Source organism: Leucoraja erinacea, chromosome 5 (assembly GCF_028641065.1).
Source record: "Leucoraja erinacea ecotype New England chromosome 5, Leri_hhj_1, whole genome shotgun sequence".
NCBI lineage: Eukaryota > Metazoa > Chordata > Chondrichthyes > Rajiformes > Rajidae > Leucoraja > Leucoraja erinaceus.
In genome coordinates, this window is record NC_073381.1 from 25,116,304 (window position 1) to 25,355,710 (window position 239,407).

The 239,407-nt window shown below is 42.5% G+C and overlaps 4 protein-coding genes and 1 long non-coding RNA gene across 6 annotated transcripts; 3 read left to right on the forward strand and 2 right to left on the reverse strand.

Moving 5' to 3' along the window:
* Positions 1-5,923: 5,923 nt before the first annotated feature.
* On the reverse strand, positions 5,924-66,511 carry eipr1 (EARP complex and GARP complex interacting protein 1). Of its 2 annotated transcripts, none has more exons than XM_055635256.1 (9): positions 66,338-66,511; positions 60,643-60,726; positions 48,864-48,996; positions 30,237-30,393; positions 21,453-21,552; positions 17,352-17,488; positions 11,339-11,506; positions 7,694-7,861; positions 5,924-6,131 (listed from the first exon to the last, which is right to left on the reverse strand). In XM_055635256.1, exons 1-9 carry the CDS (start codon positions 66,377-66,379, stop codon positions 5,960-5,962), a joined length of 1,161 nt encoding a protein of 386 aa, XP_055491231.1. In that variant the 5' UTR covers positions 66,380-66,511; the 3' UTR covers positions 5,924-5,959. The 2 variants fall into 2 exon arrangements, with proteins under 2 accessions (XP_055491231.1, XP_055491232.1); XM_055635257.1 differs by lacking the exon at positions 66,338-66,511 and adding an exon at positions 61,011-61,032.
* Positions 66,512-66,576: 65 nt separating this feature from the next.
* On the forward strand, positions 66,577-148,582 carry trappc12 (trafficking protein particle complex subunit 12). The gene is given in 13 exon segments (XM_055635255.1): positions 66,577-66,686; positions 74,245-75,498; positions 81,364-81,480; positions 84,533-84,646; positions 85,533-85,671; positions 94,856-94,968; positions 98,980-99,052; positions 112,922-112,995; positions 135,639-135,737; positions 142,629-142,732; positions 144,734-144,821; positions 146,609-146,737; positions 146,740-148,582. Coding segments are annotated over 12 exon segments (2,412 nt in total). The 5' UTR covers positions 66,577-66,686; positions 74,245-74,250; the 3' UTR covers positions 146,854-148,582.
* Positions 148,583-173,550: 24,968 nt separating this feature from the next.
* Positions 173,551-195,759, reverse strand: rnaseh1 (ribonuclease H1). Its single transcript, XM_055635258.1, has 8 exons — positions 195,596-195,759; positions 189,997-190,118; positions 183,505-183,666; positions 182,142-182,241; positions 177,001-177,055; positions 176,295-176,379; positions 175,800-175,924; positions 173,551-173,901 (listed from the first exon to the last, which is right to left on the reverse strand). The coding sequence occupies exons 1-8, from the start codon at positions 195,730-195,732 to the stop codon at positions 173,815-173,817; spliced, it is 873 nt and encodes a 290-aa protein (XP_055491233.1). The 5' UTR covers positions 195,733-195,759; the 3' UTR covers positions 173,551-173,814.
* A 2,551-nt stretch (positions 195,760-198,310) lies between these two features.
* Positions 198,311-201,568, forward strand: LOC129697052 (uncharacterized). Its single transcript, XR_008723441.1, has 3 exons — positions 198,311-198,674; positions 200,484-200,961; positions 201,195-201,568. It is a non-coding gene; the product is annotated as an uncharacterized LOC129697052 (long non-coding RNA).
* A 6,233-nt stretch (positions 201,569-207,801) lies between these two features.
* On the forward strand, positions 207,802-223,398 carry rps7 (ribosomal protein S7). Its single transcript, XM_055635266.1, is given in 8 exon segments — positions 207,802-207,826; positions 208,449-208,532; positions 211,860-211,931; positions 215,862-216,005; positions 216,096-216,160; positions 217,702-217,747; positions 217,749-217,853; positions 223,278-223,398. Coding segments are annotated over 7 exon segments (585 nt in total). The 5' UTR covers positions 207,802-207,826; positions 208,449-208,457; the 3' UTR covers positions 223,356-223,398.
* The last annotated feature ends 16,009 nt before the right edge of the window (positions 223,399-239,407 follow it).

The following is a 239,407-nucleotide window of genomic DNA, read 5'->3' on the forward strand; positions in this document are numbered from 1 at the left end:
TCGCTACTTTGACTGGGAGTTCGCGTTCCGCCACAGTCCCGCCACAGTCCCGCCAGTGGTTTACAGCTGTTTGATATCCGCTTCAGGAAGGAGCGGGTGGTCTACAAGTTGAGCGGCCAGGAGGTGAACTCCGTTTATGGCGGAGAGACGACAGGTCTGATGAGGGCCAAGTTCTTAGACAGTCATTATGGAATTGGGAAAAGTTTCAAAGAGCTGGTGAAAGACGTGGACTGCCCTTAGAGCGCCACTTTCCTCCACACTCTCCATCTCATGGAGACTGGAAACCAACGATCCTATAGCGGAGCAAGATAGTCCACTCGACGAAAAAGCCGTAGTAGGGTCATGGGTAATCTTCACCACCATTTCCGTAACCGGCTTCCGTCTCCGCACTAGTATTTCTGCTTTGGTCATGGCTTCTTCTTGCACAAAACATTTTTTTTTTTCTCAGCTGCAGGTCATCATTTTAATATTCTTGCCTAGTCCTCCTTTTTAGCTTTGAACGTACAAAGTATTGCCATTTGGAAGGAGCTACAGAAAATCCTGCACCCACTCAATCTCAATGGTAGAATGGAAAGTAATCAAAATGTGCGCTTAAAAAGTGACTGCGAGTTAATGGACCAAACAGATCTAAGCTACATATTAATATAAAATTGCATACATGTAAGCCTACAAGTAACAAACAAAATGTGTAGATCACCTCTTTAAAGTACATAGTTACAATACCATTTGTTTTAGTGAGTATGAAATGAAAAAACAAAACAATTAACTAGATCCTGGAAAACCAATAACTATTGGTGAAAAACCAGTCCAGGCATTAAATTTTGGGCTTCAGCCCCATCCTACTGTTTGGGCTTCTACCCCATCCTAATTTAGGTTTGTAAAAGTTGCCCCAACCCTCGGCCCAGCCCTCCCTGTATTGTTCACCGCATCTTCCCGGGGAGAGAGAGGGGTGGAGCCGGGGCTGTGTGCATGAAGCACGGCGACTAGAGGGGCGGGAGCACTGCCCCGGGACGGTGAATGAACGATCCACCTCCTTGAGACCCTTCTCCAGACTGACAGTCAAGGGAAGGGGAAACGGGAGATATAGGCATATGTTCCATTCATTTGTCCTTAGTACCGTCTATATCTTTTGTTCCTCTTTCCCCTGACTCGGTCTGAAGAAGGGTCTCGACCCAAAATGTTATCTATTCCGCTCTATGATCGTTGCGTTTCGTCTGCCTGTCCTCTCGCCCTTGGATTAAATAGCGCAGGATAGAGTGGTAAATTCACGCACAGGATGGAAACTGAAAGTAGGGGAACGCCGTCCCCTTGCGTACCCCCCCATTTCCATCACTGGTTTGAACATTGAATGCTCCAATTTCAAATATATCCTACTAGGCGCCCTCTTTCCTTGCCATATCCCCTTCCCCACACCCCTCAGCACGCATGCATTTACCACCCCAGTCATCTTCTTCCTTTCCTCCCCAATCCTCCACATTTCCCCTATAAATCCCTTCTTAACTCTCCACCGTCCCCATCCACCCATATCCCTCCCTCCAGCTTTACATTTCGCTCCTCCTCTTCTTTCCTTATGTTTCCTTTTCACCTCTCGGCATTGTCACTTATTTTACCCATCTTTCAGTCACTGCCCCCTCACTTCACCTCTATTCATCTATCTATTGCTGGCCAAGCATTGCTCTCTTCCTTTTTCAAGGTTTATTCCCCCTTCTCCATAAGTATGAAATGTCCTGACCTGAAACGTTGTTCGTCCATTCCCTCCGCAGATGCTGCCTGACGCGCTGAGTTCCTCCAGCACTTATTTATATATCTTGACTAACCTGTTTTCTCCCCTTCTCAGTTCTGAAGAAACAGAAAAATAGAAAATAGGTGCAGGAGTAGGCCATTCGGCCCTTCGAGCCTGCACCACCATTCAATATGATCGTGGCTGATCATCCAACTCAGTATCCTGTACATGCCTTCTCTCCATACCCCCTGATCCCTTTAGCCACCAGGGCCACATCTAACTCCCTCTTAAATCTAGCCAATGAACTGGCCTCAACTACCTTCTGTGGCAGAGAATTCCAGAGATTCACCACTCTCTGTGTGAAAAATTTTTCCCTCATCTCAGTCCTAAAAGATTTCCCCCTTATCCTTAAACTGTGACCCTTGTTCTGGACTTCCCCAACATCGGGAACAATCTGCCTGCATCTAGCCTGTCCAACCCCTTAAGAATTTTGTAAGTTTCTACAAGATCCCCCCTCAATCTTCTAAATTCTACCGAGTACAAGCCGAGTCTATCCAGTCTATCTTCATATGAAAATCCTGACATCCCAGGAATCACTCTGGTGAACCTTCTCTGTACTCCCTCTATGGCAAGAATGTCTTTCCTCAGATTAGGAGACCAAAACTGTACGCAATACTCCAGGTGTGGTCTCACCAAGACCCTGTACAACTGCAGTAGAAGCTCCCTGCTCCTATACTCAAATCCTTTTGCTATGAATCCTAACATACCATCCTTTTGCTAATAATCCTAACATACCATTCGCTTTCTTCACTGCCTGCTGCACTTGCATGCCTACTTTTAATGACTGGTGTACCATGACACCCACGTCTCATTGCATCTCCCCTTTTCCTAATTGGCCACCATGCAGATAGTAGTCTACTTTCCTGTTTTTCCCACCAAAGTGGATGACCTCACATTTATCCACATTGTATTGCATCTGCCATGCATTTGCCCACTCACCCAGCCTATCCAAACCACCTTGCAGCCTCCTAGCATCCTCCTCACAGCTAACACTGCCCCCCAGCTTCGTGTCATCCGCAAACTTGGAGATGTTGCATTCAATTCCCTCGTCCAAATCATTAATATATATTGTAAATAGCTGGGGTCCCAGCACTGAGCCTTGCGGTACCCCACTAGTCACTGCCTGCCATTGTGAAAATGACCCGATTACTCCTACTCTTTGCTTCCTGTCTGCCAGTCAGTTCTCTATTCACATAAATACTGAACCCCCAATACCATGTGCTTTAAGTTTGTATACTAATCTCTTTGTGGGATCTCATCGAAAGCCTTCTGAAAGTCCAGATATAACACATCCACTGGTTCTCCCTTATCCACTCTACTAGTTACATCCTCAAAAAATTCTATAAGATTCGTCAGACATGATTTGCCTTTCATAAATCCATGCTGACTTTGTCCAATGAATTCACCACTTTCCAAATGTGCTTGCTATCCCATCTTTAATAACTGATTCTAGCAGTTTCCCCACTACCGATGTTAGACTAACTGGTCTGTAATTCCCCGTTTTCTCTCTCCCTCCCTTTTTAAAAAGTGGGGTTACGTTTGCTACCCTCCAATCCTCAGGAACTACTCCAGAATCTAAAGAGTTTTGAAAAATTATCACTAATGCATCCACTATTTCTGGAGCTACTTCCTTAAGTACTCTGGGATGCAGCCTATCTGGCCCTGGGGATTCATCGGCCTTTAATCCATTCAATTTACCCAACACCACTTCCCGGCTAACCTGGATTTCACTCAGTTCCTCCATCTCATTTGACCCCCGGTCCCCTACTATTTCCGGCAGATTATTTATGTCTTCCTTAGTGAAGACAGAACCAAAGTAGTTATTCAATTGGTCTGCCATGTCCTTGTTCCCCATGATCAATTCACCTGTTTCTGACTGCAAGGAACCTACATTTGTTTTAACTAATCGTTTTCTCTTCACATATCTATAAACACTTTTGCAGTCAGTTTTTATGTTCCCTGCCAGTTTTCTTTCATAATATATTTTCCCTTTCCTAATTAAGCCCTTTGTCCTCCTCTGCTGGACTGAATTTCTCCCAGTCCTCTGGTAGGCTGTTTTTTCTGGCTAATTTGTACGCTTCATCTTTTGTTTTGATACTATCCCTGATTTCCCTTGTTATCCACGGATGCACAACCTTCCCTGATTTATTCTTTTGCCAAACTGGGATGAACAATTGTTGTAGTTCATCCATGCAGTCTTTAAATGCCTTCCATTGCATATCCACCGTCCACCCTTTAAGAATCAATTGCCAGTCTATTTTGACCAATTCACGTCTCATACCCTCAAAGAAGGGTCATCAGCCTGTTACATTTATCTTTCCTCACATGTTATCTGACCTGCTGAGTTTTTTTTCCAGCATTTTTTATTATGATGTCAGAGTATGGTGGGGGTATTTCCAACAAACTCAGTGTTTTGTACCTCACTGTTCCAGCATGGCGTTTCTTTCCTTCTTCTTTTCCTTAATTCACCTCTTACATTATCTCCAGACATTATCTCCAGACATTATCTCCAGATCAGCCACAATTAACAATCCTGGACACCCTTCTACCAGCATCACCGCCACTCGTGTTAGCTGTTTGCCGCCACCCCACGGCTTCTCCGCAACTTAAAACAACATATTTCTGCCTTCTCTCAGATCTGATGAAAGTTTAAATAGGCTACTTCAATGTGGTCAGTGAAAGATGTTGAATGTATACCTCAGCCATAATCACATTGAATGGCGGTGCTGGCTTGAAGGGCCGAATGGCCTACTCTTGCACCTGTTGTCTATTATCTATTGTCATAATTATTCAAACTCTTTCAACTTGTGTAAATAGACTGAATTTACAAAATGCATTTGTGTCGATCATTATTTATTACTAGACTAAGTGGGACCCGTTGGGTCCCAGCATCACACGGGAGGGCTGGTCCCCCAACGCAATATTTCACCTCTCCACCAATTCCAATATTGGTGGCCAGTGGAGGGGGGAGGGGGGAGGGGGGGGGTGCTTTCTGTCATGCTAGTATGGGTGTGGGCTGAAGGGACTGGTTTCCAGAGGGCTAGTATGGATACTTGGGCTGGCGGCTCAGTCACTCAAGCCTGTTGTGCTGGCAGCTCACTCACTCACGGCTGGTGGGCTGGTAGTTGACTCTCAGCTATTCCTTGAAATTCCATTTCAAGCAGGCTGTTAGGCCACCAAATTCAAGTGCAGTTTCTTACCACTTCAAGCAGGATGCAAGGCCATCAAATTCAAAAGTGCAGTTTCATACCATTTCAAGCAGGGTGCAAAGCCACAAAAGACAGCGAGTCGTGACCTCTCCATCCTCCATCTTGCAGAGACTGAGCCACGCCCACACTTCTGGGTTTTATAGTCCCTGCCCCCCTCCCACCAGAAGGGGAGTGGCCTTCATGGCGTGTTTGACAGGGGAGAGAATCTAAACATTTTTTTAACACTAATAACTCTTTTATTTTTCATTGATGGAAAAAATCCTCGGCACCTGATAAGCGTAGGGGGACTTTAAGTAAGATGGCCGAAAATCACAGCCACACATGGTAGCGTTTTTTTCTAAAATTAATATAAAGCGCAAACAGGAAGTGGTCAAGATTAGATTTTTAATTATATAGAAGGCAAGGCAACTTTAATTAGGCAACACAGCTTTAGCTTTAGCATTTCCAAACCAAAGGCAACACAGCTTTAGCATTTCCAAACTATATTTTCAAACCACAGGTCAGTAAAACCACTCACACTTCAGTGTTATTCACAGCTCCGATTGAGACGTGACCCTCTCGCTCCCCCATCTTGCAGAGACTGGCTGAGGCACTCAGCACTTCCGGGTTTTATAGTGCCTCCGGAAGGGGTGTGGCCTTTAGGAGAGAGAATCTCAACATTTTTTATACACTAATAACTTTTTTTTTCATCGATGGGAAAAATCCTCTCGTCCTGCGCAGCGGAGGGGGACTGAGTAAAATGTCCAAAAAACACAGCCTTAAGTGGCAGCGTTTTTTCTAAAATCGATATACAGAACAACAGGAAGTGGTCAAGATCAGACTTTTAGTAATATATAGATTTTCGGCAATGTAGCAGATATATTACATTTATTTATTTGTTAATTTATTTCCAGGGTAATATTGTATTTTAACAAACGACGTACTTCCATAGTTTAAGAATAAAAACTGAATTTATTGTGCTACAAATTTATAACAAAATACTATACTTTAATGCCCGTGGTACCCGGTTTATCACAAGTCTTCCATCGTAACTTAAAGATGCAAACAACCAGGGGTCAGCGGAGGACCATTCCACTGCGTAAACACTATCTTCATGCTCTTCATAAGTAGCTATTATGCTGTCCTGTAGTGGCTCTTTCCTATAAAGAAAATTCAATATATGATTAAATACTTCTGGCACCTGGTGAATAGCCCCTGCATTGCTTAAAATTTAAAAAAACGAAAAACTGGCGACTGGACCCCCCATGACAATGTCTACGACAATGTCTCCAACAACCTACCACCTAGTTGACGTCAAGCTGCGCCAAGCTACCGACAACCGGCGACCCATTAGGACGTCCACACCTATGACAACCTACGTCCACCCGCGACAAGCTACGACCCTGTCGGCAACCACTTAACACAATTCAGTCGCCGGTACCTGTCGCCAGTTGACGCAGATAGTCGCCAATGGAATTCACCAAAATCAGCACTGGCGACAACCTGCGTCATCCTGGCGACAACCTACGACAAACCCTACGTCAGGGGAAGTCAAGCTACACTCATTGGCGTCAAGCCAACTGTCGCCGAAAAGTTTTGAGCATTTCAAAATCCAGCGGCGACCAGAAAAACGCTACGATTCTTTGGGCGACTGAGGAGACTACTCACGCCCATACAGGCGGCACCCTGGCGACGGCCTAGTCGCCTGTGGGCACGTAAAAAATCGCCTAAGTGGGACAGGCCTATAACTCTTCACTCCCTCCGTGCAATATTTTTTAGCAGAGAGAAAATAAAGGAATAGCATAGTTGTGATTTTTTCTTCCATTTTAAGGCTGAAAGAAAATAAACACACAAAATACACAAAAATAATGGAAGTAAATGAATATATAAATGAAGAACAAGAGTTCAAATTCCATTCTATGAACTAAACACAAAACCTAACTTCTGTTCAGTTATGGAGAGAAATGTTGTACTTTTGGCAGGAAACATTAAGGTGTTCATTAATCCAAGGCTCAGCTATCTGGTCAAGTGCACATAAAGGATCTACTTCTTCTTCTTGCGTATGGCGTGCTCAGCCTAAAGTTGTAAGACAACTTGTTCTATTTGATCTTGTTTCCGAAAATTATAACTACTCTAAATTCAAACATGCACTAACTTCACAGCCCAACACCCGGACTTCCATCTGTATATATGTATATAGCGCCGCAGAATTGTGCACCTATCTCCCCCCCCCCCCCCCCCCTTCTCCCTTTTGTTTTTTGTTTTCTGTTTCTTGTTTTTTGTACTAAATTATATGTATGCACTGAGTACGAGCAGCTTTTAATTTCATTGTACATGTATAGTGACAATAAATGGCATATCTATCTATCTATCTATATCTATCTTGTGCACGCCAGGTTGATTGCATTTGTCGAAACGGGATGGACCATGTGAAGGTTGCAATCTTCCACCCCAACACACATAAAAGATCTTGTGGCATTACTTGGAGAACAGCAAGGTTGGTGCATTGTGCCGACTTTCATTTACACGTCCCTAATCTAAGATTACACCTTTATTTTTAGAGCTACATTTTCTATTCCCACAAACTAAGGTTGAAAGCTACATTTAACAAACAGAAATTATTCATGTACATTAGATGTTGATGCTGGTACAGAATGTCTCACATTTGTCTGTAAATTGCTACCGTCTTTCGGAGGTTATAATTAAGTGACAATTAACATACTTCTCTTCTTGCTGGTTCTCCTCTTGGTCACTTAAATCATCATCATCCACTAAGTGGCCAAACGGCTCTGATGAAATGGACACCATGTTGGAAAGAATGACTCTGCTGTCACTGCTGCCAGTCAGCACCAACTGATCATGTGAGTGATTGTATCGGACACTCCACACCCTGCATACAGGAAAATAAATTTTTGGAGGAATCATATAAATCTTTGTGTGCTGAATACTTAAATACAGAAAAATAAAGAAAGATCCCAAACACCCCTCCGCAGGTACTTTCCCCTGCAACCGCAGGAGATGCAACACCTGTCACTCCCCCCTCGATTCTGTCCAAGGACTCCAACAGTCTTTTCAGGCGAGGCAGAGGTTCACTTGCACCTACTCCAACCTCATCTACTGTATTCGCTGTTCCAGGTGTGGACTCTTATATATCACAGGCTAGGTGATTGTTTCACTGAACACCTCCACTCAGTCTGCCTCAACCTACCAGATCTCCCGGTTGCTCAACAATTTAACTCCCCCTTCCATTCCCACACACCTTTCTGTCCTGGGCCTCCCCCAGCAGTATGAACATCGACTTCTCTAACTTCAAGTAAACCTAGCTTTCCCTCTCTCTCCATCCCTCCCTCTTACCAGTTCTCCGACCGGTCTTACTGGCTCTGACTATATTTTCTCTCTGTTTGCTTTGTAGTTACTTTCTCCCAGCTTATAATGTTATGGTCTACATTTTCTTTGGTCTCCATTCCCTTTGCCCTGTTTTCACGCCTTCTCACTTCCTTATCTCCCCCCCGCCTGACGTCAGTCTGAAGAAGGGTCTTGACCCAAAACGTCACCCATTCTTTCTCTCCTGAGATATTGCCAGTCCCACTGAGTTACTCCAGCATTTTGTGCCTATCTTCAGTTTAAACCAGCATCTGCATTTCTTTCTTACACATTCCAATGAATCTAATGCTTGCCTGTACCGTTTATTTATTAACTATTTTCGCTTCCAACAGCGTTAAGTCTTGCTCCAAATTGGGCCTTGGGCCTCATTTCCAGCAGGCCACAGATGCTAAACGGGCATCTCACTTGTGGGGCCCTTTTGAAAATGAGCAGAGCCATGCTCCAAGCTAAATTGCAAGAAAGCACAGAGCCAACAGGAGACATTGGATGCGTTAATCTGGCTGCAATCCATGGCATGCTTAAAGGACCCTGGGAGCAATTAAAAAATGAATAATAAAGTCAGAAATTTGATCAGTGAAGAATTTTAAGCAGTGGGGAAAGGTTATGCTTTTTGGTACCTTCATTATCTTTGGTGGATTCAGGCAGCAATTTTTCTTAAAATTACCTGATACAGCTTGTATTTTTGAAAACAAATTTACTTATTTAACATATATCAAAAAAGAAATCAATTATTATACTTACAATCACACGGTATAAAATCTTTGCACAGCGGCATTCAACTTTCATTTGCAATCTGATAGCACTGGTGAACACAATGAGCACTTCCATGAACTGCAGCATGTCTCTCCATATACAGGCGCAGGTAGGTGCACAGATATTGCTGATCGTGCACCGTGACATGAATCATCATATCTGCCTGCATTCAATCCCCAGTCTTTTGCCAGGTCCACTCTGGTCTTGACAGTATTCAGTCACAAACTGTTGATCAATTCCCAACCCAAGAGAAATCCTCCTCCTGACCTGTCATATCTCATTATCCCTTGATTCTCTTTCCAGCCCCTTTGATCTGCAACATCTCTTTTTCTTCCTGTCCCTATACTTCAACCGTGAGAAATTATAGAAGCAAAGGTTGTGGTATGACTTGTGCACAAATGCATGTGGAGCTTTGTAGATTACCAATCCAACACACAAAGTTCATCGCTGGAGAGGGTCCAGAGGAGGTTTACGAGAATGATCCCAGGAATCAGTGGGTTAACATAAGCGTTTGATGGCGCTGGGCCTCTACTCGCAGGAGCTTAGAAGGATGAGGGGGTACCTCATTGAAATTTACCGAATAGTGAAAGGCTTGGATAGAGTGTATGTAGAGAGGATGTTTCCACGAGTGGGAGAGTCCAGGACCGGAGGTCATGCCCTCAGAATAAAAGGACGTTCCTTTAGTAAGTAGATGATGAAGAATTTCTCGAGTCAGAGGACAGTGAATCTGTGGAATCCATTGCCACGAAAGGCTGTTAAGGCCAAATCAATGGATATTTTTAAGGCAGAGATAGATAGATTCTTGCTTAGTACGGGTGTCAGGAGTTATGGGGAGAAGGGAGAAGAATGGGGTTGGGGGAGGGTTAGATCAGCTGTGATTGAATGGCAGAGTAGACTTGATGGGCCGAATAGCCTAATTCTGCTCTTATCACTTATGAACATGAATCCATTAGAAGTGAGCTCACTTTGGAGTCGGAGATAGCTAGGGAATGTACTACGATTTCTAATGAGATATGTAACTTCAGCCACAGCACCTACACAATACTATCCTGCTTTTGGGCAGAGAGTCAAAGAACTAAAAGTGAACCATTTTAAAATTTAAAATATCCATGTATCAATTAGGAGCAGAATTATGGCTTAAACTGGCACTAAAATCAGATGCGATCAAAAAACTAGTTTTTTTAAAACACAACAGAAAAGGTAAAATAATATGATATTAATGGCAGTCTCCCAACCTCATGGCTATGTGGCGCAATGGTAGAGTGGAACTGTAGCTTCACAGCTTCAAAGTCTCAAGTTCAGTCCTGACCTCCAGTGATATCTGTGCGAAGGCTGCACATTTTCCATGAACACATCAATCAATCAACCTTTATTGTCATCTTGCAAGCAACAAGTACAGTGCAAAATGAAAAGACGTTTCCCAGTGAATAGCGGAGCCTCGCACATGAAATTTAAAACACTTCTCACATAATAACACTAAAAAAAAATCAATCCAGTCCCTGATGGAACAGAATAAATAGTTAAAATCAGGTAAAAAAACACAATGTTAAAAACAGTAAACCAATCATAAAAAAATGTCCGGGGCCGCTGATTTGAGTGGCCAGTGCCAGTTATTAAAGTGTCCGTGCCAGCCGCAGAGTCAAGTCAAGTGACTGTGAGTGCAGAGTGACTGTTTAGCAGCCTCACAGCCTGTGGTAGGAAGCTGTTTAGCAGCCTCGTAGTCCGGGCTTTGATGCTTCGATATCTCTTGCCTGATGGCAAGAGATCCAGGTGTGTGTGGAGGGGGTGCAGTTTGTCCTTGGCAATTCTCTGTGCTTTCTTCAGACAGCGGCTCTGGAACAGTTCTTGTACCGAGGGTAGGGAGACGCCAATAATCCTCTCTGCTCCCCTCACTACCCTCTGCAGAACATGGGTTTACTCCAATTTCCTCTCGTATCACAAAGTTTCTTTTTAGGTTGGTGGGTAACTTAGCCATTGTATGTTACAGTATGGAGGTTACAGAGAAAATTAAAAGAGAGAGGTTAGATTGTTCCAAGACTCCATGAGGCAAGGAACAATAGTCTTCTCCATAACAGTCAACAATTCCGAGGAAGACAGAGCATTGGCTCTTATCATTCTAATCTATTTAAGCACAGCTTTCAGAAGGTCGACCCAAAATATTTTCAACGATATGCATACCGAAATGAATGAGGCAGCAATGCTGTTTGAGAAAATTAAGACAATTACTTACCAGTGCGAGTGCTCTTCTAAAGCTTTGACTGGTTCCTGAACATTTCTGGTATCCCAAAACTTCACTTTACAGTCATCACCACAGCTTGCTAAATAGTACTGCTTGTTAGGATTAAAGTCAAGGTCTCGTACCAACTGGCCATGTGCATTTTCCACACAGTAGACTTGACTGTGGAAAGAAAGTGTAAAGTAGTTCATTTCTGAAGTAGCCCAATGCACACGTGCATCCATTTTTTTCTGACAATGAAAAGGATAAATAATGTTCAATGAAAATGTTTTGCAGCATGGACTCAAGGGAATTTTCCCTGATCAAGATCATATCTCCGAAAGGGCAAGCTAAGTGAAGCTTGTCCTTAGGAAGTAGTATATGCTTATATTTATTTGACTTTGCAGTGGGAATCTGTTTATGGAAATGTGGTACTTTATCCAGGTATTGAGAATGATGGCATCGACACATTTTCCTTTGATCTTTCCACCTTTAATGCAGAGGCTCTGAGTCAACCAGCTTCATGCTTGGATGTGAGAGTATGTGCAAAGAATGTTGGCAGTTCCCGGGTTATGTAAGGATTCAATTTCTGAGAATTATCCTTGTCAGAATCATCTGTTTTCTATAGCCATCCATACTTAATCTTCTGGACCTATCCTCAAAGGCCTTGTCAAAGTCCTTTACAAAGTCCCTGTGCACAACATCTACTGCCCTATCTTCATCAATCATCTTCATTACTTCTTCAAAAACTCAATAGAAACTCAATGTGATAGGACCTCCCCTACACAAACCCATACTGATTTGTTCTAATGTGTATATATGTTTTTAATGGAAGTAAATCCTGTTTCTACGAACCTCCAACAATTACTCTGTCAATCTTGTAAAGCTCACTGACCTATATGCTGGCCTATAATTCGGAGTATTGCATTTTTTTGTTAAATACTGATAAATTATCTCCCCCTCTTCCTTTCTTTTTCCCGCCGCCCCCCACATCTGTCTGAAGAAGTGTCTTGACCCGAAACGTCGCCTATTCCTTCGCTCTACAGATGTTGCCTCACCCGCTGAGTTTCTCCAGCATTTTTGTCTACCTTCGACTTTTCCAGCATCTGCAGTACTTTCTTAATCATTTATATAAATGCAATGTTTTGCATGAGATCCCATTTTCTCATCAGGATGCAAAATAACCCATGACAAATTAGCAGCACGTTCTCCCAAATCCCTAAGCAATATTCATCCCTTAAACAGGATCACCTAAATGATTAATTAAGTAGTTAACACTTTTTTATTTATTCTCAGGGAGCAGTTGTCACTGACAAGACTGGATTTATTGCTGTGATGGTGATGATGGCCTTTCTCTTGAACCTCTACAACTCTACGATGATGGATGTCCAATAATAAAGTAAGGTCATGAATCCCGCCAGTGACTCAGCACCAATGGAGGAACAGTGAATTTATATAGGTTAACATGCTGCATAAATTGGAAGTATATTGCTGCTCCAGGGAGAATGTTGCAGCCATAGTAAGCTTCAGGATTTTCTCCATGAGCTGCAGCCACAATGCCACAGTGATGCTACACAGTCGGCATATTGGTGGGCAGTGGATCTAGGATCATGGTCATAAAATGAGCAGACCTTTCAGTTTTTAAATCATCAAGGCTTGAGTGTTGCAGGTATATTGTTTAAGGAACAATGTCTGTCAAAACTTGTTACAGGGTCTTGGTGAGACCACACCTGGAGTATTGCGTACAGTTTTGGTCTCCTAATCTGAGGAAATACATTCTTGTCATAGAGGGAGTACAGAGAAGGTTCACCAGACTGATTCCTGGGATGTCAGGACTTTCATATGAAGAAAGACTGGATAGACTCAGTTTGTACTCGCTAGAATTTAGAAGATTGAGGGGGGATCTTATAGAAACTCACAAAATTCTTTAGGGGTTGGACAGGCTAGATGCAGGAAGATTGTTCCCGATGTTGGGGAAGTCCAGAACAAGGGGTCATAGTTTAAGGATAAGGGGGAAATCTTTTAGGACCGAGATGAGGAAAACTTTTTTCACACAGAGAGTGGTGAATCTCTGGAATTCTCTGCCGCAGAAGGTAGTTGAGGCCAGTTCATTGGCTATATTTAAGAGGGAGTTAGATGTGGCCCTTGTGGGTAAAGGGATCAGGCGGTATGGAGAGAAGGCAGGAACAGGATACTGAGTTGGATGATCAGCCATGATCATATTGAATGGCGGTGCGGGCTCGAAGGGCCAAATGGCCTACTCCTGCACCTATTTTCTATGTTACGTAAAGTTAAGACAAAAACTCTATAAAAGGGAATAATTGACTATTCTGATCTGCTAGAAATCTCTCATGTAGGCTTGCAACCATTGGTAGGCAAAGAAGAAAGTCTTGGAGATGGATTTCCCATGCCGAGTTGGAGTAGGACAACTGCTACAGAATATATTTGGAAAGATCATTATCACACCAATAAAGTCTCTTGAAAAGAGTAGACAGTCCTAAAACACAAAAAACATGAACTTTGGCAAAACAAAATAAAGGGAGAGGTGTGATCTAAACATGCTTGTCCCTCATCAAACTGAAGGCTGACTGCAACTACCCCAGATCTGGCACTATTGTTTATGGATGGCAATAAAAGGGACAGATAGGAAAGTATGTAGAGGAATATCTAGCTCTTGTACTTACTAATACTTCTTTGTCTTTTTTTAATATCAGATAGGTGCGAGTGTGTGTGCGTGCGTGTTAAGGGCCATTAACTGTATACTTTCCCTTTACATTTAATCTTCCAAAGTGTGCTACACCTTACACTAGCCCGGATTAACTCCATCTGACATTTCTCTGTCTATATCTGTAACTTATCTATATCCTGCTGTATCCTTTGACAGGCTTCTTCATTGTCTGTAACTCCATCAATTTTAGTGCCATCTTGAAACTTAATAACCAACCCATCTACATTTGTGTCCGAGTTATTGATATATATCACACACAAGAGTTCTAGCACTGATCCCAGCAGAACACCATTGGTCACAGGGCTCAAGTGAAAATAACATCCTTCCACTGCTACCCTCTGCCTTCTGTGTGTAAGTCAGTTCTGAAAACAAACAACCAAGTCCCGTGGATCTCATGGCATGCATCGTAATCTTCTGGAGCACTGTACCATGAAGGACCTTACTGAAGTCCATGTGGACAACATCCACTGGCCCACTTTCATCAAACACTTTTGCCACCTCTTCAAAAAACCCAATGGTTTGTAAGACATGATCTGACCCACTCAAAGCCATGCTAACTGATCCCAATTAGCTCACTTTTTTAAGAAATGTGATCCTAGCTCAGAAATTTTAATTTCATTTGGATAATTTTGGTAATAATACTTTTATATTAAGATTGCCATTATATGATCATGGGCTTGCAGCCTCGAAAAAACAATATGTTCAGGTGATCATTCTTCAACAGCAATTGAAAACATTTACTTTGTATTTCTGTTTCTTCCTGTTTCTTTTAAATCTTATATATTTTTTTAAATTAACTATTTCCTTTTAAATAGAGCTCTGTAGTCTATGTTCTAATAACTAAAACGTAGAAAAGAACTAGCAATTTCACCTTCATTCTTTCAACAGTTATTCTGGAAGCAACTTTATTTTGATGAGAGAGTGAATTGAGATTTGTGGCCCGAGGTTCTATCTTGAATGGTCGCGCCAGGACAATGGGGATCACCTGCACAGACTGATGCCACACCTTCACCTTTGTCCTAGCAACCACTGTTGCCTATCCATTATAATCATGCTACTGCTGACAGCCCTCAAGCTTTAGGAAATTATATTGTTCAATATCAAAGATATTAAATACTGATGGAAAGAATGTATTTACATGTCTTGCATGTAGTTCTAGCCATATGCCCAATAGACATTGAACAAAACTAGTGGGTAAGTTACAGTAAATCAGGGAATATTCTTTCTAATCGGCAAAGTTCCATGGCTGGCACAAATCTTAGAGGGAGTGCAGCACAGAACTATCAGAATGATACCAGGATTCCAAGGGTTAAATTCCAAGAGGAAATTTAATAGATGACTGATTCTGACATGTCAACACATTCAACTCAGGACTTTCAGCAACAAAGTTAGAAAAACTGGTCTGCACACACATGTAGACATTTGGAAATCACCCCCACAAGGGCCAACTCGTAATTTTTAGAGTCTGAGATTAATATACCTTTTGTAAATCCAAAGTATGGAGAAAAAACGTTGCTATGGCTCTAGGCCACACATTAGTCATGATTTTGTTAAACGAGGATGTAGGCTTCAGGATAGTTTACACCTATTCCTCTGACTTTATTAATGTGGAATAGACATAATTTTGCATAATATTTAATATTTTCATTGAATTAATTTTTGGAAAGATTCCATGTAATTTTGAAGTTTAGAAATAAAAGTATGCATCATAAAAATAAGTGAATATTAAATAGGTTAATTTATATTTTCAAAGGCACCACACATGGTGTTTCATACAATTTTCATACAACTGATCATTGTGTACAAAATCGTCTACAAAACTGGTATTTTTGTAAAGTTTATATCTTTATAGCAAAAAAAGCATTTTTTCCTTCTCCACTAAACGTTATTCAGTATTGGTAAGCGTATTGTATAAAGTTGACACATCATGATTTAAGTGTACATGTCCTCAGTTTGTGTACTGTGTCGTAAGTCCGGTTCACCCAGCTATGGGAAGGATATCATTAAGTTGGAAAGGGTGCAGATGGGATTCACCATGGTGTAACATGGGCTTTTGGGCTTGAGTATAGGGAGGGGTTGGATATGCTAGGTATTTTTCCTTTGGAGCGTAGGAAGCTCAATAGACAATAGACAATAGGTGCAGGAGTAGGCCATTCGGCCCTTCGAGCCAGCACCGCCATTCAATGTGATCATGGCAGGGCTAACTAGGATCAGGGCTAACTTTTTAGAGGTGTTCAACTTCATGAAGGGTATGGATAATGTGACCATCTACATCCTTCTTCCCAGGCTAGAGGATTATAAAACTGGAGGGCAAAGGGTTCAAGATAAATGAAGAGAGACTTAATAGGGATGTCAGGAACAACCTTTCCTCTCAGAGGGTGGTCTGTATCTGAAATAATCTGTCAGATGAGCTTATTACGACTTTAAAAATACATTTGGATAAACATATGGATATGAAGGGGTTAGAGGGCTGTAGACCCAATGCAGGAAAATGGGACTAGGCCAGTAATACCAACTTGGTCAGCATGGGCAAGATGGAATGAGGGGTCTGAGCTCTATAGCTCTATCACTCTATTATTTAAATAAGGCAATAGGACCCAGACGAGATTTTTAGTTTGTGGCTGACTTCCCCCCACAAGGGATTCTTTGCGTAAATCTTTTTTATTTTTTTATGAAGTCCTGATTGGATCTAGTTCTTGAAAATTAGCTAAGTTTCCTTCAAAAAAATTAAAGAACAAACATTTGAATAAAAAGTTCAGAAGTTCAAATACTGTGGAAGTCCAATCATTGTGTAGGTACACAATGAGTAGAGCTCAGTAGGAACATTTGGTGCATTTTGCTATCCAATGAGGTGAAAGGGTGAAGTCAAAATTGCTTGGGTGATTTCTTGAAATAATATCAATAGCTTTATTCTGTGTTTCAGCAAGTCCAATGAAATCCCAATGGTTGCAGGGACAGAGACAAAGAATTCTGACATTACAGAGTTGGCACTGAGGTTGCACAAACAAGTCAAATAAATACCATTATGGATTTGTTCATTACTGACTTAATAAGATATAAGTATATACAACTAAACCATCTTAAAGCCACCTGTGTAGTAAATACAGTAATGCCAATTACAAAAGTTGCAGTAAATTGTAAGATGTTAATTTGCTGAAGCGATCAACTGAAAGCATGCCTAAAGGTGGTCATTTCACAGGCTGCATTTTAATAAGTTTAGAATGTCAAGTATTTTCAGATTATGTCTTCAATATACAACAACTACAATGAACTGCTGATTGAGAACCATCTTGTGCTTACCTCATGGTCCTGGTGTCCCAGCCTCGAATAACTGTGTCGTTAGCTGTTGCAATTTGTGTGCAGTTGTGGTGAGGACTCCATTGTCCAGAAGTGAACTTTAACTGGCCTTTTCCTTCGAGAGTTGCTGAACTTGAGAGCTAAAACACGTTACATAAACCAATGGCATCAAGAAAGGAAGATATAGAATTCGAGAAACAGCCAAATAAATTAACTATGCAGGAATTCATAAATATTAATGTTGTACTTTAGAGTCACAGAGAAATACCACACTCAAACAGACCCTTTGGCACACTGAGTCCACGCCAACCATAATGCACCCATTTATACTAATCCGTCATTAATCCCACATTCTCATCTATTCCTTGCTGGCAATACTTACAATACATCTTTGGACCTCACAAGAGTTAGAAAGTATCCTGACTGATTGGATTATGGCCTGGTATAGCAATTCCAAAGCCAATGAACGCAAGAGGCTGCAGAGAGTGGTAGACTTAGCCCTGTCAATCACAGGCACAGTCCTCCCCACAATCAAAAGCATCTACATGAAGCACTGCTTCAGGAAGGCCACATCTATCATCGATGATTCCTACCTTCTAGGCCATGCCCTGTCTTCACTGCTCGTGTCAGACAGGACGTACTGAAGCCTGATGCTGCACACCAGCAGACTCTGTAACAGCTGCTTCACTGCAACCATCAGGTTCTTGAATCAAGCCTTCTCCTACCTCAACAATAAGCCATCTCTTGCACTACCATGGATTTGTTTTCTTTGCACTCTTGTTTTTTTGCAGTTTTTACTCTTTTTACCGAATATATTTTTATGAAATTCAAATAATAAGATATATTTTTGTTTGCTGTCTGAGTCTATGTGCCTGTGATGCTGCTGGAAGCAAGCTTTCCACAGTATCTGTGCCTCAATGCACTGTGCCTAAGACAATCAACTTGACTTGATATGACTTGGAGAATGATATGTTCAGTGCTAAAAAAAAGACCAGTGAAAAAATATTTAGCCAGTGAGTCTATATTGCAAAAACATTTAATTTAAGTTCCCAATGATGCACGGCACTTGATTGCATCTGATCCAGTTGCTGCCACTTTCGCTCTCAATGTGCCATACACATAAAGTTTAATGGATGTGAAGCTGCTATTCATTTTGCAATTATCCTCCTGATCTTTTCTGATTCACTTAAGTTTTTTATGACCTACTTTCCCATTCATCACATACTGGTTACAATTCATTAAAATGATTGGACCCTGTTGTTTCCTTGCACTGGAAGTAAACCAGAGCCAAAGTCAGCAACTTTCTGTACAATCCTATGAATTTATGAAAAATTGGTAAATGTTTACTTATAAAATTGATTTTTTAAAACTTAATGGGATTAATAAATAAATTAATAATTACTTTTATTATCTTTTACATCTTAGAAAGTCAAATTCAGTTAAAAAAAGAGTATTGTAAAGCCAGACATTTCACCACTTTACAACTCCTTTAAAACATTACACAAACTTAAATGTCACAAACATTTTGTTCTCCATCCATTTTTCAACTTTTTATTTTCTCGCTCTGAACTCCCCACTGCACATTGTTGCTGTACACATTCTGGACTAATCCAACTACAGATTTATTGCTATATCGCTCCAGTGCAGAGCAGAGAGCCAGCGAGTTCATTTCCTTGTTGATTTGTAGTGAATTGGAGTGGATCCAGTTCCTTACCTCGTATTATAGTTAATTTATTGTATAATTGATTATTATAAATGTATCCATCTGTTATTGCGTTAATGAGCCCGATAAGCTGCAGCAGGTAAGAATGTCATTGTTCTATTGTCAGTTTTGTATGACAATTAAAAACTCTTGACACTTGCCCCTAGTCAATCAAACCAGTCAGTATGAAGCACGAAAATAAAAAAAGATCTAAAAAAAACTCTAATTAATTAAAGGTACAAAAACACAGGGCTTTTGAAGTCTGAAGAAGGGCCCTGACCCAAAATGCCACCTGTCCATGTTCTCCCAAGATGCTGCCTGATCCACTGTGTGTTTTTTTTACCCAATTACATTTTTTTTTGAGAATATTTTCCAATTTTATCATTTTGTTTAGTTAAACTGGTGCACTGAAAGTTTTCTAGAAAGGCATTAGGAATGAGGAATTTATATAGAAAGGTGCTGGGATTGATCTTCTTAAAAAATAGATTAGGGAGAAATTTAATAAAGACTAGATCAAGTGGGGGGGGGGGGGGGAGAGGCATCACAGGGGAGGGCTGGTCCCCAGAAGGGGAGTAGAGAGGTAGGGGTGGTAGAGAGGGAGGGGAGGAGGGTAGAGAGGGAGGAGGTAGAGATTGTACTGCAATAACAATAATATATCTAAATTGGCTGACCCAGGAACAATAGACAATAGGTGCAGGAGTAGGCCATTCGGCCCTTCGAGCCAGCACAGCCATTCAATGTGATCACGGCTGATCATCCCCAATCATTACCCCGTTCCTGCCTTCTCCCCATATCCCCTGACTCCGTTATTTTTAGGAGCCCTATCTAGCTCTCTCTTGAAAGCATCCAGAGAACCTGCCTCCAACGCCCCCTGAGGCAGAGAATTCCACAGACTCACCACTCTCTGAGAGAAAAAGCATTTCCTCATCTCTGTTCTAAATGGCTTACCCCTTATTCTTAAACTGTGGCCCCTGGTTCTCGACTCCCCCAACATCGAGAACATGTTTCCTGCCTCTAGCGTGTCCAAGCCCTTAACAATCTTATATGTTTCGATGAGATTCCCTCTCATCCTTCTAAACTCCAGAGTGTACAAGCCCAGCTGCTCCATTCTCTCAGCATATGACAGTCCCGCCATCCCGGGAATTAACCTTGTAAACCTACGCTGCACTCCTTCAATAGCAAGAATGTCCTTTCTCAAATTAGGGGATGAAAACTGCACACAATACTCCAGGTGTGGTCTCACTAGGTCTGCAGAAGGACCTCTTTGCTCCTATGTTCGATTCCTCTTGTTATAAAGGCCAACATGCCATTCGCTTTCTTCACTGCCTGCTAGGACGACAGATAGCACAATGGGCTAAGAGTTCGGCTGGCGACCGGAGGGTAGCCGGTTCAAATCCCGCTTGGAGTGCATACTGTCGTTGTGTCCTTGGGCAAGACACTTCACCCACCTTTGCCTGTAATGGAATGTTACGGCGGCAGGCGCGGGCACACCGCGACGCCCTGTGTCTCCCTTTCAAGGGAGATGCTAAAAATGCATTTCGTTGTCTCTGTACTGTACACTGACAATGACAATAAATTGAATCATTTCATTTCATTTTTTTTTTGCTGTACCTGCATGCTTACTTTCATAGACTGATGTACAAGGACCCCCAGATCCCATTGTACTTCCCCTTTTCCAAACTTGTGACTGATGTGTGTTGTGGAGGTCGATAGGAGGATTGAGCGGATTCGGAGGTAGGTTTGCTCTGGAAGCTCAAAGACCAGGGACCGGGCAATAGAAGATGGGATCGAGCGAATGGAAAGAGTTGAGGTTTGCCGATTGGATTCAGAGACATTGTACGGCGTATATGAAAACATTCTCAGGACTGTGCGCTTTCAGTTGTAAGTAATTACCTTATTTAAGGCATAGTGTTGGGGTTTGTTTTCTCCAAACCAATCAGCAGCAACCCAAAGCAGATCTTCTACTTGACTCAAAGCTTCATTCAGCCTCTTTCTCTAAATTTTCAAATGGTCTAATGCTTGCTTCATAGGCACAAGACGCCTTATCGTTTCGTAGCCATTCAGAACCAGGTGCAAACATCTTCCCTGCCTTTTGTCACCTTGGGTGGTTGTGTACTATCTATGTGTCCACTTTAACTTCCCATCAATCAATCTTTATTTTGGCACATCAACAATTATAATAGAAACTCTCAATGTAAATTAACACACTATAATGATATTTTGTAAGCAATTTTAACAATATACATTCACTATCGTAAAGATGCAATTACTCTCAATACGTTTACCAAAGGATGTTTTCAGTAACAATGCAAAATAAAATCGATTTTATACCGAAAACAACTGAGAATAGGAAAACAATGGTTTTATCAGAAAAGAAAAAGGTAAACTACAAAATTGCTTACCACGGCCTTGCTTGAGCTTTCTTGCAGGTCCCAAAGAAGAATGTGATTATCAGCCAATGATGCTATCTTTTTACCATCTCCCATTGGCTCCCATAGTACACTGTAGATCAAAAAAATGTTTGTAACAATCCCAATCATATTCACCAACACAATTTATTAGTAAAATGCATATATACCATGTCTTACAAGGTCTAGGTTTGCACAATTCAGAATATCAAAGATTCCCAAACTATGTGGAATTATAGTAGAGGAAATTATCCAAGTACTTTAAGAAGGAACTGCAGATGCTGGAAAATCGAAGGTACACAAAAATGCTGGAGAAACTCAGCGGGTACAGCAGCATCTATGGAGCTCCATAGATGCTGCTGCACCCGCTGAGTTTCTCCAACATTTTTGTGTACCTATCCAAGTTGCATATAAATTTATATTTACACAGCACTTTGTTCCTGTTGCATATAAAAGTCATAACTTACAAAGGGAGGATGTAATGGAATGATTATCCAATGAAGCCACTTGGGGACTCACTGCAACTTGCAAATATTGGAGGCTGAAAGCCTGGAAAGTTAAAAGTCCTGCAATTTATTCACACAAATATATTTTCATACACTTTTTGATAATGTTGCAAAATTTGGATACAGATTTTCTACCTTTGCAGCATAATGAAAAGTTGGGAAATGGATGAGGCCGAGGAGGTCAAAGCAACAGAGTCAAAGGGGGATAAATACTTTTCAGATGGCATGTTGGATCAGAACGTACTCATGGAAAAAATGATAATGGCCTATAATGCATTTATAAGTGTGCTCCAATAGATTCCAAAGTTTCACATCTTCACTGGAACTGACCCCTACTTAAGGTGAACACATATAATGTCCTTGATAATCCCATATTGAATGAATCAAAATCATAATTAAGATTTATATTTCCAAAGAAAAATTCAAACGGAATCCAAAAACTTTGTAAATCAAGTTACAATTAAAATTCAAAATTAATAGCTAGAAATATTACCAAATCTACATTTATGAGAATTTTGGCTATCATCAAATTGTTTTTTTTTTCCAAAATCATTTACTGATAGATTTTCTGGTGCATTAGAATTATTTGAGAGGAATAAATCCTGAGATTTGTGAAATGTAATACTGTGTACATGATCAGGATGTACATTTCATATTCAGCTCAATCATCCTTCAAATGCATGCTAAGGTTTTGAGAAGCGAGCCTGGCTTTCAAGAAAAAAGTTTCTATTCAGTAACCTGAGACAAGATACAAGATACAATTTATTTGTCATTTGGACCCCTTGAGGTCCAAACGAAATGACAAAGTATATTTTAGAGGATAATTGATAATTGCAAAGTATGAAATGCTTTTCTACTAACATTTAATCGTAGGCATTAGAAATTTCAGGTAACTGAGAAATAAAATTGTAAATTCTTTATTTTTAATGAAAACATTCAAAATAATTTGGGAAATTGCACAGCCAGTGTGCCATCGCAAGAAAGCACACTTCCACTCCAAAACATTTAGCTATTTTGGGAAATAAATTGCTTTAGATCTTTAAGAAGATTGTACTACACGATTAACTAATTCAATGCGTGCAGGCAGAACATTAAACTGCTGCTACCTACTGCTTCATATTATTGCTGCCTGCACCCAGCACCACCTGCACTGTTCGTTAGTCTCAGGAATCATCATGCGGCCAAATAGCAAGGGCTGTTGCATGAAGTAATGGGGACCATTTCAAAAATGAATCCCTCTGATACCTTGAGAAGTGGTCAAACATTCAAGTGAAGCTCTACCAAACATTTCTGACAGTACACTGATCTCAGTATAAGATGTCAGAACACTGGCCTTCAGATAAAAGAAGCAGTAGGTATAGGTAACAATGCCAAGAAGGATGTACACAAATACAATGTCAGATCAATCTATAGATCACCAGGTGTTTGGGCTCGATCTTCAAATGGCATAACTGAATAATTGTACTACTGGCCTCACCTTGTAAAAAATCAATCTTACAATCTCTTTTAATCAATATTCAGTCCTTCAATTCAAATGTTCTACATTTCACAGTGTAGATGCCTTAAGGGCATGTCCCACTTGGGCGTTGTTTGCGCGTCACGCAGATGGCGCGCGAAGATTTTGTACATACCAAAATCCTGGGGTGCCGCGCGCAACCGCGCGTCACTGCCTACGTCACCATGCACCATGCGCGCGTCACTGCCTACGTCACCATGCACCATGCGCGCGTCACTGCCTACGTCACCATGCACCATGCGCGCGTCACTGCCTACGTCACCATGCACCATGCGCGCGTCACTGCCTACGTCACCATGCACCATGCGCATGTAATGATTCGCGATGCGCAAATAATGTTGCGTAAATTACGCGCAAATAACGCCCAAGTGGGACAGGCCCTTTACACTCCAAATTCACACACAAGGCAATTATCAAACCAGGACAGTCAACTGACAATACAGTACATTGTAAAATGCTCACTGATTTGCTTCTGTTTACTTGCAGGAAAACATGTCAGCACACAACACGGAAAAAAGTCGAACTCATAGAACATAGAACAGTACAGTGCAAGAACAGGCTCTTTGCCCACATTGTCGGCGTTGAACATGGTGCCCCGATAAACTCGTATCTGCCTGCACATAATCCATCCCTCCACAACCTGCATATCCATACAGCTATCCAAAAGTCTCTTAACAACCCCTAGCTTATCTGCCTCCACCACCATCCCCGGAAGCATGCTCCAGGCACTCACCACAATCTGTGCAAAATAATATGCCCCGCACATATCTTTTAAACTTTGCCTCTCTCACCTTAAATCTATGACCTCCAGTTATGGATTTTTCCATCTTGGGAAAAAGGTTCTGACTGTCTCCCCGATATATGCCTCTCATAATTTTATATACTTCTATCAGGTCTCACCACAACCTCTCGAGTTCCAGAGAAAATAATCCAAGTCTTTCCAACTCTCCCTGTAGCTAATACCCCCAATCCAGACATCATACTGGTAAACCTTCTCTGCACCATTTCCAATGCCTTCACATCTTTCCTGTATTGGAGTGAACTGAAGTGCGCGTAATCCTCCATATGCTGCCTTACCAAAGATCTCTACAGCCGTATCCAGACTTCTTTACTCTCATAGTCAACGCCTCGACCTATGGAAACAAGCATACCATATGCCTCTTTACCACTCTAGCTACTGGTGTTGCCACTTTCAGTAAGTTATGGACTTGGCCCTCAAGATCCCTCTGTACAATGCTGTTAAAGGTCATGCATATGGAATTCCATAAAGGAATTGCATATTTCGTCCTCACATTTGACCTCCCATAGTTGCTTGGATTCAACTTAATCTGCCATTTCTCTGCCCATTTCTGTAGTTGATCTATATCAACTATGATATACTATGATAGATACTATGATCATCGTATGTTATGCCATCCTCACAGTATGCGACCCCAGCAATATTGGTGTCATCCGTTAATTCGGTAACCAAGTCGACTACGTTTTCATCCAAGTCATTTATTCCTATCCCGAAGATTCTTCTCCAATAGTTTCCCTACCATTGACGCAATGCTCACTGACCTATAATTTCCTGGATGCTCTGTACTTCCCTTCTTAAGTAAAGGAAAAACATTAGCAACTCTCCAGTCCTTTGGGAAGGTCTTCACCAAGGCTCGCACAATCTCCTGTCTTGCCTCTCTCAATAACCTGGGATAGATCCCATGAGATCCAGGTGAGAAATCCACTTTAATGCACATCAAGAGTCCCAACATCATTTCCTCCTTAATCTCGAAACGCCCTTGGATTTTAGCATTCTCCACACTGAGCTCACTATTCCCCATGTCCTTCGCCTTGATGAAAACAGATGCCAAGAACTTAGAGCTCATCATATGTCATATGGAAAAGCTAACACAATCGTGAAGTCGCCAAAGATGGACACAAAATGCTGGAGTAACTCAGCGGGACAGGCAGCATCTCTGGAGAAAAGGAATGGGTGACCTTTCAGGTCAAGACCCTTCTTGAGACTGAGAGTCAGGGGAAACGAGGACATAGAGATATGGAAGGGTAAGGTGAGAAAACACAGATCAAAGGGGACGATGATCATTGCAATGTTGTAAGCTGAGGGGATGGTGATAACGAGGCATACAATCAGTAATATTTAATCAAGAGGCCAATTAAACTAGACTGAGAACTAGGATTGGGAAGGATGGAGAGAAAACAAAAGCAAAGGTTTCTTGAAGTTAGGGAAATCAATATTTCTACAGCTGAGTTGTAGTGCCCAAGCGAAACGTGAGGCATTGTTCCTCTAATTTGTGTTGGGCCACACTCTGACAGCGGAGGAGGCCCAGGACAGAAAGGTCAGTGTGGGAATAGGACGGGGAGTTAAAGCGTTTAAAAACCAGGAGATCGGGAAGGCCTAGGCGGACTGAGCGGAGGTGTTCAGCGAAATGATCGCCAAGCCTGCACTCAATCTCATGGATGTATAGGAGTCCACACCTGAAACAGCATGAAGTAACCATGTTACAATATCAAATGGCCAATGCTAAGGTTTTAATCAAAGATTTTCATTCTGCTTCGGAACACGTGTTGTTGCCTTGCAAGTTCGCACTACCCCCAACACAATTCTGGACCCACTTTTCATAATTGAACACATTGTCATAATCGGGCAACAAATGAATCACCAAGACTATGGAGGTGAAGCAGCTCGAGAAACAAAGACGCCTAATTCATTGTCAGAATTATAACATCTCTGCTCCCAAATCCCTCACTCTTTAATCTCTATGCTGTGTCCATGTGCTGACCAGGACACTCATGCCTTTACAGATGAGGCCAAGATATACATTTTGTGGTCATTTTCATTTCATGCGTTATAATAAAAAAGATAATGTGATGTCAATTATTGGAGAACAGCAAAAGGTATTGACGAATTGCATAACCATTGCTGAGGATACTAATTAATAATTTAAATATCGAGCCTGGGCAGAAGAAGGCTGAGCATTTTGCAACTTCCCTCCCTCTTCTCTACTTACTATTGTACTTCCTATTGCTTTATTTCCATATCCAGCTCTCACCCTGTAGCTACTTAATGCTTAGGATGAGCAGTTTGCAAATAGACTAATGCAAGCTTTCAAAGGTGCTCTACTACAGAGCTCCACACTGTTTCAAACAATGGGTATCATTGCTTTAAAATGTCAATGTATTCTGCATAATTTTCCCTGTGGTACAATGTTGCCTTGCAGTGCACATGTGACCAAAGATCACCAGTCATATCATGAGGAGTTAATTTTCGATGCTCAGAAGGCAGTCCTTGATTGAAATGCTGGTTGAAACCTAAGTAAAAGTGAGGATGAGACAACATGAAGGAATAGCATCATAGGCGTATGTCAGCAGGATGCACTGCCAATGTTTAACAGAGTGAAACAATTTTTCCTTCTTAAAAAGAGCCAAGATCACACATGGCAGGTCAATCTTAACCTGCACCATTGGAAGGCTGGCATGTGCAACACTGTGTTCACTGTGCCTGAGCATCAATGAAAGCAGGATAAGTTTTGCTTGCCTCAAATGGTCTCATTCATGAAGGACTGCAAACTGTGCCTTGTGGTTTTCTGCAGTCTGAAAGGAGCTGGATACATAATCTATATTACTAAAACTCTGATCTTGACCGCTTTTGGCCCACTGTGCTGCGATATCCGACAGAACGCCGCCACCTTCGGCCGTCATTTTTTGCCACCTCGCTCAGAGCCCCCCTCCGCCTTACGGGTGCGGAGGAGTTTTCACATCGATGACAAATCAGAGAGATATTAATGTTTTTTAAAAAATCACCATTCTCTCTGCTGCCCCTGCTGGAGGGAGGGGGGGGGGACTATAAAACCAGGAAGTGGTGTGCCTCACTCAGTCTCTGCAAGATGGATGAAGCCAAGGGTAACATCTCTCTGAGCTCTGAGTAACACTGAATGAATGTCTACACAACTGTGAGCCCTTAATGTGTTTTGAAAATGAAAATATGGTTTGTTTGAAGTAAAAAGGCACTGCCTGCAAATGGGTGTTTCGGAAATTTGGCTTGAAGTTGAAAGGCACTACTAACTGCAAATGGTGGCTTGGGTGCTTTGGCTTGAAGATGAAAGGCACTACATACTGCAAATGGTGGCTTGGGTGCTTTGGCTTGAAGTTGAAAGTCACTAACTGCAAATGGTGGCGGGTGCTTTGGCTGGAAGTTGAAAGGCATTACTTACTGCAAATGGTGGCTTGGGTGCTTTGGCTTGAAGTTGGCACTACTTACTGCAAATGGTGGCGGGTGCTTTGGCTTGAAGTTGAAAGGCACTACTTACTGCAAATGGTGGCTTGGGTGCTTTGGCTTGAAGTTGAAAGGCACTACTTACTGCAAATGGTGGCGGGTGCTTTGGCTTGAAGTTGAAAGGCATTACTTACTGCAAATGGTGGCTTGCGTGCTTTGGCTTGAAGTTGAAAGGCACTACTTACTGCAAATGGTAGCATGAAGTTGAAAGGCACTACTTAATTCAAATGGTGGCATGAAGTTAAAAGGCACTACTTACTTCAAATGGTGGCTTGGGTACTTTGGCTTGAAGTTGAACGGCACTACTTTCTGCAAATGGTGGCTTGGGTGCTTTGGCTTGAAGCTAAAAGGCACTACTGCAAATGCACTTACTTCCTGTTTGCACTGTATATTGATTTTAGATAAAACGCTACCACTTACGGCTGTGCTTTTTGGCCAGCTTACTCAGTCTCCCCTCGGCTGAGCAGGTGCAGAGAATTCTTCCCATCAATGAAAAATAAAAGTGTTATTAGTGTTTTAAAAATGTTGAGAATCTCTCTCCTGTCAATCACACCATGAAAGCCACATCTTTTCCGGTGGGATGGGGAGGGATTATAAAACCCGGAAGTGTGGGTGTGGCTCAGTCTCTGCATGATGGGGGAGGGAGAGGTCACAACTCTGTCTGAGCTGTGAATCAACTGAACACATTAAATGTCTACTGAACTGTGAGTTTGGTGTTTTGTGTGGTTTTATGGTGGTTTCACCCTGCATGAAATGGTATGAAGCTGCATTTGAATTTGGTGGCCTTGCACCCTGCTTGAAGTGGAATGAAACTGCACTTGAGTTTGGCAGCCTTGCATCCTGCTTGAAATGGTATGAAACTGCACTGAATTTGATGGCCTTGCACCCTGCTGAAAGTGGTATGAAACTGCACTTGAATTTGGTGGCCTTGGATCCAGCTTGAAGTGGTATGAAACTGCACTTGAATTTGGTGGCCATGGATCCAGCTTGAAGTGGTATGAAACTGCACTTGAATTTGATGGCCTTTCACCCTGCTTGAAATGGTTGGAAACTGCACTTGAATTTGGCGGCCTTGCACCCTGCTTGAAATGGAATTTCAAGGAATAGTCATGAGTCAACTGCCAGCCCACCAGCCGTGAGTGAGGTGCCAGCAGATCAGGCTTGAGGGACTGAGCTGCCACCCCAAGAACCCATACCAGCACTCCAGAAAGCCCCCCCCCCCCACTGGCCACCAATATTGGAATTGGTGGAGAGGTGGAATATTGTGTCGGGGGACCAGCCCTCCTGTGTGAACATGGAACCCAACGGGTCCCACTTAGTCTAGTAAGTTAATAAAAACAATCACTGATGGCATAAGGCAATACTATTGTTTGTGAATCTTTGAATCTTAGATGCTTTCAAGAGAGAGCTAGATAGGGCTCTGAAAGATAGCAGAGTCAAGGGATATGGGGAGAAGGCAGGAACGGGGTTCTGATTGTGGATGATCAGCCATGATCACATTGAATGGTGGTGCTGGCTCGAGGGGCCAAATGGCCTGCTCCTGCACCTATTGTCTATATCTCACTACAATTAAGAGCAGGAGAAGTGCCCCTGCAAATAATCCAACCCAGCTGGAAGCAGCTTGTCTTGTTCTGTGGAGCAAATGCTGTGCTGTAAACTCAGTAATGCCTTCATTGTTCTCATTTACATGCTGGCAGCAGTTCCTAGCCGTCTTATGCAGAAGCTTCCAAACACTTTTTGAACCATATTTAAGTCTTGTAAATTGAATGACACTAAGAAAAAAACCCAAATACTTTGTGGCCAGGTTGATTCTCATGTGTGAGAAAGGCAAGGAACTTAAACATGGAAACAACCATTTCTGTGCCATTTCTGGGGAGTAATGGCTACCTCAAGTGTAGTTTCCAATGAAACATGCACCTTGAAAGTGTGAGTATATTTATTTTGAAAAGTACATTTCATTTATTATTGAAGTGTTATCAAAAACTTGAAAATCAGATTTTTAATGAAATCTCAGGTTCAAACATAATTCATTTAAACCATCTGCATCTAATGTTCAATGATTGTCATAATTAGCCAATTACAATTGCTGCATATTGATTAATGAAAGAAACAGATTTGGATTATAATGAAAATGATAACACAAATTATTGTGTTATTTATTTGGAAACGTTTCAGTCTCATTACTTCAAATCTCGATGTATATATTCCCCAGTAACATTTACCTTAATCAGCTGCATGTTAGAATGCATTAAAGCTAATAACTTGTTAAACTGAGCAGAAAACTGATGGATAATTACTTGAATAAAATAAAACTGTATACTGGTGTAAGACATACACAAACTAATTGTGGCTTTTTTTCCCCTGAATATCTCTCTTTTTTTCCCACAGGATTTTGCTATTTCGATGTTACAATTAAAAATTTCACACATTCCCATCCTGAAGGAAGCAGTTGAAATATTTTAAATCAATACTGACCGACCTACCATGAAACGTTGCCATGGGCTGTGTTGTCAAGGTGACAAAGCAGCTCTAAGGTCTGTGGGTTGCTTGATGAATCATCAGGAGATTCATGACTGCCTGATTCCAATTCCTTCGGCATCCGCCACACAGCAGCACACGTCAGGATTTTGCTGTCCGAAGCTAAGCACCAAAGAGAAAAAGATTGGCTGTCAACAAATCTTTTAATAAATGTGCTGAAAATTTAACTCATTGTATTCTCAGATACAGGCAGCTTTAACACAAGGATAACTGGTTTATTTAATAAAACCAGGAGTTTAGTTATAAACATAAAAATTAAATATATAAAACAACTGAAGGTAGACAAAATGCTGGAGAAACAAGGAAATAGGCGACGCTTCCTTCTCTCCATAGATGCTGCCTCACCCCCTGAGTTTCTCCAGCATTTTTTAACCTTCGATTTTCCCGCATCTGCAGTTCCTTTTTAATCTTTTAAAATATATAAAACATCTACAAACCTAAACTCATCTTTACGACAAATTCTATTTTACATCACTATTTTTGCCAGTGATAACCTGCTCATTTCTGAAATGGAGGACATTTTTTAGCCCAATGGTCATAATCGGTGAATATCAAGGTTAAATATAATGAAATATTTTAATGAAGTATTAACGGTCATATTTTAATTAAGCAGCAAAGAGAGAATAATACAGGTTTCATTTGGAGAACTGCAGATATTTGTGCTGAAATCCAGACAATGGCTTCTGAGGCGAGACAAATTTAATATTTTATGTGTTCCAGCTGCCCTTCAGTGTTTTGAAAAGATCCCTGTGAAAATCGTAGCATAGGTATCAAACCTGAAGTTTAGGCTCATGTAGTTCGCCATCAATAATGCTATTATTTTATACCTAGTTACATGTATAAACAATAAGTATTTCTTTACTGTGGGCTACTTAATTGGAATTTAATAGCATTGGTAGGTATCCTGAAACAAAAAGATTTTTGGGAATCCAGTTAAACAGATGTTTTCATTAAACCATTCCTTCAAGAAAGTGCAAACATCCACAAGGAAAAAAAAATGTCTCCCCCACTTTAAAGTCTTCCTAGATTGCTTCTTAAATTCCCTCCCAGTCCCTTTTAGTATAATTGAGTTTGCTACTGATTTTCGTTCAATTTAATTTTGAGATACAGGATGGAAATAGGCCCTTCTGCCCACCAAATCAATGCCGACCATCGATTGTTTGCCCACTCACATTAGTTATCCCACTTTCCCATCCCCTACACACTAGGGGTGATTTACAGAGGCCAATTAACCTGCAAACCCCAAAGCCATTGTGATGTGGGATGAGACCCATGCGGTCACAGGCAAACATGAAAACTCTGCACACATAGTATCCCAGGTCAGGATTGAACCTGGGTCTCTGGCACTGTGAGACATCATCTCTACCAGCTGCGCCACTGATCTGTCCCTCTTCAATTATTACTGAAAGTGCTCGCTAAAGGTGGAAGCACAATTCCTTGTAAGCTCTCCTTTACCAAATCCATTTGCATTTACCATGAATACTAGTTGAAGGTTAGTGTCAGCAAATTATTGAGATATGGGTGCCTTGACAGCAAAACCAGTCCTCTGCTTACCTGAAGTGTGTGTATATCAGTTTCCATGTAACGCAGTGTGGGGAACTATTAACAGTGGAAACTCTAGTTGAGAATTCCTCTCTCTAGCTGAATGCTAGAGGTAGAGCCTGATTGTTGTCTGACAGATTCATTCATTTCGCATTCAAAACCCAAGCAAGCTCTTAAAACAATTATCAGACAGAATGTGAATAGGGAACCGTGTTCTGGACTAAGGAACTAGCTAACCTAGTGGGCACAACTCCATGCGGAAAAAAGAAATACAACCTGATTTTTATCACTGCTTTTCACAATCCCAGTACATGTGATCTTAAAGAATATTTTGCCAAACAGTTAAGAAATTATCTGTCTGCCAGACGACAGTCCTAAATACAATCATGAAAAGCCAGCTCAAACCAACCCTGTAGAAAGTTATGAATTGAATAAATCCCTTGTTCCTGTGGATGAATATAGAAACATGCAGCACAGAAACCGGGCTTTATGGGATAGCTCAATCATACTGTGATGCCTAACTGTGTCTCATTTGTCTTCATCAGGCCCATATCTCTCTCCTGTTTTCCTATCCAAGAGCTTGGGCAAGTTGCCTTTAAAACGTTGTAATATTATCTAACTCCACACCTCCTCGGGATGCTCGTTCTAACCATATACTCAGTGAACAACGTCCAGAAGAGGTCGTGGAGGTACATACAATTACAATGTTTAAAAGGCATTTTGGCCACATGTCATCTTGCCCATATCATCTTTAAATTGCACCACTTTACCTTAGACCTGTGACCTCTTAAATTAGACACCCATGTTCTGGGAAAAAGATTTTAACTATTTATCCTGTCTATGTTCGTCAAAATGTTGTAAATCTCTATAATGTCACTGCTCATCCTCCTAAATTGCAATGAGAAAACAGCCAGCCTATCTAATCTCTCCTCATAACTACAACCCTCCATTCCAGGTGAATTTCCTATGTGATGAAGATTTAGCAAAGGCAACTACATTTTAGATTTCATTTAATGTTTTTTTAAATTGCAAAAATAGAACCAAAAGTCAGGTTTGCCGCAAATAAGAATAGAAACCTGTATTACAGTTTCAACTTTAAAAATGGTTCAAATGAAGATTAATATGACTAATTTTGAATACTTTTTAATCGTGCATATATGGCTTATATGTTTTAATGTAAAGTTCATTTAATTTCTTTAAATGAAAATTTCAATAAATAAAACAATTTCAATATCTGCAGTTATAGCTGCAAGATAAAGTTTAAAATAATTTATTTACATAATTCTTAACAAGATTTGGTGCATTTGTTTTGATAAGAAATTCCTTGCATTTATCGATCAGGAATCTGCCCCTGACTTTTGATTTGAATGAGTTTTATTTATTTTGATCAGATTTCAAGAAATAAGATTTGGTCACAATATTACGTGATGCAATCTATGTTTTTTGCACTGTGTGTCTGCTTTCCTGTTAAATTCAAATACAGCTACTGGGAAGATAATGTACTGCACACTTTCTAATTTAGCTATTAACCACACACCGGCAGTTCATTCCATTTAATTTGTTACTTCTTGGGCATGATGCTCTGCCTCATTTCATTCTAAATGTTTTCGTTTCGTTATACTGGTGGGGTTTTTTTTAAGTCTTTGCTTTATGTGATGACATACATTAAAAAAAGAAATGTATTAATCTGTCCAGTGCAGCTTGAACAGTTAATTTACCATCTACTTCCTTCATTCTTGCTCCATTTTATATTATCCCCCCCTGTGGTTTTCTTGCTCCGTTTCAAAATCCCCCGGAGCACGCAACTTATAGTGGATTTTCTAGTGGAAAGAAAGCCTGGGTTATCATTGCCAGCAGCACAGAAAATCAATAGAGCTGATCAGACACCCCTTGCTGCTGCAGGGATAATGAGCATTGAGTGCCAAAGGACAGAAAGGAATGGGAAAAAAGACAAAGGTGAACAAGAATAAACCTGGAAAGAAGCCCATAAATAAACCAGAGGGAGACAAGGGAGGGTTGGGAAGAATAGAAAAAAGCAACAACAACAAAAATAATCAGGATAAATGGCTAGCAAAAGAGATGTTTTAATAATTTCTATAATTTTGTATTTTGGAAACACAAAAAATAAAATTGTTGTTACTGCATTTAAAAAATATATATTTTCACTGTAAGCACTTATAAATAGAATTCTGACAACTGAAGTGTGATGTTTTCCCTTGTGCCATCTGCCAATATTCTTTATATTAGTTAAAGAACTCCAAACATAACGTTAAAAATATATATTCTGGTAGAAACATTTAAAACACTAAACCTGAAGGCATAAACAAGTTGTACAGGACATTGTTTTATGAATGTTTTATTAATTTATGATGGGTCCCTGAGTTTCTTTGTAGTTCAAGCGCAGCAGTTTTTAATAAAGAGCAATTGTACCAAAAAGTACTCAGATTAAGTTTCATTAGACAATTGGAAAATATTTCAAAGTGCATTTCTTATTAGAGTACATATCTTGCAATTCATTCTAAATTCTGGATTACTTATACTTGCTTTAAAAGAGAAAGTGGGATAAGTGCATGAGGGAAAAAGAATAGCATACATTGATACATTGAGGTAACTATGATGCATAATGGGGAGGGGCCTGTATGCAATGCAAATAGCACAGAACTATTGGACCAATAAGAATTTGATGATGAATTCTATGTCGTTCTATGTAAATACTTGCCATGAATAGCCCCAGAACCTGATTATCACGTTGATAGTCTAAACCATCATATGAAGTTCCTCGGGATATTCAGCAGATGGCAAATAAATTCCTCCCATGCAGTCCAATTTATTCAATTACTTCCAAACCAGCTGCTGCCTGAAGTTCGCAGGAATAATCTTCAAACTCCAGCACAAACCCATTCCTCTGCCCAAGTTTGCAGTTTTCATTAACCAAGGAACAAACACATATTTTTGCATTGCATACTCCATGGTGGTATACAGCAAAGAGCATAAAACATGCCTGGGAAGAAAGCCATCACATTACAGAAGAAAAAAAGCAACGGATATGGAAGATAATGCTCATGAATTTTACATTCACCTCTTCTCTCTGAAGACTTCTTCCAGAAATCATTAACAATATTAATTTCCCGTCATAATTAAAGAGATAAGATGCACAAGTTGCAAACAATACTAAGTTTTTCAGAGATAGAAAGATCACAGAATGCAATGCAATGAAAAATTACTTTTCTTCTTATGGCGCCCCTTGGTGTCAAAGGATGATTTTACTTCCAGTTTTGTAGGTTCTGAGATGGCTGATGAGGCCAATGTGAGAACCATAGACTCTCACAGATAGTGCAGGCAGCAGCTGGTGGGCTAGACAGATTTTGTGGTAGTAAATTCTTTCGGCCACTTAAGCAGAGCCTCTGTGCTCACACAAACCCAAGGTTTGCAACACACTGAATGCTCCACCTCCCCTCCATACACAAGACATTCCCAGATTTCACTGGGGAGGGTTTGGGCACAACCTTGATTTTTTTTCCTCTCCCTGCCTATGCCAAATGGCTGAATTAGGAATCTGGCATCGGGCATAAAAATCACATGGTTTAACCAAAGCTCGCGTGGCAAACTGGGTAGAACTAGTGTTTGAACACCAGAGGCATTAGTCCGGAAAAGAACACTAACAATGGATCTCTTAACCTTGCAGTAAATTTGGAGAATTTTGAGCAAACAGTACTGGTCATATCTCAAGACATTTGATGTAGATTGTCTAGGTTTCTGACGCACAAAGAGCAAGTAATCGTGCTGTGTGTTAGACCATGAGTTATGTTCCGGATCTGACGTCTTGATCTTCAAATACCCTTTTGCTCAATCAACTGAATAGTGTTGTGCTGCATTGAAGGTAGTGATGTATTTCGCCTGCCACGTCTGCCTTCACCAAGATGTTTCTTGAGGTATTTGTAGTATCAATTTATAACCATATAACAATTACAGCACGGAAACAGGCCATCTCGGCCCTACATGTCCATGCCGAATAATTATTTTCCCTTAGCCCCACCTGCCTGCACTCATACCATAACCCTCCATTCCCTTCTCATCCATATGCCTATCCAATTTATTTTTAAATGATACCAACGAACCTGCCTCCACCACTTCCACTGGAAGCTCATTCCACACCGCTACCACTCTCTGAGTAAAGAAGTTCCCCCTATGTTACCCCTAAACTTCTGTCCCTTAATTCTGAAGTCGTGTCCTCTTGTTTGAATCTTCCCTATTCTCAAAGGGAAAGGCTTGTCCACATCAACTCTGTCTATCCCTCTCATCATTTTAAAGACCTCTATCAAGTCCCCCCTTCACCTTCTGCGCTCCAGAGAATAAAGACCTAACTTATTCAACATTTCTCTGTAACTTAGTTGTTGAAACCCAGGCAACATTCTAGTAAATCTCCTCTGTACTCTCTCTATTTTGTTGACATCCTTCCTATAATTGGGTGACCAAAATTGTACACCATACCCCAGATTTGGTCTCACCAATGCCTTGTACAATTTTAACATTACATCCCAGCTTCTATACTCAATGCTCTGATTTATAAAGGCTAGCATACCAAAAGCTTTCTTTACCACCCTGTCTATATGAGATTCCACCTTCAAGGAACTATGCACGGTTATTCCCAGATCCCTCTGTTCAACTGCATTTTTCAATTCCCTACCATTTACCGTGTACTATTTTGATTTGTCCTGCCAAGGTGTAGCACCTCACATTTATCAAACTCCATCTGCCATCTTTCAGCCCATTCTTCCAAATGGCCTAAATCACTCTGTAGACTTTGGAAATCCTCTTCATTATACACAACACCCCCTATCTTGGTATCATTTGCATACTTACTAATCCAATTTACCACACCTTCATCCAGATCATTGATGTACATGACAAACAACAAAGGATCCAACACAGATTCCCTGAGGCACCCCACTAGTCACCTGCCTCCAACCCGACAAACAGCCATCCACCATTACCCTCTGGCGTCTCCCATTCAGCCACTGTTGAATCCATCTTGCTACTCCTGCATTTATACCCAACAGTTGAACCTTCTTAACCAACCTTCCATGAGGAACCTTGTCAAAGGCCTTACTAAAGTCCATATAAACAACATCCACTACTTTACCCTCGTCAATTTCCCTAGTAACCTCTTCAAAAAAATTCAAGAAGAATAGTCAAACATGACCTTCCAGGCACAAATCCATGTTGACTGTTCCTAATCAGACCCTGTTTATCCAGATGCTTATATATATTATCTCTAAGTATCTTTTCATTAATTTGCCCACCACTGAAGTCAAACTAACAGGTCTATAATTGCTAGGTTTATTCTTAGAACCCTTTTTAAACAATGGAATAACATGCGCAGTACGCCAATCCTCGGGGACTATTCCCGTTTCTATTCTGTAATCAAACCAAAATGTGTCTTTGCATATTGGGTGACTTTTGAACAGTGAGAATTAACCGGGAAAGTTTGTAAGTATTCCTATATCAACAATGAAATAAATGATCAATTGAATTGTTTGAAGTGTGCTTTAGGATGCAGATTACAACTCTATTAGGCATAAACTAGGGTGATTATATTAGGGCATGTCCATATCAGATACTTACAAGTCATTTAAAGGCTAGCTGATCAGCATTCAGAAACTTTGAATAACAATAGAGGTTATATATTTGATCAAAAAGAAAAAGATTTAAGAAGATGAAAATCAGACATGACCTTTTAGGAATATGAGCTGAGCAGGAGGCAAGTCAGGTAGTGAATTAGAAGGACCAAAAGGTGCCATGGGATGTCACTGGCAAGTCGCATTAAAGAAAATCTCAAGGCTTAATAAATGTATATTCAAAACAAGAGAGTAACTAGGGAGAGGATAGGACCATTCAAAAATAAAGGAGGGAATTTATGCTTGGAGGTTAGAGGCTGTAAACGGGATATTAAATTAGTATTTTGCAACTGTAGTTACCAAGGAGAAGGGCATGGAAGATAGATCAGTGTGAGGAAGAGCAGTTTGAGATTAAGAAAGTGGGGTTGGGGCTCTTGAAATGCGAAACGGTTAAATCCTCATGGTTTGATGGGATCTATCCCAGATTATTGAGAGTGGCAGGAGAAAAGATTACAGGGGCCTTAATAAAGATCTTTGGATCTGCTCTCAACCAAGGTTCCAGAGGAATGGAGAGTCACCAATGGTGTTTCTTTGTTTAAGAAGGGAAGGAGAGAAAATCAAGGCAAGTATAGACTACTGAGTCTTATGTCAGTAGTAGGGAAGCTATTGGGGAGGATTCATTGCATGTGAAAGTGAATTGGAATAACCAGGGATAGTCAGCATGGCCCTGTCTGTGGCAGGTCATATCTTACTAACATGATTTCGAGTTTTTTTGAGGAGGCGCCAAAGGTGGTTGATGGGGTTAGCGCAGTGGATGTGGTCTAGATATATTTAAAAAATACATTTGATAAGTCCCTCATGGTAGGCTGATCGAGTAGATTAAAATGTATAAGATCTACAGAGATTTAGTCGTTCGGATTCAGAACTGACAGGGGGTAGTGGTGGTTGGGTATTATTCTGGCTGATGATCTGCAAGTAGTAGTGTTCTACACAAACCTCTTGAACATAAATGTAAATGTGCCGATTAGTAAGTTTGCAGGTGACACGAAAATTGCGGACAGGAAGGAAAGTTATCAAATATTACAGAGGGATATAGATAAGTTACAGATGAGGGTTTAGAAATAGCAGATGGAGGTTAATCAGCATAACTATGATGTATACAGTAAATAGCATGGCCCTTAACAACATGGGTATACAGAGGGATCTTAGGGTCCAAGTTCATAGCTCACTGAAAGTGGCAACACAAGCAGATGAAATGGTAGATAAGGTGGATGGTATCTTTGCTTACATTAGTTGGGGCATCGTGCGGAAGAGCTTTGTCACAGCTTTATCAAATTTTGGTTAGGCTGCATTTAGAGCATTGTGTGCAGTCCCTGTCCCCTCAGTACAGACAGGATGTGGAGGCAATGGATAGGATGAAGGAAGAGGAAGGTTTACCAAAATGCTGCCTGGATTAGAGGGTAATAGTTACAGTATAATGAGAGGTTGAACAGGCTTTGATTTTTTCCCTCTGGATCGTTGGAGTTTGAAGGGAGATATGATAGAAGTATATAAAATTATGATAGGGTAGAGAGTTATAATTTTTTTTCCATGGTGGAATGTTAAAGACTAGAGGGGATAAGTTTAAGATCAGTAAATTTAAAGGTGATGCGCGAGGCAAGTATTTTTTTTTTTACAGATAGGAATGGGTGCCTGGCAAGGGTGGTGGTGGAAGAGAGATGATAGTGGTATTTAAAATGCTTTTAGATAGGCATATGGATATGCAGGGAATGGAGACAGAAAAGATGAGTTGAATTTGGCATAGTGTTCGGCTCAGATATTGTGGAAGAAAAGGCCATGCTGGTTTATATTTCCTGAACTCCGACAGACTTTCTCGTGAAGCTTCTTCCGCAAGGTAGGATGTTCTGAGACCAATTAAGACTCAGTCAGACTAACAACATGGGACAATTTCCATGGTAGGCAAAAGGAACTGCACGCTGGAATCCTGAGCAAGAAATACAAAGTACTGGAGTAACTCGAGGGGGTCAGACAGCATTTCTGGAGAACATGGATTGGCGAACATATTTTGGGTCAGGTTGCAAGTCCACATCTGACATGTGGGAGTCGTTTAAACTCCAGTTGATCAAAGTTCAGAACTGGCACGTTCCAGTAAGGAAGAGGGATAAGGATGGCAAAGTAAGATAACCTTGGACAAACAAAGAGGTTGTAAATTTGATCAAAAAGGAAAATTAATTCCATGCAAGGTTTAACTCCGACCCCCGACGCATGTGGCAAGGCATCCAGGCCATCACGGACTACAGACCCTCCAACATCACCCCCACATCCAGCGACGCCTCCTTCCTTGAGGAGCTTAATCACTTCTATGGCCGCTTCGACAGGGACAATCTAGAGACAGCCATCAAGGCTGTGCTACCTGCCGATCACCAACCCCTCACACTCACCCCCTACGACGTGTACGTGGCACTGAGTAGGACTAATGCACGTAAGGCTGCTGGCCCTGACGGCATCCCCGGGCGCGTGCTCAGTGCCTGTGCTGCGCAGCTGACAGACGTCTGGACTGACATCTTCAACCTGTCACTTGCCCAAGCAGTTGTCCCCACTTGCCTTAAAGCCACCTCCATCGTGCCAGTGCCAAAACACTCCACTGCGGCAAGCCTCAACGACTTCCGCCCAGTTGCACTTACCCCCATCATCACCAAGTGCTTCGAGAGGCTGGTCCTGGCACACCTCAAAAGCTGCCTACCCCCCACACTGGATCCCTATCAGTTTGCCTACCGCAAGAACAGGAGTACGGAGGATGCCATCTCAACGGCACTTCACTCCGCCCTCTCCCACCTTGACAACAGAGACACTTATGTAAGAATGCTGTTCATCGATTACAGCTCAGCATTCAACACCATTATTCCATCAAAACTGATCACCAAACTCGGTAACCTGGGCATCGACCCCTCCCTCTGCAACTGGATACTGGACTTTCTAACCAACAGACCCCAGTCTGTGAAGTTAGACAAGCACACCTCTTCAACCCTCACCCTGAACACCGGCGTTCCTCAGGGCTGTGTGCTGAGCCCTCTCCTCTACTCCCTCTTCACCTATGACTGCACACCTGTACATGGTACTAACACCATCATCAAGTATGCAGATGATACAACGGTGATTGGCCTCATCAGCAACAACGATGAGCTGGCCTACAGGGAGGAGGTCCAGCACTTAGCAGCATGGTGCGCTGACAACAACCTGGCCCTTAACTCCAAGAAGACCAAGGAGCTCATTGTAGACTTCAGGAAGTCCAGAGGCGGCACGCACACCCCCATCCACATTAACGGGACGGAGGTGGAACATGTTTCTAGCTTCAGGTTCCTGGGAGTCAACATCTCCGATGACCTCTCTTGGACCCACAATACCTCTACTCTGATCAAGAAGGCTCATCAGCGTCTCTTCTTCCTGAGGAGACTGAAGAAGGTCCATCTGTCTCCTCAGATCCTGGTGAACTTCTACCGCTGCACCATCGAGAGCATCCTTACCAACTGCATCACAGTATGGTATGGCAACTGCTCTGTCTCCAACCGGAAGGCATTGCAGAGGGTGGTGAAAATTGCCCAACGCGTCACCGGTTCCACGCTCCCCTCCATTGAGTCTGTCCAAAGCAAGCGCTGTCTGCAGAGGGCGCTCAGCATCGCCAAGGACTGCTCTCACCCCAACCATGGACTGTTTACCCTCCTACCATCCGGGAGGCGCTACAGGTCTCTCCGTTGCCGAACCAGCAGGTCGAGGAACAGCTTCTTTCCGGCGGCTGTCACTCTACTAAACAACGTACATCGGTGACTGCCAATCACCACCCCCCCCCCCCCCGACACTTTTTTTTTTTTTTAATTCAAATCGTTTGCTATGTCGCTCTTCAAGGGAGATGCTAAATGCATTTCGTTGTCTCTGTACTGTACACTGACAATGACAATTAAAATTGAATCTGAATCTGAATCTGAAGAGAATGGAATTAGAAAGGCCTTAGAGGGCACAGCATTAAGGTGATTAAAGGAGATGTGCATGGCAAGTGGGTTTTTTTTGCACAGAGGGTGGTGAGTGCCTGGAAAACGCTGCCGGGTGGTGGTGGTTGAGGCCGATAAGAAAGTGGTATTTAAGATATTTTCGATAAGCATGCGGATATGGAGGGATATAGATTATGTGCAGGCAGATGAAATGTTCTCTGCATCATGTTCGGCACAGGCATTGTGGGCCTAAAGCCTTGGCCTTGTGCTATATGTTCTATCTGGACAGCTGAGTGATGGGAGGCTTTGCGTGAGAAAGATCATGGGAAGGAAATATTTTCAGACTCACTCTGAGACCCAGTGGTAACTTTAGGAACTCATCAAAAAGAGAGGATTGGGAGGGAGAACATTTGCAAGATGCAATGTATATCAGAAAAACCAAATGCCGAGCACCTGTGTTTAAGTTATAAGGGCAACAAGAGCTTTCAGTTGCCTGTCACTATAATTCTCCAACCCACTCCCATTATAACCTATCTGCCCGTGGCTTTGTGCACTGTTTCAGGCCCAATGCAAGTTTGACGAGCAGCACTCCATCTTCCGACTGGACACATTGACAATAGTGGGACTGAAAATCAAATTCAACACTTCTCTGTTTGTATCGGAATTGGCCAGTTCTACTGCAGACATACCTATCTGTAAAATAAACGGCATTATTTTTCCCCTTGTTCCAATTGTCTGTAAAAACTCTGACTTGCATTTCTGAACTTTTGCATGTCCTTTAGTTTGATTTCTACTAAATGCTCTTACTATTTAATCAACTGCATAAGCAATGTACATAAAACACTTCTTTCTGCAGTTACTTTATGACCTGCTGGTCTGAGATACATGGAACTGACAATCCAATGGGAAGAAATGTTGTAGGTACCAATTTTTACCCCAGGCATCTCCATCCTCATAACAATAACTCCCTTAGGAACACTTACCCTCACAAGGTAGATAAATTATAGCAAAAAGAACGCCTTATTGCCTAATACACACACTGAACTTTTTCAATGTATATTTATTGGCCGAAAGGATGCTCTCTTTCTAACATCGCCACCGAATTGGCCTTACTTTTATTTTTACAGTTATGTGTATTGTAATGTTAATGTAACTGTTGAAGAAAATAAACTAAAGTACTAACATTTTCATTGTTCATTACATTTGTGAATGATTTTTGTTTTCTCTGCAGACCCCTTGTTTGTATACTTAAACTTGAATGAAGACATCTGGCAATAAATATGGATACTATAATAAGTAACATGCAAAACTATTTGGACAATGTCCCAACACAAGCAGTTTACACATTTTAAAGATATGAAATACCTATCTTGCCTAGAGTCCTAAAAGCAATTCTGAATATCAGGGAGTGGGTTACCAAATTACAACCCAAATTACAATCTAAAAAAGCTATCTTGCATGGTTCACAAGTAACATTCATGGGAATGTCAGTGACAATGATACCTGGAGGATTTATTTAGTCCTAAAGATATTGCATTTCACCATCACAAGTTGTACTTGCAGAAACTATTTAAAACAGTATTTCTATTTTATTATTTCAATATTTGTGACCATTTCAAGTTTCATGCAATGTCAATGTCATGCCAACCTCAGCTTTCAGAGAAAATCATCAATACCAGTTCTAAATTCAAAATCTTTGCGCTCAATGCATTGCTCTGCACAAGAAGGCCTGAAGAAAATAAGATGCAAAGTCTCTTACCCAGTAATTAAAAGGCCTAACCCTTGTTTTCAGCTCCCTGAAGTAAATTGGATAGTTGTGTTTGTGGCCCAAGGGAAACCTTCCAAATTAAATTCTAGAAAAGGAAATCAAAAATCATTGCTGACATATGGGCCAAGGGAATGATACCCAACCATAAAATACATTCCTCTCCCCACGTCCCCCAATATCCAGAATTGCATTTAGGTCTCTGACGGCAAGGATGGTATTTCATCTCTTGTGTAAACCGCTCGTGCATGGTCATTGTCCAAATAACCTTTTATGTTATTTCTTATAATATCCATAATCATTCTGTAATCGTGCAATATTTAATATAGCTTGTAATTTTGGGAACTAAGGTATGTAATGTATTCATGCATATTCTTGTATATGCTAATGAGTTGGGGTTGTATATAAGTTGGGGATGTTGGGTAATAAATCTCTCTTGTGATCCAGGCAGCCTGTGTGTAAATTGTTGTTCATTCTGCTGTCCGGAATATAACAAAATTGGCGACAAGGATGGGATAGAGTTTGTGAACTCATCCTTTAAATATAGTGCAAGTGTTTTACAACGCACAGTATTGTTTAACATTTTAAACAGTAAATACGGAGTTGTGTCACAGTTGTTTGTGAGCTGGACATGAGAGGCCTGCAGATCCTTCTATGCAGGGGACTGTAGTTTAAAACAGCAGCTGGATAAATCGGCGAGAGTTTGTCAGCCTAACTCTATGTTGTGTCTATGTGGCAAGATGTCGTCCTTGGGAGTCTATAACATTTTAGACTGAGTTTTTTTTGTCGAATTCCTCAAGCTGAATAGTCTTTGTACAGCTAAGTTTTAGATGAATTGTTACACCAGAATAGACAGGAATTCAGAGTTTTCGAACGGGCCTTTTATTTAATAAAAAAAGAGAACAACACGATGGCAGCGTCCACGGGCTACATTGGAAACCTTTGTAGTGGCCTGGTCAAGGTCAGGAAAAGAGGGACCGCCACACCTTGGCACTTTTGACAAGAGTAGAGAGCCATTCAGCTCCTAAATGGAGAGAGCAAACATGTTTTTAGGTATGTTACAAAACGTACCTGAATCGTGGCTGAGCATCTGCCCCTCCCCTTGTGTGTGATTTTGGAGCTGTTTAGAGGGGGCGGGTTTAAAACCCGATTTTTACTAGGCTGTTCCAATCGCAGATGTTCAGCCTAGTAAATCATTAACGGAGAATCGCTGCAAGACCCGGTCCCAAAAGCTATTATTAGTTTTATAGGCCTCGAAGAGTAGATATAATAAATTTAAAAGCTCTCGTTCATTCCGCAAGCTCTGGCAGCCCCAGGGTTTTATAAAGCAAACAATTAAAGGTATGTACCTTATTTTTACATTAAATGGGGCATGTATATAACCTTATAATTATAATTTTCTATAGCGAGTAGCTCATTTTGGGCTTTTTATATCCCCCAGTATTTTTCTCGGCATTTGAGGGCACTAATCCAGCGCGCTGTCAACATTCTAAACCTGCGCGTTCCACATGAACCCACTAGAAAACCGATTTATTTACAGCAATTGAACACTAAATTCCTTCCATTTGGCCTATAAATTAATGTAAATTAGATATAAAAATCATGTTATATTGTGAATTATTTGTGAATAATCTTTGGACACTTAGGCTATTTAAAAATGTTAATCTTTCCTTAAGAAATGTGCTTTTGACTATCTAAGATCACAGCTTTTTTGTAATGCCCATTGAACATCAATAGGGAACAAGATGCTAATTTCCGAGTATGAAAATGGTCATAACTTTTTTAATACTTGAGATATGAAAGTGAATTTGGTGTCAAATTAAACTTATTGTTATGCTTTATCTGATGGGATAAATTGCAGACTTGATTTTTTAAATCTCAAAATTTTGTAACATTGCTAATGTTTTTCACGGCAAACAATATATTGGAGATTAGTGGTGAAGGAGAGATAGTGACTGAAACAAATAAGGCCGCTTGCGAACGCATGAAAGCGATTCTGCTCACGGAGATCGGTATGAAGTGTACGGCACACACGTGAATCTCCTTATTCCCTTAACGGCAAAAGACGCGCCATTCAATGACATTATAAAGAAGTTGGAGGAGCACTTCAACCCAAAGCCTCTGGAAATTGCAGAAAGCTATAAATTTGGCACTAGAAACCAGACGCAGAATGAGACAATCAATGAGTACATTGTTGCCTTGAAAAACTTAAGTTTACACTGTAACTTTGGAACCTTTCTTGGACGAGCACTACGCGACAGATTTGTTTGTGGTCTAGTGGATGAACGAATTCAGTCCAAACTGATGAACACTCCAGATCTCACATTCGAGAAAGCATGCAAGATTGCTACCACAATAGAGATGGCATCAAAGAATGCTTGCGAGTTTCGCCCACCACGAACAACAGTGGCCGTTTAGTCACAAGGCAGTGCCCATGACCAAACTAAGAGACTCTAAACCAAAACTGAAGTATGGCGGGGAGCCAGGTTCAGCCAGTTGTTATCGTTGCAACGGTAATCACTCATCCCAATTTTGTCAGTTCAAAATGGCCAAGTGCTATAACAGCCAGAAGAAAGGCCATATCACCTCAGCATGCCGGGCTAAGCTTAGAACAGGAAACCAACAATCTGCGGGAATCAATCAACAATGGCCTTGGGTTGTACACCATTTATGCAACCAACATCAATAAGCCTACAACCAGTCAAGGCAAGGGCTTACGAACTAAACTATTGATTAATGAACAGTTAATCGATATGTGTATTGACACGGCAGCAGATTGTTCGGTCATGAGCAAAGACCTGTACGAAACAAAGTTCTCACAGATACCATTGTTTGAGAGTAAGGTCAAGCTGAGAACCTACTCGGGCGAAGTTTTGGAGACTTGTGGACAAATGAACTGTAAAGTTCAGCACAATGGTCAGCCAGTAACACTACCCATCATAGTAGTCAGCTACAGAACCAACCCTCATTGGAAAGGATTGGCTGAGTAGAATAGAGTTAGACTGGAAGAACATTTTCAGCATCAATTTGTCCAAATCACGCATTGAAAACGTCATAAGCAAACATGCAAACATTTTTGCTGACAGTTACACGAGAATAACAGGGTACTCCGCACACATTCGACTTAAGCAAGATGCGAGGCCTGTGTATTGTCGACCAAGACCTGTACCATATGCACTAAAGCAACTAGTGGAGGTAGAACTCGACAGATTAGAGCGTAATGGAGTACACGTGAAGACAGACCAGAGTAACTGGGCAACGCCAATTGTGGCCGTACCCAAAGCTGATCAAACTGTTTGACTATGTGGTGACTATAAAGTCACAATCAACCAAGCCGTTGATGACGAACAATATCCATTACCAACCTCGCAAGATCTGTACGCAGAACTTAGCGGAGCAAGAGTCTTCACTAAACTGGATTTGTCTCACGCTTACGCCCAACTCAATGTCGACAAGGAAAGTCAGCAGTGCTTGACTATCAACACACATAAGGGCTTGTATTCATATACAAAGCTGCCCTATGGCATAAAATCCTCCCCGAAAAATGTCCAGACTGTCATGGACCAAATATTACAAGGCATTCCGCACTGTGTGCGCAACCAGGATGACCTACTGATATTCACAAAAGGCATGGTAGAACATCTGGAAATCCTCGAGCAAGTTCTCACACGACTGAACTGCCACAATGTCAAACTGCAGCGGAAAGGTCTGTTAGAGTTGTCAAAGACGCTCTCAAGAAACAGGTTTTGCAGGGTAGTTCAAAGCTCAGCATGAAACATCGTTTGGCTAGTTTCTTGCTGAAGTACAGAACCACACCACACACAACAACAGGTTACTCACCTGCAGAACTGTTGATGAAGAGAAGGCTAAGAATACGATTAAGTCTAGTTCAACCCAATTTGGCTTTGAGAGTTGAACAAAAACAATTAAGTCAGAAACGCATTTTGACTCCCACAAAAAGGAGAGGTACTTCAAGCCAGATGAGCAGGTTCGTGTTCTCAGTCCTCCCAACAAGTTCAGCCAAGACAAATGGGATGTTGGGAAAATAGTGGAAGTGTGTGGAACAAAAAAATACTTAGTTGAAGTTGGAGATAGGATCAAAAGTGTTCATGCTGATCAAATGATTCCAGCCAAAGATGAACCAAAAACTGAGCATGGATTCCTAATCCCCGAGTCTTTATCTGAAAGTGAGTTGGAAGAGCCAACTGTGATTGAAACACAAAGTTCAGTCAGTACAGACAAAGAAACAGATGTCTCTGGTCAAAGTCAGAGTACTAAAGCAGAGCCAAACAAGCCGACAATTGAGTCAACACCTAAACCTATTACACTGTTAGACGATCAGGCAGGATCCGTAAACCAGGAGGCAGATTAGGTTTTTAAGTTAAGTAACTCACTGTCTAGGTAGAATGAAAATGTATAAATATGTAAAATAAATTTATTATGTTATCATTTAAGATTGAATGAATACTGGTTTAGATCAAGTATCACAAAAAAAATTGTAACTGTGTACTTAGATTTAATACTTAAAAAAAGGAGAGCAGTGTAATGTATTCATGCATATTCATGTATATGCTAATGAGTTGGTGTTGTATATAAGTAGGGGATGTTGGGTAATAAATCTCTCTTGTGATCCAGGCAGCCTGCGTGTAAGTTGTTATTCATTCTGCTGTCCGGAATATAACAGTGCAATATTTATTATAGCTTGTAATTTTGGGAACTAAGGAGAAACAAATCAAAATTTTCAGAATGATTAAAAGGAGGAGTGAAACTGAGGACAGCATGAGGAGCAAGATAAATTCTTGGGAACAGAAGGCAAGTCTAAAAATCAAATGTAGCTAATAAAACTTTTAAAAATGATGTCAATATAATGAAAGCCTTACAGAGAGGATGGATTGAGATATAGCAGTAAAGCAGCAAGCATTGCACTCATTTAAGTAATTGCTGCAGGCCCAGCATCATTTATGCATAGGTGCACCATGTGCACAGAAACACAATTCAAAAGTTCATTATGCATTATGAAGTGCTGATCTAGGTTTGTAATCCATTTTACACATCAGTCAGGTAGCACATAAAACATGTGTGCAATATGAGAGAAAATGAATTTCTGGTAACCAAGTGATGCTGGAATGAGATTACTTGGCCAACAGACATATTACACTTTATAATTTATGATGGCATTGGCCTTGGCTTCGCTTGCACAACTCATGTGGCTTAAACACTTATCAAATCCTAAATATAAGAACAAAAACATGCATTATGTCACATCTTTACCACTACTTTATCATAATTAAAAATAACTTTTACTTTTTGTTCTGCTGCAGATTGAATGCTTCAATTCAAATATGGTTTATTTTATGAGTAACATTTGTTTGAATATCCAGTCAGATAATGAGATATAAGAAATGAACTGCAATTACAAAGTTAACATACCTTTTAAAAGTTAATTAAGATACATTTACAAATGAGGACACATTGAGAGAAAAATACAACTGATAGGTATAAATATATTGTAAAATACGAAGGAAATGAAAAAAATTGCATAACGTTCCTTCACTTAATTGTTTAATACGTCTGTATTAAATATATAAATATGCAGAATTATTTTTACTGTTTTAAAATGGAGCCTATTTTATCCAATCTGTGAGTGGTCACTCCACTTACTTTTATTGTAGCAGGTTGCCAGAACACCTTTATCTGCAGGGCTCGTACTCATGTGCCATATTTCTCCTGCTTGATGCAGAAGGACGTTCTTATTAATAATGTTATTTTCATCATCGAAATCTATGATGTGAATCTGAAAACATAATAATCAACATCCACAAATTACTAATGGAATAGTGACAGTCAGGCTTTTTTTATAAAATACTCTAATTTAAGAAACAGAGCATGAGCTTTCACCAATGGTGTCCTTGGAGTGCAGGATCAGTTCACAAAAAGTCTGAGGAATAGAAGTATGGTTTCATGGAATTGTGCAATGAAAGGTAGAAGTTAGTCATCCATTCAAGGGTGATTTAATCAACATTCATTAAACAGCAGGGCTTTTCATGTGCTGATACTATGGTGTTGATCAAACAATTTAATCTCAAAAAATATATATTACTTTTTAGAAACTCTAACGAGAACTACAATTTTTTTAAAGGAATAATCTCTACTAGTCTGTGCTTCCTCTCCAGTAGTTTCAACTGTGTGGAATGAGCTTCCAGTGGAAGTGGTGGAGGCAGGTTCGATTTTATCATTTAAAATTAAATTGGATAGGTATATGGACGGGAAAGGAATGGAGGGTTATGGTCTGAGGGCAGGTAGATGGGACGATGAGAGTAAGTGTTCGGCACGGACTTAAGGGCCGAGCTAGCCTGTTTCCATGCTGTAATTGTTATATGGTTATATGGTTAACCGTTCTCCTAATGATGATTACTTACAGGTAAGGTACAATTCCAGATACAGGGACTGCCTTTGTAGATACATCACCAAGTTGCCAATTTTCAACCTCAATACATAATTCCTGATAGTAAGCTTGCAGGATACGTATTTCTGATCTCAGTTGTTGTAGCTGGGACTGATGACCAGCAAGGATCAAACCGAGTAGGCAATCCCCAATCATTTAGCTCCATGAACATTTGACATCTCCCAGGAGGGAGAATTGTTAACATTTTTGGTCGAAACCCTGCACCAGGACCGAGTGGAAAGGGAAGATTGCCAGAAAAGAGAAGTGTAGTGTAATGGTGCCCATTGGATTCCTTCCTCATCTGGTTCTATCTACACTTCACCTCTCTGCTAATGGTTTATATTATCATCTTCCTTACTTCCCAGATTCCAACACCAGTAGTCTTTATGTTCCCACTTATCATTCTTGAGCAGCTGTTGCTGCTTTCCCGCTCCCTTTCCTGCATCTGGCTCATCTGCTTTTGTTTTTGGTCTGCCTCCATCAATCATCTGCCTGTCTCCATACCTCCCCCTTCCCTACCTAGCTCCATCTGCCTGTCATTATTCACACTTTCTCAGTTCATCAATCACTTTCTTGCCCTTGTCTCACCACTTCCTCTCTCCCCTTTACTCTCAGTCCTTCTGCAGGATTTCCAAATTGTTAATACGTATTTCCCCCTCACATAGGCAGATTGTTTGTTGCTCCAGATTTCACCACCTGCCGTCCCTTGTGTCTTGATAAAATAGGTTAATTATATGCATCAGATGATGGGGATAATCAGGATTGATGTTATCCCGGTATCTCCTCCAACCTCATCTACTGCATCCGCTGCTCTAGATGTCAGCTGATCTACATCGGTGAGACTAAGCGGAGGTTGGACGATCGTTTCGCCGAACACCTCCGCTCGGTCCGCAAGAACCTACCTGACCTCCCGGTGGCTCAGCACTTCAACTCCCCCTCCCGTTCCCAATCCGACCTCTCTGTCCTGGGTCTCCTCCATTGCCAGAGTGAGCAACACCGGAAATTGGAGGAACAGCACCTCATATTCCGCTTGGAGAGCCTGCATCCGTGGGCATGAACATTGAATTCTCCCAATTTTGTTAGCCCTTGCTGTCTCCTCCCCTTCCTTAACCCTCGAGCTGTCTCCTCCCATCCCCCAGCCCTCGGGTTCCTCCTCCTCCTTTCTCCTTCCTTCTCCCTGCCACCCCCTATCAGTCTGAAGAAGGGATCCGGCCCGAAACGTTACCCATTTCCTTCGCTCCATAGATGCTGCTTCACCCGCTGTTTCTCCAGCATTTTTGTGTACCTTTGATGTTATCCCTGGCTGTATTGGCCAGAACCAGGACACAGAGTCTGAAAATTAAGGGCTATCCATTCAGGACCATAAAAGAAAAACAAAATTGGGTAGATGACAAGGGAAAAAAGACCTCCTGATGTGACTTGCCCAAGATCACATAAAGTCAATGAGCTGAAAGACTGTGATCCATACTAATTCTACAAATTCAATATGTGTAAAATTGTTTCCCAATTCTACATATGTAGGAGACATTCACAATAATTACAAACTCTTTGAGTGCCTTGACAGACAGTAAGCATGATGATATGGGCTAACATGTTTTCAAGGGAATTTGATGGTCAGTATTTGCCATTTCCATTGGGGCCAGTGCCTTTCATAATGCTTGGGACAAAGACACACCATAATTTATTTATTTGCCTCTGTACTCCACATTTTAGATAGATATATAGATAGATAGCCTTTTATTGTCATTCAGAAGTCTGAACAAAATTGCAGCAGTCATACATATAATACATATAATACCATATAATAAAACAACAATAAACACATATTAACATCCACCACAGTGAGTCCACCCAGCATCTCCTCACTGTGATGGAGGCAAAAGTCTTAGGTCGCAGTCTCTTCCCTCCTCTTCTCCCTCTTTTGAGATTTGTAATAGAAATAAATCCCACGTCGTTAAAGTGCACATTGTCAGGTTTAAAAAAAGGTTATTTTTATACATTTTGGATTCACCATGTAGAAATTACAGCAGTGTTTATACATATCCCCCCCCCCCCCCCCCTCCATGTCAGGGCACCATAATGTTTGGGACATAGCAATGTCATGTAAATGAAAGTAGTCTTATTTAGTATTTTGTTGCATATCCTTTGCATGCAATGACTGCTTGAAGTCTGCGATTCATGGACATCACCAGTTGCTGAGTGTCTTCTCTAGTGATGCTCTGCCAGACCTGTATTGCCTCATCGCCGCACCGGGCCCACCCGACATCGCCGTCGCACTGGGCCCCCCCAATAACGCCGCTGGACCGGACCTACCGGGCATCGCCGCTGTACCCGACCTACCGGGCATCGCAGCGGGACCGGGGCTCTCCCAGCAAGGCCGCTGCACCGCACCCGACCCATCTCGTCGCCTTCCCGGGCTGGCCGAGCCGCGCCGCCCCGCCGACCATCCGCCCACCGGGACCTCCAACACATCGCCCGCGGACCCCGACTCAACCGCCCATTGACTCCGAACATCGGGTCCGCTGACCCGCGCCACTGGACTCCCACCATCGGGTCCGTTGACCCTCGCCATTCCACCTCCCTCCAACAACCCACAGCCGTCGCCCTACCTGGAGCCTGGACTCTCCACTGGGCCTGAAGCCTTCACGCTGCTTACTCCCACTCTCCTGGGGTTGACTCCACTGGGTCCTAGTGCCAGTCGACCCAGCCTGGTCTACCTCAGTGGCAGTTCGACTGAGTCTTCCCCCACCCCCTCTAACTGTGTGACCCCTGCTCTTCCCCCCCCACACCACAGCCCTCCGGTTCTCCTCCCCCCCCCCCCCCACCCCCTGACCTCCCCCCCCCGGACTGGTCCCACCCACATATCTTCACGTCCCGTCCACCCACCTGCCTTCCAAATACAAGGTCTTACCTTTGAACCCCTCCGTCCCCACCTCAATGAATTCCGCGCCCACCACGACTTGGAGCGCTTCTACCGTCGCCTCCGCCTCACAGCGTACTTCCATGGGAAGGAGTCCTCCTGCCCCCCACATGATGACCCCTTTTCCCTTCTCCAACGCACCCCCTCCTCGTAGAACCCCCCTCGTGGTCAATTTCCGGCTTTAGAACTTTTCATCAATAACTGCCGTCGTGACATCGACCGCCTCAACTTCTCCACTCCCCCGTCTCACTCCAATCTCTCACCACATGAACGTTCTGCCATCGACTCACTCCGCAACAACACAGATTGGGTTATCAAACCCGCTGACAAGGAAGGTGCCGTGGTAGTCTGGCGCGCTGATCTCTACAAAGCTGAGGCCACGCGCCAACTCTCGGACACCTCCTCCTACTTACCCCTGGACCATGTTCCCCTCCTGACGAGCACCAGGCCACCATCTCTCCAGCACCATCACCGACTTCATCCACTCCACTGCCCTACCCGACCGAGCCTCCAACCTCATCGTTCCCCAGCCCCGCACAGCCCGATTTTACCTTCTCCCTAAAATCCACAAACCTGACTGTCCCGGAAGACCCATTGTCTCTGCCTGTTCGTGCCCCACCGAACTCATTTTCAAATACCTTGACTCCATCCTATCACCCTTGGTTAAATCCCTCCCTACCTATGTTCAAGACACCTCAGATACTCTCCGTCGTCTCCGCGCATTCCATTCTCTAGGCCCTCACCCCCTCATCTTCACCATGGACGTCCAGTCACTCCACACCTCCATCCCCCACCACGATGGTCTCCAAGCCCTCCGGTTCTTCCTCGACCAGAGAAGCAACCTATACCCAGCCACTGACAATCTCCTCCGCCTAGCGGAGCTGGTCCTTCAATAACTTCACGTTCGACTCCCGGTGGCTCAGCACTTCAACTCCCCCTCCCACTCCGTCTCCGACCTCTCTGTCCTGGGTCTCCTCCATGGCCACAGCGAGCAGCACCGGAAATTGGAGGAACAGCACCTCATATTCCGTTTGGGGAGTCTGCATCCTGGGGGCATGAACATCGAATTCTCCCAATTTTGTTAGTCCTTGCTGTCTCCTACCCTTCCTCAGTCCCCCTGCTGTCTCCTCCCATCCCCACGCCTTCCGGCTCCTCCTCCTTTTTCCTTTCTTGTCCCCGCCCACCCCCGCCCCCGATCAGTCTGAAGAAGGGTTTCGGCCCAAAACGTGCCTATTTCCTTCGCTCAATAGATGCTGCTGCACCCGCTGAGTTTCTCCAGCTTTTTTGTGTACCTTCGATTCTCCAGCATCTGCAGTTCCTTCTTAAACACTGTATTGCAACCATCTTTAGCTTCAGCAGCCAAACGTGCCTAGGCCATTACACCCGAACCACCATGTTTCACAGATGAGGTGGTATGCTTTGGATAATGGGCAGTTCCTTCTCTCTTCCACACTTTGCTTTTGCCATCACTCCGATATGTTAAAATTGGTCTCATCTGTCCACAAGACCTTTTTCCAGAACTGCGGTTGCTCTTTTGAGTATTTCTTGGCAAACTGCAACGGCAAATCCTATTTTTGCGGCTAACCAGTGGTTTGCATCTTGCAGTGTAGCAGACACGTGCCCTCCGGGTAGGCAAGGTAGGCACAGCCTACCCTAGCTAAAATTATAAAATGATAATTATTAAATATAAATAGTAAAGGCATGGGAGAATTATGCCTACCTAAGAGATCGATCTCTTAGGTAGGCATAATTCTCCATGCCTTTCATGCGCAGTACATGTAAAAAGCGAAAGTCTGTGCAGCCCACATGTCATCGACGCTGCTTCAATGACGTCAAGAGGGGTAGGGAGGGGAAAGGGGTTATCGAAGAAGGGTGGGAATGACTGAGGGTAGGGGAAAGAAGAGGCGGGGAGAGGTGAGGGAGTGGGGGAGGGGAGGAAGCAAGGGGAAAGAAGAGGGAGGGTGAAGTGGAAGGGGAGGGAGTGCTGGGGATAAGGGGAAATGAGCCGCGCCTGCGCAGTTGGGGGCTATGGGTGAGTGGTGGAATATTGCGTTGGGGGGACGGGTTGGAGCTCATTTTAAACTTTACAAAGCCCCACTTTGACAAAATTCACTTACAAGCACTGACAGTTAGCAGCAAAGATTATAGAGGAGCAAGATAGACCACTCCTCGAAAAACGCGTAGTATCACGTGTGTGATCGTCGACGCCATTTTTTGAGGCATTTTATTGGCTTCCCCCACACTGTCATGGCGTCCTTATCTAAATTTCATCTCACTGCTCTGCTATCAAGTATTCTAATCGTAAATCTAAACGACCCGACCTGTCACTCTTTAGGTTCCCCAATAAAAAAGAAAGGTGAGAAAATATTTTTATTATTTTCAGTCGATATTCTGTCGTGAAAATGTTATTTTCTGTTCTACCATCAACGGCCATTGGGAAACTGGGTTTGTCGGTACATTAGAAAATTATTAGACTTATTTTTAATAGACCTATACTTACCACAATAATAAAGACAATTTTAACACCTGTGTACGTTTTTGGTTTTGTTCTTGTAAGGGATTGGTCTCCACAATATGGCCCGCGGGACACATCAGGTCCAGTGACCAGGAGATTTTTCGAGCTCAGATTCAAGTCCGAGAATGGGCGGCTGTTACCCATTATATCCCTCGAATTGTCAAGGCATCACAAGCAAAGATCACAAGCCCGCCGTGAAGAAGGGTGCAATCAAATATTACACAACTGCTCTATCATCTTTGGGTGCAATGGTGGGCCGGGGGGTTCGGTGGCTGCGGCCGCAATCAGATACTAGAGGAGCTCTGCTCTATAATCTTTGGTCGGAATGGGACGGCTGCGCGTTATAATGTGCTATCGTTCCACTCTCCCTCTTCCCCCTTTCCCTGTCCCCCTTCTCCCTCTCCCCCCTTTTCCTTCTCCCTCCCCCTTCTCCCTCTCCCCCTTCTCCCTGTCCCCCCTTTTCCCCTTCTCCCTCCCCCTTCTCTTCTCTCGATCTCTCTCTCCACTCCTCTCGATCTCTCGCTCCCTCTCTTCTCTCGATCTCTCTCTCTCTCTCTCTCTCCCTCTCTTCTCTCGATCTCCCTCCCTTCCATCTCTCCCTCCCTTACCTCTTCGTGAGAGTTGGCAGCTCTGCTATGCCTTGGGTCCAAAAGAGGATAGAAAGAAAATACTTAATGGTCTTTGTAAGAAGATTTTAATAAGCTCTTCTACATTTAAGGTAAATTGACATATTAGAGGCAAAAAGCATCTTCAATATACAGGTCTCTCCACACAACTGAAAACAATTGCATTTAAGTGATATATCATCCATTGTTCAGGCATGTAGCACTAGGTTACAATAAACTTCCTACATATTCCAGGAATGCATCTCATACAAATGGGAGAGGCTTAAATGCATTGTAAAATCATAAATCCATGTTGACTTGGACTAATCCTTTTACTGCTATCCAAATGCCCCATTATTACATCTTTAATAATTGACTCCAGCATCTTTCACACCACCAAAGTCAGGCTAACTGGTCCGTAATTCCCCGTTTTCTCTCTCGCTCCTTTCTTGAAAAGTGGGATAGCATTAGCTATCCTCCAATCCACAGGAACTGATCGTAAATCTATTGATCGTTGGAAAATGATCATATGTATAAATATATATGCATGTATGTGTATATATGTATGTATGTGTATATATGCATGTATATGTATATGTGTGTATATATGTATGTATATATATGTTTATATGCGTGTATGTATGCATATAAATGTATCCATATGTATGCGTGTATTTGTACGTGTGCATATGTATGTGTATACGTATGTATGTGTATATATATATATGTATATGTATGTATATATATATATATATGTATATATATATATATATATATATATATATATATATGCATATATATATTATTACTATATAATTATATATATAATTGCCTTTATGGTTTATGTATATCATCTTACAAGACAAATAAATTAATAGTGATTATTTAAATCAAAGTTGCTTCTGATCCATGAGAATAAACTTAATTATCTCTAACTTGCCTCTCACACACAGACACACATTCATATAAATATATAAAATATATATACGTTAAATTTAATTTTGTGCAGTGTGTGTTAAAGCAATACAAGGGAAACTGCACAATACAATGCAAGGGAAACTACACAAAGAAGGGGGCTGTTCCCGCTACAAGATACTCGAGGATCTTTGCTTTGGATCAAAGATTATAGCGGAGCTCTATAATCTTTGCTTTGGATCACAGCGGGTGGCAAGTGTCGCAAGTGTCGCATTAAAAAATGGCTGCCGTGACGTTCCGTCACGTACTACACATCAGTCCATTGGATTTCAGAGGAGTGGTCTATCTTGCTCCTCTAGGATCTTTGGTTAGCAGGTTATGATGCCATAATGGGATCCCAAATATAATTTACATAAAAGATTGCTCCTTTCAAAAAAATTCAGTTACAATGTTAACAAAGACAGGACTCCCAGTGCAATGAGGGATTTGTTACATTGTTGTAAGGAGAGGGAGGGAATGGGGGAGAGGATGAGGGGAGGATTGTTGTTTAATGTTATTTAGATAGAGGGAGAGGATGGGATAGGGAGGAGAGTGGGGTTATGGAGGGAGGGAGGTAGGTAGTGACTGAGGGGAGGGGAAAGGAGAGGGAGAGGTGAGGGAGAGAGTAGGGAGGGGAGGAGAAGAGGGGAAAGAAGAGGAAGGGTGAAGAGGAGGGAGTGCTGGGGGATGAGGAGAAATGAGCCGCGCCTGCGCAGTTGGGGCTATGGGTGAGTGGTGGAATATTGAGTTGGTGGAACGGGTTGCGCTCGGGGAAAAGAGTGAGTGGTGGAGTACTGCCTTGGGGGTACGGTCCCCACTTGGTCTAGTTGATTATTAACATTTTAAATTTAATTTAAATCTTTTTATTTGAATTTTTGAATTTCACAGCAATTTGCTTACATACAATGATAACAGACAGTGATAGTCAGGACATCATTGTACAACAGTATGTAAACGACCCTCAAAACCCTTTTCCTTACCCACCCTCGATCCACCCGAATCAGGTCGGGACCAAACGGGGACAAACAACACTCACATACGTACATTTTTAAATGTATTGGTATAACAAGTTTATGGCTAAACATGTTGAAAAAAATATTGCACTAGATATGATACATTAAAACATTTCCTGATGGAAAGCTTGAATTACAGAAACTTTATATTTTCTCTCTCTATATCCTAAATATTCCAAGATGCAGCACGGGAGCAAAATTAAAATTGTTAAAAATCAATACCGTGCCACATAAAGAGGACACATGGCCAGGCAATAAAAAGCTTGGACCACTACCTAGGCTTTACAGAAATCAAACAAAGAAAAAGATGTTGAAACAGAGGGACAGAGATTTGGAGGTACATGAAGATTTAGGAGAGAATTCCAGGGTTTCGGACTTTGGCAACAGAAAGAGTAGTCAGCAAAGGTGAAGTAATTAAATTCAGGACGAGCAAGGCCAGAACTAAAGCAGCACGGATAAATTGGAGAGTTATAGGAATGGAGCTGCTTACAGATATTACAAGGAGCAAGACTATGGAATAAAAATTCAAATGTAAGGAGCATTAGACAGTGGCAAGGATGTTATGATCCCAGTGCTTTTAAAGGAACCTGCTCATTCAGTCACATTTTTAATTTCGCTTTCAGATTAAGAATTTACTCTCAAAGTAAAACGATCTTGAAACTAAGAATGAGTTTATAAATTATGTAAGCTTACTTATTTTTAATTTATGGGAATCCAAAGGCAATTTTGCATATTTCAGGATCTTGTTAATAAATGATAGACAACTCTGTATTCACATTTAAGTGCATCACATGGCACTCTCCTTGCAACGGTATTACATTTTTAGACGGAAAACAAAATTGTGGAGGAAACTGCTAAAAATATGTATTTCTCTTTTTTTCAATAGATTTACTGAAATCTTTTGACACCCCCCACCCACCTCATTAATCCTTATAGAAGAGATATTCGCCAACATCAAGCTAATAGCCATAACTAAAACCTCGAGGGTCTCTCTGTATTTTATTTCTCATCAATGTTTCACTCATTCCTTTTCCCCTGAAGAAATGAATCCAGTTCACAAAGCCGAATTATTTTTTATTACATATGAAAGTTTGTGAATGAGCCTGTTTGACAGAAGACATTTAATAATGAACTTGAACTTCCTTCGCATGAAATATTCACAAATGTCACTTTAAGCAGGGACTCCTGAACAGCAATCCAAACTGCACACCGTGACAACATTTATTTGCCCAGGAGCCAGCGAGATCCTATCTACTCTGCCCCTCTCCTCCCTATTTAAATTAAATCTTGGATCTTCCCGATCTGAATAAAGAAGTTGCCCACTTGTCAATCTTTAGGAATTTTACGAAAGCTTAGCAATGTAGGCTTATCCAGATGCTTCTTTGTTCTCTTTTCCCCAAATACAGCCGTCCATCTGCTTATGTTACTCCAAACCAGGTCATTAGGCTCCCCTTCCCCTTTTACTAATCCTGAAAGAAAACCATTTTCAAAATACAGATCCTAAAAGTTTCAGAAGGTGAGAAGGGCAGGATGTGCTGTGGAGTGGGGAAACCAATGATACTGAGTCTCTGAATTTAGTTTGTGCCAGGGAAAGCCTGGGTCCATATGAAATGTGACAGTCACTGATCTGATAGATCTCATCAGTCTTGCCTTCTTTCAGCTGTTAAGTTCTTTAAATCCCTGGAAAGTCGACACAATTAAATCTAAAATGCCAACATTTGAGTTATGCAGCCAAATCTACCCATTTCTCAATGACAGATTAGTTGTCCAACCCTTGCTCCATTACCTAGCACTACTGAAATCTGTTTGAATGGAGTTGAGATCAGGTTTATCATTTTCAAGTTTTTATTCCATCCATCTGTCATGCCTTATAATTCTGCCTATTATGTTCACACTATAATCAAAGTCATTTAGCTAAATGCCCCATCATTAGAACCCTGAATATACAAAATTATACTTGGCTGTTGATAAGAAGGGCCCTGCCCATCAAATCTTAAATACACAACTGGAATCTCAGTCCACTGCACACTATTGTCAACATGGTTTGGCATGGATGGGACTGTCATCCATCTACTTCTGGACAGTAGGTCTGCCAAGAAGATCTTAGGGACTGCATTAGTATTTTGTTGACGTCCATTCTGAGCTGCTCCACCAGCTGCACCCAAGGCTGGACAAACATTCACTACTGTTAGAAGATCACAGCTCAGGGAATGACTCAATGTGATCTGATGAATATCTGCTGGCCCTCGACTACAATGAGTTGTCAGAACCAAATGCTAGTCAGATTGCAGGACCAGTAGCTGAGTGATGCACCCAGTGCAGCTTTTGCAAAGGCTCTGTGGGGCGAGCACACAAGATAGTGTTCCCCTGCCACTGGACACTGAAGAGGCGGAGCCCTGTGTAATAACCTGGCAAACCTATCGCTCATGAAGTGTTTGGGAATAGACTTTGATGTCATTTTGACAAAGGTGGCCAGGCGAAGAGAGGGATGTCGGTTCGCGGGCCCAATCGGGCGACGGAGGAAGGCCCTGCCGGAGTCTGTGGGTTACCTGGATCGGGAATTATTCCAGTATACAGAGCGGGTGGGCGGACCAGAGTTTGGAAATGGCGCCAAAACATGGCGGTGCCTACATGTGTAAATATGCAAAACGAATTTAACTGTGCAGTTGCAAAAGTGCCAAAGAAACAATGAACATTAAGTAAATATTGCATAGGAGGAACTGCAGATGCTGGTTTATACCGAAGATCGGCACAAAATACTAAGTAACTCAGGCAGCGGTAATTGAACATAAAGGTGCACAATGAATGAAAACAATACAAAGTTGTATAATATAGCTGTATTTTATAAACAAACTATAATTTTATGGATATTTAGTGTTAAATGTTATGAATAAATCTTGCCATTATGTTCACATCATAACTGCTCATTATGTCATTATTCTTTAACATACATACTGCACTTATGTCATAGGTGTCAATGACATTTACCTGATTATCATACTTCAGCGATTGAGTGCCAACCAGAAATCTGATTGCATCTGTTTCTGCTGTCTGTGGTGCCAAAGCACGAGCCTATAAAATAAAAATGACACAGAACAGTATTTTTGGTTTTGTTAGTGCATCACTGCTTTATGCCAATATTTGATTTAATGTCACCAATCACAACTTCCACTAATTAGTTTTGTTTAGTTGAGAGATACATCATGGAAACAGGCCGTGCAGCCCACTGAGTTCACGCCAACCATCGAACTAACAAGTTCCATGTTATCCCACTTCCTCATCCACTCCCCATACACTAGGGGCCAATTAAACTACAAACTCGCACATTTTTGGGAGGAGGAAGAAAATTAGAGCACCTGGAGGAAACCCATGCAGTCACAGGGAGAGCATACAAGCTTCACAAAGACAGCACCCGAGGGCAGGCTGAAACCCAGGTCTCTGGGGCAATGAGGCAGTAGCTCTACCAGCTATACCATTGTGCCGGCCTGTTCAAATCCAGAAGAAAGAAAGTAAGTATTCGGAATTAAAAGTGACCACAAAACAACTGTTCATAACCGGACTACTGAAAAATGCAGGATTTATGGAAACAAGGAATACATTTGACTTAGAGATATAAACGACTACAGATGCTGGAATCTGTCATAAAAAGTAAACTGCTGGAAAATGTCAGTAGGTCAAGTAGGATCTGTGGAGACAAATGATTGACCATTTGATTTATGCGCTGTGGGCCCACACTGCTTCGAAAGAGCTGCAAAATATGCACAATACATTTAAAGAAAATGTATTATTGTAATTTCAACTGGGATATTCTGATGGAGCCATCTGTGTACAGCTTAATCTATTTTATAAGAATCGGTCTGTAATTCAAAGGTAGACATAAAAGCTGGAGATACTCAGCGGGTGAGGCAGCATCTATGGAGCAAAGGAATAGGCAACGTTTCGGGTCGAGAGCCTTCTTCAGACTGACTCAAATGTGCCTTTTAGAATCTGAAATTACTTGTAGATCATCAAAATTTCCCATCAGTTTTAAAGGATCCGTGGTTATGTGGGAGCCAAACAAAGCAGGAGAAAGTCTGTCAAAATGCAGTCAAAAGAATGGGCATTAGTACCTTGTGGTGGGGATTATTTAAGCAGAAACATTGGCTAGCATATATCAGGACTTATGGACTTATTTGGCACAATTGTTCAGCCTGTCATAGTGGCTTGATTCAGAACAAGTAGGGTTATAATTTTGTAGTCAGTTCACTTTGATTTCAAATGGTACACTGTATCTTCACATACCAGTTGTCAAACATTTCTACACCTATAAATACATTTAATCTCATTAAGGGACATTTGGCTGTATGTCTCTTATCAACTCGTCTCAACTGGGCGGCATGGTGGCACAGCGGTAGAGAGTTACTGTCTTACAGCGCTAGTTACCTGGGTCCAATCCTAACTACGGGTGCTTGTCTGTATGGATTTTGTACGTTCTCCCCATGACCTGCGTGGGTTTTCCCTGGGAGTTCAGGTTCCCTCCCACACTTCAAAGACATACAGATTTGTAGGTTAATTGGCTTGGTCAAATTGTAAATTGTCCGTAGTGTGCGTAGGATAGTGTAAGTGTGTGGGGATTGTTGGTCAGCGTGGACCCGGTGGGCCTGTTTCCGCGCTGTATCTTTAAACTAACTTAATCTCCTCTATTACTATCTGTTTTCTCTGCACCTCTGCAAGTGTAGTCAACTACAAGACATTTAAAATCCACAGAAAAGTAGCAACCTTGGCTTCACTAAGTCTGGAGTCATCCCCAAAAGAATTTGGAGAAGCTAATGCTCTGATTGTTGACATTCATTCACCAGCTCTTCAAAATGGCAATAAACCCAGTATGTTCTGATAAAAATCCAATTACATCAGAGAACCAATCTTTGAGCAACATGACATTTCTTTACTGATCATGGACTGGTGAATACACAAAGGCAGAACAAGCAAACACGGTTAAAATGGTAATCTTAATTAGAAAACAATAGTAAGAGAGCTCATGGTCCAAAGCATAAGTCAGCTCCTGGCTAAAGTACAGATTACTCCTTGGCATCAGTTTTTCCCCCAAAGAAGAAAATATTTTAGTCTCAGCAAATTAAGATGGCACACTTGGTTCACTGTTGTCTACTGTCCTGCGTTGCAGTTTTGTACATTTTCTATTTACTTTGTTGCACTTTAGGTTTTGTTGTCCAATTGTGTTCTATGCAGTACCGAGGTTCTAGGGAAACGCTATCTCATTGTACTGTACACTGTGTATACGGCTGTAATGACAATAAACCCTCGAATCTTGAATCTTGAATGTAGCTGAGATGCTGGACTTGCTAAAAACTGGTAAAGAGAAATTACTAAAAAAACCTGACAACGAGTCTTCAAATTGAAACCGATTCTCTTTCCCTACATGGTGTCTGACTTGCCGTGTGTTCCCAGCATTTTTGGTTTTTGTTTCAGATTTCCATCATGAGGAGTTTTTATGCTTTTCATTTACTTGAAAAGCTAATTGCACTTTAAGTAAATAAATCACTTGACCAAGATGAGCCTGTCCAACCTTTCCCTGTAACTCAGGTTCTCAGGTCTTGCAATATACTCGTAAATCTTCTCTACATATTTTATAGCTTAACAACATCTATGTAATTTCCAATAGCACCAGTGACAAAAACTGAACACAATACTCTTGTACAACTGTAACATAATATCCCAACTTCTATACAGGTGCACAACCTTTTATCCGGAGTTCTGGAAAACGAAAACTCCGAAAACTGGCCATTTTTTCCAGGATGTCGTCTGCACACCAAAGCTCGCATTTGGCGCCAAACTTGACCCGAAACGACCCACGGTCAACCCAGGTCTGTACTACTGTAACGGCTGCCTCCTCCCCGGAGACCGGGGAAACACTTAAACATCTGTAAATCATCGCTTAAATGTTAGTCAGTTAGTTTGGAGGGCTTTTATGTGAAGGGGGTGAGGTGAGGGGGTAAACTTTAATTCTTAGTCCCCTACCTGGTCGGAGAGGCGGGGAGCGGGCAATGCCTTACCGGGTCACCGTGCAGTAAGCTCCGCAGCGCTGTGGCCGCCAACTCCCAGCTGGGGCTTCGGGTGTCTGGCCGCGGGCGGCGCCGGTTGTAGCTCCGACCCCGGCAACTCTACCCCTGGCTGTGAGGTGCTCCAAATCCACCGCCACCCACGGCCGGACGCCCGCAGCCCCAGCTCCGCGAATGTTGGGAGTCGGCGGCGTCGCAGCACTGGGGATACCAGCGAGGGGGGAGCGGGCAATGCCTTACGGTGGGGTCGCCGTGCGGTAAACTCCGGAACGCTGTGGCCGCCGACTCCCAACATTCGCGGAGCTGGGACTGCGGGCGGCGCTGGATTTGGAGCGCCTCGCAGCCAGGGGTAGAGTTGCCGGGGTCGGAGCTCCAACCGGCGCCACCCGCGGCCGGACGGAGCCCCCAGCTCCGCGATGTTGGGACTAAGAATTAAAGTTTCCCCCTTCACCCCACCACCACCACATAAAATCCCTCCAAACTAACTGACTAACATTTATGCAATGATTTACAATGATTCCCCGGTCTCCGGGGAGGAGGCAGCCGCTCCAGACTTTTCAAGCCGCCTGCGCTACCTACCTAATCTACGCTAAAAATCTTCCATTCGGAAATCCGAAAATGTCCGAAATCCGATAAGTGTCTGGTCCCAAGGCTTTCGGATAAAAGGTTGTGCACCTGTACTCAATTCCTTGACTGATAATGCTAACGTGCCAAAAGCTTTCTTCACCATTCATCTATCTGTGCAAGCACAATGAACTTCTTGACAAATTCCTTCAAAATCGTTGATATTGATGACAAACAGCAAAGGGTTCAGCATGAATCCCTGAGGCATACCATAGTCAACGACCTTCCACTACCACCCTCTGCTTCCTATTATCAAGTCAATTCGGTATCCAGTCCATCTCCTCGGACATCCTGTAATCTAACCTTCCAGAGCAGTCTACCATCTGCAACCTTATGAAAGACCTTGCTGAATGCAGCAAGAAGAAACGGTTGATAAACACAAAGTGTTGGAATATCGCGGCGGCTCAGGCAGTATCTCCAGAGAAAAAGGATTTGACGTTTCAGGAATCCCTTCTCCAGCACTTATCTTCGGTAAAAAACAACATCTGCAGCTCCTTTCTACACAAGAAGAAATGGTTGACCGAGTTTGGGCTTAAGTTGTGCCTGAGCCCGAGCCCGAGCCATCTTTCCTTTTACATCTAACACTTATCTCGCTCTTTAATGTTTCTACTCTTGGATTAACTTGTTTGTGTTTTTGCTTTTTAAAATCTTTCTTGCGTCTTCATCACAGATGATCAATACCTTTTAGAGGTTAGATTCAATTCAACTTTCCTGCACCTTCTCCATTATCTCCACCCAGGGATCCCAGCTGTCCTTCCAGAAATATGCACTTCTTGAAGCCTCATTGACTGCATTCCGTGCTGCCGGTGCGGCCTTCTTGACATTAGCGAGACCAAGCATAGAAAAGCCAACTGGACGTCCCTGTGTTCCCATTTTAACGCAACTTTCCATTCCCATGCCACCCTTTCTGTCCTGGGCCTCCTCCATTGCTAGAGTGAGGCCATACACAAACTGGAGGACCAGCACCTCAAATTCCGCTTGTTACTTTAAATTACAACCCAATGGTATGAACATTGTATTCTCCAATTTCAAGTAACCACCACTCACCCCCTCTTCCCTGTGCACGCCCCTTCCCCCAATGTGGATTTATTTCTCCCGCTATTTCCCACACTCCCCAAAACAAGAGGGATACATCGTTGCAAACTGTACAATTGGTTTAGCGACTTCTCATAGATCACGCCATCCCGAGCCAACAATCGGCCTATGAACCATAGATGAACCACCCTGCCTGATGTCATCTGTTCCCGGCCCTGATTTGTCCTGGTCTTTTCTTGCTTCTAGTCCCTCCCCCTCCTCCTTACAATTTGTCTGACGAAGGTTGGCGGCCCGAAATGTCTGAAGAAGGGTTTCGGCCCGAAACGTCACCTATTTCCTTCGCTCCATAGATGCTGCTGCACCCGCTGAGTTTCCCCAGCATTTTTGTGTACCCTGTCACCTATCTATGTTCTCCAGATATGCTACCTGACACCCTGAGTTACTCCAGCGTTGTGTGTCTATCTTTGGTACAAACCAGCATACAAACGGGGCATAACACTCTTGCTCTGGGATCTGTATATCGGCTCAACGAAACAGTCAGAGTTTCGTGTCGTAAGGAACTGCAGATGCTGGTTTACACCGAAGATAAGACACAAAATGCTGGAGTAACTCAGCGGGTCAGGCAGCATTTCTGGAAAAAAAGGAATAGGTGACGTTTTGGGTCGAGACCCTTCTTCGGACTGAAGCTTCGGCTCGGTGTCCTATGGAGTGACAGCAACTTATATTGCAGTGCATTTGCATCACTTGGTTGTTATTAGACGAGTTGTTATTAAAGACTTTGCATCGCGTCCTTGTCTAAAGATGGGTTTTACAGCCAACGAAGCGCGGTGGTCACTATGTGGCAATGAGAGAGGCACAGCAGCTTATTACGGGGCACATTCACCCCAAACTGCTGGCTCCGGCCTCACCGACCAGGATCCACCTTCACTTGGGTGTCGTCCAACCCCCACCCCCAAACCTCTGCCTACCTGGAATTCAAGCCCATAAATAACAGGCGCGTCGTCTTCCATCTCCTCTGCTTGTATTTCAAATAAACGTTGGGGGGGGAGGGCGGGAGAGCGGCAACAGAGAGATAAAATGAATTAAAACACACAATAAACAGCAACAATAACAAGCCTTTCAGGCCGCCGACTCTGACGGTTCGCGAAACGGACGCCGCGGCTTGCCGTCCGTGCGCTCTTCCTGCTGGAGCTGCGCATGCGGGGAGCGGAGGACAGGCCGGCTGGTGGCGGCGACGTCAGGTGAGGAAGCGCGAGCGAGCGCGGGTGGGCAACGGTCAACGGGGAACGGGCAACGGTCGCTGGGTCGCGAGGCGAGGTGAGGCCGCGCGGACCTGCCCCTGGCGACCCCACACCCTCACCCACCTCACCCTCGCCCCTCACCCCAACCACCTCACCCTCACCCACCCACACCCACACCCACCTCACCCTCGCCCCGCCCCACCCCACAACCACCTCACCCTCACCCACCCACACCCACACCCACCTCACCCCCCCCCACTCTCACCCCCCAACCCCCACCTCACACCCCCACTCACCCTCACCCCACACCCCACCCACCTCACCCTCGCCCCCCACCCACACTCACCCCCCACCCACACACCCACTTCACCCTCACCCTCACCCCTCACCTCACACCCACCCCTCACCCCCACCCACCTCACCCACACCCTGCACTACAAGGAATAAAGTCCTAGCCTGCTCAACTTCCCTCTATAGCGTAGGCCCTTGAGTCCTGCAGCATCCTCATAAATCTTCCCTGTACCTTTCCAGCTTAACAACATATTTCCTATAAAGGTGACCAAAACTGAACGCAATACTCTAATTGTGACCTCACCAATGTCTTGCACAACATGTTATTTTATACACCTATGTAAGATCACGCCTCGGCCTCTCGAGCTCCAAGGAATAGTTCTAGCTTGCATCTCTCTCTATAGCTCAGGTCCTCAACTCCTGGTAACATCCTCGTAAATCATTCCTGCACTCTTTCCAGCTTATCCTATAGCAGGGTTGATCGAAACAGAACAAAATACTCCTAATGCAGCTCACCAATGTCTTGAACAATGGTAACATAACATTCCAACTTCTAAACTTAATACCCTGGCCAATGCAGGCCAATGTGCCAAAAGTCACCTTTACTATTCTATCTACCTGTGACACTACTTTCTGGGAACTGTATACATTTAGATGTCTCTATTTTACAACACTCCCAGGACCCTACCATTCACTGTAAAGGTCCTGCACTGGTTTGACTTCTCAAAAAGATAACACCTCGCTCTTAAATGCATCGAACCTCATTGGGCATTCTTCAGCCCACTTGCCCTACTGAGCAGGATCCTTCTGTAATGAAATGTTAGCACAAGGAACTGCAGATGCAGGAATCTTCAATTGAACACAAGTGCTGGAAGAACTCAGCAGGTCAGGCAAATTATCTGGAGAACATGGAAAGGAGATGAGACTTGAAGAAGGGTCCTGACCTAAAACTTGGCGGCCTATGCATTTGTTCCAGAGATGCTGCCTGACCCACTGAGTTACTCTGGTACTTTGTGTTCTGCATTTGAAATATACTTCACCACCAAGCACTATAAGATACTCAGAGATAATATATATAAGCATCTGGATAAACAGGGTCTGATTAGGAACAGTCAACATGGATTTGTGCCTGGAAGGTCATGTTTGACTAATCTTCTTGAATTTTTTGAAGAGGTTACTAGGGAAATTGACGAGGGTAAAGCAGTGGATGTTGTCTATATGGACTTTAGCAAGGCCTTTGACAAGGTTCCTCATGGAAGGTTGGTTAAGAAGGTTCAACTGTTGGGTATAAATGCAGGAATAGCAAGATGGATTCAACAGTGGCTGAATGAGAGAAGCCAGAGGGTAATGGTGGATGGCTGTTTGTTCGGGTTGGAGGCAGGTGACTAGTGGGGTGCCTCAGGGATCTGTGTTGGGTCCTTTGTTGTTTGTCATGTACATCAATGATCTGGATGAAGGTGTGGTAAATTGGATTAGTAAGTATGCAGATGATACCAAGATAGGGGGTGTTGTGGATAATGAAGAGGATTTCCAAAGTCTACAGTGTGATTTAGGCCATTTGGAAAAATGGGCTGAAAGATGGCAGATGGAGTTTAATGCTGATAAATGTGAGGAGCTACACCTTGGCAGGACAAATCAAAATAGGACGTACATGGTAAATGGTAGGGAATTGAAGAATGCAGTTGAACAGAGGGATCTGGGAATAACCGTGCATAGTTCCTTGAAGGTGGAATCTCATATAGATAGGGTGGTAAAGAAAGCTTTTGGTATGCTAGCCTTTATAAATCAGAGCATTGAGTATAGAAGCTGGGATGTAATGTTAAAATTGTACAAGGCATTGGTGAGACCAAATCTGGAGTATGGTGTACAATGTTGGTTGCCCAATTATAGGAAGGATGTCAACAAAATGAGAGAGTACAGAGGAGATTTACTAGAATGTTGCCTGGGGTTCAACAACTAAGTTACAGAGATAGGTTGAATAAGTTAGATCTTTATTCTCTGGAGCGCAGAAGGTTAAGGGGGGACTTGATAGAGGTCTTTAAAATGATGAGAGGGATAGACAGAGTTGATGTGGACAAGCTTTTCCCTTTGAGAATAGGGAAGATTCAAACAAGAGGACATGACTTCAGAATTAAGGGACAGACGTTTAGGGGTAACATGAGGGGGAACTTCTTTACTCAGAGAGTGGTAGCGGTGTGGAATGAGCTTCCAGTGGAAGTGGTGGAGGCAGCTTCGTTGGTATCATTTAAAAGTAAATTGGATAGGCATATGGATGAGAAGGGAATGGAGGGTTATGGTATGAGTGCAGGCAGGTGGGACTAAGGGAAAAAAAGTTGTTCGGCACGGACTTGTGGGGCCGAGATGGCCTGTTTCCGTGCTGTAATTGTTATATGGTTATCATATGCTCATATGACATATCAAAGATATATCAAATGTAGGGCAAAAACAAAGAACTGCAAGTGCTGGTTTATATCAAAGATAGACACAAAGTGTTGGAGTAATTCAGTGGGTCATGCAGCATGTTTGGATAAAAAAGATGGGTGATGTTTCGGATTGGGACCCTTCAGACTCAAATTTAAGGCAGCCGCGTTGATTTAAAGTAATTGGGAGTATCAGTTAGGAATTGAAAAATGAATTGCCAATAATTAACATTTGTTGAAATCATAATCTAGGATTAAGTTATGTATTGTTTATGGTAACCCAGAGGTTTAGGGTTCGGATACCACAATGGCAACTTGTGAAATGTAACTCAGTAAGTTTGTGAACAGACTGGTGCCTGACGAAGTTACTGTCATCGTTGCTGTATTGTTGTAAAAATTCACTCATTCACACAAAACATCAGCAGGTCAGTCAGCATCTGTGGATTGAGAAGCAGAGGTAACGTACAAGGTTGAAAACCCATCATCTTTAAGTAAACCTTTTTCTGATTAAGCCAGTGTGGTTGCTATAAACTGCCAAGTGGTTCTGTCCCACTGAGTTACTCCAGCTTTTTGTGTCTTGTCTTCGGCTTTTCTTAAAGATGCCTCTTCTTCATAGATGTGAACAAGGTGGAAAACCATGGAATGAAAACGGTGTAAGAATTGCAATAAATGTTTGCAACATTTATTCAGTAATTATTGTGAACAATTCTGGTCACCCCATTACAGGAAGGATGTGGAGGCTTTGGTGAGGGTGCAGAAGAGGTTTACAGCCTGTATTTGAGATTATTAGATATTAGAGATTGGATAAAGTTAGATTGTTTTCTCTGAAATGTCTGAGGTTGAGGGAAGACCACTATAGAAGAATTATGGGAGGGATAGATGGGGAAGACAGTCTAAACTTATTTTCTCCAGGAGGGAAATGTCAACGACTAAAGGGCATAGCTTTAAGGTCGGAGAAAAGTTTAAAGGAGATGTGAGGGGCACGTTTTTTGCACAGAATGTGGTGGGTGCCTGGGACGCACTACCAAGGGTAGTGGTGGATGCAGATACGATTGACATTTAAGAAGCTTTTGGGCAGGCATCGGGATATGGAGGGATAAGGATCACATGCAAGTGGAGGAGATTTGTTTAACTTGGCACCATGTCCAGAGACATTGTGGGCTGAAGGGGCCAGGAGTTGATGTGGGAAGAAGAGGGTGAGGTGAAACAAGCTGTGCTGTTTTCAGGGTCCCAAAGTGCTGACTGACCACCATCTCTACTGTCACCATTCTGTTATTCTATAAATACAATCTTGCCGGTGTTCATTATGTCTGGAAACAAGAAATAATTATCCAATGTTTAAACAAAGAAACATGGAACTGAAGATGCTGATTTATAAATGAAGACACTGAGTGCAGGAGTAGCCTAGCAGCTCAGGCTGCACCTGAGGAGAACATGTTAAATGTTTGTATTGGGTTAATGATAATGCCGTAATTTATAAAAGGAAGCCCTGTCCTATGGTACGAGTTCATTCCAAGAGCTCTCCTGAGTTGCCCTGATTTGAACTCGGAGATTTACGGTAATGGTCACTCGTCGGTACTCGGGGCTCTCGTGGACATTTTTCAACATGTTGAAAAATCTTCACGGGTCTTCCCGTGCTTACCTGCCGTTAGCGAGTCTTCCCGAGTACCTACCGTTAGCGTTACGAGCCGCTAAGGGATGTCCCCGAGCTCCGATGTACCCGCTACGTTTATTCTCCGTGCTTACCACGAGTTTGATTTTTTTCTTTAACTCGGGAGAGCTCTTGGAATGAACTCGTACCGTGGGACAGGGCTTTAACAAAAGCTAAATTTACCTTTCTCAGATGTTAATACAATCATTTAAAAAAAAACAAAAAAACAATTGATAGTAGCCTGTAAATATGAATACCTGTCTGATATATACATTAACCACCAAGCTGTGATCAATGTTTATTGCCTGTATGATAATTTGTGTTTTCTAGATCAGGACCTAGAAGGATGTGCAGTATAACAGCTTGTGCTATCAGTTAACGTTTGAGGAATTAGTGGTATATTTGTTCTTTTGGATTTTTCCATCATTGTCAAATAGATAGTTGGCAGGTAGCAAAACTGACAAATCAAAAAAAAAAGTTTTGCAAATGGGCTAGCTTCTTTTGCATTTACTTCATTTAGAGTGTTTTAAACAATTAATTAAATCTATACCAAGGCTTTTGCCATTTCCCTGTGATTCTGAAAGCATATATCTCCTGCAGATACATCTACCACGTTAGTCAGATCGGGTGTTCAGGTGGTGCAATATGATTATGGTAAAATTCAATCATGCTTTGTGTAAAATATGCTGCTGGTTCTTAATATTTGTAAGTATGTAAAAAGAGAAGTTCTTAGAACACTAGACACAATGAACTGCAGCTGCTGATTTACAAATAAAAAGACACAGTGCTGGAGTAACTGGGTCAGGCAGCATCTCTGAATCCTAGCCATATTTTCCGGGGTTGGTGACTGACCTGCTTAGTTACTCCAGCACTTTGTCTTTTTTGTCCCGAGACGGGTGATCCCTTCCAAGGAAGAAAAATTGGAAGGTATTTCAACATTGCATTTCAAACAACCTACCATTGTAGTCTGGTTTTTAATCAAAGAACATTACAGTGGCTTGCAAAAGTATTCATACCCCTTGAACTTTTCCACATTTTGTCACGTTACAACCACAAACGTAAATGTATTTTATTGGGATTTTATGTGATAGACCAACACAAAGTGGCGCATAATTGTGAAGTGGAAGGAAAATGATACATGGTTTTCAAATTTTTTTACAAATAAAAAAACTGAAAAGTGTGGCGTGCAAAAGTATTTAGCCCCCTTTACTCTGATACCCCTAAATAAAATCCAGTGCAACCAATTGCCTTCAGAAGTCACCTAATTAGTAAATAGAGTCCACTTGTGTGTAATCTAATCTCAGTATAAATACAGCTGTTCTGTAAAGGCCTCAGAGGTTTGTTAGAGAACATTAGTGAACAAACAGCATCATGAAGCCCAAGGAGCACACCAGACAGGTCAGGGATAAAGTTGTGGAGAAGTTTAAAGGAGGGTTAGGTTATAAAAAAAATCCCAAGCTTTGAACATTTCATGGAGCACTGTTCAATCCATCATCCGAAAATGGAAAGAGTATAGCACAACTGCAAACCTACCAAGACATGGCCATCCACCTAAACTGACAGGCCGGGCAAGGAGAGCATTGATCAGAGAAGCAGCCATGGTAACTCTGGAGGAGCTGCAGAGATCCACAGCTCAGGTGGGAGAATCTGTCCACAGGACAACTATTAGTCTTGCACTCCACAAATCGGGCCTTGATGGAAGAGTGGCAAGAAGAAAGCCATTGTTGGGGGAAAAAAAGCCATAAGAAATCCCGTTTGCAGTTTGCCACAAGCCATGTGGGGGACACAGCAAACATGTGGAGGAAGGTGCCCTGGTCAGATGAGACCAAAATTGAAGTTTTTGGCCTAAATGCAAAACGCTATGTGTGGCGGAAAACTAACACTGCATATCACCCTAAACACACCATCCCCACTGTGAAACATGGTGGTGGCAGCATCATGCTGTGGGGATGCTTTTCTTCAGCAGGGACAGGGAAGCTGGTCAGAATTGATGGGAAGATGGATGGAGCCAAATACAGGGCAATCTTGGAAGAAAACCTGTTAGAGTCTGCAAAAGACTTGAGACTAGGGCGGAGGTTCACCTTCCAGCAGGACAACGACCCTAAACATACAGCCAGAGCTACAATGGAATGGATTAGATCAAAGCATATACATGTGTTAGAATGGCCCAGTCAAAGTCCAGACCTAAATCCAATTGAGAATCTCTGGCAAGACTTGAAAATTGCTGTTCACAGACACTCTCCATCCAATCTGACTGAGCTGAGCTATTTTGCAAAGAAGAATGGGCAAAAATTTCAGTTTCTAGATGTGCAAAGCTGGTAGAGACATACCCCAAAAGACTTGCAGCTGTAATTGCAGCGAAAGGTGGTTCTACGAAGTATTGTCTCGGGGGCTGAATACTTTTGCACGCCACACTTTTCAGTTTTTTATTTGTAAAAAAAATTTGAAAACCATGTATCATTTTCCTTCCACTTCACAATTATGCACCACTTTGTGTTGGCCTATCACATAAAATCCCAATAAAATACATTTACGTTTGTGGTTGTAACGTGACAAAATGTGGAAAAGTTCAAGGGGTATGAAAACCTTTGCAAGCCACTGTATGCGTCACGATGGAGATAATTTTTCTTTCTTAATCCACAAACATTTAAAACAAAATGGTTTGTAGGTACAAATGTGACATTTGTGTGTCAAGATGGTTTGTAGGTACAAATGTGACATTTGTGTGTCAAGAGTGTTTTATTGTCGTATGTCCCAGATAGAACAATGAAATTTTTACTTGCTGCAGCACAACAGAATATGTAATCTTAATAAATAATATAACAAAATCTCAGGAAAAAAAGAACAACCAATAACAGTGCAATAATAATAATAGTCTATCGTAGTTCATAGCTTTTGAGGTTGTTGCGTTTACTAGCCTGATGGCTGTAAGGAAGAAGCTGTTCCTGAACCTGGATGTTACAGTTCTCAGGCTCATGTACCTTCTTCCCGATGGCCATGGTGAGATGAGTGTGTGGCCAGGATGGTGTGGGTCTTTGATGATGTTGGCTGTCTTTTTGAGGCATTTGGACATTTGTGTGTCCAAAGTAAATCCCTTTTAAGAAATCACTAGAAGGAAAAATTAGTTAATTTAAGTTAGCCATTCCAAAAAATATTGCATTTGGGTTAAACACATACTAATGTTAATGTGTACATAATGTTTTGGCTATACTGTCCATAATGTAGCAACATTTAAATATGGAAAGTACTAAAATTGTGAATTTTGGTTGCAGGAAAAGATGGAAAATCTTCATTTCAGCTCTGAGGTTACAGATACCGTAACATTCCATATTGGTGAGGAGATGAATAAAGAGGGTGTGACAACGGTGCTCCAAGAATCCCAACCTCAACAACAGCAAATGCTGTTTGGAACAGAAAATATCGACCTCAGTGGTGATGCATTTGTATCTAAGCCCACAGATAAAATACCCGAGACCTGTCAGATGAATCTGATGGACAAGCTTAACGAACAGATGATGGAGAGTGTAATAATATCTGACTCACCGAGTAATAGTGAGGGTGATGTAGGAGACCTGGCAATCCTGCGTGACTGTGAAGAGGCTTTAGATATGGAATGTGGTGATGTTCGGTCAGTAGGTTCGCAGAAGGAGGATTATAAAGAGGCTTCTGCTGAAGAGAACCAACCTCTTACACCTATTATCAATACTAATGATGACAGGACTCCAACACAGGAAGAAATGTCTGCCCCACAGAATCTGGAGCTTGCAGTCGAATCAGAAGAAGAGCTTCAAGTAACAACAGAAAGTCTTGAAAATGGACAAGATGGCCAAGTTGAATTCAAATTGCAGGAGAAACAAGGTCCAATGTCATTAGAAACTCTTTTGGCAAAGGATGAAAATCTACCAGTATGCAATATTTTTAATCAGGACAAGCAAGCGAAAGACCAGATTATTACTCCTTTGAAAGCAGATGGCTATGAACCTCAGATGGTAAAATCTCCTAGTTTTGGAACAATTATTGATACTCCAAGTAAGCCACCACTATTTGGAGTTCATCCTAGCCCTAGCCTAAGCAAATTTTTCACAGATGATGCCAGTTCAAGTTCATCGGCAGCTGAATTTTTTGACTCCTTTACATCAACATCTTTTATTTCTGTTAGTAATCCAAATGCTAGTGCTTCAGTACCTGATCGATTGTCCTCACTTTCTAGTCCAGTGTTGGTCAGTCCTTCCAACTCCACAAGCCAAACTTTCATTGTAAGAAATAGTGTAGCACCTTCAGCGTCATCTTCTGAAATACCTCTGTCGCCCAAGCCCTTCACTCAGCTCCAAGCAGCATTTGCAGGAAATGATGATCCCTTTGCAACAGCACTGAACATGAGTGAGGTAGACAGACGGTATGATGCTTGGCTTCCATCTGAAGAGACTAGGAAAATCCTAATTTCTGTAGCTACGCAACAGTTCAACACAGTTTTTATTGACAAGGAAAGATTAACCATGCCTGGCCTGAAGTTTGACAACATACAAGTAAGTGAGTTTCGTTGTTCTAAAAAAAAAACTGGGCAGTTGTTTATTTTACAATATTTCTGATATTGAGACATGCAAAGATGTGGCATGCATTTAACGAGGAATAAATAGTGATTTTTTTTTTGTAAGAATATAAATACTAGATGTGTTCCTGAAAAAGATCTTGGCTGTATCGATTTACAACTGGCTTGCTGATAGGAGACAGAACCTGATAGTGGTAGGACCATATTCATGCAGGAGATCGGTGACCAGCGGAGTTCCACCGGGATCTCTGCTGAGACTGCTGCTGTTTGTCATGGCTATCAATTACTCGGACCTAAATATTGAAAGGTTGGTTAATAAGTTTGCAGATGACACCAAGATTGCTGGGGTCGCAAATGTGAGAAAGGCTGTCAAAGTATACCGTGGAATATCGATCAATTGCATAAATGGGCAGGGAAGTAGCAGATGGAGTTTAATCTGAGCAAGTGTGAGGCGTTGCACTTTGGGAGGTCACGTGTAAGGGGAAAATATACATTTAAGGGCATAACCCTTAACAGCATTGATGTAAAGAGTGATTTTGCGGTCCAAATCTATCTCCTTGAAAGTGACAACACAAGTAGAGTGATAATGAAAGCATGCTTGCTTCCATAGGTCAAGGCATTAAGTATTAGAGTCAATAAGTCTGATGCTGATTTATGTAACTTTGGTCCGGCCATATTTGGAGTATTGTGTGCAGTTCTGGTCACCCCATTACAGGAAGGATGTGGAGGCCGTGGAAAGGGTGCAGATGAGGTTTACCAGAATAATGCCTGGATTAGGGGTATTAGCTACAGATTTGGATTTGTTTTCTTTGGAACGCTGAAGGTTGCAGAAAGAATAGAAAAATAGAAAAAATAAAAAAGAATATAAAAATCAAATATCGAGGGCATAACCTTTAGGTGAGAAGGGCAAAGTTAATTTGGGGGGCAAGAGTTTTACATAGATAAAGGTAAGTGCTGAAACATGTTGACGGGTGTGATGGATGAAGCAGATATGTTGGTAGCATTTAAAAGACCTTTAGTTGGGTCCATGCATATACAGGGAATGGAGGGATACGGGTCATATGCAGGTAGACAATTGATGGTCTTTGCACCATGTTCGGTACAGACATTGATACCCACGTGGCCCGTTCTTGTGCTGTACTGTTGTATGTTCATTACTGGTGCATTTAGTGAAGTGTATGAGAGAATAGGACTTGCACTAAACATTTGCAAAATGTGATCCTCGGTGGCACTACAGTGCCTCCCACCAATAAAGGTCCACGCGATACCCTGGAAAATGTGGGTCACTTCCCATATCTCTAGCCACCTGAACGAAAGCAGACATGTGATGAACGTTGCTACCATCCATCATGTGTCAGCATAATCCTTGGCCAACTGAGGAAAATAATGCTTGAAGATCTGGACCTCAAACCTTGCAGAGGGCTCTGGTCTATAGGATATTAATGATTGTGCCACCCTGTACTAGCTGTGGACTGCATCCAGTAAAGCGCAAGAGAAATGCCATCAGTGCAATCCCACAAAATCCTCCTAACTCATCAATCGGATAAGCAAACTCTCCTAGGTCAATATTTGTGGATTGTGACCCCACTTACACTTAGTCAGCCTCAAATGAGAAGCCATGATAGTCACATTCCTGACAGCACAATAGGCCTCAGGTCTCTGTCATGGCAAAGAATGACAATGTCATGGCATGAGGATAGAATAAATAATTCATTGACATTCTTAATTTGTGCTTTGAAAAAATGTAACTTCCCCACTGAATTCATGGCAAATGTCAAACTGAAAATGGAGCAAAAATGACTGGGTGATTTTTATTTTGGTGGAATTTGAGGGACTGTTGGGAGCAAGCAAAAACCCAATCAAATGTCTAGGTACCTACCTGATCTCCCAGTTGCTCATCACTTCAACTCCCCCTCCCATTCCTAGTCTGACCTTTCTGTCCTGGGTCTTCTCCAATGTCAGAGTGAGGCCCAGGGCAAATCGGAGGATCAGCACCTCATATTTTGTTTGGGTAGCTTTCACTCCAGCGGTATGAACATTGACTTCTCTAACTTCAAATAGCCCTTGCCAGGGCTGCCAACATTGGGTGAGAATTGGGAGTGAAAAATTGTGAGAGATCAAGCCTGAGGGAGCATAGCGACCAGGGGGGGAGGGGGGGGGACACAGGGGGGGATCCCCCCCCCCCCCCCCCCTCCAATGGTACGGAGCTTTTGCATTTATCAGCTTGAAATTGTGCGATCTGGTCCATACTGTAGCAAATCTTTTAACTTGCACTTGAATGCACCATTTATGCTTTAAATTGGTTTAGCTACGAATAAGGTTAGGCTACATTACATTCCTAATTACATTCCGCAGTAGAGCCAGGCTTTGATCAACAGGTGCAGCACATGAATGATCTTAGTATATTCATGTATGGAAATCAGATTATAATCAAGCACTTGGCCCATGTTGACCAACCTGGGTCTCACTGCACACCTGGTACTACTCCTGACCTTGACTCCAGTTGCATACCTTCTCTCATTCCTGACCCTGAGTCCAGCCTTGCACCTAGCCCCCTATTCTACCCTTCTACCCTGATCATAGCTGCTTACCTGCTTGGGTTCCCATTGCTGAACACTCCTATTGTCCCAGCTTTTCCAGATCTTGACACTGTACTATTCCAGACCTTGACTCTGGATGTACACTTGGCCTTGCTCCTAGCCCCTCTGCTCTGACAATATATCTGGCCCACACATAAAGCCCCATATGTGATCATATTGGACTGAACCTATTACGTTCAAGTCTGAAGAAGGGTCTCAACCTGAAATCTATCGGGGCCGACTCTCGCTCTCCCTCCCTCTCAGGTCCACTCTCTCACTCTCCCCCCCTCTCGGGGCCGACTCTCTCACTCGCCCTCCCTCTCGGGGCCCACACTCTCACTCTCCCTCCCTCTCGGAGCCGACTCTCCCTCCCTCTCGGAGCCAAAGATCATAGAGCTCCTTTGCTCGGGGCTGACTCTCTCTTTCTCTCGGGGCCCATGGCTCGGCGGCTAAACACAGCATTTTGTTCACTGCCCCATATCTCGACCAAAGATGATAGAAAGGAGCTGTGAACTGCGCTGTGATGTGCTGTTGAGGAGTGGGAGGGTTTTGGGGGGCCAGTCGGTTCTATGATCTACGCTCTATGATCTTTGGTTTTGCCACGCTCACTCAATGCGCTTGTTCTGAGATTCTGGATGTCTGAGATCTTTAGAAGAAGAGAAAAATATGCTTGCTGGCCGGATAATTTTGGGTTATGAAGCATGTCTTGCCAAAAAAGTGGAGGGGCTGCAGCCCATGGGTATTCGTTTTGAAATTCTCGTTGATCACAGAATTTCTCACGACGAGAGTGAGAAATTCTGTAATCAGTGTGAGAGCGTGAGAATTGGGCAAAATGCATGAGTCTCACGCTCAATGCGTGAGAGTTGGCAGCCCTGCCTTGCTTTCCCTCTCTCTCCATCCCCTCCCCTTCCCAGTTCTCCCACTAGTCTTACTGTATCCGACTACATTCTATCTCTGTCCCGCCCACTGCCCTGACATCAGTCTGAAGAAGGTCTCGATCTGAAACGGCACCATTCCTTCTCCAGAGATGCTGAGTTACTCCAGCATTTTGTGTCTGCCCAGGCACACCATCTCCCATATCATCAATCCTACTGCCCCCATCCCCAACCTGCCCCCTCCTTTCACCCTTCTTGGCAGCATATGCAGGCCCCACGCTGATCTCGAATCATCTCAGAAACCATGGTACCCCAGTGAAAGCATGTTATCCTGTATCCTGAGAGGCTGTAAGTTATCTGATGGGCCTAATCAATAGTGAGGCAATTGATCCTGATTTTCAGCATTCTGACAGATAATTTAAATGCATTAAAGTGTTTTTAGGAATGGGATTAATTAAAATAACTAAAAACATAAATGGTCTTTGTTTTTAAACATTACAAATACATCCGTGACCCAGTCAGTATTCAAATAAAATACAATTATAGGAAAGGGACACGGAGTAAAGCATTTAATTATTTTAATATTTTTAAATTATGTATTATGGGGTTTTTTTTTAATTTGGATTTTATACAAATAATAAAGCATATTATAATTCTGTATGCAGTTCTTTCCTGTATAACAACTTAAGATAACCATAACAATAACAATTACAGCACGGAAACAGGCCATCTCGACCCTTCTAGTCCATGCCGAACACATAATCTCCCCTAGTCCCATATACCTGCACTCAGACCATAACCCTCCATTCCCTTCCCATCCATATAACTATCCAATTTATTTTTAAATGATAAAAACGAACCTGCCTCCACCACCTTCACTGGAAGCTCATTCCACACAGCTACCACTCTCTGAGTAAAGAAGTTCCCCCTCGTGTTACCCCTAAACTTCAGTCCCTTAATTCTCAAGTCATGTCCCCTTGTTTGAATCTTCCCTACTCAGTGGGAAAAGCTTTTCCTCGTCAACTCTGTCTATCCCTCTCATCATTTTAAAAACCTCTATCAACTCCCCCCTTAACCTACTGCGCTCCAAAGAATAAAGCCCTAACTTGTTCAACCTTTCTCTGTAACTTAGTTGCTGAAACCCTGGTAACATTCTAGTAAATCTCCTCTGTACTCTTACTATTTTGATGACATCCTTCCTAAAAATAGGCGACCAAAATAGTACACGATACTCCAGAATTGGCCTAACCAATGCCTTGTACAATTTTAACATTACATCCCAACTTCTATACTCAAAGCTCTGATTTATAAAGGCCAGCACACCAATAGCTTTCTTTACCACCCTATCTACATGAGATTCCACTTTCAGGGAACTGTGCACAGTTATTCCCAGATCCCTCTGTTCACGTACATTCTTCAATTCCCTACCATTTACCATGTACGTCCTATTTTGATTTGTCCTGCCAAGATGTAGCACCTCACACTTATCAGCATTAAACTCCATCTGCCATCTTTCAGCCCACTCTTCCAACTGGCATAAATCTCTCTGTAGACTTTGAAACTCTACTTCATTACCCGCAACCCCACCTATCTTAGTATCATCTGCATACTTACTAATCCAATTTACCACACCATCATCCAGATCATTGATGTACATGACAAACAACAGTGGACCCAACACAGATCCCTGTGGCACCCCACTCGTCACTGGCCTCCAACCTGACAAACAACCATCCACCATTACTCTCTGGCATCTCCCATTCAGCCACTGTTGAATCCATCTTGCTATTCCTGCATTTATACCCAACCATTGAACCTTCTTAACCAACCTTCCATGAGGAACCTTGTCAAAGGCCTTACTGAAGTCCATATACACAACATCCACTGCTTTACCCTCATCAATTTCCCGAGTAACATCTTCAAAAAATTGAAGAAGATTAGTTAAACATGACCTTCCAGGCACAAATCCATGTTGACTGTTCCTAATCAGACCCTGTTTATCCAGATGCTTATATATATTATCTCTAAGATGAAAAACTAAATACAATTGCGCCACAAGTCAGGAGAATTTATTGTAGCATTACACGTTTACATTGGTTATTTTCCTTCCAAATGTGCACCCTTGAATTTTTCAGTTGAGAAGAAATTAATGAAGGTGAAAGATCAACATTACTATAGATATGTAAGGATCATTGATGTGCATTTGATTGTGTTCAGCTGGGTTGATCTTTAATGGCTTATAAATTATTGGAAATAATTCCAAACAGATTTGCTGTTTTGTTTGTGTGTCATAAAACATTGGCTAGTTTAGGTGGACGTTTAAAAAAAATCTGCTTAGTCTGCCACAGTGGCTCATAAATCAAACTGGATTTGCTTTGATCCTTTCAGGGTGATGCTGTCAAGGAAGTAATGTTGCGGTTTATGGGAGAACAGGCTGCAATGAAGAGACAAGCTTTGACTGCAAATGCTGTAGAGCAATCCTTTGTGGGGCTCAAGCAATTAATAGTAAGTAAAGTTTTTTCCATGGTCATAGTAGACAAATAAAATATTCTCATGGTTGGCTTGTTTGCTTGAAAATGTACAGAAGGGAAGGAATCCCAATGGGCCAGCCATTTAATAAAAATCCATAGGCTGATCTATGGGTGGATATACCTGTCACTAGGAAATTCCCACGTGAAAAATGTAGTGCGACCTTCTGCTCAGAAGAGCACTTCAATGATGCCTGGTTGGACTGGGTAGAACTGACTTTCCAGCTCTCATTGGACCTATTCACATGAATAGGAGAAATTGGCTGCAGAAAGGTATGTATATTTAATTTGATATAATTGTTGCCTTAATTAAGTAATTTTTACGTGTAGTATCTTAATAATTTGGGGGATGTGGATGGCACCAGCAATGTTGGCATTTATTGTCTCCACCTGATTTTACTTAATCAGGGAAGACAGGCTCAAATGCGAAGGCTGATTGGTTATTCTTAAACTTTTAAATAATTTTAGCTTTTAGATTTCTGACTGGTACTGAGTGATTATGAATGCAGAGATATTAGCAAATATTAAAATGGTGGGTCTGAAGATGGGTGAGCAAGACCAGGATTTCGCTGGTGTAAACTGTTCTTGAATAAAAGTAGTTAGGAATGTTATGCTTTCATTCCTGTTCTCCTTAAAGCCAGCTCTCCATTATTACCACTCTATCCTAATCACATGTACTCACTTTCATAACATCTTTCAGTGTATTACACAAATGCATTTCAAATCTTCTTGGCCCTCCTCCTCTATGACTCTCTCAAATCATTCCTTTTTCTGAATTACTCTTTGTGCTAATGCTGTTTGCCTTCACCCATCCTCTGTGCAACCTGATTCTCCCCAGTGCACTATCCTGGTTTTCTTTATCCAGAATGGGATTGGATTGGATAGACTGGCTTGAGAGGGTAACCTGATTGCAGATAAATTTAATAGGATAGACATGGAGAAATTCAAAGGTTCAATTATTGTCACATACACCAATTGGTGTAGTGAAATTCGAGTTGCCATTGCAGCACATTAATAAGAATACAACATAACATTATAAAGGAGTTTAACATTAAACATAAAAAAACATCCCCCCACAATGGTTCCCACTGTGAGGGAAAGCACAAAGTCCAGTCCCCATCTCCTTGTCCACCCATAGTCGGGCCTACTGAGGTCGCAGCTACGGCGGCCCGATGTTTCAGGCCCGTCTCGCCGGGTAATGGTGGGGAGAACCCTCTCAAAGGCTTAGGATACCTGGAGACTGCGGCTTCTAAGCCAACAGGCCGCGCTGAACGGAGCTCCACCACTGGCGATCTCGCCGAAAGATCCCAGGCTCCGCAATGTCAAAGTCAGCGCCGCCGGCCGCGGCTGGCCGCTCCACAGACCCGCAGCTCCGCGATGTTCAATCGGCGGACCCAGCACACCGGAGATCCAGCGCGGCGGCCCGGGCAGGTTCATTCCAATTGTGATATGAGACGATCAATGTAAGCCTGTCATCCAGAGATTGCCTCCACATTCAAACCACATGTTTATTGAAACAAGTATTATAGATGAGGTGAAGGTAGACACAAATGCTGGAGAAAATGCTGACTTTCTCCAGCATTTTTGTCTACCTTCGATTTTCCAGCATCTGCAGTTCCTTCTTAAACATTATGGATGAGGTGAAATGGGATTAATGCAAGAGGGTGAAAGAAATGTTGATACTTCTGCACAGAGAAGAAAGGGGGAGGCTTGTGAAGTTACCTTTTTTTATTTTAAATGTAAATCTTGGCAAATTGCTGAAGTCACACTTAGTGATAGACAAATATTCTGGAGAAACTCAGCGGGTGAGGCAGCACCTATGGAGCGAAGGGAATAAAGCAACGTTTCGGGTCGAGACCCTTCTTCACACTTAGTGATGCTCAGTTCCATTTGCATAGAATCAGGCATCTCCATATTTCTCACCAAATCACACCCTTTACTAACATTTCCATTTCCCCTTCCAGCTGGAGCTTCCTCTCGAACAGAATAGCAGAAAATGTATCACCTTATGGACACTTTCAAGAATGAGAAAAGCTTGAAGGCAATAAAGCCTTTTTAACTGTCCTTTTCTTGAATTTTTTTTTCAAAGGCATTAAAGATGAGATTTTCCTAAACTGTTATAACTGATCATTGTAAGTGATGCTCCCAAGATTTGTACATGGACTAAATACTTGAACAAATATACCACCGGGACTACCATTCTCTAGTAAAGTTCAGTCATTGCCTTTGAGTGAAAGGGGAAAATATGGATGGAACAATAATATGAGTCCCGATGAAAACAAAATTAAAAAAATTGCAAATGGTGGAAATATAAAATTAAAAAAAACAATAAAATGCTGGAAATGCTCAAGGTCGGGCTGCATCTATGAGAAAATAAACAAAGTTAACCTTTCGGGTCAAGGAATCTTTGTTCTGCTGTGATATGGGATCAGCTTCTTATTTCTTTCCCCTTTTTTGTTCCACTGAGAGTGGAGCACTTGCCAGTCTGACCTATTGGGTGTGTCATCCAGCTCTGCTTTTGCGACTCCTACATTCTTTTGTCTGTTCTTTGTCTGTCACCCTTGGTTTTACCCTGTCATCTAAACAACGTTATTATGGTCCTTCCCTGTTTTGACAGAGGGTCTTTGGCCTGAAACTAAATCTGTTTCATTTCCCACAGATGCAACTTGACCTGAGTACTTCCAGCACGTTCTGTTTTTGAGCCCAATAGATGCTCTTGAGAACCTTTATAATAAATCGTGACATAAGTATACTTTGATTGCCAATACAATGATGTCTAAATTGTTCTCGTAGAGATCTTCTTATTTTTGATTTAATTGGAACTGGCTTCTCCAGTACTGCAACATCCCACTATGCTGCCTTTACCAGGAATCTGGAATGTTTAATTGACAACGTTGAATTCGGTTCACCTTTTAACATTCCTGTTTGAAGACTTTGCATATTTATCCTGAATTAAATTTGGTGATAGAATTACATTCAAACTATTAAAAGCAATTGGTGAATTGATAATTTAATTTTCTTTGCAACAGAATACTAAAAATTGGCGCGCTGCTGTTGATCTCTGTGGTAGATTACTGACAGCACACGGTCAAGGCTACGGAAAAAGTGGTCAACCAACAAACCACACGACAGATTCTGTGCAAGTAGGTGATTGTGCAATTTTTTAATTTGCTCTCTAATCCTCTGGAATTATTGCTTAGCTGCGGATCAGTAAACATTAGTTTTAAATAATGTACTGTATTTCCTGGCAATGAAGAGGCTATTTTTTACCCAAAAATAAGGCACGAAAATTATACGCATACGTCTTGGAGACCGAAGGTTGGTTTGTTATCCAAGAAAGATACTTGGCTATCCCTCAGTACAGCAACATCAAGAACGATGTTCTGGATGCGGAGCGACCGCATTGTGGCCGGGGAGTGTAGCTTTGGTGGCTGTGAGTGGCCGCCGGGACCAGACAGCCGAACCGGCCGCCACCTCAGTGCCTTCTGGCGGCCTGCCCGCCAGTCAGCCACTGTGCCCTTTGGCACAGGCACAACCGGTGGAGTTGGTGGTTGGCGGGTGATTGGCGGATAGCTCCTGCACAGAAGGCTGGCTGCTTCGTCCCGGTCTCCTCTCCCTCTCCTTCCCTCTCTCCCTCTCCTCCCCTCTCCTCCCCTCTCCTCCCCTCTCCTCCCCTCTCCTCCCCTCTCCTCCCCTCTCCTCCCCTCTCCTCCCCTCTCCTCTCCTCCCCTCTCCTCCCCCTCCCCCTTTTTATTTAGATTTTGATGCTAAACATTAAAAATTTTAGAAATTTGGGATGAGCAGACTTGGTTTTACGCTGCACTCATTTACCTGTTCCTGATTTTGGAGTTGAATAGCAATCTGGATTAAAAATATGCTCCGCTAGATTCCAGTTGTGGAGCTTCTGAATTAACTCTATGTACAACAGAGGAAGTCTGATTTCAAAATGTCAATTTTTAAACAATTTTGGGTGATAGGTATAATTTAATATGGTGCAAACAAATTACATTAATATGTTCATTCTTACAGCTGTGGTTTGTGCGACTAGCCTTGTTGATGAAGCTGAGTTTATTCCAAAATGCTGAGATGGAATTTGAGTCATTCGGGAACCTCGATCAGCCAGACTTGTACTACGAATACTATCCTCATGTGTATCCTGGACGCAGAGGTCAGTTTTTTTAACATTTTTTTCAAATTTAATGCTTGTTGGACTAAATAATGTAATTTAATACAGAAAGCAGAGAAGTACATCTATCTTAAATGTTTGTATTTTCCTTGAAATGTAACAAAAAAGGTCAACTCTTATTTACATTCAAAGTATATTTTCCCAAGGAAGTAAAATTTCTGACATAGCTTTTGCGTAGATGGGGCCTGTCTATCCCCCGCTCCCTGTCTATCCCCCGCTCCCTGTCTATCCCCCGCTCCCTGTCTATCCCCCGCTCCCTGTCTATCCCCGGCTCCCTGTCTAGCCCCGGCTCCCTGTCTAGCCCCGGCTCCCTGTCTAGCCCCGGCTCCCTGTCTAGCCCCGGCTCCCTGTCTAGCCCCCCGCTCCCTGTCTATCCCCCCGCTCCCTGTCTAGCCCCCGCTCCCTGTCTAGCCCCCGCTCCCTGTCTAGCCCCGGCTCCCTGTTTAGCCCGGCTCTCCCTCTATCCCCCCTTCCCTCCCTCTCCACCCAGCCCTTTCTATATCCAATGCATCTTTTCTCAATCAAATAATTAATAATTAAACTTCGTACAGGATAAGTTTAGGTGCCATTTACGTTGTAAGAATGTAAGAAATGGAAGCCGAAGTGGAGGATCATCCCCTCAAGCTTGCTCAATCATTCAGCAAGCTAATGGATGATCTGCCATTATTTTCCCATCCTGTCCCTATATTCCTTTGATTCCTTTATAATAGAGACATTTTAGATTTTCATTTTGAATTCACTGAATGAGTTGGTGTCTTCAACCTTCTGGTTAGAGTATACCATAGATTCATGATTCTGCTGTTGAAATTCTAATCCTAAAAACCACTTATTTTGAAACTGATGTTCTAATCTCCTAAACTAAACAAGTTACTGTCTGCTCATTCTCTACTATTTTTTTTAATCTTTTATGGTGACCTTTTAAATCCACCTCTCATTCTTTTAAATTCTAGAGAATTTAGTTTGGCTTGCATAAAAGCTTGTCATAGGGCAACTCGGATCAATCATTAAAACATTTTAACAGGATAAAATAGATTGGGCTGATAGGAGTTAAAAAATATGCACTGACAGTAACCTTAAGCAAACCTGATTTGAGTTAGAACAGATATTTTTAATTTAAAAATGAACCTGAGAATTGCTGCTGGGATTTTTTTACTTGTTTCAGCAGCAATCTCTTCCCCTTGTCATATTTAGCAAGCCTCAGGATGCTTGTATTCATCAAGCACTCGAGAAAATCAATGACTGCTGAATGCACATGACTTCCTTTACTGCATCTTTTAGGGACTATTACTTGGCCACCTTGAATTATTTTATTTAGCCATCAGTGTTTGCCACATGGTGCTGCTTCACTGTGAAAAGCAATAACGTTGGGAAATATTACTCTGTACCAAGAATACTAAGTGAACAGTGATGCTTAATCAGCACTCTTTAGATTTGCTAAGAATAATGAGCTGTGACTATTTAATAGCACTTTATGAATTCCTGTCTGATCAATTTATCCCATCACAGTGCCTCAGAAGCAGAGAAACAGTTCAATTCCAAAGCTACAGGCCTTTGAAACTGCACATTAAATAATGTTCAGTTTATAAATGAATAAAGAACCAGCATTTATTTGATGTTTATGACCCAAAAATATCTTGAAGTGCTGTGCTGTTGATAAGAATTTTAAGGTTTAATTATAGTCAGAATATTTAAATTTAATTCAAATTGTTCTCCCATTTTTTTTTAATTAAGTTGCACATCTTCCTGTCCAGAATATCTGTTGTAGTCCTATTTGTGCTATTGGATCCAAATGCTTGAGCTCTCTATGGGCAGCATTTTCACCCAATGGACTGAGAATTCATGAAAATGGCCTATTGACATCTCTTAGAGGCAATAAGGGATGCAACCATGCAACTATCAAAGAAATAAAACTAAAGGCATATTTCAATGTCCACATGAATTATCCCGTATTTATCACTCTCCAATACTTTGCAATGTTTTTGAAGCATGGTTCAATTAACAAACTGTACAATGATGAACCATTCGTGTGCGTGTTGTGTGCCATTGTGCTCAATGTGCAGTGTTCATGGTGAGGGGATTATGAATTTTCAACTTAATGAATTGATAGTATCATAGTCAATGTTTTGGATTGAAGAGATAAAGTTATTTTCTGCTGTTACTTGCATAAAATGCCATTAGGTAGGTTTACTTGTCCACCTGGTGGCGCCGCGATGGTAGCCTCGCCAACAGTCTGTCTGTCTTTTCATCTTTTTTTATTATTTTCTGTGTGTTTTAAAAGTATGTGTTAATGTTTTCTGGTTTGTTATTATGTGGTGGGTCGGGGGAAACTTTTTCAATCGCTTACATTGCTGGAGATGCGATTGTTTTCCGGATCGTATCTCTGGTCGTTCTGTGGCCTAACATCATGGAGCTGGAGGCCCTGTTCGAGACTGACTTTGGGCCCACCGTGGGTCGGTGGACTTGACATCGGAGCCGATCCCTTGCCTGGGATCGACGCTCCAACCGCGGCCTGCGGATTTCATCATCGAGCTCGCAGTCTCGGGCAGAGACCGATGTCGGGAGCTCCAAACGATGCAGGTTTCAACCAGCCCCGGCGCGGGGGAAGCTGAGATTTCCCCGCGATGCGGGAGCTTGATCGCCCCGACTCGGAGGGCTCGACCGCCGGCTACGGGAGCCAAGATCGCCCTGTCAATGGAAGGCTCGAGGCCACCGACCGTGGAAGAACAAAGAAGGGAAGAGATTGAACTTTTTTTCGCCTTCCATCACAGTAAGGAATGTGGAGGAGTCACTGTGGTGGCCGGTTAGGAAAAGGGGAGATGCAACAAGACCTGGGTGTCATGGTACACCAGTCATTGAAAGTAGGCATGCAGGTGCAGCAGGCAGTGAAGAAAGCGAATGGTATGTTAGCATTCATAGCAAAAGGATTTGAGTATTGGAGCAGGGAAGTTCCACTGCAGTTGTACAGGGTCCTGGTGAGACCACACCTGGAGTATTGTGTACAGTTTTGGTCTCCTAATCTGAGGAAATACATTCTTGCCATAGAGGGAGTACAGAGAAGGTTCAACAGACTGATTCCTGGGATGTCAGGACTTTCATATGAAGAAAGACTGGATAGACTCAGCTTGTACTCGCTAGAATTTAGAAGATTGAGGGGGGATCTTATAGAAACTTACAAAATTCTTAAGGGGTTGGACAGGCTAGATACAGGAAGATTGTTCCCGATGTTGGGGAAGTCCAGAACAAGGGGTCACAGTTTAAGGATAAGGGGGAAGTCTTTTAGGACCGAGATGAGAAAAACATTTTTCACACACAGAGTGGTGAATCTGTGGAATTCTCTGCCGCAGAAGGAAGTTGAGGCCACAGTTCATTGGCTATATTTAAGAGGGAGTTAGATTTGGCCCTTGTGGCAAAAGGGATCAGGGGGTATGGAGAGAAGGCAGGTACAGGATACTGAGTTGGATAATCAGTCATGATCATATTGAATGGCAGTGCAGGCTCGAAGGGCCGAATGGCCTACTCCTGCACATATTTTCTATGTTTATGTTAAAAGTATTTTGTGCGTTCTGTTGCTTTTTATTGGTATGACTGTATGGCAAATGAAATTCCTCGTATGTTGCAAAACATACTTGGTTAAAAAAGTATGATTATGAATATTATTACAAGAGCTTCCTTGATCCAAGCAGGCTGCTTTTTACTTTTTAATTGCCCAACAAACAAAAGTGATATACTTTAAAATAATTATATGTAATCCATGTTGGAATTCCCTTTCTTTGTCTCAAGAGGGGTCCCAACCCGAAACATCACTTATCTATGTTCCCCAGAGATGCTGCCTGACCAGCTGAGTTACTTCTTGTTTCTTTCTTCTTTCTTTGGTATAACCTGCATCTGCAGTTCCTTGTAATTACATTTCCTTTCTTTGTAATCTGTCTCCAGAGGAATTTTGCTCTCTCGAAACGTTGGTGCTGGACGAGTTGATTTTCTGGTTTGTTGAATGCTACTCCTAATAATACCCCAACATCATTTTTTAAAATGTTACCGTTATTTTCACACGTCACTCTGTAGGATAATAATTTTTCCTGCAAGCCAGGTGAATTTAAAGGGGCCAGGAAGCATACAAGTAACCTGGACCTCAGCTGCAGCTGCAAAATTACCCAGTCTACTGATTTCTGGTGATCTGGACATTGGCTTAACTGGAAGTCTTTAATAAGGAGTGTCCGCAGAGTGATGGTGCTGAGATTTGTACTACATATAAATGTTTGTAATACATATAAATGACTTGGATGAGAATGTAGCCACTCTGATTGGTAAGATGACAAAAATTGATGGAGTTGCTGATAGCGAAGAAGGTCCTCTGAGATTACAGGGTCAACTGGAAAGTTTGGCAGAGTGGTGGCATCTGGTATCTAATCATTTAAGAAAGAACTACAGATGCTGGAAAAATCGAAGAAGTCTGAAGAAGAGCCTCGACGCGAAACGTCACCTATTCCTTCGTTCCATAGATGCTGCTCTCACCTGCTGAGTTTCTCCAGCATTGTGTCCTGGTTGGTTTTAGATAATGCCCTTTGGGAAGTCAAAATTTGGTAAAACAATTAGAGTAGGGACCTTAGGAACATTGATATACAGAAAGTTCCTTGGGCGCAACTCCATGACTCTGCACGTTGCAACACAGGTGGGTACAGCAGTAACAAAGTATGTAGTATGCTTGCCTGCCAAGCCATAGAGTATTGCAGTTGGAACATTATGTTTCTTTACATGAATTAAGTTCCCAGGTGGCAGATGTCTGCAACCCCACAGCAGCCAGGTAATCTGTGCTGCCGGTCTCCCAAACACTTGATTGTATGTACAGGCTGTGCATATATCTGGCATTTGTAAACTGGGGAGGATCTGTACTGCTTTCTGATAAAAGGCTTCAGGTTTGAGAGGTGCTATTAGAATAGCCGAGACAAGCAAGTGGAATGCATTTTGTAGAATAGTACAAATAGCCACTGCACACTGGTGATCTGGCACCAGTCATGCAAGTTGCTATGTTCTAAATTGTGTCAAGCTCGAGTTGCTGCAGACATCCAGCAAGACAAAACTTTTATCACACTCCTGCGTTGTGTTCTGCAACTGATAGAAAGGCTTTGGGGTATCAGGATTCAAGGGTATTGGTTTTAAACTAAATAGTGGGGGTGGGGGAGGGATTGACACATTTTGAGTATAAAGATTAAGTTAAAGGGAAAGTGAGTACAGGAAAAGTTACAAAAGACTCCCGATTTAATGGGAAGGAAAGTTTGAGAAGGGATAAGAGAGTAAGGCCAGTGCCAATAGAGATAGGGGAGGTGAATACCAAAGTTTCAGTGTCGTATATGAATGCGTGAAGTATAAGAAATAAAGTGGACGAGCTTGAGGCTCAGATAGAAATTGGCAAGTATGATGTTGTGGGAATTACAGAGACATGGCTGCAAGAGGACCAGGTATGGGAACTGAATATTCAAGGGTATACATCCTATCAATAAGACATGCAGGTGGGCATACTGGGTGGGGGTAGCTCCGTTGGTGAGGAATGAAATTCAGTCCCTTGTGAGGGGTGACATAGAATCAGATGTAGAGTCAGTATGGATATAACTGAGGAATTGTAAGGGTAAAAATACCCTAATGGGACTTATCTACAGGCCCCCAAAAAGGAGCCTGGATATAGGGTGCAAATTGAATCAAGAGTTAAAGTTGGCATGTCGTACAGGTTATACTACAGTTGTTATGGGGGATTTCAGCATGCAAGTAGACTGGGTAAATCTGGTTGGTACTGGACCCCAAGAAAGAGAGTTTGCGGAGTGCCTCCGTGATGGATTCTTAGAGCAGCTTGTACTGGAGCCTACCAGGGAGAAAGCAATTGTGGATCTAGTGTTGTGTAATGAGCCGGATTTGATAAGGGAACTTGAGGTTTAGGAGCCATTAGGAGGTAGTGACCATAATATGACAAGTTTTAACCTACAATTTGAGAGGGAGAAGGATAAATCGGAGGTGTCAGTATTTCAGTTGAACAAAGGGGACTATGGAGCCATGAGGGAGGAGCTGGCCAAAGTTGACTGAAAGATACCCTAGCAGGGATGACAGTGGAACAATAATGGCAGGTATTTCTGGGAATAATACAGAAGGTGCAGGATCAGTTCATTCCAAAGAGGAAGAAAGATTCCAAGGGGAGAAAGGGGCTACCATGGCTGACAACGGAAGTCAGGGACAGCATAAAAATATAAGAGAAGTACAACATAGCAAAGATGAGCGGGAAGCCAGAAGATTGGGTAACGTTTAAAGAGCAACAGAAGATAACTAAAAAGGCAAAACTGGGAGAAAAGATGAGGTATGAAGGAAAACTAGCCAAAAATATAAAGGATAGTAAAAGCTTCTTTAGGTATGTGAAGAGGAAAAAAATAGTTCAGACCAAAGTTGGACCCCTGAAGACTGAAAAGGGTAAATTTATTATGGGGAACAATGAAATGGCAGATGAGTTGAACGGTACTTTGGATCCGTCTTCACTAAGGAAGACACCAACAATCTTCCTGATGTACTGGCGGCCAGAGGACATGGGGTGATGGAGGAACTGAAGGAAATCCACATTAGGCAGGAAATGGTGTTGGATAGACTGATGGGACTGAAGGCTGATAAATCCCCAGGGCCTGATGGTCTGCATCCTAGGGTATTTAGGAAGTGGCTCTAGAAATCGTGGATGTATTGGTGATCATTATCCAATGTCCTTTAGATTCAGGATCCGTTCCTGTGCATTGGAGGGTAGGTAATGTTATCCCACTTTTTAAGGAAGGCGGGAGAGAGAAAACAGGGAATTATAGACCAGTTAGCCTGACATCGGTGGTGGGGAAAATGCTGGAGTCCATATTCCTGGTTACATCCTCAAAAAATTCTAAAAGATTAGTCAAGCATGATTTCCCCTTCGTAAATCCATGCTGATTCGGACCGATCCTGTTGATTTACAAAGGGTGAATCATGCTTGACTAATCTTTTGGAATTTTTAGCGGATGTAACTACGAAAATGGACAAGGGACAGCCAGTGGATGTAGTGTACTTGGACTCTGAGAAAGCATTCGATAAGGCCCCACATAGGAGATTAGTGGACAAAATTATGTCACATGGTATTGGGGGTAGAGTGCTGACATGGATAGATAATTGGTTGGCAGAGAGGAATCAAAGAGTAGGGATTAACGGATCCCTTTCAGAATGGCAGGCAGTGACTGATGGGTTACCGCAAGGCTCGGTGCTGGGACCGCAGCTATTTATAATATTAATGATTTAGATGAAGGGATTACAAGTAACATTAGCAAATTTGCAGATGACACAAAGCTGGGTGGCAGCGTGAACTGAGGAGGATCCTATGAGAATGCAGGGTGACTAGGACAGTTTGAGTGAGTGGGCAGATGCAGTTTAATGTGGATAAATGTGAGGTTATCCACTTTGGTAGCAAAAAGAGGAAGGCAGATTATTATCTAAATGGTGTCAAGTAGGGAAAAGGGGAAGAGCAACGGGATCTGGGGGTCTTTAGTCATCAGTCAATGAAAGTAAGCATATAGGTACAGCGGGCAATGAAGAAAGTGAAACCAGGGGCCACAGTTTAATAATAAGGGGTAAGTCATTAAGTGTGCTTAAGCAAAGCAAGAATTTCATTGTCCTATACAGGGACACATGACAATAATCTCACTTGAACTTGAACGGCATGTTGGCCTTCATAACAGGAAGAGTTGAGTATAGGAGCAAAGAGGTACTTCTGCATTTGTGCAGGACCCTAGTGAGCACACCTGGAGTATTGTGTGCAGTTTTGGTCTCCAAATTTGAGGAAGGACATTCATGCTATTGAGAGAGTGCAGCGTAGGTTTGCAATGTTAATTGCCGGGATGGTGGGACTGTCATATGCTGAGAGAATTAAGCGGCTGGGCTTGTATACTCTGGAATTTAGGATGAGTGGGGATGTTAGTGAAACATATAAGATTATTAATGGTTAGAGGCATTAATAATCTTATATGACACGCTAGAGGCAGGAAACATGTTCCCAATGTTGGGGGAGTCCAGAAGCAGGGGCCACAGTTTAATAATAAGGGGTAAGTCATTTAGAAGGAGATGAGGAAACACTTTTTTACACAGAGTTGTGAGTCTGGCATTCTCTGCCTCAGAGGGCGGTGGAGGCCGGTTCTCTGGATACTTTCAAGAGAGAGCTAGATAGGGCTCTTTAATATAGCGGAGTCAGGGGATATGGGGAGAAAGCAGGAACGGGGTACTGATTGTGGATGATCAGCCATGATCACATTGAATGGCGGTGCTGGCACGAAGGGCCGAATGGCCTACTCCCGCACCTAGTATTTTTTGTATATTGATATGAATCATTTACTGCAGGATATCCAGCTTCTGACCTTGGGCTAGCCACAAAATATTCGTGGCTGCAGTTGGGTCTCTACTCAATGCTGCTCACTCTGTCCCCATCCCAGGATGTTGATGGTGGAAAATGTATCTGTTCACACCAGTAAATATTGATCCACAATTTTGAACCAGCATTGATGAAGAAAAGTGATGGCGGTGCTAACGGACTTGGATGAGAACCTGCACTTTGTTGTCTGCTACAATATATAAATGCAAGTAAAGGTGACAGGTAACCAACAGCCACCACAAAGGCAATATGGTTATAAATTAGTTTAACTGATTTCTAAGTGCATGATATTGGCAGTAGCTGTATTGCTACTGGTGCTACCAGTGATTATGTTTCATCTGGCTTGCCGTACCCTGTTTAAAAAATATATACAATATCATCTGGCTTCACGTGCCCTGTTTAAAAAATATATACAATTTCCAAGACTGCACAAAAATCTTAAATTAATGAACAATTCCTTGTCACCTGTTTGTTTAGAACTTGAGTAACATTCCTAAACATATGATTGGGCTACATTTCGAGAGTTGGGAATGGGTGTTGACATCACCCAACTTTGGACAAAACTAATATTCATTGTTAAATACAGGCAGCTTAACTGATATTAATATTAATTAATATTTTAAAATGTTATAAATGTAGTTTCTCAAAAATATTAATAATCAGCTCAAAATGTGCAAATGACCATACCAAAGAAGCAAAAACTGAAATGGTTGATTCTTTTGTGTAGTCATAATTCTCATTTTTTTTTTGTTGCAGGGTCCATGATACCATTTTCTATGAGAATCCTTCATGCAGAACTGCCACAATATGTGGGGAAGCCACACGAATCATTGGACAGGCTGCATTGCCTGAAAGTAATATGCCAAAAGGTAGGAATTGTTTAGCTAGGTTGGTCTGGTTGATCATGTGACTGGGAAATGTAGTTTGCTTAATAAAGTTGCCAGTGATGGTATGAATGGCTGTTGTCAGAGGATCATAAAAATAAACTGCCTACATGTTATAACATCATTGCTGGCTGATTCTATCTCCACACATCTTTAGTACCTATTTTTTTTTTCTTTTCTGATTGTGCTTTCATTTGGCATGGCTATTCTTTACAACAGCGAAAATAGGCTCTTGTGACAACTTTTATGCTATTATTAGTTCCAAACATATCCCAGCATGACAGGCAGGAGGTTAGAGGCGCAATGTATCAGGTGTGTGACAATTCTGTCAGAACTTGTAAAGAGATATGCCAGCGAGTTTTCAATAGGATAGAAAGCGGGGGAGGGATGTACAGACCAAAAGAGATGTTTGTGACAGGAGGAGTCATGATGATTTAATGGCAGTGGTTATCAGTACAGGGAGCTGCTCAGTCTGTGTAATGAGCTGTTAACGGCAGGTTGCGAGTTTTCCCATATTTTCCTTTATCAGTTTTTATATCCTGTTTGCTAATTTATTTTTCCTACTTGTATAAATTTAGCATGCGAAGCAAACTCACTACCTTACCTACCATTCACAACTCATTACACAGGCCAAAAATCTAACCATTGCCTTTGTAACCACTACCCCACCTGTACTGAAACTAATTATCAGCTCTGATGAAGAGGCAGTTTCATTTTCTATGGATGGTGCCTTACCTAAATCTGCATTAATGTTCTGTTTCTCTTTAAGCCCTAGGTTATATGGTATAAAACATGTAAACCATTTATTTCCAGACTTGTGGATCAATAGCTGTTTGTTAAATGAATGTACTTTTGTTCTCATGAAATATACAGTAAACCCTTGCAATTATGGAATAGGTGTCCGTTCATGTTGGCAGGATGTGAGGAGAGAACAAGCAGTAAAACACTCTTGAAGAGCATTGCATTGGGCATGGTTTTACAGTGGCTGCAATAAAGGAAGATCCCAGGGTGTTGGATGCAGACACTGTACATACTACTGCACCTGCTTCGCCCTGGCAATGTGCTCCTCAGTTGCTTGGTAATGGTGAAAGGCTTCCATTGAACTGTCAGTCTCCTTCTCCCACCCCACCCCCCGCCCAGCTGGCACCATGCGGTGCGCTTCCGGTTGGGGGAATAGAAAGAGTGAACAGCATGAAGGCAGCATGAGTACCGGGTCTGTCCCTGGTGCACTGCATGTGGGTCTGGAGGCTCTGTGCTGCCCCACCCTGTGAATTCCCATTTGTTGAACACCTGGTCGCTGCATTTCTTCCCAACCTTGGGTTCAACTAATTAATGTCTATCCTCCTTATTCGGTTTATAGCAGACAATCGACAATAACGGATCTCCCCCCCCCCCCCCCCCCCCCCATTGGAATGTGTTTAATAAAATGGCTTGAAATCGGAAGCAGGTACAACACCTGGCTTGTGTTGATCAACACAATAGACAATAGGTGCAGGAGTAGGCCATTCGGCCCTTCGTGCCAGCACCACCGTTCAATGTGATCATGGCTTATCATCCACAATCAGTACCCCGTTCCTGCCTTCTCCCCATATATTAAAGAGCCCTATCTAGCTCTCTTGAAAGTATCCAAAGAACCGGCCTCCACCGCTCTCTGAGGCAGAGAATGCCACAGACTCACAACTGTGTAAAAAAGTGTTTCCCCATCTCCGTTCTAAATGGCTTGCCCCTTATTATTAAACTGTGCCCCCTAGTTTTGGACTACCCCAACATCGGGAACATATTTCCTGGCTCTAGCATATCTAAACCCTTAACAATCTTATATGTTTCAATTGGATTCCCTCTCATCCTTCTAAACTCAGTACAAGCCCAGCTGCTCCATTCTCTCAGCATATGACAGTCCTGCCATCCTGGGAATTAACCTTGTAAATCTACGCTACACTCCCTCAATAGCAAGAATGTCCTTCTTCAAATTAGGGGACCTAAACTGCACACAATATTCCTGGTGTGGTCTCACTAGAGCTCTGTACAACTGCAGAAGGACCTCTTTGCTCCTATATTCGATTCCTCTGATTATGAAGGCCAACATACCATTCGCTTTCTTTAGTACAATGGGTTGTTTATTTTGTTCCTTGGTAGTACCATTTAATAAAGTTCTTTGAATATGGATTCTCAATTTAAAATATGTACTGATCTTTATCTTGCAAGTGCACACAAGAATATAGCCAATTAATATTTTTAGAGGTTTATGGTTCATGTTAGCAACTGAGTGATAAATGTGAGATAGTGGTAGCAGATACACTTTGGCCTTTTACAGGTGAGATTGAGAATCCTATGCACTCTCTATCCCCACCCTCTCCACTTTGATTTTCATTAGAATAGTAAATTCCCAAACAAACTATTCTTGATATCAAAATAGTTTTCTTTTAATTGTAATTAGTTTATTAGCCAAGTATGTAAAGGAATTTAATTTGCCATACAGTTCATACCAAAAAAGCAACAAGACACACAACTACATAAAAATCTACATAAACATCCACCGCAGCCCACATGTGATGGAAGGCAATAACGTATTATCTTCTTCCCTCCTTTTCTCCTGCGGTCGGGGCAAATGATCTATTTCTTCATTTTTAAACCCTGTTACTATGGTTGCTTAACTTATTAGATGATTCATATTTTTATAATCAAAATTACTGAATGATCACGTAGATTGTGCACTTTTGTATCAAAATGCTGACCAGAATTTGCCGAAAAACCCGTTATTACATCTAATTTGGTAATTTATGCATACATGGACTGCAGTATGAGGACTCTTCATTCACACTTCCTTAAAATTAATCAGTTCATAAGCATAATACAAAATTGTATTGATTCAGTTCTCTGGTTCAAAATTTTAAATAGTCTCCCCTTGGGACACATGCATTACATCAAGCATGCATTTAATGTCCTTAAATGTTGCTTATGGATATTAATATTCAATCTTGTTTGCTGCTTTGGTTACAAGATGCAACTCTTAATTTTGATGGCACAGAAAAAACAATAACAAAACTTAAAAGATTATAATATTCGGGTTAAGTTTTTGTTACAAAATGAATAACATTGTTCCCCAATTTAATTTTACAAATTCTGGGTTTTTGAAAATCCTTGGAACACGGGCAACCTCGTTGGGGTGGAGATTGCCTTCCTAGAAAACTGTCTGTTTCACAATTTTCCATAACACAAAGTGCATTTGTACAACTGTCCAGAAATGCATTTTGAACAAAAAAAGATTGTGATTTGTTTTCTTTTCTTTCAGAGTAAATTTTGTGAGACTGAATTTTATTCTTTCGCTCAAATTTTTGTTTTGTGATTTGTGAATTTTACAGAATTTCTGTAACACAATTGGCCAGAATGCATGGGTTGTCTGTAGTCCTTATCCCATGTTATGGCAGTTCAGGTACTGGAAAATTTTTCCTTATGAAATTTGCAATTTACGACAAAAAATTCTATGATAAGCAATATAAATTTGCTCTTACAGAATTTATGTGAGTGGTGGCAGGGCAGTATATAATCTTTTTTCTCATCTTGACACATGCGCTGATGGCACAGCTTCTTGTTACAGAAAATACTGATTGGGACAATTTTCTAGGAACACACCCCCCACCCTCGCATGAAATGGCGGGATCAACTGTATTCACTGCATTATGTTCATTGACTTCAGCTCAATTGCCTTAAATTCATTTGGTTGCTTGTGTTAGAAACAGTGAAGACTTATTTTTTGATCCACGTAGGTAATTTAGTAAAACATGGAAGCTCAATGTTCTTTGACTTAAAAAAAAAACAGATTTAAACTCTTCTATGTGGCTCATGTTTTTTTAATAAGTTTTTAATAAGTAACTTCATATGCTGGGTAATTGTTGCTGTCAATATTTAGGAAACGGCATTACTTTGCGTATTTTAATAAATGTATAAATCTGCCGTTTCAATTAAAAAAAAAAAACTGATTTATGTTTTATGTAGGTTCATGATAATTTGGAAAATGGGCTAGCTGAAGATGGAAGCATGATCAGCATATCCTCAGAGAACAGACAAGGTATGAATTTTCGTAATACTTTTTTCACATGAAGTATATTGTATTTTTATTGGTCTGCAATTTCACCTTAATTTTAGTTTAATGTTGTAGAAGATTGTGCTTATAAGACCTATCTTGATATGTATGTAGAAATTTGAGAATCATATTTTGTGAAATCTTAACACAAGGAATTCTACATTGCTGAAAACTGAAACCCTAAAAATGCAGCTAACCTCTTGCAATTTGAAGGTTTTTCTGTCACCTGTCAATAAGGAGTGTATTTGTATATCAATATTTAGCTTAAAAGCATCCTGTAGGTGTATGGGACAGATCATTCAGACTGGCCAAAAATTTAGTCTTTTGCACATCTGTGAATTACTGGATGCATGGACCTTGGCCAATTATGCAGCTGGGAAAACTGGCAGAACAGAGAAACATAATTAGAGGTCTAAACACAGTTGATCTGACTGCATGACATTCCTAATAATTGTTTAACCCTGTCTTTTGCATTTGATTTTTGTTGCTTGACTTAAAATATTTCACATTCATTAACATGTTAATATTGAGTATGTTTTCACAATTTTGGCACATTAAAGAAACAGCATTTCCCTGGTGAAACATGTTAACATTGAACTCCTTGCTGATTTTGGAATTAAACTCTATTCAAATGATGTAGACAATCTTGAGTGGGATTATGCACGGTTCTAATCTAAGTCAAGTCAACTGGGGAGATGCTGAGGCAGAGACACAGCAGAGACCCCAGCAGTGATTGATGGACAGTACAGACCCTAAGGGTTGAAGAGCCCGTTTCCGTGCTGCATCTCTATATGACTCTAAGAATCATAATGCAGAAGAAGGATGTCTCCTTGCTAAACTCCTTTCACTTTTAATTTCTATTTATTGTTTCCTTTATCTCCTTTTAATTGGTGTTTGGGTAAATGAAGAGAGTAGTGCATTAGAAATTTTGCTGGGGAGGGAATTTTCAAGGCGAGCATTTGAAGAGTCAGATGAATATGGACCAGGTCTGATGTGCAGAGGCAATACTGAAGAAGATGAGGAAAACTCAAGAGCTTAATTTCAGAAAACAAACATCTTATGGAATGCAGCGGGTCAGGAAGCATATGTAGTGGGAAATGCACAGGAAAGTCCACATTTCGGGTTGGATTAACCAGATGATTGGTCCTGATCCAAAATATCAAGCAATCCAGATGGAGGATTCCAGACCTAAAGCACCATTGTGCATATCCCTTCACAGACAGTGCTCAACCCACTGAGTTTATTCAGTAGCTTGTTTATTCCTCTAGTCTAGATGACAGCATCTGGAGACTCTTGTGTCTCTGTCCTACTGTGAAAAGGTTAATTAACATAAACTCCACATTTCTGAGGGTGAGATAATCAATTTCCCTTGCAAACCTGTCCTCCAATTCTGTTACTTCAGTGTGAAAATGTATTTCACAATTTCACATTCTTTTTTTTTTTTTTTTTTTTATATTTTATTTTATTAGAAGTAAGCACAGTCATATGGCACCAAAGTGCCTAATATATATTTTCATAATACATTTTATGTACATCTTCTTTTTTTTTTGTTACATTGAAAAAAGATGAGAATAAGAAAAAGAGGTTAGATAGTAAAGGATAGAAAAATGTGAAATATATAGTGTGTGAAGAAAGAAAACGAGTAAATGAAGAAAGTTGAGAGAGAAAATAGTGAAAAGAAAAGGAGATCATTATTTATAGTCTTGACCAACCCTCGTCCAGTCCTGAAACAGTTATTTTTTACAATTGTGTTGCACCATATGATTCCAAAAAAACGACGAATGGAGACCAACTCGTTATGAATTGGTCTGATTTATCCATTAGGAGGAATCGCATTTCCTCAAGATGAGCGGTGTCCAACATACTTGCAATCCACATTTTAAGCGTTGGTATTGATGTACCCTTCCAAAATTTAAGTATTAATTTTTTTGCTATTATTAAACCATAATTAAGGAATAGATTTTGAGATGTGTTCAATTTATTCCCATCTTCCATTACACCAAATATAATCATTTCAGTATTAGGTTCCATTCTTGTCTTGAATAATTTTGTAAATATTTCAAAAATATCATTCCAAAATCTATAAAGTTTTATGCAGGAAACTAAGGAGTGTGTTATAGTTGCCTTTTGGGCTAGACATTTATCACAAGTGGCGGATATATTTGGATACAATTTGTTCAATCTTGTTTTTGAATAATATAAACTATGTACAATTTTAAATTGTATTAGATTATGTCTTACATTAATTGAACATTAGTGAATATATATCAGGTATTTTTCCCATTTAACCTTCGTAATTTTTATCATTAATTCCCGTTCCCACTCTTCTCTAAGTACCTCTGTCGATGGTAGGTCTATATTTAGAATACTATTATATAAATAGGATATTAATTTTTGTGAGTCAGCTTCAATATTCATTGCTTCTTCCAATAAGTCAGGAGTTACTTTTTGATATCCTTGTATATATTTTTTCACAAAGTCGCAAATCTGAAGATATTTAAAATATTGGTTGTTTTTCAATTTAAATTTTAATTGTAGTTGTTGGAATGATAGTAGGTTTCCTGTTTCGTACATATCCCTGATCCTTCTAATTCCGAGACTTTCCCATTGGTTATATGTCTTATCAATAAGAGATGGTTTAAATAAAGGGTTATTCGCAATTGGCATTAACAGTGATAGATTTCTTAATTTTAAAGATAATTTTATTTGTTTCCAAATTCTTATTGTACCATATATAATTGGGTTCTTCTTATATATTGTGTTATTCAGTTTTTTGGGGGAAAAGAGGATCGTTCCTATATTACAAGGATGACAATCCTCCTTCTCCATTTTTATCCATTCTGTCTGTTGTGTAGAACTATCCAACCAATAAATCATATTCTTAATATGCACTGCCCAGTAATAATACATAAAATTCGGAAGTGAAAGTCCCCCGACCTCTTTTGGTTTACATAAGTGTTTTTTTGTGATTCTATGTGATTTATAGTCCCAAATATAATTTGTAATGTTAGAGTCTAATTTTTTTAAAAAATATTTTGGTATATATACCGGTATAGACTGAAATAGGTATAGTAATTGTGGTAAGAAGATCATTTTTATTGCATTTATTCTACCTAATAATGATAAGGGAAGTGTTTTCCAAAATTTAATCCGTGTATTAAGTTTATTTAATAAAGGTATGAAATTAGCATTGAATAATGCTTTATATTTTCTAGTAATCTGAATACCCAAATATTTAAATTTTTCTGTTGCGATTTTAAAGGGGAACTTCAGTAAGTGTGTAGGTTCTTGAGGTTTTAATGTCATGATTTCGCTTTTGTTCCAGTTTATTCTATATCCAGAAAAAGACCCAAATTCCTCTATTAAGTTTAATAAATTTGGTATGCTCGTTTGTGACTTTGTAATATATAAAAGTATATCGTCTGCATATAATGAGATTTTATTCTTTGAGTCCCTGGTATTATAGCCCTGAATATTCGGATGAATTCTTATACTTTCAGCCAGGGGTTCTATCATAAGGGCAAATAGCAGGGGTGATAGTGCACATCCCTGCCTATTACCCCTTGATAGTTGGAATTTTTGAGATAACATGTTATTATTTAAAATTCTTGCCATCGGTTTATCATATAATAATTTTACCCATGTTATAAAATTCTCTCCCATGTTAAATTTTTGTAGTACTTTATATAAGTATTGCCACTCTACCTGATCAAATGCTTTCTCTGCATCCAAAGAAATAATTGATATATCTTCTTCCTCTACTTTATGCGAGTACATTATATTAAACAGGCGTCTCAGATTATTAAATGAGTATCTTTTAGGTATAAACCCCGTTTGATCAGGGTTTATCAGTTTACTAATATATTTGCTTAATCTACTTGCTAAAATCTTTGCTAAAATTTTCTGATCTGTATTTAAAAGTGATATAGCTCTGTACGAGCCCGGATCTTCTAAATCTTTATCTTTTTTTGGAATAAGCGTAATAGTTGATTCTGTTAGTGTTTCAGGTAGTTTGTTTTCTTTAAAAGCATGGGAGTATAAATTAAATAAATAAGGGGCCGTTATCTCCTGAAATTTTTTATAAAATTCATTATTAAAACCATCTGGTCCCGGTGTCTTACCATTTTTCAACGATTTTATTGTTTCACTTATTTCTTTGATTGTAATTAGAGCTCCTAGTTCCTCTTGTTCCAAAGGGTCCAGTATTGGAAGATTACAGTTATCTAGAAATGTTTTTATTTTACTATCTTCTATTTTAATTTTAGATGTATATAAGTTTTGGTAAAATTGGGCAAATCTATTATTAATATCTTTAGGTAATATTAGTAATTCGCCTTTCTCTGATTTAATTTTGGTTATAGTATTTTCCCTTTCTTGTTTTTTCAATTGGCGAGCTAAAAGTTTATGTGGCTTGTCACCAAACTCAAAATGTTCCTGTTTTGTAATTTGGAATAGTCTTATTACTCTTGCCGATAAAATTCGATTAAGTTTAAATTTCAGTAATACTATCTTATTGTGTTTATCTATCGTGGAATCTTTGGCATTATCCAACTCTAACTGTCTGATTTCACATTCTGATCAGAGGTATAATGTTAATTGTATGGTACTAATCATTATCAGTGAAAGTAATAACAAAAACATACAAACTTGGGAATGGAATACCAGGTAAATAATTGTAAAGTAATAGAATCAGACCAGAATTAAAAGGTTGCAAAAAAGTTGAGACTTTTAGGGCTGGAGTAGGTTATTCTTTTGGGATATATTGCAATATAATGCAGAACGGTTGACCAGAATGCTCTTGGTGTCACCACTGCAGAGGACACTGTTTTGTCCTAATCTGCGGAAAGACATTCTTGCCATAGAGGGAGTACAGAGAAGGTTCACCAGACTGATTCCTGGGATGTCAGGACTTTCATATGAAGAAAGACTGGATAGACTTGGCTTGTACTCACTAGAATTTAGAAGATTGAGGGGGGACCTTAAAGAAACTTACATAATTCTTAAGGGGTTGGACAGGCTAGATGCAGGAAGATTGTTCCCGATGTTGGGAAGTCCAGAACAAGGGGTCACAGTTTAAGGATAAGGGGGAAATCTTTTAGAACCGAGATGAGGAAAACATTTTTCACACAGAGAGTGGTGAATCTCGGGAATTCCCTGCCACAGAAGGTAGTTGAGGCCAGTTCATTGGCTATATTTAAGAGGGTGTTAGACGTGGCCCGTGTGGCTAAAGGGATCAGGGGGTATGGAGAGAAGGCAGGTACAGGATACCGAGTTGGCTGATCAGCCATGATCATATTGAATGGCGGTGCAGGCTCGAAGGGCCGAATGGCCTGCTCCTGCACCTATTTTCTATGTAAATAGCAAATACAATAGAGTAAATTTGAAAGTATAAGTGCTGTTTAATCTGAAAATATATTTTCGGGATTGCATATTAGAAATGGTTGAGTTGACATGATCGGTGTTACATGTGAATGTGTCATAAAAAGTGGAGGTTGTGTTGATAGTGAAAAAGGCATACATATTTTGCCAGATTGTCCAATTGAAAATGGAGGTGGATGAAGGAACGAAGCTTCTAGTTTCCTGTTGCATTAATTATCCTCGTAAGTGCACTGTTATTGTCTTCAACATCTTTCTGTTCCATTGAGACTGAACTTAAAATCAAGGAACAATGCCTCGGCTTTAGTCAGGACGGGTTATAGTCTTCTACATTCAATGTAATGTTCACCAGTTTCATAGAATGATTCTGCTTTTCCCCTTTTTGTCTCTAGAATGATCATTGGTTCCTTTATGGGTAACCATTGTTGATTTTTGTCAGTTATACTCTTTTCATCTCACACAATCTCAACCCTTTCCATTGATTTTCAGTGCCACTTTATCTGCATCTTGTCCAATCTTTTCCAGTTTGATGGAAAATCGTCAACAAAACCATAAACTGTACTTTCTGAACGAACAGGTGGTACCTGACCTTTTAAGCATTTCAAACACTTCTGATTGTCATCTCAGATTTTGAGCATTCAGTGTTTAGTTTCTTATAAATCAGTCTTAACGTTTTCACTGAAATAGCTTCCTCATTTCTTTGCGATGCAACAGTGCTGTATAATCGCTCAATATTTTGAAAAATGATAGTTCTTATATACCGCGTTCAGGGCTCTCGCTTAACTTTTTTTCCCTGGTGCCAGCCGGGCAACCTTGGCAGCTCTTTACATTACCAAATGACAGTTTAGGTGGTCATTTAAGACGGCTTGCATGACGCGTGCGATAATGTGCTCTGATAAAGCGCGTAGTTACCAGTCGGAATTATACTCAATGAAGCATTCACATATTATTTCTGCTTCAAATAAAGTCACAAACTAAACATTCACCACTCAAGACATGATATATCCCACAATGACATGCAGCAAAATTATAAGACAGTTTCTCAACTCTTTTTACACATTGCAGTTAATGCAATTTCTATTAGTTCTTTCCACTTCCAAACAAAAATGTGTTTGGATTATTCAGCGTATGCTCAACCTGTGTCAATAAATCCTGGACCATGGTAACATATATGCGTACGTATAGTTGTGAATGTTGCTCATTAAATAACTACAGTACTGATACTCCATAGTAAGAGCATTGATTTGCCGTTAAAATGAATTCTGTAATAACGTGTCAACGGTAGCAATGACAATCGAACACTGCGGTTTTAATGTTTCACATGTTCACAATTTAATTAATCCATCTATATGGAGTAAAACAAATAATAACATTGGGAATAAAAACACATTTGATTGCATTCCGTTATCAAACATAGTCAATATTCGCTCTGAAGACATTTCCAGGACAATAGGGTCAGGGAAGGGGGTGTGTGTGAATCAGTGTGGGGTGGATAGATGGCCTGGGGGGGGGGGAAGAGATCTGCACAGGATGAATGGGAATATCACAGGTGGGGGTGTCAGTACAGGGTGGATCGGAGGGTCTGTACAGGATGAATGGGAATATCACTGCAGGATGAATGGAACTGAACTGAACTTTATTTATAGAGCACTTTAAAAACAACCACTGTTGCAACAAAGTGCTGTACATGACTAATCATAAACATAAAACAAAACAATAAAAACATTAAAAGATAGTAAAAACAATAAAAAAACAATAATCGAAACACTAAAACAAGAGCAAAGTCTCATGCAGGGGTGAAAGCCAAGGAATAGAAAAGGGTTTTAAGTTTTGAAAATGGACAGTGAAGGGGCCTGTCTAATGTGCAAAGGTAGAGTGTTCCATAATGTCGGAGCAGCAACAGAGAAGGCTCTATCCCCTCTGAGCTTCCGCTTAGACCTCGGTACCTCCAGGAGCAGCTGATCAGCTGACCTGAGGCACCGAGCAGGAGCGTAGGGATGAAGCAGCTCAGAGAGGTAAGGCGGGGCGAGACCATTTAAAGATTTAAAAACTAATAAAATAATCTTAAAATGAACTCTGTAAGTACACAGGCAGCCAGTGTAGGCGTTACGTGCTCCCTCTTACGTGTTCCAGTTAAAAGGTGAGCAGAATGGGGGAAGGTTCAGGGTAAATGGAGGTTGGGTCAGTATGGGATGAATGCATGGATTAGTACAGGATGGATGGGGGATCAGTATAGGATGGATGGAGGAGAAGTGCAGGATGGATGGGAAAGGGGTAAGTACAGGGTGAATTGGAGAACCAGTGCAGGATGGGATGGGGGGGGGGGGGGGGGGCAGGAGAATCAATGAGAGGTGGATAGGGTGATCAGTGCGGGATGAATAGATTGGGGGGGGGGTGAAGCGCAGGGGCTGTCAGTGAGGACTGAATAGAGGCGGGAATGGGGATCAGTGCCGGATGTAGAGGAGGGGTCCCGGGATAAAGGGTGGGTGGAGGGGGCATACGAGAGAGAGAGAGAGAGAGAAAGAGAGAGAGAGAGAGAGGGGGGGGGAGGTGGGGAGGAAGGAGGGTCAGCGCTCCTCGGAAAACATCGGCCCGCTGCCTTGGCCGTTGGGATTTCCTCACCACCGCCTCCCTCCTCCGCCAGCCAAGGGAGCCAAGCGGTGCAGCTCAAAGATCCTACAGCTATATGATCTATGGTGCAGCTGCTTCAGAAATGTGGGAGCGAATGACGGGCCCCGCACAGCAGCAGCAGCGGCAGCGACAGCAATCCCGCTAACGGCGAAAACCGCTTTCAAAACAAACCCTCCCGCACGCCGAGGCCTCCCCCTCCCTCCCTCCTCTCGGCCTTGGCGTGCGGGAGGGTTTTTTTTTAAAGCGCCGTTAGCGGCAAAGATCCTATAGCGGAGCTCTGCTATAAGATCTTTGGTTAGCGAGTTTGCAAGCAGTGGCCCTTATCAGGGCGGGCGGGGTGTGGGAGGAGATGGAGCCGCTGTTCGGGGCCGTCATTCGCTGCGACCCTTCGTCACCCCGCACCTAGTATCTTGCCCACGCAATACAGCCGTCACCGCCGACACAAAACGTTGCGTTCCTTTTCTCCAGCTGCCTGACCCGCATACTCACTCCAGTTTTTTGTGTCTATCTTCGGTACAAACCAGTATCTGGTTGCCAATCCGGGCAAAATGACTCGGTGTTTAGGTTGCCCGGCGGCGCTTTGAATGGTCAATGGCACCCGGGCAACCGTTAATTTCGAGCCCAGGCGTTAAAAAATGCAGCACTGCAAAGGAGTTTCCATTATAAATTTCAAATATGGAAAGCTGTAACCTTTCAGTTTGAAAATAATACATTCCCAAGTTTGTCCATTTGACATTTTAATTATCAAATGATATGTGACTGTCAGAAATAAACTGCTTAAACAAGAATAACTATGTAGGAAGGAAACATTGGATATCATGTGTTTGCATTTCATGTACAAGTCATTGTGCAATTGTAGTAACAGGCAACATAGGGATAATTTCTGTATTTGGATTTGGCATTTTTCCCATTCATTGGCCAGATATGAGAGTTATTCCATTTGCTGGTCTGTCACTGTAAGGGGCAGTTACCACCTTAATGTTGCAGTCTGTGTGAATATAGATAATCCTACGCCGATGTACGATAAGACGTTACTCCCTGGAGGTTTCTAAGACAGGATGATAAAGGAATTCAATGTTTAAGGAGATTGCTGCTTCCCATTTCATTAGACTGCTTTGTTGCGGATTGATGTCCGAGTTCTTGATTGGTTAAGCCTACTGGAGAGTATTCTGTTACTTACCTGGCACCCATTATGCATGGTGGGAAACCATTTGGGAGCGAGTTTCTGAGCTGCACTTATACTCAGTATTTAATGCAGAACATTATGTAATTATTGATAAATATGCATCTTTTACTTTAAAATATATGGGGAAAACATTGATGGAACTGTCGATAGGACCCTGAAAATTATCCTGAGGAGTTTTAATAGACTTGTCCTGGACAGATGATTGTCACGACTATCTTTCTCTATGTTTGATACAGGTTTGATACTGTTTCATATGCACACTCCTCACCCAGATTCAATTTGACTTCAGTTTTACTGTGACTCCTTGATGTCACATTTGGTCATATGCTGCTATGGATATTTTTGGTCTGGACCAGAATGATCCTGGTGGAAGTCAAGTTGGGCTTTAGTGAGTAGGTTGTTAATTAATGTGTCACTTGTGCTATCCACAACAGTTTCCAACACTGCTGATGATTGAAAGTTGATTAATGGGGCTACATTTGGGTTGATTGTTTTATGTTGGTGTACAAAGCAAATCTGAGCAATAAGGTTCTTCAAAACATTTTCCATTATTTGTTGGAAGTGTACTATATTCAGTGCAATCTATTTATAACAGAGTGAATCAGATTGGCTTCCATAATATTGGAAAGGTTAGAACTGTGCCATGATGCATCATCTATGAAGCATGGTTATTAAGTTTGCAGATGACACTAAAAGTACAAGGCATGATTAGTAAGTGCACAAGAGACAAAATAGGCGGTATCATAGACAATGAAGATGGTTATCAAGATCTACAGCAGATGTTGAACAGCTGGGCAAGTAGGTAAAGGAATAACTAAAAGAGTTTAATGCAGATAAGTGTGAGGTGTTTCATTTTGGGAATTCAAACCAGGGCAGAACCTGTACAATGAACTGCAGTGTTGTAGAGTGTGTTATAGAATGGAACGGGTCCAAGCACACTGTTCCTTGAAAGTGGCATCACAGGTAGCGGAGAAGGCTTTTTGCACATTGGCTCATTGGTCAGGGAACGAAGGATATAAATTAGAACATTACGTTACAGATGTACAAGATTAATGAGACTACACTTGGAGTATCGTTTTCATATTTGTCATTCTGTTATATGAAAGATGCCATTAAGCTGGAAAAGGTGCAGAGAAAATTTATAAGGATGTTGCCAAAGCTTGAAGTCCTGTGTTATTGAAAGGTTAGGCAGGCTAGGACTTCATTCTCTGCACCGTGGAGACTGAGAGGTCATAGAGTGATACAGCGTGGACTCAACTTGCCCACACTGGCCAACATGTCCCATCTACACTAGTCTCATCTGTCTGTGTTTGGCCCGTATCCCTTCAAACCTGTCCTATCCATGTACCTGTCTGTTTCTTAAATGTTGGGATTGTCCCTACCTCAATTACCTCCTCTGGCAGCTTGTTCCATACCCCCACCACCTTTTGTGTGAAAAAGTAACCCTTCAGATTCCCATTAAATCATTTCCCCTTCACCTTAAACCTATGTCTGGTCCTCAAATCACCTACTCTGGACAAGAGACTCTGTGCATCTACCCAATCTATTCCCCTCATGATTTATGCACCTATAAGATTGCCCCTCATCCTCCTGTGCTCCCAGCCTATTCAACCTTTCCCTATAGCTCAGAACCTCTAGTCCTGGCAACATCCTTGTAATCTTCTCTGTGTCCTTTCCAGCTTAACAACGTTTTCCCTATAACATGGTGCCCAGAAATGAATACAATACTCTAAATGGGGGCTCACCAAAGTCTTACACAACTGCAACATGACCTTCCAACTTCTATACTCAATACTCTGATTGATGAAAGCCAATGTAGGAATGTTACAACATTTTGAGATTTTAAAAATCAAGCCTGTAATTTATCCCATCAGATAAAGCATAAAAATAATTTTAACTTGATACCAAATTCACTTTCATATCTTCAGTATTTTAAAAGTTATGATCATTTTCATACTCGGTAATTAGCATCTTGTTTCCTATTGCTTTTTCATTGACTTAACACAAAAGCTGTGATCGAGGACAGTCAAAGTCCCATAACTTTCTTAAAAATTAAGAGAACTGAATGAAATTTTCAGTTATTATAGATTGAAGCATTCTGAAAAAAGTATGAAACATTTTACTTGGATGACCTGAAATTAAAAGTATATAATTAGTTGCCTAATTGTCGCTAATTACAAAATTGACCGTTGTGACGGAAATAGTAATAAACACCAAGACTGCCTTGAAAATTCAAAAATGTGGATCGCTCTTGGAATGAACTCGTACGTGGGACAGGGCTAGTAATGCTAGTAATGAGAGAGCTCTCAGCACCTAGTCTTTCCTCCAGTCTACCTTTGCAAATTTTTATTGCTGTTTATCAACATGAGGACCAAAGTTGTGCCAATGAAAGTCAAAGAAGCCATTATGAGACTGAGAAACAAGAATAAAACTGTTATAGAGACATCAGCTAAACCTTAGGCTTACCAAAATGAACTGTTTGGAACGTCATTAAGAAGAAAGAGAGCACTGGTGAGTTTACTAATCGCAAAGGGACTGGCAGGCCAAGGAAGGCCTCCACAGCTGATGACAGAATAATTCTCTCTATAATAAAGAAAAATCCTCAAAGACATGTCCGACGGATCAGAAACACTCTTCAGGAGTTGGGTGTGGATTTGTCAATGACCACTGTCCGCAGAAGACTTCATGAACAAAAATACAGAGACTGCACTGCAAGATGCAAACTACTAGTTCGCCGCAGAAATAGAATGACCCGGTTACAGTTTGCCAAGAAGTACTTAAAAGAACAACCACAGTTCTGGAAAAGGGTATTGTGGACAGATGAGACCAAGATGAACATATCAGAGTGATGGCAAGAGCAAAGTATGGAGGAGAGAAGGAACTGCCTAAGATCCAAAGCATTCCACCTGATTTGTGAAACACGGTAGTGGGGGTGTTATGGCCTAGGCATGTATGGTTGCTGAAGCTAAAGATGGCTGCAATACAGGCCTGACAGAGCATCACCATAGAAGACTCCCCCCAGCAACTGGTGATGTCCATGAATCGCAGACTTCAAGCAGCCATTGCATGCAAAGGATACGCAACAAAATACTAAACATGACTACTTTCATTTACATGACATTGCTGTGTCCCAAACATTATGGAAGGCATTGTATGTAGTTGAAGGTAGATATTACTTCATAACAAAGCATTTCACTGCACCTACCGTATTTCCTGGCGTCAAAGATGCACCTGCATCGAAGACGCACCCCCGTTTTGAGTTGCTAAATTTTGAAAAAAGACTGGCGGGACAGGATCAAGGGTTGGGTGTGGTCAGTAGAAAGAAAGATGTGAAACTCCTTCAAAGAGGCAATGAGGACCGGGGAGCCTCCATCTTCGCCTGTCCGACAATACGCTGTGCGGTTCAGGTCTGAGGGATGGGGACTTCCGGTTGCGCCTGTGCCGAAGGACACCATGGTTGGCTGGCAGGTGGGCCGGCAGAAGGCGCTGAGCTGGTGGCTGGTTCCGCTGTCAGGTCCCTGCTGCCGCTCGCAGCCACCCGAGCTACTCCCCTCCCCGGCAGCGGTGAGTGAGTTGCTGCCATGATCTCCGACCCCCTCCTTCTCAACGCTCCTGCCTTCCCCGCAACTTTACCCCTGGCGGCCCAACCAAGTTTGGTACTTTGTGCAGCCCAGGCCGTGCTGGCCCGGGCCAGACTCCCCACACGCTATGGAAAGGAACTCTTCCCAGGATTGAGGAAAGGAAATCATCCTGTGTTCCAGGTGGTGATTAATGAAATACTATGAAGCATAGTTAATGCTTGCATAGATGTTGGGTTTGGCTGTGATACATGCATTCAAATATTCTACTGATTATTCCAAACTGGACTGGTATAATTGTCATTTTGGTGACGTACTTAGCTAGTCATCAGTTTCAGATATTCTCCGGGGAGGGAGGGAGGAAATAACCACAGCTCAGTAGCTTCTTGGTCAGTGTCAACCACAAAATGTTCAGCTGGCTTTTGGCCATACTGTGGGCTGGTATTGCTCCACGATGGACCACTGCCTTAAAATCCATTGGAAAACATCACAGAAAAATAGGATGAAATTGTGGGTGAGGAAATTCATTATTTTATGTCTTTGGATATATATATATAGGCCCCACTAAATGCATAAATAATGTCATACAGCAACTGCCAGTTCAGTTCTTGTTATATTAGTATTGCACAGCTAAATTGCCACCTGAATTAGAGTATATCCAAAACATGCATTGTGGTTCTTCAGTGATTTTTCTATGGCTTTTCACAATTTCTCCTTGGCTTTGTTTTGTTTTAAATATTTTTTACTTATGCATCACTTAATTAAAATAGAATGTAAAAATATTAAATATGAATGATTTTAATAAATTATATTGTCTTTTCCAAGCAGATATTCAAACTGAATTATTTTCTTTTTTTTTTTAAGCTTTTAAACATTAAGCTTTTAACCATAAATCTGTTTGCAGTCCTCGTTGCATTGCAGGAGAATACATTGGCTATACTTTTTTTCGGGATAGTAGTAATAGAAATCATAAAATTATGTAATCCATTGCCAATGCTCACTGACAGTTGAATCGGTGAAACTAGTAACAGAAAGCAACTATTTGTCCGCCATATTTTTATGAGATGCCCCTGTGTCTTGCAGCTTCTATGCAGTTGTGGAGGTCACGTCTGGGGCGTGTGATGTACTCCATGGCAAACTGCCTGCTGATGATGAAGGTACGTGGGTGGCTGTGAGCTGCAGGATTACCGTATATATGCGATGATCTGAGCACTTCCGTATGCAATGCACCAGTTTAGTTCAAAATGTGTATTGTAGCAGAAGAAACTGAGATGTGCAGATAATTTAAACCAGACATGTTAGATAAAGTGAAGATCTCTTCACATAAAGGTGTTTTAATTGCATTTTATGAAATCCAAAACAATGCCATGTCTATATATTTAATGTCCTGTTCCAGATTTATTATTTCTAACAACACATGCACCATGGGACCAGTATTTGCAGCTTACTGCAATTTTTAAGGTTTTTTGAAATTCTTCTTTCATGCATACCCAAATTTCTTGTTAAATGCTTTAAATTTGATCCGAGGCGCCAGCTGTAGTATTCTGCATGAAAAATTAGTACAGCTTTATAGAGGTAAATTTATTATTTTGTAGAACATCGCCCTCTGCTGTTAGAATCTTTGTCATCAAAACTGAATTGGATTGAAAATTCCATTCATTCCCTCTTTATTTCACATATTTTGCAGCATAATAAGAAAGGAGAGCCATTTACCCCATAAAGTCTGTTAGCATTCCCATCAATCTCAATCCCCACTTATTTTCATGTAACTTCTCTGGTTCACCACCGATGCCTTGATTCTCTTGCACTGACCAGTCAACTTACCATATAAGATAGTAAATTTTCTTGATAAATTTCACTGCTATCAAACAAAATTTGACACAAATGATAATTTGGGTGTAGATGACCAAAAACTTGATCAAAGAGTTTAAAGACTGTGTCTGAAAGCCATTTAACCTACCAGTAAATCTTTCAGATACAGGAGAAAACTGTAACCTGTGGGGAAAGCTATTCGGTCACAGAGAGAATGTACAGACACCACACAAACAGTGCTGAATGTCAGAATCAAACTCTGTTCGCTGGAGGTGTGCAGTAGCAGCATCAACAGCTGTGCCACTGTGCCACCCACCTGATCCTAAATAAATATTGGGGTGCTAATTCTATTCAAGACATCCCATCATCTTACTTCCACCATCTAAGTCCCGGGGCTCCATACCAAACAACATTGTGGATGTACTTAAAACATGAAGATGAGTGATCCAGAAGGGTAGTTAGGACTGTAAATTGCTGGCTTTGTTACTTTGCTGAACCCCACCTCCCGAAAAGTGAATAATTTAAAAAGTTCCTCCAGAAATGTATCAAAACCTTTTTTTTCCCAACCAGATAAACATGATAATGTTGTTACTTTGTTAAATCATTTGTATGTGAATTGCCCTGAACATTGAGTAAATTAATTACACTGTATTACCAGATAGTTTATGACAATTGATGACCATTCTATTAATTGGTTCCAAAGAAGAAATAGTATTCTGGTCTCTTCTGATCTATTATAGATTTTTGTTTTGCGCCTTCCTCTCTTCTGAAGTTGAGTGGCAGATATGCAGGAAGTAACTGCTTCTAGATTCTTTCTAGAAATTGCCATTCCCATTATATAAATCAAAACAGCCTTTTCAACAGTGGAAGCATCACATCCGACCCCTTTTTAAATAGATTTTATTGCATGTCTTCTGCAGGGGAGGTGACAGATTGGACAGTATTCCACAAGAATTATAAATGAAATGTTCCTGCTTTTTCGCAGTCCAACATTTACCCTTTGAGGTCAGTTTATGTCAGTATGGGTGTGGATCAGTCTCAAGTGTTACAGCACTTGGCTGAATTCCATACTGTAAAATCCACATATATACAGGCTGATGATGGGTATGGGTTTATTCATTATGTTTTTGTATGCTTCTTCAATTGTCCAATCTGTGTCCTTTTCGGTAGAGTGACTTTGGAAAAATGCAGAATAATATGCTTGCAAAAGGGAAGACCTTGGGTGCCTTTTATGCTCATAAGTATGGCAGTGGCAACTGGGTTGGTTTGAATGTTATCCGAGCGAGTTAGAGATTGTAGTTTTATTTAAACAATGTTATTGACTGATTGAAGGATAGCAGATTTACATGCTGTGATTTACAGATGTTGGCCAAATCATATTTGCCACCTGTTGATAAAGTAGAATGTGGTGTTTTGTACATTTTAATAAGGTGATAATGTAAGTAATTGGACATTACTCGCAAAGAAGATTAAAGCAAGGAAATGCAGATGCCAGTTTACAAAAAAAAGGCAAAATGCTGGAGTAATTTAGAAGATTGACCACTGAGTTACTCCAATACTTTGTCACAAGGTAGGTTATAGGTTTGATCCCAATTTGTGGCAATAACTAAATTGTTTAAAGATCAGTAGTGCCAGTTATCTTTATTTCTCAATAAAAAAATAATTTTTATGCCTTGCATTTGAATAGCTTCCAGCAGCCCCCTCTATAGCTTTATGCAACAAGAATAGTTACTAGGTTGATATATTGATCTGTTACATGATCAAAGTAGGTAAAGGGCCTGTCCCACTTACGTGTCCTTGGCACGCAAATTACGCGATTTCATGCGTACGCACACCTGTCTGGAGCACGTGATGACATTTGAAGATGGACGCAAAGCTGGAGTAACTTAGCGGGACCGTCAGCATCTCTGGAGAGAAGCAATGGGTGACGTTTCATGTCGAGACTCTTCTTCAGTCTGAAAAGAAGGTGTCTTGACCCAAAACGTCATCCATTCCTTCCCTCCAGAGATGCTGCCGGTCTCGCTGAGTTACTCCTGCATTTTGTGTGCATCTTCAATTTTCTTGGCCCCGCTCTGGGAGTAGAAGTGGGGGTGGATCCGGACCGCAACGGCTGTGAGCCCCAGGCCGAGTTCGGCGATCGTTTGCCTGCTTCTGCTGCTGTTGGAGGTGAGACGTTGCGTCACGCCAGGGTCTTGGGCCTGTCCTGCTTAGGCCGTCAGTTACGTGACAGGCCATTGGCGCGCAAAGATTTTGTTTGCTACAAAAATTTCGGAGCCCCGTGCGATGTCGCGCACAACTACACACCCCTCCGAGATTCTCAGTGGGACTGGCCCTGCGCGGCCATACGATGCCCGTGCGCCTCAATGCGACCACGGGGTCGCATAATTTGTGTGCAAGGGACACGTAAGTGGGACAGGCCCTTAAGGAAACGGTGATTTAAAGACTGGCAGGAAATTAAGGATACCTTTCAGTGGAATTGCCTTCCCCCATTATTTGCAAAGCAGCACATCCAAAAACTAGATAGCAATTCTATTGTGAGTTAAGATCAATATTCAATTCAATTCAACTTTAATGTCATCGCACAAATACAAGTATCAGTACAAGATAACGAAATGCATATCCCCTGCAACTCTCAAACGCACTTAACTGAGCGACTTTTAGGCAAGCATCCATTGAAAGAAACAGACTTACTAACATCCAGCTATCTCGGGCCATGTTGACTTTTTGTAAAAAATTATAATGTGCAACAGAATTTTACTTTATTCTATTTCCTGTGGTCTTTCCCCATTGTTTTGCAATTGTTTTCCCATTCAGGTATTTAACAAATTCCCAAATGACTCTTTCAACACCCTTTCAGACTATGATCATATAATACAATAATAATTTAATAGCCAAGTGTGTTTTGCAACATACGAGGAATTTCATTTGCCATACACTCATACCAATAAAAAGCAGCAGAACACACAAAATACATTTTAACATAAACATCCACCACAGTGACTCCTCCGCATTCCTCACTGTGATGTAAGGCGAAAAAAAGTTCAATCCCTTCCCTTCTTTGTCCTCCTGCGGTCGGCGGTCGAGCCTCCGCGTCTGTACGAATAAGCTGCATCGGGGGAATGTCAACTCCCCCGCTTTTGAGCGACCTGACCCCGGGTCGGAACTAGTTGATCCTTTTGCGTCGTTGGAGCTCTCGAAATCTACGGTTTCTACGCAAGACTGCGAGCCCTTGATGTTAAATGAAAAAAAAAAAAAAAAAAAATGAAATGATTCAATTTATTGTCATTGTCAGTGTACAGTACAGAGACAACGAAATGCATTTTTAGCATCTCCCTTGAAAGGGAGACACAGGGCGTCGCGGTGTGCCCGCGCCTGCCGCCATTCCATTACAGGCAAAGGTGGGTGAAGTGTCTTGCCCAAGGACACAACGACAGTATGCACTCCAAGCGGGATTTGAACCGGCTACCTTCCATGTCCGCAGGCCGCGGTTGGAACGTCAATCCCAGGCAAGAGACCGCAGGCTCCGATGGTATGTCCACGCCCCACGGTGGGGCTCAGTCAATCCCGAGCAAGGCCTCCAGCATCATGATATTAGGCAGCAGAGCGACCGGAGATCGGACCCGGAAAACAATTGCATCTCTGGCAAGCTTCGGCAGACTTCTCTGCTTTAGTTGTCTCTGAAGTTGTCTCTGATTCTTTTATCACTTAGTTTAAATCTGGTCCCTCTTGTTATCTGCCCTCCTATTACTGGAAATTTGCTATTTATTTCATGCATCATTCGTGATTTTCAGCACATTGGATCTTTATGGACCATTAAGAGTCGTCTCATTATAAATAATCCATAATCCTCTGATAATCTAAAATTTAACCATGCAAACATTTCCAGAGGATTAGAACAAGTGAAGACAAGTACCAGGATTAATTGGCCACTTTATATTCCATCCAGTGTGTAGATGACTGGTAGCATCTAGGATGTTTTTGAGGAATGTGGCAAGGATAAAATAGGAGTCAGTAATAGGTAATAAATGAATGAATGTTTATTGGCCAAGTATGTTCACAAACAAGGAATTTGCCTTGGTGCTCTGCTAGCAAGTGACAACATGACATACAGTGACAATTAAGAATGACACATGGAACATTAAATATTAATAATAAAACATTATCAATTAAACATGTGAATTAAATAAAATACCAGAGCAAAAGTAGGCTACAGATTTTTGGTTATTGAAGAGAGCTACTACTCGTGGAAAAAAGCTGTTTTATGTCTGGCTGTGGCAGCTTTGACAGTCTGGAGTCGCCTTCCAAAGGGAAGTGATTCAAAGAGTTTGTGGCCAGGGTGAGAGGGGTCAGAGATGATCTTGCCCGCTCGCTTCCTGGCTCTTGCAGTGTACAGTTTGTCAATGGAGGGAAGGATGCAGCCAACAACCTTCTCAGCTGATCGGACGATTCGCTGCAGCCTCCGTGTGTCATGCTTGGTGGCTGAGCCAAACCAGACCATGATGGAGAAGCTGAGGACAGACTCTACGATGGCTGTATAGAATTGGACCATCATTGCCTGTGGCAGATTGTGTTTCCTCAGCTGCCACAGGAAGTACATCCTCTGTTGTGCCTTTTTGACTGTGGAGTCGATGGTGGCCCCCCATTTAAGGTCCTTGGAGATGATGGTTCCCAGGAACTTAAAATATTCCACAGATGTGACTGTTGATGGTGAGTGGGGTGAGTGTAGGGGGAGCTTTCTTAAAGTCCACAATCAATTCCACTGTCTTAAGAGCATTGAGCTCCAGGTTATTGCGATGGCACCAGGATGCCAGCTGTGTCACTTCCTGTCTGTAGGCAGATTCTTCCCCATCCTGGATCAGTCCAAACGGTTATGTCGTCCGCAAACTTGAGAAGCTTGACAGGAGTCTGTGGAGGTGCAGTCGTTGGAATAGAGAGGGGAGAATACTTAGCCTTGCGGTGCTCCTATACTGCGGGTCCAAGATTTGCTTTCCCAGCCTCGCATAATAATAATAAATTTTATTTGTGGGCGCCTTTCAAAAGTCTCAAGGACACCTTGCATGCTGTTTCCTGTCTGTCAGGAAGCTGGTGATCCACCCGCAGAGGGGTTCAGGCACAGTCAGCTTGGAAAGTTTGTAGCTCTGGCACAATGGTATTGAATGCAAAGCTAAAATCAACAAACAAAATCCTTGCATAGGTCCCCAGGCGGTCTAGGTGCTGGAGGATGAAGTGCAGGCCCAGGTTGACTGCATCATCCACAGATCTATTGGCCTGGTATGCAAACTGCAGAGGGTCCAGCAGGGGGTTAGTGATATTTTCCAGCTTGGCCAGCACGTCTTTCAAGGGTCTTCATGACTACAGACGTCAGTGTGACAGGCCAGTAGTCATTAAGACCAGTAATCAATAGACAATAGGTGCAGGAGTAGGACATTCGACCCTTCCAGCCAGCACTGCCATTCAATGTGATAATGGCTGATCATCCACATTCAGTACCACGTTCTTGCCTTTTCTCCATATCCCTTGAATCTGCTATCTTTTAAGAGCTCTATCTGTAGGGCCTGTCCCACTTTCACAACCTAATTCACGACCTTTGCCGAGTTTGCCCTTAGCTCATACTCGCAGCATGGCCATCACAAGGTCATAGGTAGGTCGGAGCAGGTCGTGATGCTAGTCGTAGGTACTCGTGGCATCAAGTAGGTCGGGCCGTTTTTCTAGCATGATGAAAAATGTCCATGAGTAAAAAGGGTGGTGAATTAGGTCGTGAAAGTTGGACAGGCCCTTAACTCTTTCTCTTGAAAGCATCCAGAGAACCGGCCTCCACCACCCTCTGAGGCAGAGAATTCCACAGACTCGCAACTCCCTGTGTGAAAAAACATTTCCTTATCTCCGTTCTAAATGGCTTACCCCTTATTATTAAACTGTGGCCCCTGGCTCTGGACTGCCCCAACATCGGTAACATGTTTCCTGCCTCTAGCGTGTCCAAACCCTTAATAATCTTATGTTTCAATAAGATACCCTCTCATCCTTCTAAATTCCACAGTATACAAGCCCAGCCGCTCCATTCTATGAACTTATGACAGTCCCACCATCCCGGGAATTAACCTTGTGAACCTTTGCTGCACTCTCTCAATAGCAAGAATGTCTTTCCCCAAATTTGGAGACCAAAGCTGCACACAATACTCCAGGTGTGGTCTCACTAGAGCCCTGTACAACTGCAGAAGGACCTCTTTGCTCCTATACTCAACTCCTCTTGTTATGAAGGTCAACATGCCATTCGCTTTCTTCACTGCCTTTTTGGGTACAGGGACAATAGTGGAGACTTTGAAGCAGGCAGGGACAGTACAGGTTTGCAGGGACTGGTTGAAAATGTCTGTGTAGACCGGTGCCAGTTGTTCGACACAGAGCTTGAGAATAGAGGAGGAAACATTGTCCGTTCCTGGAGATTTCTGGTTTCCCTGTCTTCTGAACAGCCTCTCCACCTCCTCAATTTCTATTGTTGGTGATGGAGAAGTGGCCAGATTGATGTGGCATAGGGAGGGGGTGGGTAGTGGACGAGGCCCCAGTCTTTTGCAGTCGTGCTGTGAGTAGGTGTGAAGTGTTGGTGGGGGTGAGGGGGTACCAGGGTTAAGTTTCTGTTTATCGAACCGGCAGTAGAACTCGTTCAGGTCATTGGTCGGCTGACGATTGTCCAAAGAGCGGGGGGGCTTTCCTCTAGTAGCTGGTGATTTCTTGCAAGCCCTTCGAAACTGAAGAAGAGTCACTAGCTGAGAACTTGCTTCTCAACCTCTCACAGTACCTTTCCTTGGCAGCTCTGATTCCTCTTCTTAGCTTCTACTTTGCCTGCCTGTAGAGGTCTGCATCCCCACTCCTGTAGGCCTCCTCTTTAGAAAGGAGGAGCTGTCTGAGTTCTGCTGTAAACCAGGGTTTGTTGTTGTTGTTGAACCAGGTCCGAGTCCTGGTTGGAATGCAACTGTCCACACAAAAGCTGACATATGATGTTACAGTGTCCGTATACTCATCGAGGCTTGTGGTTGGTTCCATGAACACATTCCACTCAGTGCAGTCAAAGCAGGACTGTAGGTTTTCGAAGGGCCGATTGGCCTCCTCCTGAACCCATTTTCTATTGTCTACCTTTTCGTTGTTCTGACCACAGGCTTAGCAGATTTTAGTTTCTGCCTGTAGGTCGGAATAAGGTGAACTAAACAATGATCAGTGAGACCCAGACCCGCCTGGGGAACAGAGCGATATGCATTCTTGTTTGAAGTGTACAGTGGTCAAGCCTCTCCCCTCTGGTGGAGCAGTAACATGAAGTCTGTACTTTGGCTGAGGTTAGCTTTGTTAAAGTCCCCCAAAACAATGACCATGGAGTCCGGGAAGTCACTCTCTACCCCAGTGGTTCCCAACCTTTTTTTGGCCATGCCCCACCTAATCGCCTCTAAAATCCTGATTCCCCCCCCCACATGTGGTGATATATAATTTTTATCATTTAAAAAGTGAACCGTTTCAGCTGAAGAAGCTTAACACGCCAATACCTTGGTTTAAACAAGCATCAAAAGAACATGGCATCCATGAAAAAGAAAAATGAAATAAACAAAAGACAGTTAAAGTTCTGAGCAAGAAATTACTAAAAAACTGTAAATAAAAATGAAAAAAACATTAGGTGGTATTAAAATAATAATAATGATAAATATGATAATAAAAGAGTATTCACAGGTAATAAATAGAGAAAATTTCTATATTAGAATACAGGTGCACAACCTTTTATCTGAAAGCCTTGGGACCGGACACTTTTCGTAATTCAGAATTTTTCGGCTTTCGGAATGGAAGATTTTTAGCGTAGATTTTAACGGCTGATGCAGTGGCAGAGTGCTCGGCTCGTATCCGCAAGGTCGCGAGTTTGCGCCTCGATCCCGGCAGTTACTCGATCGCGAGTTTGAGTCTTCAATGTAGTTTTTTCTTGCAGAATAGGAGAGAATAGGGAGGGTTAGGCTGGGATCATTCTCTGCGAGATGATCTTAGTGCGGGAGACAAGTGTGGGAGAGGTGTACTGACTGTGTGGGCAGAACTTTGGAAGTGATTGCCCACCATTCTCAAAAGCCGCTGTGTCTCCCTGTCCCTCCAACTGCAGAGGAAGCCGCTCTCCGATGGGCCGCAACGGCGACAAGTGGCAGTTCGCCCACAGCCCGAACTGCGCCCCCTCATCCGCAACCCGAGTTGGAGCGGGGCTGGGCTAGAGTTGCTGCTGGCTGTGAGTCTCTGGGATCTCCGTGCTTGCAGTGGGCCTGGGGGTCGGTGTCCCGATGAGGGGGCGCAGCTCGGGCTGTGGGCGAACTGCCACTTGTCGCTGTAGCGGGATCGGGGAGGGCTGGGCTGACGTCTCTCAGCTCTGACCAGGGGGGTGGCCGGAGACGTCAGGACCAACAAGAACCCGCTCCCCGATGCGCCGTTACAGCGACAAGTGGCAGTTTCGCCCACAGCCCGAGCTGCGCTCATGTTCCTCTGGAGTTGGAGCTGTTGCTGTGAGTCTCTGGGATCTCCGTGCTTGCAGTCGGTGTCCCGTTGGTCCTGACGTCTCCGGCCACCCCCCTGGACTGGAGCTGAGACTGGGAACTTTACCGCCCTTGCCCCCTCCCTCTGCAACTGCAAACAACTCCACAGTTCCCAGTCTCAGCTCCTGTACAGGGGGGTGGCCGGAGACGTCACAGCCCGAGCTGCGCCCCCTCATCCACAACCTCAAGACCAAGACGCACCTTGCACACCATCAGCTTCGGTCCCTACGGGGAGCGTGTTCCTCTGGAATTGGAACGGGGCTGGGCTGCTGCTGGCTGTGGGTCTCTGGGATCTCCGTGCTTGCAGTGGGCCTGGGGGCCGGTGTCCCGTTGGTCCTGACGTCTCTGGTGACTGGCACTGGCTCCGACGTGAAGGCAGTGCAAAGCCCCCGCGCCGGTGCAATGGGCGGGGAGCTGGAGAGGGGAGGGAAGGGGTCACACACATGGCCGGGAAGCAGAGGGGTGTAGGTGGGGTGAAACTGAAGGGAGCGACAATTTGCTGCTGCCTGCCCGCTGAGTTAAAAAGTTCCCACGCAAGACTCACGATACACTGTGTATCGTGATTCTACCGTGGGAACTTTTTTAACTCAGCGGGCAGGCAGCAGCAGATTGTAAATTATTAACCCTCCCGCGCAATATACCCTCACCTTCTCTTTTATGAATGGGGATTTAGTTCCCCTTTCTTCGAGGACCGACCGGAGGTTCCGCTGTCACCTCTGCGGGCCGCCCTCGGTGAACGTCTTCAAGGACCTTTCTTCAAGGACCGAAAAAATGTCGCTATTCGGAGCTTTTCGTTATTTGGATCGTCGGATAAAAGGTTGTGCACCTGTATTGAAATATTTGTGGATTGTCTCATACGAAAACAACAAATAAAGCCTCAGTCGCGCTCAATTGCCCCCCTTAAAAATCAAATTGCCCCCCTGTGGGGCATACGCCCCACGTTGGGAACCACTGCTCTACCCTCATTACCTGGTCAGCGAGTTGTGTTTGGGCCTCACTTGCACAGGCATGGGGGTGGATGTGGACTCCAGAGAAAATAAAAAGGTTAAATTCCCTCGGAGAGTAGAAGGGTTTGCAGTTTATAAAGAAGGATTCTAGGTTGGGAGAGCAGAAGTTTGACATTACCGTGATGTTGCTGCACCAGTCCTGGTTGGTATAAAAGCATATTCCACCGCCTCTTGATTTCCCCGCTGCCTCCACTTCGCGATCAGCTCTGTGAAGTAGGAAGCCAGCCAGTTGCAGCGCGCTGTCCGGGGTTGACTCACACAGCCAGGTCTCGGTGAAACACAGGGCGGCAGCTCAAGAGAAGTCCTTGTTTGTCCGGCGCAAGAGTTGCAGTTCGTCCGCTTTGTTATTGAGAGAACTTACATTTGCCAGGAATATGCTCGGGAGCGGTGTGCGTGATCCTTGTCTCTGGAGTCGGGTGAGTGCTCCAGAGCGGGACCTCCTCTGTATCAAGACCTTGAACGTAGCCACAGTCCCGCTGACGAGTGTGTCCAAGTAATCCAGTGATTGAAAGAAATTCGGAACGATGTTTGGAGGCACGGTATGTCCGATGTTAATGAGTACCTCTCTCGTGAAAGTGATCTTTGTAGGGTTTTCACAGATGACACAAACGATCAAACACATAAAAAAACAGCAAGGAGCAGTGCACTGTGGCAGCCATCATCAGCGCCAGCCATAAATAGTCATTTTTGATGGTCGTCATGGATTCAGTGGGCTGAAAGGCTTGTCTACATGCTGTATGACTGGACAATGCGAGATATGTATAGATATATGAAAGAAACTTTATTGGAATAATCCCAGATGAGGGTAGTATTGTTCTCATGGGTTTGGCATAATAAAGAAGACTAGTTTATGGACCTGCAGATATGCTGGCAATTCAAATTCAGTTAATCCAAAAAAAAAATGTTGTAATGTACGGTGGTGCAGCAGTAGAGTTGCTGCCTTACAGCGGCAGGTTTGTAGGTTAATTGGCTTTGATAAAATTGTAAAAAAAATGTCCCTAGTGTGCATAGGATAGTGTTCGTGTGTGGGGGAAATCGCTGGTCGGCATGGACTCGGTGGGCCGAAGGGCCTTTTTCCGGGCTGTATCTCTTAATAAAACTGTTGGATCGCAGCCTTGAAAAAAAATGTCTAAAGTCTTTTTAGATTCTCTCTCCCAAAATGTAACCTCGCGATAGGGCAGAGCATAAATGGGACAATATCTCGGGCAAGGGTGAAGGGAACTGTAAGTTTCATTGGATATCTTATGGTTAAAGATGCCCTAAGAGATAGTGTCCACAGCACGATAGAATTTCAGATACAGTTTGTAGGTGAACACCGCAAGGGCAAAACCACTATCTTCAATTTAACAAAGGGCAATTATAGTGGTTTAAAGGTGGAGCTGTCTAAGGTGGATTGGGAAAATTAAGCTAAGAGACAGGTCAGTAGATGAATAGTGGCAGATATTTGAACAGCTGGCCTGTAATGTTCAGTGAAAATTTATACCAATTAGAAAGAGGTATTCAATGAAAAAAAAAACACCATCTGTGATTAGCAAAGGAGGTCAAAGATAACATTAAAGTGAAAAGAAGGACATGCAAAGCAGCATGTGCTGGTGCTAAGCCAGCTCAGAAGAAAGGGGGGTAAAAAAAAAAAAGGCATAACACATTTAATAACAAAACATATAGTAAGAACTAGACCAAATGAGACCCGTTGGGTCCTGTCCCCCAACGCAGGGGGGTTTGGGGGGGGCGTGGCGTCACAGGGGAGGGGGGGGGGAGGTGGAGGGGGATGGAGAGGGATGTTAGAGGGGGAAGGGGATAGAGGGGGAGGGGGGGGGGAGGGACAGAGGGGGAGGGGGGAGAGGGACAGAGAGGGAGGGAGGTAGAGACCCTACCCCATCCCCCTCCTCATTTCCCTCATCCTCCTCCCCTCACTTCCATTCCCTGCCCCAGGACTTACCCAGGTCGTAGAGCAGCGCCAGGGCCTGGACAGCTTGAGAGCCCATTGTGATTGGTGCACTGTGAGAGGCATTGTGACATCATCAATGGACGCTCTGAGAAAGCGGTTCTGGCATTTTTTGAAACTTTAAATCATGAATAACTTTGGAAATATAGGTCGGAATGCGACGGAAAGATGTTTATCGCTTCGACGGGCAAAATGTGAGTAGAATATGTGAAAATGGGAAGGCTGTGGCCTTGTATTTGGAAGAAGATAGGAAAAAGCAGAGCAGAGTGACACATTGCCAGCAGAAACAACGAGTTTTAGTAATATAGATAGTTGTGGATAAATAAATCGGAAGAAAGCTAAAGTAAATGGAACTAGAGAATGAGGCTGATGAATTAATAAGAAGAAACAAAGATATGGCAGGTATGTTAAGTTATGCATCAGTCTTTGCTGTGCAGGACACTGCAAATTGTTGCTCAGATAACAATTTCAAATAACATTGAGGAACTTTAAATCACAATCACAAGGTTTAGTTTATTATTGTCACGTACCGAGGTACTGTGAAAAGCTTTGGTTGGCACAATATTCACTCAGATCAGAGTCAAGTGCAAAAAGTAGAACAAAGGGGTTTTAGAGAGTGCAGAATATAGTTCTCAACATTTTAATGCATTAGAAACATAGAAAATAGGTGCAGGAGTGGGCCATTCGGCCCTTCGAGCCTGCACCGCCTATTCAATATGATCATGGCTGATCAATCCAACTCAGTATCCCGTACCTGCCTTCTCTCCATACTCCCTGATCCCCTTAGCCACAAGGGCCACATCTAACTCCCTCTTAAATATAGCCAATGAACTGGCCTCAACTACCCTCTGTGGCAGAGAGTTCCAGAGATTCACCACTCTCTGTGTGAAAAAAGTTCTCATCTCGGTTTTAAAGGATTTCCCCCTTATCCTTAAGCTGTGACCCCTTGTCCTGGACTTCCCCAACATCGGGAACAATCTTCCTGCATCTAGCCTGTCCAACCCCTTAAGAATTTTGTAAGTTTCTATAAGATCCCCTCTCAATCTCCTAAATTCTAGAGAGTATAAACCAAGTCTATCCAGTATAAGACTTCATAAGACAGTCCTGACATCCCAATAAGACAGTCCTGACATCCCAATAAGACAGTCCTGACATCCCAGGGATTAGTGATAAAGTTGGGATATAGAATTGGAGAAACATGTGGGGTTAAAGACTAATAGGGACCTAATGAACTGTACCCAAGGGTTTCAAAGAAAGTGGCTCAGGAGATTAATGGCGATTTCTACTGTTCTCTCAGCTGGTCAGGGTGGCGCAGCAGTAGAGTTGCTGCCTTACATAGAATGCAGCGCCGGAGACCCGGGTTCGATCCTGACTACGGGTGCTGCCTGTACGGTGTTTCTACGTTCTCCCGGTGATCTGCGTGGGTTTTCTCCAAGATCTTTGGTTTCCTCCCATACTCCAAAGACGTACAGGTTTGTAGGTTAATTGGCTTGCTAAATGTAAACGTTACCTCTAGTGGGTGTAGGATAGTGTTAATGTGCGGGGATCGCTGGTCGGCGCAGACCTGGTAGGCCAAAGGACCTGTTTCCGCGCCGTATCTCTAAATTAAATTAAACTAAAGATGGTGGATCCATTTGCTGGGAAAAAAAATTAAAAGGGAGGCTTGGCAGAGTAGATGTTAAAATGTTCTCACTCGTGGGAGAACCACTAACATCAGAACATAACAACAAAACAAGAGGCTGGTCAAATTACAATTGAGTTGCCAAAAACATCTGCTCTCCAAGGGTGGTGAATTGTGCAATTCTTTGCCCCAGAGAGTGGTGGAGGGGAGATCATTCATTATGTTTAAGGTGGAAATATACAAATATTTGAAAGATGGAGGCATTGAGTATAGAGGACAGGCACAGAAAAGCAGTTGAGGCCAGCGTAGATCATCCATGATCACATTGAGTGATGGGGCTTGTCGGAGCTGGTGGTTTGCTCCTGCTCTTTTCTTGTCGGTCATACGCCTCGGAAACAAGCCCTTTGTCCCAACATGTTTGTGTCAAACAAGTTGTGCCCCATCTGCACTGGGCTTCAGTATAGCTTTCGACAAGGTTCCACTTGGTGGGCTGCTCTGGATTGCATGCGACCAGAGAGAGATAACTGAATGGATAGAAAATTGCCTTTGTGGAAGGAAGTGAGGATGATGGTGGAAGATTACTTCTGTGACTGGTGGTGTGCTTCAGGGTTCGGAGCTGAGCCCATTACTGTTTGTCATCCATATTATATATCTGGGGAGTGTTGTGGAGCAGAAGGATCTAGGACGCAGGTGCATGGTTCCTTGAAGGTGAAGTCGCAGGCCGATAGGGTGGTCAAAAAAGCTTTTGCACATTGGCCTTCATCAGTCAGAGTATTGTGTATTGAAGTTGGAAGATCATGTTGCAGTTGTATAAGACATCCGTGAGGCTGCATTTAGTTCAGTTCTGGGCACCATATTATAGGAAAGATGTCAAGTTGGAAAGGGTACAGATATGGTTTACATGGATGTTGCCAGGATTAGAGGGTCTGAGCTATAGGGAGAGGTTAAGTGGACTAGGACTCTAGGATGAGGAGTGATCTTATAGAGGTGTATAACATCATGAGAGTAATAGATCAGGTAGATGCACCTGAGTAGGTGAATTGAGGACCAGAGGACATAGGTTTAAGGTGAAGGAGAAAAAATTAATAGGAAACTGAGGGGCACCTTTTTCTCACAAAGGGTGGTGGGTGTATGGAACAAGCTGCCAGAAGACGTAGTTGAGGCAGGGAATATCCCAACGTTTAAGAAACAGTTATACAAGTATGTGGATAGAATAGGTTTGAAAGGATATGAACCAAACACGGGCAGGTGGGATTAGTGCAGCTGGGACATGGGCAAGTGTGTGGGCAAGTTGGGTCGAAGGGCCTGTTTCCATGCTGTATCACTCTGACTCTATGACACGGGTCCACATTTGATGCATATCCCTCTAAACCTTTCCCATCTATGTACCTGTTCAAATGCCGTTGAATGTCAAATGTTGCCATACCATCTGCCTTAACTATCTTTTCTGCATTACCTATACCCACCACCCTTTCTGTTAAAAAAGATGCTCCTCCCATTCCTGTTAAATCTTTCCACTCTCACCTTAAACCCACGTCCTATAATTGTTGATTTACCCTACTCTGGGCATTCACCCTTTCTGTCCCTCTCATAATCGTATACAGCTCCATAAGATCACCCCTTCGCCTCTTGTGCTCCAAAGAATAAATTCCTAGCCTGCCCCAACCTCTCTCTATAGGAGGCCCTCTAGTCCTGGCAACATCCATGTAAATCTTCTTTTGCACTCTTTCTAGCTTAACATCTTTCCTGTAGCAGGGTGATTAGATCTGAACACAACACTACAAATGCAACTTCAACTACTTGTACAACTGTAATATAATATTCTGACATAAATAATACCCTGACCTATGAAGGCCAATGTCTTGACCACACTATGTATCTGTGATGCCACTTTCAAGGAACTGTGTAACTGCACTCCGAGATCCCTCTGCTCTACAACACTCCCCAGGGCCTTGCCATTCACTGTGAAGGTCCTGCCATGATTTGACTTCCCAAAATGCAACGCCTCTCACCTATCTGCATGAAACTCCATTAACCATTCCTCAGCCCATTTACCCAACTGATCAAGGTCTTGTTGTAATGTTTGATAGCCCTCTTCGCAATCTACAATACCACCCACTTTAGTATCATCCCTGAGGCATAGGCCTCCAGTCCATCCTTGTAAATCCTTCTTTTGCATCTCTTTCTAGTCCTTAACATCTTTCCTGTAGCAGGGTGATTAGATCTGAACACAACACTACAAATGCAACTTCAACTACTTGTACAACTGTAATACTAACCCAAATATTCTGACATAAATAATCCCTCTGAATCCTTCCCAAAACTCCTCCGGAAATGCATTTGATCCCAGCTGCCTATACATGTTCCACACCCCCTTTTTCCTGACTAGAGACTCAATTTCTCTTGTCATCCATGTGAGAAATCTCTTTGTGGGATACATAGAACAATCTGTGTTACCATCCATTTTAAGTCCCTCTAATTAACCCTCTTTCCAAAGCATTAGCAATAAGATTGGTGCTGTTTTCTTACTCAGAATGACTAATCATTTCATTACTTCTGCTAATCTTCACCTTTCACGTGACGCCACATTCACCATCCCACTTTCTCGCTGGCCTATCTATCTATGTTGCTGAACATAAGTTTGAGGAACAGCATCTCATCTTCTGTTAAGGCACTGTGCTCTTTAGGCCTCTATCAAATTCAAATTCAACAATTTCAGGTAAAGTGTTTTTTCTGTCAGAATTGGCCAGTCGTGCTGTAAGAAGGTTATTCATCTGTAATATAATCTCAGGTATTCTCTTCCTACAGGCGTTGTCTGAACTGCTCAGCATTTCCACTTTCTCTTGTTTTGTTCAGCTTTCTGCAACAACTATGACCTGCATTTCTCAGCTTTGATATTTACCTTTGTTTTCTTTGTCTAAAGCTTTGATCAGTACCTGTTTAACTCTCTTATTAATCTCAATTAATCATCCAGACGGTGGTTGTGCTCAGCAAAGATGTCGGCCAAAGAGCCTGTTGTATGTTCTATCATGCATGTTTGGTCCCTTTTTTTAATCTAAGTACAGGTGCACAACCTTTTATCCGAAGATCCAAATAACGAAAAGCTCCGAATAGCGGACATTTTTTCGGTCCTTGAAGAAAGGTCCTTGAAGACGTTCACCGAGGGCGGCCCGCAGAGGTGACGGCGGAACCTCCGGTCGGTCCTCGAAGAAAGGGGAACTAAATCCCCATTCATAAAAGAGAAGGTGATGGTATGTTGTGCGGGAGGGTTAATAATTGACAATCTGCTGCTGTCTGCCCGCTGAGTTAAAAAGTTCCCACGGTAGCCCCACGATACACAGTGCATCGTGAGTCTTGCGTGGGAACTTTTTAACTCAGCGGGCAGGCAGCAGCAAATTGTCGCTCCCTTCAGTTTCACCCCACCTACACCCCTCTGCTTCCCGGCCATGTGTGTGACCCCTTCCCTCCCCTCTCCAGCTCCCTGCCCATTGCACCGGCGCGGGGGCTTTGCACTGTCTTCACGTCGGAGCCAGTGCCAGTCACCGGAGACGTCAGGACCAACGGGACACCTGCCCCCAGGCCCACTGCAAGCACGGAGATCCCAGAGACCCACAGCCAGCAGCAGCCCAGCCCCGTTCCAATTCCAGAGGAACACGCTCCCCGTAGGGACAGAAGCTGATGGTGTGCAAGGTACGTCTTGGTCTTGTTGCGGATGAGGGGGCGCAGCTCGGCTCGTGGCTGTGACGTCTCCCGGACACCCCCCAGGTGCAGCCGGAGATCCCAGAGACCCATCCAGCAGCAAGCCCCGTTCCAATTCCAGAGGAACACGCTCCCCGTAGGGACAGAAGCTGATGGTGTGCAAAGTACGTCTTGGTCTTGAGGTTGCGGATGAGGGGGCGCAGCTCGGGCTGTGGCGTCTCCGGCCACCCCCCTATGCAGGAGCTGAGGCTGGGAACTGTACCGCCCTTGCAGGTGAGCAGTGGGGTTTGTTTGCAGTTGCAGAGGGAGGGGGCAAGGGCGGTACAGTTCCCAGTCTCAGCTCCATTCCAGGGGGGTGACCGGAGACGTCAAGACCAACGGGACACCGACTGCAAGCACGGAGATCCCCGAGACTCACAGCCAGCAGCAACTCTAGCCCAGCCCCGCTCCAACTCCAGAGGAACCCGGGTTGCGGATGAGGGGGCGCAGCTCCGGCTGTGGGCGAACTGCCACTTGTCGCTGTAGCGGCGCATCGGGGAGCGGGTTCTTGTTGGTCCTGACGTCTCCGGCCACCCCCCTGGACCAGGAGCTGAGAGACGTCAGGACCACCAGATGCCCCTCCCAGATGGGCCGCTAGAGCTCAAAGTGGCAGTTCTCCCACAGCCCGAGCTGCGCCCCCTCATCGGGACACCGACCCCCAGGCCCACTGCAAGCACGGAGATCCCAGAGACTCACAGCCAGCAACAACTCTAGCCCAGCCCCGCTCCAACTCCAGAGGAACCCGCGTTGCGAATGAGGTGGCGCAGCTCGGGCTGTGGGCGAACTGCCACTTGTCGCTGTAGCGGCCCATCGGGGAACGGGTTCCTCTGGAGTTGGAGGGACAGGGAGACTCAGCAGCTGTTGAGAATGGTGGGCAATCACTTCCAAAGTTCTGCCCACACAGTCAGTACACCTCTCCTACACTTGTCTCCCCGCACTAAGATCATCTCGCAGAGAATGATCCCAGACTAACCCTCCCTATTCTCTCCTATTCTGCAAGAAAAACTACATTGAAGACTCAAACTCGCGATCGAGTAACTGCCGGGATCGAGGCGCAAACTCGCGACCTTGCGGATATGAGCCGAGCACTCTACCACTGAGCCAGCCGTTAAAATCTACGCTAAAAATCTTCCATTCCGAAAGCCGAAAAATTCTGAATTACGAAAAGTGTCTGGTCCCAAGGCTTTCGGATAAAAGGTTGTGCACCTGTACTGAATATCTGCATTTACTTGGGGCATTATGTGCCATAAGTCATGTTCAGTATGCCGGCAGGATGGAGATGTAAGAGACTGCGGATGCTGGAATTTGGAGAATGAAGTAAACTGCAGGAAACTCAGTGGGTCAAGCACATCTATGGAGGCAAAGGGATGGTCAATATTTTGAGGTTGCCCTGCATGAGGACTGGGCACATAAAGAGAAGATATCCAGTATATTGCAGTGGGACGGAGGGGCAAAACAAATGCTGGAAGTGGTGGATAGCAACACAAGAAAAAATAAAGAACATTTTAAGCAGATGGGGGTGGGGTAAGAATGGAGACCGAGACTGGTAATTGTTAGAACCAGATGAGAGGGATGACAGACAGATCAAACCAGATGGCGAGTGAGTTGGGGAAAGTGAACCATGTGGAGAGATGTCCTCTTTCTTTAGTAAATGTGATTCCCCTCTGCTGTCATAGATGCATCACTCTCTGTTCTGCTCTCGATCCCCCTCAACCCCAGATGGAACAAAAATAAGAGTTCCCTTGTAGCGATGTTACAAAACTTACCTTTAGCGGCGCTGCAGTTCTGCCACTGGCTGTGCGCGCGACTTTGGTGCCTTTTGAGGGAGGGGGGCGGGATTAAAATCCAGTTTTCTACCGCCTGTCCGAGGCAGATTTCCTCGGGCTGCTAGCTGCTGCAGAAAAATCGTTCCGACTTGTATTCTCGATTTTTAAATATATATTTATTTATTTAATCACGAGACAATTTCATAATTATATTAAAATAAAAGCGACTTCTAACGCTGTCAACGCCTACAACGTGACGAATCTCACGTACGGGACAAAACACGGTGTAAGTCGTCTATTTTACATATAAACTTGTTTCTTGGGATGACTTTAATCAATCCTCTATAAGCGAAAATGTGATTTGGGCCCCATACGAACCAGCAGTGTTTTTCCTGCCGATATGGGGTTCAAATTCACTGCAAATGCAACGTTCCAATCGATCGTGTTCCAGAAGCAAGATGAAAATGCCCTTTTTTTTTTTGGAAATAAGCCGTCTAAATTGTCTATATTTTGTGTTATTCTCTCTCTCCATGATTATTATTTTAAAACTAAATAGTCACAACAGTTTGAGTCACATGTATTGTGCAAAAAACAATAATTTTATTATATTTTGGGTGGATGTTTCTAGATTAATTTATGGGAATTAAACATTAAATTCCTTCCATCTGGGATATAAATTCATGACAGTGAGATTTAAAAATCATGTTATATTGTGAATTCTTGTGTGAATGGGATTAGTTTGTTATTTGGATACTTGGGCTATTTAAAGAAATTATCCTTTTCTTAAGAAATTGAATCTACAGGACATTGTTATTAGGGAAGTAGTGGGCAGAAAGGCATGTCATGTGTGGTTTGAAGAGCAAAAATGTGTAGTTTACAATGCCAAAATTGCTACTGATTATGATATGCCAATGTACCAGCCAGCAACTGATCTTCTCCATAGAAATTGTAATTTATTTACCTATCTGTTACGGATTTACAGCATATAATACAATAATATTAAAGTTCTGATCTTGAGAATATCACATTTTTGAATTTAAGGCAGTCTGGCTGTTTATTACTATTTCCGTCACAACGGTCAATTTTGTGATTAACTACAATTAGATAATTAACTAATTATATGCTTTAATTTCAGGTCATCCAAGTAAGATGTTATATATTTGTTTCAGAATGCTTCAATCTAAAATAAATGAACATTTCATTCAGTTCTCTTAATTTTTAAGGAAGCTATGGGCTTTTGACTCCTCGGTCACAGCTTTTGTGTTAAGTCAATGGAAAAGCAATAGGGAACAAGATGCTAATTTCCGAGTATGGAAATGGCCATCTTTTATATACTGAAGATGTGAAAGTGAATTAGGTGTCAAATTAAACTTATTTGTATGCTTTATCTGATGGGATAAATTGCAGACTTGATTTTTAAAATCTCAAAATTTTGTAACATTGCTATCCCCTGTCCACCAGCCCACTAGCCTCCACATTCAACATATCATCCTCCAACATGATCCCAACGCTAGTTCAACTTCTCATCCCCATCCCTTTCCACGTTCCATAGAGACCACTGCCTCCGCAACTCCTTGGTTCACTCATCCCTTCCCATCTAAACCAACACCTCTCCAGGAACTTTCCCCTGCGACTGCAGGAGATGTAACACCTGTCCCTACTCCCTTACCTCCTCCCACGGACCCAAGCAGTCCTTCTGCAGACCCAAGTAGTCCTTCCAGATGAGACGGATTCACATGGACCTCCTGTAACTTCATCTACTGCATCTGGCGTTTCCTATTTGGGTTCCTGTACATCTGTGAGACCAAGCGTAGACTCGGCGACCATTTCGACGAACACTTGCGCTCAGTCTGCCAAGTCTACCTGATTTCCTGGTTGCCAACCATTTAAACTCCCACCCACATACCTGTACGGACCTTTCTGTCCGGGGCTGCCTCTATTGCCAGTGAGGCCATAAGCAAACTGGATGAACAGCAGCCCATATTCTGCTTGGTTTCAGGAACCCAATGGTATGAACATTGACTTCTTCAATTTTAGGTACCCTCGAGGTCCACTTTCTCCACCACCCACCCCTCTTTCTCTAGGTTTGGAACAAGGACTGTTGCATGAAGCCAAAAAGAAAAAAAAAACAGGAATAGCTGCGGCCCTTGTGAGTGCCGATGGCTTACCTTTGATATGTAGAAAATGAGAGATATAGGAGGAGAAGTAGATAAGGGTAAGAAGGGGATATTAAGAGGTATCTTGCCTCTGCATGGTCTAGGTCACTGCACGTTCTTATCTGGACGTTCGATGAAGAGGTTGGATTGGTGCAGTGCTGTGCAATCAGAGGGGGAATGATCCCAGCAAAGGTCTTCAAATACATGGGCACTGCTGGAGATGGGAGAAAGCACATTACTGGGGAATTAGGATTCCTTGCCAAATAAAGAGGCTCGAAAGATAAGGCAGGGGAAGAAGAGATCAACGTTATGTTGGGCGCAAAATTAATTTAGGTGCAGGAAGAAGTATGCAAAGGTCTAGCCACTACTGAGTACTAACTGTTCAGTGTCAGCGAGGGGAAGCTCACATGGATGGTGAAGTTGGTTAAGTGATAGGAGTTGGAGCAGAGATGCAGTGTGGGATCAGGGAAAGGTAATGGGAGAGAGAGCTCCCATTGGGGGGGAGTGTGTGGTGAAGAATGATCAGGCTGGAAAGTAGGGTCAAGGTTAGTGTTGGGACTGGGATATGTGATCAAGGAGGATGAGAGAGAGTAAGGATGCCCTAATAAAATATTGGGGGGCAGGAGAGTGGAGGTGGGGTGGCATGGAGCATCATGTGGTTAGGCCTGGAATCCTCTTGCATGAGGAAGGGACTGGATGTCCCTTTGAAATGCTCTTCTTCTTTCGTGTGGCGTGCACAGCCTAAAGTTGTTGGATAACTTGTTCTATTTGATCTTCCGTTTGTGCACGTCGAGTTGATTGCATTAGTTGAAACTGGGCGGACCACGTGAAGGTTGCAATCTTCCACCCCCTTTGAAATGTTAATCTTGTTGAACCTGGTATCATCTACTGAACAACTTCATACCATTTAGTTTTATTTTTTAGTTTTAGAGATACAGCATGGAAACATGCCCTTCAACCCACTGAGTCCTCGCCAACCTACGATCCCTGTACATTGGCTTTTTTTGTTTGAGATTTACTCAGAGTAAATGGGTTCTGTAAATTGTGCTTTGGTTTCATGTTGTTCAGTTTTTCTATTTTTTTTTAGCAAATAAAATGGATCCCATTTATCTTTCCAAAATGGCATTGTAGCCATCAAAGATTAAAGATGATTTATTGAATATAGATTCTGAATTGAACAAACTACCTACTTTTCTTCACTCTTCCTAGGACTACGTACTTGCTGTTGACATGTATCTCTCAGTCATTCAATACCAACCAGAACAAGAGCCTCAGCTTTTAAGTGGAATAGGAAGACTACTTTTGCAGGTATGAGCCGTGGGATAAGTGAGGGCTTTTTCAATGTCTTATCCTTTGAATGTGATAATTTAGTCCTGCGTTCAATTATTTTTACAATAGGTTGGTCAGACTTATGGGAAGTCAAGAATCATACGTACTCACAATGATGTGTGTCTTAATGTAATTAGACTGAATCCTAAAAAGCTTTTGAAAAAGTAAAATAATATTGACTAAAGTGTAAATTGAGTAAAGTAGGAAGTAAAATTGTAATTGTTTTGTGTAAATCTGCATTGTTGCTTGGTTTGGTATGCAGTATCATTGGCAAAGCCAACATTTCTTGCTCATTTCTATTTGCCCTGACAAAGAGAAAATACACCACTTTCTTGGGTGTAGAGCATTTTTTCTATAAGGTGGCACGTCTATGCGAGTAATATGTTTCATTTTGTAAATAGCACACATTGCAGCCAAGATGTTATAATTCTTGAGGAAATGAATATCTAGGATGGCAGTTGGGTTACTAGTTATTCTTGAGTGTTGAAGCTGCACTCTTCAAGGAAAGTGGAGAATATTCCATTGTGTTTCTTTAGTTTATTATGCCCCTGTCCCACTTGGGAAACCTGAACGGAAACCTCTGGAGACTTTGTGCCCCACCCAAGGTTTCTGTGCGGTTCCTGGAGGTTTTTGTCAGTCTCCCTACCTGCTTTCACTACCTGCAACCTCCAGCAACCACCTGCAACCTCCGGGAACCGCACGGAAACCTGGGTGGGGTGCAAAGTTTCCAGAGGTTTCCGTTCAGGTTTCCTAAGTGGGACAGGGACATTAATGTCATGTGTAATGAGGTGCAGTGAAAAGTATTTTTGTGTTGCGGAACTATCCAGTTGGTGAAAAGACTATGCATGAATACAATCAAGCCATTCAAAGCGTACAATTCAAGGATAAAGGGCATAACTTTTCTTCATTATATTTTGTCCACACTTCTCCATTATATTTTCTCCTTCTCATCCTATAGCTATTCTCCCAAGTGTTGGATATTTCCATCTCGGATGAAAAAAGTTCTGACTATCTATCATATCTTTACTTCTCATAATTTTATATATAAATATCCTTGGTATACATGCAGGAAACAATTTATTAAGATTAGAGATATGAGAGAATGTAGATGCTGGAATGGTGAGCAAAAGAAAGAACCTAGGGAACTCAGCCGGTCAGTCAGCATCTATGGAGGGTATGACAGATGACTTTTTGGGACAGGGCCCTTCGTCAGACTGATGAGGAGGAGGGGGGGGGGAAAGCTGGAAAAGAGAAGTGAGGATTGGGCAGAGCCAGGCAAATGATGGGTGGATACAGGTGAGCAGGGATGATTGGTAGATGGGTGGAGATAGTGACAAAGGCTAGCAATGAAAAGGAGACAAAAGAACATCAGATATGGTAAGAAGCGGTGAAACATAAAACCAGAGGGAGGGATATGAATGGAAGGAAATTTGAGGGGGGGGGGAGGAAAAAGTCAAGTCGTCACATTTATTTATATAGCACATTTAAAAAACAACTCTCGTTGGCCAAAGTGCTTAACATTTGTTATAAGAATAGTATAAACAAACAAACTACATACATATATACATATAGCCCTCGCTCAGTGGACGTCAGGAAAGGCTTGGGAATATAGATAAGATTTTAGTCTTGACTTAAAGGAGTCGATGGAGGGGGTAGTTCTGATGGGAAGGGGGGTGCTGTTCCACAGTCTAGGAGCTGCAACCGCAAAGGCGCGGTCGCCCCTAAGCTTATGCCTAGACCGCGGGATATTCAGCAGCCCCAAGTCGGCCGATCTGAGGGACCTGGAGGTGGAGTGGTGGGTGAGAAGACTTTTAATGTAGGAGGGGGCAAGCCCATTGAGGGCATTGTGGACATAGAGGAGGGTCTCGAAATGTATACGGAACCACACAGGGAGCCAGTGGAGAGAGGCCAGGATCAGGGTGATGTGGTCCCTTTTTCGGGTGCCCGTCAGGAGTCTCGCTGCGGCGTTTTGGACTAGTTGCAGGCGAGACAGGGAAGATTGGCTGATGCCAGTGTAAAGAGAGTTACAGTAATCTAGGCGGGACAAGATAAATGTGTGGATGATCTTTTCGAGGTCATCACAGTGGAGGAATTGTTTTATTTTAGCTATCGTCCAAAGCTGAAAGAAGCTAGCTAGCTTTTACCATGGCATTGACTTGTTTGTCAAATTTCAGTGCTGAGTCAAATATCACGCCGAGGTTTTTGACGTGAGGTTTGAGTAGTGGGGTAAGGCTTCCAAGACTGCCAGCTATCATTTTGATTGAGCCCGAGGGGCCGAGAAGGATGACCTCAGACTTACTCTCATTTAGTTGGAGGAAGTTCTGGGCCATCCAGCACTTCATATCCTCGAGGCAGTGGATAAGGTTAAGCAGATCTGATTGGTTTTTGGGCTTCAGGGGGAGATAGAGTTGTGTATCGTCTGCGTAGCAATGGAAGGAAATGCCGTGCCTTTCAATGACTTGGCCTAAGGGGAGCATATACAGGGAGAAGAGAATGGGGCCAAGGATGGAACCTTGTGGAACCCCACAGCAGAGATTAGCTGGGGAGGAGAAAGAGTTGCCTATGTTAGTCGAGAAACTCCTACCTTTGAGGTAAGAGATGAACCATCTCAGGGCAGTGCCATCAATACCAACCCCGTACCAGAGATGGTCAATTAGGATGGTGTGGTCAACAGTGTCAAATGCTGCGCTGAGGTCAAGAAGGAGCAGGATTGCACAGTCTCCGGAGTCAACGGTGAGCAATAGGTCATTATGTACCTTCAACAAGGCAGACTCTGGTGAGCCCTGAAACCTGATAGTGTTTCCAGGATAGTGTTTTGGTGAAGGTAAGGCATAAGTTGACTTAAAATTACCTTTTCAAGGGCTTTTGAGAGGAAAGGCAGTTTAGACATGGGTCTGTAGTTGCTTGGCAAGGTGGGGTCGAGGTTAGGTTTTTTTCAGGAGTGGCTGGACCACCGCATGCTTGAAGCAGGTAGGTACAGTGCCAGTGGTCAGAGAGCTGTTGAAGATGGCGAGGATGATGGGACCGGCTGTTGTAATGACATCCTTTAGGAGGGCAGAGGGGACAGTGTCGAGGGGGCAGGTAGTAGGTTTCATGGCGGTGATCAGTTTTACAAGGGAGGGTGGAGTAACGAGTTGGAAACAATCTAATTTTGAAGAGCAGACCAATGAGACAGCCAAGCCACAGGTGGGTGGGGAGATATTTGTTCTTATGTTTTTTACCTTGCTGGTGAAAAATGTAGTAAATTCCTCGCACTTAGCAGGGGACCCAGTTGGTGCTGGGGGCAGGACAAATGATGGAGGTAATGGTGCTAAAAAGGACCTTGGAATTATGAGCGGTTTTGGAGATGAGGGTGGAGAAGTATTTAATTTTAGCAGATTTTACCACTTCCTAGTAATTGTGAAGATTGTTTTTCAGGAGTTCAAAGGAAATTTGAAGCTTTTCAGATTTGTACTTCCGTTCTGATTTTCTGCATTCTCTTCTTAGGGCTCTGGTGGTGTCATTGAGCCACGGCTCGCCTTTAGGCTTAGGGGAATAAAATGGAAATGGGAGACTCGGAGAAAGAAGGGTTGGGAGATGAGTATAAGGAGGAGGTAAAAGAACAGTGTGACGGGCTGGTGGGAAAATTTATGTACACAAGCTTTACTTGAAATTGGAGAATCTTACTGTTGGGTTGTAGGCTATCAAGCAGAATATGAGATGCTGTTCTTCCAATTTGCATGTCACCCCAATCTTCTGGCAGTGCATGATACCAAGATCAGAAAGGTTGGTATGGGAACTGAAGGCCTATTGGAGTCCATCTCCTGTGGTTGCAGGGAAAATTCTAGACTAAATGATCGTTGTGCCGAACACTAAGTATGGAACTGAATCAATCTATCAAAGACTTTATTGTCATTCAGAAATACACCAATAAAATGCAAGTCTGAACGGAATTTTGTTGCATCTGGCTCCCCTTGCAACATAAAATAACAAAAGGATAAAATAGATAAAAAGATAAAATAGATAATAGTGGCGGCACATTACATGGAATTCAAGAGTCTGGTGGCTTGGGGGAAGAAGATGTTGCAAAACCTGGCCGTTCTGCTCCTTATACTACGATATCTTTTGCCCGAGGGCAGCAGAGTGAACAGTGCATGATGGAGATGTGTGGGGTCCTTTATAAAACTGCTGGCCTTAGACAAGCAACGTTTGCACGCAATGTCCCCGGTTGAAGGAAAAGAAGTCCCGATGATTTTTTCAGCTGTCCTCACCACTCTCTGCACGGACTTCCAATCGGAGGCTTTACAGTCCCCAAACCAGACAGAGATGCAGCTGGTCAAAATGCTCTCTATTGCTCCCCTGTAGAAAGTGGTGAGGACGGGATGGGGGAGGTGAGCCCTTCTCATCCGGCGCAGAAAGTGCAACCGCTGCTGCGCTCTCTTAACTAATGATGTGATATTTTGTGACCTGGTCAGATTGTTCGTGATCTGCACCTCCAGGAACTTAGTGCTACTGACCAACTCCACATCAATGTCATTAATGTGAAGTGATGTGTGATTTCCGGTTTTTCCTGGTCAACGATGACCTCCTTTGTTTTGTCAACATTCAGGATCAGATTGTTCGTGTTGCACCAGTCCACCAGTTGTTTCACCTTCTCTACTCCCCACGTCTCAAGCATTTCATTGTTCATTTTCTGCTTTTTATTAATACTTTTATATGCAGAGAAAAATACTAGTATATATTTTACTCTGGCATTATAATGACATTCAATTATTTTAACCTATAATGTGTTAATTAACCTAGTTTCTGTGCAGTGTAGATGTTTAAAAATAAGACTGGGGCTGGTATAATCAGAAATCACGTTTAATGACTTCCATAGGAAAAGAAACCTTACTAAAAAGGCCATTTTACCAATTATATCTGTTCATATTGTGAACTGATATGTTAATTCAGTTCTTGCCATTGGGTGCTTTTGGAAGGATCAATAAATAGGCCAATTTCACATCATAAATACATCATTGCCTATCAGATTTGCAATGTGTGCAATCTTTGATTGTTCGCAGCTAGTTTGTAATATTCTGTAATTATATTAATCTAATCTCTTTTAAAGCAATATTAAATGGTCTTCGGAAGTCTTTTGGGATTGAGGATAAATTGTTTCCATTCTTGTTCTTGGGTGACTGATGAGACCAGCGTGAGAATTACAAATGCATTCACAAATATGGCAGGAGATGAGTGGGTGGGTGGATAGCTTGAGGTGATGCACGCCTCCTGTTTATATTTTGTTTCTTTGCACTCTTAATATGTGAGCAGTAAGTTCTTTGTGCCATGTAATTGGGTTTTTCTCCCCTTCAAGTGCGTGGGGAATTTTGTATTTTTGTTCCCAATTATGAAGTGGACAGAATCATTTCCTTGATCTGCCTGTTAATCTCTTACCATGGTAGAGCTTGGGGTAGAGCATATGTTTTGAGATTCGGGTGGCAGGCATGCAAATGAATCAATTTGACTGTAATTTATGCCACCCAGGGTCAGTGATCCTGATTCAATTTTAACTAGGTATGTGTTTTGAAACAGTCTGACACTTCACCTGTGGCCTAAATGTTTTCTCATGTGCTCTGGTTTCCTCCCACATCCCATAAACATGCTGTTGGATCAAAGGATAATGTGAATCACCTCACGTGGTAGGGAGTCCATGAACATGAGAGAATATATTGCAGGGAATTTTAGATGGCAGAATGGAACTGGTGGAATTTCTCTGAGAACTGATATCAACTCGGTGAGCAGAATTGCCTCCAAGAGCATTTGGGGAAAAATATGACGGTCTCAAATGTGGGAGTGTTGGCTGAGGAGTGAAGGTGACAATGACTGGTTGGCCAGCTATTGTATTTGGAGAAATTGTAGAAATGTACAACACAATAATGGGCCCTTTCACTTTATCCATGGGCCCAGCACCTTATCCATGCTGACCATTATGCCTATTTATCCGCATTAAGACCTGTTTCGTTCCTATCCATGTCCCTATCCAAATGCCTTTTAAACATTGTAATTATATATGCCTCCACTACCTTCTTTGGCAGCTAGTTCCAGATATTCACCAGCCAGAGTGTGGAAAAACCGACTTATCAGATCCCCATTAAATTTCTCCCTTCTCACCTTAAACCTGTGCCCTGTAGTTTTCGCCTCATCTAAAATAGGAAAAACATTCCAACTTTCTATCTTATCTGCGCCAACTCATAATTTTGTAAATATCTATAAGATCACCACTTGACCTCCTACATTTCCAGATGATGTGCCGAGGATTACAATAGCACGTCACATAATTACAGTGGCTGAAAATCCTGCGAGGTTCATTTCCAGGATTTCAAACCATTTTTGAAGCACGTTTTTGGTTCTAAATTACCACCAGTTACTAAAATTGCAAAAAATCTTAAATTGGATTGGATTGGATTCAATTTATTGTCATTGTCTCATAAGAGACAACAAAATTGATTTTCCTTACAGTCATAAAAAAAAGCACAAACACAGAAGTCCACGACACAACATCCCCACAGCGGCACCAAAGATAGGGAATGAACCAAAGTCCAGTCAGCCTCCTCGTTGATCTTCCCAGATGTTCACGCGTAGTCGGGGCCTCCCGAGCATTCCATAGTCGCCACCATGGGTGGCCCGATGTTCAGGCCCTCAGACTCGAATAATGGTCACATCCTCTCCAGGAAGCGACTGAAGGATGGTATCCCCATTACCGTACCCTCTTCCCCCCCCTAAAAACATAACAAAAAAAAGATACCGTACTGAAGGCTGAGGTAGCCATGAAAGAGCCACCGGATGTCCAAGAAATTATGGCTTATTTGAAATTTTAAGATTTTAATATTGTACTTCTTTGATACCTAGATTGGTGACATCAAAACAGCTGAGAAATATTTTCAAAAAGTTGAAAAAATGGTTCCAAAGTTAGGAAGTGAACTTCAACAGAGTATAATTATTCAGATGAACAGGTAAGATGCAGAAAAAAAACATTTTCAAAGTATAATTTTTAATTCCTTGTCTAACTGCTGTCATCTCACTTTGTTCAAAACCTATGCCTCAAACATGGAAGATAAGTGAAGTATGGCAAATTGTTTTCCTTTTTCACAGAGGCTATTGATGGCATGACAGTCATGCAGCAAAATCTACCATGGGTGAAGAACATATTAGATTAATCCACAGATGGGCAGTTATAAATCTAAGGAACGTTCTTTTGCCTGACAAGTTAAGGTAGTAGAGAGACTGATGATACAGATCTGGGACATGTTGAAACAAGGAAAGCAACAACATGCTTTCTCAATTAATCCAATCAAATAATGATCACTGAACTATGAAGCATTTAAACCAAGATTTGAAAGCTAATTTATAATGCTTGATGAGTCCTACAGGAGAGAGAGATTGAAAATCTGAATTTTATGGTGAGAGGGTAAAGATTTACTGGTAATTTGAAAGGCGACTTTTTTTTCACACAGTGGATGGTGGGTATATGGAATGAGCTGCCAGAGGAAGGAATTGAGTCGGATACTATAAAAACATTAAAAAAACCATGTGGACAAGTAAATGGACAGGAAAGGGTTAGAGGAATATGGACCAATACTGGCATGTGGGACGAGCGTAGATGGGATATCTTGGTCCGCATGGGCATGTTTCTGCACAGTATGAATAGTGCCAGAACAACAATCTTGCTCTCATCTTGCTCTCAATGTCAGCAAGACCTAGGAGCTGATTGTTGACTTTAGAAGGGGAAAGCTGAGGATCCACGAGCCTGTCTTCATTGACGGGATGGCGGTGGAGAGAGTCTACAGCTTCCAGGTGTGCATATCTTTGAAGATTTGTCCTCGGTCCAACACATTGCTTGCAGCCACCTGACCTACTTCCCTCCCCGGCCAGACTCCCCACACATTGTGAAAGAAATTCTTCTCCCCCCCCCCCCCCTGCGCCGCCACTTCCCAACAGCTTCCAGCAGTGAGGGATAGATGTTCTTGATGTTGCTGTACTGAGGGATAGCCAAGTCTATCTTTCTTGGTTAACAACATAACCTTCGGTGTCCAAGACTCAGGTAAATTTTCATCTTATTTTTGGGTTAAAAAATTGCGCCTTCATTGCCGGGAAATACAGTAATCACATCAGAGGAAATAAATATGTAGAACCAGTCAGTTTTGGCAGCTTTTTTATATGAACAGCATTCGTGAAGATCTAGCCACATCATTGTGTGGGGGATGCCCGAGTGGAAATTAATGCTAGTCTGTTCATGTCTAATTAAAGCATTGTGATCCCACTACATGAAATCCTGTGTGGGTGCTTAGAATTCATCGACAACATGGCTATGTGTGAATGTGTAGGTCCAAATTCAAGAAATCTTTCTGCTGAGGGAGGGGGAGAAAGTATTTGAGATGTTAGATGGTTTGACGGACAAATTGATAAATTAAGCATTCTACCAATATGAATCTTCCAGTCACACGGGAATCTGTTTCTCCTATATCACATGTTTTGTTCTCTGTTTGAAATCGTTTTAACTTGCTCTTGTGCAGCTAAAGAAACACAGTAGGGCACGGCTAGAGGTAATTACATGACATTACAGCCTTTATGATGCTGAATATCATTTATTTTAAGTCTCATAAAGTACTTTATTTTTAAAGGTACATTCTGCAGGTTTGTGTACACACACACACACACACACACACACACACACACACACACACACACACACACACACACACACACACACACACACACACTCTCTCTCTCTGACCAAAAGTTTACTTAAAATTTCCAACAAAATATTTTTTCTGTGACAAAAAGAAAATCCCTGAAGTGAAGACATATATTTGTTCCACTCCTGAGAGAAATATCTTCAAATTATGACTATTGCCCATTGAGTGTTTCATTCAGTTTGACATAATTTGTTGTTTTAATTTTGTTGCATTTAAAAAACATTAAGTAGAGTGAAAATGTATTATTTCTATCATTAGGGCATTCCTGCACCTTGGTCAAAATAACTTTGCTGAAGCCTATAATTTTTTCAACGAAGTTACCAAATTAGATCCAAGCAATCCAGTGGTGAGTAACCCTGTGGTGTGTTCTTAACATTATACAATGTAGTTCTACTTTAATAAAATGCAATTGTAATTTTCATCAAACTGCAGATTTTCCGCATGTTGCTTTATATAGTATGTTACGTTCAGCTGTAACTCTACTTTGTTTATGCAACCAGCCATCCCATCCATCCTGACCTAATTGTTTTATTTACTTAAGAAATAGTAGGCTATTTTATCTAATGTGCATTCTCTGTCATTACAGACACATTTCTTGTCCTATTAAATCAATCCATCTGTGAACCTTCATTCCACTCCTATTGCAAGTATCCCCATTCTTGGATAGGGATATCAGACTAGGTTAAGCAGGGCTCTATATACTTGCAGGAATCTTTATTCGTGCACTTAAATCCTCTTGGCTGAACACTGTTGCCCAATATGTTTGCACAATACATGTGCACAATGAAGTTGACAGTGAAACTCTGTTTACATTACTGCAGATAACAGCTGCCAAGTAGTATGGATTTTCCGTATTTTGTACGGAAATGCGATCAGAATACGGATGTACTGATTTGCTTTGTAAAATATAGTTTTTTTTTAAAATCCGCCCGACTTCCTGTTTCATCGTGCTGTTTAAAAAATGCATGGATACAAAAAGTCATACTGTACCTCTAAAAATTATAGCAGATTAAATCTATTAGTATTTTAAATTTCAAGATCTGGATAATTATTTTTGTAAGCTTTGATCTGCCTGTCCCGCTCCAGGTTTAAACAGCGCTGTCAGTTTAGCACGTTGGAATTTAAACGAACAGCGCTATGGGTTCTAAAAATAATGCTCCCAGCTGGAGCGCTATTGCCTTTACACATAGTGCTATGGGCTTTGCACATAGCGCCAGACCACGGCGCTATGGGTCACAGACTGTTGGGGTAGGGAGAGGAGTGAGGGGGAAGGAAGGAGAGAGGGAATGGGAGGGAACAAGAGAGGGAAGGAGAAAAAAAGGGAGGAAGAGAGAGGGAGGGAGGGGAGGGAAAGCGGGAATAGGATGGAAATAGGAAGGAGAGAGAGGGAGGGAGGGAGAGGGAGGCTTCCAAAATGGCTTCTACATCATCATCTGGTGCCAAAAGCAGGAAGCAGTCGTTTAAAAAGCAGCATACAAAGAGATGGTAATGAATGCACTGTCAAGTAAGGTGCATAGAAGACATGTCAATTGGTAACAAAGTTATGCATTCTTGTACTCTTACATGGGTATGACCACACATAAAAAAATAACACTTTCTTCATCAAAATGGCACCGCGTAAAATACTGATTCCTCAAAATACTGATTTTCAGGTACTATAATACTGAAATGCTCTGACAAAACTTGAAAGCTCTGAGATAAGTGAACTGGTTTCTCAAGCAAGGGATGATCGTGATTGAGTGAAAACCTTCATTCTACTCTGAAGAAGTTATTTTATTCAAATGGATTTTTAAGTCAAAAGTAGTCAAGCAACCACTGCCAAATCTTACTGGCCTGGAATCGTTGTCCATGGTCTTCTCATGCTCATCCTTACCTGGTCTGGGTGCAGAGATCTCTGGCCTGTAATGACTTGGATTCAAAGGGCATGGCTTGATCAGAGGCACGGCTTCCAGCAGTCTGACTTTGAGGCATTTAAAACCCATTTAAAAGTGAGTTATTCTACGTAATTAGGTAAATGCTACTTTTCTGTTCAAAAACGCCAGCATTACTAGCAAGCTGCTCTCCCCCTCAATGTTAAGAAATGCTGCTCCAGCAGTTAAAATTAATCAACTAAATTTATTTTCTCCAATTTAGGCAAATAACAATGCTGCGGTATGCTTACTATACTTGGGCCAATTGAAGGACTCCCTCAGGCAGCTGGAAGGACTTGTACAGCAAGATCCCAAGCACTACCTGCATGAAAGTGTGCTTTTTAACCTGACCACACAATGTATGAGCTGGAATCATCTCGCAGCATGCAAAAGAAACAGAGCTTGCTGGAGTCGGTGGCCTGTCGTGAAGGAGACAGCTTTAATGTTCAGTGTCTAAAACTAATGTGAAACCATCCATGTTCTCCAGTTTGTAATTAATTATTGTAACTTAATCTGTAAATATGTAAATATTTTAAAGATCTTTACCTACAGCTGATTGTTGATATTGCAGGTAAATAATCTTTTCTCTTTCACAACCAGCATCTGTTAGGGATAAGGGAACAATTTGAATTTCAATTACCCCCGCCTGTGTTTGTATTTTTATTTGCTCCGACTGCCCATGCAGACTGACCAGATCTGTTCTAAGTGGATGGTTAGATGTACAAGAATAATGTTTTTTTTTGGTTTTAAATAAATGCCATATAATCACATGGAATTTATTATTACATTAGACCCAAACAGCAGATATGCACCTAAAAGGAAGTAACTTCACCCCATCAAGCTCATGCCTACCATCAAGTATCCATCTCTACAAATTCTATTTTATTCTCTCCACGTTACTGTCAACATTCCCCAGATTCTACCACACATACACATTAGGGGTCATTTACAGTGGCCATTTTATTTACCTGTCAGCATATCTGTGTTATGATGAAATAAACCATCCATGGATCTGCAGGAAACCCCTGCTATCGCAGGCAGCACAAAAGTCAGGATTAAACCAGAACTTAGAGCTGTGAGTTAGCTGTTTTATGGGATAGCTGAAGGATGGAAGGAGCTTCGGTGGAACATAAACAACTGTGTGGAAAAGTGGGGCCCACTGGCCAACTTGTTTATCTAACATTCTCTAGAGCTAATTACCAGTTATGCAAAGCCCCATATTTCCTCAAAGGAAATGTTGCAACTTTATATAACATAAATGTATTGGACTGTTTACCATCACACACATATATCAAATGTTACTTCACAGTCCAGGGAAAAAACCCTGCTAATACTGAAAATTATAAAATGTTGTAGATATGTTGCATGTCGGGCAGCAGCAACAGTAGGAGAAACAGGGAATCATCAATCGGGCACTGTTTGTGGGTTACAATTTCACTTTAGATCTCTTTTTTGTATGCTGCTATTAGTTCAATGGACAATATGAAATAAAATAGTCAACTCCCCTGTGATATGTTGTTGTGCATATCAAAGCATCTTTCAAAAGAAGACAAAGTAAAGAAAAAATACTTTTACTGTTTTATGTTTGATTTTTCCTCATCCTGATGAAAATGGCATTGTAATTGGCCCACTATTTTCAGCATTTTCTGCTTATTTCTAGATTTCCAGCATCTACAGTAGCATGTTGGTATTATTCAGACAAGTTTTTGTTAAAATCCTGGAATTTAACATCGATACCATCAGCACATGGACCATGATCACGGAGATGGTAATGGAAGCAATGGAACCCAGGGAAGAGAGCAGTAATGTTTTGAAACATTGGTATTACAAAAGATGAAGTACTGGCAGTCTTAAAGTTCATAAAGCTGGATAAATTCCAAAGAGCCTGACCAAATGTATCCTCAGACATTGTCGGAAGCTAGGAAAGTAATTGCAGGGACCCTGGCAGAAATATTTGCATAATCATTAATCTCGGGTGGCTACTGTTATGCATTAATTTAAGAAAGTTTGCAAAGACAGGCCAGATAATTACAGGCTAGTGGTGAGAAAGTTACAGAATGAATCTGAGAGATGGCATTCTAGCCTAGCCTCTAACTTTTCACCCTCTGGCTTATCAAGAATCTCCCTACATCTATTTAAAAATATTCAAAGTTTCTGCTTCCATTGCGCTGAGAGAAATGTGCTCAGTTGTCTGAGAGAGAAGAAAAAAAAGTCTCTGTCTTAATTAGGCAACTCCTTATTCATAAACAACTTCTAAAAGCGCTACTCAGACAAAATAATTCTGGATGTGTCCAGGTGTTCCACTCTTGGTCAGCCACCATAAAGCTATGGGAAGGACAAATCAGCAATGTCAACCTCTATTCTGTACCGACCAGAACAATCTACACAAAAGTTAAGAGAACTAGGAACAGTTTGGTCACCTAAAAGTGCATATTTTTAAGCAACAGTAATCTTGCCATTTTCTCCCAATGTTAGTTTTATGATAGGACATTGTAAATTAAAATTATTGTATGTTAATTTATGTAATATTAATTTCTGTGTATATTGGGTCATCTTAGGGAGGGAACTATTACGGACATGTCTTCAAAATGGTTTAAAACTATAACCAAGTCAGTTAATTACTTTCTGACCAAATAAGCATTTATCAATTATTATTTTAAAAATCAATTAGACTGGCATGAAATTGTGAAAATTGATCAGAAAGAATAAAAGTAATAAATGCTTTATATTTCTGACTCTTTATTCAATTGATAGGAGTTCCTGATGCTGAGTGTACTATCTAACAATGTATTGCTTTGTCGAAACAGAAATGCAGATGCTGGTAAATACACAAAAATAAAGTTTTGATAAGCAGCTGGTCGAACAAAGGCCAAAGATGAAGAATGGTGTGAGCTAGGTTTGAAGAGTTGCCAGAGGGAGGAAATTGGTGGGGGCAGGAAAGGGTGATGTTAGTGGCAGGGGGAAATGGGTGGCAGTCCCGGTGGGGCACATGACCTCGCTTCCATCCAGAGACTCCAGCAATCATTCCAGATGAGATATGTTCACGTGCTCCTTCTCTAACCTCATCTACTGCATCCGGTGTTCCCGATGCGGCCTGGCTTCTGTTAGTAAGTAAGTGAGTTTATTGGCCAAGTATTCACATACAAGGAATTTGCCTTGGGGCTCCGCCCACAAGTAACAACATGACATGCAATGACAGTTACGAATGACTCGGAAAACACTAAACATTAATAATAATAAAACATTAATGATAAAACACCATTGATCAAGCATGTGAACCAACAAAATACCAGATCAAAGGGAGGCTACAGATTTTTGGCTGTTGAGTAGAGCAAGTACTCGTGGATAAAAAACTTTTAATGTCTGGCTGTGGCAGCTTTGACAATCCGGAGTCGTCTTCCAGAGGGAAGTGATTCAAAGAGTTTGTGGCCAGGGTGAGAGGGGTCAGAGATGATCTTGCCCGCTCGCTTCCTGGCCCTTGCAGTGTACAGTTTATCAATGAAGAGAAGGTTGCAGCCAATAACCTCTGCTGATCGGACGATTCGCTGCAGCCTCCAGGTGTCGTGCTTGGTGGATGAGCCAAACCAGACCATGATGGAGAAGGTGAGTACAGACTCTACGATGGCCGTGTAGAATTGGGCCATCATTGCCTGTGGCAGATTGTGCTTCCTCAGCTGCCGTAGGAAGTACATCCTCTGTTGTGCCTTTTTGACTGTGGAGTCGATGGTAGCCCCCCATTTAAGGTCCTTGGAGATGATGGTTCTCAGGAACTTAAAAGACTCCACAGATGTGACTGTGGTGTTGTTGATGGTGAGTGGGGTGAGGAAAGGGGGAGCTCTCCTAAAATCTGAAATCAATTCCACTGTCTTAAGAACATTGAGCTCTAGGTTGTTGCGACGGCACCAGGATGCCAGCTGTGACACTTCTTGTCTGTAGGCAGATTCCTCCCCATCCTGGATCAGTCCAAACAGGATTGTGTAGTCCGCAAACTTGAGAAGCTTGACAGAAGTGTCTGTGGAGGTTCAGTCGTTGGTGTAGGGGAGAGGAGAGAGTACTCAGCCTTGCGGTGCTCCTATGCTGAGCGTTTGCGGGTCCGAGATGTGCTTTCCCAGCCTCGCATGCCTGCTTCCTGTCTGTCAGGAAGCTGGTGATCCACCGACAGAGGGGTTCAGGCACAGTCAACTCGGAAAGTTTGGAGTGTAGTAGCTCTGGCACAATGGTGTTGAATGCAGAGCTAAAATCAACAAACAGGATCCTCGCACAGGTCCCCTGACGGTCTAGATGCTGTAGCATGAAGTGGAGGCCCAGGTCATCCTCGGATCTATTGGCCCGATATGCAAACGGCAGAGGGTCCAGCAGGGAGTTTGTGATATTTTTCAGTTTGGCCAGCACAAGCCTTTCAAGTGTCTTCATGACTACAGAGGTCAGTGTGACAGTCATTAAGACAAGTAATCCTTGCCTTTTTGGGTACAGGGACAATAGTGGAGATTTTGAAGTAGGCAGGGACAGTACATGTTTGCAGGGACTGGTTAAAAATGTCTGTATAGATCGGTGCCACCTCCACCTCTATATTTATTATTGATATTGGATAAGTTATGTTGTGCAGCACAGAGGGTGTGGGTGATTGGGTGAAGTGGTGATTGGAAGGGGGTGGGTGTAGAAAGGCCCAATCTTTGCGAGAACCTGTAAATCGGCGAGACCCAACATAGATAGTGACTAACTGAACACTTGCACCTGGTCCGCCAAGGCCTACTAGATCTCCCAGTCGCTTCCCATTTCAATACTCCTTCCCATTCGCATGCTAACCTTTCTATCCTGGGCCTCCTCCATTGCCATAGTGAGGCCACACACCCAACCCCGCCAATTTCCTCCATCTGGCTTTATAATCCATAACTCTTCAAACCTGTCTCGCACCTTCCTCACTTTGTTAGTTGTTCCAACCAGCTCTCTTATCAGAACTCCCTCCCTCGCTTGAATCGACCTATTACCTGCCATGCAGATCCTGCCTCTCCCCTTTTCCAGCTTTCTTCCCCACCGACAATCAGTTTGAAGAAGGGTCTCGACCCAAAACATAACCCATTCATGTTCTCCAGGGATGCTGCCTGACCCGAGTTATTCTAGCACTATTATTATCTTCCTGGTCAAGGAGTCTCAATAGCCCATATTTGGAATACCTTCTTTCAACAATCTTTTTCCTGCTTTTCAGAACTTTATGTAATTTATATATAGAAACATAGAAAATAGGTGCAGGAGTAGGCCATTCAGCCCTTCGAGTCTGCACCGCCATTCAATATGATCATGGCTGATCATCCAACTCGGTATCCTGTACCTGCCTTCTCTCCATACCCCCTGATCCCTTTAGCCACAAGGGCCACATCTAACTCCCACTTAAATATAGCCAATGAACTGGCCTCAACTACCTTCTGTAGCAGATAATTCCAGAGATTCACCACTCTGTGTGAAAAATGTTTTCCTCATCTCGGTCCTAAAAGATTTCCCCCTTATCATTAAACTGTGAACCCTTGTTCTGGACTTCCCCAACATCGGGAACAATCTTCCTGCATCTAGCCTGTCCAACCCCTTAAGAATTTTTTAAGTTTCTATAAGATCTTCTAAATTCTAGCGAGTACAAGCGAGTATAACTTGCGTTTTGAATATACGAGTCTGTCTGCGCTGCTACTGCCAGCAAGATTTAATTGTACTTGTATCTGACCGTATTTGTGCATATGACAATAACTTCGATTTGATTCAACAGTTTAACTGTTTCTGATGCTTAAATTTAGTTTAGAGATCCGGAGGGAAACAGGCCCTTTGGCCCACCAAGTCCATGCCCACCACCCATTCACATTAGTTCTATGTTAGCCCACTTTCTCATCCATTCCCTACACAATGTGACAAACTACTGAAGCCAATTAACCTGCAAATCTGCACGTCTTTTGTATGTAGGAGGAAACAAGAGGTGTCAGGTAGAACAGGTAAACTCCACACCGATAGCATCCGAGGTCAGGATCATGTGTCAGGGATTTTGGGGAGAAGGCAGGAGAATGTGATTGGGAGGGAAAGATAGATCGGCCATGATAGAATGGCGTAATAGACTTGATGGGCCGAATGGCCTACCTCTACTATCACAGGAGGATCAAACCCATGTCTCGGGCAATGTCAGAGCGGCTCTACCAATATGATACTGTGCCATTCATTGTGCAAATTATGTCATGGACAGGAAGGCTTCATTTTATAATAATAGGTAGAATGGATTATGTGTCCTTTTTAAAATTCATACTATTCTGTTCTTGTATGCCATAAAATTGTGCTACTGTTTGGCAGCTCTTCCCTCAATATTATTTCACCTGAAGATATTGGTCTTTTTGTTTTAATACAACAGAATCAGAAGCCGAGATGGAGACGGGCGCCACGAGAAAAGCAGTTTAACAAAGACGTTTGTTTCTTTGTGTTACATTTTGTGAGAAAATTGTCACGTACCAATGTCACATGTGGCATCTGAAAATATCATCAGCTGCATTAACATTACATGTTTGACCTCTACACTGATCAATAAATCCAATGATGCTGTTAGGACTTACATTTCATTTAATCGATGATAGGATGCAGGAAGGTTATCATGTCTCCCTTTACCATGGCAATCCGAATCCATCTGGCACCTTTATCTCCCACATCTAAGTACCCACTGCCACCAAGAACCTAGCAAACCTCATCGTCCAAGTGAATGTGTTCCTGGAAAAAGGATCGAATTAAAATTAATATTTAATGCCACTTCCTTTAAAAAAAAACAGATTTTATTTATTAATTACTGTCTTCCTAATGCACGCAGTTTAAAATAAATATATAATTTCCCAGGATTGTTGTCCTCTCAGTCTCCAGGAGGAGTGCCAAGGTGTGCATCAATCATTTCTGATGTTCTGCTGACAAGGGAAGGCTGCTGCGGTGCGGGGGAGAGGTCTGGGAGAGTGCCCGGCTTCATGCTTCCCCAGAAGGTGGTTTGCAGCTCAGCAGTGCGGAAGTCCGTCTAATGAACCATTCAGGATTCACTGAGGAGAGGCCAACTTAAATGTCAGTGAATCTGTGATTCAGACCCAACTGGGAATGTATATAATTATATTTCATTGTGGAAAAACGTCAAACATGCAGGCAGCAATTGTTAGGACGAAGCTCCTGTATTCTCCAGCGTTTAAAAAAGAAAGCGTCCTTTGTTATAAGCGCCTTCCTTTCAAAACACCCACCTCAATTTTTTTCCCCAATTCAGAACAGCCGTTACTCGTTTGGAGGGAGGAAACCTTTTCACACAAAGCACAGACGAATGCACTGAAATGTTTGGCAAGTTGCCATCAGTGGCAATATTCATCCTGTTACAGCAAAGTGCTGGCATCTAGTGACCACAAAGTGAAATAACAGTCTCCTTCACTTCCAATCCACTTGCTCTCAATGCCAAATGTATATTCCCTTATAAACCACAATATAAATCTCACATTTTATTTTGTATAAGAAGGAACTGCAGATGCTGGTTTAAACCGAAGATAGACACAGAAAGCTGGAGTAACTCAGCAGGACAGGCAGCATCTCTGGAGAGAAGGAATGGGTGACGTTTCGGGTCGCAACCCTTCTTCAGATTTTATTCTCATTTTGTTTTGTTGAGGCTTGGTGTTACATTTTATTGAACAACTTATCTGCAAAGCAACTTTGGTCATTGTCATCCTTTAGGCAGGAAGGAGGATGACTGAATCCCACTCAAGAGAGACACAAAATGCTGGAGTAACTCAGCGGGACAGGCAGCATCTCTGGATAGAAGGAATTAGTGACGTGTCGGATCAAGACCATTCTTCAGATCTGGACCCAAAACAGCACCCATTTCCTCTCTCCAGAGAGACTGCCCATCCCGCTGAGTTACTCCAGCATTTTGAGTCTATCTTCGCCTTAAACCAGCATCTGCAATTCCTTCTTACAACAGTTTCTAGTTTGGTCAGTTTTGAGGAGGCTAATGAGGCCAGCACATAAACCAGAGACTCTTACATAGAAAATACTGATTGGGCGCGTGGGTGGATAGGTTATAAAGTGGTCCGCTGCTTCAGTGAGTTACATGGGACTCCTTTGTGACTTGACCAATATAGCCAAATGAGAGTAATCGGGCCTCGATTAAGGGGATATTGGCCTGGGTGAGGACGCTCTTATTTTGCCCTTTTTGCCAGTAAACCTGGAAGATTGTCTTGAGGCAGCATAGATGGTATTTTCTTCAGCTGCGACTAGGTGTTTTACTGCATTAAAGGCAGATATTAATTGTTTTTGCCATTTTATTCGTATTATTATTAGTATTAAAGACATCCAACCAATTATTTTGGTGGTATCTGGGTCATATAGGCAAATAATGCTTTTGCTGCGCTCCCAGAGACAGAAATGAGATTTATAGCCCTTCTTAGGCCCCCTTCGGTCATGGCTGACCAGAGTGTCCCCAGGGTGTTATTCCCTGTGTGGAGAACGCCTGTGTGTGACTTTGTTTAACGTGGGGAGACAGGTGCACAGACAGCGACCCCACGGTCCTTGACAGATCTGGGTTGGGATCCAGTGGCATGGAGTCCAAGACGACCGGAGACCCTTTTCTGCTGCAGCCATCATCTGCCTTCCCAGCCGTTGTGGTGCTTCATTAAGGTTAGCCATCATCCTCTGCCTGTTCCACCTTTGAGGTCTTGGTTGGATTGCTCTTTGTCAGAGACCTGCCCCTCGACCTTACCTCTATGGGTGGCCCTACCAGGAGCATAGCTCCAGATGGCATCACTCTCAGGTCCACACAAGCTTCTCTACGACAAGGTGACAATCCACAGAGAAAATTAATTGTCCATAGTTGTTTTAAGTTAGTGTTTTTTGAAGGGTGATTATTGGTTGAGTCTCCATTTTCCTCTGCCATACGTTCCTTGATTCCTTTAATACCCAGAACTCTGATCCCTGCTTTGAATTAACACGATGATTGTGTCTTTTGAATGAATACAACGATTGAGGAGATTTGGTTTATTAACAAATACTCATTTGACTGTGTACAGGAGAGAGCATTTTGACTGGTTGCATCACAGCCTGGGTCGGCAACTCTAACATCCAGGAACTGAGATGATTGCTGAGTGGTGAACACTGCCCAGTCCACCACAGGTGCTGACCTCCCCACCATCGAAGGAATCTACAAGAGTCACTGCCACAAAAAGGCAGCGAGCATCGTCAGAGACCCACACCACCCTGACGATGCTCTCATTTCACTCCTGCCATCGGGAAGAGATATATGAGACTAAAAACTGTAGCATCCAGGTTCAGGAGCAGCTTCTTCCCTACAACCATCAGGCTATTAAACACTACAACCTCCAAATAAGCTCACAACTATATAGATTGGGAACATTATTTTTGACTTTGCACTATTGTTTATTTATTTGACTGATAGATAGATAGATAGATAGATAGATAGATAGATAGATAGATAGATAATAGAATAGATAGAACTAGATAGATAGTCTGATCTAAAAGTCTGATCTTGACCACTTCCTGTTGTTCTGTATATTGATTTTAGAAAAAACGCTGCCACTTATGGCTGAGATTTTCTGGCCATCTTACTCAGAGTCCCCCTCCGCTGCGCAGGACAAGAGGATTTTCCCCATCGATTAAAAAATAAAAGAGTTATTAGTGTTTAAAAAATGTTGAGATTCTCCATCCTGAAGGCCACGCCCCTTCTGGAGGGACTATAAAACCCAATCTCAATCTGAGCTGTGAATAACTCTGAAACACATGTCTACTAATCTGTGAGTGGTTTTACTGACCTGTCACGGCCCTTAATGTGGTTTGAAAATATAGTTTGGAAATGCTGAAGCTGTGTTGCCTTTGGTTTGGAAATGTTAAAGTTGTGGTGCCTTTGGTTTGGAAATGCTAAAGCTGTGTTGCCTTAGGTTTGAAAATGCTAAAGCTGTGTGGCTTAATTAAAGTTGCCTTGCCTACTTAAAGTTGCCTTGCCTAATTAAAGTTGCCTTGCCTAATTAAAGTTGCCTTGCCTTCTGTACAATTAAAAGTTTAATCTTGACCACTTCCTGTTTGCATTTTATATTGATTTTAGAAAAAACGCTACCACGTATGGCTGTGATTTTTGCCATCTTACTCAGTCCCCCTCTGCTCGTCAGGTGCCGAGGATTTTTCCCATCGATGAAAAATAAAAGTTATTAGTATTTTAAAAATGTTGAGATTCTCTCTCCTGTCAATCACGCCATGAAGGCCACACCCCTTCTGGTGGGAGGGTCTATAAAACACAGAAGTGTTTTATATATATATATATAACTTGTTTTTGTTGTTTATTATAGGTATTTCAGAGTACTATGCACATATCTGTTGTGCTGCTACAAGTAAGAATGTCATTGTTCCTTTTCAGGACACATGACGATAAAACACTCTTGATTCGTCACAGTCCTCAAGATACAGAATTCCAAAAATTCATCTGCTGCTGAGTGAAGAAATTGCTCATATCCTAAACCGTCGACCCGTTATTCTGAGACGGTGGTTATTGGCTTGAGACTCCTCAGTCAGGGCAAACATCCTTCCTGCATCTACCAGGCTGAGTCATGTAATACCATGGGGCCTTTCACCATGGGATACATCTGAGCAATTGCACAAGACTTTGATATGGCACAGTCATCCGAAAGGTACATGGTACATTCCCTCATCCTGCTTGGAAATGTCAGACTAGATTATGTGTAAGAAGGAACTGCAGATGCTGGTTTAAACCGAAGATAGACACAAAAAGCTGGAGTAACTCAGTGGAATAATAAATGAAAGATATGCAAAAAGATAACGAGGATAAAGGAAACAGGCCATTGTAAGCTGTTTGTAGGGTGCAAATGAGAAGCTAGTGCGACATGAGTGGGGGAGGAATAGAGAGACAGGTAATGCCGGGGCTACCTGAAGTGAGAGAAATCTATATTCATCCCACTGGGCTGTAAGCTACCCAAGCAAAATATGAGATGCTGTTTCTCCAATTTGCGTTCAGCCTCACTCTGACAATGGAGGAGACCAAGGACAGAAAGGTCTGTGTCGGAATGGGAAGGAGAATTAAAGTGTCCAGCAACCGGGAGGTCAGGTTGGTTCAGGCAGGCTGAGCCAAGGTGTTCCGTGAGGCGATCATTTCATTCATTGTTCTTTATCTCTCCACATCACCGTCTATATCTCTCATTTCCCATATCCCTAACCAGTCGGAAGAAGGGTCTCGACCCGAAACATCATCCATTCCTTCTCTCCAGAGATGCTGCCTGTCCCGCTGAGTTATTCCAGCTTTTTGTGTCTATCTTCAGCCTAGGTTATGTTCTCAAACTGGGTTCAATGCCCAGAATATTTCATTGAAATGGTATGAAACTGCACTTGATATATTGAGCGCTGTCAACTGAGAATAAAGTACAATAATACGTTATTAGCCAAGTATGTTTTGCAACATACGAGGAATTTCATTTGCCAAGTCAGTCATACAAATAAAAAGCAACAGAACACAACAAAATACTTTTTAACATAAACATCCATCACAGTGAATCCTCCACATTCCTCATTGTGATGGAAGACGAAAAAAAGTTCAATTTGTTCGGCAAAAAAAGTTCAATATCTTCCCTTCTTTGTTCTCCCACGGTCGGGGGCCTCGAGCCTTCCGTTGACGGGACGATCTTACTCCTGTAGCCGGTGGTCGGATCCTCTGCGTCGGGGCGATCAAGCTCCTGTATCGGGGGGAATCTCAGCTCCCTGTGCCGTGCGATCTGACTCCGGGTCGGGGCTTGTCGAACCTTCTGCACCGTTGGAGCTCCCGACATCTACGGTCTCTACCCGAGACTGCGAGCTCTCGATGGTAAAGTCCGCAGGCCACAGTTGGAGGGATCCCAGGCAAGGGATCAGCTCCGACGGTACGTCCACGCCCCGCGGTGGGGCTCAAAGCCAGTCCCAAGTGAGGCCTCCAGCTCCATGATGTTAGGCCGCAGAGTGACCGGAGATACGACCCGCAAAACAATCGCATCTCCGGCAGGGTAAGAGATTGAAAAAAAAGTTTCCCCTCCCCCCCACATAAAACAAACCAGAGAACATAAACACAAACTTTTAAAACACACTAAAAATGACCACAAAAAAAAGAAAAAACAGACTGTTGGCGAGGCTGCCAATCGTGCGGTGCCCCTGGTGTGGTTCTATTTATATAAAGTAATGAAATTATATAATCTCGGGTCATTCAAAAATGTTGATGAGCATTTACATGAGCAGGGCAGCATTCTGGTAAAGTTATTATTTCAGCAAAGTGTGGTTTAATGGCTCAGCAACACCAATTATGTGGCCAAATTAACTAGGTATAAAGGCTGCTGCCCACATGAAACTATTGCATTGTTGTGAAAACCCTCTCATTAACCTATTTGTGGAATGAAATATGCCATCCACATAGTCTATGTCTGATCTACCTGTGACTGCAATACAAATGGGCTTGATTCTTAATTATCCCTGAAACAGGGATAATTAACTGCCAGTAGACAGGCAGTGAATGCGGGCCTTATGAGAGAAAGTGCTTTTGATGATGCAGCAAACAAGATGGTTAATTTGAACAGAAAAGATCTCCACAGACAGCAGTAAAAACCCAGTAATAAAAGGTTTGCATTGGGGTGGAAAAGTGAATAATGGAAAAATAGGCAGGTGGTTCTCCAGTTTAATATTCCATCCACAAGAAGAAATAAAGTCCGCACTGGACTTTGAGGGGCTGAGCTCAGTGGGGCCACTCCACAAGCACGGGCAAGGACATCACCCCAGGGGGCCACATGAGTGGCAATGGTGTGGTTTGTAAAGAAACAGTGAGCTGCTAACAAAACCAGGAACACCAGCAATATTGAATGTACACATGCACTAGGAATACATTAGGAGTTTTACACGATATTTGTTTTCGATATATTTTGATCACAAGTGAAGCTTATTTTTGAAATTTAAAAAAACTGCTACTTGCTCCCTCATATCAACACACAGATAATGACAGGAACTGCAAAGGTAAATGGGATATTATCCTTTTTTGCTCGAGTAGGGATGTCTTGTAATTCTACAGGGCCTTGGTAACACCACACCTGGAGTATTCATATTAACACTAGGGAGGATCTATTTGACTTGAAGACAACATTGCCTCACAAGGTTGGTTCATTGGGCGAGGGGTTGTCCTATGGGCAGTGATTGAATAGGATGGGTACGTACACTTTATACGTCTATAAGAACGACATATGATCCTATTGAGTTGTACAAGGTTCAGAGCAGAGAGATATTGAAAGGCTGTTTTCCAGCGGAAGAGTTCAGATCTCCTGGTCCGAGAACACTGATGCAATTATTAAGAAAGCACATCAGCGCCTCTACTTCCTGAGAAGATTACGGAGAATCGGTTTGTCAAGGAGGACTCCCTCTAACTTCTACAGGTGCACAGTAGAGAGCATACTGACCGGTTGCATCGTGGCTTGGTTCGGCAATTTGAGCGTCCTGTAGAGGAAAAGACTATAAAAAGGAGTAAACACTGCCTAGTCCATCATCTTCCATCGAGGGGATCTATCGCAGTCGCTGCCTCAAAAGGGCTGGCAGTATCATCAAGGACCCACACCATCCTGGCCACACACTCATCTCCCTGCTACCTACAGGTAGAAGGTACAAGAGCCTGAAGACTGCAACAACCAGGTTCAGGAATAGCTACTTCCCCACAGCCATCAGGCTATTAAACTTGGCTCGGACAAAACTCTGATCATTAATAGCCCATTATCTGTTATTTGCACTTTATCAGTTTATTTATTCATGTGTGTATATATTTATATAATGGTATATGGACACACTGATCTGTTCTGTAGTCGATGCCTACTATGTTCTGTTGTGCTGAAGCAAAGCAAGAATTTCATTGTCCTATCAGGGACAATAAACTCGAACTCGACAATCAACTTGAACTTGAACAGGAGGGTTACACAAAAAAGCTGGAGAAACTCAGCGGGTGCAGCAGCATCTATGGAGCGAAGGAAATAGGCAAAATTTCGGGCCAAAACCCTTCTTAGAACTTGAACAGATTTAGCGAACAAAGACTCAGATGGGATCCATCAATTAAGTTTTTTTGTTTTTACAAATGGTTGGCGGTTCTTTGGAATACTGCATCCCAGAGGGCTGTGATTCTTTTTTCAACTTAATTTTTTTTTAAGGATTTCCTACTCGCCCTTGTGGAGTTGGTGGGGAGTCATTCCCTCTTCAGCAAGTTAGTCAATCCAAGGCTGAAACTAGCGCATTAGGATCTTAGGGAATCTGATAGGAAAATGTACTGGAGGGGAAGAATCAATGTCCAGACTCAGAGGGTTGTGTGGTCTACACCTGCTCCTATTTTAAGTTACATAAAATGGAATGGACAGTGCAAACCATAAACAATGACCTTTCCTCATCATCAGGATGGCATGGTAGTGCAATGGTAGAGTTGCTACCTTACAGCGCCAGAGACCTGGGTTCGATTCTGACTACAGGTGCTGTCTGTACAGAGTTTGTACATTCTCCCCGTGACCTGAGTGGGTTTTTTCCAAGATCTTCGGTTTCCTCCCACACTCCAAAGATATACAGGTTTGTAGGTTAATTGGCTTGGCATAAGTGTAAATTGTCCCTAGTGTGCAGGGATTGTTGGTCGCTGTGGACTTGGTGGGCCGAAGGGCCTGTTTCTATGCTGCATCTCTAAAGTAAACTAAACTAATCATCTGGCAATGTATCTTTCTGTGTCGTTATAATGTCCATCCAGGAACAACTTCTTTCTTTGCCATTCTTAAAACAGTTCTGGATCGTTCTCGTCTAACTGCAGAGCAAGGCCATTGAAGATGAGGTAAGTAAGTTAACTGGCATCAAGACTTCACAAGGAATTTTACAAATACATGAAAACCCTGTCAGGTGTAACTAATTCTGGCTGCAAAATAAATCACAGCCAAATTTAGGGAACCTTGCAAAGTGGACGAGATTTTAGGTTTTCTTTGATTTACAAATGGGTCCCAAAAAACTGATAATTACAGATCATTTGTGCAGATTACACTTTTCTTCTTATTGAGTCCACACACAAGATTAGAAGCCAGAGCTGAACACACTTCTCGGCATCTGCATACAATGGTGTCTGTCAATAGACAATAGGTGCAGGAGTGGGCCATTTGGCCCTTCGAGCCAGCACCACCATTCAATGTGATCATGGCTGATCATCCCCAACCCCTTTTTTATTTTTAGTCCTGTTAAAACAGGATTCATGTATTTGTAAAATTCCTTGTTGGAGGTCAGAAGAGGCTTCCCTCCGAGCTTCTTCTTCGCCCCTTCCTCGCGGCATACCATCGGACTGGAATGGCAATTCCTGCCGGAACCCGAGCTTCGGTGGCGGCACAGCGCTAGGACACCATCACGAAGCGGGCGATGCCCTACCCAGGTCGCTGTGCGGTAAGCTCCGGAGTGCTGTGACTGCCAACTCCAACATCCGAGGAGCTGTGGCTGCGGAGCGTCCAGCCGCGGGCGGCGCTGGATTTATAACACCGCGGAGCCTGGGATCCGAGATCGCCAGAGTCGGAGCTCTAACCAGCGCGGCCTGAGGACTTCGGGTGCCGCGGTCTCCGGGGAGGAAGCGGCCGCTCCAGACATTTCCAAGCCGCTGAGGAGTGTTCACCCGACGCCGGATTTCCATCTTCCCAGCAAGAGGGCCTGAAAACATCAGACTGGCTGCGGAGGCAACAAATAGGCCCCGACCTCGGGTGATCACAGAGGAAGAGGACTGAACTTTCTGATGCCTTTCCCCACAGTGGAAAATTTTTATTCTGCTGTGGGGGGACGTTCATGTTGAATTTTATAATGTGTTGTGTCATTTTTCTTTTTTTTAATTTTTCTATGGATGTGCGGAAACTTAATTATTTCTTCTATGTAAAGCACTTTGGATTCAACGCAAGTTGATTTAAACGTGCTATATAAATAAAATTGACTGACTGACTGACAGTACCCCGTTCATGCCTTCTCCCCATATCCCCTGCCTCTGCTATCTTTAAGAGCCCTATCTAGCTCTCTTGAAAGTACCCAGAGAACCGGCCTCCAACGCCCTCTGAGGCAGAGAATTCCACAGACTCACAACTCTCTGTGAGAAAAAGTGTTTCCTCGTCTCTGTTCTAAATGCCTTACCCTGTGGCCCCTGGTTCCGGACTCCCCCAACATCGGGAACATCTTTCCTGCCTCTAGCAGGTCCAAACCCTTAATAATCTTATATGTTTCAATAAGATTCCCTCTCATCCTTCTAAACTCCAGAGTATACATCCTTCTAAACTGTCTTGCGCTTCTTATGTGTGGTGGCGGAAAGATTGGTGGAAACAGGGCACGACGTGAACGCTCTTTCCTTCATCCCGCAGATGCCACTAAATGACAACAATAAGACCATTTTCAGGTTAATAATACACCAGGAATACAATATGCAAAAATATGATCATAGATTTCTGCCACCATGTTATTATTTCAATTTGTTCCTTTTTAACTGGCTCTGTCCTGGGGGCAGAGTTGGATGCATGGGAGATGGATTAATTGGGTGGGAGGATGCTTCTCAAACTGTGGAGCATCCTCAACAATATAGCTCATCTTCTCCATGACACACTGGTCAACCTGAGGAATACCTTCAGCACCAGACTGGTTCCACCAAGATACATGACAGAACGCCACAGAAGATCCTTCTTCCCTGTGGCTATCAAACCATACAAACCCTCCTCCTTCTGTCGTGGGGAAGACTGAGACTGAGACTGACCCCCCTGTCCCCGCCCCCAATCTTTGGTCACATGCCCAATCCTTTCCGCTCATCACTTTTTCATGTTTTATGTATTTTGTGTTTTTATAATTGTTTGCAGATTAATTAATTTCCCTTCTGGGATAAATAATAATAATAATATCTAGCTTTAGTTTAAATAGCACTTTTTCAACCAAACCAGCCTTTCCAACGCCAAAGTGCTTTACAGAGATTTGATGTTAAATTAATTGCCAACCCACAGAAATGAGTGACAAATGTCAATAAATACCATAGGACACTGCAGGAATGAACAAAAAGGGAGAGAGAGAAAAAGAAATTACAGACCAGTTAGTCAAATAAATAAATTTGTTTGAATAAATTTGGAAAGTTCTATTCGTATCTAGCTTCAGTCTTCTCCAAATCGAGATGCCTTATGGAAATGTCGTCGACCCAAGCCAGCCTTTCCAACACCTCAGCCCTCCCCAGTCTATCCCCATGGCCAGTAAGAGATTCAGGGGTGAGTCATGTCAAATTCCACATGGTAACCAGGGAAGTGCCAACCCACAGGAAGTGAGTGACACAACTGTTTGAACAAAAACACAGAAATACAAAGGTAGGACACTGCAGGATTGAAAGAGTGAACCAAATACAATTAACAAGGGTCTGCAGAATTGTCCAGGACAGGGGTCACAGCTTAAGAATAAGGCAGGGAAATGGAACTTTAAAACATGAGATGAGAAGACTTTTTTCACACAGAGAGTGAACCTCTGGGAACTTCTCCGCGGAGAGGGTAATTGGCTGCACCTATTTCTTGTGTCTATCTAGATGCAAGGACACTCTTATAAACTACATTATTTATGATTAGATAGTAAATGAGACATGCCGCAAAATGGTGAATTAGGCCACCTTATAAAATCCTTTGCCACACTATCCCTTTTTTAGCGTAATTCCAAACTTCGTGAGGTTGTTCTGCAGCCGAGCCCCGACCATAACTATTTCCCTGGTTTCTCTCCCCACTTCCCTCATGCCCTTCTTTCTCATCTGGTTCACAGCTCACAGCTGCTGCTCTCTGGACCCAACTGGAATGAAGTGGCTCCCCACCAGACTTCCCTTTCCCTGTGTAGGAATAAACTGCAGATGTTGGTTTACACCAAAGATAGGCACAAAATGCTGGAGGAACTCAGCAGGCCAGGCAATATCTCTGGATATTGGATAGGCATATGGATGAGAAGGGAATGGAGGGTTATGGTATGAGTGCAGGCAGGTGGGACTAAGGGGAAAAAAAATGTGTTCGGCACGGACTTGTAGGGCCGAGATGGCCTGTTTCCGTGCTGTAATTGTTATATGGTTATAAAAGGGATAGGTGACATTTCAGGTCAAGACCTTTCTTAAGACTGTTCTTTTATCAACTTTACTTATTGACCTTACTTGCTGCTGCTGTACAGGCACATGAAATCAACAACAAATTAATATGCAATAAACAATAGTATAATTAATTATCAGTTAGATCAAAATGAGGAAGCACTGTTCTTTTCAAAATCACAAACAACCACGTTTTAATTTTGGTAAATGTAAACTGGCCCTCCTCCCAACCTCCGTAAACTTTACGCATCCTCTAAACAGAGGTGATTGGAGCCTCCTGCTCCATCTACTTAGCTGGGTGGGACCACACTGACCTGTTTCCATTCTGATTCAGCTGCAGCAAGGGAATCAAGGCTATCCTAATATTATCTCTGGCAGCCAATTCTTCTTATTTCCCTCCTGCACACTGCTTGCCAGTTACTGTATATCATCTTATAACGTTTAAGGTACAACATAAATAGAAGCTGTTGGTAGTTGCTGGCTCAAACTCTACTTGTCCAATACATGAAGATGGCTGCAGGCTCTAGAAGCTGATAACGAATAGGAAATAACGTCTACAAGGAATTCCAAGAAGGCAGGAAAACCTGGTCGAGTGGGAGGAGTAGAATTAATGATTGAGGGAAAAAATAATTGTGTCACAAGAGATAATAATAATAAAGTAGATACTGAAGATTTTATGGGTGGTATAAAGAGGTATGATTTAAGCCAACAGTGGCAGCTGTACAATCTACCTCACCCCCTCCCCACACCACAGATTTAGTTGTGAAATGACAGAGAGCATAAATTCAGTCATCAGACACGCTTGCAGCAAATATGTGGTGGGTTTTATTCAAAGTTTTTTATTTTCTTTTGGATTGAGCTAAAACAATCTCACATCAGAAATAAACTTCACTTGGATGTATTTGTATACTTTCCCACAGCAAAACCTCATAGAACTGCAATCACCACGCCAGAGTGGCAAAGTAATGAACAATAAATTAGTTATAGTTCACACTTTATTGATACGTGGATATTTATCTAAGAGTGATCATAATACAACTGATATTGGCTTTAAAGGAAAGGTATGTAAAACAATTACTAGCATTTTTAATTTAGGTATTTTTAACAAAGACTGGCCCCATAAACTGGGCAGATGTGTTGATCAATAACATTATAGAAAGAAACATGATAGAGGACTCAACTATATGTTTCTAGAGACTGGATCCCTGTTTTCCACAAAGGGCAACTAAGTGTGGGGAACAACATAAAAATAAAAAATCAGAAATGTATGTAACAAAAAAAAATTGTTCCTGCAAATGAGAAAGAAATAAAGGATGTTGAAACAAGAAGCACATTCTGTAGAATCAGCAAATTTATTGCCAGTCGCCAAGAGACAAGCTGGGAGGGATGAAAGAGGGGGGGATGGGAAGAAGGATGTTGGTGGGGATGCAGGGAAAATGCCATCCATCAAACAGGAGACAGGAACAGATTAAAAAATACGAGCAGGAAACATTAGCAATGTGATATCATACAAAAATAATAAGTGGGAGATAATCAAATTGAGCAGTTATGTTGGTCGAAACACATTAACATTTACTTGGGGAAAAAAGTTAAAATAAAAGATACTAATCTTCATGTACTGCAATACAGACTAAAAAACTGGAAAAAAAACCCTCTTTGGTATGCCACAGAAAAATGTACATGCAATTGCACTGAAAATGCAAAGAATAGAAAGACAAGGTTAAGTTATAATATTTTAAGAAAGGACAGAGTGGGTTCCTGGTGGAGTGGAGGTGGGAATTCATGCTATCCGATGCTATTAGGCACAAACAGAATCAATATAAACTTAAGAAAGGCTTGCTACATCACTGGGACAGTACTGCACATCCTGTGATAAAGACACATATCCAGAGAAGCGTTTTGGAGATAAACTGTAAGGTAATAACATCATGAGTGACCAGGTTTAACCCTGATCTCGGGTGCTGTCTGTGGAGCTTGCACATTCTCCCTGTGACTGCAGGGTTTTCCACCGAGTGCTCTGGATTTCTCCCACATATCAACATTTTGTAGGCTAGTATCATATTTTGCTATACTTCAGGTGTATCTATAGCTGGAATTCTCACCCTTGCTCTCATTATTGATAGAATTGGCATTGATTCAACAATCTTTCCAATGTCTCTTTCTCTTATAATTCCCCTAATACCCGTACATATTTAAGAAACACTCTATCACTTGCCCTTAACATTTTCCCATGTGGTTCAGAGTCAGATTCAGTTTGATGTGAATAGTACAGCACAAGAAAAGGCCCTTTGGCTCACAATGTCCGTGCGGAACATGACTCCAAGTTAATCTCCTCTCCTGCACAGGATCTGTATCCCTCCGCTCCCAGCATATAAAAACCTCTTAAACGCCACTATCATATCTGCGTCCATCGCCACCCACACCAGCGCTTTTCAGACACCCATCACCTTCTGTCAAAAACTTGCCCTGTGCCTCTCCTTTAAGCTTTCCCCCTCTCTCCTTAAAGATATGGCCTCTAGTTCTTGATATTTCCACCTTGGGAAAAAAGGTTGTTGAACATACACATTAAAAACCTGAGATATTTCTTGATGCATTTTATCTTAACTTTAGAAAAATACCAAACAAAATGGTAGCTATACACGAGCTACATCTTCCATGAAATGTTACATTGCAATGGAAGGCTTATATATGATAAAACAGTGTGAAGCCCATCAGACAGCACATGCTGCCTTCAGGTGCTATAGAAGAAGGGTCTGAAGAAGGGTTTCGGCCCGAAACGTTGCCTATTTCCTTCGCTCCATAGATGCTGCTGCACCCGCTGAGTTTCTCCAGCTTTTTTGTGTAACCTTCGATTCTCCAGCATCTGCAGTTCCCTCTTAAACACATGCTGCCTGGTGGCTGGCTTTTGTTAAAATAATCCTTTTCAGGAAATGGGATATATCACCTCATTGTAGTTTCATGATTGTAAAGTACTTTGCGATTTGTTAAAAGTGTGAAAGGTGCTTAATAAATTCTTATTTTCACACACTGGCATAAAATGATTATTCAATCAGAAGCTTTCAAGCTGTAACAAAGTTGCGATTCACTCGCTCCTCTGCCAGGCAGTCTTGTGCTGGAGAATGGGGAAGATCCGTGATTGGGAAGGAGAGGGAGACAGCGGGGGGAGAACAGGTTGAGAGGTAATGTCATGAAGTGAGGTTTGGGCGGACAGATGGGAGGCAAAAGGAAGTGTGGGAGTAAGAGTGGGAGCAGGAAGAATGGGGGGGAATCAGGAGATGAAGAAGGGGGAAGAATTGAGGGAGAGACAAGGAAATAGCTGAGGAATGGAGAAAGGCGAGAGGGAGATAGAAGGAATAAACAGGGAAGAAGGGAGGGGGAAGCAAACAGGAGGCTTTGTGAATTGAAGGGAAATCAGGAGAGGAGAGAGCAAACCGATGGAAGAAGGTTGTAGAAAGGATCTGCAGGTGTTGGTTTACACTGAAGATATAGACACAAATGCTGGAGTAACTCAACAGGTCAACGGGCAGATAATGTCTCGGATCGGACTCAAGTCTGAAGAAGGGGTTCGGACCTGAAACCTCACCTACTCCTTTTCTCCAGAAATGTTGCCTGACCTGCTGAGTTACAGAAGAAGAGGAGTGGAATGATCACAGGGTGGCTGTTTTCGGAAGGCAACTGAGATAAAATGAGGTTCTGAGGAAACTTCTCATCAACAACCTAAACTGTCTTCCAGGAATCTTTGCATGGTTGCAATAACCTCCCCAGCACCCATGCCTCCATTCATTTTCTCTTTATTCTTTTCTCCTCCCATTCCCATTAAAATTGAAGAACTCTGTGTTCACACTGTTTTGTTCAAGAAGGAACTGCAGATGCTGGAAGATCGAAGGTACACAAAAATGCTGGAGAAACTCAGCGGGTGCAGCAGCATCTATGGAGCGAAGGAAATAGGCGACGTTTCGGGCCAAAACCCTTCTTCAGACTGATGGGGGGGGGGGGGGGGGGGAGAAGGAAGGAAAAAGGGAGGAGGAGGAGCCCGAGGGCAGGGGGATGGGAGGAGACAGCTCGAGGGTTAAGGAAGGGGAGGAGACAGCAAGGGCTAGCAAAATTGGGAGAATTCAACGTTCATGCCATCCAGACGCAAGCAACCCAGGCGGAATATGAGGTGCTGTTCCTCCAATTTCCGGTGTTGCTCACTCTGGCAATGGAGGAGACCCAGGACAGAGAGGTCGGATTGGATAATGGGAGGGGGAGTTGAAGTGTTGAGCCACCGGGAGTTTAGGTAGGTTATTGCGGACTGAGCGGAGGTGTTCGGCGAACCTCCAACCATCACCGACTTCATCAATTCCCACGCCCTGCCCGACCAAGCTTCCAACCTCATCGTTCCCCAGCCCCGCACAGTCCGTTTTTACCTTCTCCCCAAAATCCACAAACCCGGCTCTCCCGGCAGACCCATTGTCTCTGCTTGTTCGTGCCCCACCGAACTCATCTCCACATACCTTGACTCCATACTATCCCCCTTGGTCAAATCCCTTCCCACCTATGTTCTAGACACCTCAGACACACTCCACCGCCTACGCGCATTCCACTCTCTAGGCCCTCACCCCCTCATCTGCACCATGGATGTCCAGTCAATCTACACCTCCATCCCCCACCAGGGTGGCCTCAAAGCCCTCCGGTTCTTCCTCGACCAGAGGAGCAACCTATACCCAGCCACTGACACTCTCCTCCGCCTAGCGGAGTTGGTCCTCACCCTCAACAACTTTACGTTTGACTCCTCCCATTTCCTCCAAACACAAGGCGTAGTTATGGGCACGCGCATGGGCCCCAGCTACGCCTGCCTCGTTGTCGGGTACGTTGAACAATCCTTGTTCAATACGTACCAGGGCCCCATCCCCGACCTCTACCTCCGTTACATTGACGACTGCTTTGGGGCCACCTCCTGCACCCACACACAACTAACTGACTTCTTCCACTTCACCAACTTCCATCCGGCACTCCAATACACCTGGACCATTTCCGACACTTCCCTACCATTCCTTGACCTCACCATTTCCATCGCAGGGGACAGGCTTCTGACCGACATACACGACAAACCAACCGACTCACATGGCTATCTGGACTACACGTCTTCCCACCCTGCCCCCTGCAAAGACTCCATCCCCTACTCCCAATTCCTCCGCCTACGGCGCATCTGTTCCCAGGATGAGACGTTCCACACCAGGGCATCGGAAATGTCCTCGTTCTTCAGGGAACGGGGATTCCCCTCCGCCACCATAGATGAGGCTCGCACCAGGGTCTCATCCATACCCCGCAACACTGCTCTCTCTCCCCATCCCCGCACTCGCAACAAGAGCAGAGTCCCCCTAGTCCTCACCTTTCACCCCACCAGCCGGCAAACACAACACATAATCCTCCGCCACTTCCGCCACCTCCAATGTGACCCCCACCACTCGCCACATCTTCCCATCTCCCCCTATGTCTGCCTTCTGCAAAGACCGCTCCCTCCGCAACTCCCTTGTCAATTCTTCCCTTCCCTCCCGTACCACCCCCTCCCCGGGTACTTTCCGTTGCAACCGCAAGAAATGCAACACCTGCCCCTTCACCTCCCCCCTCGACTCCATTCAAGGACCCAAGCAGTCGTTCCAGGTGCGACAAAGTTTCACCTGTATCTCCTCCAACCTCATCTACTGCATCCGCTGCTCTAGATGTCAGCTGATTTACATCGGGGAGACTAAGCGGAGGTTGGGCGATCGTTTCGCCGAACACCTCCGCTCAGTCCGCAATAACCTACCTGAACTACCGGTGGCTCAGCACTTCAACTCCCCCTCCCATTCCCATTCCCACCTCCCTGTCCTGGGTCTCCTCCATTGCCAGAGTGAACAACACCGGAAATTGGAGGAACAGCACCTCATATTCTGCCTGGGTTGCTTGCGTCCGGTGGTATGAACGTTGAATTCTCCCAATTTTGCTAGCCCTTGCTGTCTCCTCCCCTTCCTTAACCATCGAGCTGTCTCCTCCCATCCCCCCACCCTCGGGCTCCTCCTCCTCCCTTTTTCCTTCCTTTTCCCCCCCACCCCCCATCAGTCTGAAGAAGGGTTTCGGCCCAAAACTTCGCCTATTTCCTTCGCTCCATAGATGCTGCTGCACCCGCTGAGTTTCTCCAGCATTTTTGTGTACCTTCTGTGTTCACACTGTTGTGTTGCTAACTGCCCATCGCCCATGCAGAATATGAGGCACTGATCCTCCAGTTTGCGTGTTTAAGTTTAGTTTATTGTCATGTGGACCGAGGTACAGTGAAAAGCTTTTGTTGCATGCTAACCAGTCAGCAGAAAGACAATGCATGATTACAATCGAGCCATCCACTCTGGCAATGGGGGAGGCCCAGGAAAGAAAAGTCAGTATTGGAATGGGAAGGCCAGTTAGCAGCCAGGAGACCCAGCAGGCCTTGGCGGATAGAGCAAATGATCTGGGTAGGCGGGGTTATTGATGAGGTGCAATTGGTGAAGATTATTTTTTCATTGCTGAAGTGCCACTTAAAAGGCTTCAAACTCTAACTCTCCTCCAAGATGAACAATTGAATGCAACAAGTTTGTACGGGGCACACTGAGTATGGGCGAGTGAGAGGTGAGTAAAGGAGACTGAGTGTGGAGATGGGCAGTGAACAGCAGCAGTCGCCAGCCCTCACTTTCAAGCCGGCTGGGTCAAGGCAGTTTCCGCGGAGTCACTGTTACCCTGGGCTGCCGACTCCCCTAAATGCACGGCTTCATAAAACCTCCGCTTCCACCTCGCACTGAGCTGTAGTGTTGAGTGGTGGTGTTGCAGAGCAAAGGTTTGGAGGGTCACGTGCCGCTGCACAGTGACAGTGGCCAAGAGCAGCCTTCAAACTTGCACCTTTCCATTCACCCGGCACACCGCAGTGCTGGGAAAGTTCAGGCGCAGCTCTGTGGGAAAGATAAGAGCCTGGAAAATGCAGGCAGCGGTTTGTTCTGATATTGCGCTCCTGTTGCAATCTATCGAGGGAACAGAGGTTGTGGCAGTTCCCCGTCACTTGGAGAGACCTATAATCATCTGATAGACACAAAAAGCTGGAATAACTCAGCGGGTCAGACAGCATCTCAGGAGAAAAGGAAACGTTTCGGGTCGAGACCGTTCTTCAGACTGAGAGTCAGGGGGCTGAATCTCAGTCTGAAGAAGGGTCTCGACCCAAAACGTCACCCACTTTCTCCAGAGATGCTGTCTGACTTGCTGAGTTACTCCAGCATTTTGTGTCTATCTTCGGTTGAAACCAATTAGTTTCTTTCACATTTATGTTAATTTATTGCCACAGTATTTATCTGACACCATAACCCAAATGGCCACAAGTCACCTGCAATCAGCTTCTGAACTTATGCCTACTATAACTTTCAGTGCCAATGAACATCCTAGAGCCCATAGTTCCTTATCTCAAACTATTTCCCTCATTATCTGCATGCCTGGCAATCTCCAGCAACAATAAAGCACCTCTATTTAAACCGCAGGCAAGTCATTTTTGCCCTCGATGGGATTTATACTGCAAAATTTCAAGGACTCTTCATTAAGGGACAATGGACATCCTGATCTTATCACCATCTTATCACCATTTGAGCATGTGCTCAAAGTGATGTTTATTCCACTCTTGGATTCAACATTTTTCTCTCAGAAGGAAAAGCTGGCTGCAGACAGTGGTGCCATGAAACTGTGATAATTGATGGTGACAAAAAAATGTATTTGAAGCTTATGGTTAAAAATCAGCCAAGCTAGCATTCAAGAGTTAGATTTAGCTGTTGGGGCTAAAGGAATTAAGGGATATGGAGAAAAAGCAGGAACGGGGTACTGATGCGAATGGCTTACCCCTGCACCTATTTTTCTATGTTTCAAGAAACTTCCATTGAAACACTTTCTATATTTCCATATGCAAGGGTGAAAGTAACCTTGCAGTCAAGTTGCTAACATTGCCGATTTAACCCATGTGTCTTGGCCCTCTCTTATTCTTTCTTTCGGCCTATTTTCATTTCAGTCTGCAACCTGATTGGATCCCTCTTCCTTACTTGGACAAGCACCAGCAAGCGACAGCTAAATGATAATATATAGCCAGTGAATTAGAAGTGATTTTGATGGGCACTACCCCAGATGAGAACTTGGGGTGGAAGAGGGCCACACCTTTCAAGAGAATGATGAAATAACAGGCCTTGTCAGTGGAATCATCTACAAGAACCATGTCAAGTCTGTACCAGGTTTTCCTTATTTGCCATTAAATGTCTCAGTACCTGTAGTTTAATTTATTATTGTCACATGTACTGAGGTACAGTGAAAAGCTTTTTTGTTGCATGCTATCCAGTCAGCAAAAAGACCGTACATGATTACAATTAAGACGTCCACTGCATACAGATACAGGATAAAGAGACTAACGTTTAGTGCAAGATATAGTTCAGTAAAGTCCGATTAAAGATAGCCTGAAGGTCTCCAATGAAGCAGATGGTAGATCAGGACCGCTCTCTAGTTGTTGGTAGAATGTTCATTTGGCTGATAACAGCTGGGAAGAAACTGTTACTAAATCTGAAGGGATGAGCTTTCACACCTCTGTACCTCTTGCCTGATGGGAGAGGGGAGAAGATTGAGTGTTTGGGATGAGGCTCATCCATTACAGATTTTTATGCCAAGCCATGCATCTGGTGAACTGAAAGACAACTGGGAGAAATCTATTACCTGCATCCAGAGCATATGACTGCAAAATTTCCAGACCCAGAGCAGAACCATCCCAGAAAATATCACTAAACAAACTTTATCTTTTAGGGTCATCTAGAGTCAAAACATATTTTAGAATCAGTAGTGGAGTCTAGTGTGGAAGTAAGACCAGCTGCATTTAAATTCAGTCTCGATGCAATAAATGCACATAACTAGTTGCCACCTATTTGAACACTTGCCTATAATCCACAGGTTGTTGGTTCAAATGTCATTGATATTATAGAAGAAAACGGTATATTTAAGTTGTATTGTTGAGATATCCAACTGAGGACTCCAGATTAATATTGTTTATTGTGTCAACATGATCCAATAAAAAAGATATTCCATCACCAATTTGAACAAATAGCTAGAAAAGTATGGACGACACACACAAACATGAAATGCAAAGTTGGTCAAACTCTCCAGCAATGTCAGCAAAGAACAGCTTAGTGATAAGAAGTTTTGCCACATATATAAGTTTGCTTTGTAATAGCTAATGCACACAGTTTACACTTGCATCCTTGCAGAATTGGTTAGTGCAATCTTGTCAGGGCTCATCAGCATAGTGGCTTGGACGCTCCGTCCTTTGCAAGACTGTCTGCCGCTTCATTTCCTGGGAAACCAGCATGACCTGGTACATGTATCTGGAAAGTAGATTGGAAGATGCATTTCAAGACCACATATTTTAAACATATTAAAAACTATATAATTTACCCAATATGGTGTTTCACTATTATTTTAATCGTGTGACAAAAGTTGCCTCAAAAGGCTCCATGTATGGTAACTAGTTGCCTCAAAAGGCAAACCTGACTTTAGCATCCCTGTCACCTCCTGTGCAAAACATATGAAGCAGGAGGCTGGGGATATGAAGGTGGGAAAGTGCTCTTTCATCTATCTTCTAATACAGGAAGTTAAAGCTCATGTACTAACTAATCTTAACAACAGTAATCATCCAAAATGTTAATATTTAGTTTGTATTGATACCACAAACTCTCTGGCAGCCAACCCTCCTTTCCCTTCACTGTCTTTTTGTCTATTCTTTCCTGCTTGGTTATTCGGGGACTGGAATGAGTCCAGAAAGATTAAGAGGTAGAAGTGGATGTTTAAAACAATGTTGGTTTGCCTGAACTGGAGCAATGGTTTGGACATTGATCCAAATTGAGAGAAAACATCAGACGCTATTGACTTACAGAAAGGAGGAGGAGGAGTGAACAATAGAGTAAGACTCGGTCAGACTCGGTGGGGGGGGGGGGGGGGGGGGGGGGGGGGGGGTGATGGGGAGGGAGAAAGGGGTGAAGGGGTGGGAAGAAGTGGGGTGGGTTGGTAGTTACCTAAAGTTGTAGAATTCAATTTTCATACTGTTGCTATCCAAACGGAATATGAGATGCTGGTCCTCCAGTTTGCATGTGGTCTCACTCTTGCAATGGAGGAGGTCCAGTCAAGTAAGGACAGTATGGGAATGGGAGATAAAATGGTTAGCTGTGGCAATCCAATAGGCCTTGATGGACCAAGCACAAATGTTCAGCGAATATGTCATGAACCTCAATTTCACTTGGAAGGACTGCTGGGGTCCCTGGATGGAGGTGAGGGAAGAGGTATTACATCTCCTGCTGTAGCACTTGTGGAGGGGATGGTTTGAGTAGGAAGGGATGAGGGAACCCACGAGTTGCAGCGGGAGTGTGACTGGTGGTGGGATCACATCTGAAAATTATATATTGGATGTGGAGGCCGGCAGGGTGAAAGGTGAGGATCAGGGGAACTATCCTTGTTCTGCTGGGGGGGGGGGGGGGGGGGGTTATAGCAGAACAGTTTAAGAATAAGGGGTAGGCCATTTTGGATTGAGATGAGGAAAAAATGTTCACCCAGAGAGTTGTGAATCTGTGAAATTCTCTGCCACAGAAGGAAGTGGAGGCCAATGCACTGGATGTTTTCAAGATTCAGTTCTTAGGGCTAAATGGATCAAGGGATGTGGGGGAAAAGCAGGAACGGGGTACTGATTTTAGATATCAGCCATGATCACATCGAAGGGCCGAATGGCCTACTTCTGCACCTATTTTTATATGGTTTCTAACTACGGGACACAGAGAAGACACAGGTGAGCTATCCATCTACGACAGCGGGGGGGGGGGGGGGGGGGGGGGGGGGGGGGGGGGGGGGTGGGGACCACATTTACAAACGAAAGCGAACATCTTGGATGTCCCAAAATGGCAAGCCTCATCCTCACAGCAGATGCAGCCTAGAAAGAGTGACAGTAGGGAATAGCGTCTTTGCAAGAGGCAGGATGAGAGGAAGTGTAGTGCAAATAACTATCAATAGTCTGACCCCTGTGATGGAGACAGAAATCGTGAAAGGGGAGGATGGGGTCAGACATAGTCCTGGGGAATTTAAGGGCAGTGTGGAGGAATGTCCAGTTTGGTCAACCTTTAACAATAGTCCCTCCTCCCCTTACATTGAGCCGATCAGATAATATAATACAAACAAGGCATTGATTCCAAGTTATTCTTCTGAGAAATAGTCCATGGAAATTAAAAAAGTTGTGTACCCATTCAACATTGAAACTAGAAGTCAATTTGTCTAGTCTTTCAAAGTCCTCTTTGTTGATTACAGGTCCTCCCGTACTAAGCCTCCAACCTTTAATCTTCCACGATTTAATCCACTTGGTAATACCTAAGGATAATGAACAAAACTTCAATTGTAACCACCTTTCATGGTTTTAAGGCACTAGAACTTTTACAGCCAGAAAATTACTTTTATAAAGTAAATAACATATGTAAACAAGAACTACAGCAGCCAATTTGGAATGTGAATCAACTAATATCAAATCAATCCAAGTGCATAATTTTGCATTACTCTTGACTCATCACTTGATGGTCAAAAATGAGACAAATGCAATAAGCACCAGCAGGCCATTCAACAACAAATCAAGATAAGCATATTCAAAACTTCCCACAAGAAATTAGCAAATAATAGGTATAAGAAGAAAGCTTTTTAAAAGTATGCCAATTAATATATTTTGGTCTTTGGATCTTCTACTCACCATTAATTGTAAACATGCTATCAGTGAAAATAACCAGTTTTTCCATATCGAGTTCCTTTGCCTGTTCAATAGCTCGACACGCTGCCTAACAAGACAATAAAAGAATACAACATTACAATAAATTGTGGTATCTTTCAGTTCAAATAATTTTGAAGAAATATTGAACAGCACTGCAGATTTAAAAAAATGAATTCTAGTTGACATTTGTTGGTGAAGAGAAGTATTGCTTCATCAAAATGTTACCAAATTAAGGAAATAATTACAATCAAAATATATATTAAAAAAATTATACACAATGTTGAAGTAACTCAGCAGGTCAGGCAGCATCTCTGGATAACAGGTGACGTTTCACAATGACCAGGGCCAAAGTATCATTATTTTTGGATCCTCTGATGAAATGGCTAAAGTTAACAATAGAAAATGCATTGATCCTGTCCAGGGCATCATCAGACACACTTTTAATGTTGGGTGGGGTAACTGCACGTGCAGCTTTTAAACCTTTAACTTTAATAAATGTTGGGACTCCAACATGCAAAATATGCTCAGGATGTACATAGAAAAATATTCTAAAAGATTGTAAACTCATTTTCTGGGATGAATGAGCGTGATGCACACAAAGTAGTCACGGAAGCATTCGAGTAAACAAAACAATATCTAAGGCACAAATATAACGTACTACATATATTTAATCATGCAAAATACTCACAACTATTTCCGCTCTTTGGTTAGTCTGTCTTCCTGAAAGTCGTTCACTCAGGTTTCTGATGAAAAGAACAATAATTTGCAGGTAACAGCAATGTAAAGCATTCTCCAGCATATCTAATGCTCCAGAATACTAACCGTCTTATTGTTATTTCACCTGCATGACAAAATTGAGTATTTTTGTGGTGGCATCCATGGTATTGGTGCAGAAGAAGACTTAAGGGTTATTGAATTTTGATTGAGTGAAATGAACCTGAAATACTTGGCTTTGCTTGAGAAATACTTATCAACTTTTGGGCACAGCACATCTTTACGAGGAAGAGTTTTGATGATGTAACTATGAATCGCTTTTCTTGCGAGATGTTACTTTTTGCAAAACTCCTACAATACATCCAAAACCTAAAAGAACTCCTTAGTTTTTATTTGGTGTTGCACTACGGAAAAAAGTTGCCAAGGATAGAAATTGTCAATACTAGTTGAGACTCATAAATCCAAAAAATGGTGCTTTAAATATTTTTTAAGGACACAATGAAATCATACATACTCCAAAAATGCTTCCTTTATACAAAGCAAACACAACTCAGTCAGCAAATTAGAAACAAAGTTCAATTACACTTTTATTATATAGCACTTCAAAATATTTAGTCCCTATCTACTCACTCACCACACTTTATTCTTGGTATCAACATGCCCTAGAATGTCTGCATAACTCTCCATGAATTCACTATTATCCATGTCCCTCTCTATGGTGAAAACCAATGCAAGGTATTTATTTATTTTGTAACTTTCCCACTTCCTCTGGCTCCAAACATTGATTCCCTCCTTTGTCCTACTCTTTCCCTAACCACTTTCTTAGACTTCAGGAAACAGGCCCTTTGGCCCACCGAGTCTGCGCCGACCAGCACTACCCCACACAATAGGGACAGTTCACAATTTTACAGAAGCCAATCAACCTACAAACGTAGATGTCTTTGGAGTGTGGGAGGAAACCGGAGCAAACCCACGCTGTCACAGGGAGAATGTAAAAACTCAGTGCAGACAGCACCCGTAGTCAGAATCAAACCAAAGTCTCTTACAATGTAAGGCAGCAACTTTACCAATGCACCACAGTTCCGTTCCTGAATACTATTGCCTGTGATTTTCCTTCAACCTTCTTACCAAGAACATTCTATGACCCCTTTTTAACCCTCCTTATTCCTTGTTTAAATTCTTTCTTGCTTCCTTTATATTCCCCAAGGGCCTTGCTCGATTTCTACTTCCTAAACCGTATCCTAAACTGTTCCATTAATTATTTGGCGCTCCAAACAGTCCTTTCTACGAGTCCGTTGGACTGTGGAAATTCAGGGCTGTTGGTGACATCGCGTAAATCCCATCGTTGAGTGAAGTTTTTGAAGCACTGGCTGGTGCACTGACTGCTGTTGTCAGATAGGAGATGTGCAGGGGCACCGTGCACAGCGAAGTGGCGTGACAACTTTTGGATGACTGTTTCAGATGTGACGGTTTGGAGTAGGTCAAGTTCGAACCAGCCCGAATACGAGTTGACAAGGACCAGATTATCTTTTCCATGCAATTTGAATATGTCGGTAGTGACCGTGGACCACGGCAGAGGAGCAACCGGGTGCAAGACAAAGGTTACATAGAAACCTAGAAAATAGGTGTAGGAGGAGGCCATTTGGCCCTGCGAGCCAGCACCACCATTCATTGTTATCATGGTTGTTTCTGTTGGTGTGGTGCTAGGCTGTTGTAGATAGCGCAAACTTCGACTTTTTCGCAAATGTACTTGGTTATACCAGGCAAGTAAAACATGCTCTGCGCTTGTTGTAAGGTTGCTTCCACACCGGGGTGACCCCTGTGGATGGCACTGAATTACTTGCTCCAAAGGACAGCTGGGATAACTGCTTTGTGACCCTTGATTATAATCCCGTTTTGTAGTACCAGTTCGTTGTGAACTATGTAGTATGGACGAATAGACAATAGATGCAGGAGTAGGCCATTCGGCCCTTCGAGCCAGCAAGGCCATTTAATATGATCATGGTTGATCACCCACAATCAGTACCCCGTTCCTGCCTACTCGCCATATCCCCTGACTCCGCTCTTTAAGAGCTGTATCTAACTCTCTCTTGAAAGCATCCAGAAAATTGGCCTCCAATGCCTTATGAGGCAGAGAATTCCACAAGTTTTCTCTTCAGCATATAAAAGGCATGCTCAATTGGGTTCAAATCGGGTGATTGACGGCCACTCAAGAATTGATCATTTTTTAGCTTTGCAAAACTCCTTTGGTGCTTTAGCAGTATGTTTGGGATCATTGTCTTGCTGTAGAATGAACCGCCGGCTAATGAGTTTTGAGGCAGTTGTTTGAATTTGAGCAGACATGATGTGTCTATACACTTCAGAATTCATTATGCTACTGCCATCAACAGTTGTATCATCAATGAAGATACGTGAGCAGTACCTTCAGCAGCCATACATGCCCAGGCTATAACACCCCCACCACCGTGTCTCACAGATTATTTTGGATCTTACACTCTCCTCCACACTTTGCTCTTGCATCACTCTGATATGTTAATCTTCTTCTCATCTGTCCACAAGACCTTTTTCCAGAACTGTGGTTGCTCTTTTAAGTACTTCTTGGCAAACTGTAACCTGACCACCCTATTTTTGCGGCTAACCAGTGGTTTGCATCATGCAATGTAGCCTCTGTATTTCTGTTCGTGAAGTCGTCTGCGGACAGTGGTCATTGACAAATCAACTCCTGACTCCTGAAGAGTGTTTCTGATCTGTCGGACAGCTGTTTGTGGATATTTCTTTACTATAGAGAGAATTCTTCTATCATCAGCTGTGGAAGTAATCCTTGGCCTGCCAATCCCTTTGCGATTAGTAAGCTCACCAGTGCTCTCTTTCTTCTTAATGATGTTCCAAACAGTTGATTTTGATAGGTTTGGCTGATGTCTCTAACAGTTTTATTCTTGTTTCTCACTCATAATTCGACTTTCATTGGCACAACTTTGGTCTTCATGTTGAAAAACAGCAATAAAAGTTTCCAAAGGTGATGGAAAGACTGGAGGAAAGACTAGGTGCTGAGAGCTCTGTTATACCTGCATTAAGGAGGCATTTAAACACACCTGAACAATTACAAACATCTGTGAAACCATGCGTCCTAAACATTACTATGCCGTGAAATGGGGGGACTATGTATAAACACAGCTGTAATTTCTACATGGTGAAACAAAAATGTATAAAAATACCCTTTAATAAAATCTGACAATGTGCACTTTAACCACATGTGACTTTTTCCATTACAAATCTCAAATTGTGGAGTACAGTGGCAAATAAATAAATGATGGGTCTTTGTCCCAAACATTATGGAGGGCACTGTACTAAACCAGCTTTCAGTTAATCTGTTTTACCAGAAAGTTCCTTGCACTGAAATTATTCAGAATGACAGTCCCAATATAATCATTAATCTGGCTCCGGCTATTCTTCCTGTTAGATTTAATTGATCTAAACATTCAGCTTCCTTTCAATCCCTCCACTTGCAAATCTACTCCTCCGGTTCCCACTACTTGTCACGCTAGCTTATGCCCTGCATTAACAATTCTGATGCCATGTGGGCAAGCCAAGATTAGCCCCAACCACTAAAGTCCTCTTGACATCCCTGGCTCTGCCATCCGTTAAAGCCAAGGATTTTTTCATTATTCAGAATACCCCTAGCAAACAGTAGAAAAATCACTTTAAAAAGCATTTATAATGAAATAAATAATTAAAAGGTCACAGTCACAAAAAGACAAACAATTAAAAATTAATGCAAACACAATTCAAAATGTAATAACCTTATTCTTCTTCTTCCATGGATTCAAGTGAATGAACTCACAGATCCTGTAACAGATTTACCCAGCAAAGGATTTGAGGGCAGCTTTTCCAATAGAAAAATAAGGGGAATCTTTGCAATGAACGGTTGGACAGAGGTGCAGTAAGTAGTGCTGCTGCCTCGCAGCTTCAACAACCTCAGGTTCAATCATGGCTGCCTGCCTGGAGTTTGCACCTTCTCCACATGATACTACATGGTTTCCTCCAGCATCCATAAGACATGCTGGGTTAATCAACATCTATTGATACCCCCAGTTGTGCACGTAGATTTTTTAGAATGGGGGTAGGGGGAATTAGAAGCAGGAACTAGTAATGAGGCTAGGGAACTTGGGAAGAACAAAACAAAACATTAGTGCAAGTCCATGCTTGATGGTCAGTGCAGTCTTTTTAGCCAAAGAGTCAATTTCCATGCTATACAACTCCTAAAGTTGGATACTGGAAGATACTAGAAAATCGAAGGTAGACAAAAATGCTGGAGAAACTCAGTGGGTGAGGCAGCATCTATGGAGCGAGGGAAATAGGCAACGTTTCAGGTCGAGACCCTTCTACTGACCCTTCTTATAACGGACTGGAATGTTAAATTTGTGTCTTTCACCTTGGACCTTTTAGATTTATTATACATTTTTGGGTGATTTTTCAGTAAGTGTATACTTTGAAGTTTCTAGAAGCCCGATTATAAAACTTAAATTTTTGCAACTTTGAATGTTGTTTCACATAGATGAACATCTCTCCTATGGGGAAAATATTTTTGGCGCAATCTTTTAGGGAATTTAATTCATTTTTTTCCTCTACTTTTTCCAGGTAGCCCATTGCATTCATTCATACCCGTCGCATTTTTATGATGAACAACACTGTAAAATATAACTGATTTAAGAATATAAAATCAAATTTTTGTCGTAATCTTTCAAATAATTATTAACACCTACTGTTTAAAAGTATTTTCATTTCAGATAGATCCCCTATTAAATAAATATGCCGACTTGAAATGTCACAAGTAGCTATCGGGACGTGCGGTTTTTCAGGGGGGGGGGGGGGGGGCATTGAACATCGGGGGGAAAAAACACGTTATTCGTTTAGGGTTTAATCTTTACTTATGAGGATTATGTTTTTATTAACAATATAGAAAAAGAAGAAATGGGATAGAATTACGGATTTTCCTTATATACAGCATCAAAGTAGCAGGACACCAAAGTAGACACTGAAGAATCACCCTTCTAGCATTTTATTGATTAATGAATTTGCTACTTGTTAAAGATGTAAACCAATTTCATTACTTACAGAGAGTGACCAGGTCCCCAGTACACACCAATTCCAGCTTGCGCGCCTTTGCGCCCATTGCCCGCACAACAACCATCAGTATAGACTGCAACTGCATCACCTGGACATAAAAATAAAAGCTCATTTATTCTGTCCACAGAATGGTTGATGCCCGAGCAACAGAGCAGCATTATTTGATTGCACCCTGGTATTACTGTTCAAATTCTTGAGCTAAGGTCCAGCAAATTGATCTTATCCAATTAAATTGCTGATGTTGAAAACATCTCAAAAATACTGAATGTGATATCTAACATATTTGCGAGCTGAAAAAAAATGTAAATGCATAATCAAACTTTCTTAAACAAAGTCTGCATGTAGGTAAAACAAAGAAATGCTAGGAAAGGAAAAGGGACCAAGCTCTGCTAACAAGTGATACAAATGTAAGGATACAATGAATGTCTATCAACACAATGATGACATATTAAGTTGAAGCTTTGTGTCGCAAGAAGCTCTCGTGATTAACAAATAAAAAGCTTGATACATGAAGAAGATTATGCTGGCTAGTGTATTTAATGCAGGTACTATTTCAGGGTTTCACTTTCTTGATTGACAAATGGTAAAGGCTGAATTAAACTTAAAAACATTGTTCTATCAACTACAATTGATGTGATAGAAAATGGTACTGCAGAAGTTGTTTCAATTACAAGCTGGAGCAGTTATCGATGCTTCAATCCTCAAGTGCCAGCATATGGGTACAAGTTTTGCATCAATCTAAAAAGCATTCAAGCTCAAGAGTAAAACTTAGCACATAACTGAACATTTTTGTATTTCTAGATCACATACACAATGCAACTGTCACTGAAGATCCCAATCAAACTAGATAGATGGTTGTATATATTGTGTATCCAAATCTTACCATGATTAAAATATTTCTATGTTGCCGTTTGCTTCTATTTTCCAATTGCTTTTATATTATGCATCTAAAAGCAGTCATTGAACTTATTCACCTGCCTACAACCCAAAATAGATATCAATGCCACCTTTAATCTGCTTCACAACAAGAAGAAAAACATGAATATCTGAAATTATTTGTTTAATTATTTATTTAAGACTGCGCAATGCTCTATGCTTTGCGAAGTAGATCTGGCCACTCAAGCAGAAAATACCGAAACAAGCTTCAAATAGTGGAAACCAAAAAGAAAATCATGCATATGGCAATATACAATTCATGACATACAATTTCATTGTTTATGTTTGTAAATTGTTATTAAATGTTATTATCTTGGATTTTTAATCTTATAAATCATAAAAACAAATAAATACTGCTTTCATATACGTTTGCACACAACACTGATATAATGAACCACACAATACATATGCCTACCCATGTAAGTGAACTTCTCTCCCAAGTCAACAAATGATTTTGTGCTTCTGAAACTTTTATTGCATGGCTCCATGTCATCATCAGACAAATTGTGGGGACGTTTTTTCCCACCACATTTCTTTTGTTCACACTCATCAGCAGGTTTACTTTGGCCATCACATTCTACAGAAATAAACATAGTTATCTTTTTTAGAAGCTAGAATTAATGATACAATTCTCCAGAAATATAATTGTTTTAAAATAGAAATAAAATTCAGAATAGTGACAAGAAATGGCATAAAAACAAACAACAAATTGTGCGAGAATCATGATGATTATGGAACGTGATAAAATTATTCAAGTGGTGTTCTCTAGGAAGACATCAATCGGATCCTGGCTAAAGTTTCTGACCGTATCTCATCTACTATTTTAATATCAGGAAACAGGGACATAGAAGTCAAACAATAAAAATGTTTTGGATCGAGGCAGAACTGGACCACACACAGCAACTGCCCTGCCTTAAACGGCAGGATGAGATTTTAAGAACAAAACCCTGGGCTCAATTTTCTGGTATTGATTCAGCAACCATTGATTCCTTCACAAATTCTGACTAAATAATGCAGAACGTTGCCTTTAATGTTACGGCATTGGAGGCAATCAATGGAAACATATCCCAGCCAGTAAATCAACGTTAAGGGAGGAGAAAAATATTTATAAAGATTTTTATTTTTAATTATTAGATTTTGCTTAAAATTGGTTAAAACTGGAGCAACTTAGGCAATCATTTTCGTGAAAGACAAGAAACTGCAGATGCTGGAAACTTGAGCAATAAACAACCAGAGGAACTTCTGGAAGAACTGAGCGAGTCAGGCAGCAACTGTGAAGCAAATGGGCAGGCAAAATTTCACGCCAGAACCCTTCTTTAGTCTGTGTTCGTTCAGTGTTCCTTCAATTTTATGAAATTAGTTCTCTGCATTCCTTATCAGGTTTCATTCAGTAACTAACTAACTAACTAACTAACTAACTAACTAACTAGCTAGATAGAAATATACTTTATTAATCCCCTTTTCAGGGAAATTCAGATGTACCTGTATTACTATTCCTTTCAAAAACACATAATTCCATTGGAAATGCTTAATTTTTCTATTATTAACACTTTTTGGTGGGGTGGGAAACATTCTACAACCTGTCCCTGTGAATTAATGTTCTCATCATTATTAATTATTGTCTACTGAAACTACTGACCATGTTATAATATAATAGAGATAATATTGTACTGGGTCCTTCAACTCAATTGACTATTTTGTCAATATTAAGCAATTTCAAACTTTGGAGAACTGAAGTCAAAGGGTTTTACCAAAGTTACTTGTTTTCTACAGTATAATACACTACAATTTTTCCCTTTATATTTACCAAAAATATCTCAGAATTACTTAGTGTCAGATGAGTGAATTAAACTGTACGCTATGCAGATTCAGTTTCCAGTTTTTCTATTTAGTAAGCTTCTTTAAATTGGAAATTACATATGCAATGAATATGTAAAAATGATATCAGAAGAAACCTGATTAATATGGATCAAATAAATATCAGTTCGCATGAAATTATTGGATTTTTTATAATTGTGTAGTCAACATAGTTTGGCAAAGAGGTAGTTTAATCAGGCATAACCCTTGAATATTTTTGAAGTAAAGGTTATTTATTTAGGCTTCAAAATCCATCATATGGGATAACCTAAAATTCTCCCGAGTTTTCCCTTCGATTCAAACTCGGAGAATGTCCGTAACGAGTCCGTAGGAGTCTGTAGATATATCGTTGCGGCTCGTTATGCCAGCCGTAGGTACTTGGGGCATCAGGTAAGTCAGGATGTTTTTTCGGCCTGATGAAAAATGTCCACGAGTAAAAAAATAGCCCCGAGTACCTACGGCTGGCATAATGAGCCGCTACGCTATATCTACAGACTCCTACGGCCTCCTATGGACTCGTTACGGACATTCTCCAAGTTTGAATCGAGGGGAAAACTCGGTAGAATTCGTGAGTAACTCAGGAAAGTGGGACAGGCCCTTAACTGTATTTTGCTTTTAGACAGTGTAGGTTTTTATCTCCCAATTATCTCCTGTTACAAGTGTCCTATTTCAGAAACTTTTGCTGTGTATGGTATATTTTTGTTGGACAATTAACTGATTATGACCAAGGGAACTGGATTCACATGGGATAGGTTTTGATGGAGCTGCCTTTCTACAACCGTTGCAATACAAACTTCCTGCGGATTTAACTTCACCTGCATGTAAATGATACAGTACAACTTATTTTAAAAAAACCGAATCAGTCTGAAGAAGGGTTTCGGCCCGAAACGCTGCCTAGTTCCTTCGCTCCATAGATGCTCCATATAGTTCTTTCTTAAACATACGGTAGAGAGAAATTGTTTCCATTTCTTGGAGTCAAGGGATAATGAGCTCAACCTGGACATTAGAGTCAGGCCTTTCATAGAGCCCTGCAGCTGGCAGAAGTTAAAAACTACAATAATGCTCATTTAATTGTTCATTTTGAAGTGGGCTGATTTTTGCTTAACCAAAAAGATTTGATGTTACATGCAGTGGAAAAAACAGTTCCATGAAGGCTTTACTTGAAATTGTGTTTCATATTAACTCCTTAGAGCGCCTGCAGCTGGATCATTATTCTGTCAACATGAGATACACTTTCCAAAATCTTAGCAAAGTCATCAAATTTTCCAGTCAATAATAGTATGTAATGTGAAATATAGTCCTTATTCCTTTTACTCTTTTGATGTCAGCGGGATTCTAGCATGCTACTACATGGTAGGAAGCTTTGGAATACTCTTCAGAACTTGCCACATTTTCAGGTTGCCAAAAAATAAAATAAACATGTCAACAATGAGAGGTTAGAGAATCTAAATTTTCAAGAAGTTGTCAGTTGTAATTCTTATAAACTCAGTAGGCAAAATTATTTTGACAGCCCTTTTCAGTTATAGTGGAATCACGCCCGCATCAGAAATTAAAATATTATCACGCTTGACACAGAGATTTCAAACGGAAAATATTTCATTACCCACTCCAATCCCTCACCATTTCCACATTAATAATAATAATATTTATAATACACCTTACAAAAATTTAGCAGGTTTAGTTTATGGGCGCCTTTCAAGAGTCTGCTCACGAGGACACCAATAACAACTACAAAATTTAGCAGTGGTTGGGTGACAATGAGAATCGGGTAAAAACATGTAAGGGGAAAAATGAGAATCAGGAGGGCGGGGGAAACAACACCATAATAGTAGAAAGCATGAATAGGACTAGACCTACGTCCACACCAAGTAAATACAGAACTCACCCTCTCAATACAAAACGGACACTGTATGAGGCAATTAATGCACAGATGAAAAAGGGATGGCACGTGGGGCTAAGGATAGGCAGAGGTGAAGAGTGGGTCTTGAGGCGGGACTGGAAGATGGTGAGGGACACGGAATTGCGGATCAGTTGGGGGAGGGAGTTCCAGAGCTGGGAGCTGCCCTGGAGAAGGCTCTGTCCCCAAAACTGCGAGACTGTTGTGCCGTGCCGGTGGACGTGGATAGAGTGAGATGGAGATGCCACTGAATGATGTGGATCTGAGGAAACCGTGAGGGTTGGTACAGTATGAGGGGGGAAAGGAAGTCAGTGAGATAGGCGGGACTGGAGATGGGGGCAGATGGTGGCCTGGGGGCCCTTTGTACTGCGGAGGTGAGGATCAGGATTTTGTAGAACCGTGAGGGTTGGTAGGGGGAGAGGAAGTCAGTGAGATATGGGGGGGGGGCAGATGGTGGAGGGCTTTGTAGGTGAGGATCAGGATTTTGTAGGTGATCCGGTGGGAGATGGGAAGCCAGTGAAGTTGTTTGAGGACTGAAGTGATGTGATGCCAGGATTTGGTGTGGGTGATGAGTCGGACGGCTGCGTTCTGGACCAGTTGGAGTCGGTTGATGTAGGTGGAGCTGATGCCAAGGAGAAGTAAGTTACAATAGTCCAGTCGGGAGGAGATGAATGCATGGATGAGTCTTTCAGCAGCGGGCGGTGTGAGAGAGGGTCTGAGTTTGGCGATGTTGCGGAGATGAAAGAAGGAGGTTTTAATGACATGGCACATTTCTCCACTGACAAAGTCAACAAACTTCAAGAATTCTAACTGCACATCCCTGTGCATAACCCAAGAGTGATGACAGTATCTTGCGTCAGTATCAGTGTTTTAAGCCAAAGAATCACCTGGCATGAAACAGGAAAAAACTGTAAAAGGAGGAAGAGAGATGCGGGTCCAGTGGGCATTGTCCCCTGGTAGAGTTTCAAAGGGCAATGCCCCTGGCGGGGGTAAAAGGGGGCAGCACCCCCTATATTCAGAATTATTTTGATAATTGTGCCTGGAAAGTCGCAATTTTATTTCGTTTACCCTTAATTTATACTGTAATTTTTTTAATTGAACCTTAAAATAACAGTCGCTTGTCACTTTTATTTACACAGAAAATTTGTGATTATCTATTTATCGATCTAAACTTAACCAAAACTCTGATCTTGTGCTCTTCTTGTTTGCGTAGTTTTTCTATTTGCACAAAAACGGTACGCGATAGGGCTACGATTTTTCGCCAGCTTACTCACCGTTCTCCTGTGCTGCGAGTGCAACAAGTTTTGTTCCAATCGATGGTATACTGTAAAAGTTATTAAGGTTTAATAATCGTAAAAATCACGCTTGCGCCAATTGCTGTCAGTCGCCGCCACGCAAAGTGGTCTCCTCTCCGGTCAGTCAGGAAGGGGCGTTGCCGGGACTGGCCTTGATTGACCGCATCTGCTGTCACTCTGCTGGAGGTCGCTATGGTGAAGGAGTGGCGTCACTGCCCGAGGAGCTGCGGCCAAGCTGTACCTGGTGGGCAGGGTGGTGCCGCGGGCTGAGCCCAGGGACTGGGCCCAGATTGGAGCCAATAATGAGCCCGGGGACTGGGCCTGGGCTGGAACCAAGGAGGAGCCTGGGTCCGGGGTCAGGGACGATCCCGGAGTTGAAGTCGGGGCCTGGACTGGATCCCAGGCAACGGCCAAGCTGAGGGCTGGAGTTGTGCCCAAGCCTGGGGCCTGGATCAAGGTGTACCAGCGCCTCGGGGACCGCCCGTCCGCCGCCATCCTGCAGCACAACCTCCGCCTCCGCTTCTGGCTCGGCCACCTGCCACCCTCCTCGCCCCCGGCACAGCGAGCCCGGCTCCGTCGAGGCCCAGGTCCGCGAGTGCTTTGGCCGCCTTCAGCCAGGGCCGGGCCGAGTACGAGAACCAGGCCGAGTTCCAGGCCCTGGCGCTGTTCTACGATCTGGGTGGGTGCTGGGGCAGGCAATGTGAGTGAGAGGAGGAGGATAAGGGAGATGGGGAGGAGGGAGATGGTGGGGGGGGAGGCAGCAGTGCCGAGCCCCGTTGTCTACCCGCTGGCGAGGGACACCGTGGGTTGCGGGATGGTCAGCACTCCAGCGGCTCCTGCCCACGGGTGCGGACACCGGGAGCAGCCCTAACGCACCATTACACAGAGAGAGGGAGTGCCGCAGCCCGGGGGGGGAGGAGAAGACGGAGGGAGGGGGAAAGAGAAGGTTGAGGGAGGGAGGGGAGAGAGAGGGATGAGGGGGGGGGGGGGGGGAGGGAGGGGGGGGGGGGGAAAGAGAGGGAGGGAGTGGGGTGGAGGGGTGGTGGAGTGCAGGGGGGGGGGGGAGGGGAGTAGAAGGGTGATGTGGGTAGAGGGGGATAGAGGGGGGGGTAGTAGAGGGAGAGGGACAAGGAGACGTGGATTTGATGGGAGAGGGATAGGCGTGAATGGTGGAATATTGTGTTGGGGGAACGGGTTGCATCGGGGGAACGGGTGAGTGGTGGAATATTGCAATTGGGAGCGGGTTGATTTGGGGACCAGGCCTCCCGTGTGACAGGAGTCCCACTTAGTCTAGTCATACCTTAAAATGACCAACTCCTTGCTTGTTTACACTGAAGTCATATTGAAAATATTTTATATTAAAACACCTACACCTACTTGTAGCATGATACCTGTTCCTTGCTTGTTTACTCTAATTAGAGAGAAATATCTTTTACTGGAAAACTTTGATAATTTTTTGACAATTATACCTTGAAATGACACAATTTCGTTGCTTGTTTACCCTTAATTTATACTGTAATTTTTTATTAAATTATACCGTACAATAACACATTTTATCTGATTGAATCATGACATACAGATTCTTGAATGCAGTGTGAGCATTGTGTACGTGTATGTAACTGTGCTACCCGCCCCAACCTCAGTATGGTAGGCCGAGTGGACAGTGAAAACCGCTACTCTACATGTGCGGAGCTGCGCGCTAGCCGTAGAGATGCACATGCAAAGATGGTCGGCCCGCACCCACGTACTTGCTTTCCGCTAAAATCGACTTCCGCAGATTTCCACGCACTCAATCTGCGGAGAAATCTCATGCCTGAATCATGTATTTTGTTATGTGATTCAAAGATTTATATCTTACCCCTAGGTGTAGATTGTGAACTTGAACCTGCAGCACCTACAAAAGCCCATGCATCTTCTTCTGTTGCAAATTTCTTGAAAATGGCATTAGGAAATTTGTCGACTTGCTTTTTACAATCATCCCTAAAAGGAAAATAGATATTATACATGTACTCAATTTCAGTAAAACATTGTGACTAATTCTTTAATTTTTTACAACATTAATTGTTGCACACGAAAATGGGATAAAACAAAATGTAACAAAATAATCAGACATATAGTAGAAAGCAATCCACTCAACGATTTCTCTCTCATTTAGTTCCCCAATTTACATCCCCATATGCATCCACTGTGTACCAAAAATATTTGTATCCACATTCACGTTAACTTTCGGTTCTTACGTTCATCTCTAAAATGGAAATTGACAATGTAAACATCACATTTTTCCCCTAATTAATTACTATAGAACTGTCAGAAGTATAAAAGTATCACTAGAGTTTGCACATTTCTCTTCAGCTGTGACTATACAAAACAAAGATTTAATTACAACTGGTTATAATAATGCAATCATCACCCACTCAGTAAATTAAATCAATTAGGAACAGATTCATTCAGAAAATAAGGAATAGTTTGCATGCTAAATCAGATTCAGATTCAATTTTAGTTTGCATGCTAAATTGAATACCTCCGCCATCACGTTAATAATGAAAAGAAAAATTCATCAGTTCACAAATGCAGGAATATCCATTGACAAGTCAACTTTTCATTCAAGTAAAAATATTAGTAACTAACTGGATTGTTTGCTATATATTAATCAATCATCCTTGGCTAGTCCTCATTTGCTGTCATGTTTGTTTCACAATGGCATGTAAAGCCATGATCCTAACCAAGGGGTCCAATCTCAGTGGAGCCAATTTTCGGGAGAAAGCCAAAGATGAAGAGATTGCTGCACAGTCCATCATAAATAATAGGGTAACTGGCTTTATTAATTTTGAAAAAGACCACATACAGTGAACATATAAACGAGAAAGAGGCCACTGAGCAACTAAAACTGCTGAGGAAGAGTCCCGACCGAAAACGGCACCTATCCATGTTTTCCACAGATGCTGCCTAACCCTGCAGTTAATCCAGCACTCTGTCTTTTTTTGGCTACACACCATTTACTAACATGGCTGATTCAATTGTAAATTGAACATCTTCTAGAGGTGTCAAAAAAATCATGAGGGGCATGGATAAGGTGAATAATCTTTTTTCCCATTAGAACTGCCCAAAAGCATGGTTGAGGCAGGTAAAATAACATTTAAAGGACATTTTGACGGGTAGCAGGAAATGTTTAGAGGGATGGTGGTCAAACGCAGACAAATTGGATTAGTTTATACGAAAGGACACAAAGTGCAGAAGTATCTCAGTGGGTCAGGTAGCATCTCTGGAGAACATCGAGACCCTTCTTCAAACTGAATTAGCTTAAGCAGGTATCTTGATTGGCATGGACACGATTGACATAGGTCCTGGCCAGAGAGCCAGTTTTCGAACTGTACAACACCGTGATCACATTCTGGTGGATAACCCCTTGTTTATCAAGCATACATCTATCACCCAAGTGATACACAAAAAGCTGGAGTAACTCAGCGAGACAGGCAGGATCTCTGGAGAGAAGGAATGGGTGACGTTTCAGGTCGAGACCCTTCTGGTTAGGGATAAGGGAAACAAGAGATATAGACGGTGATGTGGAGAGATAAAGAACAATGAATGAAAGATATGCAAAAAAGTAATGATGATACAGGAAACAAGCCATTGTAAGCTGTTTCTTGGATGAGAATGAGAAGCTAGTGCGACTTGAGTGCGGGAGGGATAGAGAGAGAGGTAATGCCAGAGCTACCTGAAGTGAGAGAAATCAATATTCATCCCACTGGGCTGTAAGCTGCCCAAGCAAAATATGAGATGCTGTCCCTCCAATTTGCATTTAGCCTCACTCTGACAATGGAGGAGACCGAGAACACAAAGGTCTTTGTAGGAATGGGAAGGAGTAATGTTCAGCAACTGTGAGATCAGGTTGGTTCACGCGGGCTGAGCGAAGGTGTTCTGCGAAACGATAGCCCAGTCTGCGTTTGGTCTCGCCGATGTGTAAGAGTCCACATCTTGAACAACGGATACAGTATATGAGGCTGGAGGAGGTGCAAGTGAACCTCTGCCTAACCTGAAAGGATTGTCGGGGCCCTGGACAGAGTAGATGGAGGAGATAAAGCGACAGGTGTTGCATCATCTGTTGCAGGGGAAGGTACCTGGGGAAGAGGTGGTTTGGGTGGGAAGGAACAAGTTAACCAGGGAGCTGCGGAGGGAATGGTCTCTGCGGAGGGCGGAAAGGGGCAGAGATGGGAAAATAAATGTGGCTAGTGGTGGGATCCCGTTGGAAGTGGCGGAAGTCTTAGAGGATTATGTGTTGTATGCAACGGCTGATGGGGTGGAAGGTAAGGACTATGGGATCTCTCTTGCAACTAGGGGAGGGGGAGCAAGGGCGAAGCTGTGGGGTACCGAGGAGACATGAGTGAGGGCCTCATCTATGATGGGAGAGGGGAATCCCCATCTCAAAAGGACGAGGACATCTCAGATGTTCTAGTACGGAACACCTCATCTTGGAGGAATTGGGAGTTGGGGATAGAGTCTTTGCAAGAAGCAGGGTGGGAAGAAGTGTGGTCACGATGGTTGTGGAAGTCAGTGGGTTTGCAATAGGCGTCAGTCAATAGTCTATTTCTTCTGATGGAGACTGTGAGATCAAGAAAGAGGGGGGGGAGGTGTAGGAGATGGTCCAAGTAAATTTGAGTGCAGGATGAAAATTGGTGGTGAAGTTGAAGAAGTCCATGAGTTCTGCATGGATGCAGGAGGTAGAACCGATGCAGTCATCAATGTAATGAAGATATAGTTTGGGAATAGGGCCAGTGTACACCTGGAACAGAGATTGTTCAACATACCCTAGAAAGAGGCAAACACAGCTGGGGCCATAGCTATCCCTTGGACTTGGAGGAAGTGGGAGGAGTCAAAGGAGAAGTTGTTGAGGGTGAGGACCAGCAGAGTGTTAGTTGAGGGAAATTGGATGGTCTGCGGTCGAGGAAGAAAGGGAGGGCTTTACGGCCTTCCTGGTAAGGGATGGAGGTGTAGAGTGATTGACATACATCTATCACCATTTTATGAATATTCAGAGACTTGCCTGCCTTTAGATATAGTTACAAAGGCACAACCTTTTCTCTCTCTCGTTTATCATATCATAATATGTTTACATATTCTGTTGTGCTGCAGCAAGTAAGAATTTCATTGTTCTATCTGGGACATACGACAATAAAACACTCTTGACTCTCTTCACTAATCGTGGATTCTCACGCAAGATGTAAGCAGCCCGTACACAGCCTCCCTGACACCTCGTACCCTCTCACACTTTTCAACTGAAAACAAACCCAGCCTGTCCTTATAAGACAAATTGCAGGTATTGCGGTTAATCCCAGCATTTCTCAGAGTTGTCACAGTATGGAGACCGTGCCCATTTGCCTTCAGACAAATGGGAATGCATTTGCACGGCAGCACTTCGGTCACTCTCAGCTTGAATAGCATCATTGTGATGATGCTCCATGTGGCAGACAGCAAACGATCCTCTCTACTTGCAATGATTGGATCTAATTTATTTGTTGCATGTGGGCAGGTGTAGAGTGCTTCGAGGTCCTCTGGAATATTCTCATTTCCCATATCTATGAAAAGGAAGTTGTGAGTTCTGACTGCAGCCCCACTGATAAGCTTTAGAATTTCAGTAGAAATACATCTGAAGGGGTGGTTCTATGGTGGCTTTTAACTGGCATGCAGCGTTTTCAACATGATTCATGAAGGGTAGCAGCAAGGCTGCAGGCTACAGACAAGAGTGGTCACATGAAGGAGGGAGTTGTGGCTGAGAAATTCTTCCACTTGATAAAACCATACAACTGCCTCAGTCCTCGATGGTCACTATTTTTACTTCAATTTTCCCCTCAGTACTCTGCTGCAACTCACCAACAAGTGGAACTAATCTAGTTTACACATAACACTTGTGCATGTGTGTGGTTGGACGCCAAGCTCCGATTCACTGTTGATTCATTCAATGAATTGTACAAAAGGCTCGGGACTCAGGTTCAACATGTACAGAACAACAGTTCCCTTCCAACAAGAGGTGATCTTATAGAAACAACAAATTCTTAAGGATTTGGACAGGCTAAATGCAGGAAAAATGTTCTCTATGTTGGGGGAGCCCAGAACCAGGACTTCTGACCGACATCCACTATAAACCCACTGACTCCCATGGCTATCTGGACTACACTTCTTCCCACCCTGCTTCCTGTAAGGACTCCATCCCCTACTCCCAATTCCTCAGTCTACGCCGCATCTGCTCCCAGGGGTGTTCCACACTAAGACATCGGAGATGTCCTCATTCTTCAGGGAACGGGGGTTCCCCTCTTCTACCATAGATGAGGCTCTCACCAGAGTTTCTTCAATACCCCGTGACACTGCTCTCTTCCCATCCCCCCCCCACTCGGAACAAGGGCAAAGTCCCCCTAGTCCTCACCATCCACCCTACCAACCATCACGCACAACAAATAATCCTCCATCATTTTCGTCACATCCAACGTGACCCCACCACTTGCCACATCTTCCCATCTCCTCCCCTGTCCGCTTTCCGCAGAGACCACTCCCTTTGTAACTCCCTGGACCATTCGTCCCTTCCCACCCGAACCACCCCCTCTCCGGGCACTTTCCCTTGCAACCGCAAGAAATGCTACACTTGTCGCTTTACCTCCCCCCTTTGACTCCATTCAAGGACCCAAGCCTCCTCCAACCTCATTTATTGCTTCCGCTGCTCTAGATGTCAGCTAATCTACATCGGTGAGACCAAGCGTAGGCTTGGCGATCGCTTCGCCAAACACCTCTGCTTTTGTTTGCAATAACCAACCTGATCTCCCAGTGGCTCAGCACTTCAACACCCCCTCCCATTCCGAATCCAACCTTTCTGTCCTGGGCCTTCCCCCATGGTCATGTTAAAAAGTCACAAACAAGTTTCCTATCAATGAAGAACTAACAGCTGCATCTAATGCCAGGTTAGGAGATATTTAACTTTGAACAGAGAGCAGCCTATGTTTTTGGCACACCATCATTAACGTGACAGAAATTTTAACGCAAGTTTTCATGTTTCGAAAATAATAACATTTTTCCAATGAGGCTGGTATTCACATTCAAGAATTTTATATTTAGTTCCCTGACACTGATTTGAACCAGTTTTACACAGATAGGATTATATATTTATCCTCTGACATAGATACTAAGGGTAGACATTCAGACTTTTCTTCTTCCAGGGTGGAAATGTCAAAGACTAGTGCATAGTTTAAGGTGAAAGGGGCAAAGTTTAATGGAGATGTGCGGGGTAAGTTTGTTTTACACAAAGGGAGGTGGGTACCTGGAAAGTACTGTCAGGTGTGGTGATGGGAGCAAAGACCAGCAGAGTGGGGATCCAAGCACTCACTGACCTGACCCGACCCGACCACTCTGTGACCCAGCGCTGAGGCCGCACAGCGGGGGGGGAAGTGCAGACTCGCCCCCTTCCCACTCACCAGGTGGGGTACACCCCGGGGCTCCTCCCCGCCCGCACAGCGTAGTAAAAGCGACCTTTCATCCAACACGCCAGCCCCACGGCTTGGGCCTGCACCTGGACCAGCGCCGCCGCAGCCACGCCGCCCAACCGCCACATCGGCCGCGCGCACGCAGCCTCCCCTCCCCCAACCGCCACATCGGCCGCGCGCGCGCGCACGCAGCCTCCCCACCCTAACGCTACATCGGTCGCGCGCACGCACGCACGTCCCCACACCCTCAACGCCACATCACAGGGCCGTGCAAGCCCCGCCCCTGTCAAGGGCCTCTTCCTGATTGGCTGTCGGGAGGACGGAGGCGGGGACACCACCCCCCCGTTCCCTCGTCCAATGAAACCCTACGATGGGAGAGGGAGCCATTGTTGGCTACTGATCGGCAAACCTTAGGCTCGAAGATCTTTGCTGATCAACGTCCACGTCCGTATATGACGTCACGCCGTTGGTCCCGCCCACGCCTCCGTCACCATCCCGCGTGACAGGGAATCCCGGGCGGCGGCGGGTTGACGGAGTTCGACAGATTCAAGTCATTATATCCTGCCCAATCCCCCATCCTGCAGCTGCTGCTGCTGCGCACACAACATGTGCAAGGAGGAGCTGCAGATGCCGGTTCACACTGAAGATAGACACAGAATGCTGGAGTAACTCAGCGGGACAGGCAGCAGCTCTGGAGAGAAGGAATGGGTGACGTTTCGGGTCGAGACCCTTCAGACTGAGAGGGGGACGAGAGATATAGACAGTGATGTAGAGAGATATAGAACAAATAAATGAAAGATATGCAAAAAGTAACGATGATCAAGGAAAGGTGGAGTCCACCATGGTGCATTGTTGGCTATGGGATAGGTGATAACGAGTATGTGGACAGAGGAACTCAACATAGAAACAGAAAATAGGCGCAGGAGTAGGCCATTGGGCCCTTCGAGCCAGGACTGGCATTCAATATAATTTTGGCTGATCATCCAAATTCAGTACCCTGTGCTGGCCTTTTCCCTGTATCCCTTGATTCCATTAGCCCTAAGAGCTAAATCTAACTCTGTGACACTAGTACGACTACTAGGGTGGGGGAGGGAATGCAAGGGTTATTTGGAAAACTCCATACCGTTCTTGAGTGGCCAAGAATGCTCACAGATTGGTAAGGATGTGGTAATTTCTTAGGGAGCCTTTGAGTATATCCGTGAACAGTTCTCAAAATCTCATGCTGTGACAGAGTAAAGGGCTTGTTTCCTGAGTTAGGTGTCAGGCTTGCAGACGATATGGCCCATCCTCATAGTCCGAGCACTCAACATTGGCACTGCAACAGAGGGGATCTACCTGCGTACTAGATCAGATGGCAGGCTCTTCAACCTCACCCGCCTCGGAGCAAAGACAAAAGTACATGCAGCTCTCATCAGAGACATGTTGTTTGCCGACGACGCTGCAGTTGTGTCCCACACCCAGCAGGAACTACAGTCACTGATAGACCGCTTTTATCGGGCATGCAAGGACTTTGGGCTGACCATCTGCCTGAAGACAAATGTCTTGGGGCAGGATACAGAGGCGAGGCCTGTCATCACCATCGACGACTACGAACTTGACTTGACGCCGTCCATCAGTCCATGTACCTCGGCTCCACCATCACCGACAACCTCTCCTTGGGCACAGAGATTGATAAGAGGATCGGGAAGGTACAACTCTCGCTCGTCTCACAACTCGAGTGTGGACCAACCCAAAGCTGACAGTGTAGACAAAGTTAGCAGTCTACAACGCCTGTGTCAACATCACGCTGCTGTACGGCAGTGAGACATGGACTACATATGCCAGGCAGGAGAGAAGACTCAACACCTTGAAGTTAGAGAAATCAATATACCAAAGATGGACACAAAATGCTGGAGTATCGCGGAGATGAACAATGCTCGCTTCCTTTTGGAAAGCTCCTTCCCCATCTTGAGTGGCTAAGAATGCACACAGATTGGTAAGGATGTGGTAATTTCTTAAGGAGCCTTTGAGTATATCCTTGGAACTGTTCTAAAAATCTCACGCTGCGACAGAGTAAAGGACTTGTTTCCAGAGTTAGGTGTCAGGCTTGCAGACGATATGGCCCATCCTCATAGTCAAAGCCCTCAACGTTGGCCAAGGAAAGGTTGTAGGCGTTGCTTCACATGTCCTGCCAATAGATGTGGAGGATTTTGCAGAGATGGTTTTGGTGATTTGAAGTGGCCACTATAGATAGCCCACGCCTCCAAAACATGTGAATGGGTGGAGATTGCTGCAGAAGATAAAGCACAGCTCTGCCAGATTTCAAATCTTGTTCTTCAAGAGGCTCTTTTTCTCAGTCAGTCAAAGATTGTGCTGGCAGTGATTATCTCTTTCACAAATAGACGCAGGGCTCGAAATTAACGGTTGCTCATGGCCACCTAAAGTCCCGCCGGGCAACCTAAAAGCTGTGTAATTTTGCCCGGCTTGGCAAGAAAAAAAAATCAAATGCCGATCGTGAATTCACGAGTACAGAGCACAACTCGTAAGTAAATTACCGTGTGTGTACCAAAATAAAATTCTGAGGCGCTCTCGCTTGGATCGCCAGCTCACGTACACACACGCTTTGTGCTACAATATTTTACAGATTTTGCGCACTGCACATTCTGTATTGTTATGTCGCAATACCATCTTCGCCTTGCGAGCATAAAAGACCCACCTTCCTGCTCGCATGTTATGTGAATGCTTACCGGGCCATGTGCTACTGTGGTGCAGTGCGGGCTGGGTAGATTCTGTGAATCACTGTTTTGATTCCCAGCGAGTCATTGTCTTGATTCTCAAGTGTGTTGATTCTGATGTGAGCACTGAACGTGTCATACAGTGCATCAAAAACAGAAAGAATGATCGAGAAAATGAACGATACAACGATTCATCGGCTTGGACATCTGTTCAGGAATGCCCGTGCCATGGCTAAACAAGGCCGTTCACCGACTGTGTCTGGCTGTGTCAGCTGGACAGCGTGAAGGGGCTCGATATCGGCACAGCCTACCAGAATGACCATGCAGCGCAGGTCTTCATCCATTTCATAGCGGAGGTACGTAAGTGTTCCTTGGATAGAAACAATATTCATCTCATTACATATATTACGGTAGCCTGGTATTATGAAAATGCAGAGAACAGGACTAGTTTTACATGTCTTTCAGACAATTTCAAGACCCGAAAATACACATTTCAAAGTCGGTGTGATCACAGTGTTGTCGCTAGAAACTAGACGCTTACGTAGTTGGTTGAGTATAAAATCAAGTGTGCTCTTTTTCATGAATATTCATGTTTAGTGAAAAGGAAGGGGAAAAATCCATCGTAAATTTCAGCGTGAAAATCAGTTAGTGACATAATTTATCTCTATATTCATCATCACGTGTCAATGTGAATGTTTACTATCACAATATATTCTGTTAGAAATTCAGAGTATGTGAATTCCACAGGAAAATAGCCAGGTCTACTCTTACTGTACCTGAGTGATTTAAAAAAGTAATGACTAGCCTGGTCATATTTTGTGCAATCAAAGATTCTTGGCAAAGGCAGGTGGGCAAAGTACTAATTATTGCCTTAGTGCTGGGTCACTATTTTATAGCATGAAGGCAATAAGAAAAAAAGAAATATATTTAAGAGCAGACGGACAATTGGGATAGCAGAATTTAAAAAGAGAACAAATGATAAAGAATTAACTGCATAGGCCTCATAGCATACCATAATTAAAGTCCACAATTCTTGGCAAAGACAAACTATTCTTACTGAAGTTATTTCTAATCCTTTATTACTGGGTTATATAAACTTGAATTACTATTATAATTTAAAAAAATACAATTGATTTTAATATATTAATAATCAATGAGTGCTTAGTTGCTCTTCAACTTTCTATTTTTATTTTAAATCAGGTCTGTTAATTTAATCACTAGAGCCAGGATTTTGCCATAAATGCCATGTACCTTTTCATGCCTTTTTAATGATTTCACCAGGATAATGCCTTTTTCACGATCGAGTGCCTAAATCAGCCTTTTTTTGCCGTTTTGCTAAAAGGTCGTGCTATGTTCTCTAGTTGTACCGTGATTACAATGACGTTTTCTATATTAACACGTTAATATTAATGTTATTATTAACGTGTTAACATAGTATAAATTAATAGAAAATTTCCACCACCGGGACGAAACCAGGGTAGCCATCGTCGGTCGTTCATTCATTCGTTAGTCTTCTCCAAAATCTATTTATTGCTTCCAATTTTGCAAATTTCCCACAAGCTACCACTTCCCTTGAGAAACGTGGCGAAACATTAGTGACTAACTTGCAGGTTTTCCACAAAGTAACTGACGATATTCGTGAAGTTCCTGGCGATGTAGGTAAAGACATACAAGGAAAATGTGAGAGAGTGATTTTAGCTGCCAAAGGTCTTGAAGAAATAGAAAACATAGCTAAAGTTCTCAAAAGTAATTGTAATGCACAAGATACTGACATGAATATAGAGTCCATAGCTTGTTTCGGGTATTCACCAGTGATCTCAGCTGTGGTAGAAAGAAGTGTTTTCACAACTGAAGCATATTCTGTCTGACAGACGACATAGTTTAACACCAGATAATTTGAAAAAAATGCCAGTAATTGTGTGCGACCAGGCAACTTTAGTCATTTAATGTAGTATACCTTTATATGATCATTTTTAACCATATTTTGGTGGTGGAAGTACATCCCTTTTTGATGCCTTTTTTTTGTCAATAGATGCCTTTTTCGTGCATTTTTCTAATTTTTATTATGCCTTTTTGCCTGCCTATTTCAGAGTTTTTTAGTGTCTAAACACTCTGGCTCTATTAATCACTGAATTAGGTCATTTTGTATTCAATTTCATGAACAGGTGGAAAGACGCAGCATGGTCCAGCGTGTGAAGAAGTTCATCAAAGCTGCCACTCTGTATGCCCTGAAGGATAGACTGGAGATGGATGACGAGGAAATGTCCCAGAAACTGGTGGGGTTTGGCGCTGATGGAGCAAGTGTGATGCAGGGGAGGAAAGGTGGTGTCGCAACTTTGATGAAGGGTCTGAATCCTAAAGTATAGGCAGTGCATTGTTCTGCCCATCGGCTAGAGTTGGCCTTCAAGGACACCATGAAGGGAGTCAACCTGTGTAACACAGTCAACTCTGTTTCTGAACATACTTGTTCTACCGGAACAGTTCAAAAACCGTAAGTGCCCTCAAAGAGTCTGCGAAAGCAGTTGGAATCGCTCCTGCAGAAATCCAACAAGGGTGGGAGGAACAAGATTGATTCCTCACTTTGAACGGGCCATACTGAATTTCTTCAGAGGCTACCAAGTGATTGTGACTCATCTCTATCAGGTATTAATTTGTTTTTTCTGAAACTTGAATCAATTACAATTATGAAATGAAATAACTACGCCATGATTTTCGAACTTTCATGGAAGATTCCAGATTAAAATGAATGAGGATGAGGCATATCATTCCTCCAAAATAAATAGTTATAACCAAATAGTTGAGCACATCAAATACATGTGCGTTACTGTTTTCTTGGCTCATTAATACCACCTTTCAATCTCTCATTATTGTTGCAGCTTCAAGTACAGGTGGGCACTTCCAGTGAAACCAGGGCCAAGGCGAAGGGATACATCAAGTTCTTGGAGTGCAGGGATGTGCTGATGTATATCCTTTTCCTGTACGATGTTGTCATCATACTTTCCAAGGTGGGCAATATCAAGCATTACGGAATGACAATCAGAGTGTTTTTTATTTTGAAAATATGGATATCAAGAATAGTGCTAGTGCTGTTGGGGAGGATTTAAACTAATGTGGCAGGGGGATGGGAGCATGAGCAGAGAGACAGAGGGGTGTAAAATGAGGATAGAAGCAATAGGTAGCAAGGTGAAAAGTAAAAGTGGCAGGCAGACAAATCCAGGGCAAAAATCAAAAAGGGCCACTTTTCAACATAATTGTTGTGTCTCAATGCAAGGAGCATTCGTAATAAGGTGGATGAGTTGAATGCAGATAGTTATTAATGAATATGATATAGTTGGGATCACGGAGACATGGCTCCAGGGTGACCAAGGCTGGGAGCTGAACATCCAGGGATATTCAATATTTAGGAGGGACCGACAGAAAGGAAAAGAAGGTGGGGTAGCATTGTTGGTCAGAGAGGAGATTAACGCAATAGAAAGGAAGGACGTTAGCTTGGAGGATGTGGAATCGATATGCGTAGAGCTGCGAAACACTAAGGGGCAGAAAACACTAGTGGGAGTTGTGTACAGGCCACCTAACACTAGTAGTGAAGTTGGGGATGGCATCAAACAGGAAATTAGAAATGTGTGCAACAAAGGTAAAACAGTTATAATGGGTGACTTCAATCTACATATAGATTGGGTGAATCAAATTGGCTGGGGTATTGAGGAAGAGGATTTCTTGGAATGTATGCGGGATAGTTTTCTAAACCAACATGTAGAGGAACCAACGAGAGAGCAGGCTATTCTAGACTGGGTATTGAGTAATGCAGAAGGGTTAGCTGGCAGTCTTGTTGTGCGTGGCCCCTTGGGCAAGAGTGACCATAATATGGTTGAGTTCTTCATTAGGATGGAGAGTGACATAGTTAATTCAGAAACAAGAGTTCTGAACTTAAAGAAAGGTAACTTTGAGGGTATGAGACGCGAATTGGCCAAGATAGATTGGCAATTGATTCTTAAAGGGTTGACGGTGGATATGCAATGGAAGGCATTTAAAGACCGCATGGATGAACTACAACAATTGTTCATCCCAGTTTGGCAAAAGAATAAATCAGGGAAGGTAGTGTATCCGTGGATAACAAAGGAAATCAAGGATAGTATCAAAACAAAAGATGAATCGTACAAATTAGCCAGAAAAAGCAGCCTACCAGAGGATTGGGAGAAATTCAGAGTCCAGCAGAGGAGGACAAAGGGCTTAATTAGGAAAGGGAAAATAGATTATGAAAAAAAACTGGCAGGGAACATAAAAACTGACTGCAAAAGCTTTTATAGATATGTGAAGAGAAAAAGATTAATTAAAACAAATGTAGGTCCCTTGCAGTCAGAAACAGGTGAATTGATCATGGGGAACAAGGACATGGCAGACCAATTGAATAACTACTTTGGTTCTGTCTTCACGAACGAAGACATAAATAATCTGCCGGAAATTGCAGGGGACCGGGGGTCAAATGAGATGGAGGAACTGAGTGAAATCCAGGTTAGTCAGGAAGTGGTGTTAGGCAAATTGAATGGAATAAAGGCCGATAAATCCCCAGGGCCAGATAGGCTGCACCCAGAGTGCTTAAGGAAGTAGCCCCAGAAATAGTGAATGCATTAATGATAATTTTTCAAAACTCTTTAGATTCGGGAGTAGTTCCTGAGGATTGGAGGGTAGCTAGTGTAGCCCCACTTTTTAAAAAGGGAGGGGGAGAGAAAACAGGGAATTACAGACCAGTCTAACATTGGTAGTGGGGAAAATGCTAGAGTCAGTTATTAAAGATGGAATAGCAGCACATTTGGAAAGTGGTGAAATCATTGGACAAAGTCAGCATGGATTTATGAGAGGTAAATCATGTCTGACGAATCTTATAGAATTTTTCGAAGATGTAACTGGTAGAGTGGATAAGGGAGAACCAGTGGATGGGTTATATCTGGACTTTCTGAAGGCTTTCGACAAGGTCCCACATAAGGGATTAGTATGCAAACCTAAAGCACATGGTGTTGGGGGTTCAGTATTGATGTGGATAGAGAACTGGCTGGCAGACAGGAAGCAAAGAGTAGGAGTAAACGGGTCATTTTCAGAATGGCAGGCAGTGACTAGTGGGGTACTGCAAGGCTCATTGGTGGGACCCCAGCTATTTACAATATTACAATATATATTAATGATTTGGACGAGGGAATTGAATGCAACATCTCCAAGTTTGCGAATGACACGAAGCTGGGGGGCAGTGTTAGCTGTGAGGAGGATGCTAGGAGGCTGCAAGGTGACTTGGATAGGTTGGGTGAGTGGGCAAATGCAGAAGTTTAGGGGTAACACGAGAGCAGCCGAGAGCTGCCGAGGAGCACCCGAGTGATAACGTCATAATGAGTGGGCTATCATTTCAAGAACATTCTTCAAATCCATCACCAACGGCCATTCTCGTTTTGTTTGAGAACAACGAAGTGCTGAATTCCACATCGCTAAAGATAAGAGTCCGATTGTAATTCATTGTTTTTGTTTAATTTAGAAAGCATTGAATTTTTTATTCTTTAAAGATTTCATTGTAATAATTCTCAAAGTTTACATTAAATTTGAAAGACATTTTATTTCAACTTTTTAGACAGCTTTTTTGAAAATCCTTTGTGTATTTAAAGGGTTTATTTTAAAATATTTAAATTTTGAACCAATAATTCCTTTAGTTTTAAAAGTTTGCGGTTTATTTGCCCCACAGATTTTGACAGCTGTTTTTTTCTCCTCTCCCTCCCCCCCCCCCCCCCCCCCCTCTGTTTTGTGTGTGTGTGGGGGGGGTTTGTGGGGGGCGGGGGTGTGTGTGTGTGTGTGTGTGATGCCCCCCCCCCCCCCCCCCGCATTGAGGGGACGGGACCCAATGGGTCCCCCTTGGTCTAGTATACATTAAAGTTTATGAGGAGGGAGAAAGCTGCCTTTGGGGAAGAGTATCTCTGTCAACCTGACAAACTAAAATGCATTGAGGAACAACAAATTAACTACCAATACTAAAAGTTCTATACTTTATTAAAATTTCATTTATTGTATAATTCAAGAAGAATCCCCATCAAATATACTTATGGGATATTTTGATTCCGTGTTTTCCCTCCCCATTTGCAGTCTGAGCCTATTGGCACTAAATAGGAAAATGCGATTCTGTTTACTTTTGGAATATTTTTCAGACCGCACTTCCCGCACTAGATCTTCCAAGACATTCTCGGTTGAGAACCATGCATGATAGACATCTCAACCATGTCATTCTCAGAATTCGAATGGATCCACTTAGAAATTCGATTGGACCCACAAAGTTCTGACCTTTCATTTGGGATTAGTGTTGGTTTATTCTTGTCATGTGCACCGAGATATAGTGAAGAACTTTCACCTGACATTTCAACAAGTAATATTCCTACATTGCCACCGTGAACCCAAGTTCATATTCCAAGATCAACGTATAACGGTGCAATCTCTCTGAGACATACTGATTGACTTTTCCTGCAAATTTGATCCCTTGTTCTTCACAAGTTCACAGGTTATAAGAGTAGAATTAGATTATTTGGCCCATCGAGTCTACTCTGCCATTCAATCATGGCTGATATCTGCCTCCTAATCACATTTCCTGCCTTCTCCCCAAAACACCCTTGTCACCCGTTCTAATCAAAGTATTTGTCTCTCTCTGCCTTAAAAATATACACTGCCCTCTGTGGCAATGAGTTCCACAGATTAACTATCCTCTGACTAAAGAAGTTCCTCCTCACCTCCTTTCTAAAAGGGCGCCCCTGAAGTTATAACCAGTGAAAGCATCCTTCTGCATCCACTCTATCTCTGCCTTTCATTATTCTGTAAGTTTCAATGAGGTCCCCCCTCAACCTAAACTCCAGCGAGTAGAGAGTAGCGATGTTACGAAACTTACCATCAGTGGCGCTGCAGTTCTGCCACTGGCCATGTGCGCGACTTTGGCACTTTTGAGGGGGGGGGGGGGGGGGTGGCAGGATTAAAATCCAGTTTTCTACTGCCTGTCGGAGGCGGATTTCCTCAGGCTGCTAGCTGCTGAAGAAAGATCGATTAGACTTTCGTTCCCTTTTTTTTTAAATCGCGAGACAATTTAATAATTAGATTAAAATAAAATGCGATTTCTAACGCCCTCAACACCTACAATGTGAAGGATCGCAAGAACGGGACAAAACAAAGAGTATGTCGTTTATTTTACATATAATTTTGCTTCTTGGGATGACTTTAATCTAATTTTACGTTGCGAAAATGTGATTTGGGCCCCATACGAACCAGCAGTGTTTTTCCTGCCGATATGGAGTTCAAATTCACCGCAAATGCAACGTTCCAATCAATCGCGTTCCAGATGATTTGAATACTCTTTTTTTTTTTTTTGTAGACAATCATGTCATAAAAGCATTTAAATCGTCTATATTTTGTGTTATTGCCTATTCATAGTCAATATTTTTATACTAAATATCAGTTTTAGTCCCATGTATTGTGCAAAAAAAATAATTTTGATTATATTGAGTGGATGTTTCTAGATTAATTTATGGGAATTAAACATTAAATTCCTTCCATCTGGCATATAAATTCACGACAGTGAGATTTTAAAATCATGTTATTTTGTGAATTCTTGTGTGAATGGGATTAATTTGTTATTTGAATACTTAGGCTATTAAAAAAAAAACATTGTTTTCTTAAGAAATTGAATCTACAGGACATTCTTAATGGGAAGGTAGTGGGCAGAAAGGCAAGTCATGCGTGGTTTAAAGAGCAAAAACGTAGTTTACAATGCCAAAATTGAAAAGTTGAGGAAAAACAAGTTGTACAGAGTTGCTTATTGGTTACAATCTGAGGAGTATGATGATGCTACTGATTATGATATGCCAATGTACCAGCTAGCAACTGATCTTCATAAGGACTTGGTCTATTGCTAGAAATTGTAATTTATTTACCTATCTGTTACGGACTTACAGCGTATAATACAATAATATTAAAGTTCTGATCTTGAGAATATCACGTTTTTGAATTTTCAAGGCAGTCTGGGTGTTTATTATTATTTCCGTCACAACGGTCAATTTAATAATTAGCTACAATTAGGTAACTAACTAATTATTTGCTTTAATTTCAGGTCATCCAAGTAAAATGTTTCATATTTGTTTCAGAATGCTTCAATCTATAATAACTGAAAATTTCATTCAGTTCTCTTAATTTTATAAAAGTTATGGGCTTTTGACTGTCCTCAATCACAGTTTTTGTGTTAAGTCAATGGAAAAGCAATAAAGTGCTTGGCGAACATTGGCCGTGCAGATATCGAAATTTAAAATATTGGGAATTATCGTGTTTGCTCACTGCATTTCATCAACAGTAAGGCATTATTTGTGTTTTTTCTTCTCCTTTGGTATCTAAAAAGTCTCAGAAGTGATAAATCTGGCTGTAAATTTTGCTTCAGAGGCGTTTTATTTTTGTATGTAAAACCCCACTTGAGAACCATGGGCGATTTAAAAATTTTACAGCCAGATTTATCACTTCTGAAACTTTTTAGATGCCAAAGGAATCAAGAAAAAACACAAATAATGCTTTACTGTTATGCAGTGAGCAAACGGCCAATGTTCGCCAAGCACTGTGTTGTCCCTTCAGCTCTCGCTTCTTTCTACCGTCATTTCTCCTCACTTTTGGAATTCTGAAGTAGGCTAAATGTCTCTCATGCTTATCCCGATTTCCATAATTATTTACAGCGCAAAAATTGACCATTTCGGCGGATTTTAACGGGCCCGCTACGCTGGAAGCAATGGTCAGCGCTTACCTGCAGTTCATCACATGTACTCCAATTGGTGTAGCGTAGCAACAGTACGGGTCATGGGTCGTGACCCGACTGCCGTGCAACCAAGATGCTAATTTCCGAGTATGAAAATTGCCATAATTTTTTTTTTGAAGTTATATGAAAGTGAATTAGGTGTCAAATTAAACTTCTTTTTATGCCTTATCTGGTGGGATAAATTGCAGACTTGATTTTTTAAATCTCAAAATTATGTAACATTGCTACTGTAAGTTCCAATGAGGTGTCCCCTCAACGAGTAGAGAGGCTTGACATTATCAATCTGTACGCTTGCAATTCGTTCCACTATCTGCAGATTCAAATTGGACTGGCTGCCACTGGAGCCACATCCGACAAGATTAACCTAAATGATGAACGCTGCGATGAACGCGTTACCTTTTTGCAACATTGAATACTGTGTACTGATGCCCGGCGGATTGCATCTGGCCACCTGGAGGGAGTGAGTGAGTGAGTGAGGGAGGGACGGCGGCGGCGGCAGCAGCTGTACGTCGTTGCCACGGCAACCCCGGCCGAGCTACGCGAGAGCAGGGGCGTGCTATTAAAGGCAAATCTCGCGATAGCTGGCCCTCTTCCTCGGCCGCTCTTCACCCAGGTCGGTGCCGCTTCGGCGGTGGCTTCGTGTTCCCGCAAATTACCGCGCAAATCCGCTCAATACCCGCGGTGCGGCAGCGGCGCTCGGTCGGTGAGGGCGAGATGGTTCAGATTGGCGTGGCCGGGCGGCCGGATGGCGGATGTGACCGCGGGGGAGAAGGGTTATTTGATGTCTTGCCGTTTGACGCCAGGAGGGAGCTGTGTGCGGTTGCGCGTCCGGCTGGGCCCGGGAATCCGGGCCGCGTTCCACCGCGCGCGCTCGGCGGCTCCTGCCCTGTTTGCAGCCGCCAGGCTTGCACCCCCTCGCCAGGCTTGCACCCCCTCGCCAGGCTTGCACCCCCTCGCCAGGCTTGCACCCCCTTGCAGCACAACCCGTCCCGGGGTGCACTCATTCCTCATCCGGCTAGGCCGCCAACGTGGTGTGGGGTAACCCCAAGCTCAACAGCGCCAACGTACAACCACGAACTGGTGCCCTTCTTCTCTTAGACTCCACCACTCGCAGATTCGAGTGAAACATTTATGTATTTTAATGTTTGGCCGTTGCGACCGTGTACAAATTATCCACCACGCCCGGCGCATGTGGAGTTGGGATCTCTGCCTGACTGTCTCAGCGGGTCGGGCAGCATCTGTGAATGGAATAGCCAGGCGACGTTTCGGGTTGGAACATATTTTCAGACTGATCTGAATAGTCGTTTCCCTTCCTTTCCAGTGATAGGCCATGTTTAGCAGCAGCGCCAAAATTGTGAAGCCTAATGGCGAAAAGCCGGATGAATTCGAATCTGGCATTTCTCAGGTACGTCGGTATCATGTGCGACGTTTCGGCATGGATGACCTTTGATACTGCAAAATCGGATGTGTAATTGCCTTGGTGTTGAGTGTTCAGTAAATTGGATCAGGACTTGTGAGGTCCAGGATGTTAGAACTGTCTAGGATTTGCAATGGTCATGATGGATTGCCTTATTGCTCATTAATGGGGTCCTCAATGGGCGATGCCAACACCATTTATCTTCTATAAGACATCTTAACCCTACAAGAACAAGGAAGTCATACTTGTCCCTAGAATTGAGACCACATGGTCTTTCTCTTCCCCTGTAACCCACTAAATGTAACGTCCAATAGCAGTACCTCATGATCCCTGAATACCAAAGTTGTATGCAGTCTAGTCCAACTCGTCTCACCTATTACAAATTCATTTTTGAATTTGTTGAAATTCAAATGATGCATGCTTTCTGCTCCCCTGACCTACTTATCTCCAAATTGCAGTCAGTGAAGAAAGCAAATGGCATGTTGACCTTCCTAGCGAGAAGTTTTGAGTATAGGAGCAAGGAGGTCCTTCTGCAGTTGTACTGGGCAAATCCTGGTGAGACCACAACTGGAATATTGTGTGCAGTTTTGGTCTCCTAATTTGAGGAAGGACATTTTTGGCAATGAGGGAGTGCAGCGTGCGTTCACCAGGTTAATTCCCGGGAAGGTGGGACTAACATGATGGTAAGGATGGATTAACTGGGCTTATTAACTGGAATTTAAAAGGATGAGAGGGCAGCTTGTAGAAAAATGTAAAATTCTAAAGGGATGCCGGGAAAATGTTCCCGATGTTGGGGGGAGTCCAGAACCAGGGGTCATAGTTTAAGAATAAGGGGTAGGCTATTTATGACTGAGATGAGGAACAGCTTTTTCACCCAGAGAGTTGTGAATCTGGAATTATCTGCCACAGAAGGCAGTGGAGGTTAATTCACTGGATGTATTCAAGAGATAGTTAGACATAGCTCTTAGGGCTAAAAGAATCAAGAGATATGGGGAGATAGCAGGTATGGGGTACTGATTTTGGATGATCAGCTATTATATTGAATGGTGGTGCTGGCTTGAATGGCCTACTCCTACACCTATTTTCTATGATTCTAATTCATTTCCTAGATGCTTTGTCAGTCAATAAGATTGCTTTTGGTTACCATCATTAGTTGTCTGCTGTCTTTGATTTAGCACTCCCCTCCTTTCTCATGCATTTCGTTGTCTCTGTACTGTACACTGACAATGACAATTAAAATTGAATTGAATCTGAATCATGACACTCTTGAGGATTTAAACCCACCGCATTGACATTTTTGCCCACCTTACTAGATGCCCTCCATTAGGCCTTTGCCTCCCTGCTACTGTAATGAAACTCCGATGGTTACTGCTGATACTTACTGTGATTGTAACAAAGACGTGAATGAATAAGTTTATTGGCCAAGTATTCACATACAAGGAATTTGCCTTGGTGCTCCGCCCACGTGACAAATGATATATAGTGACAGTTAAGAATGATACATAAAACATTAAACATTAATAATAAAATATTATTGATTAAATATGTGAATTAAATAAAATCCAAGAGCAAAAGAAGGCTACAGATTTTTGGTTTTTGAGTAGAGCTACTACTTGTGGAAAAAAGCTGTTTTTTTTGTCTGGCTGTGGCAGCTTTGATAGTCCAGAGTCACCTTCCATACGGAAGTGATTCAAAGAGTTTGTGGCCAGGGTGAGAGGGGTCAGAGATGATCTTACCCACTAGCTTCCTGGCCCTTGCAGTGTACAGTCTGTCAATAGAAGGTTGCAGCCAATAACCTCAGCTGATCGAACGATTCGCTGCAGCCTCCAGGTGTCGTGCTTGGTGGCTGAGCCAAACCAGGCCATGATGGAGAAGGTGAGGACAGACTCTACGGTGGCCGTATAGAATTGGACCATCATTGCCTGTGGCAGATTGTGCTTCCTCAGCTGCTGCAGGAAGTACATCCTTTGTTGTGCCTTTTTGACTGTGGAGTCGATGGTAGCCCCCCACTTAAGGTCCTTGGAGATGATGGTTCCCAGGAACTTAAAAGACTCCACAGATGTGACTGGTGTTGTTGATGGTGAGTGGAGTGAGGGTAGGGGGAGCTCTCCTAAAGTCTACAATCAATTCCACTGTCTTAAGAGCTCCAGGTTGCTGTGGCACCAGGTCGCCAGCTGTGACACTTCCTGTCTGTAGGGAGATTCCTCACCACCCTGGATCAGTCCAATCAGGGTTGTGTCGTTCGCAAACTTGAGAAGCTTGACAGAGGAGTCGGTGGAGGTGCATTCATTGGTGTAGAGAGAGTAGAGCACCTATTCTGAGGGTTTGCGGGTCCGGGATTTGCTTTTCCAGCCTCACGTGCTGCTTCTTGTCTCAGGAAGCTGGTGATCCACTGACAGAGGGATTCACGCACAGTCAACTCGGAAAGTTTAGAGTGCAGTAGCTCTGGCACAGTGGTGTTGAATGCAGAGCTAAAATCAAACAAAATCCTCGGATAGGGCCCCTGGCGGTCGAGATGCTGGAGGATGAGGTGCAGGCCCAGGTTGGCTGCGTCATCCACAGATCTATTGGCCCGATATGCAAACTGCAGAGGGTCCAGCAGGGGGTTTGTGTTATTTTTCAGTTTGGCCAGCACAAGCCTTTCAAGGGTCTTCATGACTACAGAGGTCAGTGCGACAGGCCTGTAGTCATCAAGACCAGTTTGCCCTTTTGGGTACAGGAACAATAGTGGAGACTTTGAAGCAGGCAGGGACAGTACAGGTTTGCAGGGACTGGTTGAAAATGTCTGTGTTTGGCACAGAGAGCTTGAGAGTAGTGGGAAACATTTGAGATTTTTGGCTTTTCTGTCTTCTGAAAAGCCTCTCAACCTCAATTTTTATTGTTGATGGACAAGTGATGTTTTGCAGCACAGAGGGTGTGGGTAATTGGGTGTGAAGTGGTGATTGGGGAGGGGTGAGTGGGAAAGGGTCCAGTCTTTTCAGACTAGAGTCTTGTTTTAAGTATGTGTGAAGTGGTGAGTGGGTGTAGAAGGGCCTAGTCTTTGCAGACCGTGGTCAGGCTGTGAGTAGCTGTAAGCAACTGACAAATTAATCTAGGCTTTCAAAATCTCACTTTCCTCTTGATTCTCAAAGCCTACCTCCTTGACCAAGCTTTTGGAGGTGAGAACATTGTGCCTTTCATTATTTTTTGTTTATATTCTGGATTATTAATTAATGAAAGTTGTATAATTCATGGCATGGTTTTATCTCGGGTAGATTGTAGCTTTTACCACAACATTAAACATTGTGTAATACTGCTTCACCTTCTATTTTACAGGCTCTTTTGGAGCTCGAAATGAACTCTGACCTGAAGGCACAGTTAAGGGAATTGAACATTACTGCTGCTAAGGTGGGGTTTTGATAATTTTACAATCAATGTCATTTTACTCTTGGGGGAACATAGCATGCTTCAGTATCGTGCAAGTTCTGGCGATTCCTAGTATGAGAATTGAGGAGACTCATCTTTCATCATTTGTCATCTTTCAGTGCAGTATCCTTGCCAGCTAGGGCTCTCCAACCAAACTCTTGTGCATCTGTTTAAAATGTGTCTAGTTATGTCGATGATTCGCTGTGACTTGACTTGGTCTCTCAAAGGCTTTTATAAAACAGTTGAGCATTTGCATAAAATGTTTGTGCATCTTTTCTTTTTCTTTCTGATAAATGTGCATTCTGACTTTACCATATCACATGGTGGGTCAATACTTTGTTCTAGCGTTCTATGGTTGGATTTGAATTGACGCTTATTAGATTTCTGTGTAAAATAAAACCAAGGTTTTCTGGTAGTTTATTCAAATAGTTCCATGTTTAGATTGGAATTCAACTGCTGGTTTCTCAAAGTCATCTGAGTTCCAATTGCTGTATTATGTCAAAGACCACCTTCCCTTAAGTGTGTTGGTGACCCTCAAATGCTTGACTGGCATTTCCGTTACATTGTTTTCTCTTTGCATTCTGCTTAATAGGTCTCTATAATTATAATGTACTTCCCAGTAGATAGGGTGATAATAAACGTGTTTGGTATTCCTACTGCGCATGCCCAAGTCACAGGTCACTCGCTATAAACATTGCCAGGTGTGCGGATCTGCTGTAGGTTATCTTTTGTTATCAGACCTTCTTTTCAGTGAGTATTTTATGCTTCGTGCTGCTCCGTGGGGACGCCGCTGGGCCCCCCTCCTTGTGTTACCCATCCCGATCCGGAAGTACCAGGCTCGCGGTGAGGGGGCTCCGGCCGGCTTCCGGGAGGGCGGGGACAGCCAGCCACGCCTCTCTCCCTGTCCAGTGGCCGCCGGTTTGCCCCCTTGGTGGAGGGCATGTCATTACAAACAGTGAGTTAGTCGGATCTGGAATAGGCAATCAGTTCCACTGGAGCTGATTGCCTATTCAGGAACCGGCATCAAAGGCGCTGCTGGTGGAGGGTGTTGTGACTCAGACGGGTAGGTTTGGTGGTGGCGGAGTCTGAGCGACGGGCCAGGCAACATCTCCGGAGAAGGGTATCAACCCGAAACGTCACCCATTCCTTTTCTCCGGGGCTGCTGCCCATCCAGCCGAGCGGCCCCGGGATGGGAGTCCAGTGGCGCCAGGGACACAGGCTTGGCCCCGGCTGTGCATGAGGTGCGGGTCTGTGCGCGCACTCCCGTCTCCGACTCACATCTGCCCCCTCTCCCTCACTGTTCCACCCGCTCTCCTGCTACCTGGCAATTGCGTTCCTCAGATTAAATATATTTTCACACCTAGATCATGAATAAAGATACAAATTTACAGAGCTGTTCACAGGATTTTCCGTATTTTATATGAAAATGTGATTAGAATTAGGATGTGCGATTTTGTGTTGTATACGGATTTTAAGTATGGAGTTCAGTACAGTCTGAAGAAGGGTCTCGACCAGAAACGTCACCCATTCCTTCTCTCCAGTGTTGCTGCCTGTCCCGCTCCAGGTTTAAACAGAGCGCTGTCAGTTTAATGCGTGGGAATTTAAACAAAGAGATGTTGGCTACGGCGCTATGGGTTCTAAAAATAGTGCTATCAGCTGGAGTGCTATGGGCTTTACACATAGCACTTTGGCCACAGCGCTATGGGTCACAGACTGTTCAGGAAAATTCTCCTATAGCAATGTGTCTTTGGAATTCTCTTTATCAGTGGTAGTTGAGCCTTTAATTATGTTTCAGGTAGTGGTAGAATTCTGGATAAGCCTGGTGATGAAGGGTTACCAGTGGGATTGCAATTACATTGGGATTGGCCTTGATTTTCCAGAACAGTGGGTGGGCTCCAAGGGGAGAGAGGGAGGGGTGGAGAGGATGGAGAGGGGAGGGAGAAAGAGAGAGAGAGAGAGGGAGGAAGAGAATAAGAGGGAAGGAGAAAAAAAGGATGGAGGAAGAGAGGGAGGGTGGGAGGGATATATAGAGAGAGAGGGAGGGAGAGGGAGGCTTCCATAATGGCTTCTACATCATCATCTGGTGCTAAAAGCACGAAGCAGCCGTTCAAACAGCAGTATATAAAGAGATGGCAATGAATGCACTGTCAAGAGTCAAGAGTCAATTTAATTGTCATTTGGACCCCTAGAGGTCCAAACGAAATGCCGTTTCTGCTGCCATACATTACCACAAATAGACCCAGTAACACAACATAATTACATTTTACATAAACATCCATCACATAGCTGTATGGAAGGCCAAAAAAAAAACGTATCTCTCCACTGCACTCTCCCCCCCCCCCCCCCCCCCCGATGTCAGAGTCAAAGTCAAAGCCCCCGGCTGGCGATGGCGATTGTAACGCGGCCATTGAAGCCACGCCGGGTGGTGCGAGGTCGCACACCGGGTCTTGGGTGTTGGAGCCCCCGGTTTGCGCTCGCAAAGTCCCGCGGCCATTCCAGCCGCGCGGGGCGGTGTAGTGAGGCCCCGCTCCAGGAGCTCTTCAACCCCGCAACACGGGCTGCACATAAAAAAAAATTCGCCGTTTCTAAGGAGCCCCGAAAAGCTGTCTCTCTCCAGGGATCCGCGGGCTCCCGGCTCTGTCCGCAACCCGCAGCAGCAGCCTCCGACTCAGCAGCAGCAGCAGCTTCGCAGCGCTCCTCCACCTTCCAACCGAGTGGACTCGAAAAAGCCCGCGCGAAGGCGACGGTGAGTAGCACCAGAGTCCCCCGGCTTCTTTCCTGTTGGAGGCCGCTCCTCGTTGCGGCCCCAACGACAACGGAAACCCGACGAGAAAAAGGTCGGGTCTCCAGTGCAGGGAGAGATTTAAAAAGTTTTCCCACCCCACCCCCACCCCCCCCCCCCCACACACACACATTGGAAAAATAACAAAAACTACATTAAAACACAGACAGAAAATAATAAAAACGCGGACAGACTGCAGAGGCCGCTGCTGGCCAGAGCCGCGCCGCCTACCAAGTACTGTCAAGTAAGGTGTGTGGAAGACGTGTCAATTGGTAGCAAAGTTATGCATTCTTGTACTTTAAAGGGCCTGTCCCACTGTACGAGGTAATTCAAGAGCTCTCCCGAGAAATCAAACTCCTCTAAGTATGTAGAATGTACGTAGCGGGTACGTTGGAGCTCGGGACGTCTCTTAGCGGCTCGTAACGCTAACGGCAGGTACACGGGAAACGCAGTAAGCTCTTGAAGATTTTTCAACATGTTGACAAACGTCCACGAGAGCCCCGAGTACCCACGAGTGGCTATTACCGTAATTTTCCGAGTTCGATTCAGGGGAAACTGGAGAACTCTTGAATTACCTCCTACAGTGGGACAGGCCCTTTACATGGGTATGGCTGCACATAAAAAAAAAATGGCAGCGCGAAAAATTCTAATTTCCTCAGTAAAATACTGATTTTCAGGTATTAGAATACTGAAATGCTCTGCCAAAACTTGGAGGCTCTGAGTTAATGCAGCCAGCGCTTTGTTCGCTTCTTCTTTATAGCGAGTGATCTTTGAAAAATCCCATGATTCTTTGTGTTTTTCGGAATACCGAACTCGCTTATTGCTAGGTGTGATGGATTAAATTCTTATTTGCCTATCATGCACTCCTGATATCAATGGAACAGGCTGAGATACATCTACCGGGTCTTTTAAAATTGCAGAATAGATATGTTGTTGCCGATATGAAGTGGCTCTGGATATATTTACTTGAAAGACATTGGATATTCTGGCAATGTAAATTTTACTGTGTTTGGACGAAGTGTTTGCAACCAATTATCTTCTGTGCGATGCATTTTGATTTAAAATCTCGAATACTTTTTTTTTACGAAACTAGAATCAAACATTTAAGTATTGATTGGCTTTCAATTTAGGAAATTGAAGTTGGCAGCGGCAGAAAAGCAATCATCATTTTTGTGCCAGTACCCCAACTGAAGTCCTTCCAGAAGATTCAAGTGCGACTTGTGCGTGAACTTGAAAAGAAATTCAGTGGTAAACACGTTGTCTTCATTGCACAGGTAAAATCTGAAATTGTTTGATTATGATTCTTTCTATTTCATGTATTAACCTATCAATTTAAAAACTCAAATTTGAAATTTTTTGTTCAGAGGAGAATCCTACCAAAGCCAACCAGAAAAAGCAGAAACAAGAATAAGCAGAAACGTCCCAGAAGGTAAATGGCCTTTTAGTACATACAGTGAAATTCATTTTTTTTTCGTGTGGTTGTTAAATACTTATGGTTACATTGCTTAAATGTTAGAAAATCTATGGTATTTGGAGGGCTTTTATGTGAAGGGGGGGGGGGGGGGGGGGGGGTCTTATAATTACCTGGTGGGGTTCAGAATAGAGTACAAAGTGCACATGTTGGAATTAATTTTGGTTTAGGTCACTAAATTATTTTCTAGTAAGTTGTTTTGGAAATTTCTAGTAACTTTTTTTGAAATTTTAGTTTATTGGTAATAACAGCTTCGCTAATTTGGAGGATGAAGAAAAGACAAGTGGAGTGGCATCATTTGGATAGTGCGAACAGGAATGATTGACCAAATTAACTTTGAAAGTCGTGCAAAATTTATGTAAAATGGTTTGTTTACACACATGAATTGAGAATTAGATGGGAGAATTAGATGTGATGGCATTTTCAGCTAGAAGTGATGTTTTTTTTGGTTTTAGAATCATAAATATTGTAGCTGAAGAAATTATTTTTCAAGTTTTGGGTGCAATTAACAGACACAATTGATGATTTTGGAAATCATAAATTCTGTCAAATAGCAAAAAGTGAAAATGTTTGAAATCTGTTTCTCTTGTTGCAGTATTGGGCATAGAGGGTTTAAGGCTGAGAAGTATAAGGTGTTGCATTTTGGTAGGTCTAACCAGGGCAGGGCTTATACAGTGAATGGAAGGGCTCTGGAGTGGTGCGGAGCAGAGGGGTCTAAAAATGCAGATACATTGTTCCTTGAAAATCCTGTCACGGGTAGATAGAGTGGTCAAGAATGCTTTGGGCACATTGTACTTCATCAGTCAGAATATTGAATATAGAGTTGGGAGGTCATGTTATAGTTGTACAAGATATTGGTGAGGCCACATTCAGACTATTATATTAAGGTATAGAAAATATGTTGTTAAGTTGGAAAAGGTGCAGAAAAGATTTATGAGGATGTCGCTAGGACTTGGCCTGAGCTACAGGGAGAGGTTGAGTAAGCAATGATGTTATTCCTTCGAGCGCAGGAGGATGAGGGGTGATTTTATAGATACGATTATGAGGGGAACAGATAAGGTAAATGAGTCTTTTACCCAGAGCAAGAGAATGAATAACCAGACAGCATAGCTTTAAGAATGTGGGTGGGGTGGGGAAGGGAATTAATAGGAACCTGAGGAGCAACGTTTTTGGTTAGAGTGGGCGTTGAATTGAAGGCTTGATTCCACACTGCATGACTGAAGTTGAATTCACAAATATGTGACTACAATCTGAAGTTGTGTACTATTTGGATCCAGGAATTTGAAGTTGTACACTGCACTTTTTAAAGCTCCAGCTTCTTCATTGCACTTTGGCATTGCCTGCACTCAAGGCCAACTGATGGACATTCAATGTTATGAGCATTAACAAGAAAAATGTACTGAAGATATAATTGGTGTAATCAGTATCATTTTAAGGTTTTTCACAGGTATGGGTTTTGATTTTTGTTTTGAAACACATTTTTAAATTTTATTTTTCAGTCGTACATTGACTGCAGTGCATGATGCAATTCTTGAAGACCTGGTATTTCCCTAGTGAAATTGTGGGCAAGAGAATCCGTGTGAAACTGGATGGAACAAGGCTCATCAAAGTCCATTTGGACAAGGCGCAACAGAACAATGTAGAACATAAAGTGAGTTTAATATGCATAACTAGAGGAAATTGGTTAACGTCTCAGAAGTACCAAGGATCCCTTGATCTATTTAAGATTCATTATTCTCTATATATATATATATATATATATATATATATATATATATATATATATATATATATATATATATATATATATATATATATCCATACTAATAGACAATAGGTGCAGGAGTAGGCCATTCGGCCCTATGAACCAGTATCGCCATTCATTGTGATCATGGCTGAACATCCACAATCAGTACCCTGATCCTGCCTTCTCCCCATATCCCTTGATTTGGCTATCTTTAAGAGCTCTATATAACTCTCTTGAAAGCATCCAGAGAATTGGCCTCCACTGCCTTCTGAGGCAGAGAATTCCACAGATTCACAACTGGGCGAAAACGTTTTTCCTCATCTCTGTTCTAAATGACTTATCCCTTATTCTTAAACTGTGGCCCCTGGTTCTGGACTCTCCCAAAATTGGGAGCATGTTTCCTGCCCCTAGCGTGTCCAATCCCTTAATAATCTTATGTTTCAATAAGATCCCCTTTCCTTCTAAATTCCATTGTATACAAGCCCAGTTGCTCCATTTCTATCAACATATGACAGCACAGGCAGGCTTTGGAAGCAACAGCAACAAAGAGAAGCAGGAGAAAACACTGATTGGCTCTAGCCCAAGTGTGAGGAGAGTTAGAAGTGAGTCAGAAGGGGCAAAACAGTTGAAAACTGAGGAATTTGGTTTGTAAATTGGTAAATTAGGCAATTTATCGGTCAATATAAACTAGACGGCTCTTAGGGAGCGGCCTTGTGAGGGAAGTGCCCTGTGAGACAAGTGTGAGTCTTTGGCGAGGAGGCTGAGGAGAAGAGGCTACACAAAATGCTGGAGAGGGAGAGACAAAAGAAGGAGATGTCAGGCAAGCTGATTCAGTGTGATGCTTGCAGTATGTGGGAGGTCAAGGACACTGCTGGTGCCACTGGCTGCTACAAATGTGAGAAGTGCATCCAGGTACAGCTCCTGAAGGACCGTGTTGGGAAACTGGAGAAGCATGTGGATGACCTCAGGTTTGTCCGAGAAACTGAGTCGTTCCTCGACAAGTCCTATAGTAAGATTGCTACACCTAAGGTACTGGAAGAGAGAAGGTGGGTGATGATGAGAAAGGGAGTGAAGCATGGAATGCAAATGGCCCTGGGTGTTGTACCTCTTGTGAACAGGTTCACCCACTTAGAAGCTGTCGGGACAGAAGATGTTATTACACTGAGCAGCGGACTGGCTTGCGAAGCAAATAGGCTGTTGAGCCAAAACCAAATAGGCCAACGTCAGGCACCGCCATTGTTGTCGGATACTCCATTGTGAGAGGTACGGACAGGGGTTTCTGCAGGAACAGATGGGATTCGGGGATGGTGTGCTGCCTTCCTGGATCCAGGATGTCACGGACAGAGTGCAGAAAATCCTCAAGGGCGAAGGTGAACAGTTGGAAGTGGTAGTGCATGTCGGCACAAGCGATGTCGTAAAGAAGGGGATGAATATTCTGCAGCGTGACTTTAGACGGCTCGGAAAAATGCTGAAAAGCACAACCTCCAGGGTTGTTATCTCTGGTTTGCTCCCAGTTCCTCATGCTGGCGAGAGCAGGAACAGGGCAATACGGGACTTGAATGTGTGGCTGAGGAACTGGTGCACGGGGCAGGGATTTAGATTCTTAGATCACTGGGATTTGTTTTGGAGTAAAGGAGAACTGTACAAAAGGGGCGGATTGCATCTTAACAGGTGGGGGACCAGCATTCTGGCAGGCAGGTTTGTCACTGCTACACGGGTGGTTTTAAACTGAATAAGGGGGGTTTGGTGTCAAATGGAACAGTCGAGGATGGAGTTAAAGGGAAAGGGTTTCTTAAATGTGTGAGCGGAGAGACAAAGGGGTGTAAAATGAGGGTAGAAGCAATAGGTAGCAAGGTGAAAAGTAAAAGTGGCAGGCAGACAACTCCAGTGCAAAAATCAAAAAGGGCCACTTTTCAACATAATTGTATAAGGGGTAAGAGTGTTGTAAAAACAAGCCTGAAGGCTTTGTGTCTCAATGCAAGGAACATTCGTAATAAGGTGGATGAGTTGAATGTGCAGATAGCTATTAATGACTATGATATAGTTGGGATCACGGAGACATGATTATTGGTACAAATGACAATAAATGTATCTTATCTTATCTTATCTTACATGGCTCCAGGGTGACCAAGACTTGGAGCTGAACATCCAGGGATATTCAATATTCAGAAGGGATAGACAGAAAGGAAAAGGAGGTGGGGTAGCGTTGCTGGTTAGAGAGGAGATTAACGCAATAGAAAGGAAGGACATTAGCTTGGAGGATGTGGAATCGGTATGGTTAGAGCTGCGAAACACTAAGGGGCAGAAAACGCTAGTGGGAGTTGTGTACAGGCCACCTAACAGTAGTAGAGGAGTTGAGGATGGCATCAAACAGGAAATTAGAAATGCGTGCAACAAAGGTAAAACAGTTAAAATGGGTGACTTCAATCTACATATAGATTGGGTGAATCAAATTGGCAGGGGTGCTGAGGAAGAGGATTTCTTGGAATGTATGCGGGATAGTTTTCTAAACCAACATGTAGAGGAACCAACGAGAGAGCAGGCTATTCTAGACTGGGTATTGAGTAATGAGGAAGGGTTAGTTAGCAGTCTTGTGCGTGGCCCCTTGGGCAAGAGTGACCATAATATGGTTGAGTGCTTCATTAGGATGGAGAGTGACATAGTTAATTCAGAAACAAGGGTTCTGAACTTAAAGAAAGGTAACTCTGACGGTATGAGACGTGAATTGGCCAAGATAGACTGGCAATTGATTCTTAAAGGGTTGACGGTGGATATGCAATGGAACGCATTTAAAGACTGCATGGATGAACTACAACAATTGTTCATCCCAGTTTGGCAAAAGAATAAATCAGGGAAGGTAGTGCATCCGTGGATAACAAGGGAAATCAAGGATCGTATCAAAACAAAAGCATACATAAAAACTGACTGCAAAGGTTTTTATAGGTATGTGAAGAGAAAAAGATTAGTTAAAACAAATGTAGGTCCCTTGCAGTCAGAAACAGGTGAATTGATCATGGGGAACAAGGATATGGCAGACCATTTGAATAACTACTTTGGTTCTGTCTTCAATAAGGAAGACATATATAATCTGCCAGAAATAGCTGGGGACCGGGGGTCAAATGAGATGGAGGAACTGAGTGAAATTCAGGTTAGTCGGGAAGTGGTGTTGGGTCAATTGGATGGATTAAAGGCCGATAAATCCCCAGGGCCAGATAGGCTGCATCTCGGAGTACTTAAGGAAGTAGCCCCAGAAATAGTGGATGCATTAGTGATCATTTTTCAAAACTCTTTAGATTCTGGAGTAGTTCCTGAGGGTTGGAGGGTAGCCTATGTAACCCCACTTTTTAAAAAGGGAGGGAGAGAGAAAACGGGGAATTACGGACCAGTTAGTCAAACATCTGTAGTGGGGAAACTGCTAGAGTCAGTTATTAAAGATGGGATAGCAGCACATTTGGAAAGTGGTGAAATCATTGAACAAAGTCAGCATGGATTTATGAAAGGTAAATCATGTCTGACGAAACATAGAATCTTTTGAGGATGTATCTAGTAGAGTGGATAAGGGAGAACCAGTGGATGTGTTATATCTGGGCTTTCGACAAGGTCCCACATAAGAGATTAGTATACAAACTTAAAGCGCACGGTATTGGGGGTTCAGTATTTATGTGGATAGAGAACTGGCTGGCAGACAGGAAGTAAAGAGTAGGAGTAAACGGGTCCTTTTCACAATGGCAGGCAGTGACTAGTGGGGTACCGCAAGGCTCAGTGCTGGGACCCCAGCTATTTACAATATATATTAATGATTTGGACGAGGGAATTGAATGCAACATCTCCAAGTTTGCGGATGACACGAAGCTGGGGGGGCAGTGTTAGCTGTGAGGAGGATGCTTGGAGACTTGGATACGCTGGGTGAGTGGACAAATGCATGGCAGATGCAGTATAATGTGGATAAATGTGAGGTTATCCACTTTGATGGCAAAAACAGGAAAGTAGACTGTCATCTGAATGGTGGCCAATTAGGAAAAGGGGAGATGCAACGAGACCTGGGTGTCATGGTACACCAGTCATTGAAAGTAGGCATGCAGGTGCAGCAGGCAGTGAAGAAAGCGAATGGTATGTTAGCATTCATAGCAAAAGGATTTGAGTATAGGAGCAGGCAGGTTCTACTGCAGTTGTACAGGTTCTTGGTGAGACCACACCTGGAGTATTGCGTACGGTTTTGGTCTCCTAATCTGAGGAAAGGCATTCTTGCCATAGAGAGAGTACAGAGAAGGTTCACCAGACCGATTCCTGGGAATGGTCATATGAAGAAAGACTGGATAGATTCGGCTTGTACTCGCTAGAATTTAGGCGATTGAGGGGGGAACTTATAGAAACTTACAAAATTCTTAGGGGGTTGGACAGGCTAGATGCAGGAAGATTGTTCTCGATGTTGGGGAAGTCCAGAACAAGGGGTTACAGTTTAAGGATAAGGGGGAAATCTTTTAGGACTGAGATGAGAAAAACATTTTTCACACAGGGAGTGGTAAATCTGTGGAATTCTCTGCCACAGAAGGTAGTTGAGGCCAGTTCATTGGCTATATTTAAGAGGGAGTTAGATGTGGCCCTTGTGGCTAAAGGGATCAGGGGGTATGGAGAGAAGGCAGGTACAGGATACCGAGTTGGATGATCAGCCATGATCATATTGAATGGCGGTGCAGGCTCGAAGGGCCGAATGGCCTTCTCCTGCACCTATTTTCTATGTTTCTAAATGGACATACAGCTTTCTGACACTGAATCACTAATTTACTTTTAATGTTGCATAGAAGAGTTCTTCACCAAAATGCCCCAATCGCCCCACCATGTTTGCAAATGGTCTGTCGTCCTTTATCTCCTGCCACCTGTCTAACATCTCTTAAACAGCAAATAATTCTCCAACACTCCAACTGAAACCTATTAGGGTCTGCCAATTGCAAAAAAAATCTTTACGTGGGTTTGTCAGGGTCGTTGAGTCCAAACCTATTTGCAAAACATATATTACCTTGCAATTTGTCTCTGTGCATTATAAAGTGTTGGCATAGTTCTGGATTACTCAGTCCTAAAATATATTATAAAGTTCTTTGCCCAACCTCTTAAACTCCTTCCACCCAAGCCAAGATATTTAAACCCTGTGGTGATAATTGTGAGTTTTAATCTTTTCTATATCTGCAATCTGACACTAAAATTTGCAACTTTGTACAGCATTACTGTTGCTGTATTCAAGTGTTGTATTGTTCTGAAATAACTTTCTACCGATTTTGAATTAATGTCAGCTTTGATTTTATTGCCACCCCTCTTTTACTCTTCCCACAGGTGGATACATTTTCTGCTGTATACAAGAAGCTAACAGGCAAAGATGTTGTATATGAATTCCCAGAGTTCCAGCTGTAAATTCTGCAGAATGATTTAAATAAAATAAGAGTTTGGTCATAAATCTCTATGATATTGACTTGTTTATTTCTCTTTTTTTCCACTGAGATGGCAGTTCTAAAAAAACTGGGGATAGTTCGGTTGAACCTGCCCCAACTCACTTTTTTTATGTTCAACTCAATTACTGTATGTGGTATACAAATTCTCTTGGGTGAACTCGGGGAAAATCTTCTTTTAGCTTTCAATATGTCCCATTTACTATTTAAGCCAACTGGGTCAAGGTGTACTTTTTTTTATTGAGTTGCATCTGCCTGGTACAATATACCAACATTTGCTGGATCAAGAACTCTTTGGTCAAGGTTGAATAGGCCCTATCGTGTGGCTGCCTATTTACCTGTTAATTTTGATATTCCAAATGGACCATTTTAACTCTAATTCTAACACTAATGCACTGATGTGCTGCGCTTGCAATTGTTAACACTTTAGATGTAAATGCAGATATAGCAAATAACTGTAATTGTCTTCAGCCCTAAAGTTGTTGAAATGGCGCTAAAACTATTAATTGTCATCGTGCGGTCTTTTCCAAATTAGGTCGAATTTTCTTTTTTTTAACTTTTCTGAATATTTCCTTAATTCCGCAAGTTTATATGAGCTTGTTCTCCCTTTTAGTTTAGATTAGAGATACAGCCCAGTAACAGGCCCTTCAGCCCACCGATTCCTCGTCGACCAGCGATCCCTACACATTAACATTATCCTACATGCACCAGTGGCAATTTACATTTATACCAAGCCAATTAACCTACAATGTACGTCTTTGGAGTGTGGGAGGAAACCAAAGATCTCTGAGAAAACCCATGAGGTCGCGGGTAGAACCTACAAACTCCGTACAGACAAGCACCCGTATGACAATAGGTGCAGAGTAGGCCATTTGGCTCTTCGAGCCATCACAGCCATTAAATGTGATCATGGCTGATCATTCCCAATCAGGACCCCTATCCTGCCTTCTCCCCATATCCCCTGACTGCTATTTTTAAGAGCCCCATCTAGCTCTATCTTGAAAACATCCAGTCGTCATCCAGCCCGTAGTCGGGATTGAACCCAGGTCTCTGGCACTGTAAGGCAGCAACCCAACCACTGTGCCACTGTGCAGTTCTGTTCCAATGAAGTTTAAGTTCCAATGAAGAATAAGCATTATTACTTTGAGGAAAGTTGCGGACTTCTGGGTTATGGCTAATTTGAGTAACTTTGAACCCAGTTTGTAACAATTTTCTCAGCCACTAGTTGCATGTAACACGATAGTAACATTTGCACCTTCACTATCCTCGTTCAAGTTTATGGTAATGAGCAAATAAACTGCTGGCTCTGACAACATCTTTTAATTTTCCCTGGACCACCCCAACACTGAAGATTTTCAGAAAAGATCATCTGAGATAAATAAAGAATTGAGTGAAATTGCCAAGGATTTACAACAAAAAAGATTAAATGGTTTATGACAGGAGCATGATATGATTGTTTAAGGTAGAAATAGACTCCAGTCCACCAATAGTCAATATATTTCTGAAATTCATTATTCACCCTCTAATTATATTGTTTGTTTTAGTGTCAGTTATGGTTATATTTGTACTGAAGGTTGTATGTCATGTAACAGGAGATTGAGGTTCTATAGTACATAGACCTATGTTAGGTTGGTCTCTACAATCTCAAATACTTTGAAATGAAAGATCGAAAATATAATAATGTAGCAGTATTTAGCATGTCTTGATTTAACAGGTAGTCGGTGACCAGATTTGTCTTTTAGCTTTTGTGGAATTATTCATTGGTCATTCATAATCTGAATTAACTTGAAGCATCTCTATGGCTAGCTTTAAAATGATGTAGAATTGTATTTACGGTGGACATCCTTTGAGAGGCAAGAGAATGCTGAAGCTGGAATCATGAACAAAATACTAAGTGCTGGAGGAACTCAACTAGCTGGGACCAGTCTTTGGTCTGATTATTGGTCCTGACCTGAAACGTTGCTGTCCAGACTCCAGCACTTGTTTTTCCAAATAATATCAGCTCAAACCTTAGCTGCGCCTCAAAAATGTGGGTGGCACAGTGCAATTAATAGAGCTGCTGACTTAGAGCTCCAGCAAGTTGGGTTCAGTCTTGAACTTTGCACTTAGAATTTTCTCCCTGTGACAATGTGCGTTTCCTCTAGGTTCCTCCTACATTCCAAAGAAGTTCAGATTGGTTCAGCTAATTGACCATCATTCATTGTTCTATGCAGGTGAATGGTAGAATCTGTGAGGGAGCTGATGGGAATGTTGGGGGATGGGGGGGGGGAAGAAACAAAATTAGGTTAGTAGAGGATTGGTGTAAATGGGTGCTTGACGGTCAGCATGGACTGCAAGGGACAAAGTACCTACTTCCATCCTGTATGATGTCAGAATTGCACTGAGTCTCCCTGGTCCAGAAATCGCTAGAGAGATAAATTAAAGAATTGGGTGAAATTGCGTGATGGGCAGCACGATGGCGCAAAGGTAAAGTTGCTGCCTTGCAGCGCCAGAGACCCAGGTTCGATCCTGACTATGATTGCTGTCTGTATGGAGTTTGTACGTTCTCCCCGTGACCTGCGTGGGTTTTTTCCGAGATCTTCGGTTTCCTCCCACACTCCAAAGACGTACAGGTTTGTAGGTTAATTGGCTTGGTAAATGTAAAAATTGTCCCTAGTGTGTGTAGGATAGTGTTAGTGTGGGGGATCGCTGGCCAGCGCGAACCCCGTGGGCCGAAAGGCGTGTTTCCGCGCCAAATCTCTAAACTAAACTAAAAGAAAGGCATTCCTCTGTTAATCTTGGTAAGTTGCTCCAGTGAATCTTTATATACTCCAGCCACAGAGCGCAGAAGAAAGGTTATCTTTGATAGCAATGTTTCATTTGTCTGTTTTCACTGTCCAAAAATATGCCATATTTGTTAGCAGTAATAGTTGTGTTCTTCACGGTGGCACAATGGTAGAGTTGCTGCCGTACAGTGCCAGAGACCCGGGTTCAATCCTGACTACAGATGCTGTCTGTATGGGGTTTCTCCTTGTGACTGGGATTTATTTCCACATTCCAAAGACGTACAGGTTTGTAGGGTCTGAAGAAGGGGTTCGACCCGAAACGTTGCCTATTTCCTTCGCTCCACAGATGCTGCCTCACCCGCTGAGTTTCTCCAACATTTTTGTCTACCTTCGATTTTCCAGCATCCTTCTTAAACAGGTTTGTAGATTAATTGGCTTTGGTAATAATTGTAAATTAGACCTAGTGTGCACCAGTGTAATGGGGATTGCTGGTCAGCGCGGATTCGGTGTGCCCACAGGTACTGTTTCCGTGCAGTATCTCCAAAACGAAAACTAAAAACAAGTTTTGAGTGCGTGTACGTCACTCTTTTGAATTATGCCTAGTTCACTGCAAATTGATTTAACTCTTTTCTGATGTGATAAAGCATTGATCTGGTTACGACAATTCAGATTTTAGCAAATGGTGACAACCTCCAATGTTAGTGGTTCACTTGGTAATAAAGGTACGTTTGAAATCCCTGGCGTTACTCTTATTTAAGATTGTTATTAATTGGTAAAAATGTGGTGTGGATGCTATTAGCTTTTATCAGCAAATTATTTTCCAGGTTCCGATGTATGTTAGTGTGGGTTGCTTCATTATCTGTTGAATGGAAATGATGCTGAACAGTGAACAGATCAGCTCATGACCTTGTCATGGGAATTGTCTCTGAAGAAGCAATTGGTTTCCAGTAGAATTCTTGTAGGAATACCCTAGGACTATGATGATTGACCTGCAACAGCATCAGACATCATTCATTATGCCAGCTGCTGTAACATTTACTTCTGGTCACCACTAAACTCAATTCTGATCAAACTTCTCAACACTGTACGTTTAAATACTGGTGTGGGGTTAAAGGCAGCTGCACTTTACCCTCCCCGGTCTTTAGTTTCAGCATAGAAGGTCTGTGTTGTTTGATAAGAGCATTGCCATTTAATTAGAATCTGTCCGACTTGGATTCAACTTTCCTTTACAATATTGTGTAAAAGCAAATTGTTTAAGGCTGTTCTTGATCTCAGGATACCTCCCAGCATTTTGCAGTCAATTAAGTACTTCTCAAGAATGTACCTTGCTGCCAATGCTTGCTACCTTGCTGTAGTGTACTTTCAAATATAAAATAAAACTGAAAATGCCGGAAACATTCAGCAGGGTGTGATAATGTTGCAATATTTAGCATGTCCACATGATTTAATGTGTTAGCTTAATATAGGTATTCACATTAATTGTTAAAACCTTGGCTACTGAGGGAAGTGCAGTTTATTGCTGAATCCAGGAGCAGTCACGCTTATGACTATGTGAGAGACAAACTTGAGTCAGTGGAGCAGAACTGAATAATGGTACTGAGAGAAGATAAAGATGACATATTTACTGACTAAATGTTTAGGATGATTGTATTTGTCAGGTGGTTACGAGGTAGACTCCAATTTCGCATAAAGGGATAAACAAAAATACTAAGTGTGCTCATGGAATGTAAATGTATGAAACTTGGGCTTGCTGGAAAGATCAAAAAGAGAGTCTGGGTTTGCCTGGCTTTAGTGCCAGCCTGTTTTTTTTTTTTTTTGTTTATTTATTTTATTAGAAGTTAATACATCACAAAACAGTACAGTGGCACCTAATTTTAGGTGCCAACTATGTAATAACGTAATCCATTCTATGTACAACCTCTAGTTTTATGTTATAAGAAAGAAGTAAGCAGAACAAGAAAAAGAAAGCAATAGAAAGGGGAAAAAGTGGAGAAATAGATGGTAGAGAGTAGAAAAACGTGAAGTGTGTATATAAAAAAAAAAAAAAAGGAAGAGAGAAAGAGGAAAGTAGAAATAGAAGAGAAGGCCCCTTAAAAGAGAATTTTTCAAATCTGTATTCGGAGATGTAGCTCTATCCGCGTCATGAACTGAAATCAGCAATCCTTACGGCACCGCTGCATCACATGATTCCAAAAAGTCGATGAAAGGAGACCAACTCTTTAAGAATTGGTCATATTTATCTATTAGTCGGAGTCTCATTTCTTCAAGGCGTGCTATGTCCATCATATTCCTAATCCACATTTTAACAGTTGGTGTGGTTGTATTTTTCCAAAATTTAAGTATCAATTTCTTTCCAATTATTAACCCATAATTAAAAAAAAAATTTTGATCTTTATTTAAATTGGTATCTTCTCCTATTATTCCAAATATAATCCATTCCGTTTTGGGTTCTATTCTTGACTTGAAAATCTTTGTAAATATATCAAATATATCACTCCAAAATTTATTCAACTTTGTACATCCAACAAATGAGTGTGTTATATTAGCGTTTTGAAACAAACATTTATCGCATCTGGGAGAGACGTTTGGATAAAATTTATTCAACCTCGTTTTTGAATAATATAGTCTATGTAATAATTTGAATTGAATTAAATTATGTCTTGCATTAATAGAACAATTATGTGTATTCATCAAATATTTTTCCCATCTATCCTTAGAGATCTTTGTCATTAGCTCTTGTTCCCAATCTTCCCTTAATGCTTCTGTTGAGGGTGATTCTCTATTTAATATATTATTATAAAAGTATGATATTAATTTTTGTGAATCAGCCTTGATATTCATTGCTTCTTCTAAAGGATCTAAAAATATAGTTTGAAATCTATGTGTATGTTTCTTCATAAAGTCACATACCTGTATATATTTAAAATATTGATTATCCTTCAATTTAAATTTTAATTTTAATTGTTGAAATGATAACAGTTTGCCCACTTCATACATGTCCCCTACTTTCCTAATCCCCAGTCTATCCCATTGTTGATATGTGTTGTCGATGAGAGAAGGTTTGAATGCGGGGTTGTTCAATAGTGGGGTTAATACTGATAAATTATTTAATTTCAAGGATGCTTTTATTTGTTTCCAAATTCTTATTATATTGTGAATAATTGGGTTCTTCTTATATATTATACTATTCAATTTTATCGGTGAGAGCAGAATCGTTCCTATATCGTACGGATAGCACTCCTCTTTCTCCATTCTTATCCACTCCAACTGCTGAGTGGAACTATCTAGCCAGTATATTATGTTCTTAATATGCACTGCCCAGTAGTAATATATAAAGTTAGGTAATGATAAACCCCCCACTTCTTTAGATTTGCACAAATGCTTTCGTTGAATTCTATGTGTTCTGTAGTCCCATATAAAATTAGTGATAGTGGAATCTAATTTTTTGAAAAAATATTTTGGAATATATATTGGGATTGCTTGAAACAAATATATTAATTGTGGTAAGAAAGTCATTTTTATAGCGTTAATTCTACCTATCAATGAGAGTGGAAGCGTTTTCCAAAATTTAATCGTATCATTCAGTTTATTTAATAGTGGCATAAAATTGGCACTAAATAATGATTTGTGTCTTCTCGTAATTTGAATACCCAGGTACTTGAATTTTTCTGTTGCAATTTTGAAGGGGAATTTTAGTAAGTGTCTCGAATCCTGTGGTTTTAAAGACATAATTTCGCTTTTATTCCAATTTATTCTGTATCCTGAAAAAGAGCCGAATTCCTCAATTAGTGTTAATAAGGTGGGTATACTCGTTTGTGTATTAGTAATATATAAAAGGATATCATCAGCGTATAATGAAATTTTATTCTTTGAGTCCTTGCTGTTATATCCATGAATATTCGGCTGATTTCTAATCCTTTCGGCCAGCGGTTCTATCATAAGGGCAAATAGCAATGGTGATAAGGCACACGTGCCAGCCTGTTTTTTGACTGCATAGTAGTGGTCAGAAAATTTCTGTCCTGGGCTGCCTCCATTGCCAGAGAGAGGCCCAGTGCAAATTGGAGGAACAACACCCCATATTTCGCTTGGTTAGTTCGCAGTCTTCTGAGCATTGACTTCTCTAATTTTAGTTAGTCCTTGCTTTCTCCCTCCTTCCCCTCCCCCTTCCCAGTTCTCCCATGTCCTGCTATCTCCGCCTACTTCCTTATTCCCCCCCCCCCCCCCCCCTCCCCCGACATCAGTCCATCCCCTTGGCTCCTAATACCTGTACAGATAATTAGGAGCCATGGGGATGGACCGTATGCTATGAAGACCCTACTAGGATGGGTTATCTATGGCTCCTTGTGTAAGAATTAGGAAAGCACCAGCAAAATGAATTGCCGTGTTGTTGCTGTTAACCAAATATGTACAGGTAAATTGGAAAAGCTGTTAATGAAGCAATATAACCATGACTTCAATGAAAGTACCAGCCAGGAATATGAAGAAATGTCTAGAGAAGAATTAAAATTCTTAGATATTATGAACCATTCAGTTAAGATGAAAAATGGACATTATTGTTTGGATTTACCTTTCAAGCAAGAAAGTGTTAATTTACCGAATAATCGTTATATGGCTGAACAGCGTATTCAAGGTTTGAAACGTAAGTTTGTTAAGAACAGGAAATTTCAAGAGGAATATACATCCTTCTTACAGAATATGATTAATAATGATTATGCCGAAAGGATACCAACGAATCAACTATATCGAGATGATGGAGAGATCTGGTATATTCCGCACCATGGGGTGTACCACTCAAAGAAAGGGACATTGAGGGTGGTCTTTGACTGCGCGGCAGTCTTTAAAGGGACATCGCTTAACAGTGAACTACTGCAAGGTCCAGACCTTACTAACTCGCTCATTGGAGTTCTCATCAAATTTAGGCAAGAACCGATAGCTTTGATGGCTGATATCAGATCAATGTTTCATCAAGTGAAAGTAACTGGTAAACATATTGATTATCTGCGATTCTTATGGTGGCCTGAAGGGGATGTGCAGCAAGACCTTGTTGATTACCGAATGAAAGTACATCTTTTCGGAGCAGTGTCATCTCCAAGTTGTGCAAATTTTGTATGAGGAAAACCACAGAGGATAATAAAGATTATTTCCCAGAGGAGGTAATTTACACGTTGATAAATAATTTTTACGCGGACGATTGCCTAAAATCCATATCTACTGAGTTAGAGGCAATTCAAATTGTGAAACACGTAACCTCTCTACAGCATCTCGAGGTTCTTGGTTAATGGGAAGAATACTAGAAATCATGCCTGATGTTCAGGGTTTGGTGCGTATGGTGCGACTGAAAACAAAAAACAATGTTTTAATAAGACCAATAACTAAGTTGTGCTTGCTCTAGAAGGCGAAAGCGAAGATGGAAGAGTCGATAAAGAATTGTGATTGCAGATATATAGTGCATGCTATTTTTCCCTCGTTAGTATAGTGGTTAGTATCCACACCTAGCACGCGGGAGATCGGGGTTTGATTTCCCGACGAGGAGCTACAGGGTTCTATTCCCTGATCTTTTGATTTTGATTTTAATATGTGTTAAGCCTTTATGGCCACTTTTTAGATGTTTAATGGTAATTGCTTCATTATGTATTCGGAACAATTAGGGGCCATTTGGCCTGTTTTGCATGTCATTGTGGATGGAATGTTCCTTTAAATTTTAGACTGCCTGTTATAATGTGGGTGGGATTTATGACGTGTCTTTGGGCGTGTTTATGCAGCTTAACTGCTTGCGTGGTAGTTTAGTTGGTGATTCGGAGTGAAGAGGGAGAAGGTTAATCCTTCGACCATGTCAAGCCACATGTCAAGATCATGTGAAGCATGGAGATACGAGGAGTTTTCTAGTATCTGAAGTAATGAGCTGGAGTTCGAAGAAGTTTGCCGGAACAAGTCGGAAAAACCTTGGATGTATCTTACTGTTTTATATCTACAATAAAGAAAATATTAATTAAAAGACTGTGTGCTGAAGCTTTATGAAAGGAGAAGCTCTGAAGGTCTCTGAGGCAGCTTGCATGCATACCGAAGATATTCCCCTTATCCCGTCTCACCCAATTAGTGGCTAGGGAGTTAATTTCCTGAAAGATTTGAAAAATCTGCCGTTACAGAAGGGTCTCGACCTGAAACGTCAGCAATTCCTCATCTCTATAGATGCTGCCTCACCTGCTGAGTTTCTCCAGCATTTTTGTCTGCCTTCGATTTTCCAGCATCTGCAGTTCTTTCTTAAACAAGGGCTAAGTCATGTTCTTTAGTCAGAGGGTGGTGAATCTGGAATTCTTTGCCACAGAAGGCTGTGGAGGCCGACAGTGGATATATTTAAGGCAGAGATAGAAAGATTCTTGACTAGTACGGGTGTCAGAGGTTACAGGGAGAAGGCAGGAAAATGGAGTTGGGCAGGAGAGATAGATCAGCCATGATTGAATGACAGAGTAGACGGTGGGCCGAATAGCCCAATTCTGCTCTTATCACTTACGATCTTATGATGTTTGAAGAAGTCCACAGTATTCCTTCCAGCAAGCATTGATGGCAGCACGGCTCTTGATTAATTCATCCACATATTTTTGGTGCTGGGTGGAATGGGATCCTGAGTATTTGTGCCATCGATGGACTCATAAGATCATAATGATAGGAGCAGAATTAGACCATTCGGCCCATCAAGTCTACCCCGCCATTCAATCCTGGTTGATCTATCTTTTCCTCCTAACCTCATTCTCCTGCCATTTCTCCCCATCACCTCGGCCAACCATACTAAACTAACCCATGCTGAAGATCCCAAACATTTCATAGTTGTCAGTGAATGAATGACCTTCTGGCACTCACTCCATCTAGCATCTATTTAAATTACAAGCCTCGTGCTGCACCTCTGCTTCAGGTGCCTATAGAGTTGGTTCTGTTCCATGGAGCAGTTTACATTTGCAGTTCATTCACTTGTCAATCTCCTGGTCATTCTCATCAAACCTTTCTTGGATATTCTTGGAACAAAGGCAGAGTCTTTTCCCATGTAGTAATTATGGTGGACTCGAGAGCACCGCTGGGATTCAACATTGATCATTGATCTAGTGGAATGCTGTTTAGAGCTACCATTTTCTGGTTATCTTGGGCAACGCCTCTATTCATGCTGATGTTTTGAGGTCAAGTTAATGGAGATAATAGAATGGATTTGTTGGTAATCAGCCCAGATGCCGCCAGTGCCTATCATGGCACCAGTGATGCAGACATTGAATGATAACTTTTTTTTCAATTTTTGAAACTTCCTGCATTGGGGCAAATGCACTGATGATAATTTTGTTTGCATTTTTGTGAGGGGGTGCTGTAGACGTCACCAGAATTATTGAGAATCAATTAGCAGATCAGGCAGTATTTGTGGAAACTGACTTTCAGGTATGGAACCTTTTTCTTTCCATAGATTTGTCTGATCTCAATGGTTCATTATTTAAAAAAAAAAAAAAAAAATTGCTTTTTGGAGGTATGGGTTGAAGGCCAAATATTCAGCAAGACACTCGTGGATTCATGCAGTTCTGCAGCACAGAAACAAAACATTCGACTGAACAATAAATGCTGACTGAGACGCCTATCTACGGCTCAAATCCCACTGAGCCTTTCCTATCCACACACTTCTCCAAATGTAACGTTACAATGTAATTGTATCTACTTCTTCCATGCAGCTTATTCTTTATACCGAGCACCCCCGTTGTGTGGGGGGTGGTGGGAGGGAGGGGAAGGGGGAAACTGCCCCTCGCATCTTCTTTCCCCGTTCATTATTTTTGCCTTTTAGTTTTAGATTCTTCTAAGCTGGGGGGAAAAAAACTGATTATCTAACCTGTGTGGCTCTCACAATTTTCTAAACTTTTATCGGGTCATCCTTGACTTCCTTTGCTCCTGGGAACAATCCGAGTCTATCCAATCTCTCATTATACTTCAAGCCCTCCAGTCCAGACAACATCCTTCTGATTTTCTGCACTCTCTCTTTCAATCACATCATTCATGACAGCTCTGCTCTTGGGAGTGCTATCTCAAACCTTTAATATCCATCATAGAGTGGATTTGACAATCCATTGGCCTTGTTTACTGCTGCATTTGGGGGGGTTTCTCGGAAAGAATGCATTTAAATATCCCGAATCTCCTCTTCAATGTGTCGTGTGAAAATTTGTTGTGTGGCCATGGTCAACAGTAAACACCTTAAAAATAAGGTGCAAAATAAAAGGGGGCTTGGGTATTAAGGCCAAAATAATTGGTGAACTACGGAGTCAAAGCTCCCCTTAAACTGGAGAAAAAAGGATGAAAGAAAATAATGGCAAGTAAAATTTCAGGTGTGAAAATCCCTTTAAAAAAGATTTGAGGCAAAAGTAAGTAATGCTTCTTGTGTGCTCTCTGGTGGCAAGTCATTGTAATGCACGCTCAGCGACATTTTAGTAGCTTTTGCTAACTGATAAGTTTAATTACTAGCTCAGAGCGAGTGCAGTGATTTGGTACTTTTTGATGGTAACTATGTTTTAGGGGTGCTAGATCATTTCATGCCTCCCATCATTTCTCCACACCTCGCCACACATAAGCAAAGAGAATTAAATGAGATGCTGCGTATAGTCCCATGAGCATTGTGCAACTCGCTCTCCTGAGAATTAAGCTGGAGTAGCTGGAAGCTAAGTTATGTGATTGGCAGGAGCTCAGTCAGGAGGCTGTTTTGGCAGATAAAATGCTTGCCTGTGTTTGCAGCTGATGGGAGGCGTTTTGGCCCTACGGGAGAGTTATAATTGTAAAATGGAACATGGAACTTCTACTTCCTTTGTCAGGTAAATTAAATCTACCCATCTGACATACCTTCACTTTTCAACATTAACATTGGGTGCTTTGTCTTAAAATTATTCTAAATTAGCGTTTCCTAATTCTCAATTGAAACTCATTCACATTTTGTATATCGTATTTGATTTGATCCCACGTCTGTATTTTGATTTCACATGAATATAATGCTTTGCATTGTTTGACAATCCTTTTCTTTCGCTCCCATTTCTGAAAAAGTTATTGATGTTAAGCCAGGCTTGTGACCAGTCTGATGACTTTTTGATGATGCAGACAAGATTGGGTATAATCTGATTTCTGTTTTTCCTACATATCTTTTCCATCATACAATTACTTTGGCCTGATTCTGTAACTCGAACGCCAAGAGTCGAAGGAGTCGGCAGAAAGTGCTGAACATTGCCTTATCCATTGATCTCCCCACCATCGAAGGGATCTACTGGAAGTGCTGCCACAAACCAGCAGCTCATATCATCTAAGATCTACACTACCCTGGCTGTGCTCTCATTTTGCTGTTACTATTGGAAAGAAGGTACAGAAGCCTGAGATGTACAACCTTCAGGTACATGAACAGCTTCCTCCCATCAATTATCAGGCTCTTGAACCTTACAACCCCTAACCACAATCTATTATCACCAACTATCTATTATGGACTATGTTTTGGTTGCTCTACATAGTTTGGTTTTGCACTATTTGGTTACCTAGTATAACTGGGATTTGTGCATTATTGTGTATTGTATATTAATTTGAGTTATTCTTGGTTTCGTTTTGGTTTCTTGGTCCTCCAAAATATTCCAAATTGGAATTTAAACTGGAGCCGATGGAGGGAGAACTTAAGCCAGAAAGGGTTTTTGGGAAGAAAGAGCTACCTTAAATTAAATTGCATCTGGTTGGGTAACTATGGTAGGGTGAAGATTATTCCATGCTTTAATTGTGCGGGGAAGAACGAATTGCTGTACATACCTGTCTTGGTAGCTGGAATCTCAAATTGGATCGAATGCCCTCGTCTGCTCCGAATTGGTTTGGGTTTGATGTAGGTCTTCTAATCTATGTCGAGCTGACCATTTAACATTTTGTAAAAACAGGTCAAACGGTGAGCTTCACGTCTGTCTTGGAGAGGGTTCTACCCCAGTGAATTCAGAAGTTTGGTAACACTCGCTTCTCTCTCATAGGTGTTAGTAACAAATCGAGCTGCCTGTCTTTGGACACATTCGATGGAAGAAATATTTTTATTTGTGTATGGGTCCCATGCTGCAACAATATTCACATTATTGTGCTTGTGAAGCTGCAGCAGGTAAGAATTGAATTGCTCTGTTCCTGGGACATATGACAATTAAACACTTTTTCGTTGACAACCTCTAGCCAAAGTTAACAGGGACCTAGAAATGGATGTATTCTGCCCAATTTGATGTTTAATTTAGCAATCACTTGTGTGAGGTCAGAATGAGTAACTAAGATGACTCTATCTGAAAGTCATAAGCAGTTTAATCTTGTCAGTTTTCCCTTCAAGCCAACAGTGACCATGTAAAGGTATTGAAATAGCCATGAAAAGCTCTGGGATTTTGAAATCTGACATAAAAATCCATTATGCATACAAACCATCTTGCATTGATGCAAAAATACAATAAAAAATTAGTCTTGATATAATTCTTCATTAGACTGTTAGAAGTAGGTAGCAGACCAGTGGCCCGACTAGTAGAGCCACTGCTTCGTTCCATCCTGACCTAGTGTGCTGTATGTACACTATAGGCACTGTTTCCCTCTGACCTCGTGGGTTTCTTCCAGGTTCTTCACTTTCCTCCCACATCCAAAAGATGTGCTGGTTGGCCACTGTAAATTATTTCTAGTGTATAGATGAAGGGTAGAATCTAGCTGGAGTTGATGGGAATCTAGCTGGAGTTGGTGAGAATACAATAAATGTCGCTAGTTGACCATCAAGCTTGATGGTCAATGGCGCAGTCTTTATTGATGAATCAGTGTGTGGCTGCCAAGACTAACTCTGGATGTGCACATTTTTTTGACAGTAGGGGCTGCAGGGAGACGCTGTGGCAGGTGTAGCTTCTGATGACTTCCTGTGTTCTTTGGTTCAGGTTACTGCGCCATGGGCTGCCTTCAAAATGCATATACGGCTTTTAGATCAAATCACAGCAGTCTATCCCATCCTGCCACATTCAGTTGTAAATAATGGTAGATTGGTAAACAATCAACTGGAGGAAGACAGATAAAATGCTGGAGTAACTCAGCGGAACAGGCAGCATCTCTGGAGAGAAGGAATGGGTGACGTTTCGGGTTGAGACAGTCTCGACCCGAAACGTCATCCATTCCTTCTCGCCAGAAATGCTGCCTGACCCACTGAGTTACTCCAGCATTTTGTGTCTACCTTTGGTATAAACCTGCATCTGCATTAATTCTACACATAAACTGGAGAAAGCTCCACAAATATCTCCATTCTAAACGATGGGAGAGTCAACGCATCAGTTTCAAGAGAAACTTGAAGTATTTGCAAGTATCTTCAACCAGATGTGCCTGATGGAAGTTTCATCTTGGCTTCCCCCAATGGTCCCCAGTATGGCAAATGCCAGTCTTCAGCCAACTTAATTCAATCCATGTAATATCAATTACAGTTAACGCTTTTGGTTAAAGGAAAGGCCCTCGACCCTAACAAGATTCAGGCAATAGTATTGAAGATGTGCTCCAGAACTTCCTCAAAGTATAATCCAACATTGTGAAAAAAGACACAAAATAGACTGTGGGTAAGGCAGCATCTCTGGAGAAAAGGAATAGATGATGCTTTGGGTTGAGACACAGCCCAGGTTGTGGCATTAAAGAGTTCTAACTATACTGGGGTTGGTGGGAACCAAGGGGGGAAACCCTCTGCTGATTGGAATCACACTTAGCACAAAGGATGATGGTTGGAGATCAATGTCCTTCTGTGTCTACCTTTGGTGTAAACCTGTATCTGCAATTAATAATCCCAAAGACATACAGGTGGAAATTGTTCGTTCTAAGCTTCCCCCCCAGTCTGGCTTCAGTCAAAAATCACTGAGTCCTTCTGAGAGTTGTCATTAACCAGAAGCTGAACTGGAGTAGTCATGAACACAATGTGGCTGGGTTGCCTCTTAGTTGCATACTATCCTGACTTGGAAATATATAGCTGTTCCTTCACCGTCACTGGGTCAAAACTATGGAATTCTCTCCCTAACAGCTTGCTGGGTATAACCACACCTCTAGGCCTGCAGTCGTGCAAGAAGGCAGTTCACCACCACTTAACGGCAATTAGAAGTGGGTAATTAAATGCTAACCTATGAAGCCCACTTCCCTTGAATGAACTTTTTTTTTTTTTTAAGTTAACACTCAAACTTGCTGTTCAGTATTATTTTTCTGTCTTTTATTTTTATCCTCTCATCATAAACTCATACATTATGAAATAAGGCCTTTTGGTCTTGAGAGTGGCACTGTGCTGCAGTGTGTAGAGCCATTGCCTCACTGCACCAGAGACCAAGGTTCAATCCCAATTTTAGGCACTGGAGTTTGCATGTTCTCCCTGTGAGCACATGGATTTTCCCTGGGTGCTTAAGTTTTCTATCACATCCCAAAGACATGGAGATGCAAATTGCTCATTATAAGCTCCCCCCAGTCTGGCTTCAGTCAAAAATCACTGAGTCAAACACTTGCGCATCTATCTCTCTATGATCGTCTCGCAACATTATTTATACTATTTACAATGCTTTTGCAGCGATCCAATTGAAATGATGCATTTAAAGTTTGTTTGCAAAATTGCTATACATTTCATCAATTTAAGAGAAACAGGGAGAACACCTGGACCTCTCACCATCCTGCATACCAGTCTGAGCCTAGACTGGCTGGTGCCAATCAAAGCCTGTAAAGTTCAGCTGACAAGGGTTAAGCAATTCTGGCAAGTGCAGGGATCCTCCATTTTATAGTGTATTTAATTTGGCCAATATTAACATTCCCCCATTTTATCATTCATGATAACCCTCATCATAAATGATAACTCCAGAATACAATGATGACTGCTATACTTTAGCAATGTTCTAACAAGAAGATGTTGATGTAGCGTCTCAGAATTTCATCGAGCTTCGCGGGTTTTTGTGGGCGTAGCTCCTTGATTTCTGTCTGATGAGTCTTCATCTCCCGGGTTTTCGTGGGCGTGAATCCCATCCACAATCTTGATAGTTCATTGGTCCTTGATTCGTAATATAGTGGAGAATTCCTAAGAAAACCTGTGAGGAAATAAGTTAACTACTGATATCTTCATTAATACTTTTACAATGATGAATAGTCAGGATGTTTAGGCACTAAAAAACTGAAATAGGCAGGCAAAAAGGCATAATAAAATTTCAAAAAAGGTACGAAAGGGCATTTATTGACCAAAAAAAGGCATAAAGCATTTCTTTCC

Excerpts from the sequence above, each read along its gene's own strand:
- eipr1 (XM_055635256.1), bottom strand. The coding sequence starts at position 66,379 with ATGGAAGACGACGCGCCTGTTATTTATGGGCTTGAATTCCAG. Across the intron at positions 60,727-66,337 it reads TTTATGGGCTTGAATTCCAG|GCTCGTGCTTTGGCACCACA; the intron begins GTAGGCAGAGGT and ends TTTATTTTATAG. Across the intron at positions 48,997-60,642 it reads CGCTGAAGTATGATAATCAG|ATTCACATCATAGATTTCGA; the intron begins GTAAATGTCATT and ends TTATGTTTTCAG.
- rnaseh1 (XM_055635258.1), bottom strand. The coding sequence starts at position 195,732 with ATGTGGCGGTTGGGCGGCGTGGCTGCGGCGGCGCTGGTCCAGGTGCAG. Across the intron at positions 183,667-189,996 it reads TTCACAATCTACACCTAGGG|AATGTGATGGCCAAAGTAAA; the intron begins GTAAGATATAAA and ends TTATTTCTGTAG. Across the intron at positions 175,925-176,294 it reads TAGCATGTTTACAATTAATG|GTATTACCAAGTGGATTAAA; the intron begins GTGAGTAGAAGA and ends CATTATCCTTAG.